This window comes from Bicyclus anynana, chromosome 24 (genome assembly GCF_947172395.1).
Source record: "Bicyclus anynana chromosome 24, ilBicAnyn1.1, whole genome shotgun sequence".
NCBI lineage: Eukaryota > Metazoa > Arthropoda > Insecta > Lepidoptera > Nymphalidae > Bicyclus > Bicyclus anynana.
In genome coordinates, this window is record NC_069106.1 from 6536478 (window position 1) to 6816928 (window position 280451).

The 280451-nt window shown below is 37.1% G+C and overlaps 3 protein-coding genes across 11 annotated transcripts; 1 reads left to right on the forward strand and 2 right to left on the reverse strand.

Annotated features, from left to right (window-relative positions):
• Window positions 1-30396: 30396 nt before the first annotated feature.
• Window positions 30397-56341, reverse strand: LOC112055619 (putative histone-lysine N-methyltransferase 1). 8 transcript variants are annotated; one of them, XM_052888928.1, is made up of 15 exons: window positions 56193-56327; window positions 55779-55872; window positions 54660-55698; window positions 53112-53254; window positions 46561-52541; window positions 45281-45411; window positions 44277-44358; window positions 43716-43864; window positions 43286-43381; window positions 42319-42517; window positions 41732-41880; window positions 40834-40990; window positions 38806-38905; window positions 37166-37276; window positions 30397-36622 (listed from the first exon to the last, which is right to left on the reverse strand). In XM_052888928.1, the coding sequence occupies exons 3-15, from the start codon at window positions 55501-55503 to the stop codon at window positions 36290-36292; spliced, it is 8475 nt and encodes a 2824-aa protein (XP_052744888.1). In that variant the 5' UTR covers window positions 55504-55698; window positions 55779-55872; window positions 56193-56327; the 3' UTR covers window positions 30397-36289. The 8 variants fall into 8 exon arrangements, with proteins under 8 accessions (XP_052744888.1, XP_052744885.1, XP_052744887.1 ...); XM_052888925.1 differs by having other exon boundaries at window positions 56094-56325; XM_052888927.1 differs by having other exon boundaries at window positions 55779-55984; window positions 56094-56325.
• A 1808-nt stretch (window positions 56342-58149) lies between these two features.
• LOC112055618 (ER membrane protein complex subunit 6) lies at window positions 58150-60768 on the forward strand. Its single transcript, XM_024095802.2, has 2 exons — window positions 58150-58390; window positions 59190-60768. Exons 1-2 carry the CDS (start codon window positions 58255-58257, stop codon window positions 59396-59398), a joined length of 345 nt encoding a protein of 114 aa, XP_023951570.1. The 5' UTR covers window positions 58150-58254; the 3' UTR covers window positions 59399-60768.
• Window positions 60769-123139: 62371 nt separating this feature from the next.
• Window positions 123140-242219, reverse strand: LOC112052611 (thyrotropin-releasing hormone receptor). 2 transcript variants are annotated; one of them, XM_024091758.2, is made up of 4 exons: window positions 242032-242219; window positions 181111-181646; window positions 161324-161504; window positions 123140-128216 (listed from the first exon to the last, which is right to left on the reverse strand). In XM_024091758.2, the coding sequence occupies exons 2-4, from the start codon at window positions 181538-181540 to the stop codon at window positions 127109-127111; spliced, it is 1719 nt and encodes a 572-aa protein (XP_023947526.1). In that variant the 5' UTR covers window positions 181541-181646; window positions 242032-242219; the 3' UTR covers window positions 123140-127108. The 2 variants fall into 2 exon arrangements, with proteins under 2 accessions (XP_023947526.1, XP_052744897.1); XM_052888937.1 differs by lacking the exon at window positions 123140-128216 and adding an exon at window positions 141908-143412.
• Window positions 242220-280451: the final 38232 nt, after the last annotated feature.

The window sequence follows — 280451 nt, forward strand, 5'->3', positions numbered from 1 at the left end:
ACAAAAACTACTCGACGGATTTTAACGAAACTTGGTACAATTATTCTTCATACTCCTAGGCAGTAGTATACTTTTCATCACGCTACGATCAAGGATCAGAGCAGTGAAGGAAAATGTTGGGAAAACGAGAGAAATTACCTACTCCATTTTTTAAGCTTCCGTCGCGTGGTACGTTAGGTATAGGGTAGGGGTAGGGTAGAGGTAGGCGTAGAAGTAGGTTAAGGGTAGGGTAGGGGTAGGGTTGAGTCTACTCATCCCCTGTATGGAAGGGTAGCTATAGAGTGGGAGTAGGGTAGGGTAGTAGTAGGGTTTTACGCGGACGGAGTCGCGGGCGTCTGCTAGTGTTAGCATATAGTCACTCCGTAGGTAGGTACATGGTTATTTTGATCCTGTATTTTAGATACTCCAATCTGATGTTATCCGTTATCTCGCGGCAAACGTTTACATTTCAAATCTCGGATAGTGTAATCTTGGGATAAATATTATAATAATTATACTATGATTGTTAATTTTTACAACTGAACTAAATTTCTGAACAAATAAGTGTTAGTGTTATCTATTTAATGTTCATGATGAGTCAAAGAATATTCTTCTTGATATTAAAAAATGTCTAAAACAAAATATATGATTTATTAAAAATTCACAACCCTGATCCACTGGTGTAGCTACCTACCGGGCCCTAGGGTTGCCAAATTTTTTACAAGAAATAAAGTAGGTATATTCAGGTCTATGAATATTTAGAAACAATATTTTAGAAAAACGAACAGTATTTAAATTATTTATGGTTTTACCTACTTACTTATAGTAGGAGCATGAGCTGACAAACTTTTTTTTATAAAATGACGAAGGTCTGGGAATTACTGGCTCGTTTATAAGATAACCGAATTAAGTTTAGAAGCAAGAATAATCCAATATTTCCTTATAGTTTATAATTCGTATTTAGGTCCCGCCTTCTTCTGGGGATGTTCTGTGCTAGAATGTTGAAGAAGAAACAATCAAGAAGGAATAAACAACAACTTCAAGTCCGAGTGAACGAAAATAGTTACCTAACCGACATAATTAGGCGGTTACAGGCGCTAGCAAATCTTACAAAGTAGGTCACTCGGTACGAAGCAAATAATACAGATTCAGAATTTGCCAGGAGAACTCTGAAAAACCTTTTCAATTCTTTTTTAAATCTCTTTTTTGATCAATTACAAGTTTTAGCCTGGAGTTTTACTAATTACTTAATTGCTTAAATAGACATCCTAACGAAAAGTTTCCGTAAAACTTTTGATGATTTCTGTAAATCAGTCGTGAAAAGGTTGCATACTACAAACTTTACCTCTAAAAATATTAGTACCTCTACCTATAAATGAGATAGTTGTTAGGCCGGTTTTTGGGCCACCAAGACATTTCATCATCAACATATCAGCCGATGGACGTCCACTGCAGGACATAGGACTTTTGTAGGGACTGCCAAACATCACGATACTGAGCCACCTGCATCCAGCGCATCCCTGCGACTCGCTTGATTTTCGTCAGTCCACCTGATGGGGGATCGACCAACACTGCGCTTACTAGTGCGGGGTCGCCATTCCAGCACTTTGTGGACCCCAACGTCCATCGGCTGTTCGAACTATGTGCCCCACCCATTGCCACTTCAGCTTCGCAACTCGTTGAGCTATGTCGGTGACTTTGGTTCTTCTGTGGATCTTCTCACACCGATCACGCAGAGATACTCCTAACATAGCTCGGTGCCCGCTGTGTGACTCTGAGCCTTCTTATGTTGCCCATAGTTAGCGACCAAGTCTCGGAACCATAGGTCATCACTGGCAACACGCACTGCTCAATGACTTATGTCTTCAGGCACTGAGGCATTTCGGACAAAAAGATGTCGCGAAGTTTCCCAAATACAGCCCAGCCGAGTTGGATTCGGCGGTTCACCTCTTTCTCGAAATTTGAGACATTTGCTGCAGGCCAATTTACTAACTTTAACGTATGTTAGGTGTCATATACGAATGTTTTTTTTTTTGGTGTGGCAACACCGTAGCATAAACATCTGTTCAAATTACTCTAATTTATTTATTGTTTAAATTATTAATTTTGTGTATGTTTATTGCCCAAATCCAATTTTATCGTAATATTTAAGTTAAATTATACGTGATAAATATATAGTTTAAAAAATACAAGTTAAAATCTTGTGAAACGTGAAAATAGACAGCAGATAGGTTAATGACAATTAATGGTTTTTCCGTGTAGCTAATGAAAGACAAAAATCGTGATATAAAAATTTAATCTCCCGTGCCAGACGTTACGACATTTTCAATATTGGATAATGGATTTAACATCGAGTAATTCTTTTAGAACGAAAACTTGCGGTAGACAGATAAACCTCATTTTATCAAATCTTTAATCTTTTACCTTTTAAATGTACAAATGAACGATATTTTATACAATAGATATGTTGTCTACAAAATCACCGCAAAAAGTGATCCGAATTCGTGAAAATATCCTAGTAGCTAAGCATTCACATAATGTAACAATGTATATAATGTAAACTTAAAGTATTCTTCTTCTTCTTCTTAGGGTGCTTCTCCGACTAGCGAAAGTTGGCAGTCAGTTTCTTGAACTCGTCTCTATCCTTCGCGAGGCGATCCCGGTCCACTCTCTGATGTTTCTCAGCCAAGACTTCTTCCTGCGACCAACGCCTCTTCTACCAGCAACCTTTCCCATCAAGATGAGCTGTAGAAGCTCGTATCTCTCGTGTATTATTATTATATTAAAGTATTAGCCGTTGATTTTCCTGAATAAATGTACAAACGATGGCTGAATTTTGTCAGGCCATGCTTTACTTCTGATTGATAACAATCGTGGTGGCTTTAGAAGGTTGTAGAAGGCTGATTGAAACCTAAGCCAGGGTCCAATGAAAGGGAAGGGGATGCTCAATTAATCAAGTATAAAACATAATACTAAACGCGAAAGTTTCTATGGATATTTGATTGGATGTTTGTTACTCTTTAATGCCGCTACTACAGAAGCGATTTTGCTGAAATTTGGAATGGAAATAGATTTTACTCAGAATTAAAACGTAGGCTACTTTTCATCCCAGAAAAATCCATGGTTCCCGCGGGATTTGTGAAAAACTGAATTCCACGCTGATGTTTTTTTACGGAATATCCAAAGTAGTAGGTAGTATTAAATTTTAATTTTAAAGTATTTTAAGTGTATTAGTAATTTTATCTGGCTGTGGCGACTAACGACTAAACGCTGTATGAAATCTAAAATTGGATGTACCTACTGTTTATGACACAAAATTTAAAAAACGTATTTTCTTTCTTTTTTTCTTATTATATATTGAGGAATCGTTTTTCCAGTCGCCAGACCTTTGCTTGTGGCAACCTTACGCTAGACCCTTAAAACTCTTGAAAAAATCTTTAACAATGTTTTTGTTTGTTTTTCAGTCTACATAATATGAAGTTTGTCTAACTCTCGCAGGCTCCGAGTCCATTCTGTACACCATAAAAATTTTCTCATTTGTGAAATCGCTTCGCAGAAATCTTTTTATAAACTTTCATATAACTTTTGTTTTTCTTGTAACGTGTTAATAATTTGCATTTGCCTCGTTGGTACAGTGCTTAATTTGGCTATAAATCGTATTTTCATTTCCAGGTTCAAATGATAGGTCGGGATATGAAATCAAATCAAATCATCATCATCACTATCAACCCATATTCGGCTCACTACTGAGCTCAAACGGTGAGAAAACCTGGATACCAAAGAATTTTCTTAATTCTCTGCGTGTGTGAAGTCTGCCAATCCGCATTGGACCAGCGTGGTGGACTATTTACCTAACCCCTCTCATTCTAAGAGGAGACTCGAGCTCAGCAATGAGCCGAATATGGGTTGATAATGACGATTACTGGGTTCCGAGGTTAAAACCATATTCGCCTCGACTAACTCTGACGTCTTTTGATTATTATTATTTAAATCCGCTGATTATCTCAAGAGTAAACAGTTGTAAACCGTTTAAGTGGCTACGTGCCAAAACCGAGTCGTAAAAAAATACCTTTAATAACAACCTAAACTTTATTTTATATCAACAAATAGAATAATGTAGTCATCAAATCAGACATGAGGAGATCCGCAGACGAACTAAAGTGACAACTGACAAACTGACATAGCTCAGCGAGTCGCGAAGGTCAAGTGGCAATGGGCAGGCCGTGTTGGTCGACCCCCCCTAGGTGGATCGAAGACATCAAGCGAGTTGCAGGGAGCCGCTGGATGCTGGCGGCTCGAGACCGATGTGTTTGGAAGTCCATGCAAGAGGCTTATGTCTAGCAGTGGACGTCCATCGGCTGATAATGATGATGATGATGATGACGATGAGTCATACGTCGACTAGAGACGTGATAGCATCTACCTTTAATGGAGGGCGTAGGTTCGAATCCGGTTGGGGCATACTCTAACTTTTCAGTTATGTGCATTTTCAATCGACGAAAACCGGAAATAGTAGTCCGATGTTCATAATTCTTTTTTATTATATAGGGCATCGAAGTTAACCCCTTCTTCTTCTTCGAGTGCCTCTCCATTACTAAAGGTTGGTGGTCAGCTTTCTAAACTTTTCCTTGTCCATGGCTAGGCGGAAAAGTTCTTCTGCCAGGACCTCTTTCTTCTTCCTACTCTTTTGCCTGCAACCTTAACTCAAAGCAAAGTTAACCCCATACCTACTAATTTAAAAAAAAAAAAATCGACGAAGTATTATATCAATTAAAATGGATATTATATGTACATACATTCGTGAAATTGGTTATTAAAATACCCTTAATATTTTATACAAAGATCAATTTATATTAAATAGATAAAACCACATAGCAACCACACATACAAAATTATAGACTAGCAATAATAAATCACTGATATAGCTCAACGAGTCGTGGAGCTCAAGTGGCAATGGGCAGGCCACATAGTTCGAAAAGCTGATGGACGCTGTGGTTCCAAGGTGCTGGAATGGCGACCCCTCACCGGAAAGCGCAGTGTTGGTCGATCCCCCACTAGGTGGACTGAGGACATCAAGCGGGTTGCAGGGAGCCGCTGGATGCTCGCGGCTCGAGACCGTTTTGTTTGGAAGTCCATGCAAGAGGCCTATGTCCAGCAGTGGACGTCCATCGGCTGTTAATGATTATGATGATAATGATGAATAATAAATTAATTATTGCATAATAATATTATGGACAAAGAACCGGTAACATTAATTATGTATAAATAACACAAAGAGCTTTTTAATATGAACAACTGAATATTACTCCTTTGTACACGACATACGTACAGTTATTTCATGCGAGTTCTTTTCACAACAGTAATTATAACAATACAATAGAATTATATGGAAGCGTGGGTATATCAAAGGAATATGTTGTATATAATGCGATAAAAGACATTATTTTCATATCACAGAGGTAATTTTAAATTAACCAGCGGACGGTCGTTACTTCGTCCGCGTGGAATTCAGTTTTTCAAAAATCGCACGAGAACCATGGATTTTTCCGGGATGAAAAGTAGCCTATGTGTTAATCTAGAGAGATATCTATTTCCATTTCAAATTTCAGCTAAATCGCTTTAGTAGCTGCAGAGTAAAGGAGGAACAAACATACACACCCACTTATGTAATATTAGTGTGATTGTAAGAGATAAAGTTTGTTGTAGGGGTAATCTCTGGATCTACAGAACCGATTTTGAAAATTCTTTCACTGATAGAAAGCTACGTTATTTGCGAGTGTCATAGACTTTGTTTTTACTCCGTGTTACTACGGGAACAGGATCTATGTGGGTGAAACCGCGGGGCGTCTTTTAGCGGCATTTTTTCGTCTTTTTAAATTTTTTTATTATCTCCGAAACTATATGACTAATTAACATACTGTAAAAGGCAAATCTTATCTCAAAAATATCCTCTTGATTATTAAGTAATTCATTTTGATAAGAATTTAAGTTTATTTGTGTAAATAATGACGTAAACCTTAGTATATGATTTAAATAATTTATTAAAGTACAAAATGCACTATATCTGTTAAAATATAGAAGATAGATATATACTGTTGCGATATTTTTTTGTAGAAAATGATGTGTTCTGCAAAGTTGTAGTACACTATGTTATTCTAAAATCAATAGTTTTAACACCGCACGCCATGTAAACAAAACTTTTGTACACCTTGGGTTATATTATTGGATTTTCAGGAAGGATCCATAATTTTTTTGAAAATATAATATAGCCTATAGCCTTCCTCGACAAATGGGCTATCTATCACTGAAAGTATTTTTAAATCGAACCAGTAGTTCCTGAGATTAGCGTGTTCAATCAAACAAACAAACAAACTCTTTATAATATTAGCACAGATACAAGCGGACGACCGCAACTCCGTCCGTGTGAAACCCTACCCCTAACCTAAGGTTCTAAGCTACCTCTCCATCAAATTTCAGCCAAATCGGTCCAGCAGTTCTTGAGTTATAAATAGTGTAGCTAACACGACTTTCTTTCATATATACAGGATGCTCAGGAGTATTTCCCGACTCTAGGGTTCTTTAACTCCTAAACTGATTTGAAAAATTCTTTCAACGTTGAGTAGCTACACTATCCCGGGTCCTATAGGCTATATTTTATCCCCGTGTTCCTACGGGAACAGAAACTACGCAGATGAAACCGCGTGGCGTCTGCTAGTAAACAAACCTCAGTTTTTATAGCCCTATAAAAACTTAAAGTGAAGAAAGACATCTTCGGTATACTCCAAGAGATCGGACTCTACTTTGATATAAAAAAAGACATTAATCACCGGCTAACTGTGACAGGAATAGAACCAGAAGTGTGGCAAATAACAAATGAACGGGGAATAATATTTTTCCTACACCAATGTGATATATCAAAAAACCTTGTTTTTGTACTTCTGTTCATAAGGATAGTAAAAAAAAATTGTTTTAGCATAAGGCTTCATAAGTGGTTTAAAAAATAAAGAAACCAATGTCGAAAAAAGAGAGTGATTCACAATATTTGCCAGGAAACTTAATTAACAGATCAAACTGTAACCAAAATAAGACCCTAGAATGGTAGAGAATGACCTTAAGTAGAGTCACGCACTTGTGAACGCTGTGTGTAGGGTTAAACGATCCTTTGACTGTTAACAAACATTTCCCTTTTCCACTCAAGTCACTTTCCCCGCTTATCCCAAGTAACCCATTAAGAATTACACAACAAGAAATGTGGACGGCTCGAACGCCACTAGCATACTGAAGCCAACGACGACGAGCGCCTTATATCGCAAGTTCCCGCCAACCGATCGCTACCCCTCTCTAACTCCCTACTCTTTACGAAAACAAGAGGCACGAGCCAACACGAGATCGAGCGACGTCATAGCCGTCTCAGACTAATATTTCCTACAATAGCATATCTATTTAACTCGGATTTTTTTGAAATGAGGTCTGGCTACAGCAGGCCGTTCTACAACTTTCACCAAAACACTGCATCAATCAAGCTCATAAAAGTCCGAAACTCCTCGTGCCCCTAACACACTCAATCTGAAATTTATTCTCAAACTCCGAAACTTCATCTTGCCAAATTCAACATCCACCCCCCGTCGGATACTTTAGCAAATATTCAGAAGTGTATGATTTATCAGGATTTATCTTACTTTTCCCGGCGTTTTTCCCAGAAGGTACATGCTTGAAATTATTTATGCTTTCTAAACAATGATAATTTTAATTAATTATAAAACACGGCTAAAACTCACGTGGTCTGAGTATGCCCGACTAGTTTCGGACCCATACGGGGCAGTCATGAGCTGGTTCAGTTTGGATCGTGCCGCGATGCAAGAACCAGCTCATGTTTAAAGACCCCGTAAGGGTCTGAAATTAGTCGGGCATACTGTGCGCGGGTGTGAAACCCGGACCGGATTCTAACCTACACCCTCCGAATCAAAGGGCTTCATATCCACTAGGCTATCACGTCGGTTAATGTATGTCTAATAGTAATAGTAATATAGGCCTCATAAGAAGGCTCAGAGTCACACAGCGGGTGATTGAACGAGCTACGTTAGGAGTATCTCTGCGTGATCGAATCAGAAATGAGAAGATCCGCAGAAGAACCAAAGTCACCGACATAGCTCAACGAGTTGCGAAGCTGAAGTGGCAATGGGCGGGGCACATAGTTCGAAGAGCCGATGGACGTTAGGGTTGCAAAATGCTGCTAGCTACCCCGCACTAGTAAGCGCAGTGTTGGTCGACCCCCCACCAGGTGGACTGACAACATCAAGCGAGTCACAGATTCGCTGGATGCAGGTGGCTCAGTATTGTGATGTTTGGAAGTCCCTACAAAAGGCCTATGTCCTGCAGTGGACGTCCATCGGCTGATATGATGAATAGTTATAGTTACTTCCGTAAAATAAACTTGTTATTCTTTCTGCATTCAAACAAACGCCTGCTATTTCAATATAACGAGAAAAGCAACATGATAAAATAAAATAGTTCATACCGCGCGCAATGTTTCTTCGTCTACGCTTACGAGAATTTATGTCCGTATACAATGGCGATGGTATACTAAGAACGCATTTAAGCACTTTGTTCCTTTTGCTACTTTGTCATGATTATATTCATAATATGAAGAACTAATAGGGCATTTTGCCTTGTGTATTAACCGACTCCATAAATAGGAGATTATCAATTTGATTCGTATGTTGACAGACACACTGTTTTTGTTACGTGTTAGGATATAAATAAGGGTCTAGGTACTGATATACTCACTACAACATTAGCTTAGTCAGGTCAATTTTAAAGGCACAACACACATTTTCTATTTTTACCATTATAGTTTTAAGATATAATTGCGTTAGTTTCAAGTTATTATGTAGTATGTTGTGCTACCAAATAAATTATTTCTATTTAACTACCTAAATATACAATATACGAGTATGTTTGTATATCTGCATGTTTGTCCAAGCATATGTCAAAGATTAAAGCCGGATTACAATTATTTTTATTTGGATGAAGAATACCCTTACTTATGGAACAGTGTTTTATGTTTCAACAAAATTTGTCAATAGTTTTGAGATATAAAGTTAAGCATGTATCAATGTATAGTCGTGATAGCCCAGTGGATATGATCTCTGCGTCTGATTCTGAGGGGGGTGGGTTCGAATCCGGTCCGGGGCATGCACCTCCAACTTTTCAGTTGTGTGCATTTTAAAAAATTAAATGTTACGTGTCTCAAACGGTGAAGGGAAACATCGTGTGGAAACCGGCATACCAGAGAATTTTCTTAATTCTCTGCGTGTGTGAAGTCTGCCAATCCGTATTGGGCCAGCGTGGTGAACTATTGGCCTGACCCCTCTCATTATGAGGGGAGACTCGAGCTCAGCAGTGAGCCGCATATGGGTTGATACCACGTCACTAACCGACATCATAAATAGGAGGTCATCAATTTGATTCGTATGTTGTTTTTGTTACGTTAGCATGTTAGGTTATAAATAAGGGTCTGACAGAATACCGGCTTTATGTATTTTTTAATTTTTTTTTTTTTTATTTTCTAGTATTACCATTAAATAGTTTTAAGATATAAATGTATTACTTTCAAGTTAATATGTAGTATGTTGTGTTAACAAATAAATTATTTCTATATATCTCACTAAATATACAATATACGAGTATGTTTGTATACCTCCATGTTTGTCCATACATATCTCAGATTAAATCCGGATTACAATTGTTTTTATTTGGGCAAAGAATACCCTTACGATGTTTTATGTTTCATCAATATTGGTCTAATAGTTTTTGAGATATAAAGTTAAGCATGTATCTGTTCACTAGGAAAACATGTTGTTGGCTTAACAGCAGGTCTGTTGAGCTCTAGTCCCTCTCATTCTGAGAGATTAGGCTAATAGTCCACCACGCTGGCCCAATGAGAAATAATCCGACCTTACATAAGTAGAGAAATAAGAAAATTCTCAGGTATTCAGGTTTCCTCTCGATGTTTTTTCTTCACCGTTTGAGACACGTGATATTTAATTTCTTAAAATGCACATAATTGAAAATTTAGAGGTACATGCCCCAGACCAAATTCGAACCAACGCCGACCGAATCGAAGGTTATATCCACTGGGTTATCACGGCTATTCAAAAATAATACAATAGAAATAAAAAATTAACTACCTACCTACTCACGTCAAAGATAGTTGCCCGTCATGAAACACGGAATGTCAGTCTGTGATAATATTAGAATTTATAATTAATAAAAATCTATCGGCGGTGGGCGGCTTTACAGTGTCATGCGGTTTACCGTCAAGGTCGTTTATTCACTCTATTTTATATAACGATGGCCTGCGATAGTCTGACATACCTCGTTTTATAAAACGAGCACTATCAATAGTCAGATATACTGTGACGTGACGGGTAGCAGCGACAGTGATTGTAAATCATAAAACATTTATTGCCAGAATGTGGTCATATACAGATATTGTTACATTTTAATGTTCATACACAATCTGCCTCATAGGCGTGCAAGCCGAGTACATTATAATAATTTTTATTTACTAACATTAGAATTGTCAATTATTTACAATGTCATTTCATAAATTAAAGTCATATAACAAAAATAATAAAATAAAATTAAACCAAAGTAATACTGTCAAAACATTAAGTATACATTTACATTTTATTGATATAAAATAATTTGTCATTGAGGAACCATTATTTTGTGTTAGAGGAAACAGATCGAGCAGGTCCCAGGACTTGTGACTTTAGGTGTAAAGGTTTATCATTTAAGAATGCATAAACACACACACCCCTTCCCTGTGATACATATTCTCCATGCCCACACTAAAAAAATTTGATAAACAATAATTACAATACAAAACATTATTACGCAAAATCACTAATGCGACTGGCAGCGTGACGGTGCCTACGCTGCCTAACAAACAACCAAACACAAGTTAAAAAATACCCTCTTATGTTTTATACCAACACTGATACCTCCCCTCCACAATAAAAATAATGAATGTTAATATCACCCGTAATCGAGGAACTTATCATAATACCTCATTTTATAAAACGTTAATTAATTAATAGTTATACATTATTTTAACTGCCACATTGTCCTACAAATAATGCTACATTATCTCGTTTCGATGCTCTAAAATTTTCATTTCCTGGTAACACAGTTAGCTACCAGAATCAAGAGTTTTCGTAAATTAAAAAGTTGATCGCCTCATCGAGATGAAGCTACTCACGAAAAACTAGCTTTACTTTACTTAAATTTCAATCTCCATTTATTTCATTCAAACGGAACGTAAAAAAAAGTTACCTATCTAAAGATACCGAATTTTACATGGGCTGTGAGTATTTACTCGTAAATATATACAATGGTTTTTCATTTAGAAACGAATGCGCACCTGTTTTCAAGTAGATTAGATTTTGTCCAAAGTAATTTACGTCCACGTAACGTATCTTCGCTAAGTTAATAAATCTCTGAGACTTACGTAATAGCGTTATAAAAAAAATACGATGAAAATTACGTTTCTTCTAGTACAAAATTATTAATGGTTGGCATGTTTTTATTATTATTATTCACTAGTAAATTTATTAAGTTATTGGGTAAGAGATCGACTTAACACCGAATGATTTTGGCTGGTGGGAGGCTTTGGCCCTGGCTAGTTGCCACCTTACCGGCAAAGACATACCGCCAAGCGATTTAACGTTTCGGTACGATGTCGTGTAGGGACTGGGATGTAAATGTCCGAGTCACTCGGGCAGGATTTATTTTTTGTTTATTACCATTTAACAAATTTATCTAGAACTAAGTACACAATCGTATAGTGCAATTCAATGCCATGCATTTTTATCGTCTAAACTGCCTTTGAGACTTTAGGTCCTTGGTCATCAGACACCAAAAAACTATTTAATTGTATGTCCGACAAATTGATCCATGCGTCAGGTGACCCAAGAGCCGGCGCTTATTTGGCCCAAAGGATAAGTCTTGCCATCCAGAGGGCTAACAACGCTAGTGTATTGGGTACCTTGCCTATTGGTGAACAATTAGATGGTGTGTATTTGTTATAATTATTTAAATTTAGATTCTATAATTCTTTTTAATCCATGATGTAGATCATCGTTTCCCAACCTGTGGTCTGCGGACTCCTGGGGGTCCGCAGACCAGAGTATATGGGGGTAGTGTATGGGGTATGTGTATGGGGGTCCGCGGTGTCATCTCTAATGACTCGTAATCGCTACGCTTACTGCACTGGTTTGAGATTATAACTTGTTAGCAACATCAACCCAAAATATTACTGATTTAGTTGCAAAAAACAACACCATACTTTACATTAAAAAAATTTAATTTTTTTTATATTAAACAGTAATAAGTACCTATTTTGATCTGTAATAACTAAAATAAATACGTTATCGGATATTTTTTTGCTGTTTATATTATTTAGGGAGTCCGTAAAAACTGTACTTGATTTCCTTGGGGTCCGTGGCTGAAAAAGGTTGGGAAACGCTGATGTAGATAATTATGTCTAAACTCTAAATAATCATTAACACTATAATAACATTTTTCTATAGGTAAGCTTGCGTTTAATAAAAACTTTGATCTTAAGTAAGTAAGATTAAGTGCCCGTGGTTTTATGATGCAAGTGAGATCACAGTCAAATATAACACAGAAGTGAGGCTAAGTAACTTGTCACAGAATAAAAACGAAAGTAGGTAAATGAACCAACTCTATTTGAGTCATTGTGTAACATTTTATTATTATGTGGGAAATGGATTTTCCTTTAATGAATAGAGCAAGGCCTCATTCTCTTTATCTTTGTTGCATTGTTATAAAAACACAAAAGTAGGAGTTATTGTGTTCCCAAAACAATATCAGATTTTCTATTACCCTTAAAGGTCCGTTTACATCTACAAACATTTAGCGTGCCAGACACGTGCCGTGGCAGACAAAATAATATTCTTCTAATCAGTATTTATTAAGACACGGCCCGCGCCCGGCCAGTATTCACGGAAAGAATATTTTGTCTTTGCGGTTCATGTATGTAGAGTCCTTTCCATGAAAGCTAAACTATAGAGTCCTTTTCATGAAACCTGAACTAAAATTGACAGCGCCTTACACAAATGTCAATAAGAACGCCATTACCAAATGACAATGAGAGCCATTAAGACATTAGCGCCGCGTCTGGGGGACTACTTTCATGAAAAGGACTTTAAGTAGCTACCTGCTGGGCAATGTGAATAGTAAGTATCTGTGAGTGTCTGCCACGCTACTTGTGTGTGACGCTCTGTGTCTGTAGATATAAACGGATCTTAATGGGGGAAACATGTAAACGTAATATTTTTTTTATCGATCCTACGCACGTATATAATATTTAAATTAACTTTCACTGGTATATGAATAACATTTTCTTGTGTTTGTATAAGTAGTGCCTATAAAGTGAGAGTCGATATACCTAGTAAAATATCCGCATTTCAAACCCATCTTTTATTAATTACTCGCTGCGCACCTGTTCTGTTTGTTCTACAATTCTTGTTCATGTTTCTCATTGTTGATCAATACTAATATTTTAAAAAGGTAAAGTTTGTGGTATTGTAGGGGGAACTACTGAACCGATTTTGAAATTCCTTTTACCCTTAGAAAGCGTTATTTGTGAATATTATTGACTATATTTTATCCCCGTATTCTCACGGGAATGGGAACTACGCGGGTAAAGCTGCGAGGCTTCGGCTAGTCGTTAATATTCTTTTATCATCACAGAATAAAGAATGATCCAGAATGAGACTTTACAAGCAGCGTGGTGAAGCCGATGAAACTCATACAAAACAAACGTCACGCCTCTCTTTGACATCCGCATATACAAACTTTTTTCATAATTTGTATTTCAAAATTTAATATGTACGCAAAATAATTTGTAATAATCAATATTTACCAATAAAAAAATACTCTATCTTATTTCTTTAATTTTCGTGAACAGTTATTTTAAAACATAAGATGCCATTTTTCTTGAATAATATAGAAAATTATTGATGCAACGCTTCGTGTCGTACTGACTCGAAAAATGCTATCTGCCTATTATTGTTTAATCTGTGTTGGGAACACTGAAAATCGGCTTTCGTTTACACCAAAAGATTAAGAAAGAATGTTAATGAATTTAAGTTAGTTGTTCCTCTAACCTACAATTAGAGGTACATAATTAAAGGATATTTACTGAAACGTATCTTATACACACACCCTTTTCAGAATAACTTTAAGACAACTGTAACCCTATTTGTTTGCCAAAATTTAGTAACCAACTAGGTAATAAATGCGTTCGAAAATCAAACAAAATCTAACACTAATTTAATGTAATTATTCTTCTTATGTTAATTATGATTAATTTTACGAATCGTAAAAATCGTACTTAAATAAAAAAATATTTACTATTGAAAAAACAGAAAATACTTATTAGATTGATAAAAACAAGTAAGGTATATTTTTAATTTTCACTTGAATACCTTCACTTTATTTAATTACCGCTTAAAATTAATATATTTAACATTCTATTTATTCTAACAACATTATGTTATGTAATAATAACTATAATTATTAAAACGTATTTTAAAGTGTTAGTTTAAATTTATATAATTATTTAAACTGAAACTAATATTTTTTTTGACTGTTTTTTTAATGTAAAAATATACCGTATAAACCGTATAAAATGTGTATAACAATAATTAATAACACCTACCAACTAACACCTAACACCTAACAACTACATAAAAAAAATCTAATAAACATTTTTAACAAACGCTGTTTAAAATAAACGAAATTTACCTAAATGTCGAAATGCTGTTAATTTTTGTAAATCATGACAAATACAAATAATTAATTTTATAAAAAAAAAAATCGTCACAATTAAACAAATAAAACTTACTTTAATATGAAGTTGTGTTTTCCAAACTTTTTACACAAGTTCCTTTTTTAAATCACTTATTAAAAACAAAACTGTCACTGCCACAGAATCAGTATTTCGCGCCGTTTCCGGAATATTTGAAAATCGAATTCTCGTTAAGCCGCGCACAGACGTCCACCCAACTCGAGACACGGCGTCAAACTGAGCTTGCCAGGTCTCTGCGGCATCGCGTGCCCGGCGCAGGTTCGTCGATGCAAGTAGGTTTTATGATGCAGTCATGTTTGGAAAGGAAAACCAAGGAATTTTCTTAGTTTATCCGCTAATTATTTAATTCTCCTTTTTTTAATTTTTACTCATCATCATCATCGTCCTATCAGCCGATGGACGTCCACTGCAGGACATAGGCATTTTGTAGGGACTTCCAAACATCGTGATGTTTGGAATTTTTAATAATAGTAATAAAATATCACCATCATCATCATATCAGCCGATGAACGTCCACTGCAGGACGTAGGCCTTTTGTAGGGACTTCCAAATATCACGATACTGAGCCACCTGCATCCAGCGAAGTAATAAAATATACTATTCAGTTATATGCATTTTAAGAAATTAAATATCAAGTGTCTCAAACGGTGAAGGAAATCATCGTGAGGAAACCTGCATACTTGAGAATTTTCTTAATTTTCTACGTATGTGAAGTCTGCCAATCCACAGTGGGCCAGCATGGTGGACTATTGGCCTAACCCCTCTTATTCTGAGAGGGGACTCGTGCTCAGCAGTGAGCCGAATATGGGTTGATAATGATGATGATGATGATGATGATGATGATGATGATGATGATGATGATGATGATGATGATGATGATGATGATGATGATGATGATGATGATGATGATGAATAAAATATAAATGTTTACTTATAAAATTATTGTAAAGATGTAAATTTTAAATAGTGAAATTGTCATTTGAATCATTAAATACTTAATAAATAATTTGCATGCCAAATTGGCAAGATACATTTACCGTCTACATCTACCGACCACCTGTATATATAATGCATGTATCTGCAAATAATTAAATTGATTGATTGATTGATTGATTTTAGAATACAAAACACTATATTCTCTTTTAGGGTAAGGGTAGGGTAGGTGTAGGGTAGAGTAGGGATAGGTAAGAAGTGCACATAAGTCAAAGCGAAGCTTGACCGGGTCCGCTAGTATTACATAAAATTGATTTCGTAGCCACGTAGCTATTACGTAGCACTGTAGCAGTTGTAGACTGTCTACACACTACTCCAGGAAAGAGCAGAGCCTGTGATAACCACTAGGCTATTCTGTAACTATATTTTTATAAATCGCAAGTGCAAGATACTATAGAATGAGAAAGATAGCGGTGAATTCGAAACTCCCACTTGCGAGTTATACAAAACTTGGTTAGAGAATAGTTTTTTTTATTCTTTACAAGTTAGCCCTTGACTACAATCACACCTGATGGTAAGTGATGATGCAGTCTAAGATGGATGCGGGCTAACTTGTTAGGAGGAGGATGAAAATCCACGCCGCTTTCGGTTTCTACACGACATCGTATCGGAACGTTAAATCGCTTGGCGGTACGTCTTTGTCGGTAGGGTGGTAACTAGCCACGGCCGAAGCCTCCTACCAACCAGACCTAGACCAATTAAGAAAACCTCAATCGACCCAGCAGGGGAACGAACTTAGGACCTCCGTCTTGTAAATCCACCGCGCATACCACTGCGCCACGGAGGCCGTCAAAATAGTCGTGCTGATAGCCAATTTTAAACAGTTTATCTTTAACGGTGTCTTGTAAAGGATTATAATGAAGCTAAGTCAGTGTGTGTAATTAAGGATAAGATATTTTGTACTACTTATCTTGAAAAACATTTTCCTAGATTTCCTGTACAATGAGCTGTGATAGCCCAGTGGATATGTTCTCTGCCTTCGATTTAGAGGGCGTAGGTTCAAATCCGGTCCGGGGCATGCACCTCTAACTTATCAGTTATGTGCTTTTTCAACAAATTAAATACACGTGTCTGACAAATTAAATAAACGGTGAAGGAAATACATCGTAAGGAAAGCTGACATGACTGACTGACATAGTGATCTATCAACGCACAGCTCAAACCACTAAACGGATCGGGCTGAAATTTGGCATGCAGGTAGATATTATGACGTAGGCATCCGCTAAGAAAGGATTTTGATCTATCCTACCCTCATGGGAATAAAATAGGGGATGAAAGTTTGTATGGAACTTTGACTATTTTGCAGCGATTTGGCTAAAATTTGGAATAAAAATAGATTTTATTCTGAATTAACACATAGGGCACTTTTCATCCCGGAAAATGGTTCTAGTTTTTGTTATATTTAGTTAAAACACACCTAGTATACACACCTAGTATAGTATAGTGTATATAGCCTGGATATAGCTTAGGGTTCGTTATAGACCACTTCAAAAGTAGGTTCTGTAGATATTCGAATGTTAGTGTACAAGTTATGACCTAATAGCTGCAGTGTAGTTTGCCAAGTTCTAGAGTCTATCTGGGAACTCTCGATATTGCAACTGTGATTTAGGTATAACAAGCAACCGCGTGCCTATCGCGTTGGGCATTTACTTTTTTTATTACTTCAATTAGGTACGAGGATGTGGGAGGAGGTACTGATTAGTTTTTGTTTTTTTTTATTCTTTACAAGTTAGCCCTTGACTACAACCTCACCTGATGGTAAGTGATGATGCAAACTAAGATGGAAGCGGGCGAACTTGTTAGGAGGAGGATGAAAACCCACACCCCTTTCGGTTTTCTACACGACTACGTACCGGAACGCTAAACCGCTTGCAGTGATAACGTCTATGAATAAACTTTTGTGAATACTACCTCCAAAAACGCTCTTCTCTTCTCGAACACTGTTAATTTATTTTCTTCTGTGACAGTCAGAGACCAAGTTTCGCATGCATAGGTATTATCAGACTTTTAAGAGCATGCACTTATGAGATTGTTGTGTTTGGAAGACCATGCATGAGGCTCGCTCGAGATCGTTGGGTTAGAAGTCCATGCAAGAGGCCTATGTCCAGCAGTGGACGTCTTTCGGCTGATAATGATAATTATAATTCATACATTAACCGTACGAATTATTTTATTCATACGATCAGATGGATGACTAGCTTATTCTATAACCTTCCAAAATACCTACCAAGTACCGTGCCGACTTGCTTGCAAATTGATAAACTTCGGGACCTGTATTTTCTACACACAGCTTCCCTATTTTCCGTCTATCTAGCAGGTATTTTCGAGCGTAACAACTAACAATATAAACACTATAGCTACTGACAAAGTTAGTTGACAATCTATCAACTGACGTGGTTTAAGCGCTCATTGCATTAAATAATAATTTCGCTTGTTTGAAAGCATTTAAAAGCTACTGTCGGTAGTACCTACCAGGTACTGGGGTGTAATACCACCCCTTATATACTGAAGATTGTCAACCCAACCCACACTCGATAACCATGAGGACCTTTTTCCTATAAGGAAGATATCCCGTCACGGTAGGTGAGCCGTGATAGCCCAGTGGATATGACCTCTGAATCTGATCCGGGGGCATATAACTCCAACTATTCAGTTATGTCCATTTTAAGAAATACGGTTTCAGGTTTTTCGGTGACGGAAAACATCGTGAGGAAACCTGCATACCAGAGAAATTTCTGAATTCTCTGCGCGTGTGAAGTCTTCCAAACCGCATTGGGCCAGCGACTATTGGCCTAACTACGCTCGAGCTCAGCAGTGAGCCGAATATGGGTTAATAACGAACGAACTATACCTGTCGAAAGTACCAGGTACTGGGGTGTAATACCACCCCATACCTACTAAAGATTGTCAACCCACACTCGATAAGCATGTGAACCTATTTAATATAAGGAGTTATCCTGGACAGTAGTCCTGTGAATCAGAATACAAAGTTTAAAACTAAGTTATAACAAACTGAACCATGATAGCCCAGTCGATATGACCTCTGCCTCCGATTCTGGAGGGTGTAGGTTCGTAACCGATCCGGGGCATATATCTAGGGATGTAAAGCTCCATATGTGGATATGTCATATGTCTTTTCAAGCGATGAATCGCCTGTTGTATAGTTATCTGAACAGCCAGGTAATTTGGATTGTTTTTGAGTCTATCTTCATGAGATTTTGTGGATGACGTTGTCGCATGGGTTCGTCGACTTTTCGCGGATTATAGGAAAATAAAAAAAAATCTATTCATCTTTTATAAAATCGCTAAGGTCTGGCGATGACAGGCTCAACTCTGTAATAGTTTAAGAAGCGGCATTAAAAATATATACCCTCATCTGTTATTCATTAGTAATAAGAAATAAAATTGCGGTAAACACATTTTTCATACAATACAAAATCTAGAAAACCATGAACTTGATCAAAGGCAACCTAATATAGTGAAATTAAGCATAAAATAAGCTTTCATTTGACATATAGGATGACTAAATAACTGATGAGTGTACATAAATAACATTAACTGTTTATATCTGGCAACCCCACAGTTACATTGTAAAAGCAGGTAATCTTTCCTTTTTCAATACTTCTGGGTGTATTCTTTTTAACTGGTGTCAACATCATCATTGACTGGTGTACGATTTTTTTTAATTATTTTTATAATAATTAATTTTATAATTATTTAATTAAAGTAAATCTCCTTCCCTCATAAGTAAATTAAAAAAAAATAATCGTCTAATACTATCCGACCGCCATTTAACTAGGCAAACTATGTGTCAATGTGAATATTTACTGTCATGTATTTCTTATCCCAATTAAATAACAGAGGAGGGTATATATTTCTTACGCCGGATCTCGTACTATAATAAAACATTAATATAAATTAAAAACTATAAATTAAGATACTATTCAGCTTATCTACATTTCCAATATCGGATGGTTCAGTTTGAATATGGCAGCATAGCGCAGCATAATAAGAGAACCACTTTGAATATTTTATTTCAGAGTACCGCCCGCTCGAACATGTTGAGTGCACTTGTACCGAATATAATGAAGCGCCGATCAATAGCGTGTTGTATTTATAGATAACATAATATGAAGATGTAACAATTTTTGTTTGTTTGTTTGTTAATGTCTGTAACTGCCAGGCTCAATAAAACTTTCTTTTTTTTTTATTCTTTACAAGTTAGCCCTTGATTACAATCTCACCTGGTGGTAAGTGATGATACCTAAGATGGAAGCGGACTAACTTGTTAGGAGGAGGACGAAAATCCACACCCCTTTCGGTTTCTACACGACATCGTACCGGAACGCTAAATCGCTTGGCGGTACGTCTTTGTCGGTAGGGTGGTAACTAGCCACGGCCAAAGCCTCCACCACCACCACCAGCCAGACCTGGACCAATTAAGAAAACCTCAATTCGCCCAGCTGGAGATCGAACCCAGGACCTCTTGTAAATCCACCGCGCACACCACTGCGCCACGGAGGCCGTCAAAAACACACGGTTTAAACCACGGAATTATGAATAATCTGCAATTGGCTTCTGTCATTTATAGTTATGAATACTCCATAGCCTAAGTGTCCCTTAAACGAACACACCTAACATGTAAGTGTAAAAAAATATATAGGTACAGCCGAACGTAGAACCTTATCCTTTTTGAAAGTCGGTTAAAAATATAGCACACTAACAAACTCTTTACATAATTGGAAATTATGATGTTGACGGAAAACAAGAAATATGTTATTCTTCAGTATTTAAAAAAAGAACTTAGATTTTTAGAGTTAAAAATGTAGATTCGATCAGTGGACGCTTACCATTACAGGGCATAATAATAGCAGGCATCCATAGATTGCATCGTACGTATCGGACCCATGCGATGCCTTGCAATCTGATAGGCTTTTGAGAGAAAAAAATGCTTAGCCATTAATCATAAGGAACTTTTACCTATAAATATTTTATGTATAGACATAAAAAAAAGTTATTGTACGTTTTTCAATGTTTAGAATATATTCTTATATCAGAAAACAATTATACCTATGATTTAAATTGCTATAACTGGTTTATTGTACCCATGAAGTTCTTTAAAAGTAAAACCACGATAAAGCCTCTGCGATTTGGGCATTAATTCGTTTCCTTATAAGGGCTGCTTCACATTGCTTATAATAATCAAACCGCCTTCTAATGAAAAAATAATTGCCTCAATGGTAAAAGAGCCGAACTCACACCGAAAAGTTATGGGTTCGATTAACCTAACCCTCCCCCCACCACTCGGACTTATTGTCTGGTGGAAACGACAAGGGTTTGGACTACCAATGTTTTGAACATATTAACAAAAAAGAGTATGGCAAAAAAACTACATACTTCCTTCCATGTAGGACGATATGCAATGAAATAACTGTACCTACCCAAATGTTGCATTCGGGTATTGCAGTTGGTCATTTCGAATAAAGTTATCTAAAGATATATTTTTGTATGTCCACGAATTTGTTTTTTCAGTATGCAATGAAATCACTTGAATAGGCTAGTTGACATTTTTTAAATGGTCTTAAATTGTTTATTAGCGTTCTGCTACGAGAGATTGAAAAAAATGTTATTACTTTTTTTAATTTTTAAATATTTTTTGTCAATTCGAGCCAAAACGCTATCCCCATGAAGGTTTATTGTTTCTATTTTCGTCACGTTTACACTAAACCTTAACCTAACGGAGTGTTTGACGAAATTATTACTTAATAATTAGATTGACGTTTATTAATTTTAGTGAAATCAAGTAACATAGTGAAATCACAAAATGGACGACAGTGTTTTTGAGGTTATCATAAAAATTTGAAAAAAATATAAGGGTTTTATTAAAATCTAAATAAGTGAATAAATTTAATTAAATAAAATTAAAACCCAAGTTCTTGAGTTATATCAAGATGGCGCCCATACAGCAGCTATGACATGACAATTGACAGCAAACGTCAAACCGACTAATGCATTGAAAACATCATCAATCAGCGATTATTACCCATATTAGTGTTGCATTTCATGGGAGAGAATTAATATTATTTCTAAAGATTTAAAGTTCTGTATAAGTATCTAATCAAAAATATTTTCTTTTATTTCCTCTTTGGGCTCCATACAATTTTGGACCATCTCCTTTAGTAAATACATTTAAAGTTCTTGAGTTTTCTATGAAATCCTTAACTTTTATTAATTGACATCAATATATTACGGACCCTTATTCCATATACTAGACGAAATTAATATTGTTTAATATTAAATTGGGTATGAGTCAACCATCCTTTTGTTTTTTTTAAGGCTAATGTAACGAGCCTTAGCCAGGCTCTATACTCACACAGTTAATTAGACCATTGATTAAGTTTAAGTAAGTAAGAACAACTTGCGGGAGCTAAGTAATTGTTTGACTTTTGACTTTTGACTTTGAGATTCTTGAAGATTGAATTTTGATGACTTCTTACTTATGAGGGCTTTTACTGTTATGTATTACGTCACAACCTATAAGCATAATATTATGAATAGAATCACTTTTAAAAGTAATGGACAGAATAGAGTCTTCCATACATTTAAAATATAAATGAGAAAGTTTATTTATTTGTTACGCTTTCACACCAACACCACTAATTTTGAAAGTTCTCTCAGCAATGGAAAGCAGCATTATATTATCATTTTGATTCTCAAAGGATTTGTAGCTGTACGATGTAATTTAGGTTAGTTAAATAAAATATTTTCACATCTTAACAAATTATAACGCACACAAAACAAATTTATCAAGACACTAGCGGACGCCCGCGACTTCGTCCGCGTAAAAATTGATGTAAACTTCTCTCCCCCTACCCTTACCCTACCCGTACCCTATCCATACCCTATCCTACCCTACCCCTACCTTACTCCTACCCTACCGCTACCTCACCCCTACCCTAACCCTACCCTACCCGTACCCTACCCCTACCCTACCTTACCCTACCCTACCCCTATCCTATCCCTACCCTCAGCAAAATTGATCCAGCCTTTTGAGCGTGGTGCAATGACCAAAAGACTATAATTTCCCAAGCGACTTCTATGCTAATACTATAAAGAGGTAAAGTTTGTGTGGTTGTCGGGGGTAATCTCTGGATCTACTGGACCGATTTGGAAAATTCTTTTAGCAGTAGAAAGCTACATTATTTGCAAGTGTCATAGGCTATGTTTGGTCCTCATATTCACACGGGAACGGGAACCACGTAATTGAAACCGCGGGGCGTCATATAGCGGCATTTCTGCGACTTTTAGAAATTTTGTATTATCTCCGAAACTATATAACTAATTAACATACTGTAAAGAGCAAATCTTATCTCTATAATATCCTTGTGATTATTAAATAATTTATTTTGATAAGGATTTAAGATTAGTTGTGTAAATAATGACGTAAACCTTAGTTAAAAATTTAAATAATTTATTAAAGTACTAAAGGTACTATATCTGCTAAAATATAAAAGATAGATATATGGTGTCGCGGACTTTTTTGTAGAACTTTTAAAGGTTCAAAAAGCCTCCATACATCAATTTCAGTTATACGCAATGGTTGAGGCAGCGCATGCGAATAAGTAAGTTTTTCGGTCCGACCTGTAAGAGAAAACCCGCGATAACTCAGTAGTTATATATGACAAAAATATAGCCTATAGCACTCCCCGATAACGTAGCATTCTACTGGTGAAAGAATTTTTAAAATCGGACCAGTAGTTTCGAAGATTACCCCATTTCAAAGAATTTGGCGACCACGGACAAAAACCTATGGAAATAAAAACATATTATGTGAGGCTGCTCAGTTATATAACAATCTGCCAAACTATATTAAGGAGTTAAACAACATAAAAGCATTTAAGAAATCGATTAAATCCTCACAAATTTGGACAAAATATTGAAAAAACAATGTAATTAAAATTTTGTTACAATAATGCATGCTGTCTGCAAAAATAACGATATGTTAACTCTAAGTTAAGTAAACAGTACGTTCTTTTTTGGAGAAACAAAATATCTTTAAACTGATTTTGAGTTTCAAGTAGGTAATACCGCAGTATACATACATATCTTTACTCTGGTAATACTTAAAACAGGCGGCGGCGATTTTGCCGTTAAAACCCCTGACAGTGAAATTCCACGCTACGCTAGTAGCTTCCCAACAGTGAAAGAAATTTTCAAATCGATTTAGTAGTTTCGGAGGCTATTGAATGTAAACAAAATAAGGTGGAAGCGGGCTAACATGTTAGGCGGAGCATGAAAATCCACACCCTTTTCGGTTTCGACATCCGGAACACTAAATCCCTTGACGGTACGTCTTTGCCGGTAGGGTGGTACTAGTCACGGCCGAAGCCTCCTACTAGCCAGACCTGGAACAATTAAGAAAACCTCAATCGGGGATCGAACCCAGGACCTCCGTCTTTTAAATCAACCACGCATACTACTGCGCTACGGAAGCTGTCAAAACTTGGGTGTACTTTACTCCCCGTTTAAACTCTTACATCGTTTTATATTATATCGGGATCGCTTCTTGACCCAACACTTCACAAGAAATTGTACCTTTGATCTGGTGTTACTGAATTGGGATTGCCAAATTCACCGGGTCTTAAGTACCTCCTCTGTTGCCTTTGCCTTTGATAGTTTTTTTTAGCTAGCGGACGCCCGCGACTTCGTCCGCGTGAAATTAAATTTTTCACAAATCCCGCGGGAACCACAGATTTTTCCGGAATGAAAAGTAGCCTATGTGTTAATCTAGAGTGAAGAATATCTATTTCCATTCCAAATTTTAGCCAAATCGCTTCAGTAGCCGCAGTGTAAAAAAGGAACGAACATATTTACACACTTCGCTTTTAATAATGTTAGTGAGATAGTGTGATTTGCCAGTCATCAATCAATATTTTTTTATAAAATAACTAGCGGACGCCCGCGGCTTCGTCCGCGTGAAAATCTTCCCTACTCTAAGTATCCTATGTCAGTTTCCTGGTTCTAAGCTAATTTCCAGCCAAATCACAAGTCAAGTCGTCTTATGTTATAAATAAATAGTGTGACTAACACGACTTTCTTTTATAATGTTTAAAGATTTATCCTATTTAAGTGAAAGTGATAGCCCAGTGGATATGACCTCCGCCTCGGTTTCTGGAGGGCGTAGGTTTGAATCCAGTACGGGGCATGCACCTCCAACTTTTCAGTTGTGTGCATTTTAAGAAACCTGCACACCAGAGAATTTTGTTAAATCTCGTGCGTGTGTGAAGTCAGCCAATCCGCATAGGGCCAGCGTGGTGGACTATTGGCCTAACACCACTCATTATGAGAGGAGACTCGGGCTCAGCAGTGAGACGAATATGGGTTGAGAATGATGATTATAAAGCTGATGAGTTTGTTCGTTTGTTTGGTTGAACGCAAAAATCTCAGGAACTACTGGTCCGATTTGAAAAATTATTTCAGTGTTAGATAGCCCATTTATCGAGGAAGGTTATAGGCTATATATTATTCCCGTGTTCCTACGGTAACCACGCAAGTAGAACCGCGCGGCGTCAGCTAGTGTATAGGATATATATATACTTATATATTTAAGCAATGTGTTAAAAATCATTTACTTAGTCGAGGTTACTACAACATTGATGAGTTCCTTAATGATAAAGATGCTTGGAGGCCTTTGAATCAGCTTCCACCTTCACATTAAAAGTAAAACTATAATAAATTGTAATGTTGTCATCAATTGTAAATTATAAAATTGTATGATTTTTTTTAAAGAGCAACTGTTGAGTTTCTTGCCAGTTTCTTCTCATCAGAACCTGACTTCCTAATGGTAGAATCTTTACAAATAGTCAACTGACGTTTCAAAAGTCCTTGTAAACTGAGCCTACTTGAAATAAATTGACGGCCGCGTGGCGCAGTGGGTAGTGATCCTGCTTTCTGCATCCACGGCCGTGGGTTCGATTCCCACAACTGGAAAATATTTGTGTGATGAGCATGGGTGTTTTCCAGTGTCTGTGTGTATTTATACATTATATATATTATAATATCAACTATCTTAGCAACCATAACACAAGCTACTCTGTATGCTTACTTTGGGGCTAGATAGTGATGTGTATTGTTTAAGTATATTTATTTATTTATTAAATGAATTTTTGAATTTTGAATTTTTTGAGGAGACGCGTGCTCAACACTGAGCCTAATGTAGGTCGTTAATGGTGATATAAGAGTATCATTATCAACTTATATTGGAATAGCATGATAGTCTAAGTCCAAAATCCCCCCTCCTCCGTAGTGGACCATTATAACAGACTGATGATAACTTCTAAAATATTAATCCGCCTATTACATTTTATGACAAAGGTGTAGCCTGTTGCCATATCTCCTGCCCCATTACTTTGTGTTCAAAGTGCCGTGTCAGGAGGGGATTATGAGCGCACTCGGATTGATGACAGAGCATTCAGTACTCAGTGGCGTAGCGTGTTTGGAAGAGCCCTATATCAAAATTAATTGGGGGGCAAATGAAGGGTAAAAATTTCTCATAAAAGTAAAAAGGCTTGCTTGAAATAAATATCACAGTGACTTACGAGTAAACTTACGTAGAATTTTTCAAAATTTTGGGCGGCACGCTTTCTTGACCCGGGAAAAATTGCTCTTTTTACTTTTGGGTTTACACTTTAATATTTTTTTGCTTTTATTCCCTGATACGGCGAGCTACGCCCCTGTTTTACAGTGTTTAATATCGTCGTGTACTGAGTAACATATCTATTTATACTTTAAGCTTTATTTACACAGTTTAATACTTCTATATTAATTTAATTATATTAAAGGATCTCCATATTTCTTTAGCCGTAGGCCGTTGCCTGATTAATGAGTCACGCCTCTTCTGCAGTTCTTTTTTATTGTTTACAAGTCTATGATGATGATTTTCTCTCTACCACGCGATGGACCCGGCACCTGCACCGTGAATCCATGGAATGCTAAGATATTCGTCTCTCTCTATGATGCCGAAGCCTCATACCAGCCAGACCTGGACCAATTAAGAAAACCTAAACCGGCCCAGTCGGGGTTCGAACCCAAGACCTCTGTTTTGTAAATCCATTGAGCCCCGGAGGCTGTAAAGTCGTTTCTTTTTTTAAATCATTTTTAAATTTTCTAAATGGATGGGATGAAAAAATTACCTTAACGGGAAGGTACCCAGTGGAGTGGATTCCATATAAAACCGCGGTCGTCGAGATTTTAAGCCGTCTCTTCATATGATTACGAATTTTTTTATGTCGCAGAGAATATTGCGCTCTTTCGGGATTACCGTCTATTGTGACCGGATTTAATTGTTCAATTTGAATATTTCGTAATTAGGTATTATCTACTTATCTAGGTACGAATAGAAGTCTGGCAAGTTCTTGAGATGCTTGGAGGCCATTGGATCAGCTTCCACCTTCACACAGGAAGTAAAACTATAAGAAATTGTAATTGTTATCAATTGTAAATTATAATACTGTATGACTTTTTCATTTCAAAAGAGCAACTGTTGAGTTTCTTGCCGGTATCTTCTCAGCAGAACCTGCCTTCCGAACCGGTACCTAGTAGAATCTTTACAAATAGTCAACTGACGTGACTTACGAATTATGACTTTCACGTGAGTGAAAAGCACGGAGCGATTGACGCGCGACGCAAATTTTATGACGTGAGCGCCAAAACCATTTTTACCTAATTGCAAGTAAATTAAACAACATAACGAAAAACAAAATGGCCATGTTCAAGATATATTCCTAATTTTCTATACAAAACAAAAATTTTAGAAAATAAGTTTGCTTTTCCTGAGATTGAAAGCAAAATGTAAGCAAAACATATATTTTTCGAAAAAAAAATAAACTATCGAGAAAAGTTTTACAAATTGTGTATTTTGTATAGTCATAACGAAGCTAACACTTTGAAATATCATTTACCCAAATATCAGGCTCCTAACTTTTCCAGAATCAGAGATCTAGAACCATTTGTAACCACCAAATTATATATTGCACACTCTTAAATTGCGCGCTCTAACTGCCAAGGCCACGTAGGCTTTGGGGTGTTTAACTGTTGTCTATTTCCCTCTAACATACGGTTGTCATAACTTTGTCTCTTTCGCAGCACCGATCTATTAGGTACTTGTACTCCGAATTTCCGGAGATCCGGCCCGGATTCAAACCTACGCCTTCCGGAATCGGAGGCAGAGGTTAGAATGAATTATTAAAAGGAATGTTCCCAAGGAATAGGAAGAGCACAGGCAACTTTTACTTATTCAATTCTTGGTATATTTTATTACTTAGTGTACCTACGAATTTTTAATTAAAACTTTATTATATAAACAAACATAAATGATAAAAAAAAAAAAAAAATACCGACCGAATTGAGAACCTCCTCCTTTTTGAAGTCGGTTAATAAAAAAACATTTATTACTATTCGGCCGCACTTTAACTTGACAACCTATGTGCAGTGTCAATATGAATGTTTATTTATTTCTTTCTTTGGGTGGGGTATATATTTCTTACTAGCAGAGGCCCGCGACTTCGTCCGCGTGGAATTTAGTTTTTCACATAACCCGCTGGAACCATGGATTTTTTCAGGATGAAAAGTAGCCTGTGTGTTAATCCAGAATAAAATCTATTTCCATTCCAAATTTCAGCCAAATCGCTTTAGTAGCCGCAGCGTAAAGGAGGAACAAACATACTTACACACTTACACACATACAAACTTTCACCTTTAGGTATAATATTAGTGTGATGCCGGGTCTCTTACTGTAAGTCATTTGTCTCTATTACAATGACACTGCACTTGAACTGCGCTTTTATATAACTTTTTAGCTGCCTCTCCTTTAAGCCAGGGTTTCTCAAAGTGGGGTACGCGAAACCCTGAGGAGTTCGCCTTTTGACGGCAGGGGGTTCGCGACAAGATTTACACAATGGTGGCTTGATAACGGATACCGAGTTAGTATTAAGGTTAAAATTGTCCAAAATCACTCCGAACATTAAATCCATTTGCGACAAGAAACAAACACACCCATCACATTAATTTTACAAAGACATTTCTTTTGGTACTGTATGTGTTACCTTTTATACAAATCGAAACCTTATTTTTTTCAATAGTCATTTTTATTTTTCTTTAGGGGGGTTTCCCATTAGTTAGTAAGGAGTTGTCACTTGGAAATTTTAACAGGGGCTTGTGTTTGGAAATTTTAACAGGAAAGTTTGAGAAACTCGGCCTGCTTGAAGCTGATTGATGATCTATCCACCCACTAAACACTTTACTCAAGGTCATTCATAATGCTTTACGATCCATGGCCTGTAGCCATGTGGCATTTTAACCCCCCAACGCAAAAAGAGGGGTGTTATAAGTTTGACGTGTCTGTCTGTTTATGGCATCATAACTCCCGAACAGTTTAAGCGATTTCAATTTAGTTTTTGTGTATGAAAGGTTACTTATGTGAGTGTGCTTAGACATGTTTCATGAAAATAGGTTAAGCCGTTTAAAGTTCTGGGGGTTGAAAGTGGGGAAGACTAACTGAATGTCTGCAAATATACTCGAGTGGGGTCTCAAATGACAGCGCACTGAAAATGAATATTGATGACTTGATCGAGAGTGTAATTAATAATTTAATGATCTTCGGGGGATTTTCAAAATTTTAAATTTTTAGTTATTACAAATGCTGTCGCTTCGAAAACTAAAAAATGTTTCGGATCTGTGTGCCTAGTAGGAGTTTTCAATATTTTCATACTGTTACTATCGCGTTGACGTAAACGCGAATTTATATGGAATTGAAACTGTTGTGCAGTAGTGCTACTAAATGGCGCTGTTTCAATTCATTAGAAATATGCGTTTACGTCATCGCGATAGTAACAGTATGAAAATATTGAAACTCACTGATCGATAACTTGAGTGACCGTCCTGTCGATAGCTAATTATAGTTTACATTTTAGTTTCGAAGCGTTTGTAATTGCAGATATTCGACGTGCCACATGGCTTGAGGCGCTGCCCCTGTAGTGTAGCCAAGTGGCACGTCGATTCTCTTTCTACAATCGCTAACGCTTCGTCATTTGCTATCGACAGGTCACGTGATCAACATCTGTCATTCCCATACATTTTTCTAGTTTTCGAAGCATGATTATATAATGATTTATTTATTTTGCTATCATCCGCGAAAAGTCGACGAACCCATGCGACAACGTCACCCAGGTCCGACAAAATACTCTCTACGTACGTTTCACCCCGAAACCGGAGCATCCCCAGGAGATGTTGACACTTTGCAATTGCACGTTGTAACGTACGTAGAGAGTGTTCTGTCGGACCTGGGTGACGTTATCACATGGGTTCGTCAAATAAATCATTATATAATCATGATGAACTTCCGCAAAGTAACGCCTGCTTCTATCCAATAGTTTTCGAAGCGTTATAAAAAGAAAAAAGTAGGAGGAAAATACCCATTCAAACAAAATATTTAGAATTACTATTAATATAATAAAACACTCACACATTGGAATACGTATTTATTGCGTCGATATGTAAAAAGCGTCAACTAAACTAAACAAAAATATGTACAGGTATTAATAATAATATTTCTAAGGCCCCATATTCACTAGTAAACAAACTTTAAAATTTCAAAATTTAAAAAAAAAATTACTAACATTTTTTCGAAATTGAATCATCTTTGTTCAATAATGGTAGCATCCAAATTAGTTTAAAAAAACATGATCACAAATAATAATAATAATAATAATAATCAGACAAATTACAAATAATTAATATTTTTTATTCACACACTAGATTATATTTAAATAATCTGATTATTAAGAAAATGAACTTTTTAGGGTTCCATATTCCACACGGAATCCTTAAACTATTCTCATGTCCGTCTGTCTGTCCGCGAAGATTTACTAAAAACATTGTGGGCCTCGAAATCCTATTTTTCGATTTAGGAATCATTTTGTAAAATATTAAAATTCTCAGTTCTATTTTTTGTTAGAGTCAAGTGCCAACTCAAAAGATTTGGTTCCTGCCCTACATGAAAAGTGAGGCGATTTTTTTTTCTCATCTATCCCATAGTGTAATAGTTATAGTGTGTATCACTATCGGTATGTTTGCAATAAAATGGGTTTAAAGTGTTATTTGATCTACGGAACCCTACACTGCGCGTGGCCCGACACGCTCTTTTATAATCGATTTAACGCTTTGCATGCCATATTATAAAAGAACGAAATTCTTAGACTTTCATATAAACATGGGTTAAAATTTAAATCTCAAATCAAAGTCAAAGTAAAGTGATCTTAAAATAGTAGTGATTAGGTCCGTTTTACTTTAAAGAAATTTTAGGTTTAAATATTCTTCCATGGCCTATAATTTTGGCCTCGGTGGAAAAACCCTTAAAAGAAAAAACATACATACAGCCGAACGTAGAACCTACTTCTTTTTGGAAGTCGGTTAATAAAATGGATACAATATACCTACTATGTACACAAATGAATACGTGGCCTTAACTTATAATGGAACATAACTCTCAGAACAGCCCTTTCACACTGAAGAAGACAAAATGACACATTGTTGACCGCATCTTAACCCTATAGTAGTTTTTTTTTAATTCTTTACAAGTTAGCCCTTGATTACAATCTCACCTGATGGTAAGTGATGATGCAATCGAAGATGGAAGCGGGCTAACTTGTTAGGAGGAGGATGAAAATCCACACTCCTTCCTGTTTCAAGCGATTTAATCGCTTCGTAATCGAAATCGCTTGGGGGTACGTCTTTGTCGGTAGGGTAGTAATTAGCCACAGCCGAAGCCTCCCACCAGCCAGACCTGGACCAATTAAGAAAACTTCAATCGGTCCAGCCGGGGATCGAACCCAGGATCTCAAAGTAACCATAACATGCGTACTACATTTCGAGACTAGGAACAAACGAATGTCGACCAATAGCAGCGGCATCGAAAATATCGCTCTTTCTTTCGTTACCAACAAAAGAGATCGATATTTTTGATTCGGTCACTGTTGATCGAACAATGTCTCTTAGTATGTCTATCTTTCTCCTCCTATAGTATCTTGCGTGACAGAGACAGATAGAGTTGAATCCGAAACTCTCACTAGCGAGTTATAAAGACATACTTTAAAGAATAGCCCTACTGTTCTAATCTGTAGACCTAAGATGCGTCAATGACATATTTCGTAAAGAGAAAGAGATATTGTCGACCAATAGTGGCCGAATCGAAAATATCGCTCTTTCATTATTGCCTACAAACGAAAATACCTGTGTGATATAGTCCGGGATCAGTGGATTTTTTTTACAATTGATTACTATCTGTATGTGTATTATACAACTTAACAGCGACAATGACCTACAAATTGCGTGGTACATTTTTTTTACCTGGTAGCTACCAGAATCAAGAATTTTCATAAATAAAACATCGAGCTTCTCATCAAGATGAAGCTAGCTAGGAAATTAACTTAATAGTAATCAATTGTAAAAAAATTCCACGGATCCCGGACCAATAGGGCTGTAACACTATTCTATACAATCTGTCGACATAAAATGTGATTAAAATTAAACAGCAATATCCTGCCATTTTCTTACATGATGTATATGTCATGACTTTTTAAAGACATTATCTATTTCATGGCATTTTATTGAATTCCATGTAATGCATTCTTGCAACCTATGTAAATGTGTCATTAGGCTATCGACACACAAGTAATTTTGTCAATAAAGTACGGCAAGATTGTCTAAACTTCAATTAATACCCTAGTAATATTACAGTATGATTGCCGACAATATTACAGCATTATTTCCGACAATATTACAGCATTATTTCCGACAATATTACAGCATTATTTCCGACAATATTACAGCATTATTTCCGACAATATTACAGCATTATTTCCGACAATATTTCAGTATTATTTCCAACATAATTACAGCATTATTCCGGACAATATTACAGTATTATTTCCGACAATATTACAGTATTATTCCGGAAAATATTACAGCATTATTCAAGACAATATTACAGTATTATTCCCGACAATATTACAGCATTATTCCCGACAATTTTACAGTATTCTCAAGTACACTTGAGAAACCTTACCTACCCTACTTTATAGACAGTATTTAGTGTGTGCGAGAGACCTTACAGCTCAGTTAGGAAGACTTAAAATACACGTAAATTATTATTTAATAATTGTTCCATTACTCTTTGGTACTTGGTCTCATATACAGTTGAATCCGATTTATTCATTAATAAGCCAGTTTCTTAGTATCATCATTAAGAAATTTGCGAGAAAAATATCCAGCAAGGGTATAAATTGTAATCAACTATTGTTATAAAATACCTACAGTCACATGAGATATTTTTAAAACTAGTTGTGATCGTGTATAATGGCATGCAAACTTTATGTCTGACTTTAGGTGTCAGCGGTAACGTAGGGGTGCGGCAGTGGTGGCTCTTGACTTAATGTATGACCACAGACATGCGCCTAGCGACAATTGCAGCTAATTTCCAAGACGTCATACAGATTACATCCGACCATACATGCGTTATCAACTGAGCCGTGCGGCCATAAATGTCAATAGATAGATGATAGATAAATTATTTATTGCTCGACGACTCAACCGATAACGCAATGACTATAAATAAACTTAACTCTTTCAATATGTAACAAATAAACATTGACAATAGTTGAAATTTTTGTTAAAATCTGACACTTTCATGATTTATATATTCTTTTGTCAATTATTTTTCTGAAATTTTAACTACATATTTTTACATTCAACATTATTTTATTACTTTTTGATTATTTTGATTTTTTTACACTATTTGTAAATTATTTTAATATTAAACATAAAATAAAATAAGTCTTTGATAAAATAATCATAACAGGCTAACAGACCAAAAGATCCACTAGAAAAAAAAAACATTAATTTTTATTTTACTGATTTTGTTTCAATAATATCAACAATCGATAAAGGCAGTTTACATGTCACATCACTACGTCCTGGCATGAGTCGCGTAAGAGCGAGAGAGTGCGTATAGTAAGAGAGCCGGCATAAGAAATATATCCCTCATCTGTTATTTATTTGGGATAAGAAATAAATGATAGAAAATATTCACATTGACACATTGCACATAGGTTGCATAGTTAAATTGCGGCCGATCAATAATAAATGATTAATTTTTTGTCAAGTCTAACTTCCCTCATAATTAATTAAAAAAAATCGTACACTAGTTAATAGAATATACCCAAAAGAATTAAATTAAAAAGTAAAGGTTGCCTGCTTTTACACTGCAACTGTGGGGTTGCCAGATATAAACAGTTAAGTAATTATATTTATAAACCCTCATGTTTAGTCATCTAATATGTCACATGAAAGCTTATTTTATGCTTAATTTAACTGTATTATGTTGTATTTGATCTAGTTCATGGTTTCCTAGATTTTGTATGAAAAATGTGTTTGGTCGCAATTTTACTAGACAAACTATTTGCAATGTGGAACTGTGAACATTATCCATCATTTATTTCATAGCACTAATGAATAACAGATGGGTGTATATATTTCTAATGCCGGATCTTAGACTACTATATCAGCTGTACTGCTCTCACATTTTATGACAGCTCGTAGCATTTATGTTGGTCTGGTATTTGTAGCGTAAGAGCGAGCGAGAGCGCTATATCAGCTGTACTGCTGTCACTTTTATGACAGCTCTTAACATTTATATTGGCCTGGTATTGATCGCGTAAGAGTTACCTAGAGCAGCTTTTAATTATTAATAATAATTAATACCTTTTTACAATTAACCTTTATAAAGGGGGACAAAACTGAATTTAAAAATCAATATTCACACATATTTCTAGGTGTACTTTTCCATGACTCACAAAATAGACCTAAAATATAACCAGAAGTTTAGTCCTCATTGTAAAAATCTAGGTACTATGATTATTCGTAAGTTGAATCAACTGATCTATCCACTTTAAACTTCTTAGTACTCGACGACAAAATATCGTCAGTCCTCCGTCTTTTGAATCCCTTAGAATCTTCACTATCGATACTAAGTCGACTCGATTCAGAATCACTCGACACACCATCGGTAGCGCGCTTTATTATCAATATAACCAGACCATTTTAAATTGTTCACACAAAATTAACTCTTATAAAGAGGAACAAAACTGTTTACCAAACAATCAAGGTTCTATTTCCTCGAAATAGAACCTTGATTGTTTGGTAAAGTCTTACTCAAACCCTCTTTTCCATAACTCAACACAATAGACCTACAATTTACCAGACCTTTAGTCCTCATTGTAAAAATTTAGGTACTATGATTCATCGTATGTTGAATCAACTGATCTATCCACTTTAAACTTCTTAGTACTCGGTGACAAAGTATTGTCAGTTCTCTGTCTTTTGAATCCCTTAGAATCCCTATTGTCAATACTAAGTCGACTCGATTCAGAATCACTCGACACGCCTTTGGTAGCGCTCTTTATTATTAGAAAACTAAACCATTCTGTTTACACGAAATTAACTCTTATAAAGAGGAACAAAACTGTTCAACAAACAATCAAGGTTCTATTTCGAGGAGTCTTACTCAAACCCTCTTTTCCATAACTCAACACAATAGACCTACAATATACCAGACCTTTAGTCCTTATTGTAAAAATCTAGATATTATGATTCGTCATGTGTTGAATCAACTATTCTATCCACTTTAAACTTCTTAGTACTCGGTGACAAGGTATCGTCAGTTCTCCGTCTTTTAAATCCCTTAGAATCCTTACTATCGATACTAAGTCGACTCGAATCAGAATCACTCGGAACACCGTTGGTAGCGCTCTTTATTATTAGAAAACCAGACAATTCTATATTGTTTACACAAAATTAACTCTTATAAAGGGGAACAAAACTGTTCACCAAACAATCAAGGTTTTATTTCGAGGAGTCTTACTCAAACCCTCTTTTCCGTAACTCAAAACAATAGACCTACAATATACCGGACCTTTAGTCCTTATTGTAAAAATCTAGATATTATGATTCGTCATGTGTTGAATCAACTATTCTATCCACTTTAAACTTCTTAGTACTCGGTGACAAGGTATCGTCAGTCCTCCGTCTTTTGAATCCCTTAGAATCCTTACTGTCGATACTAAGTCGACTCGATTCAGAATCACTCGACACACCATTGTAAGCGCTTTTTATTAACAATATAACCAGACCATTCTATATTGTTTACACAAAATTAACTCTTATAAAGAGGAACAAAACTGTTCACCAAACAATCAAGGTTTTATTTCGAGGAGTATTACTCAAACCCTCTTTTCCGTAACTCAACACAATAGATCTACAATATACCGGACTTTTAGTCCTCATACTGTGAAAATCTAGATACTATGATTCGTCGTGTGTTGAATCAACTATTCTATCCACTTTAAACTTCTTAGTACTCGGCGACAAAGTATCGTCAGTCCTCCGTCTTTTGAATCCCTTTGAATCCTTACTATCGATACTAAGTCGACTCGATTCAGAATCACTCGAAACACCGTTGGTAGCGTTCTTTATTATTAGCAGATCTTTTTCGATTTCTGTGAGTTCTCTCGGTTTGTAAGTTCTGGCCACTCGTTGTTTGGGTTTGGTGGTCGGTGATAGTTCTACGATCTTGCGTTTCTTGTACGTCCGCTTTGTTGGTATGCCTGTTTGTTTGTTTTTCTTTGGTTGCTCGTCCTGGAAAGCAAGACAATATCAATATATTACAGAGGTAAGATTTAATATTTAGTTTGTTACGATTCAGGTATTAACTATTTGACCGATTTTAAACATTCTTTTACCTACAAGAAAGCTATATTCTTTCACCAAGTAACATACTGAATGTATTATCCCCGTATTCTCGCGGTAAAAGAGAACTATGTATGACGTGACAGATAGCAGCGACAGTGATTGAACCATTATTTTGTGGTAAAGGAAACTCGAGTGTCTATTTGTGTGTGTGTCGGTAGGATGGTAAAACGGCTTGTAACCATCAAACAAACAACAGTTTGATTAACAAATCAAACTGTAACCAAAATAAGACTCTAGAATGGCAGAGAATGACCTTGACTGGAATTACGCACTTGTGAACGCTGTGTGTAGGATTAAGGGCGCCCTTGACAGTTAACCAACGCTCCCCTTTTCCACTCAAGTCACTCTCCTCGCCTATCCTAAGTAACCCATAAGTCGCGCCACCTGACGTCATATCCGTCTCAGACTACTATTTCCTACAGTACTTACTTGTTTAGGTTTCTCGCCTATATAGCCGGAGCACCGCTTAGCGCCGCACATGCATTGCTTTTTCTCGATACCCGTCGATTCCAAATTATAGTTGAAGGTAAGTTCACTGTTCTGTAATTAAGTACAGTTTGTTTATTTATAGAATAGGCTACTTGCCTCTTTTGTAAACAGTGTTTAAACCGAAATATGGAAGTATTATAAGCTATATTTTATTTTATCCCGTCAATAAAAACCAGTAAAAAATATAATATAAATGAAAAAATATCTACGTAAAATTTTTGCCGCCGAAACACAACACATTAGCAAGTGTCGTCATTCATAGAGATAACAGCGTGATTGGCGTATGAAGTGATGTGATTATATCACGTCACCGCAAGCGCCAATCACAAACCGATGCCTTGTAGCGAATGACGTTACAGTTTACGATTGGCGTTTGCGGTGACGTGATAAAAATACGATTTTGTTTTATAAAAATATTACAATTACGAGATTATTTTTACAAATAAAAATGTGATTAGAGTTTCTACGCATCTAAACTGCCTCTATGCAAAAAATCTTCTGTTTGTACAGCAGGCGAGTTGACTATTATTATTTACTTGACAAAAACTAATTAGTTACGTCACTACTTTCTATTACGTTTATGATCTTGAGGATGATTCTTTTCAAGCCACTTCATTGAAAGATAACACAGCATTCGACGAGTTTTATTAATCAAATGCTGTTTTTTGGTTGCAACAGATTGCCTGAAAAAGATCGCAATGAAGCGTTAAGACCGCCTTTTTTTATCCTATTTCTTTTTTCAAAATTTGTTTGTAATAATGTTATCTTGCTTTTTGGTGTCCAAACAAAGTGTATTAATGTTACCGTTAATTTGTAAAATACGTTAGTTTATAATCTCATTCGTGATATTATAATCTGCCGTCATATTGTGAACTGAAAATACTGATTACAACTTAACGTGTTATTTTTATGTATAATATAATCTATAGGAAGTGAAACCGTTAAATTGCAATCTTAAAACGTCAACTGTCCGAACTCGTCCCTGATAGGTCGGCCTTACAGTAGACCGTTCTGTATTCATAGAATTAGGAATGAAACACATAAGTCAGTCAAATAAAATACTACGACATCACATATTTATTTATTATTTATTATACCTAAAGACTGACATAAGTGTCCAACCTGCGGCCAGAAACCCTAATTGTCATGTTCTTACCTAACCTAACCTAACTTTAGATTTGACTAAATTATACTTATAATTAACGATAACAATTTAATTTACTAATGGAAGAACATGAAAAATGTTTAAAATTAAGTATTTAAAAAAATTAGGAAACGCACTGGCCACCCCTCTGATTTTCTCTCTTTTTCTTTTTTCTTTGACTTGTACATTGTAATTTTTTACTATTTTTATTATGACCGCTGTAATATTTTTGTAACTCTATGGTAAATTTATCCTGATTGACAATTTAACGGTTACACTTCCGATACTTACAGAAAAATAACACGTAAAATTGTAATCAGTATTTTCAGTTCACAATATGACGGCAGATTAGAATATCACAAGTGAGATTGTAAACTAACGTATTTTACAATCTAACGGTGACATTAATAAATAATTGAATAAATTATATACTTACAGCTGGTATATCGTAAAGCGCAAAGAGTCCCACACGAACGTCTCCCAACACAGTCCACTTTTGAGTCTCACAGTTTGGCTCGCACGAGTGATTCATAAACCTGAACAAAGACATAATATTATATATTTATATTGAAAAATATATAGAGCCTCAATAGCTCAACGGTAAGAGTGGTTGGACACGTCACCGAGGGGTGGTGGTTCGATCGTCACCCCGTTGGTCTATTGTCGTACCCACTCCTAGCACAGTCGTTCCCGACTAGTTGGAGGGGAATGGAAATATTGATCATATTATAAAAAATATGGCAAATATTCTTTTTAATAAAGAAAAAAAAGAAAATATATTGAGATTAGGTTGCCTAAAAATTTCTTGGCCAAACTATTATTCATCATTATCAACCCATATTCGGCTCACTGCTGAGCTCGAGTCTCCTCTCAGAATGAGAAGGGTTAGGCCAATAGTCTGCCACGCTGGCTCAATTTGCAGACTTCACACACGCAGAGAATTAAGAAAATTCTCTGATGTGCAGGTTTCCTCACTATGTTTTCCTTCACCGTTTGAGACACGTGATATTTAATTTCTTAAAATGCACACAACTGAAAAGTTGAAGGTGCATGCCCCGGACTGGATTCGAACCCACACCCTCCGGAATCGGAGGTAGAGATCATATCCACTGGGCTAACACGGCTACTACACTAAACTACTAAACTATTATTGATCATTATTAACTATCTTTAATGATAATTTGACCAGCGCCTGTACCAAGTAGCACGACTTTCACGCATCTGTTTATTGGATGAAGTGTTTTATATCCATTTTAGCGCTCAAAAAAATATATATTGCGAGAAGGTTGCCTTCAAAACTCCTGGGCCTGTAGCCAAGTAGCTCGTCGATTCTCTTTCTACGATCGCAAACGCTTCGAAAACTAGAAAAATGTATAAGAATGACATTTGCTAGCGACAGGTCACGTGATCAAGATCTGTCATTCCCATACATTTTTCTAGTTTTCGAAGCGTTTGCGATCGTAAAAAGCGCGAACATGGATATAAAACACTTTTCATCCAATAAACAGATGGGTGAAGGTCGTTCCTAATACGAATCTTGAACTAGTAGGTGCTGAGAGCGGGGCGGCTGGTACTGTGGGGTCTTAGGGCGGCCAAGACTACAAATCAATGATGGTGATAATAATGGATGATGAGGATGAAAGCTAACCTGGCCAATTTCACCATTGGGCCTGGCGTTTCCTTCGTAAATGCCAGTCGACTAGTCGGCCTCTTTGCAACCGACTAGTCAGCTGGTCGGCCTCTTTGCAACTGACTTGTCGGCTAGTCGGCCTCTTTGAAACCGACTAGTCGGCTAGTCAGCCTCTTTGCTACCGACTAGTCGTCTATTCGGCCTCTTTGCAACGGACTAGTCGGCTAGTCGGCCTCTTTGCTACCGATTAGTCGGCTAGTCGGCCAAAGTCATAGTCATCTCTATGAGTGCATAGGACTATAATTAAATTAAATATTAATTTTAATTAATACTCTAATTATTCTAATCCTATGTACTTAAGCAGCTTTGTTTTTATCATTGTCATTGTTAATTAGGGTATGATGGGGCATTTTCATAATTTTCAGAGAAAAAAGTCATAGTCGACACATCTCTAATCACTAGTCGCTAGGTCGGTCGGTAGGTCGCTAACTACGGGTCTCATAAGATGGCATACAGTGCCTCAGAGGTCATGGATCAAGGAGTATCTCAGCATTATCAAACTAGAAATTAGAAATTCCGCAGAAAAACCAATTACCGACATATTTCAACGAATAGCGAAGCTCGAAGAGTCAATGATAACGTTCATACGTACTACCACCAAAAAGCTCAGTGTTTGACCCTCACTGAATACATCAAGTTGGTAACGCGTAACAGCTGGATGCTTGCGACTCATAAATTATTTGCCCTTATGGGAGGGATATATCCAGCAGTGGATATCTATCAGCTAATGATGGTGAATGGTGATGATGATCGATGATGATGGTGAAAGCTCACCTGGCCAAGTTGCCCTTGGGCCCGGCGTCTATCATCCGCTCCTTGTCCAGCGTGAGGTAGTAGAAGTTCTCGTCCCTCACTTCCTGTTTCCTGCGCATGCGCCGCCTGAACTCCTGCTCGTCGATCAACTCGCCCACGTACTCGATTACGAACTGACCTAAGGATGACGAACTCTAGTTAACGCTAAGACGAATTATATAGGGACCTGCCTCGCTATACGTTACCCCTCTGTCAAAGTATAAGATCAACGATCTAACGCGTTTATAAAAATTGTTTCTATAGAATCGATGTTTCGTTTTCATTGTGTAAATAGCTTCCTAAAAATGCCGGCGTGTGTAGTTTAATGCCATAAAAACGTTCAACATTTAGTTTACTAAAAGATGAAGTTATGTCCTCTTGAAAAAAAAATACATTTTTTTTATCACTCTTGTAGGGCAAAATGGTTTACCAAAGCAGCGAAGTAACATTTGAAGCTGGTTTCTTTTTTTTGTATTATTTTTTTTTGTTACCAACAAACTTACTGGGCGAGAACGGGCAATCCATTTTAGTAAGAACCTACTAGAGCGAATAGTCGTTCTAATGTTTGAATTGTTGCAGTTCTAGTAAGGTCCAAGGTTTTAAGCAGATTAACTTACGTGACCTATGAACCTAAAGTCGAAGTTAAGGATGACGCGAATAAAGAGTTAAGAATCTAGTATAGTTTTGAACTTTAGACTAAATATTTTCGAATGTACGATAATATTCGACTTGTATAGATTAAGGTTCTCAATCCTTACCCTAATTTTTGAGTAAAACAAGCGAAACAAACGAAAAACAAGGCTACAGAGGAAAAAAAGATACATGCAATAAAAATTTATGTAATTCGAGTCTTGAAACTTGTTCATAATTTTTTTCTTACCAGCTTTAATATCCTCAAGTGCTTTCAACCCCCACCCCCTATGGGGTGTTCTATAGGGGGTCATGTTGGGGTAGAGACGCTTTTCGAAGGCGCGGTTGTTGCAACGGTCGCCCGCTCGGCAGGTGGGCCCACACTCTGTCAGTAGCATCCTGAAATGAAACGGTTCATCATCATCATCGTTATCATCATCAGGTTATTTATACTATGTGCGCTGTAGCATGGTGCGGGTGATAGTTGCCTATGTGAAATGGGGAGTAGAAAAAGGAAAACCAGACATCTTCATCAACCCATTTAGACACTGAGTGTAAGGTCCACAGGGGTCCCAAGTGGATTACGAAATGGGAGTAGGAAAATGGAAAATAAACATCTTCACTCACCTATTTAGACACTTAGTGTAGGATCCACAGCTGTCAATCTCGTTGGGATCATAAATGGACCACGAAATGGGAGTAGAAAAAGGAAAACTAGACATCTTCACTCACCTATTTAGACAGCGAGTGTAAGGTCCAAAGGGATCAATTTCATTGGGGTCACAAGTGGACTACGAAATGGGAGTAGAAAAAGGAAAAATAGACATCTTCACTCACCTATTCAGACACTGAGTGTAGGGTCCACAGGGGTCAACCTCATTGGGGTCACACTCGCACTGTGTGAGGGAACTCTCCTCTATGTCAATCTTTTTTCCGCACAGCGATCCGCACGGCTTGTTCACCTTCAACTTGACGTAGTGCGGCGGTAGCAGGGACGACGCTATGTCCATTGACTCCTCAACGTTTGGGGATGCCGCTGAAAGACAAACCACTATATTAAACAAAATAACAGATTGCCAGAAAGCAATGGAAAGGAGTGTAATGAAAGTAAGAAGAATACAAAAAGTCAGGAGCGTACACATAAGACGAAAGACAAAAGTTATAGATTCCTTACAATATGCTCTAAAGCTGAAGTGGAGATGAGCAGGTCATATAGCAAGATACACGGACAAAAGATGGACTTTAAAGACAACTGTATGGGAAGGTCCAACTGGAAAAAGGAGAAGAGGGCGCCCCAAAAAAAGGTGGATAGATGATATACGAACAATAGCAGGAAATGATTGGGTAAAGAAAGCTAAAGACAGAGAGGTCTGGAAAAAGCTGCAGGAGGCCTTTACCCGAGAAGGGGTTCCGATCAATGGTAACGAAGAAGGCGACAGCAATTAATATATTAATGTATTTTTTTTTTGTGTTTAAATATTATGTTAGTGATTAAGTTTAAAAATTACTTGTACTTTATGTTATTTTATTTGGATTGGAAATAAACAGACTTATTATTATTATTATTTATATTAAACAAAAACGGACAATATAATGATTTATTTATTTTGCTATCCTCCGCGAAAAGCCGACGAACCCATGCAACAACGTCACCCAGGTCCGATAGTACTCTACGTTTCACTCCGAAACCGGAGCATCCTTAGGAGATTTTGACTCTACAACGTGCAATTGCAAAGTCTACGTACTTTTACGTATTGTGTCGGACCTGGGTGACGTTATCGCATGGGTTCGTTACACCACTTACTTTTCAAGACTTCACAAGCCCTTTGCGCGTGCTCCATCGCCATAGTGAATGCTGCGTCTATTTTTGATTTTTGACTCGATATTCTTCCGGAATCACCTAAAAAGTGGTTAGCAAAGCATGTTATTCGCTGATAATGTAGCTGTCTAGTGAGTAAGAGTTTAATTATTCGCAACAAAAATCAAACAAATACTCAAATATTACCCCTATATATACTATAACCGTCCGTAGAGCCTGACAGCCCAGTGGATATGACTTCTGTCCTCTGTCTCCGATTCCGGAGAATGTAGGTTCAAATCCAGTCCAGGGCATGCACCTCCAACTTTTATAGATTTATGGCTAATTTTCAGCTTTGTATCATTTAATTTTTTTTTTGGTCCGTGTTTGTTTGGAGACGGGGTTTTTAATTTTTTTTTTTTAAATGAATGATTACCTTCTTGGAAGGGGAACACTCGGCCCCTGTTGACCCAGTAATAGTCGTACTGCCCGAAGAACCGCACCACGAATTCACCCTGCGAGTGCTTCACTGACAGGATGTTCCATGGAATCTCACATGGATGTAGAATTATACCCGGCCACCATCTGAAACGGAACCAATGTTTCAACATTTTCATCCTCCTCCTAACAAGTTACCATCACTTACCATCAGATGCGATTGTAGTCAAGGGCTAACTTGTAAAGAATAAAAAATAAATAAAATAAAAGTGAAAAACACTTTTATTTTAACTAAGTGACTGGCGACTGGGAACATAACTTCTCATATTATGCCGAGGAAAATACAAAAAAAATCACACTTTATACTCAGACGGTTGAGGGTCTGGATCCTTAAAACCTGCTACCTCCCAAAGCCAGCACGGTCTCTACTCCATAATTGGCTACCGTACTAACCTATGGTAGAGAAGTATGGTAGAGTAGTAAGAGCTTTTACAAAATGACGAAGATCTGGGCTCTTAGTCCAATATTATACATCATTTAATTTTTTGTGAAAACTCACCTATAATGTCCCAGTTTGACCCAAACCATCTCGCCATACAACGGCAATCGACCAGTTTCGCAATCTTCACACATGTAACCACCTGAAAATGAAACATTTATATTTTTAACCGACTTCAAAAAGGAGGAGGTTCTCAATTTGACTGGTATGTTCTTTTTTTATTATTATTATTTGTATGTACATCGATTACTCGAAGACGCCTGTACCGATTTGCCCCTACTCCCTAGAAGAACGGTTGGTCACTGCAGCTCTAAACACGTAAAAATCGGTTGATTGGTTGCAGAAATACCAAATTTTTAGAAAAAAATGTTTTTCAATTTAACTAACTTTGTTATTGTTATTGTCGAGGTCTCTGCGCTCGATTGGTGACGAGTATTTAAACCTAGGACACAGTCCAGTTAGGTAGGTCCAATTTCGAGAAAGAGGTGAATCGCCAAATCCAACTTGGCTGGGCATCATTCGGGAAACTCCGCGAAATCTTTGCGTCCAAAATTCCTCAGTACCTGAAGACGAAAGTCTTCGAACATTGCGTGATGCCAGTGATGACCTACGGTATTGGTTGCTGACTATGGGCCCTATTAGAAGGCTCAAAGTCACTCAGCGTGCGATGAAGCGAGCTATGCTTGGAGTTTCTCTGCGTGATTGAATCAGAAATGAGGAGATCCGCAGATGAAAGATCCAAAGTCACTGACATTGCTGCTAATGACTAACGTAAATAACTAACGCAGTTCTAAGAGCCGATGGACGTTGGGGTCCCAAGGTGCTGGAATAGCGACCCCGCACCAGAAAGCACAGTGTTGGTCGACCCCTACTAGGTGGACCAAGTAAATCAAGCCGGAAGCCAGTTGCCTGCTGGTTGCTGGATGAATGCTGGCGGCTCGAGGACATTGTGTTTGGAAGTCCATGCGAGAGGCCTACGTCCAGCAGTGGACGCCCATCGGCTGATGATGATGATAAATGATGATTTAGTCAAATTCAAATATGTATTGACGTTAAAATGTTACCTTCAGGCGGGTCGATGTTAAGGCACTCTGCGTGGAAGGAAGTAGGACAATACTCGCAACATATTAGAGTGCCCCCTAACGCGCATATGAAACACCATCCCGTATTCACGTGTCGAGGCTGAGTTCCTGGCCTGGTGAAGATAAAAAAAAAAAACTCAAGTCATTATTTACAAAATGTGACAGGTAACTGCAACCATCATTATGTGGCAGAGGAAACATCTTGAGCAGGTCCCAGGACTTGTGAGTAGGTTTAAGGGATCCCTCCCTGTCCGACATGTTCTCCATGCCCACACTAAACAATTTATGATCGATTGTATTAATTACACTAGCAGCGTGAAACAAAAAACTAAACTCAAATTATCAAATACCCTTTTATTTCTACAATCACTGTTGTAACAACTTTATACAAACTACCTGCTTTTTATAATAATATAAATATTGAATGTAAATACCACCCCTACTCGAGGAATTCGTAACACTAGCAGAATTTCGCATATGCTATATATATATGTTGCTTTCTATTTGTAAAAGAATTTTTCAGTGAAAATCGGTCCAGTAATTCTTGAGTTTAGATATAAAAATATTACCTCTCTATATTAATGTAGATAACACACAATTAAATCATATTATTTTCGGTAAAATCTGTTTTTACCGAAATTGGTTCTAGAGGAAGGCAGACATAATACTTTACTTTACGTTTTCCGAATTCGTTTTCCGTGTAAAACCGAATGCATAAGTTAAATGCAATAAAAATCAATATAAAATATATTAAATGACGCACATGTACGTTTTTTTCCGATCAGTTCAACTTCAGCGCGTACGTAACAAATGCGAGCCCTCGCCCCAATGTACAATCTGAACGAAGAAAAACATAAAGTCTGCGGTAGTCTCACGGAATTCCAAATTGAAATTACGCATTAACGAATACGGAATACGAGTGTATGCGGCCGGCCTTAATGCAAAATTATAGTCAGTCATAAAGCTACATGATTTTCTTTAATTTAGTATTATTATAAAAAACTTTAGAGCCGTGATAGGCCAACGGATATGACCTCGGCCTCCGATTCTGGAGGGTGTGGGTTCGAATCCGGTATGGAATCCGGTATGGAATCGTGAAGAAACCTGCATACCAGAGAACTATCTGATGTTTCTGCATGTGTGAAGTCTACCAATTCACATTGGGCCAGCGTGGTGGACTATTGGCCTAACCCCTGTCATTCTTAGAGGAGATAAGCTCAGCAGTGAGCCGAATATGGGTTGATAAAAAAAATATATATTACCTGTGCTCATAATGCCGTGGACATATGATATGGGAAGCGGTCAATATCTGACTGCCCGCTGGCAGACATTTGGTGAATGTGTGGTATGTTGCGGGGCACCGCACACAGCGGGCAAGCTTGTCTCCGCTGAACCTGGTCTTGCATCCTCTAGGATCGTCGCACACGCATGTGTGGCAAACATGGCGTGGGCACGTCAAAGCTTCCACCAACTGTTTGCTATTGCTCTGCCTCGATAGCTCCCCAGCGTTGAACTGAGTTTGCGGCCAATGGTTCAAACACTCCAAATGGTAATACTTCTGGCAATGAGCCACTTGGCACCGTTGTCTATGATCAGCTTTATCCTTTGGAGAGACAGCTGATTTACAAACAAAACATACTGGAGTCTCGTATTTCTGACAGTTGTCACATTTGAAATTGGAATAGTCGATTTCGTCCTTGTTTTTTTTATGTGGCAACACATCGACTATTTTACATTCACCGTAATCTAAATCATCAAAATCTTGTTCTTCTGCACTTGAGTAGAATTCGTTTTCATTGGTTTGTTTTTCGAGTAATTCCTTCATTTTTGTACACAGCTGTGCTTCGAAATCGTCCGCGTTCACTACAATATACGGTTCAATTTCGTTCTCCAAAGACGTGTTTAACATTTCGTCGGACGCATTAAGGTCTTGGGATTTTTCGTCGCTTTGGCTCTCAGAGTCGATGGTGTCTTTCGCCTTTCGACCACGGTGTTTTTTCTTCTTCTTTCTACCTCTAACCGTGGATGCGATTTCTATGACTTCACAAGTTTTTTTCTTTACACAATCGACGTGAAACATGCAGTGACAACTTTTACACTTTATAAGATTGTCAACTTTTTCGCAAATTTCACATACTTTCTCCCTTAGTAAACCTTTGAATACATTAGGTTTAGGCGCAGTTAGTTGCCTAAAATATTCCTCTACTTTATTTGTTTCATCTGTCACATATTCTAACTCAGCATCGGCCGATTCAATATGTGTACTTTGTCCTTCAGTTTTTTCAACCGGTGTAGGTGTACTGAATGTCTCATTACGTATTTCGAAAAATTCAATATCATCTTCAATATCTGAAAAATGTTCTTTGTAAAAATATTGTTTAATAGTCTTTCTTTTGGACTTTTCTTTTCGTGTCTTATCTTCAGATTTAATATTGAACTCTACTAGTTCATCTTTTTCGATTTTCTTTTTACGAACTTTTTTAACTGGACTAGGATCTTGATTCAGGCCTTTAATAAAGTTAGTGACCTTTTCAACATCATCCGCTTTCTTTATAGCACTCGTCAAATTGTCTTTATATGACCAGGTATTGTACAAATGATTAGTTATTTCCTCTTCGGTTAGTTCGGGGTGTTCATCAATTAGCGTATCTCGTTCTAATTGTAAATATTTTAAAAAGTCTGGATTGTTAAAGGCTTTACTAGTATATTTATTATTTAATTTATTAAATTCTGAAATGGCTTCTCCAGTGTTACTAACCAATTCATATGCGTGTACTTTCTTACTTTTGAATGAATTTTCACTATCTGCTGATTGTATTGAGGTATCTGTGTCGTCTTTTTCAGTTTCGTGTTTCTCATCTTTTATTTCATCTTTTGTGTTTGTTTCACCATCTGCAACATAAGCAGATTGGTTTTTGGAAAATGTTAGACGTAACGGATGTGCTACCAATGGTTTTTCATCATCACTAACAGAATTTAAATCAGCTTTAAAATCAAGTAATGCTGGTCTCTTCAATGTTATTTTTCCTATATGACCATCGTTCACTTTTGGAGATAGATTTTTTATACAATCAGTCTTTTCATAGGAATGTGATTCCAGTTTAGTTTGATCGGTTTTATAAACATTTTGGACTGAAGGTTTGTTAGAAATCGTTACAAAATCTGTACACATTTTATCTTCCTTATCAGTTATCATTTTATTTTTATTTCTGCTGGTATTATTTTCTTTAATTTCGGGAGTCACTTCGCAAACTTTATTACCAACGCTATCTTCAACATTAATCCCTAAAGGTTTTTCGAAATTTATAAGATGGCGATGTTTTATGCGTTTACTTCTTTTCAACGAAGATTTGGTTTCATCAACATGATCATTTAAATTTATTTTATTTAAATCAGTTTCTTCTTTCACGACAAATATATTATCAGGAGTATTTAAACAGATTTCGTTGTCGTTTGTTATTTCGACCATATAAGATTTTTTATGCTTTTTACTTGTTTTATCAAGGGAAAGCTTGATTTTTATTGGACTTTTCTCTAGACCATTTACCAATATCGCAGTTGCAGTTTTATTGTTTGTCTTATCTGTTTTCAAATTCTCTTGATACAACCAGGTTTTATACAGATGATTTGTTAATTCTTCTTGGGTAAGGCCAGGTTGTTCTTCCATTAGAAGATCTTGATTTAATTCAAAATAATTTAAGAATGCCGGATTTTCCAAAGCTTTTCTGGTGTCGCAAGAGACTTGACAATCAGTGGTAACATTCGTTTTATGTGGCGAATGATTATTGTCTCCAAGATCTATGGAAGTATTTTGTAACCTGTCGTTACTGTCACAGTTTATTAAAGTGTCGGAAACTTTGCCACCTACTATTTTCTTTTCAGCATCACTTATGATATTAATAAGATTTTTATTATTATTTTTTAACCTTAATTCTTCAATGACATCCGTAGAAGTAGTTTCGGCATTAACTACATTACTTAGGGTATCACTTTTCACCTTTGGCAACTCATTAACCAAACTATTATTATTATTATTATTGGATATATTAGTATTAGTAGTCTCATACTGAACTTTTTGTGAACATTGTTTTTTACTTTTTACTAAATCTACCTCTTTTACACAAATCGGCGAACTTGTTTTTGTATTGTCAATGTTAATACTTTCATTTTCATTTTTTTGTTTACTATGATCTGCACATTCAGATGTACCGTTGGAATTAATTTGAACAGTGTCAATTTTTGTTTTTATTTTATCTGATAAGTTAGTATTTTTACTTTGTTTATTAAGGGCTAAATTAAATTTAGATTTTGGACATTTTTCATTTGATAAACCAAAAATATTATACAGTTGAATTTCAAACTCTTTAAGGTCATTTTGCCGATCTTTTGCTTTACACTGATGATTTATGTTGATGCGACGGTGACTTCTGGATGTCATCACATTCTTTTTTCCGCCGACATCCGTACATTTGTCGGAAGAATCATTTATGTCATTATTACCACATTCCTTTGAGTTCGCAAGATTAGATTCACTTGAGTTTTTCGTCCGTAAACTAGTCAGTTCATCTCTAAATATATTTTTCTTTTTTAAATTATTTTCGTTTTGGTTAGAGTAACTCGATATTGATTTTTCTCCGATATTTTGTATTTCCGATATGTTTGTTACATTTTCAATCCCATTATGAACATATTCTTTTACTTGAAGAACAGCAGACAACCCTAAGTTACGTTCGGTTAACGCCATGTCTGTACTTTCCATTAAATCACTTTTATTTTCTAATGTGTTTGTATCTAAATTATTCGTAGATCGATCAAGAAAGTTTTCAATCCCAATACCGTTATCATCATCATCAGCATCTTTTAAACCAACATTATTTTGGGAAGGCATATCGCAGTCATTGAAACAGTCGTCGTGTTGAATTCTATCTTCGTCTTGTATTGTATTTTCCGACTCTATTAAAAAAGTATCTTGCTGTTTTTCAACACTACTATTTAACTTCAACTCTTTATTTTCAAATATTTCTTTTTGCACAATACTTTTTTTTACTGCGATTATCTGATCAGATAAGTTTCCATTAAAGCTACTTGAAGTAACATCAGTTAAACTATCATAAGACTCTTTAGAAGGCTTATCACAATTACTTTTACAGTTATCATGTTCTGTTACAGTCTCTTCGACTTCTGCCATGCCTGAAGTTTTTGAATCTATTAATGTATCTTGCTTTGTTTTGCTGTTTATACCATCATTTGTTTGTAACTTTTTATTTACTGACAGATTTTCTTTTACAATACTTTCTTTTACTATTGTTGTCTGATGCAATAAGTTTTCATCAAAGCTACTTGAAGTAACATCAAGAGTTAAGCTATCATGAGATTTTTGAGAATGTGTATCACAAACAGTGAAATAATTTTCTTGTTCCTTTACAGAGACTTCTAATTGTGTAGCTGTTTCAGTCACTATTAAAGATTCTTGCTTAATTTCGTATTCAATACTATCTTTTAACTCTAACTCTTTATTTACTGATAAATTTACTTTCACAATATTTTCTTTTACTGTCGTTGTCTGATGCAATAAGCTTTCATCATAACTAATTGAAGTAACATCAGGAGTTAAACTATCCTGAACAATTTTAGAAAGATTATCACAATTATTAAAGTAGTTATCTAGTTTTCTTACCGATTCTTCAATTTCTGTAGTAGCTTCAGACTTCGTTAAAAAATCTTGATGAGTGTTTTTTTCTTCACTATTATTTAACTCTAACTCTTTATTTTCTGGTAAATCTACTTTTACGATACTTTCTTTTACCTGGACTGTCTGTAGCAATAAGTTTCCATCAAAGCTATTCGAAGTATGATCAAAAGATAAACTATCATAGGACTCTTTAGAAGACTTATCACAACTAGTAAAATAGTTATCTTGTTCTATAGCTGACTTTTCAACTTGTGCTGTTTGATTTTCCAACTCCACTAAAGGAACTTGTTTTGTTGTAATCGGTGTACTGTCGCATATTTCGCTCTCCTTCATTGGTTCTATGTACGAATCACATAAATTCAAACTTCTGTTCTCCTCACTTGTACAATTTAAGACATTTGGACTTGACAGTTTAGAATTTTGGTCCTCAAAGGACATGAAATTTGAATTTCTTGAAGTATTGTCATAAGGTAACGTGTTTAAATCATTTTCGTCATTGTCAGTGTTTGTTAATTCAATAGTCTCAGGAGATTTTATAACAATAGTTTCAACTACATTATTTGTTTCAGTGATATCTGCCATATTTGTACAAAGCGACGGGATATCACTTTCTACCACTAAATCAATTTTTAAATCTAATAATTCTTTACATTTACTTTGTACATTTACTTCATTTTGGTTGGTCGTATTTTCTACATTATTTGCGTCATTTATTGTTAATTTGTAACGGGAATCTGTCATAAATTCTTTATTCTCATAATCAGCTTGTTCTGAATCACAAAGTGTTTCAACTTTAGAAATTATACCCAAACCTGATCCAGGTTCTATAATATCACTTGTAAACATTTCAGCATTTTCATATTCAATTTCAATTTTGTCTAAAATCACAGGACCGTTACTATCACGGTCTTTTAAGCTATAGTCATGTTCATTATGATGTGAAAACAAAATATGTTCAGTTTCATATTGAGATTCGTTATTATTTTTTCTAAAATTATAAGGCCTGTTAGATGGAGAATTTTTGGGCAACTTTTTTTTTAATTTAACACAGTTACTTACTTTACTATCTCTCTCCATTTTAAGAGACAGATGAGATTGAAGGTGAGATTTTTCTGGAGTTTTAGATTTTGCTTTCTGAAGCCACCTGTCCATGTGAGATTGCCTTTGAATCTTAGTTATACCTGTTTTGGCCGCCATATTATCAAGACAAGCTGTCACAACATCAGACACATCTAAAGACTTGTTTCTGCTTTTGTTTTGTGATCCTTCCACATCTTTGCCTTTAGAATCATCTTCAGCAAACAATGTGTCTAGTAAACTTTCACTAAGAGATACATCACTGTTAGTTCTTACGATTTTCTTGCTCTTCTCGTGTATTGGTGTAGTTTTTAATTCTCTACCCTTATAAAGCATGTCATATAAAATATCAATTCTTAATCTTTTAGGCTCTCTTAACAACATTTCAGCTTCATCAACAGAAATCTGCCATTGTGGCATTTTTTTGTCAGATATGAAAAATGCAGCATATAATCTTGGATCCTTTTTTTTAGTCTGTAAAAAACAATTAAATCAAAATTAAATTATTTCAATTACTTAAATTACAAATTTTTAAACTTCTAAATTATAACTACTTATACTATCAATCAACCATTTTCTTTCTAATTGGAATCCGCAATCGGTCGCTAGATATATAATCAGGTGAGTTCTGTAAGTTTAGGGTAGTTTTTTGTATCAACATGATGACAACAAAGAAATTTTACCTTATAATTAAATTTGTATTATGTTTCTAATACGTCCAAAGTCCATTTTAAGAGTACATTGCTTACCGTTAGATTTTGTACAATTTCCGTCATCAGAACGTCCAACGCCCGATCCAACCCCAAAGTCCAGATTATATCATCCTGTGGCTATTATTCAGACACAATATCATAATGGCGAGGCTCGTGTAAGTTAGTTTACAGAATCGCCGCTGGGAGGCACTGGTGTCGAGGCCTATATGACGGAAATCATACAAAATCTAACGGAAACGCGTGGAAAGAACGCTTCTTTCTGTACTCTCAAAGTGGACTTTGTATGTCAACAAAACACAATACTTTTAATATAGACTTTTAAGTGTAATACCTCAGGTGTATAATTTTTTCTGGCCATTTCAAACTCCAGTTGACCAAGAAACTTTCGAAGCATAGTGCCCACGATCCAGCCGCGGCGTCCATTGTCTCCGAAGAATGTCACATGAAGTACATCTCGCTGGAAACGTCCAAACACTAAAAATGTTAAAATAAAAAGCATAAAAAATATATTATTTTTTTCCCCTCTTTAGCTTTATACAGATTAGTCGATGTTAAGTTTATAATTATATTATGTAAATAAATAAAAAATATTTAAATAAATAAATGACACAATACGCTAGCATATTATTATGTATAAAGTCGCCTCACAAATTTGTTTAGACACCTTATATTAATAAAAGTACTTTATTATATCCAGTAGGTACTTAGAAATACAAAACTGCAGCCCAATAACAAAATTTTAAATTTACTTTCTCAATATCTAGTTTTGGTTTACGAAACTTTACTATACAACTAGACTTCGTCAGCGTGAAACTCAATGTAAACTTTCAACTACCCCTACCCTACCCCTAGCCTACCATACCCATACCTCTACTCTACTCCTACCCTATCCCTACTCTACCCTATCCTTAGCCTACACTTTCCCCTAACCCTATCCTTACCCTACCCCTACCCTCCAATTTTTTCATTTTTTTCTGTCATAAGTGCCTTCTCCAGACAATAACATTATATAAAATAATAAAAAATATATATTTCAATATCTAATAAAAATATTTTTAATATCTCTTATGTTTATATAATATGTATAACAATACTTCAAATATAATCATATGAGATAATTAAAATATTATATGCTAGCTGACACCCTAGTTACAGTTACAGTACATTTGTGGATAAAGCCTTCTTATTTAGAGAGGAGATCTTTGCTTTGGAAGTTTATTACTATTTTTACTTTATACAGTAATGAAAAAATCATATACAAAAACTTTTCAGTAGTATGTAGTACTATAATCTCATAATATAATTGTTTGTCTATTTTTTATAGGACAAAGTCATAATGCCACCAAGAACTTATTATCTATTATAGTTGTAGCCATTATCTGTATGAAATTCAGCATTTTGCCAACTTTTTATAAAACAACAGTGCTAAATGTAACACAACAAAGTACTGTGTGTGTATTTTACACCAAGGTAAGCTCTATATACACAAGATAAAATCTTTTTAATGAAAGAATTCAACCAACTACAAAGATGCATTACTCTAAAAAGTGAAAAATAACATTGTACCAATGTCCTTTCTATTGATTGGTTTGATGGCAGTGCCAACAAAACAAAATGAATTAATTTTTTTACAAATCCCTCTGACACCATGGATTTTTCCGAAATCAAACGTAGCCTTAGTAAAATCTTCTTGTATCTCATAAGCCAGAGTAAAATCTATACCCATTCCAAATTTCAGCCAAATTGGTTCATTAGTTGCGGCATTAAAGAGTAACAAACATCCATACAAACTTTCGCATTCATAATATTAGTAAGATAAAAAATTTACAAAAAATGTTACTTAAGCTGTAGTATATTTCAGTATTTCAACAATACTTACACTTCTTTTTAACAAAAGTTCCACTTAATGGATCTTTGGTTATTATACATGGCCAAAATGGATACGTCCCCATTCTGGCCCACACCAAGTCTCCAACTTGGTATTCACATTGTGCCTCTAACTCAAACAGCTCATTTTTTGACAAAACAACTTTTTTCTCATCTTTTTTTTTCTTTTTAACATCAAAATCCAAAGTTTTTACCACTGAAGATGTATTTACATAACCATTTATTGGTTTTTTCCCATTATACTTTTCAGATGACCTCTCCAAGTAATTTTCCAAATGAGTATTGGACTTAGTTGCGCTGCTCGACGAAGAAAACATGTTTTTAATAAGCACAACTGTGTCGTCCTCTTTATCTTTACCTTGTATCAGATCTTTCCTTATATAAACTTTAGGGAACTTTTTAGTCGAAGACTTGCTAGCCTTCTCTTCAGAACTGAAGCGACTTAAAGAAACATTTTCATTGTAAATGTTCTCAATTTGATTTTCCAAACTCGTATCCTTCTTTGGCGTTTCAATTCTGATGGGAGAATTGGAAGCGTGCATTTTATATGCTGGCGATTGTACTTTACTGGGTGATAGGTCAAGTTTGGGCGACTTGTGGGTTTTGGGTGTATTTTTGTCTGTGTCGCAAGACTCAGCATCAGATTTGAGTCGTCGAGCTCTACCATAGCGACTAGTATTAGTTCTATCGCCATTAGTTAAAGGCGACGTTACACGCGCTGTTAAACTTGTTTCTAGTTCCCTTTCAACAAGTGACCTCTTTTTAGGCCTATTTTTAACAGGGCCATCAACAAATTTTAACTCTTCGGCGCTCATGTTGTCCTCAGATTCCTCCATTTTGTGTAAAGGCGTCGAATCATTCGTCCGACTGACGTAACGCTGCTGTACAAAGTTAGATCGAAAATGACGTGAAATTGTATACCCAAACAAATTATATAAATCGTCGAAGTACTGTCGCTAATAGAATTTAAAATACAACGTCATGTCGCTACAAACTAGTTTGCAGGCTCAGTAATAATTTACATCTCATAACTGAAACAAAAAAATCGAAATGAAGTTGTGTATTCTTTGACAAAGGTTGTTCAAAAAAATCACTCGAAAATAAGGCTTACATTATACCAATTTCTCTTATCATGAATAAAAACTGTAGTATTCAGTTTATCTAGACATTATAACGCGATATTGCTTCCTTTACCACACGATGCGCTAAAATGAAATGCAAGATTCGGTCTCCATAGTGGATTATCTATGTAGCAATATCGAAAACTTAATTTTCTTTTTTGCATACCACATAAACTATCCAAAATTAATTTCACACCTGTTTAGGGAAGAGAAATACTAGCAGATACAAAAAGTTTAACTAAAAAACACAACGCCAAGATATCTTTCGAGCACAGTCCTATTTTCTTTCGACTTGGGATACATACATCCGTCATACACGCGCCATCACAGTTTCAATATTGCAGATATAATTAAAACTATTGAGATCTAGACCTTAGCACTTTTTAAAAAAGATTCATACACACGTTTATATCCATTATCTCCAAATCACAACTTAATAATCACTTATTATATGTGTTTTTACAGTAAAATCAAGATTTTTGATACCGACGCTCTAGTACCGCGAAAATTACCATGAACGCAAATGTCAAAGTGTGAGTGATGAGAAGGTATGTGTATGTTACACGCACACATGTCAAAAAGTTCATTGGCAGCCAGTGTTACCAACGTCAAAAAACTAAAAAACACCAACTCGCCAAAAAAGAAACAGTAGAAAGCAGTAGGTAAATTATAAAAAGCTTTGACACCTATAAAAAGGCAGATTTCATAATTTTGCTCATTTATTATAAACAACAAACAACTTTCTTAGTAACTAGAACTAACATACATTGATTTGTTAAATTATTAATCACAACAACAACAAAAGACAAAAATCAAAGTAAAATTATTTTTCATGTCATTTCAAATTTCAGAATTGTCACACTATTTTTTTTTAAATCATACATATTTTTGTTGAATCCCGACAAGAGAAAACACTTTCATCTAGTGTCATTGCGTTTTATTACTTGTGTGGTTATCAAAAAATGTTTGCACAGTAGTTTATTAGGTAGTGCTGAACGCTAGTTGAAACAGTAAAAAATAGGAATGAAACAGAAAACATAGATATCAATGTGAAAACAGCAAATCTACTGATATAACCATGTTAAAACAGTAGGGTTGGTAACACTGTTGGCAGCAAAGTTATCATTGTGGAAAGTTTGTAGAATGAGTCTAAATCAGTAACCAACATTCTATTCCATATTTATTTGGTAAAATATTATTAAATTAAAAACTTAAAAATCCACCCTAGCCAATAAATTAATTTAGGTATAATTTATATAATAAATTAAAGTTTAGACCTTATATATGTATTTAAATATGTTTTCCAAAACCAAGTGCTTAGGCTTTGTGGACTATTTATTTAATGGTTAAGAGTATGTGAAGTTTGCACAAAATCGGTCGAGTGGTACTTCATATAATACATCACAAACATAAGTGGTAGACATTTTTTGTGACAAATGAATTCAGGGGTCGATAGGGTAGGGGTACGTAGGGTAGGGTAAGGGCAGGGTAGGGCTAGAGTATGATAGGTTAGAGGTAGGGTAGGAGTAGGGAGAGGATAGGGTAGAGGTAAGAGTAGGTTATTATAGGGTAGGCCCTAAGGGTAGGGAAGAAGTGCACATGAGTCAAAGCGAAGCTTGACCGAGTCCGCTCGTAATTTTAAAGTAGATCTCCAACTCCATCTGTATCTACAACTCCAACTGTTTTTTTTAATAAAGCATGATGGTTTTGTAGGTAAAAAAGCTGGAATCAAATGGGTTGGCCCCAAACATAGAGCACGGTGCTATCACTTCATACAACAAGTGTGGCATGAGTCTGGCTAGCGTTTCTAAGTTAGTTTAGGAACATAGCCTTAGCATCAGGAACATAACGCATATGTTTTGTAATAACAACATTGGATTTTTTTTACATTGGTATCCCTTCTTTTTATTATTCGTCCCACGTTTCATTTCACGTCGTATTCTACGTTTTTACTTTTTAAACAATCAAGTTATTGTATATTAAAAACAAGACTGACTATAAAAACAGCAACTAAACAGTTAAATAGCAATTTATAGTTATATTTTCGTGATTTTACATTAGTTTTTTTTATTTTTCAACTACGTTTAAGATGTAGAGAAAATTGACATGTCGTATTCAAACTCAGTTTAAAGAAATGTTTCAGTCACCGTCAACCAATAATTGTGAATTGTCATTTGTCCGGTTGTCACTTGTCAGTGTCACTCGTTTTGTTTTCATTGACGTTACCACGTAACATTGGCGAAGTAAATTGTACCCAATTGGTACAGCAGCAAGCTATAAAATCAAAAATTGAATTGAATTGAGTTTTTGTTGTGTTTTTTGTGGTCTGTGGTGTTCTTCATTCGATTTGACGTTTGTTGTTGTGTGGGTACTGGGTATCTATTAATCTGTGGTGGATAACCTTAGCCTTGTTGATAAAAAAGTTACAATTTTTGTTAAAACTTTAATTTTCAAAATAAATATCAAATGATGCCTTCTTCGGCAAAACTAAAGGATATAAAACCGGAGCCCGTGGCGTATAGCGATGTAGCGCTCAGAAATAATGCAGCGGTCGTCGAGTACTGTAGGACTTCCATGGCTGCTTTGTCGGGATCCACAGCAGGTAATTAGCCCAACTAAATTAGATATTTTAAATGACATTTGATATTTAAGAGAAAATAATAATCTAGCCAGTTTTTCATACCTTTTTATAAGTAATTTTTCTGAAATTGTAACTCAATACAATAATTTGATCAAGTAAATATTTGATTTATAATACAAAACCTGCTAGATTTAGTAACATACAAAAATACATAATTAAATAAATATACTTATCACTATCAAGCCCCAAAGTAGTAAGTAAAGTAGTAGCAGTAAAGTAATAGTTGTGTTAGGGGTGCTAAGATTTATTATATTTTAGCATATATATGTATATACTTACTACAACACAAACTGTTTTGTTTTACTACAACAAAAACACCCATGTTCATCACACAATACACAAATATATTCCAGTTGTAGTTGCACTACCATAACTGTAATATATGTATTTGTGTATTGTGAATCCCACATCATGAATACATACACTTCTATGGTACACATGCTTAGAAGATGCTATAGACCAGAACTCCTAACCCCTGACTAATGGAACCAAGATGGAAGCGGGCTTGTTAGGAAGAGGATGAAAATCCACACCCCTTTCAGTTTCTACACAACATCATACCGGAACGCTAAATTGCTTGGTATGTCTTTGTCGGCAGGGTGGTAACTAGCCACGACCAAAGACTACCACGACCAGACCTGAACCAATTAAGATGGCTCAGCTGGGGATCGAACCCTGGACCTCTGTCTTGTAAATTCACTGCGTACACCACTGCATTACAAAAGCTGTCAAAAATATATCTATGTATAACTGTTTTCAGGTATCCTGGGCTTAACAGGTCTATACGGATTTGCCTTCTACGTGTTTGCAGTGGTCATTCTATGGATGATGTTCATGATAAAAGCTGGTCCCACATGGCACAAATACTATATATCACGGCAGAGTCTTTTAACGAACGGTTTCTTCGGAGCACTGTTCACATATGTACTGTTTTGGACTTTTATATATGGTATGGTACATGTATATTAGAATATATTAGATGAAATTAGAATATTTGATGCAAATATATGGTATGGTACATGTATATTAGATATATATTAGATGAAATGGTAATGTAATAACTGTTTATTATAATAATGTGGCTTTGGGTTTCTGAATCTGTATGGTGTAAAATACTGTATGTACATATTTTCTCAGTAGCAGTTCAGAGTTAAGGTTTTAAAATATATTAGATGAAATGGCTGGAAATTTAATGACTGTTTATTAATAATAAGCTAAAGCAGGGCTGTCCAAACAAGACTATGTGGCTTTGGGTTTCTGAACCTGTGTTGGTGTAAAATACTGGGTTTTTCTTTATTCTCAATAGCAGTCCAAATAATTTCTAGAAAAGAGATTATTTGAATAATCCAATGGTCTATTTGAATAATATCTACGATTTTTAGAACCAAGGGTCCAGACCATCACGGGTGTTTTTCATAAGTAAAATATTTTGTAAAATCATCAATCATAAATTTCAAGATAGTATCTTCAAGTAGGACTTTAATAAAGCCATAATACAAAAGAATCCTTACTAATCCAGCACTAAGAGTGTCAGATAATAATTCAACATAACAGTTTCATAAAGTGCTTGATTAGTAAGATTCTATTGTACTTATTTTGCATATTAAATTTCATAATAATTACTTTTCAGCCTATCCTATCAGTCTTACAACAAATATGTATGAAAGCAAACAGGTGAAGGGCATTTGCTAATTTGTATCAAAGACAATGTAATAATGTTTTCTGTTTATTCTTCTTTCTCTACTAATTATTAAATAAGGACCCAAATTCACTAATAAAATTGTGTCTGTAATTTTTTGAGTAATACAAACTTAGATCTATACTAATGTATAAAGCTGAAGAGTTAGTTTGTTTGTTTGAACGCGCTAATCTCAGGAACTACTGGTCCGATTTGAAAAATTCTTTCAGTGTTAGATAGCCCATTTATCGAGGAACGCTATAGGCTATATATTACCCCCGTACTCCTACGGGAACGAGAACCACGCGTGTGAAACCGCGCGGCGTCAGCTAGTAAGGTAATATATCTTATACTAAACTAGAAGTTGTTGACCGCTTTTACACCATTTAACTACACAAAAAGGTATTTTTTCAGACCTCTTTTAACACTATAGACTCGATGTTTCATAGTAATCATTACTATGAAACATCGAGTCTATAGAGACAGTGTTATAATCGCATTAGATCATTGATCATATACTTTGACAGAAAAGTAACGTCTAGCGATGCAGGTTCTTATGTATTTAGTCTGAGTAAGTGTAGATATTAATAATAGTTTTAAGCCTATTTGAATGTTATTGTTTAATTTATATTATGTTTAATTATATTAGAGTGACAAACAACTATGGCCTGTTCATTTATGTATACTAATTAGTAATTAATAATAGAAAGAGGTAAATGGTATAATCTGCTGAACTGATTTTGAAAGTTCTTTTTTTTTCATTTTTATTCTTTACAAGTTATCCCTTGACTACAATCACACCTGATGGTAAGTGATGATGCAGTCTAAGATGAAAGCGGGCTAACTTGTTTAGGGGGAGGATGAAAAACCACACCCCTTTTCGGTTTCTACACGACATCGTACCGGAACGCTAAATCGCTTGGCGGTGCGTCTTTGTCGGTAGGGTGGTAACTAGCCGCGGCTGAAGCCTCCCACCAGCCAGACCTGGACCAATTAAGAAAATCTCAATCAGCCCAGCCGGGGATCGAACCCAGGACCTCCGGCTTGTAAATCCACCGCGCATACCACTGCGCCACGGAGGCCGTCAAAATTCTTTTACCAATAGAAAGACACGTTACTTTTGAATATCATCTATACTAATATTATAAATCTGAAGAATTTGATTGAACGCGCTAATCTCAGGAACTACTGGTCCGATTTGAAAAATTCTTTCAGTGTTAGATAGCCCATTTAACGAGGAAGGCTATAGGCTATATAATATTCCCGTATTTAAACGGGAACGGGGACCACGCCGGTGAAACCGCGCGGCGTCAGCTAGTAGGCTATATTTTACGAGGGCGGTACTGAAAATTTCGGCAATCAAGGAAGTGACACAACATTGCTATTTAAAAATGTATTTATTGCTTTTCGAAGTATTCTCCGCATAAATTGACACATTTTTCCATACTATAGTACCAATCATTGAAGCAACCATTCCATTCGGATGCCTCGTCATGCCCCACCTTCCCCTAGGTATAAGCACCTAGCCTAGGGGTGTAAGGGGGAGGCTAGTACCAGTCAGCTTCTCCAACTGCCAATCTCACCTGCTCGTGGTGCACCCTGCAGATTGACCGACGAGGCTCTGTCGACCGACTCAAAGTCAAAATTCATTTATTTCAAATAGGCATAGTTTACAAGCTCTTTCGAAACGTCAGGTAATAATATTAAACTTAAGATAATGGTGAAAATAATTATTCGAAAACTTAAAATTAAAGTTACGAGGGTCCCAAAGGCGCCTTGGTGCGAGAAGTGCCCACAACAAACTCAGCCAGGTTTATCCTTTTTTAGTTTATCACCATTTAACAATAGGTATATAAGTAGCCTGTCATGTACCTAATACATTTAATTTCCAAGCAATTTTGTCATTTACGTAATCATCGACACTATAAAAACTAATACTAATGGCGGTATAACCATTCTGATTCGGCTAGACTTCACAAGTACCACAGACCGGTGTCGGACAGGTGCGAGAAGTCTAGGCCTGCGATTGACCAACCCGCATGCCCAGCGTGGTCATATATGGGCATTACTTTTCAATGTATAGTACAACACAACAAGGTTCATGCAAGAGACCTATGTCCAGCAGTGGACGTCTATCGGCTGATAATTTAAGTACCTAGCTATCGCTAATCTATACTAATATTATAAAGAGGAAACCTTTGTTTGTATGTTTAATTGTTTGTAATGAATAGGCTCAAAAACTACTGGACCGATTTTAAAAATTCTTTCACCATTCGAAAGCTACATTATTCGCAAGTAACATAGGCTAAATTTTATTTTGGAAAAAAAATAGGGTTCCGTGAGATATTTGGGTTTTTCGGACACAAGGTCTAAAAAATCAACCAGAAAAGTCACTTATTTTGCGTACGCTGCCTAAACTATAAAAGATAGAACCATAAATTATACTAATTAATTGTAGATCTCATAAATCTACAAAAAAGTCCGCGACACACTACACCTATCTATGTCGAGTGAGGCACAACAACCATTTTTTTTTTGGACTAGGTACATTTAAACGCATTTATTTTACTCATGAATGAATCCTTATCAAAATAAATTATTTCATCACTAAGTATAGTTTATGCAGATAATACTTGGTCTTTGAATGATTAAAATTGGACGTTGGGATTTTGACTTTTGTCGAAATTAAAATATTACGATTTCTGCTACACGGCCCGTGGCAAAGTGGGGGTGCATAAGGTAAATACATATGAAACGTTTCTGGGTTCTTTCGAATCGTCGTAGGGTAGGGATAGGGTAGGAGTAGGGTGGGGGTAGGATAGGGCTTAGGTAGGTTAGGAGTAGGGGTGGGGGTAGGGGAGGGGGAGGCAGGGGTAGTTGAAAGTTTACACTAAGTTTTACGCAGACGAAGTCGCGGGCGTCCGCTAGTATTCTATATTGGGTTATGCAGCTGGATGACTTACTAAAGCGAGGTCATAACAAGCTTTAGGTATAGATAGGTATAACGAAGTTTACTAAGTTAAGAGCATGTCGGCTAAAACCGTTTAACGTCGAAGCTATTTGCCGATGGCAACATGTTATGATGTGGTTATCAGAAAACTATTAGCTTTTAGCTTTGCAGACGAGATTTTATAGCAACTGCATAGGTAAATTGAATTTTCGAGAAACAACCTAAGTGACGCGAAGTTACTTAGTTCGAAGAGCCGATGGACGTTGGGGTCCCAAGGTGTTGGAATGGCGTCCCCGCACCAGGTGGACTGACTGATTCGCTGGATGCAGGCGGCTCAGTATCGTGATGTTTGGAAGTCCCTATAAAAGGTCTAAGTCCTGCAGTGGACGTCCATCGGCTGATTTGATGATGTTGATGATCCTAAGTAACTTCAAAACGAATTATGATAGATAGGTACCTACTGTATAGTGGGATGCAATATAGGCGTTTCGGAGCACAATGTGCGACACAAGATTTTAGGTATCACCGGTTACGTAGGAGCGCAGCATTATCACCAGCAGCTCATTTCGGAGACGTTATAAAGATATCACTGGTAACTAGCCACGGCCGAAGCTCCCACCAGCCAGACCTGGACCAATTAAGAAAATCTCAATCGGCCCAGCCGGGGTTCGAACCCAGGACCTCCGTCTTGTAAATCCACCGCGTGCCACAGAGGCCGTTAAAATCTCCCACAAATGGTTTGTGGCAAACAAATAAACAGAATAACACTTTGTTGTTATACAAAATGCTACCCTGTGCCTATCAATCCACCATGTCATCATTAGAAACCCATACTCAGCTCACTGTTGAGCACGAGTCTCCTCACAGAATGTGGGGTTAGGCCAATAGTCCATCACGCTGGTCCAATGCAGATTGGCAGACTTCACACACATAGAGAAATAAGAAAATCAGGTATGCAGATTTCCTCAAGATGTTTTCCTTCACGTGTCTCAAACACGTGATAGGTATTTAATTTCTTTTAATAATGTTTTTAACATAAAAATGGAACCGACTTCACTTTTGATTTTTTACACAAAATTATTAAACCGCTTGACCAATCTGGAAGTATACCTTACCTTATCATTCAAATAAAAAAAAAATAAACTACAAGAATTCATAAACGTAAAAGTTTGTATGTATGTTTGGAGGTTTGTTACTCTTTAACGCCGCAACTACGGAACCGATTTGGCTGTAATTTGAAGTAGAGATAGATTTTAGTCTGGATTAACACATAGGCTGCTTTTTATCCCGAAAAAATCCATGGATGCCGAGGGATTTGTGAAAAAGTAAATTCCACGATGACGAAGTCGCGGGCGTCCGCTTGTTAAGAAATGTTGAAGATATGAGGTAACAAACATTAAAAAAAACATACGCGTTGAATTGAGAACTCCTTTTATTGAAGTCAGTTAAAATGCACATAATTGAAAAGTTGGAGATGCATGGACCTGGACCGGTTTCGAACCTACGCCCTCCGAATCGAAGGCACATGCGATATCCACTGGTCTATCACTGCGCTAAAACTCTTGTGCCCGGATATGTTTTCTGTGCCGGAACTAATTTCACCGTTTAATCATACCTACCCTTCAGAAATACTATTAGCAATGCTGCTTGACGGAAAAATTAGCACTGTCTTTTGTAAAAATAAAATTAACCGAACCTGGTACCAGATTTACAAGGGCGATTGAGATTTTCTTATAGTCCAGCTCTGGCTGGTGAGAGGCTTTGGCCGTGGCTAGAGGTGGCGTTCCGGTACGATGTTGTGTAGATACCGAAAGGGGTACGGATTTTCGTCCTCCTCCTAACAAGTTGCCAACTTCCATCTTAGATCGCCTCATCACTTACCATCAGGTGAGATTGTAGTCAAGGGCTAACTAAAAAAAGACATGCTAACATCGAAATCAAGAGGAGGTCGCTTAGTCTATGCGAATTGGACACGTCCTGCCCAAATTAGCAGAAGTCCAAAAGGATTTTTTTCTTCTCGGAAAAAATTTAGATGACATTATGTCACTTTGCCATTAAAAAGCTTGCATTTTCAGCACTTAATAAATCTGCTTGGGTTGTTACTTGACGCCGTAGGGCCTATAGCTATGTACTAAAGACTATACTAGACTTTCAGATGTTTTTTTTTCTGATTGTGTAAGTGCCGTAGGCTCCTTATGGGACCTCAGCGGCGTCACCGGGGGGTTTGGGCGAGCGCAGAAGCATCGCCTGATGGAGCCCGAAGCCCACGTCTGGGTGACGTCAGATATCGGGGATCTCGTCTTCGCCGGCGAAGACGCTGTGTAGCTTATGTTTGCCTGGGTAACGTTCAGATGTGTAGGTATTGTTTATTTGAAAGAAATTAAACTATTCAAATAAGTCAGCATTTCAACACGTATTTCATGTTTATCACGTTCGCAGCGGTACGAGGTCAATGGACCTCGTACGTCTAGTGTCTTCGTGAGTCACGAGGTCGATGGACCTCGTACTGCACCAGAGGAAAGTACAGAAATTTCAGTGCAGCAGCGAACGTGTGAACAGTAACACATTACCTACCTCAAAAGAGACAAAGATTCGTTTGTCAAACGTAGTACTAGAACCAGGCCAAACACTTAAAAGCTCGCCAGTTCTAGAAAAGCAATTAAAAGTAAATCCAGTCCTAGATAATGTGTGCGGACAGTGTTTGAAGAGAACTGCTAACATTGGGAGACAGCTGTTTTATTTACCTACTTTTGGCGCTCTTAGGGCCAGCGCATATAGGGCATATAAAGAAAGAAAGAACATAAAATTCAAATGTATAAAAGTTACATACAGTACCAGTAGCGATGGTTGAAATTTTGTAGTAGGTAACCCGTTCATGTGTTTTAGGGTTCCGTAGCCAAATGGCAAAAACGGTACCCTTATATATTCGTCCTGTCTGTCTGTTTGTCCGTCCGTATGTCACAGCCACTTTTTCCGAAACTATTGAAGTTTCCAATATATATTTTTCTAAACTGAATAGTTTGCGCGAGAGGCGCTTCCAAAGGGGTAAAATGTGCCCCCCCCCCCTGTAACTTCTAAAGTAAGTGAATGATAAAATTTAAAAAAAAATGATGTACATTTTGCCATGCAAACTTCCACCGAAAATTGGTTTGAAAGCGATCTTGTAGTTTATTTTAATACGTCATAAATCGTAATCGTAAATATAAGTGTATATGTAATTAATGAGCAAGAAGTTTATGTTACTTGCTGCTACGGAACCCATCATCCGACTCGCACTTGGCCGCTTTTTTAGTCTGATTGACGATGACAAGGTTCATATACGTACCTACGTTTACGTTCCTATAGACGTTATTAATAGTCAAGCACTGGTTTTTAGTTGCGCGGAGGCGTCCATTGTACAGATTGTAGAAATGCTGTTGTATTCACCTATTTCCAGCCTAAAAAATACATTACAATAATGAAATAAATGTATGGATTTTTAAAAGGTAACCCGATAGCAATCGTGTTGTTATATTAGGACCCATCGCCCTTGATAGCTACCTACTTCCTACACATCTAAAAAAACATACATACAGCCGAACGTAAAACCTCCTCTTTTTGGAAAGTCGGTTAAGTAGCTAACAATGCAGCGATTCCAAAGTTTCCCCGAGTGTACCTAATTACCGGGTTGCAAACTGGCTATTGAGTAGGTGCTTTACAAAGTTTTCTTTCAATTGTTAACTACCGCTAGTACTGAATACAGACGTATAGAAAGGTTTTGTTTAGATAAAACCATTTTGAAGATTTTGTTATTCTTTACAAGTTAGCCCTTGACTACAATCTCACGTGATGGTAAGTGATGCTGCAATCTAAGATGGAAGCGGGCTAACTTGTTAGGAGGAGGATGAAAATCCACACCCCTTTCGGTTTCTACACGACATCGTACCGGAACGCTACAAGCTACGCTCGGTTGGCGGTACGTCTTTGCCTGTAGGGTGGTAACTAGCACTAGAAGAATCATCATCATCATATCAGCCGATGGACGTCCACTGCACGACTTAGGCGTTTTGTAGGAACTTCCAAACATCGCGATACTGAGCCATTCAGCGAATCCCTGCGAATCGCTTGATGTCGTCAGTCGACTTTGTGGGGGGGTCGACCAACACTGCGCTTACTAGTGCGGGGTCGCCATTCCAGCACTTTGGGACCCCAACGTTCATCGGAGCTTCGAAGTATGTGCCCCGCCCATTGCCACTTCAGCTTCGCAACTCGTTGAGCTATGTCGGTGACTTTGGTTCTTCTGCGGATCTCCTCATTTCTGATTCAGTCTCGCAGAGATATTAGAAGAATATAATATTTCAAAATCAATTAAAACTTAATTGGATAAAAATTCATACTTACATGTTTAGCTTTCTTATACTTAAATGCGACAATTTTCATCACATTATGAAGTTATCCTATTTTTTTTTATTCTCTACAAGTTAGCCCTTGACTGCAATCTCACCTGATGGAAAGTGATGATGCAATCTAAGATGGAAGCGAGCTAACTTGTTAGGAGCTGAATAAAAACCCACACCCCTTTCGGTTTCTACACGACATCGTACCAGAACGCTAAATCACTTGGATGTACGTCTTTAGTTGTAGCCACGGCCGAATCCTCCCACCAGCCATAGGTATATGTACAGGCACTTACTGGCAACATTTTCTCTTAAAGGAAAATTGAAGAAATTAACCAAGTACCTACCCTTTTGATGTTGCCCTGTTTAACTTTTAAAAGCAAAACATTTCAGTGAAAAATACAAAGTAAAAGAAACGTGGTTAAATTAGTCCCTGCTAATTTCCTCCTTTCATTTACAAAAGCAACGTTCAGCCTCTAATTTGAATACGTACCTACACACTGTAAACTCTTTTAATTTCTTCTAAGACCTATACCTAATTCTTCTAGTTTAAGATTATATTACAAAGGCTAGCGGACGCCCGCGACTTCGTCCGCATTGAATTAAGTTTTTCACAAATCCCGCGGGAACCATGGACTTTTCCGCGATAAAAATTAGTCCATGTGTTAATCCAGAGTAAAATCTATTTCCATTCCAAATTTCAGCCAAATCGATTTAGCAGCCGTGTAAAGGATGAACAAACATACTTACACACAAACTTTCGCCTTTATAGTATTAGTGTGATATATTTAAAATTGGAGATGAAAGGAAGAGTTTTCAGCCAATGTATTTTACTCATACTTATCTATGGCTCACAAATATGGTCATTAACAAAGAAAACTGCAATTAAAATAAAAGTTGCACAAAGGAAAATGGAAAGAGCAATAATAATAATAATAATAATTCATTTATTCATTAGAAAATGCAAGGTTTACAGTTTGTTCTATAATATTAAATATATGTCTTTTATATACATACACAAACAAACAAAAGACGCAATCACCATGGCCATGAAAAAGAAATGGCAATAAATAGGCAATAAATGGGCAGGGCATATAATGCGAAGGAAGGACAACAGGTGGGCTACAGAAATTATAGCTTGGTGCCCAAGATATAACAAGAGAAGAAGAGGAAGACCATTATGTAGATGGAGAGATATCAGATCATACTGTGAAAGAGTTTGGGGGAGGCCTTTGCCCGGAAATGGGATGGGTTATAAAAATATATATATTAATAGTAAATTAATAAATAAATAACCAGGCTAAAATAAAAAATAAAATAAAAAATATTTAAAATCGCACTTTTAGCGATCTTGAAATCCATACGAATGTCTCGAAAAGAACGAGAGAGAGCTTATAGCTTGTTCTTAATGAACCTAATTTCATTTAATTAATACAAGTCTTATTAATCATTGGGAGACGTAACCGAAGCTGGGAGGGGCATTGTGATGTAGAGCCTCGATAAATTATAGCTGACGTGTGTAGTTGCGGTGTTTTCAATGGTTAGCGGCTTATTTATGGGACATCATTGAAAAGCTGCCAGATGCCGCCAGAACAGCGCTTAGCTTGTACTAATCCACCCCAAGTCATCCCAGCCCCTGCCAAGTGGCGCGTCGATTCTCTTTCTACGATCGCAAACGCTTCGATAACGATGGCCGCGTGGCGCAGTAGGTAGTGACCCTGCTTTCTGCATTCACAGCCGTTGGTTCGATTCCCACAACTGGAAAATATTTGTGTGTTGAACATGGTTTTTTTTTTTCATTCTTTTACAAGTTAGCCCTTGACTACTTATCTTACCTGGTAAGTGATGATGCAATCTAACATTGAAGCGGGCTAACTTGTTAGGAGGAGGATGAAAATCCACACCCCACCCACACACCTACACGTCATCGTACCGGAACGCTAAATCGCTTAGCGGTACGTCTTTGCCGGTAGGGTGGTAACTAGCTATAGCCGAAGCCTCCCACCAGCCAGATCTGGACCAATTAAGAAAATTTCAATCCAATAGATTTAGTCCACCATGCTGGCCCAATGCGGATTGGCAGACTTCACAAAGGAAGAGAATTTAGAAAATTCTCAGGTATGCATGTTTCGTTACAATGTTTTTCCTTCACCGTAAGGACTTCACCGTACCTTTTATAAGGAAGGGGGATTTAGAGGCTCATAACTCTGCTCCAATGGAGATTAGCGGGCATAATAATTGACTTCATAATGATCACCATCGTGATGTTAATGATAATAATGATCGAAACTGGCAATGGGCACATAGATCGAAGAGCCGATACTCTTTGGGCTCTCAAAGTGCAAGATTGGCGACCCCGCACCGGAAAGCGCATTGTTGGTCGACCCCACTAGGTTTTTTTATTTTTTATTCTTTACAAGTTAGCCCTTGACTACAATCTCACCTGATGGTAAGTGATGATGCAGTCTAAGATGGAAGCGGGCAAACTTGTTAGGAGGAGGATGAAAATCCACACCCCTTTCGGTTTCTACACGGCATCGTACCGGAACGCTAAATCGCTTGGCGGTACGTCTTTGCCGGTAGGGTGGTAACCAGCCACGGCCGAAGCCTCCCACCAAGCCAGACCTGGACAAATTAAGAAAATCTCAATCTGCCCAGCCGGGGATCGAACCCAGGACCTCCGTCTTGTAGATCCACCGCGCATACCACTGCGCCACGGAGGCCGTCATAGGTGGAATTTCAAGCGGGTTGCAAAGAACCGCTGGAATCTGGCGGCTCGAGACCGTTGATTGAAAGATCATGCAAGAGGCCCAATGTGCCTGTTAATAATGATGATGAATTGTAAAGAAGTTACTCCAAAATGTTTTACAGCCCGATAATAAAGTCGAACCCAGGACCTTACGATCCTAAGTGAAACAGACAAACTGAATCAACGAGGAAGTTAAGTACAAAATGCAATCGCATTATATAACCCGGTCTCTACTCATTAATAAGTAGGTCAAAACTGAATTATATTCGGTGAAATTTTCATTATTTTGAGTTCATTATTATGTTAATGATATGGGTGTGGATTATTACGCTTTTTACGGTTTTTTTAATCCATACTTTGTATTTTTTTCATTTTTTACAAGTTAGCCCTTGACTACAATCTCATCTGATGGTAAGTGATGATGCAATCTAAGATGGCAGCGGGATAACTTGTTAGAAGGAGAATGAAATCCGCACCCCACATCTCACGAGGTTTCTACACGACATCGTACCGGAACGCTAAATCGGTTGGCGGTACGTCTTTGCCAGTAGAATCCAGAATCCAGGCCTGTAACAATTAGAAAAATCGGCACAGCCGGGATATCTCGGGGATCGAACCCAGGACCTCCGTCTTGTAAATCCATCGCGCATACCACTGCGCCACGGAGATGTATTTTAAGAGCATGGGTTTCTAAAAAGATTTCAAATAAACCCACGTTACAAGATCCAGGAAATTTCGAAAGGGCAATTCTGAGCCATGCTGATTAATTAGGGTTTCTTTTAAAAAAAAAAAGATTTTATAGAAACCTATGTTTATTAGGAAACACAAACTTAGGAAGGGCATTACCGGAGCCATGCGGTTGTGAAAAAATTACAAAACTAAAACTCTTATAAAAAGTATTTATAAAATTTACCTAGCGGAACAGCTGGCCTATTCACTATTTTGGTCATTATTATCATTATCAACCTATTGAAGTGGACAACAAAGTGTACATACTAATGATATCCACCGTAAGCACCGGACATGACATTTGTAATTTGTTTGTAAAAACAAATCAATTGATACTATTCAATTGAAATGAAATGAATGAAATGAAATATACTTTATTGTACACCAAAAATAATAATAACAGACAAGAAATTAACTTAAAAACTAATGTACAATTGGCGGCCTTATCGCTAATGAGCGATCAATTGATCAATTGATTTGTTTTTCATTTTCACGGGTTGATAATAAATACCAAAGTAGGAAACAGGTCCACAGGCCAAGTTTCGCTATGACTTAAACTACTCTAACCTGCTTAGGATAAGTCCTAAAGTACGTCAACATTTTACGTTATGAAGACCTACTCGGTTTCAATACAAAACTGCAATATCCGATGTGTCTGTAGCTATATTTAGTAGATGCTAAGAGCCGTGATAGCCCAGTGGATATGAAGATCCACGATAGTCCATTGGATATGACCTCTGTCTCCGATTCCGAAGGGTGTGGGTTCGAATCCGGTATGGGGCATGCACCTCCAACATTTCAGTTGTGTGCATTTTAAGAAATGAAATGTCACGTGTCTCAAACTGTGAAGGAAAAACATCGTGAAGAAACCTGCATACCAGAGAATCTTTTGAATTATCTGCATGTGTGAAGTCTGCCCATTCGGATTGGGCCAGTGTGGTGGACTATTGGCCTAACCCTTCTCATTATGAGAGGTTAACAGTGAGCCGAATATGGGTTGATAATGTTTCATTCAGCATGCAATACTACTCTATAATATACATGTAAACTCAGATAAATTCTTTAAAAAACATTCTTTCGTTGTGCAAGCCGTTAAGTTATGGAATGCTCTCCCTTTAAACATACGGCAATCAAAGACACTGGTCATTTTTAAAAATGCCGTAAAGACTCATTATCTGGTGCAGTAAAGACGATCTGTATATATTATTTCTTTTCAATATAAGGTATTTATTAGTATATTTTGATAAGTATTTTATTCATTATTGTAGGTATTTGTGTAATATTGTTTATGTATTAGGATGTAAATTATTTGTATGTATGTGTATTACTAATACTAGGGTTATTTTTGTTTTACGCCACCTGCTGATGTCCTTAAGTTTTCCTAAACCGAAGGTTGCCTGGAAGAAATCGCTACTTAGCGATAAGGCCGCCTTCTGTATGCTGATCTCTTCTTAATTTGTTTTTTATTTCACTTGTTTTTGTCTTTGTGGTGTGCAAATAAAGTATATTTATCTTATAAATATCAGACCGTTTTTATATTTTCTCTCGGATATTTTTCGCTCTATTTCATAAAAACAGATCTCTTTGATTTTGTATTTGCACTACTCGTATTTAGTGAAGTTTTTATTTTAATTTTTAATCAAAAGAATCGAAAGCAATACTCGTTATTGCTGGACTGAGGTGCCTTTGTTTCTTTTTATTACTGTTTGTTTTATGCTGCTTTGATGACAGGAATTATTTATTAATGAGATAAAAAATAATTCAAAAGACTTCCAACACGAAAATTAACTTCCATTAAACTAAAAATCGAAAAAATAACATCATATGTGCTACCTTCTGATCAGTTTGAAGGTTTCCAAGTCATTGATGTATTAATTAAAACACGACACTGGATTAGCACCGCCTCAAACTGATCAGAGCGTAGCACATATGACTGATCAGAACGTAGCACATATGGTGTTATTTTTCTATTTTGAGTTTGGTAATTTTTAGTGTTGGAAATCGGTTAATTCTTTTTTATTAAAAAATAATTTTTCCTTTTTTAGTGTTAGCATATACTGATTGTAAACAATTATAAATTAACTAGCTCCAACATTATTTTCTCATGATTAGTACCTAAGTCCTACAATTCCAATTTTGAAAATACTACCTTAACTCAAATACAACATTTCACCTCCTCCTTTATCCACATAAAATATGAATATCCAAAAATACGTGAAATGTATCATAACCGATGAGGAGTTCCCTTAGCTGTCCTTCGTCTTCTTCACCATCCCTAATGTAGTCACAGCCCATCTAGATGGAAAGTTCTCACCAATAGAAATTTATCAAGCCCAAACACTAGGTGGCTACTGTAAACCGACGAGGAGAACCCTTAACTGTCCTTCGTCTTCATCGCCAGACATCTAATGCAGTCACAACCCATCTAGACGGAAAGTTCTCATCAATACAAATTAATCAAGCCCAAACAAAAGGTAACTGCTGTAAGTCGTTGACGAGTTTCATCGTCTGTGTTTCGGCTCCATCATCAAACCGACTCCAGATCTTCATGATATTGTAGTGGTTTAATATACGTAATGAAAAATTAACAAACGCACTAGTCGTCACTACGATTTTCAAAAGGTCCCCTCGATTTCTCCAAAATGCCATCTTCAGATCCTGATATGAAAAAAATAGGAATATTTTTGTATAACCCGCCCTATATACAAAAATCTTCCCTTCCCTTTGAGTCCAATACAACATCAGGCAAGAGACACATTGAAGGTTTACATATACAAAATAAAAACATTTCTGTAAAATTCAGAATACAATGTACAAAGGTATTACCAAGAACGTGATCGGTTAATTTCTTACATCGCTTAATATTAAAAGGCAATCCAGGATTAGGGTCCTTTATAAACAAATTTGTTACGTAAAGGGTCGTCACTCTATAACAGGGTCACATAAATTTGTAATATCTGACGCCCTATCTTTACGCCTGCTCCCAGCTCCATAAGGCTTGGTACAAATCAGGCTTTAGAGAATACCACCCCTTATACGTTTTGATCATTTTTAATGATAACTCGTACGTGCTTGGGGAAAAACTCGTACGTAGATAGTCCAGGATCCGGGCAGGATTTTTACATTTGATCACATAAATTTAATTTTCCGATTGTCTTGATCAGTATTGTACGAAATTTCTTGATTCTGGTAGCTAACAGGGTAACTGAAACAGGGTAATGAAAACTTCTGAGTGTAAAAACAAGATAATGTACCACGCAATTTTTAGGGCAATTATATTTTTCTGTTAGGCCAAAAATGATTTCGATGAGTTTCGATGTTATTATGTCAGACTTTTTTTCCCTAGCTCGGAAAGTAATTCTTTGTCCCATGAAATTAACAAAATATTAATATACTCTTGTTGTTGAATCCTTTAGTAAGCTCATGTACCATTTATGTACCCACTTTCTTCGCTCGTGGGTCATATCTTTTTTATTCGATAGTAGTTTAGATAGATAAACATATGAGTATATACCTATGATGATAAATCCCAAGAGAATCAAAGAATTAAAAACTTATACCTTGGTCATGAAATTTGTCATTCATTTTTGGCTGGTGGGGAGGCTTCAGCCGTGGCTAGTTACCGGCAAAGACCTACCGTCAAGCGATTTAGCGTTCCGGTACGATGCCGTGTAGAAACCGAGAGGGGTGTGGATTCATTGGATTGGATCAGGTGAGATTGTAGTAAAGGGCTAACTTGTAAAGAATAAAAAAAAAAATACCGCAATAGAATTGAGCAAGTTAATAAGTTGATAGCTACTTCAATCAATGGTCAATCGAAAAGCTTCGACCAACACCCTCAGAAGTTTTGGCTTGAGTATTGGATAAAGGTGTGAGCCTTGTTTCCACATAGGTTTTATAAATAAAAAAGTCAATCGTGAATACATCATTGAGACAAGTGCTTTTCACCATAAACATCGTTGCTTAACACCAGACCACACCATACGTGATTGAAGTCAAGCGTTTGCTTATTGTATAATTTAAAAAAAAACATTGACAAACCCCATGAAACCTGCTACCTTCCAAATCTACCACAATCTAAACTCCATAATTGCCTACCGTGCTTATCTATAGTCAGATGGAATGACAAACTTTCATCCTTCATGAGGTTGATCTTGGATTGATTGATTGATTGCAAGCTCTCTTTCTAACATTGTTCTGCTGAAGTCTTATAATCATGTGTATTACGCCTTACCGTCACTCTTGATATAAGGCGTCAATAGATTTAGGTTCCGCAAATGATTGGGGTAAGACAATTCGGACGTTATCAACTCTCTCCACTTCATCGTCCACACGTTTACTACCGTAGTCCTTATAATTATAGTAATAAGGTAGATATTGGTGTGGATTTTCGTCATTTTAGCTCCGAATTACGACATGTCATTATTTTAAGTGGGCATGCTGTTATTGGAAACAGATTTGAGGATTTGAGAAACACTCACAGACTTGAGAACAGGAATTGAGGTTTGAGATACTTACCTTATACCAAATACCTAGTAATAAATATATATACATTTATTACTAGGTATTTATATAAACAATACCTACACATCACTATCTAGCCCCAAGGAAAACATCATGAGGAAACCTGCATACCTGAGAATTTTCTTAATTCTCCGCTTGTGTGAAGTCTGCCTATCCGCATTGGGCTAGCATGGTGGACTATTTGGCCTAACCCTTCTCATTCTGAGAGGAGACTCGTGCTCAGCAGTGAGCCGAATATGGGTTGATAACGACAACTAATAGCCCAGGATCCGTGAAACATTTTTGCAATTGATTACTATCAAGTTAATTTTCCGTGAGTGGCTTTATCTTGATGAGACACTCATGTATGATGTATTTACGAAAATTGTTGATTCTGGTATCTAACTGGGTTACCAGGTAAAAAATTCTGAGCGTCAGAACGAGATAATGTACAATGCAATTTGTAGGACATTGTGGCTGTTAAATTGTATAACTATTAATTAAGCAACAGTAAAAAACAGCTTGTCAGCAATATTAAAAAAGAATTTTTGACGGCCTCCGTGGCGCAGTGGTATGCGCGGTGGATTTACAAAACGGAGGTCCTGGGTTCGATCCCCGGCTGGGCAGATTGAGATTTTCTTAATTTGTCCAGGTCTGGCTGGTGGGAGGTTTCGGCCGTGGCTAGTTACAACCCTACCGGCAAAGACCTACCGCCAAGCGATTTAGCGTTCCGGTACGATGCCGTGTAGAAACCGAAAGGGGTGTGGATTTTCATCCTCCTCCTAACAAGTTAGTCCGCTTCCATCTTAGACTGCATCTTCACTTACCATCAGGTGAGATTGTAGTCAAGGGCTAACTTGTAAAGAATAAAAAAAAAAAGAAGTTGTTTCTAATCAGTTTTTTTAACTGTTGCTCAATTAATTTTTTTATAAGTCGGTCAAATTGTTTTCACGATTTAAGTATATTTTGTATATAGTCCTACTACACTAGACATTTATTCATCTACTGTCAGTATCACAACTCTGTAGTCTTTGGTTTTAATATAAAAGTGAATATCACAGAGTTAACGGCTCCCAACACTAACTCAGCACAAATAGGCACTAAATAGTGAGCTGTCACATACACGCTCGCATACATCACGTCTATTGTTCAGATAGACGCTGTTAGACTAACTAAGGCAACCTATACTATAGCCATACTATAGTGCATTGTTTACCGACAACAACATGTTATACGTAGCTGTGGCGAAGAATAGAATTTAGAGTCATTTATTAATTTATTTATTTAAGTTACATTTCCAATATAATATTTAACACATGTCATAGATAAAATGTCATAATTATTACAAATGGAACCATGTGGTGAGGGTGTTGTAACTACAAAGTATAGGTAAATTAACTTAACATAATTAGATGCGGATTTATTTTATAATATACTTTTGTATGTTGTTAAAAACTCATTAATGTTTTCTTTTTCTTTAATGCTTTGCGGTAATTTATTATATATTTTAATGCACATTTTGTGCGGGCCAGTACTGAGCATTTTTAAATTTGACTTCGGCTGTACTTCAATTTACGCGTGCTCCTTAGTTTATTTTTTCGTGGCATGCCATTAAATTTTTTGAAAAAATTCTGGATTTTTCCTTACAAATTTGCATGTTTCTAAGATATATAGACTTGGTAGGGTAGAACTTTTAATGATTTAAAGTGGGGCAGATGAAGGTAAGCCGTCCCAAAGAAAAGGAAATTCATACAGTGTGATAAAATCCAGTTTCTTATATATCTAGATACAGTACAACAATGAACATGCAACAGTACAACAAATGATTTTTAAAGGTAACTTGTTACTCAGCGGATATCGGCGTACACTCTTCGCCGCTGATACGTATAGTATCATCATCATCATTATCAGTCGATGGACGTCCACTGCCGGACATAGGCCTCTTGCATGGACTTCCGAATAACACGGTCTTGAGCCGCCAGCATCCAGCGGCTCCTTGCAACCCGCTTGATGTCCTGGGTCCACCTAGTGAAACAGCATTGGGGCATTCCAGCCCGTATTTCAGCACGTTGGGACCCTAACGTCCATCGGTTTTTCGAAGTATGTGGCCTACCCATTGCCGCTCGCAATGAATAGCTCGCTCCATCGCCTCCTGAATTACTTTGAGTCTTTTTATGAGGGCCTATTATATAATGATATATTATATAGCCTATGGCATTCCCACAGAACGTAGCTTTCTAGTCGTAGAAGAATTTTCAAAATCGGTCATTAGATCCAGAGGTTACCCCATACAACACCACAAACTTTGTCTCTGTAATACTACTTTTTTTCATTACTACTTACTATTATTTTATATATGTACTAGCCGACACCCTCGACTTCGTCCGTGTGGAAATCAATGTAAACTTTCAAGCCCTATTTCACCACTTTAGAGTTTGAATAATAAAAATTTTTGAATTCCATGATATTTCGTAATTTTTTTTTATGATTTATAAACAAATTATTAAAACTGTAACTCTAAAAATGAAGGGATTTCCATACAAACTTTCAACCCCAATTTTACCCCCTTCTTATTTTATTTTCGCAGTAAAAAGTATTCTACAACTTTTTCCGTATTAAGGTCTTAAACCGTGCCAAGTTTCGTTTGAATTCATTCAGTAGTTTCAGCGTGATGCCCAAATATAAAAAAAACACGGACAAACAGACCGACAGACAGACAAAAAATCGAAAAAAAAATATTTTTAGCTTTAGTATCGATTATATAATACCCCCCAACAAAAAGTTTCAAAATATCTTCAATGTACGGAATGTACAAAATGTACAGAATTCGTATTATAAGTATAGATTCAAGATGGCGCTGGCTTTCTTTATGCCACGCTAACGTTTGTTGTTACAAAAGGTATAAGTAAAATCTCAAATTGCAAATAAATGTATAAAAATTTTAATAAAAAAAATACAACCGACTTGAAAGCCTAAAAACGTACCCACTAAACTAAAAAGCGAAAAATAACATCATAATATGTTTTACCTGCTGATCAGTATGAAGGCGGTGCTTAGCCGGTGATGTATTAATTCAAGCCATGTGAGAATATCTTATAGATTTAGATTTTGCAGATAGTGTTGTTTCATGTGGTCCTGTTGGAAATGGCTTTAATTAAGTACATACATAAAAAAAAAAAATACCGACCGAATTGAGAACCTCCTCCTTTTTGAAGTCGGTTAATAAAATTCGACCAGTTTTATTATTAGTATAGATATAGATATAGATTTTTTATTAATATAAAAAATGTTAAATCCTACTCTCTTCTACTCTCTCTACTCTAGAGAAGCAGTGTAACTAAAATTTTAGCTTTTATGAATTGAGCTTTCCTTGCGAGAAGAATAGAAATGGCCTAGATCATTTGTTGAGCGAAGAATACGCCTACATCGCAGCTTACGGCTTACAGATTCAACGGAAAATGCCTGCGATCTAGATTTCCCAGTAAACTTAAGTGACTAATTATGCTTAATCTATTTTCTCAGTGTAGTTGAAACTATATTTTTGTTAATTCTTTACAAGTTAGCCCTTGACTACAACCTCACCTAATGGTAAGTGATGATGCAATCTACTTCTAAGAAGCGAGCTAATTTGTTAGGCGGATGAAAATCCACACACCTTTCGGTTTCTACACGACATCGTACCGGAACGCTAAATCGCTTGGCGGCATGTCTTTGTCGGTAGGGTGGTAACTAGCCACGGCCGAAGCCTCCCACCAAAATATGACTTAAATGACAATAATTTTTTGACGACAACGAAGGTCCTAGGTTCGATCCCCGGTTGGGTCGATTGAGGTTTTCTTAATTGGTCCAGGTCTGGCTGGTGGGAGGTTTCGGCCTTGGCTCAAATAATGAAAAAATTAAATAACTTATAATATTATGTAAGATATTAGTATTATAACACCAATAAATCAACTATCGCTTAAAATAAAACAAGATTAGTCTATGAGGTGAACGGATGTTAAGTTTACTATTCATTAAAAAAATAAAAAACGTATTTTTGAAGAAAAACTAATTGAAATAAGCCATTGTCCCGACAAATTGTTATTTAAATTAAAGGGGAGTTGTATGAAACCGGAATGTCTACCACCCTTAGCGCGATATCTGTATCCCTAGCAAGGGAGTTGGAAAATCAAAACACTATAAAGGCTGTTTCACATTAACGTTTCTTAATCGCAGACGATGCGACAGCCTGGCGCGTTAGTCGCGTTGTCATGACCTTATACCACAGAAAAGATATTACAACCAGTAGTTGGACTTCATACTAGAGGTCGAAACGCGAGCTATACCTACGCTCCTTGAACATGGGGTGATCGTAGGGTGAAGACAGTCGCGACTGTGCCGCGGTGACGAACGAACGCACGGTGTATTAGCAGAGTAAAGTGTATTATTAGTATTAGATTTTTTTAATTATGACCAGTAGGAAATACTGTGCCGTTTTTGGATGCATGAATTCAAAATTATCCCATCCAGAGATAACTTTTTTTAAGTTACCTGGAAACTCTGAAAGGTTAACTTTAAAATAAATTTACTTATTAGTAGGTAGGTACATAATCTTGTATTTTTTAATGGATAAGGTGTTTCCTTTTATCTCCAGAATAAAGGTAGGTATCTGGATTAGTAAATAAAGTGAATAGAGTAAAGGAAAGTGATTGACACGATTGAAATATGTAGCTATACGCGGTTCATGAATCACGATACAGTAGGTACGATAAGCTTGTATTAAAACCTCGACTGCTTGTACAATGTATTGTGTGACTGTGCTCGGATCATTTGTGTTTTGTTACCCGACTGCGGCAAAGCCCAAAGGAGGAGTATGTGTTTGAATGTTATGACTTGTTGTTGTATGCGGGCGACGGGAGGAAAGGACTGCGCGGGTGTGAAGTCGTACGCGCTGGGCATCGTTACCCCCCTCCCGGACCGCGCCGACCTTCGGGAGTGTTACGAACAAATTTGCCAAGCACACATACTGATAAATGATATGTCATTAGACTCGTCTAGATAGGCCGAGTGTCACTGGGTAACTTAGTTCTTAAAAAATCAAAATGGCGGATTTTATGCACTTTAATGTGCAAGCTCATAAAACTTTTGCTCAGCTTGGCATTGGTGACAAGAATTTTAACCGACTTCCAAAAAGAATCGTATCGTATTTACAGCGATATTTCCGTCATTTGTAAACCGTTTCTTTTTTGTTTGGATGAATATTCTTTCAGGTTAGTCCCATTTTTTTCATGTCAGGATCTGATAATGGCATCCTAGAGAAATCTAGGGGAACTATCGTATCGTAGGGACAATTAGTGCGTTTGTTCATTGTTTCATTATCTATTTTAAATCACTACAATTTCATGAAGGTATTTATCTTTTTTTTTATTTGTTCACGTAGTGTGGAGGTAATACCTAGATGGCATCACCGAAATAAATATGTTTAAGAATACGACCAATCCTTCAAGATCATTGACGTAGTATCAGCCTTAATTAAATCAACCAATCAAAAAACACGCATTTTCATTTATCACTTCCCATTTTACTACAATTTACAAAGTATTTTATTTGTTTATATAAAAAAAGTTTATTTACAATCACAAAACTAAGTGGAAACACAAAGTTAGCAAATGTAATTAAATTGCTGCATGCGGGCAGCCCTATGACATGTTTACGTACCGCGCGGCTGTAGGTATTTATTTCAAAAATACGGCCGAGTTATTATACTGCTTGTAATATCTTTACTGTGCTTATACTGCGTGGTGTTTACTCTCTGTACAGTAGTAGCATAGCTTATTCTACTATTGGCCTAACCCATCTCATTCTGAGAGGAGACTCGAGCTCAGCAGTAAGCCGAATATGGGTTGATAATGATGATGATGACCTGTCTTCATCCACTTCCTTTACACACATGTTCTCTTTCACACACTCCAAACATCTCTTCTTTGGCCTCCATCTCCTCTTGTGGCCTTATTTAAAGAAAACTCTTTCGTCCAAAATTCATACAAGATAATGATAATCAATATTCAGCTAAGATAATGATAATAATAATAATAAAGTTTTTGATTATACAAATAAAAGCCGTTGTTTTTGCTTACACATTGCTCAGCGAGTCGCGAAGTTGAAGTGGCAATGGGCAGGCCACATAGTTCGAAGAGCCGATGGACGTTGGGGTCCCAAGATGGAGGTGGTATGGCGACCCCGCAACAGGAAAGCGCAGTCGACCCCACGCTATGTGGACTGACGATTTTAAGCCGATTGCAGGGAGCCGCTGGATGCTGGCGGCTCCAGACCGTTGTGTTTGGAAGTCCATGCAAAGCCTAAGTCCAGCAGTGGACGTCCATCGGTTGATAATGATGATAAAAAGCCCCTGTTTCCAGGCGCGCGGTGTTAGTGATATGGTATGGTAGATATGGTTTGGTATGATTGATATGGTTGAAGCTCATGAGGGACGGAAGACATTTATCGTTCTATGACGTAGGCACAGGCCGCAGCGATCGCGTTGATGAATGAACGAATGATTTCATCCAGAAAAAGTTGACTCGTAACATTTTAAAGAATCTAAAATTAACTTTAATGCGAAAATTGCGTAACATTTTAAAGTAAAAATAACAAAATGTTTACGCATCAATCCACTTTGTACACTGTCAATTGTGATGGAGATTGACCGTGTGAACCATTTGATTTAGACTTCGACAGGTTTCTGTAAAATGGACCTTAAGTCTATTAACTATAGGTTCATTATACTCTAACAGTATTTAGATTTTCGATGACGACACGTTCGCGATCTTGTAAATTTCATACTCGAGCTTTTCTGTAAGATGGACCTTAAGTCTATTTGCTATAGGTTCATTATACTCTAACAGTATTTAGATTTTCGATGACGACACGTTCGCGATCTTGTAAATTTCATACTCGAGCTTTTCTGTAAGATGGACCTTAAGTCTATTTGCTATAGGTTCATTATACTCTAACAGTATTTAGATTTTCGATGACGACACGTTCGCGATCTTGTAAATTTCATACTCGAGCTTTTCTGTAAGATGGACCTTAAGTCTATTTGCTATAGGTTCATTATACTCTAACAGTATTTAGATTTTCGATGACGACTCGTTCGCGATCTTGTAAATTTCATACTCGAGCTTTTCTGTAAGATGGACCTTAAGTCTATTTGCTATAGGTTCATTATACTCTAACAGTATTTAGATTTTCGATGACGACTCGTTCGCGATCTTGTAAATTTCATACTCGAGCTTTTCTGTAAGATGGACCTTAAGTCTATTTGCTATAGGTTCATTATACTCTAACAGTATTTAGATTTTCGATGACGACTCGTTCGCGATCTTGCAAATTTCATACTAAGGGCGAGACTGACGGGAGCGGTAATTAGGTCTCGGTAACAATAAGCAGAAACGTTCTGTATGCGTCGCAAACAATTCGCGAAAGATTATTTTTTACGTTTTGTGAATATAAATGTTAAATTTTAATCATGTTAGTCTATTCTGAACTGGAGATGTAATGGAATTTACAGGAGCTCTAGACAACTGTGATTTTTAAGAGTTTAAAAATTATTATGAACTCATAAAAATCACATCCTTCCAAGATCCGATAAGTCAATGTGCCTGCAGCGCTAACGGCTTGACATCAGATAAAAATGATGGTGTGTCGTGGATCGGATGGTGGGTGTATATCGCATATATGCGAAATGTGCGAGAAAATGAGAAAAAGTTATTTTCCACTCAACAATAGTTCAGGTAACATAAATTGTTTGTCATTCGTCATTTCTACGTACTACTAGTATATCCTCTACATCATCATCATCATCATTATCAACCCACTAGTAGACGCCACGCGGTTTCACCAGCATGGTTCCCGTTCCCGTAGGAATACAGGGATATAATATAGCCTATAGCCTTCCTCGATAAATGGGCTATCTAACACTGAAAGAATTTTTTCAAATTGGACCAGTAGTTCCTGAGATTAGCGCGTTCAATCAAACAAACAAACTCTTCAGTTTCATAATATTAGTATATATTCGGCTTACTGCTGAGCTCGAGTCTCCTCTCAGAATAATAGGGGTTAGGCCAATAGTCCACCAATCTAGTAATAGTATCCACCAGAATAATAGGGACTTCACACACGCAGAGTATTAAGAAAATTCTCTGGTATGCAGGTTTCCTCACTATGTTTTTCCTTCACTGTTTGAGACACGAGATATTTAATTTCTTAAAATTAATGTAATATATCCTAGTCGTAAAATCCACTTTCAAATGAGTCTTCATTTTCCATTCCCAAAAAAACAATGCTTGGAGTTTTTCTTTTGTAGTGTGTTCCGACTCTTACCTAACAGCATGGGAAAAATTTGCTTTAACATAATTAAATTACATATTCATAAATTCCATCAAATAGAAAACCGCCTCGGGACGTCTATTTGTCGCGGAGGTGAGAAGTGTTTGTTTTATATCTGACTACCCGCGATTGAGGAATAAATCATGTTGTTGAATTATTACTGTGAGTATGAGATATTTTCTATGTTGTTATCATACCTGTAGGCATCGATCGTAGATCGTTAGATGGGCCTCAAAGCGTCGCCGAATTGTCTCTGGTTTCGCACATTGAGTACGTCATCACTCGTAATACACTCTTTATTCATGTTGTGGCTTGTGTTTTTACACTTCCAAAATGAACACGAAGGCATAATTAAGAGATTAAAATAAAAAAAACAAATATTTTTATATATCCACCTCACAGCATGCGCTTGTTACATAAGAGTAGTGCGTGCACGTCTTTGGGTAATGACATAAAATTGTACGTTCTTTAGTATGGAGGGGCCCATCTAATCGATTTATATCTATGCCTGTAGGTATAGGTAGGTTTTTTTAATATTGGTCATGTCTTTTAAACATATTCCCATTCCCCTTCACCCAGTCGAAAAACACTGTGTTAGTAGTAAGATGGGAAGGGTCTTGCGGTGATCGAACCACGAGCTTGGTGATGAGTGCAGCTCTTTACAGTTTTTTTTTATTCTCTACAAGTTAGCCCTTGACTACAATCTCACCTGATGGTAAGTGATGATGCAATCTAAGATGGAAGCGCACTAACTTGTTAGGAGTACGATGAAATCCACACTCCTTTCGGTTTCTTGACATCGTACCGGAAGGTTAAATCGCTTGGCGGTGCGTCTTTGTCTGTAGGGTGGTAACTAGCCACGGCCGAAGCCTCCCACCAGCCAGACCTGGACCAATTAAGAAAACCTCAATCGGCCCAGCCGGGGATCGAACCCAGGACCTCCGTCTTGTAAATCCACCGCGCATACCACGGAGGCCGTCACCTTGAGCTAGGGTAGCTTGAGCTTAGGTATAAAAGGCAAAAATGGATCAACCAATATCAACAGTTTAAACCTCTGAATGAAATATGGGAAGGTTCGAAAGAGAAAGCGATGCTTCTACTCCACCGCTATTGTTCGACAATTTGTTTTTTTTTTCTTCACGAGTTATGTTGTTTACGTAGGCTAGGCCTCCTACGATTATCGTTATCAACCCATATACGGCTCACTGCTGAGCTCGAGTCTCCTCTCAGAATGAAAGGGGTTAGGCCAATAGTCCACCACGCTGGCCCAATGTGGATTGGCAGACTTCACACACGCAGAGAATTATGAAATTCTCTGGTGTGCAGGTTTCCTCACGATGTTTTCCTTCACCGTTTGAGACACGTGATACATAATTTTTAAAAAGGCACACAACTGAAAAGTTGGAGGTGCATGCCCCGGACCAGATTCGAACCCACACCCTCCGGAATCGGAGGCAGAGGTCATATCCACTGGGATCACGGATCTTTACCTACGATTATAATGAATATAATTATAATAGGCATTCGAGAATTTTTCAAAATTCACCCCCTAAGGTACTTTTTCCTCCTCCTCCTCCTCCTCCTCCTAGACATATCGAAAAATTAAAAATGAAAAATGACGACGTTTCGATTATACCAGCTTTCGTACAAAAAGGATCGTGTTTTTATAAAAGTTTCACCATTCGGTCGCCTATTAAAACAAAATTATTTTATTGAAATTCGAGAGAGAATATACACAAAAGTAGAATAATCAAAATATATTTAAGTTCATTAATACCCCATATCACAGAAAACATCGCCCCATCAATCAGCGATATTTCACACTCATGTTGCATATTTTTCAACCAACGAAAAAATGGAGGATGATTTTCAGTTCGACGCGAGTATTTTTTTATGTATGATCACGGATACTTTTTACTGAATGGTTTCTGATAATTATTTTTTTATTTCGAAGTTGGTCGCGTATAATTTTGAAAAAAAAAACTACCCATAGGAAAACAGGGATGATTGTTGTAATTTAAGCCACTCATAACTTTTTACAGAGTACCTAGTCCGATTTTGATAATCTTTTTATACAACTTGATTAACAAATCACCGGCTAAATCTGTCAGTCAGTATGTTCGTTATAGAAACAAAAACTACTTGACGGATTTTAACGAAACATAGTACAATTATTCTTCATACATAGGTTAGAGTATACTTTTCATCACGCTACAATCCATAAGAGCAGAGCAGTGAAGGGAAACTTTTGGAAAACGGGAGAAGTTATTCCCGTTTTCACAGCGATACTATAAGGGCTAGATTAGAGAGGTCTAAGGGCGGACGAAGTCGCGGGTATCCGCTAGTACTGAATATGTTTTTTTTTTAATTTTGAATAAGATAGCTGCAATCATGCCTGATGGTAAGCGATGATGCAGCCTATGGTGGAACGCGCTTGCCTAGAAGATACCTATTTACTCTTGACATGAAAATACCCATATTGTAGGTGGTGGGGAAAACTGAAGCTGGGAGAGCATTCCACATCTATGCAGTGCGTATAAGGAAAGAGGAACTAAACCGCTTACCGCTCATGTATGGATTTTTGAAGAAAACCCGGCCGGAATCGGACAGTACAGACTCTTTGCCACTGTTACCCTATGATTACGCATCCTTGCGAAACAGGGGTTCGCATAACAGCAGTCTAGGATTTTAAATTCGGAACATATAGACGTTACGCTTGAAGCTATCAACTATCAAGTCATTTAACAGCTAATGACTTCGAGCACTTACTGACTTCAGAGGATATGGTGGTAACACATCACGCGATGGCCGATGCACGCGACTGGTAACTTATGTACTCTCGAACGGATTTTTTTATTTTCCATTAGAAACGTTAATAGCCAGGGATCCATGGAGCATTTTTACAATTGATTACTATCAAGCACAGATTAATCAATAATGTAGGTACAGATGGATACGATTACCACAGATTAATCAATAATATACAGATGGAGCGGACGGAACACGACGGTGTCGTAGCCGCTCCAAATACTAAATTCAAAAAGTAATACATTCTCGTGTCAATTTTCAATATTATTCAAGAAAAATGCCGTGTTATGTTGTTAAATATTTACAAAACTACAGAAATAACATGGAGTATTTTTAATTGGTAATTATTGATTATTATATATAGAGACTTGATAGTCCAGTGGATATGACCTCTGCCTCCGATTCCGGAGGGTGTGGGTTCGAATCCGGTCCGGGGCATGCACCTGTAACTTTTCAGTTGTGTGCATTTTAAGAAATTAAATGTCACATGTCTCAAACGGTGAAGGGAAACATCGTGAGGAAACCTGCACGCCAGAGAATTTCTTAATTCTCTGCGTGTGTGAAGTCTGCCAATCCGCATTGGGCCAGCGTGGTGGACTATGGCCTAACCCTAATTCTAAGAGGAGACTCGAGCTCAGCAGTGAGCCGTATATGGGTTGATAACGACGACGACGACGATTATTATATTAGTTTACGTAATTGTTGTTAGTGTTAAATGAAATACAAATTATGAAAAAAGTTTGTAGATGCGGTTGTCAAGGAGACGCGTGCCGTCTTTTTTAATGGGTTTCACCTGCTTCACTGGTTACTCTGTGCTATCAAGTTAATTTTTCCGTTAGTAGCTTCATCTTGATGAGACACTCAACTTTTATATTTTTGAAAATTCTTGATTCTAGTAGCTACAATAAACTATTTTCTAGTTGTGGGAATCGAAATCACGACCGTCGATGCAGAAAGCATGTCACTATCCACTGCACCACGCGGCAGTCGTTATATGTAAATTTTTATTATTCTTTACAAGTTAGCTCTTGACTAAAATCTCACCTGATGGTAAGGGATGATGCAATCTATAATGGAAGCTAACTTGTTAGGAGGTTAATACGTCTTTGCGTAGGGTGGTAACTAGCCACGGCCGAAGCCTCCCACCAGCCAGACCTAGAAGATAGATAACGTTTACTGAAAATATAAAAGAGATATCCACAAATTATTTGTAAATCTTTCGTCGTTCATTCCTTCGTTATATCCCTTAGATTATAATAATTGCGTAATTCCGGTTATTTATTCGAATCATTGGCCCCGATTCGATGCATTTAAATGAATGAATATAATAAAATGCGATGAACAGAAAGATTACAGATGAAATTAATAGGGTATTGTGAATTTATGACTGTGAAGTAGTTGGCCCTTTGATACCGATGACAGTTGTCTTGTGTCATACATTATTTATTATCACCATTTTAGTGTTAGTTATGAGTTTATTAACAAATAATGACAAGCTTTTGGCAGCTATTCCGTGTGTATAACACTAGCGGACTCAGCGTGGTATTCAGTTTTTCACGAATCCCGCGGGAACTATGGATTTTTCCGAGATGAAAAGTAGCCTATGTGCTAATCCAGAGTAAAATCTATTTCCATTTCAAATTTCAGCCAAATCGCTTCAGTAGCCGCAGCGTAAAGGAGGACCAAACATACTTACACACACAAACTTTCGTCTTTATATTATTAGTGTGAAAGTGTGATGTGATAATGTCAAGCTTTTGTCAGCTATCCCGTACCCTGAAGCAATTATCGTTGGATTAAAAGTTACTTTGCTAGCTTCTTGTCCGTTCAAAAAATATATTTCTTCAAAAATGCATTTGAAAATTATCCACTTTTACTCGTAATCCAATTTGAGCCGTGGTAGCCCAGTGGATATCACCTGTCTTCGATGCGTAAGTTTGAATCCGATCCGGGACATACACGTTTAACTATTCAGATAAATGCATTAAAAAAAATTAAATATCACGTGTCTCAAATGGAAAAACATACCTTGACGTAAACATACCACGTAGAAATTTTTTAGGTATGGAAAGCTGCATACCTAAAAATTTTCTACGTGTCTACTAATCCGCTTTGGGCCAGCGTGGTAGACTATTAGCCTAAACCCACTCATACTGAGAGGAGACTTGTGCTCAATAGTGAGTGATTATGTTAATGATGGTGACTCATTTTCAAAGTCAAAGATGTCGGTACTGTTACGTAGGGGTAAGTAGGCTGAAGGTTAATACTTATTATCTACTATAATAAGTATTAACCTAAAATCCTTACTTTTTAAAATTCTACGAGATGGATGCCATCTTTATGAGATAGACGATTATAAATAAATAAGTTATAAGTGCTACCATTACATTACATAATTTGCTACCTAATTATTATATTATACTAGGGGTCCCGGTCAAGCTTCGCTTTGACTTTTGTGCACTTCTTCCATAGCCTTACCTAATCTACTTCCACCCTACCTATACCCTACCCCTACTCTAGACTTTTGAAAATTTTCGTAAGAACCATCCTCGTACTTCAAGGAGTATTCTGAAAAAAGAATTAGCAAAATCGGCTAAGCTGTACTCGAGGTTTGCGCTTAGGAAGATTCAAGATTCATTTTTATATAGATATATTTATGTATTATAAAAAGTTCTTAGTTATATCTAATACATATATAGGTAAACAACCGCGACTTTCACTGCGTAGAAAACGTTGACCTTTCGAATTTCAAAGAATCGAATTTCTTTTTCTAAAAAGTCTTTCTCTGCGTCACAAAAGGAAATTGCATATCGTCTGAATTTTAGCATTCTTGATCCAGTGGTTATCTGTTGTGCTTTCAGATAGGTACACGGTACACCTATTATACCAATAGATCTTGCTTGGGCTATATCAATTTATTTCCTGGATGTGAACAATCTAAGTATACATAATAAGCAATCGTTTAAAATATAGCTTTGTGCCAACACGAAAAAGGCACGAAAACGTTCCATTACAAATTATTTATCTTTCAAAGAGAATATCTCTAAGTGTATATCTGACATTTTTCCATTAACGTATTTTATAACTTCCCCAAACGAAATTATTAGTGGGGAGAAAGTTCGGAAAATCAATTTGGCTTCTTATGATTCTAAGTTTATCGCGACTTTTTCTTCGTCTTAATATCGTATTACCGATATTTTTATCTATGGTATCACCCTTTTGTGTCTGTATGATGATGTATTGTGAGATTTATGTTTAGTTCCTTTATATACAGGTTATTCGTGATAACCCAGTGGATATGACCTTCGCCTCCGATTCCGAAGGGTGTGGGTCCGAAGCATGCACCTCCAACTTTTCAGTTGTGTGCATATTAAGAAATTAAATATCACGTGTCTCAATCGGTGAAGGAAAACATCGTGAAGAAACCTGCATACCAGAGAATTTTCTTAATTCTCTGCGTGTAAAGTCTGCCAATCCGCATTGGCCTCAATCAGATCTTTGACTCAAGATTGAAAAATTTGAAAAATCGGAAAAAGAATAATATAACTTTGTCACTCTATTTTCCACTATTCAAATTAGTTGTAGATAATTAGTTAATATATCTACCATTTGCGTTTTGTCTATTAATTACGGGACACCCTGAATATATATTAGTAGACTCGGTTTCACCCGCATAGTTTTTGTTCCCGTGAGACTAAGGGAATAAAATATAGCTGATGTTATTGGGTGAAATTGTCTTTCTAATAGTAAGAAGAATTTCTAAAATCGGTGCAGTCTTACAGAGATTAGTTACCGGACAAACTCACAACTAATCTCTTTATAATATTGATAGTTTACCTAGAGCACTATAGACTTTACTGCGTTACAAAAAACACGTTTTTTTTTTTATTCTTTACAAGTTAGCCCTTGACTACTACAATCTCACATGATGGTAAGTGATGATGCAGTCTAAGATGGAAGCGGGCTAACCTGTTTTAGGAGGAGGATGAAAATCCACACCCCTTTCGGTTTCTACACGACATCGTACCGGAACGTAAATCGTTTGGCGGTACGTCTTTGCCGGTAGGGTGGTCTGCCGTGTAAACCCAAAACACTGTATCTCAGAAAACCCAGTTTTGAGAAAACAGCGTTTAAAAGTTTTTTTGCATTTTGGTTGATTTCTACTACAATATTCTTATAAAATGTGCAGTATTAGGTATCAATCGAAAGATATTTTTGTAACCTATATAGCCATGTAAGTTTTAGGGCAATCCTGTAAATACATTTGCAATAATCTTTATAAACTTGTATTGTCATAGCAAAGGCGTAACAAATTAAGCTTACTTGTCAAACCAAAACACTCCAATTATAGTTACAGTTTTTTGGCTTCATAAGTAGCTCTTCAATATGTTTACTGAAATACTGTATTTTTTGTGTTATTGTTCATATGCATATAGTGTACGGGCTAACATGGCAGCAGGGCTTTTATCTGTTCTGAATTTTGAATGTGTTTGCTAACTACCATGTTCAACCACAGGTTCATCACATAATATGTCTGGAGGGCTTCCTATTGAATCTTTGGTTCTAGAACAAGAGATTGTGTTTGATGTATTATTATTATTAAGTGTATGTAGAAATCTGTAGCGAAGTTCATGATATCTTGTCTGGTTTTAGTTTCAGTTTCAAGTTTTGGATCCAGGTTTTGTTTGTGGTCACTTCTTTTTTTTTGAGGCTTTTTTCGTGCTTCTGTAGTCTTTTATGTTCTCTATTGTTTTGTTAGTGTTTGTAGTCATTATTGATTGATTTTCTTGAAGCTTTAAACAATTGTCTCAATTCTTCTGCCATTTCTTTAGATTTTTGTTTTGTTTTCATAAGCTCAGTTCGTCTTTTAAGAAGAATTCGCCTAGTTTCACTAAGTATTTTGTCTATAGTACTTAGTTCTGTATTATTATATCTATGTGGGAGGCTGGTGATGATAGTGTCAGCTAGTTTGTTGTAAGAAAATTGGATATCTTCTTCTACATGTTGCATTTCCGGTTGGTATATTTTAAAACCTAGTACTCTAGGTTGGTAGGGCTATGGCACCTCTACGTTTCTTACCTTCGATCGGTGACAAAATAAAATCGTTTTTCTTACTTTGCCGTATGGTGAGAGTCAGATCCATTTTCGATTTGCTCGAGCTTTAAAGAAAGAGTTCATAATTGACATTCTATGTTCCAATGAGTATATCTCCTCCTTCGTTTCTCTTTCCATATCCAAATATTCCCATCACAAGGTTTTCTATTTTGGACTGGCCAACTTTTGCGTCAAAATCACCGATAACGACGATGTTTTCTCCTGCCTGGCTTTGAGCAACCCGAAGCATTTCGTAGAATGAGTTGATTTCTTCATCTGCAGAGTTTTCAGTTTGTGCGTATATTTGTAGGTATTATTGTAAGCAGTTGGTTGCCGTATTTCAATTTTAGTAGCGCAACCCGATTTGAATGTGCTAAAAAGCTTGTAATTTAACATTTAAGTTCTTTTTTTATTAAAAAACCAACTCCATTCTGGCCGTTTGTTTCACCTTTGTAGCATAATATTTATTTTTGATTATGCAGCCCTACATAAATATATTGTATGTTAGTTCTATAATTTTTTTCTGTTTTTGTTACAGAATTTACGTTAAATGTTCCAATTTTGTTTTTTCATCGTTTGCTTGATTTTTCTGGGTTATGGGCTTGGGGGAGGGCTTAGTGGTATTAACGGACTTATATCATAGCGAGATTCGAAAATAAACTCTGAATTTTTATAGGAGTTGTCAAGCTCAATGGTCTGTTTGACCGTATCGCCTTATCGTATGGCCTGTTAGCTTCAGAACATTCTTTGTTATTCTCCTATTCAATCAAAACATGGTTTAATGTTGACGCCATCGTGGAGTAGTTATAATGTTGTATATTGTTTTGTAATCATTTTTGCAAAAGTAAATTACCCGACGCACTAATATCTTTTATAACCTAACTGTAGCGTTCACTCACACGCATTGCCAAACGGCCACTGAATGTAGGAACCTCCCGCAGGCTAAAATGCTCTACTTGATGGTTTAAAAACTATTGGCTAGGGAGAACACTGTAATTTTTGTTTCGCGAAATAAGTAAAGCCAAAATACTGTAACTAAAATTACAGTTACATGCTTTTATAAAGTATGACTTTTTTTGAATTACAGTCTTGTTGGTATACTCATATCTCCATAAATATTTAAAAAAAATCAAATTTTTTTTTATTGGGGTATAAAGCTCATCAAAATTAGTCAAATGAGCGCTATAAACCCAAAACACTGTAACTCAAGTTACAGTGTTTTGGGTTTACACGGCAGTGGTAGCTAGCCACGGCTGAAGCCTCCCACCAGCCAGACCTGGACAAATTAAGAAAATCTAAATCTGCCCAGCCGGGGATCGAACCCAGGTCCTCCGTTTTGTAAATCCACCGCGCATTCCACTGCGCCACGGATGCCGTCAAAAATAAAACGTAGTTTCGACTACTCATGGTATTTCAATTTGTCTAAGTAACACAAACTTCATTCTCTTCGTTTACGGATCTTGTTACTTTGGATTTGGCTATCATCATTATCATTATCAGCTGATGGACATCCACTGCTGGACATAAGCCTTTTGCATGGACTTCCAAACGAAACGGTCTCGGGCCGCTCGATGGATGAAAATTCATATATAAATCACACTATATATCTTTACATCTGTAGTTTAATTGGTACTTAATTATTATTTTTAAACATATTTGCTGCTTCTAATTGAATTTAATTCACTTGAATTTGTTCTCATTTTTATTTTTTTTATGTTAGCTGTGGCGTCACACGGGTCTCAGCTGAATATCAGCGCCGTGTGTTATGCTTGTATATAGTACACGGCATATGCTGAGCTGTACACCCTTTCTTTTTTAAGGGTTACAGACAGACATGCTGTTTTTAGTTAAGGATACTGTTTGTAACTTTTAAATTTGAATAAATTTATTTTCTTTCTTTCTTTCTTTCTTTCTTTCTTTTCTTTCGGTTCCTACACGACATTGTACCGGAACGTAATTCGTTTGGCGGTACGTCTTTGCCGGTAGGGTGGTAACTAGCCACGGCTGAAGCCTCCCACCAGATCTGCACCAATTAAGAAAACCTCAAATGGCCCAGCCGGGGATCGAGCCGGGGATCGAACCCAGGGCCTCTGTCTTATAATCTACCGGGCACGCCACTGCGCCACGGAAGTCGTCAATTATCATAAATCAAGAGCCATTCAGCCGTTTTATAGATTTATTTTTTTAAATAAGTAAAGGGTGTTATTGTCCTGATATTTTTGTGTTATTAATAATAAAAATGACAACAAAAATTCAAGAAATCTTTAGGAGATATTGACTCGATATTTCAATAGCTAAGTATGATATTGCTTCGATCCCGTATAGTTTGATTTCCCATGAGGTTAATTCCGTCAGCTTGTCTTGGTCGTGATCATGATAGATTGCAGTAATAGGCATTACATTTTTTTTATAAGTATAAGTTTTTTTTTATTGAGAAAGAATACAATAAGGAACTTAAGCTTACTTATCTTAATAACTATACAAATCATGCCCACGTGGAATGGTGGCAAGAATACTGCCTGCATTTCTGCGCTGGACAGCCAGGCTGATCCTTTGCGCAAAAAATTGAAATTTGTTGAATAATTGAGATTTTCTCACACATTTTTAAAATTACAGACAAACTCAAATAGCCTGATATCGGCTTATTACTGAAAAAAAGAGCATATATTTTTCAGTTTAATGTCATTGTAAGTATTAGTTTAGATTATAAGGTTGTGTTGGCTGTGTTCGTGGCGTTACCCAATCTGTGTTTTCAGCTGAAAATCAGCGTCCAAATCAAATCATCCAACTTCAAATGGTCACGTAGCATTATGCTGAGCTGGGGCCATTTTCTGGGTTATGCCACACATCGCAGGGTATTGTCCTGGATGTCATGGCGTACTGGAGATATTGTGATGTGTGGCATAAATTTAAAATAAACGCATTTGTCTTTCTTTCTTTCTTAAATATTATTTTTTATCGAGATACATATATGTTTTCGGCTGTGTTTAAAAACTTAATTTAACTTTTACTGATACCAATAATAAATAAATTTCAGCAATTATAGAGGCAAACATTCCACAAACATCAGTTTCGGTAATAAAACTGAATTTATCCTTAAACACGAACTGCATTCAAGGGTTGTTCTCAATGTTTTACGAGTGTCGACTGCACACGCTACTGTGCAGTTACCGTACCGTACCGTTGTGGTCTCTGTGTGGTACGGATCTGTGGTACGAAGCATGAGAAGACGTCAAAACCGTCAGTACTATATCACGATAACAAATAATATGTCGTGTACATTTAGAGTTGTGTCAGATTTTTAGATTATAACGATGGATTTTTCCCTTAGTGATGGTCCCCATTTTTATATTCTTTACAAGTTAGCCCTTGACTATAATCTAATCTGATGGTAAGTGATGATGCAGTCTAAGATGGAAACGGGCTAACTTGTTAGGAGGAGGATGAAAATCCACACTCCTTTCGGTTTCTACGCGAAATCATACTGGAACGCTAAATCGCTTGGCGGTACGTCTTTGCCGGTAGGGTGGTAACTAGCCACGGCCGAAGCCTCCCACCAGCCAGACCTGGACCAATTAAGAAAATCTCAATCTGTCCAGCCCGGGATCGGACCCAGGACCTCCGTTTTGTAAATCCATCGCACATATCACTGCGCCACGGAGGCCGTCAGGTCTTTTGAACCGACTTACAAAAAGGAGATTTTTATGTGTTCGTTAGTTGAATTAGTGTAGTTGTTGGTATACAACTTAATAAGAATAACGACCCATGTTCGGCTCAATGTTGACCACAAGTCTCCTCTCAGAATTGCTGAGGGTTAGTCCACCACGCTGGCCCAATGCGGATTGGCAGACTTCACACACGCAGAGAATTAAGAAAATTCTCTGGTATACAGGTTTCCTCACGATGTTTCCCTTCACCGTCTGAGACACGTGATATTTAATTTCCTAAAATGCACACAACTGAAAAGTTGGAGGTGTATGCCCTAGACTTGATTCGAACCTACGGCCTCCGGAGGCAGAGGTTATATCCACTGGGCTATCACGGCTCAGATAATATTCGAAAACTTAAAATTAAAGTTACGAAGACACCAAACGCGCCTTCTAAATCGAAAGTAAAACGCACCAAGTATTAGTATTAGTGTACTGTTTCAGAGGTCGGGATTTATGTTATATTTTAAGTGTCAATAAAAAGTAATCTACCCGTTGAACCGAGATACTCCAGCCTTGATGAGTTCGAGATGAGCAAACATTCTTTATCTTTATGCGTTAAGGCGAATTTGCACGATGTGAAGTGAGGAAGTAAGTAATATTCGTACTTGCTCGGTTGAATACTCTCGAGTGTGTCTTTTTGAGTTTCTACGTATAGCTCGTTATTCGTTGATCCTAGTTATTTTTTTTAATCAATCAGTCGGCCTATTCACTAATTCTGACGTAGCTACCTAATGTAATAAGCAAAAAATCCAAAAAAAAAAATCAATTACAACCGCATTTTTTGTATTCTGTACAGCCCGTTGATATCGAAAAACACAATGTTAACTGGGCAATATTCACTGCCTGTGCCTACTCTATGATATCCACGAAGGATTATCAGTAGCGACGGATGAAATATTTCACCCATAACTCAATTTTGATCGTTAGTAATAAGTAAATAGTGAATACAAAATCATGTGACTTATGAATTATTACTCTAAGCTGCATCACACCAGCACGAGCATAAGTACTTTATTAACGATCTTTAACGTATGCCTAAGTATGCCTCTCTGACAGAGAGTTACATATTTGTACCTTTTGCCGTGGAGACCCTTGGGCCATGGAGTCGCAGTGTCAAAAAATTTTACCGTATCTTTTCACCGCGGTTAGTTGCCTCGACTGGTGTCAGAAGGGCTGGCTCATTTTTTGCGCAAAGGATCAGCCTGGCTGTCCAGCGCGGAAATGCAGCCAGTATTCTTGCCTCCATTCCACGTGGGCATGATTTGTATAGTTATTACTTATTAGGATAAGTTAGCTTAAGTTAAGTTGTATTCTTTCTCAATAAATAAAAAACGTATTGGTAGGTAGAGTTGCCGCTCGTGTAAATGAATCCTAAAACGTACTGGCGGTATGTCTTTACTGGTGGGGTGGTAACTAGCCAGCTAAACTAGTTGTTGTAGACCCGAGCTAGAAATCGAACCCAGGACCTTTCTGTTGAGAACCAAAGCTCTTGTGGAACCTTAACTATATATCTATACTAATATATAAAGCTTAAGAGCTTGTTTGTTTTAACGCGTTAATCTCCGTTTTTCATTTTTTTTTCATTTTTCATTTCCATTTTTCAGTGTTAGATAGCCCATTTATCGAGGCAGGCTATAGGCTATATTATCCCCGTTTTCCTACGGGAACAGGAACCACGTGGGTAAAACCGCGCGGCGTCAGCTAGTAAGTATATATTCGTATATCATAATATACTCGTACCTATTGTTAGCAATTTTAAATATTGGTCCAACTAAGTCATGATACGTCATGATACGCCGGTACATTGACATATCATGACAGGAAATACACCTTGACATTTGTAAATAATAAATTGAAATATTGTCATGATACAAGGTATAAAAGCTATCGGTTCCTTATTTGCGGGGCATTCGTTCATTTGCTATCGAAGAGGCACCAAGTGCCAAGTGATTGCGATTGGAGTGTGATATATTTATATTGTATTGATATATTGTTGATAATACAAAGTGATAGCAGTGAAGTGTAATATATATATGTGTCTTTTTGGTGAATAAATAGTATTGAAGATCAACATGAATATTATTTCAAAACCCCTCTGAACTTTATACTATGTTATGTAGTAATGAGGATACACCTGGATTACATTTTGCACTTTATTATGTTTATGAAGATACTCTCGGTTGGGGAGTCTCGTAAGGGCTCCCGTACGTCTCATAAATAAGTAAATACACAGGAACATAATCGGCATATAACATCGTTCGCAAATATACGTAACTGGCGAAAACGCGCGCACTTTAATGGGACAAAAATACAGATTCTTTATTTATATTTACACCGCGGCTTTCGTCGTTTATTAACCTTGTGTCCAAGGTACAGACGTGTAGCGAATTTATTTTTCTCTTTTCGCAACGAAATTCCTACTAATATTATAAAGTATATAGTTTGTGTGGATGTATGTTTGTTACTCTTTAACGCCGCTACTACTGAAGCGATTTTTCTGAAATTTGGAATAAAAATAGATTTTACTCTGGATTAACACATAGGCTACTTTTCATCCCGGAAAATCCATGGTTTCCGCGGGATTCGTGATAAACTGAATTTCACGCGGACGAAGTTGCGGGCGTCCGCTAGTGTTGTGTCTAATAGCACTTTTTATCCCAAAAAAGTTCATGGTTTCCCGAGATTTGCGGAAACTGATGATTTTGATGATATGAATGTTTGTTACTCTTTCACGCCTCGACTACTGAACCGAATTAGTTGAAATTTGGTATTGGGATATATTATAGCCTGGATTAACAAATAAGCGACTTTTTATTCCGGAAAAATCCATGGTTCCCGAGGGATTTGTAAAAAACTAAATTCCACGCGGACGAAGTTGCGGGGGTCCGCTAGTATTTATATACCTTAACCTACCTAATCCCTAAATTACCTAATAATAATTCTTAGACTAAATTATTTATTTTTAATGTTTCATTTATTTTTATATTTTTGTGCTCAATAAAGTATGTTTTCTTCTTCCTCTTGTTCTCTATTCTAGGTGCCTAAAAGAAGAGAGATTGGTAAACTCTGACGTTTGAACCAGTAGTAAATTCACTAGAAGCAGACACTAGAGTTTTACTTGGTATTTAAGCTTGCTTGAAATAAACGATTGCAATCAGGTGAGATTGCAGTCAAGGGTAAACTTGTAAAGAATAAAAAAAGGTAATTTTGAATTTCATTCAAATATAACAGAATCGAAAGATAATATCAATTTATAAGATTTTATTGACGTGACAACGTCTTATAAATTCGTTTGCCGGGTGACACTTCAAGAAACTGCGTTACGCTCCGCTCACGCTATGCGCTCACAATGAGAGCGAGTGAGAGGCACGCGTCCCTTCCACTCGGGCATGGTTAGCCCGCCTAAGAGCGAGAGAGACAGACATAAAAAGTGAAAGGCACGCGTCCCTTCCACTCGAGCACAGTTAGCCCGCCTAAGAGCGAAAGAGACAGAGCGAGAGAGAGAGAGTGAGAGAGATAGGCATACACACCGGTTCATGGTCCGGTCTTGCGCTTCTATTTTGTATGTATATTTGTATATAAATACGTATGTATGTGTAAAGGTAAAAATAAAATTTTGTTAATATGAAATTCAGTGCGAGATTCTTTGTATAAATTAATGTTTTAAATATAATTCTTTGTATAAATAAATGTTTTAAATTGTTACTATTATTTCATCCTTCTTCCTACTATACGAATGAATATTCACATTAAAATTATTTTACCACTCAAAGTCGTTGTCACGTAAAACTTTCGCCCGTATACCGACTTTACAGGCAACCAATTTTTTTTTATTGAGAAAGAATACAATAAGGAACTTAAGCTAACTTATCCTAATAACTATACAAATCATGCCCACGTGGAATGGTGGCAAGAATACTGGCTGCATTTCCGCGCTGGACAGCCAGGCTGATCTTTTGCGCAAAAAATGAGCCAGTTCTTCTGTCACCAGTCGAAGCAACTAGCCGCGGTGAAATGATTTGGTAATTTTTTTGGCACTGCGACTCCAAGGCCCAAGGGACTCCACGGCAAAAGGTACAAATATGTAACTCTCTGTCAGAGAGACATACTTGAGCCACCGGTTTAACCGGTTTCAGCTTTTTCTGCTGCGGCTCCCGGTCTTGATTCACTCTCTCTAATATGACACGGTGGTAATGTGTCAACGCATGTAGAAATTTTGTATAATTTTGATGATAAAGAGAAAGTAATAAAGATTTAATATCCGCTACCGCCTTTAAATTGGGCATCAGTTTGTTTATAAAAATGGCGCCTGCATTTTCCGGGGATATTTCTCAATCCGTCGCCGCCCTACCTCTTATATGTATTACAATAATGAGCGTAAACTGCAATTTAAAAATAAACCGTTCCGTTTGTCATTCCGCTCTTGTTTTGTGACTTAATTAATCGTAGCCATTTCTCCATTTCAGTGATGAGTAAAAAAAAGTGTGAAACGCATTTTGTGAGTAACATTGATGTTGCTTGAAAATAGCTGCATTGTTTAAAAAAAATGCGATAAGTGCGAGTCGGATTCGCCCACGGAGGGTTCGTCATAAATCGAAAACTATCATCATTGATCGGCTCACTGTTGAGCACGAGTCTCTTATCAGAATAAGCGTAACCTTTCAGTTTGAGTAATATTCCACCACGCTGGCCCAATGAGGATTCGCAGACTTCACACACGTAGAGAATTTAAAATTTCTCAGGTAAGCAGGTTTCCTCACAATGTTTTTCCTTTACCGTTTGAGACACGTCTTGATATTATCTTTTATTTATTTATTTTAATTCTTTATTGCACACACAAAAAAAATAAAGATACAAATAACAAGAAAATAAAAATACAACAGAAAAGTAAGATGCGCAAAGGTGGTCTTATCGCTAAAAGTGATCTCCTCCAGACAACCTTGAATGAAATATTTAAAGAAAGGAAAGCGGATAGTGCAATATAACATACCTACGTGAATAGTAATTAAACTATTAAAAAGAATATACTACATTAAACTACATATAAAATTACATACTAAATATACTTTTGACGTTAAAGTAGAAGATTTATTTTTCCACAGCTACAGGACTATAAACCTGACTATTGGTTATAATTTCAACTCAATACCTCTACGCATTCCCGATAAATAATCTTACAGACAGATAGACAAGCAGAGCGACAGACAATAAAAAGATCATATAAGGATTCCGTTTTTTCCATTTTTGATACGGTACCCTAAAATCAAACTACAATGGGACCTTTGTTGTCCGCACGACATGACCAAGAGGACAACAATAAAAAATGGTTAGACATATTTTTAAAGTCTTTAAAATCTACCTAATTAATGAGAGAGTTTGAATGGATGCTTGATAGTCAATCACGGCCTATTCATTATTATTCAAGTAGATGCGGATGGATGAAATTTGATTGAAAAGTACTTAGATTATAATCTGAAAAACTTTTAGATAGAAAAAAATCCGTATTTCTTTAGCATGGATGGATGTATAGAATGTTTGCACCATAACGGCTGAAATGATCTAGATGACAAATATTACTTCATCATTAACAACGCATAGGCTCACTGTTGAGCACGAGTCTGCTCTCAAAATGAGAGGTGTTAGGCCTTAGTCCATCACGCTGATCAAACGTGGATTGGCAGACTTCACCTTACCTTACCGTATCAGCCGATAGACGTCCACTGCTGGACATGGGCCTCTTGCATGGACCTCCAAGCACAACGATCTCGAGCCGCCTGCACAGAAAATTAAGAAAATTCTCAGATATGCAGGTTTCCTCACGATGCTTTTCCTTCACGTGATATTTAATTTCTTAAAAAAAAGATTCCGATGAATTGATAATCTCCTCCTTTTTTTGAAGTCGGTTAAAAATGCACACAACTGAAAAGATGGAGGTGCAGCCCCGGACTGGATTCGAACCCACACCCTCTGAATCGAAGGCAAAGGTAGGTAAGGCCTCTGAGCTATCAAGTCTCTTCTATTACTGGGCTATTTACGTCTCACGGCTTCTCTTTCCTGACAAAATAAGGGCACAGAAAACATAATTATGTACAAGTAATTAAGGGAAGCACTAGTAAGCGCAGTATTGGCCGACCCCCCACCAGGTGGACTGACGACATCAAGCGAGTCGCAGGGATTCGCTGGATGCAGGTGGCTCAGTATCGTGATGTTTGGAAGTCCCTACAAAAGGCCTATGTCCTGCAGTCGTCCATTGGCTGATATGGTGATGATGATGAATAAAGGGAAGATCTATTGGGAAAACCGTGGGGCATAGTAGGTAGTTTTTGTTTTTTCGTAGAGCACTAGTCACCGGTCCAGTCAGTTTCATTTGATATGATTTGGTATTCTGATTTTGAACGAGGTAAGTAAGAAGTTATGAGTATGTTAGGAAAAAATATAACAATTATTTATTAGTTCTTCCATTTTTCCTCTTTTACTTTTACGCCGTCTATTCCCAAAGGCAGCTTCGCATTACGTTCCCAAATTAAAATATTGCCGAGTGAATACGTGGCTTAAGTAACGTGTATCTTGGAAATAAAACAAATCTATTATTTTCCGTAGATATTTTTTTTTATTAACCAGCCATGATTACATACTTGGCAAATTGGCAGCAAAATATAGTTCCATCATAAACCCTATTTAGGCCTCACTAGCTGAATATATAAGCTATTTCGTATATACATTACTTACAGAGTCGGTTTTATATAATGGGTATATTTTTATATTATGTTGCAGTAATTTGTGAATTCAGTATCTTTCGAAAATTACCAGGTTAATAAATTACGAGTCAGTCTATTTGGCTGTGTGAAGTCAAATTTATAGGCAATCGGATATTTAGTCGCTTGTACTTTTTAACCGACTTCCAAAAAGGAGGAGGTTCTACGTTCGGCTGTATGTATGTTTTTTTTTTTTTTATGTATGTCCAGCGATAATTTCGTCATTTGTGGACCGATTTTGAAAATTCTTTTTTTGTTTTGAAGGGTTTGATTCCAGGGTGGTCCCATTTTTTTCATGTCAGGATCTGATGATGGCATCCTGGAGAAATCGAGGGGAACTTTCGAAAATCGTAGGGACGGCTAGTGCGTTTGTTAGTGTTTCCATAAGGTATTTTAAACCATTACAATTTTATGAAGGTCTGGAGTTGGTCTGATGATGGAGCCGATACACAGACGATGGTACTCGTCAACGATTTACAGCAGGTACCTTTTGTTTGGGCTTGATTTATTTGTATTGATGAGAACTTTCCACCTAGATGGTTTGTGTCTGTATTAAGGGTCTGATGATGAAGACGAAGGACAGTTAAGAGAACTCCTCAACGGTTCACAGTAGCTACCTTGTGTTTGGACTTGATAAATTTGTATTGATGAGAACTTTCCACCTAGATGGGTTGTGACTGTATTAGGTGTCTGGTGATGAAGACGAAGGAGAGTTTAGGGAACTCCTCGACGGTTCACAGTAGCTACCTTGTGTTTGGACTTGATAAATTTTATATTGATGAGAACTTTCCAACCATATGGATTGTGACTGCATAGGGGGTCTGGTGATGAAGACGGAGGACAATCACCTTTCACGTTTTTCTGAATATTCATATTACGTGTGGATAAAGATGGAGTGAAATTTTGTAAATGATATTGGGATTGTAGGACTTAGATACTTATCATAAGAAAATAACGTTTCAACTAATTGCTTATTAATTTTTGTTCACACTCAGTAGGTGTGCTAACACTAAAAATGAAAAAATAAAAATTTTAATAAAAAAAATTCAACCGACTTCCAACTCAAAAATTAACCTTAACTAAAAAGCAAAAAATAATATCTTACCTATGTGCTACCTTCTGATCAGTTTGAAGGCGGTGCCAATCCAGTGTCATGTTTTGATTAAAGCCATTTCTGAAAGAACCACAGAAATTTTGTAATATAACTTGGCTTGGCACCGCCTTCAAACTGATCAGAAGGTAGCACATAGGTAAGATGTTATTTTTTGCTTTTTAGTTAAGGTTAATTTTTGAGTTGGAAGTCGGTTGAATTTTTTTTATTATTTAGGCATATGTTTACAGTTCTGATACTTTTAATATTCCTAAGCAATGATAATTATTATGATTCATTCAGCAGGTCAGGCGTATAATTTGATTGTATCTTTGTTTGTACCATCAAAAATTATAAAAAAACAACAAAATATATATTCTTCATTAGTAGAGTTTAAATAATAGGTACTGTAGGTTATAATAACGAATACGACAAAGTACTAAACGAGCAAAGTATTAAAGGGCGGATATCAAACTATACTACAGCCTTTCTTGATGAGTACTGTTTACCAACAAACAAATTAAAAATGAAGGTATAAATCACAGTCATTTCTCACCTAATCTATAATATAAAAATGAATCGCAAAATGCGTTGGTAAGCGCATAACTCAACAACGCCTGGACCAATTTGGTCAATTCTTTTTTTAAAATGTTCGTTCAAGTTCTAGGATGGTTAGGCGAGAAAAATTTAAAAGGACTAAAAAAAAGTATATTCCCATACAAACGATTCGTAATAATTTGAATTTTAATATTTATAGGGTAGGGGTAGGGCCTACCCTACCCCTACCCTATAAATATTCTACCCTACCCTACCCTATAAATTTCCTACCCTACCCCTACCCTACTCCTAAGTAGGGTAGGGGTAGGGTAGGAGTAAGGTAGGAGTAGGGTAGGAGTATGGTGGGGATAGGGTAGGGGTAGGGAAGGTGTAGGGTTGGAATGGGTATGGAAGAAGTGCACAAAAGTCAAAGCGAAGCTTGATCGGGTCCGCTAGTAATAATTATAATTAACTTGTTCTTAAGTTAATGAAAATAAAATTGATTAATAAGCTTAGAATATTTAGATATAATTAATATATTTTATATAACATTTTATAAACAAAAAATACAAAATTTAAAATAAATAAGTTATGAAATGACGTGCGTTTTTTCATTTCTAATTTCTTTGTTGGTAAACAGTACTCATCAAGAAAATGAAGTATAGGTATTCTCGTTCAGGGAACAATGGTTTATTTAAAAGAAAAGCGGCAGTTTTAGAGATTAATCTTATTTCCTAGAGCAGCAGCAACATAGAGGTTTTACTACGCAGTCAGGTGTCCAGAATGCTCGCAATTTATGAGCCGTATTTGATTTCTCCTCGTCAAAAGATAGCTATCCCAGATTGACGGCGTTTACGAGCGCCGCGGTATCTACGCGATGTCGAAGATTAGTTCGTGTCTTTCACACACTTTACTGTTTATTGCGTGCTATATATTCCATACTCCAATATAATTGGCAATAATTTGCCTCAGATTACTTATATAGTCGTATATAATCGGCGTAGGTTCGAATCCGGTCCGAGGCATGCAACAAAGTTGGAGAACTTTTCAGTGATGTGCATTTTAAGAAGTTAAATATCACGTGTCTCCAACGTTGAAAGAAAAACATCGCGAGGAAACCAGTGTGCCTAGTGGGATTTTTCAATATTTTCATACTGTTACTATCGCGTTAACATAAACGCGAATTTATATGGAATTGAAACAGTTGTGCCACTAGATGGCGCTGTTTCAATTCCTTAGAAATTCGCGTTTACGTTTACGCGATAGTAACAGTATCAAACTGCCACTAGGCCCTCTGCATACCTGAGAATTTTCTTAATTCTCTACGTGTGTGAAGGTACATGCGAGGTCGCCATTTCAGCACCTTGGGATCTCAACTATCAACTCTTCAAACTACGTTCCCCAGCCATTGCCACATCATCTTTGCAAATCACTGATCATCATTATATCAGTAAGTTATGCGGATCTTTTCATTCCTGATTCGATCACGCAGAGAAACTCCAAGCATTGCTCGTTTAAGCACCCGCTGAGTGAATATGAGGCCCACAGTCCGGAAATTATACAAAATGCTTAAATGGTGTAGGTATCATTGGACATTAACAACCCATACTCGGCTCACTATTGAGCCGGCTATGAGAGGGGTCAGGCCTTGGTCCACTAAATAATATAATAAATAAATATAGCTATCAGCTATAATTTTGTTGGATTAGTAAATAGTAGATTGTTATACAAGGGGCTAAAAAGACCCATTATATACGAGGTATTTTTAGGGCCCGAGACGAAGGCGAGGGCCGCCTAAATAGAAACCGAGTTTATAATGGATTTAGCCCCACGTGTTACACTCTGTTTTTCACTATGATTGCGAAAAAATAAAATAGTGTAGTACAATATTCAATATCTTAATTGAAAATTAAATGTACAAAGTCTACAATTTTGGATATTCAGGGAGATGCTTTTACCCGGTAACATAATTTCCGACTACTTTGAAGATGAATAATGAATATATGAGGTAAACGTGGGGATAATAGTTTAAAAAACTCCTTTCGCAAGTGAATCCATTCGTTGTTGTTTTCTTCACTTATTCAATTTTTCGTAGGTATCGTAGGTAAGTATTTAAGTAAATGCGTCTCGACTTTGATGGTAACACATTGAAAATTTCATCCATCTCCAAATTAGGGTCACCATTCTCACTAGACGAAGACAACAATAACAATTATTGTTGAAAAATATGTATTTTACGGTCACAAATTTACAACGAATTTCGGAAAAAAATCAAGTGTGTATTATTCACGCCAATTGTTTTTTAAATTAAATATTTTTTTCACATGAGAAAAAGGCAAAGGTATTACACCGTAAAGGATGTCCCATGTCTTTAATTCTCGCTCTATTCGCAACTCAATAAAAATTAAATAAAAAAAATAAACGCATTCCACAGACAAGAACGCTGCATTTCATTCCAATTTAAAGTTTTTTATTTATTTTTCAAAACAATCAGGGCCTCACCTATTATTATATATAATGATTCTATTTTCGAATAAAACCTCCTCCGTTTTATAGTAGGCTAGTACTTGGCTAGTACTCGACAAGAATTAAAAAAACAAAATTACTTTAGCCCCTAGAGGCTAATATGCTTGTTTAGCCCCGCTGTGGAGTGGTAATATGACAGTGTTTTTGAGCAAGAGTAGTGAAAAATTATTAAATTAATAATTGTTGTTATTAATCACCTCTTTGTAGATATTTTTTGTAATTTGGCGGGCGATTACACTCATTTCTACTTTCATTAGTCAAACTCTATTCTCGATTGAATGTATTTATGAGCCTTTAATCTTTTTTAATTTACAGTCCAATCACATTTATTGTCCCCCCAATTATACCTAGAGCACGTGATCATAAAACTGTTTCAGAAGTGAATCCATTTCGAGTTTTCAAGTACTTATACAAAGTAGACTTGCTGAATGAAAAAGTCCGAAGTTACCCTCGCGAATATAAATGAACTGTGAAATTGTTCAACTGTAGGTATCTACTTTAAATATCTTTAGAATTGTACTTAATATTTTAATAAAGACTAGCTGACGCTGCGCGGTTTCACCCGCGTGGTTCTCGTAGGAATACGGGGATAATATATAGGCTTCCTCGATAAGGGCTTGTACACAAAACTGCGATGCGAGATCGCATCGTAAAAACCTACGAGTTCGCACAACGCATTGCAAGAACTTGCGAATTGATTCGCAACGCGCATTCCTGCGATGTTTCGTCACACTTGTTGACGCCATTTTCAGTCAGGGTTCCCAACTTAGGGGTTTTCCCCCCAGATTTAGGGGGCAAATAAGTGAAATGGGATTTTTTTAGGGGTCTGAAATTTTTAGGGGTATTTTCAGGGATTTTTAATATTTTTAAATTGATGATAATTTTAATATTTCTTTCTTGGCCTAGCGACTTATAACGACATATATTACGTTATTCTACAACCACTCTGAGGCAATTGGAGGAAATTTTCATCGAATAAAAAAAATTGGTAAATTTATTCATTGTCAACATGTATGATTTCAAAAAATCTGAATCTTCAGATAAACACGTAGTATTTTGTCTGTATTAAATATAGACTTTTGAAACATATGACAGCATATTATTTCTAAATTATTATGAATTTATATTTTTTAGGGGGACAACTCAATAATTAAGGCGATTTTAGGGGTTTTTGACACCAACTTTAGGGATAAATATTTTGGAGAGTTGGTAACACTGTTTTCAGTACGGTCTGGGACAGCGTATGGGCATGACGTATGTAAAAAAATGACAGAGTACGACGTTGATCTTTAATTAAAAATACGTTTAGTACGGTTGATGGTTGTCGAAGGAATGGTCACCCTGGGAGACGCCTTGCCGCACGAAATCGCATCGCAGCAATTCATGTCGTAATTTTCTGCATTGCGAATTCGCGTCGCGTCGCATCACAGTTTTGTGTACAAGCCCTAAATAGGCTATCTAACACTGAAAGAATTTTTCAAATCGGACCAGTAGTTCCTGAGATTAGCGCGTTCAAGCAAACAAACAAACTTTTCAGCTTTATAATATTAGTATAGATATAGATTAGACACCTCCGTGGCGCAGTAGAATGCGCGACGGACTTACAAGACGGAGGTCCTGGGTTCGACCCCGGCTGGGCTGATTAAGGTTTTCTTAATTGGTCTAGGTCTGGCTGGTTGGAGGCTTCGGCCGTGGCTAGTTATCATCTTACCGACAAAGACGTGCAGCCAAGCGATTTAGTGTTCCGGAACTTGTCGTGTAGAAACCGAAAGGGGTGTGGATTTCGTCCTCCTCCAAACAAGTTAGTCCGCTGCCATTTTAGACTGCATCATCACTTACCATCATGTGAGATTGTAGTCAAGGGCTAACTTGTAAAGCATAAGACTGGTTACTGCAGGATGCAGGCGGCTCAAGACTGTGTTGATTGGAAGTTCTTGCAAGAGAATACATACATCATATTATTCATCTATCTATCTAGTATATATCTATACTCATAATAAAACTGGTCGAATTCTATACATTTATTCGCAATTTGAGAATTTACTTATACCATTGGCGTAGAGTACTACTAGCACCATCTACAATCTATACTTATAATACGAATTCAATACATTTTGTACATTCTGTACATTGAAGATATTTAATTAGTATGTACACACGTGAATAATTACCTTAGTGAGTTAATTGTATTTCTCATATAAGCGAATTTTTTGTAATTCTTTTGAGAAAATAAAGATCTTAAACCATATTTTGAATTTTTTTGTTGGGTTGTTGTTTTTCTATAATCGATACTGAAGTAAATATATTATTTTTTATTTCGATTTTTTTGTCTATCTGTCTGTCTGTCTGTGTTTTTTTGTCATTCACTCACGCTGAAACTACTGAATGAATTCAAATGAAACTTGGCACGGTTTAAGACCATAATATGGAAAAGGTTAGAAGATACTTTTTATTGCGAAAATAAAATAAGAAGGGGCTGAAATAGGGGTTGAAAGTTTGTATGGAAAGTTTTTAGAGTTAAAGTTTTAAAAATTTGTTCATAGCTCATAACAAAAATACGAAATATAATAGGATTCAAAAATTTTATAATTCAAACTCTAAAGTGGTGAAATAGGGCTTGAAAGTTTACATTGATTTTCACGCGGACGAAGTCGCGGGCGTCCGCTAGTTGAATAAATAAAATAATATACAGTAAATCCTTTTGGATTTCCCTAAAGGTGTTTTAGACGGCTCTCCAAAACTATCTGAATTTATTATAAGGCCCAGGAAAAACAACGCACGAAAAGAACATTGGATATACCGGACTCATTCCAAACTTATATAAAGTTTTCGGACATCGCCAAATACTAAACGTTAATATTAAAGGCCGAAAGTCCCTTTGCGGGCTGTGAAAAACGCTGTACGTTCGAAAAGTTTAACACTTAAATAAGGCTGTCGTTCTGGTAGAGAATTGACTAAAAGCCAACGATTGCTAGACCTCCCTCATCTATACTAATCTGTACCTAATATTATAAAGCTGAAGAGTTTGTTTGTTTGATTGAACGCGCTAATCTCAGGAACTACTGGTCCGATTTGAAAAAATCTTTCAGTGTTAGATAGCACATTTATCGAGAAAGGCTATAAGCTGTATATTATCCCCGTATTCTTACGGGAACGGGAACCACGCGGGTGAAACCGCGCGGCGCCAGCTAGTTATAAATATAATAACTGCAAATTTGTCATTCCGTATCGTAATTAAGTTACATTCTTTATTATATACACATGAAAATTACTGATGAAAAATGGGTTTGCAGCGAGGGAAAACGCGGGCCAGAGCTAGTTTATTTATATTCCTCTTTCCGACTTTAGGGCCATAGTAACGCGAGCCTAACGACTTCGTACAGACTCACACCAAGTTGAGGGACCTACTTAAGATGTAACACGATCCGCACCTAGATATGGACGCATAATTTAGGGTCATTTCAAACAAGGACCTCTGTTACATACGCTATGAATATAAGATGCTTGCTTAACATACTGGCTGTGAACTTGGGATACTTCTGTGGAATAGTTTCATAAATGATAATGTATTTTTTAATCACTCATTTATTTATTAATCCTTTTTTTTAACTTTTAACAATGTTGACATAAAATAAAGTACAAAACACTATAAAAATAAAATCAACCCTCCCGCTGCGGGACATTTGAGTGCCCAAGCAACCGGTGGTCAGGGCTCCAGAGTGAGGAACCTCCTCACAATACGCGCCGTCTCAAGAATCACTGCCTTCTGTATCCGACTCTTGATCCAACAGTTAAGTGAAAGCTTCTTAAGGTGTTGTTCGAAACTTTTCGCTATAAGACCATTGACTGAAACATGTATTTTTATTGTTATGATTTTGGAATTCAGATGAAGGTAAGCCGTCTCACAGAAAAGGTAATTCATATAATGTGATACAAACTTCGGTATCTCATATATCCAACCCATATTTGACTTACTGTTGAGCACGAGTCTTCTCTCAGAATGAGAGGTGTTAGGCCATAGTCCACCAAGCTGGCCAAATGCGGATTGGCAGACTTCACATACGTAGAGAATTAAGAAAGTTCTCAGGTATGCAGGTTTCCTCACGATGTTTTTCCTTCACCGTTTGAGACACGTGATATTTAATTTCTTAAAATGCACATAACTGAAAAGTTAGAGGTGCAAGCCTCTGACCGTATTCGAACCTACGTCATGCGAATCGAAGGCAGAGGTCATATCCACTGGGCTATCACGTCTCTCCATATATCCATATATTTTACTAATATTATAAAGCTGAAGTGTTTGTTTGTTTGATTGAACTCAGGAACTATTTGTCAGATTTGAAAAAATCTTTCAGTGTTAGATAGCCCATTTATCGAGGAAGGCTATAGGCTATATTTTATCCTCGTATTCCTATGGGAGCGGGAACCACGCGGGTGAAACCGCGTGGCGTCTACTAGTATTAAATATGTAAGTATGGTTTTTTAAAAGGTAACCAAGCGAGAATCGGGTTTCTGGTACTCTTCGCCGCTGTTTTCTACAAACTACGTACGTGCCTGTTATAACATCGGCAACCCAGCTGCAGCTATATACCAATGCCTTTTATAGGAATGGTGGTAAAATTTCCCCCAATCAGTTCCCATAGCTAGGGAAAGATACTATGGGATCTACAAATCAAAAATCAAAAATCAAATCATCTAGTTTAGTTACTAGTAATTTAAATATTATTGTATTTAGTTAGAGTAAATAATTGTAACTTGTGTCATCAACCCATATTCGGCTCACTGCTGAGCTCGAGTCTCCTCTCAGAATGAGAGGGGTTAGGCCAATAGTCCACCACGCTGGCCCAATGCGGATTGGCAGACTTCACACACGCAGAGAATAAGAAAATTCTCTGGTATGCAAGTTTCCTCACGATGTTTTCCTTCACCGATTGAGATACGTGATATTTAATTTCTTAAAATGCACACAACTGAAAAGTTGGAGGTGCATGCCCGGGACCAGATTCGAACCCACACCCTCCGGAATCGGAGGCAGAGGTCATATCCACTAGGCTATCACTGCTCTTAGCCGTGAGCCGAATATGGGTTGATGACGACGAAATAATTGTAAAATTTTATCATTGCTAAGTGAATTAAATGAACTACTCAACCTTTTAAAAAAAACATCAAATCTAGAAAAAAAAGATCTACAAATCATCTTAACATTCTCAGCCAACCAATCGAAGTTATAGACTTTTATCAACTTTTATAAAGTTGTATTTAAGTACCTACCATTTACAATAAACAGCAACTAATCCGAATTTTCAAGTGAGCTCATACAATTTTATTGCTAATTCGTATTCTGTAGCGAAACCAGTCTTTTTCCATCTCCGAGTCGGCGAGGTAACTCCTTTACGACCTAAAATAGCTTCAGTTCTCTAACAATTTTATTGATATAGCAAACACGTGCGAGATCCATTAATATAGTAATTAGTGGATATGTTTTCATGTCATTTGTCTGTCCGTGTCTGTAGTTACTACGTCTATAAATTAATTAATTGATAAAGTTATTAATAGGTAAAGAAGTTGTCCGAAATTGGGCCCACTTTTCAGAACAATACAGAAATGAAAAATGTACTAAAAATCTATACTAATATTAAAAAGCTGAAGAGTTTGTTTGTTTGAACGCGATAATCTCAGGAATAACTGGTCTGATTTAAAAAATTCTTTACACCGTTCAAAAGCTTCGACCTTTTAAACTACGCAACGGATTTTAATGCAGTTTTCATCATTAGATAGAGTATGTAAGACGGAGGTTCATTCATATTTTACTTTGTGTCTACGAAGACCAAGTTGCAGGCATCTGGTAAAAAATAAATAAAAAAAACGTGTGCGTCTCGGGACGCTTGACAGTACCTGCTGCCATATGCGTGACAGAGGGGGAAGCCAGACAGAGTGCCGCCGTAACGCGTTACGTTATGAAGTAGCTTACCCTACCATAAGAGGTTCAAAAATCCCGTTATGTCGTTATGAAAATAAAAATATTATTACTTATAAAAAACTTTGATTTACATGACATATTTACCTATCATTAAATTAACCATCAACAATACGATCAATAACAATAAGATATGAGTAAGCCCCAACGATAATAAATACTATAGATATGTTACGTGCCTACAAAATCACCGCGAAAAGTGATCCGAATTTGGTTACTCCACTGAGCGCACACAAGCAGAATTATGTGTTTACTTACATTTGTACATTTAGGTAATTAATAGTTTTTACACTTCTCGAACACACAAGACATTGCATATAATATTTAGGTATTATTTGTTGAACGGGGATGATGACAGTTTTTAAAATTGTATATAAATTAAGAGTATACTAATAGCAAAGCAATTTTGTAAAAGTAACAGGGTATCTGAGATCATTACTTTCGGAGCTACAGGGATTTAAAGGGTCAGATTTGCGGCTCTGCCGCGGATCCCTGAAAAACGCTCCGTACAAAATGGCACGATTTAGTGACGTCGTTGGCTCGCTGATCGTTAGATTTGTATGGGCGTTCAAACAAAATTACTAATATCTTTGTTATTTGTGCGTTTATGTTTATAGTTAATTTATTGAAAAATGTCACATTTAATGTAAGGAAGCTAAAACTGTATGAATTTTCATCTAATTACGATAAAAAAAATTTAATGGATTTGGAAATTTTATAATCTCATTTATTTTGCAAATATCCAGACAATCTTTGCTTTTTATGTTTAAATTAGTTAACATTGACCTTATTTACCCGAATGTATCATAAAAATCAATATATTCAAACCTAGTCATCATCCCCATTATCCACATTTGTCCGCCTCAGTTTCGAAGTGCTAGTACCATGTCTCTAGTATAAATATCGTTGGCAAGTCTTCATATCCAGGTTAACAATCACCCTAATTGTTTTAATATGTGAAAGGCTTGATTGCCTTAACGGAATATGAAACAATAACTCATTTTACGAGACACTGTAAATATAAAAGCAATCTTTAATATGAATCAAATTAAAATGATAATTAATTTTATTTTACAACCCTCTCATATGGTTATGGGATTTGCATCTTTAAAATGAGTACCATTAGGTCTGTTTTCGATAGCCTCATAGACCACAAAAAAATCAACTGGTGAGACTCTTCTTGGTAGAATCTGCCTTTTAAAAACCAAAATTGTGGGCTTAATTTTGTTTAAGACTTCATCGTTTCATAAATATATATTATTGCTGTTTAAGGTATTATTTTTTGTTAGCCTGACTTGGGATTCGAACTATTGTTATCGCCGCGTTGCAGCGACTTGCGGTACAGACAAGCCGTCTGTACCGCAAGTCGTTGCAACGCGGCGATAACAATAGTTCGAATCCTGTGTGCTCGTGGCGTTCGAGCCGTTCACATCTCTTGTTGTGCAATTCTTTATGGGTTACTTGGGATAGGCGGGGAGAGTGACTTGTGTGTAAAAGGGGAGTGTTTGTTAACAGTCAAAGGTACCTTGAACCCTACACACAACGTTCACAAGTGCGTGACTTCACTCAAGGTCATTCTCTGCCATTCTTAATTAAGTCCTGACAAATGGTCTGAATTTCGACCTTTGTTCGACATTAGTTTTCTTATTTTTGTAATCACTTTTGAGTCTGCTAAAACTATTGCAGACGAACCAGCTATCCACGGGTCTAAGAAAGATCGGTGTATACGGAACCACGTAGGTATATCTAAAGTGCCGCAACACTAAATCATCCGCAACAAATAGCGTAAGTGCGGAATCGCTCCGCAATAAATTACATTCGTTAGTGCCGGTTAGCGCCAAATATTATTTATTGCTGACTGAATTTAAACTGAAACCACTGAAACTGTCACTGAAGTGATATCGTTAAACGTGTGTGCCATTTTACATAGCCCCATGCATCGATCTAATATTAAAAAGTGGATGCACAATCAGCGACCAAAAAACGTCCCCACTCAATGAGTGACAAGAAGAAGACACTTGGCACTCAATTCAAGTAGTTGCATATGCAAATTCAACCTTAAGCTCAATCATTAAGGTTGCATTTGCTCTGAATTTGGGATTTTAATGAATATTGGACTATATTTATAGGCCTTGAGGTGTAATTTTATTTACCAATAACTCTACTGTCAAAGCAAAATTGGCCAGTTTTGAAGTGAAACTTTCGACATGATGGTGCGTCCTTTTATTATAAGACGTCAATAGCCCCATATAAAGTATTTTTCAGATAACATTTTGCTTGTATTTTCCATTTTTTTTAAATTGTAATTGTAATATTTCAATAAGTAAATTTTCAAAATGATTGTCAAATTATATTCCTATAAACCTTTCTGTCCTCCAACATTTCTGTTATGTGCTTAAGAAATTTAATATCACGTGTCTCAAATGGTGACCCCTCTCATTCTGAGAGGAGACTCGTGCTCTACAGTGACCCGAATATAGGTTGTTAATGATGATGATAGATGATGTACCTACATATTATATTGATTGTGTATATGTGTGATATATATGATATTTCGTATCAATATGTGAAACGCTAGTAAAGCACATATTTCATTACCACCTCGTTTCGAGCACTGGCATCGGACCAGTAACCGGCATTATATAGCGAGAGATTCAATTTAACAGCATCTAGACATGTTACTATGTTCATTTGTCGATAAAAAATATCTTTTTAACATAAAAATTCCACCGACTTCAAAGACTTATTTCACTTACTTTAAATTTAAATTAGAAATAGAACAGAATAATTCTTTAAATTTCCTTGATGTAACAATCACTAGAGTTAATAATAGACATCACTTTAAGATTTATCGTAAGCCAACTTATACAGATATAACCATACCAGCTTCGCTACAACCCGAATATTGTGAATAGAATAATCAATAAGAAACAATTGGTGCTGATTAGAAAAGAACTTTATGGAATTCCATTAGAAAAACCTAAAAAAATTTAAAGCTAGTCTAACATACTTTGGTCCAGTATCGGAACGTATTTCAAAAACACTTCGAAAGCACGATATAAATGTGGCTTTCAGAACAAATAACTCTCTTAAAAATATTTGCAATGGTAAAGATAAACTAGAAAAGCAACATAAATCGGGAGTATATAAATTGCAATGTTCTGAATGTAATGCAACATATATTGGTCAAACCGGCCGGAATTTTGATACACGTTACAAGGAACACATATCCGCTGTTCGAAATGACCGTCCACAAAGGTCGCACTTTGCAAAGCATCTCCTAGATTCTGGTCATAAGCTGGCAGATAATCATATGTATGACATTTTACACACTTACAATAAAGGCCTACGACTATGCGTTTTGGAACAATTAGAAATAATAAAACATAATAAGTCAGGAATTACCTTATTAAATGAACAAATAGAGTTATCGAAGTCACCACTAATAAAAATGTTTGAATGCGATGCGAGATAAATCGCTTATATTATGAGTATCTTGGCAACGCCCACCTCTTGCCCCACCTACTTTTTGGTCTATAAAAGACGAAGCAAAGGTCGAAAACGACACTTTGCAATTGCACGTTGTAGAGTCAACATCTCCTGAGGATGCTCCGGTTTCGGGGTGAAACGTACGTAGAGAGTATTTTGTCGGACCTGGGTGACGTTGTCGCATAGGTTCGTCGACTTTTCGCGGATGATAGCAAAATAAATAAATCATTATATAATTCTGAGAAGAGACTCGAGCTCAGCAGTGAGCCGAATATGGGTTGATAACGAATGTTTCATTTGACTAATTTTTTTTCCTTGTTATCGACAAACCTTCTAAAGTTGTGTGTCACATCCCTCGCGCTTAGAGGTCATCGAGTTGGCCGCTGGAGGCTATTTTTCTCAATCGCTAAGCTTTCCCGAGTATAAAAGCGGAATTGTTCGCGTTGATTCAATATATAGCTACTTGTGTCTAGATTGATTGTGCCAGTTAAGTCACATTAGCTCTTTGCTTGGCTAGTTTAAAATGTTTCATGTATCTTGAGGGTTATTAAGATATGCGATAATTATTAAGGTATTATGGAAACTCCTCTACATGGTAAGTAGTGAGGGAAGTAGACAAAGATGTCATTCGGCTACGTTACTCGTAATGTTGAGTATCATGCCGCTTGTCCTGCCGCATGGTGATAAACAAAAAGTAAACCGTGGCTGAGTTTGTTGTGGGCTCTTCTCGGACCAAGGCGCATATGGGACCCTGGAACTTTAATTTTAAGTTTTAATTATCATCACCATTCATCATCATCATCATCTCCTTTCCCTTACCCCATTTAAGTGGGGTCGGAAAAATATGTCAATCTTTTGTTTTGACATATTTTTGATAGTATTGAGAATCTTCCTTGAGAATTCTTAGTTAGGTGGGCTTTTTTAACCGCCACCTTTCGGTACAATGGGCACCTCATTGGTAGTGGGCTCTTTGTCGGAATGTGGGTAACATTATTACCGTTTAATCTATACTAATATTATGAAGTTGTTTGATTGAACGCGCTAATCTCAGGAACTACCGATTTGAAAAATTCTTTCAGTGTTATATCGCCCATTTATCGAGGAAGGCTATAGGCTATATATTATCCGCGTATTAATACGGGAACGGGAACCACGCGGGTAAAACCGCGCGGTGTCAGCTAGTCTGTTATATTGTTACCCACTTGCGCAGTTTTCCCATAGTCGCCTTTTACGACATCCACGGGAAGCGCGAGTAGTGCGAGAGGTATTGTGTGCATTAAATTATTATTACAAAGAAGAAAGTTTTATGTCTAAGTGTGTGTATGTTTGTTATTCCTTAAGACCGCAATCTCTGAACTGGTTTGACAGAAATTTGTAATAGAGATATATTATAATCTGGATTAACAATTTGACTACTTTTTATCGCTGAAAATCCATTGTTTTCGCGGATTTTGTGATAAATTTAAATTCTTGCAAGCCGAGTGACGGGCGTCCACTATACACTGTATAATATACATTTAATCTATGCTAAAAGACTATACTAAGTTTTCACTTAATAAAGTTAGGTAAAAATAGTTTAACCTGCATTAATAATAATGTGGAATAATATCTGGGTCTACTAAACCGATTTTGAAAATTCTTTTACCACTAGAAAGCCATTTTATTAGTGAGTGGCATGGGCTATATTTTATCCCCGTATTCTCAATAGAACAAAAACTACGCCGGTAAAACCGCAGGGCGTCGCCTAGCTTAAAATATTCTGATTGTGAGAGACTGGCTGAGCTTTCGTCGCGTCATTAATGCGTCAGTGAAGTTTGTGTCATTTGTCACGTATTTGTCGACAGATGACACGTTTCCCTGAATGTATCCTTTGTGTTTTACCGACCGCTAGATGATTAGTGGAACTAATGGCTCAATATACGGTACCTTCAAATCTATTATATTACTAGCTGACGCCCGCGACCTCATCTGCCCTTAGACCTCTTTAATCCGGCCATATCGCAAAATCCGTTCTTACCGGATACCTAATAACTATAAACTACCTCCCTGCCAAATTTTATCTTTGTACGTCAAGCGGATTTTGATATTTCGTGATGAATGACCTTTTGCATTTATATATCATGATAATATTAGCAGACGCCCATTAAATTCAGTTTTTCACAAATCCTACGGGAACCATGGATTGTTCCACCTAGAAACGGCCTACATGTTGCTTAATAACTTCGTCTATCATCCGTGAAAGTCTCAATAAAGTCGGTCTAGCCATTTAAAAGATTATTCGGGTCAGAGATTTTTTTTAATTTAACTTTTTTAGGCTTCGGCCGTGGCTAGTTACCACCCTACCGGCAAAGATGTACCGCCATGCGATTTAGCGTTCCGGTACGATGCCGCGTAGAAACCGAAAGGGTTGTGGATTGTCTTCCTACTCCTAACAAGTTAGCCCACTACCATCTTAGATTGCATCATTACTTATCATCAGAAAATTAATAAATAAATGAATTGCACAAACACCCTCTCAAACGTACGTACCATCGTGGATAATAAATCACCAGATAAAAGAAATTAATCTCCCATCCGGGAATTAATACTTTATTAATTCCGGACGCTAGTGAAAATAGTTTAGCATACAATCTGGGTATGAAGGAAAAATCGCTTTTCCGCCCAAGAAAATGGTAATTTAGCTAACATTGTTTGTCTCCCGTGACGTTGACGGATGGTCTCCAAACTGCATTTAATAAAGGCTGCTTTGCGGTAAACACAAGCTACTAGCCTTGTCATTTTATAAATAGTCCAAGAGCCGATATTAGAAATATGTACTATATAGATCAAATATAACTTAATACAGTTAAATCTATACTAATATTATAAAGCTGAAGAGTTTGTTTGTTTGTTTGATTGAACGCGCTAATCTCAGGAACTACTGGTCCGATTTGAAAAATTCTTTCTGTGTTAGATAGCCCATCTATCGAGGAAGGCTATAGGCCATATATTATCCCCGTATTCCAACGGGAACGGGAACCACGCGGGTAAAACCGCACGACGTCAGCTAGTTAAACATAAAGTAAGCTATATATGTAAATAATATTACTCAACTGTAATATCTGGCAACCCTGCAGTTGCAGTGTGAAAGCAGGTAACTGTTACGTTTTCAATTATGTTGGGTATATTCTTTATATAATTTCTTTTTAGTCTGTCTGTCTATGTGTTTGTCCGGGTTAGTAACTGGAACGTCTAAACCGATTTTAATGAGACTTTCTCATAGAGGATATTATTAAGAAACGTACAGGCTACTTTATAACCCGGAACAATTTATTCGTAGTTTTGTTATAAACTGAATTTTTACAGACAATGTCGCGGGTATCAGTTAGTCACATATAAAGCGAGCCGGTACAGTCGTGCAAAGAAATATTTAAGATCAAAACATAAACTTCCTGTTATGTTTCAATTACCTACTAACTTTTGTTTTAGTGCTCCTAATTAACCCAAATGTTCGTTTATGTAAGAGCCAGTGAACGATTTGTAAAGTGTTTTTTGTTAAGTACCTATGCAAAAAATTGTGAATTGTGAGATATATATATATATATATATATATATATATAGACCTTTTGTAGGGACTTCCAAACATCACGATACTGAGCCTGCATCCAGCGAATACCTGCGACTCGCTTGATGTCGTCAGTCCACCTGGTGGGGGGTCGACCAACACAGCGTTTTCTGGCCATCGGCTCTTCGAACTATGTGCCCCGCCCATTGCCACTTTAGCTTCACGACACGTTGAGCTATGATGACTTAGGTTTTTATGCGGATCATTTCTGATTTTCTTTTAACGCGTATTTCACCACACTTGAAAATTCCAGAAGGCTCAGCCGTCTGCTCAAACTACCTCGATACAACCAGCTTTCAAAATTTTAATTTTATGAGAAGTACTTTTAGAACGACGATCTGCTTTTAGAAAACAAATCACCTAATTTAGCTAATTTCCTTTCCTCTTTGAAAGAGGAATCGAAACGGTGTTTTATTACGGATTTAGATAAGAGGTAGTTTCATAAAACCCCACTGGAAAGGTTATTTGATATTGTTGAGCTACACCGACTATCCCAACGTTATTAGATAGCCTGTAGATTGTGTGAAGATTTTCGAACAAATATACTACCTACCTACTAGATGTATGCTTATAAATTTTTAATTTATTCTTCTTTTTTTGTATTTATTTAATTATTTCCTGTAGATTATATAATACTAAATACATCAATTTCTATAGAAAATATGTGAGAAATTGATTTTTTATACATTGCTTTTCTTGAGGTATTTCAATGATTTAATAGATTTCTGCTATTCGAGGCGGAGATATCTATAAAATCAAATATCGTCGTCAAAAATCGGTCTAGCCGTTCTTGCATTGTAAAATTATGTGATTAACTCGATTTTGGTATATAGTTATCGTATAGATACTTTTATTAAGTAACTAATTTTTTAACTATTATTTGTAATAATATTTAAAAACCGGGTAAATTTCGAAACCAATTGATGACTTGATACAATCGTTCACCAACTCTTTGTCTACACTGCAAGTAATTTTATGTTAATCCATTAAATATTTAAGAAAAAATGCGATTTGCAACAATTATATAATTTTTTTTTACATTTATCGTCAGCACCAATCGCATTTTAAGGTTTTGAGTTCCTGCAAAGTCCGCATTAAGATTGTATCGACATGTTCGTGGCTGTGACTTAATGAGGCCCATTTTCTAGTTTATTTGCACGCTCTGATTTTAATCGTTGCCTTATTAACTGTGTACTTGTACTTGAGTGCAACATTATTAGAGCTTAGATGGTAAACACAGTACAATTCTTAAGTAATTGTAAAGGCTTTGTCCTGTAATCAGCGTCGGATTTAAGTTTCTAAAATATGTTTTACTAACAGACATCTCGGGTAGTTCCCATTCCCGTGGGAATAGGGGTATCACCATTATCAACCCATATTCAGCTCACTGCTGAGCTCGAGTCTCCTCTCAGAATGAGAGGGGTTAGGGTAATAGTCCACCACGCTGACCCAATGCGGATTGACAGACTTCACACACGCAGAGAATTAAGAACATTCTCAGGTATGCAGGTTTCCTCGCGATATTTTTCTTTCACCGTGTCTCAAAGACACGTGATATTTAATTTCTTAAAATGCACACAACTGAAAAGTTGGAGGTGCATGCCCCGGACCGGATTCGAACCTACACCCTCCGGAATTTGAGGCAGCGGTCATATCCACTGGGCTATCACGGCTCAATACGGGTATAAAACATGGAAATTACGAAACTTGCTATTGGTATAAGATATTTTGAAGTCGGCTTAGCAGATCCAGAGATTACACCCTACAATCTTACAAACTTTACCTCTTTATAATATTTGTATTATAGATTTGAACTATAAACGCTTGTAAATAATTACATAGGTATATATATCTCATTATATTTTAGAACCTCGAAAACTTATGTGATGACTTAATTAAAATTTAGTTATTTCGTTGAATAAATTTCGGTTACCTTGTACGTTGTTATTTATATGAATTTTTATACCTACTTATAGTGATATATGGGACCTTGATTTTATACTTATGAACAAGTAACTGTACCTTTTATTTAAATATTACCACGGGAAAGGATCTTCGCGAGTAAAACCGTGCAAATGAATTGTATATCTTTTCACATTTCTAAATTTGTAACAGTAAAACTCAAATGAAAAGTTGAAAATGCAAATATTTGAACATGTAAGTAGAAGATAAAACGTGTTCAATATGGTAAAGCATGCCCCAACTTTATATCCAATTTATAGTTCTGTTGAACATAGTTTTCTGATCGTAGTCTAAGAGCACACCACCCTCTTTCCACCTTCCATCATATCCGACTATGGTATGTTTAACAATATCAGATAAATAGACGGACGCGTGGCGCAGGGGGTAGTGACCCTGCTTTCTCGGCCGTGGGTTCGATTCCCACAACTGGAAAATATTTGTGTATTGAGCATGGGTTTTTCCAGTGTCTGTGTGTATTTATACATTATATAAGTATATAAACTCATCAACTCCCAGTTGATGAGCTTTTTTCAAAACCTCCCAGTTGATGATCTTTTAACAAAATTGGTATAATTTGCATGCCTTGTACTTTCCACACTGATAGTTTAACCTATTTTTAACTGTTGTGCATTTTTTTAAATTTCTATTATCATCTTACAATCTTCTTGTCTCTTGTTGTCTTGTCTTGTTAATATAATTTTAGCTTTTTATATGACCAGGATATTAGTGAGGTGGTCTCTTTAACTATTCAATAAGTTTGCAAGAATCGACGTAAAACTGTTACTAACTTGGTTGTAAATATACGAGTATATAGGGATCGATAGGGTGTGATGAAATTCTACATACTTTTTTGTGTATGTAATTATGAAAATCCTATGTTTGTACTATCGTTTACCTCCTAAACAATCAGGATAGTTACCGAACTATAATATAGAGAAAGCCTAAATAGGGCTTCCTCTTTCTCCCTTTTACCTAAAAATTGCATCGTCACTTACCATCAGTGGGCCTTATTATGTATCTCGTAAGTTACGTACCATTCCAACAATGAGTCACTATATCGATTTCGTTTTTGTGATCATCTAACACAGCTTTTTCTACGAAATGACCTTGACTACGGATTTTTACATCCAATGACAGTGATTTTTTGTTTTAACAATCATCTAACATGAATATTTCAACAAAATTACGTAAATACTAGTTTATTGTTAACTTGCTTCTTTCTACTATACTAATGTAATTTTACGTAAAATTATGTAATTTCGTTGAAAAAACATGATGTTAGATATTTGTTTAAACGAAAATACGTTGAAAAACGTTAGTGACTGATTACTTGAATGGTACAGATTGTAGTCAAGGGTTCTACTTGTAAAGAATAAAAAAACTTACCTTTTTTATGGAAGACCGCTAAACACAGTGATCTACTGCCAGCACTCTTACATCAAAGTCCCTTGGATCCATATAAAAGTCTTGGTTCTTTGTTCTTAATTCTTACAGAAAGAGCAGATTTCCAGGATGAAAAGTAGTCATGTATTTATCAGACATGATTTCAGACAAGTGCGTGCATAGTAAACAAGCTAAGTAAATGAGATATTTGGTTAAGCTTACCTATTTACTTAGTATGCCTATTTTGATATAAAATGATGGATTATTTCTCATTCATTCTAACCTAGTTAATACTTTGTATCGTCGAATAAAGCGCCTCATATAATAATGAACGTACTTCACTAAGTTCGTTTGATCTTATATTATTATTAAAGTAAATTTTCGGTTGCATTTTACATAAATGAAATCATGACTGGCATAGTTTTACAATGGGGATGATGACTAGGTTTGAATATATTGATTTTTATGATACATTCGGGTAAATAGGATCAATGTTAACTAATTTATACATAAAAAGCAAAGATTGTCTGGATATTTGCAAAATAAATCAAATTATAAAATTTCAAAAACTATTAAAATTTTTTTATCGTAATTAGATGAAAATTCATACAGTTTTAGCTTCCTTACATTAAATGTGACATTTTTCAATAAATGAACTATAAAGATAAACGCACAAATAACAAAGATATTAGTAATTTTGTTTGAACGCGCATACAAATCTAACGATCATTACATTGCCTATGACGTCATTTTTTCGAGCCATGTTGTATGGGGCGTTTTTAAGGGATCCGCGGCAGCGCCGCAAATCTGACCCTTTAAACCCCTGTAGCTCCGAAAGTAATGATCGCAGATACCCTGTTCCTTTTACAAAATTGCTTTACTATTAGTATACTCTTAATTTATATACAATTTAAAAAACTGTCATCATCCCTATTTAAAAATTTACAGTTTTTTTTTGGATATTTTGTGAATTATAAATTGACAAAAGAAAAACAAAGCATTTAATAAAAATCATTAACATTTATTTAACATAGCACATAAAGAAGGCAGTGTTGATTACATTGTCTTAATAGTTTTGGACAAAATTAATGTCTATTATTGTTATCATTAATTACTTAACATAGTATAGGTATAATCTATTAATTTGTCTACGTACATGTTATTGATTGTCTGGAATTTAATTGGTAACACTATATTGGTACATTGATGTATAAAAATTGGAATCTATAGGAACTTACATGGTATATTTCGATAATTTCCTCTATAGACCTTGAGCCTGCGGTTGTCAGACATACCTTGTTTTAGAAAGGCTGAGTGATTGTCATGCTCCGACCATAGGCAAGTAACTATACGGTAGCCAATAAGCTAGTTGACACTTTTTTCTATTACTATCGTTCATCTACTAGATTGAAAAAAAATTATCATATTTTTTTTTGACATGATTACATGATAATTCTAATTTATATTACATATTTATTTGTCAATACGAGCCAAAACGCTGTTAGCCATGCGTGTCTATTTTTCAACTGTTTCATAACGTTAACCATGGGGGTGAAACTTCCGCACAGTTCGCTTACGTAAAATATTTTGTATGAAGTACTGCCCTCCAGAGCTCACGGTACAAAAACTTAAGCAAAGTTTTCTCAGGCACAATATAGATGGCACGCATGAAGCACATTTTTTGATTAAAATCACTCCTGTTCAAACTCTATGAAAATTAAAAAAAAAAATAGTTTCAAATGTGACAGTTTAGCTGTCTTTGAATTTTTTCTGTTGTTGCTATAGTGATGTTTTTACGCAATGTAAGGTATGTCAATAAAAAATCAGTACACAATCGGGATCAGAGTTTAATTTAAAACATGGTGACAGTGGTGAACGAAAAATATTAAAATAAGATGTAATCGGTACAAATAAGTGTTTATAATGGGTATTACTTGAGGATTTGGTGTGCATAGTTAATAATTAACCATGGGACATGCTCGACCACCATCGGAATTGTGCTCAGAAGGCGGCCCGGTGTGTTGCGAAACGGCGTGGCGAAAATGTCGCCAGCAATTTTACGTGTTCTTAAAGGTGACCAGTGTGTAGATGTTATCAGTGGTTATTTATAATCATAAACGTCAATATTCATAGTTGGTGCACTAATGTTATCAGGCTGCTGAAGTGCATTAAGATATTTTCATAATCACAAAAGAAAAATAAATCGTTGAATAATAAGAATCTTCTTTTCTTTCTTTAATTAAAAATCCTTTAATATTTGAAGGATTATTGCAGTTTGTTTTCCTTATTTCTATATATTTATAAAATTTGGCAATTTTAAATATTTGGGTATATTAGTATTATATAGTGAAATAGGTGATTTTGTAAATATTATGTTTATGTTAAATTTTTTTCATTAATAATATATAAGAATTAAGGAAAACAAACAGCAATAGTCACAACAAAAATATAGATTGTACTCGTAGAGAGAACGCCATCTATGGGTAGCCAATAAATCTAATTAGAATGCGCCATCTAGTGATCACGGTATATAACTTTTTTAACTGAAATGAGAGTTGCGTATCTATCTCAATATATAATGTATCATCTATGACGTTAACAAATCCTTTAAAGACTACTATTTTTGTCAAACGCTCATAATTTAGTTTGACGTTTAGTACGTCACAATACGTCACAAAATGGACGATAGCGTTTTTGACGTTTGGAAAATTTTAAAATATATACGATTTTTAAATTAAGTTTTATAACAAATCCGTAACTTTTATTAATTAATATCGATATATTATTTCGGACCCTTATTCCATGTACTGTGCGAAATTAATATTATTTAAATTAAATAAGATATGAGTCAACTACCCTATCATGGAGTTTTGCGTGGCTTCGCAAAGCACGTTTCAAGGCTCCAGAGAATTCTAGACCGAGTATACAATGTAATTTTTCGATATTTTCTAGAGGATAAAATGAGGAATCATGTGGCAGGCTTGTGGCAACTTATCGTGGGAACAGGAATATTGGTCATATTTAAAAAATATGGCAAAATTTTTTAAAAAAATCGGTTGTCTGTAAAGTCGGTTTACTGAAGATAGTTGAACGTGGTAACGTCATAAGAAAATACTGACAGAATGGTTGCATTTTTCAGAAGAAAATGTACGTTTTTCTTAAATACTGTTCAATAATCTTCATAGACCAGAATATACTTTATTTCTTGTAAAAAAGTTGGCAACCCTAGAACGACGCATGACGTCATCTTTTTTCGAGTGTGCAGCCGGCTCTATCGAATTATAAGACGTTGTCACGTCAATAATTAGGTATGTCTGGCAGGCAGGCATTCGGTCTAACTATGACTAACTAAATGCATTGATTTACTTGGCGATTGGCCAAACGCACCGCTAAAGCCGTGTCCACATTTGTGTCGTTCGCTCGATCCGATAAGACTATTGAAATGGCGTGAAAGCATGACCATTTCGCTACGCAGGTGACATGTGACTCCAAAATTCAAAATAATGTAATCCCTTCCGACTAAACGAGGTAAGACGCAATGTAATATTTCAAACAGTTCAATTAAATTGCGTCTTACCTTCAATAACATCTGAATATACTGTGTGTATTCTCAACAAATAAATGAATAAATGAACCTTGTATAGTATAAAAATTATAGTGGTAAACAAAAAAAAAATCAACCTTGGCTGAGTTTGTTGTGGGCTCTTTTCGGACCAAGGCGCTTTTAGAACGAACTCTCCACTCGATGACGATAGTTTGGAGTGGGAAAAGCTTTTTCTTTCGCCTTGTTATTAAAATTTATATTGGCCAATATATTCGTTTTTCCGACACGTATAGTAACACGGTAGTCATTACAAGTAGTCAAACTTGTCGTTCCAAAAGTGTTTGTATAAGCCTACTTGAAATAAATTAATTTTGATCTGATGAATATTTTTTTAACATCAAAGTACACAGAAGTAGATGATTTTAAACGCTATCATGATGCTATATGGAATAAACTAAAAAAGTGATAAGAATTATAGGTACAAAGTTTGTTACGAAAAATGATATTAGTTAATAAAAAGTTAAATAAGTTGTAAAATGGTGATAAATAAAAAAAAATAAACCTTGGCTGAGTTTGTTGTGGGCTCTTCTCGGACCAAGGCGCGTTCGGAACCCTCGTAACTTTAATTTTAAGTTTTCGAATGATTATTATCACCATTATCTTAAGTTTAATATTATTACCTGACGTTTCGAAAGAGCTTGTAAACGCCTATTTGAAATAAATGAATTTCGTCGGATCTTTGATACTGTACGAAAAAAATATACGGTGTATCGGTAATCTGATTGAAGAACTTATGCGTATATGGACACGGCTTAAGATACAATAATTATACAAAATACTAAGTACATTCACACGAAACTTTCGTTACTTTTAAAGTCGTATACAAATATATTTTTACTCTCTTGCGCTGGCACACATACAAACCTGTTTCTGTCGCTTCGCTCGCTAACATCTAATGTTACCGAATACACATTATTAGTTTTAACATCTAAATTTAATATTTGTATCTGTTTATTGTTCTCCGTTAAACTGACAGTTTCATCGTCAGCGTTATGTATATCTACCTGCACATCATTGCAACTGTTTACAGTTGCTAGTTTATTACTATTACGTTTCACGCTATCTTTTTTATTTACCTCATCTAAATCATCGTTCAGTTCGTTGAGAGCTGCTATAATTTTCATGCTATTACGCCTTGTGTTTTCAACACTGATGATTTCGCCTATTTTGACTTGCTGCACTTTTGTGTCGAAAACTTCTTTGACTTCTTTTATCTTTTTGCTTTCTCTGTTGAAGAAGTACTTTTGAGATGAAGCTCTATTACTGTACCGTCTCCAAAAGGAGTCTGATGTATTCTGACTGCTCGAAAAGCCTGTTGATGTTGTGGTATTGAATGTGTCCCTTCTTTGCATGTTTTCCCTTAAATGTCTACCGCATCTCATCAACTTATTTATCCTTAACAACTTAACGAACCCTTCTCTAAATTTGGATGACATCAAATTGTACAATATAGGGTTGATCGCGGAGTTTAAATACAACATTACTCTACAAAAATATAGCAGTATATAATAACCGTCTATGCCTAATGACAGTATTGTCTCTGGTGGAAACACGATTATCCATAAAGTCAGAGCTTTGAATGGAAGGAGGCATACGAAGAATGAGAGGACGACTGTACCGAGCATTAATATGACCTGCTTTCTGTACCTAACGACATTACCAGCGTTTGTAGTGTTTTTAGTATTCTGTGCTATTATTACAGGGTTCTCCATGAGGTTCTTGGCGATGACGCTGTATAGGACGAGGAGTACTCCGAGGGGGATGATGAAGAAGATCGCTATGATGAGGATGAAGAACAGCGCAGACCAGAAGGTGTCGGCTTGGGTGAGGCAGACGGGGACTTCAGTGCCGTCGTGGTATCGCTCGTGGGTGTACGTGGCGACACCCAGGATTGGACTGTAAGAGAAGAAAGAAACAGAATTATAGGAAAACATATAACACAGTCGCTCTCGCAGTTTTCAGGGTAAGACGACAGAGGGGAGCGACAGAGGAGCGGGCAACGCTTTTTTTAATGAATCATTTTTATGTCTCTCATAAATGAGATTATTACTTCTTTTTTTTTAATTTTTAACAATATAAGTATAAAATACAAAACATTATTAAAATTTATAAAAAAATTCACCCTCCCGCTGCGGGACATTTGAGTGCCCAAGCAACCGGTGGTCAGGGCTCCAGAGTGAGGAACTTCCTCACAATACGCGCCGTCACAAGAATCACTGCCATCTGTATCCGACTCTTGATCCAACAGTTAAGCGAAAGCTTCTTAAGGTGTTGGTCGAAGCTTTTCGCTATAAGACCATTGACTGAAACAACTATCGGAACAATAATAGTTGACTCAACATTCCACATGGCGGTAATCTCGTGAGCAAGGTCCAAGTATTTTGATACTTTTTAATGAATCATCATTATTAATAACCCATTTTCAGCTAGCTATTTTCAGCTAATTGTCGTGCACGAGTCTCCTCTTAGAATGAAAGGGATCAGGCCTTAGTCCACCAATCTGGCCAAATGCAGATTGGCAGACTTTACACACGTAGAGAGTTATAAAATTTCTCAGGTATGCAGGTTTCCTCATGATGTTTTTCTTTGAGACCCGTGATATTTAATTTCTTACAATTCACACAACTGAAAAGTTGGAGGTGCATGCCTCGGACCGGATTTGCAACTACGCCCGTTTAATGCCCATTTAATGCATCCATACCTACTAATATTATAAATGCAAAAGTAAATATTAAGAAATTAAATATCACGTGTCTCAATCGGTGAAGGAAAACATCGTGAGGAAACCTGCATACCAGAGAATTATCTTAATTCTCTGCGTGTGTAAAGTCTGCCAATCCGCATTGGGCCAGCGTGGTGGACTATTGGCCTTACCCCTCTCATTCTGAGAGGAGACTCGAGCTCAGCAGTGAGCCGAATATGGGTTGATAACGACGGAGACAAAAAGTAAGTTTGTCTTTTATCTTTTTATGGCTATAATATGAACCGATTTGAATAAAATTTGGTATAGAGATAAATTGGATCTTCGAGCAGAACATAGGCTACTTTTTTACTGCTTGGTCCAATGACTATTGGTCCAATGATCATGAGGTCATTAACGAAATATCTAAAACGTAGTAAAATTAAATTTGGCAGGAAGGTAGTTTATTGTTAGTAGACGTTCGATAGCGGATTTTTCATTTTGATTGATTTTGCGATAGGGCTTAAAGAGATCTAAGGGCGGACGAAGCCGCGGGCGTCCGCAAGTATCATATAAATATCATCAATATTGACGTTGCCAGCGAGCGGGGATCGAACCCACGACCTCTCGGTGTTGAGCTTGAGGCTTTAATACTTACTAACAACCTTCCAGCATAGTTAAGAGAAAAAGGAAAATAATATACTACCATTCTATTAAATCTCTCTCAATAAGCTTTTCCAAGCAACAGTCGATTTTATCGTGTTTTCCTTTTACACCGATTGAATAAGCTCGTGTATGTAAAACAGAAGAAAACGAATCACGCAGCATAGCGGTTCATTGTTAGAAAGAGAGCCTGCTGTATCCAGACAATCCACATTTTATGAAGGCTGAAAAAAAAATTCGGCCGCGTGGAGTTTTTCACAAATCCCATGGGAAACACGCCACTTAGCCCTTCCGTGTACTTATGTTTAATGAAGGTGTTGCTTGCCTATGATATTATATTTGTAATGAGCTCGCCAAGACCTTTCTTTTGATACTAAAAACATAGAGAGTATCTCTGTTTAAATTTTTTCGAGGTAAGAGTATGAGGTTTAAATTGTGTCATATATTTTTTTATAAAATTAATATAGGCTACGTCACCCGCGCTATTGGAATCACGGACTGGCAACCCTACTACTAGCGTTTGCCAGTCCGTGCTGCCGCTTTCCTCTACCATAAGTATAAATAGTAAAACTGAGTAGTTAATTAATTTTATAAGCGAAGTGAATGAACTTAGTGCAAATGGCAGTGCCGATGACCAATGTCAGGTCAGCAGTTCTGCCCGTAAATATTTCAATGAGGAAACGGCTTCTCCGTTATCAGAAGTGGAATTTAATCTATTCTCCATTACATACATACATACTCGTACATACATAAATAGACTGTCTAAATCATTACCCTTCCTTTTAGCGTTGCCATAGGCGGGTAATAAAGTGATCCGAATTTAGCTACTCCACTGAGCGCACAAATGCACAACTTTGTGTTTACTTACATTATTGAATGAATGATTGAAATGAATGAATGAAATAAGTGAATGAAATGAGTGAGTAAATGAATGAATGAAATGAATGAATGAAATGAACGAATGAAATGGAGTGAATGAAATGAACGAATGAAATGAATGAATGAAAAGAATGAATGAAATGAATGAATGAAATGAATGAAATAAACGAATTAAATGAACGAATGAAATGAACGAATGAAATTAACGAATGAATGAACGAATGAAATGAACGAATGAACGAATGAAATGAACGAATGAACAAATGAAATGAACGAAAGAAATGAACGAATGAAATGAATGAAATATACTTTATTGTACACCAAAAAGAATAATAACAACATTATTTATGTATGTACTCGTCTATAAAGCTTTTACACTTCCTGGTATTATTAAATATTAGGTATTATTTGTTTAAATAACTTTCGTTGTTTAGGTACTAAATAAATGAAATTAAGACAATTAGCGACCATTGTGCGCCTCAGTTTCGACGTGTTAGTAACGTATCTAGTATTATAAAATCTTTGTTGCTCTCCGAGGCATGGGGCTGTACTAACAACGCCAACTTCCCAACTCCAGACTGATATTAGTCTTCATTAAATGAGGCATGTCTAACTAGCGCAGGCTTTTAGTCCATGTGGTTTAATAGCAACGATCTTTTGGCGAAAAGAAATCACTTACAGTGTTGAGTTACTTTGGCAGATGTAGTACAAAATAAAGTGTTATTTGGTAAAGTGGACTATCAGATAAACAATCATCATCATCATCATCATATCAGCCGATGGACGTCCACTGCAGGACATAGGCCTTTTGTAGGGACTTCCAAACATCACGATACTGAGCCGCCTGCATCCAGCGAATCCCTGCGACTCGCTTGATGTCGTCAGTCCACCTGGTGGGGGGTCGGCCAACACTGCGCTTACTAGTGCGGGGTCGCCATTCCAGCACTTTGGGACCCCAACGTCCATCGGCTCTTCGAACTATGTGCCCCGCCCATTGCCACTTCAGCTTCGCAACTCGTTGAGCTATGTCGGTGACTTTGGTTCTTCTGCGGATCTCCTCATTTCTGATTCGATCACGCAGAGATACTCCTAACATAGCTCGTTCCATCGCCCGCTGTGTGACTCTAAGCCTTCTTATGAGGCCCATAGTTAGCGACCAAGTCTCGGAACCATAGGTCATCACTGGCAACACGCACTGTTCGAAGACTTTTGTCTTCAGGCACTGAGGAATTTCGGACGAAAAGATGTCGCGAAGCTTCCCGAATGCAGCCCAGCCGAGTTGGATTCGACGGTTCACCTCTTTCTCGAAATTGGACCTACCTAACTGGATCATATGTCCTAGGTATATGTATTCGTCTACAATTTCGAGTGCAGCGTTCTCAACTATAACTGGGTGGAGCGATACATGAGCATTACACATTATTTTTGTTTTGCCCATGTTCATTTTCAGGCCCACCTGTTGAGAAACGCTGCTGAGGTCATTGAGCATGGTACTAAGGTCATCCAGAGTCTGTGCCATGATGACTACATCATCCGCGAACCGCAGTTGAGTGATGTACTCGCCATTGATGTTGATGCCAAGTCCGCTCCAGTCCAGAAGCTTAAAGACGTCTTCCAGTGCGGCGGTAAATAGCTTCGGAGAGATCACATCTCCCTGACGCACTCCTCGCTGCAACTGGATTGGCCTCGTAGTCTGATCCTGAATACGGACTGACATAGTGGCGTTTTCGTACAAGCACTTCAACGCTTGGATATACCTGTAATCAATTCGGCATCTCTGCAATGACCTTAGCACAGCCCAGGTTTCCACCGAATCGAAGGCTTTCTCATAGTCCACAAACGCTAAGCAAAGTGGCTGGTTATACTCGTGAGTCTTCTGTATAACCTGCCGCAGCGTATGGATGTGGTCTATGGTACTAAAGCCTTTTCGGAAACCGGCTTGTTCGGGAGGCTGGAAGTCGTCAAACCTATTAGCGAGACGATTCGTAATGACTCTCGAGAACAATTTGTAAACATGGCTTAGCAGCGAGATGGGTCTGTAATTCTTCAGCAAGGTGTTGTCACCTTTTTTGAAGAACAGAACCACCACGCTCCTATGCCACGCCTCAGGCGTCGTGCCCTCGTGAATGACGGAATTGAACAATCGCTGAAGGACTTTAAGTATCGGTTTTCCACCCGCTTTCAGGAGTTCTGCTGTGATTCCGTCCTCACCTGGCGCCTTATTGTTCTTCAGGTGTTTGAGAGCCACACTAATCTCGTATAGGCTGACGTCCGGGATATCTTCGGTATAGTGTCGGGTCAACTTGGCTCTGGGGTCTTTAGCCAAATTGGCAACAGGCTGCTGAGTAGTCGTGTATAGCTGTCCATAGAACTTCTCGACCTCACTTAATAACTCGGGCTTGGAAGAAATTAGATTACCGTGTTCGGTCTTCAAACGCGTCAGCTGCCTCTGTCCAATAGACAGATCTCTGGCGAAAACTTTCGAGCCTCGATTATTTAATTTTATTTAATTTAATTTTATTGGGGTGTAAGGGGGAGGCTAGTACCAGTCAGTCTCCCCAACTGCCAACCTCACCTGCTCGTGGTGCACCCTGCAGATGGACCGACGAGGCTCTGGCGACCGACGAATGGCGGTATATCCATTCCCACAGGCTAGATTACGAAATGCCTCAGGCCGGTGTCGGGCAGCAGCGACACCGGCGCGAGTAATCTAGCACTGCGCTGACCAACCCGCATGCCCAGCGTGGTCAGTACTGGGCAAAACTTTGTATGGACGGCAAAAACAAAACACAGCCCCTAGTCCCCGGCAGCCCCGCTATTCCTGGCTCTGGCAGCGGTTATGGTAACGGCGGGGCAAGGGGTGTTAAGAATCTCCGGCAGAGATTCCGCTGCCAACCCCGACGACTAGACCTGGCAACATACAACGCACGCACTTTGAGGTCCGACGAAAAGGTCATCGAGCTGGAAGAAGTTATGAGCAAGTTGCACTGGGATATCATAGGATTGTCTGAAGTCCGAAGAGAGGGGGAGGGCTCGATAATCCTTGAATCCGGCAACATGCTCTACTACCGGGAGGGCGACCAACAGTCCCAGGGTGGTGTCGGATTTATCGTTCACAAGTCCCTCGTGAACAATGTTGTAAAAGTCGAGAGTGTGTCGAGCAGGGTAGCGTTCCTGGTCCTCCGAATTACCAAACGGTATTCGTTGAAGGTTATACAGGTTTACGCACCGACCTCGACACATCCCGACGAGGAGGTAGAGGTATTGTATGAGGATATTTCTAAAGCCATACATGCCTCAAACTCTTATTACAATGTTGTGATGGGGGATTTTAACGCAAAGCTGGGCGAACGTAGCGGTTCAGAGTTGAAAGTGGGACGATTTGGATATGGGCAACGGAACGATAGGGGCCAAATGTTGGCTGACTTCATGGAGAAGGAGGGCCTCTTTATGATGAACTCCTTCTTCAAGAAGCCACCACACAGGAAATGGACCTGGATGAGCCCCGATGGTTCCACGAAAAACGAGATCGACTTCATCTTGTCTACCAGACGGCAAATATTCAACGATGTTTCTGTGATCCATAGGGTGAAAACCGGTAGCGATCACCGAATGGTTAGAGGCACGTTGAATATCAACATTCAGCTGGAACGGTATCGACTGGTGAAGTCTACGCTCCGACCTACTCGTGCCCATATTCAAAACCCCGAGTCCTTTCAACTAGAACTGCAGAACCGCTTTGATTGCCTAGCAAATTGCGAAACTGTGGACGATCTGAACAACAGGTTCGTGGAAACTGTCCATTCCGTTGGGTCTAAGTTCTATAAGACCCACCGTGCGAAAAGAACCAAAAAGTTCTCGGACCAAACACTTAAACTCATGGAAGAGAGGCAAGAAATGAGATTACAGTCTTCAGCAGATGCGTCAAAATACCGACAAATCAGTAGACAGATCTCTAAGTCGCAAACCAGCGACTTGCGAAATTTCAATACCGAGCGTATTAAAAGATAAACAATGTCGAGGGAAATTTATTTTTCTCCTTAAAAGATACGATATTGGTTTTTGTTTCAATACGTATTGCTGCTCGATTCGGAAACTTTTAGCCGATTCTCTTTCTGTATAACCACAAATGATATTAAATACTTATATCTTTTTAGGGTTCTGTAGTCAGCAAGGAACCCATACAGTTTCGGCATGTTCGGTGTGTCTGTCCATTTGTGGCTTACTTTAAAACTATTAGCACTAGAAAGATGTGTATTAAGTATGTCGACAAAGTCGTGAAACAATATTATTGTATACTAGCTGACGCCGCGCGCTTTCACCCGCGTGGTTCCTGTTCCCGTAGGAATATGGAGATAATGTATAGCCTATAGCCTTCGTCGATAAATGGGCTATCTAACACTGAAAGAATTTTTCAAATCGGACAAGTAGTTCCTGAGATTAGCGCGTTCAATTAAACAAACAAACAAACAAACAAACAAACTCTTCAGCTTTATAATATTAGTATAGATTATTTTTTTGAGTACCTGCCCTACTTGTAAAGTGGGAATGATTTTTACTATTTTGTTTTGACAGCTGGTGTTAACCAGATATAGTTCGATTTGAAGGCTGAATTTTTTTTAACCATACTCTATCCATTTATTTAATACCTAGACGGGGCCTACTGGGCCTTAAAATAATCCTTCCACTAGAGTTGTTTTAATAACCTGTACACCACTAGCCACACAGAACAACGTATCTTAAAAGAACAATAGGTGTAAAATAAACTGAATACAATGCCCTGAGTACTGACCTATAGTTGCTGTGTACACTTAATGCTCGACCACGGCTTGCGTGGGTAGCACTGAAAATACATCGGAAAAATAATACGAAGAGCTAGATACTAATGTGGGTTGTGTTTATGCAGGTGACGCCACAAGTCTAGATATTTTTTCTCTACGTAAGTTAGTTAGTCATGGAATCCGAATCACAGAGGTCATATCCACTGGGCTATCTTGTCTCTCACTGTAATTAAAATAAGCAATTAAAACCAGGCAATCAAAACCGTAGAAGAGCACCAATTTTTCTTCAATGTAAAACTATAGAGTCTTAGTGTCGCCGCACACGAGCCTCACTCCGCCACAAGAAACAAGAAGGGACCACAAAAACAGCTGAAGCGCGCGACAGGCCTCTTGTGGCCGGTGGTCGACACTTGTGGTCGGTGGCGGTGTTTTTTGACCCACACATGCAGTATCATAATCGCGCGAGTGGCGTGTGTCGGCGTTTAATAGCCGGTGCGGGCCACAATAAGCGAGCAGCGACGATTGTAGCGTGTGGGCGGCCACCGGTGTTAACCGTGTGCGGCGAGTGTATAAAATGTATGAAAATTACAGGAAATTTGCCGGTAAAAAGAAAGAAAATATATTTATTATTATATTATGCTACACATCACAATTATTTAAGAGTAATATTCTGCGATATGTGGCATAACCTAAAAAAGGTCGCAGCTCAGCATACAGCGCTGATTTTTAGCTAGGACCCAGTTCCAAGTGCCACCACGAAAACAGGCAACATAAACCTATATATTCAAAGCTAAACCAAATTAAAACTTATATTACTTTATTTCCAATAATATATAAGTAATTTCACAAAAAACATTATTCATCATAAATCTAATATTATTCTTCTAAATAAACATGTCAATTCTAAATTAAAATTTTTATAAATGTTTATGTCAGAAAAATTCTTCGTCATTGTTAGTATTTGTTTAGTTCAATTTAGTCAAAGATAATTAGTTCTATAAGTTTGCGTCACTGCTTGCTGTCAATTAATTATTATTGGAACGCCCATTTTTGGCCATAGCCCTCCTCCATCCTTCTCCTTTTATCTCTGTCTCTCGCCAACCTTGTCCAGGTAGTCCCCGTTGCGTCGACGATGTCGTCGCAGCCGGCCTCTCGACCGGCGCTCGTCACGTGGGTACCAGTGCAATACCTTCTCTGTCCACCGCCCGTCCGTTGATCTGGCTATGCGTCCAGCTCAGCGCCATTTGAAGAGACATGCCAGTTTTGCTGCGTCGTCATTTTTGTCCTATTTCTTATTACTCTATTTTTTATTTTATGCTTTATTTTTAGGCCCAGCATGCTTCTTTCCATGACTCAAATTAAAACTTATAACTATTTTTGTTTTATTCTTTACAAGTTAGCCCTTGACTACAATCTCACCTGATGGTAAGTGATGATGCAGTCTAAGATGGAAGCGGGCTAACTTTTTAGGAGGAGGATAAAAATCCACATTCCTTTCGGTTTCTACACGACATCGTACCGGAACGCTAAATCGCTTGGCAGTACGTCTTTGGCGGTAGGGTGGTAACTAGCCACGGCCGAAGCCTCCCACCAGCAAGCACTAGTTAAAATATTATAAAAAAGAATGAAAAGCGGCCATTAGTGGCCGGTGGCCCGTGTGTGGGAGCCCTAAAGTCCGCAGTACAATAGGTAGGCACTCTACATCACAATGCCAGCAGCAATCACACGTATATTGCTCGTTCTCCATTATTTGTGCCACGGTTTGTGTCAGCCGTATTGTTGTTTCACTGTTTATTGCAATTTGAATAAAGCGCTATTCAAATTATTGTAGAATGGTCTAAGAGTCTGTAATAGTCAGACCTTCGTCGATACGTTAAAGGTAACAGACAGACATTCCACTGAAACGATTTATAGCTTGGCAAGTTCGTTGATGTGACTCCCATGATATGCGGGCGACGGGGGAAAGGACTGCACGGGTGTGAAGTCGTGCGCGCGGAGCAGAGCATAGGACTGCACGGGTATGAAGTCGTGCGCGCGGGGCTCGCTTCCCCACGAGAAAATTGATGATAAATGATACCTACTGACCTGAGTTGGGAATCGAACCCACGACCTCTCATGAGTCTCCAGGAGATATAATAACTGCGCCACAGAGGTCGTTAAAATCCTGCTAGTAAGTTTATGAAAAACTAAAAGTCCAAAGTCCATACATGTCTACGTACTTTTCTATGATATGAGTATATGCTGACAAAACTGGAGCTTCTATAAAATGAAGAAGATCTGACCATTCCGGCCTTAATCCATAATCGTAAGCATTTAAGATCGTGCGAGATTACTAGGTCTCGCACGAAATCCATTTAATATCAGAATTATTCCATTAGCCATCGTTTTATACCGGGCCATCTTTAATGTATCGAAGGGCCTGGAAACATTAGGATAATGGGGCCCATGTGATGTTGACAATGTATTAGTTTGTTTAAATATATAGATATAAATAACTAGCGGACGCTCGTGACTTCGTCTACCCTTAGGCTTCCTTAATCCGGCCCTCTCGCAAAATCCTTTTGACGGCCTCCGTGGCGTAGTGGTATGCGCGGTGGATTTACAAAACGGAGGACCTGGGTTCGATCCCCGGCTGGACAGATTGAGATTTTCTTAATTTGTTCAGGTCTGGCTGGTGGGAGGCTTCGGCCGTGGCTAATTACCACCCTACCGGCAAAGACGTACCGCCAAGCGATTTAGCGTTCCGGTACGTTGCCGTGTAGTAACCATAATATTAGCCCGCTTTCATCATAGATTGCATCATCACTTACCATTAGGTGAGATTGTAGTCAATGGCTAACTTGTATAGAATATAAAAAAAAATCCTTTCTCAGCGGACATTTACTAGTTGTAACCTACGTCCCTGCTAAATTTCATCTTTGTACGTCAAGCAAAAAGTCCAAAAGAGGAAGCTCGAATACCTGGGTCATATAAATATCACCTGCTCCAGCTTATTATCCAGGGACAGATAAAGGGGAAACGAAGGCCTGGTCGTAGACGTACATCTTGGCTCAAGAACTTACGCCAATGGTTTAATATGAATACCAGATCACTCTTTCGGGCAGCAGTGAACAAAGTTAAATTAGCCTTATGATTGTTGACCTCCGATAGGAGATGGCACTATAAGAAGAAGAAGACGTTAAGCGGTTTCAAGTTTTCTTGATGAATGACCTTTCGCATTTAAATATGACTTCGTCCGCGTGGATTTCAGCTTTTCACAAATCCCGCGGAACCATGGATGTTATCTATACTTATAATGAATCTGTAGAGAGGTCAATTCTGTACATGAAATATATTTTCAAAATAACTGTCAGGGGGTGATTAGTAATCGATACTGATGCCAAAAATGCAATCAATAAAATTTTTGTCTGTCTGTCTGTATGTTCTTTATAGAAACAAAAACTACTCGACGGATCTTAACGAAACTTGGTACAATTATTCTACATATTCCTGGGCAGGTTATAATATACTTTTCATTACGCTACAATCAATAAGAGCAGAGCAGTGAAGAGAAATGTTGAGAAAACGGGAGAAGTTACTCCATTTTTTAAGCTTCCGTCGCGTGTACATCCTTAATGGTTAAGGCTACATAGAAATCATGTATGACGGAAATGTTCTCCTTAAAATTATATAAAAAAACACAACAGCATATACATGTCTATCTTTTATGGTTAATTCACAATAACACGTGTAACTCCCGATAGCTTAGCATTTCGGAGCTCTCTAATTATATTTGTTTACTCTTATGTTTATTGGGGGTTTCTAGGGTAGGGGTAGAGTAGAGTAGGGGTAGTGTAGGGGTAGAGTAGTGGTAGGGTAGGGATAGGGTAGGGTAGGGGTAGGGTAGAGGTAGGCTAGGGGTAGTTGAAAGTTTACATCGACTTTCACGCGGACGAAGTCGCGGGCGTCCGCTAGTTATACATAAAAACCTTCCTCTTCAATCACTCTATCTATTATAAAACCGCATCTTATTCCGTTGCGTTGTTATAAAGATTTAAGCTACTAATATTTAAAATGCACTAAGCAGGTCGTCAAGTTTACATTTATGAAGTAAATATAAAATGTTATACTACACAAGAGCTCGACATCAAAGGATTTAAAAAACACGCTTTAACACCATTATTAGCATAATGTGATTTTAAGTGCCCGCTTTTATATCACGGCTTGAGATGAATCTCGCTAAAGAAAAACCTTATGAAGACATACCTACCTACTGCAAAATTCAGGCTTTGGCTTATACTTTTTCGTAATGTTTTATTGATAGAAGGGTTTCTTGCTATGTGGGAAAGAACTACTGCCATCTTTAAATCTTTTTTTTTTAAACAAGACTATTTGCCATATACCTACGTCATATTTGTCATATACTTACGTCAAAAGTCAACAAGAAACCTTAAAAGTTTCGTCTTGTCCGACGTCCGTCCGTCCGCGATTGAGCTCAGAGACTACTAGAACTAAAATCTGTGCTGGAATTATAAAGCTTTATCTATGTAATGAAATTAGCCGTTAAAAAGGTTAATTTATTCAGATCACTTAGAATACCTGTAGAGTACCTATCTGTTTTAAGTTATATAAATAAATAAAGTAAATTTTGACGGCCTCCGTGTAACTTGTTAAAAACAAAAAAAAACTAATAAATAAATTAGTCACTATAACTGTTTATTCATTCAGATCACTTAGAATACCTGTAGAATACGTAACTGTTTTATGTAAATCCCTTAGAATCATCGAAAGACATTAAATACGACTCTAACTTTGAAATGAACTTCGGAAAGTCGAATATTAATTGGTAAGTTTAATCATATTGTCCATAAATCAAAAGTTTGTTATGGCTGTCTTAAATGAATTGAAATTATACGAAATTTGTTGAACAGGCAAGGTCGTGGAACTTACCAGAGTTATAATTTGAGACACCGTTGCTTTGGAGTTAATCGAATATTGAATGATTGTTGATTTTATTATACCACTAGTAGACGCCCGTGACTTCCTCAACCTTTCAACGTAATAATTTGATAATATTTGTTTTTAACTCTTAGAGGGAACCATTCTGTCACACATGATTTGATGATTGTCAACGGAAGTTCCCAAAAGACTAGATTATTATCTATTAGATATATCTATCATATTATATTATAATGGTTTTTATTGCTCGTAGCGTGATGTGACGTGAATTCTGTACCTATGATAACCTAAAGCTACTGTTACACATGCTCATTTCAAGCACGGAAGCATGCTACTATTGAGCAGTTGCTACTTATTAGCATGTGTATAGCAACAGATAATAATGAGCATGCTTATTTAGAGCTTGCTCAAGAATCAACAGTCGTGCGATTTATGAGCATGCTACTTGCTGCCCGGGTCGAAGGGGTGCTTTTAGCGCCTCTGAACAGGTTTGCTTTTTGAGTAAGCTAGTTGATCAGCATTGCTATTCTGTATTCTCTTTACCTTCATCTCTCCCTGTCTAACACGATACTATAGACAGACAGACAGAGAGAGATAGATACAAATTAGCATGTGTAATTGGAATATTTGTTTTGAGCATGCTTATTCAGGAGCATACTTAAAAATAGCATGCTTATTGCTAGAGAATGTAAACTGATGATAAGCATGCTCGTATGGAGCATACTCAATAGCACGTTTTTAGCATGCTATTTTAGAGCATGTGTAACAGTACGTTATCACTAAAAGTAAGACTATCTAACACTAAAAGAATTTTGCAATTCTAACAAGTAATTCAACCCGTTCAGCCGATTATATGTAAGATTCTGTTAAGAATGTGTGTGACATTAATAGACGGGGATCGAACCCATCTCCTATCTGTGTTGAGTAATCGTAGAGTTATTGTTCTATGTGCCAAATATTTTTTCCAATCGCCATGTATTTCTACTGCCAAGTAGCAATGTTGTCTTCCATTGGTTTTGTTGGTGTTGGAACTACTGGATCATGATTATGGCTTTAAACCTATTCGAAATATATGTAGGATTATAATAATAAAAGAGTGTTTGAAATCGATTTAGTATTTTCTAGATTTGCAAATCTAGTAGGTATATACCTACTAGACTAGGCAGGACTAGATTATACTACTTCATTTCAACTTTTGAAAAGAAAATATTTCATTTTAGAATTTAATGCACGCCATTGACGATCAATTATTCTCACGTTTCTGCAGCACCCACGACTATAACTGATCGTGTATTGGTCGCTGCGTGCATGACGGCTCGACTTATGAAACGTCTTCGCTGCCGTTTGCGCTGCAGAAACGTGAGAATAATTGATCGTCAATGGTTGACTTAAACTATCGTAAGTGTTATTCATATTAATTTATTATGAAACACGGCTAAAACTCACGTTATACAACGTCGGAGTATGCTCAACGAGTTTGGAACCCTTAGTCATGAGCTGGTTCTTGCAACGCGGCACGATCCAAACTGAGTTTGATCTGGGTTGGAAACTGTGTTTCATAATAAATTAATATGAAAATATTCAAGTTTTAATTTTATATGAATTTGGGTTAACATTGTATTGTGGTTGTCAAATAAAAGATGCACTTTTAAATAACTTTTTATATAGTCTGTATATTAAATTAGGCTCGAGGCGTCAGGCTTTATTACAATCATGACAATATCTAAGAATAAACATTTTAAATTCATTTTACTCATAAAACAATTGTATTGGTTTTATAGTCCATATTTTCTGATTCAAAATTTATAACAGTGTCCATTTTTATACGAAATATAGTAAATAAAAAACTATTTACGGTAAACATGTTTTTAAACTTTCAAGATACAACAAAACAGACAATTCGTTTTTTTGAAAATACTTTACAAACTGCCACACAAACCGAGGAATGACAAAAAAGCTAACATATCTTATTCAAGAACTCCCAAATATGACTACAGAGTCGGTGAATCGCGACAGTTTTACGAGGCAACTTTCTCACAATAAATTCTTCTATACAAACTATATCCATCACACAAAACTCTCTGGAAAATCATAATCTACACTCTTAGACTTTTGGAAGCCAACAACGCAATCTACTTTAATCTTTTGGTAAGAAACAAACTTTTTATTAGGGTCAACCTCCAAGCTTTTCGCCTTTGCGCTATTTATTAAAACACTGCGCCTCAGCGATCCGTGGTCGCGATTAGATTCTAGCTCAATATCTAATCTATTTTTAGTTATATTGGAATGTCCGATAAACTTCGCCGTGTCACTTCTACACTCTTTGTTTTTGTCCAAAACATCTGACACTTCGAGCATGCTGCCTTCGCTTCTCATTCTGTTTATTACTTTCGTTTTCGGGTTCGCGCAGACCGGAGCTGATTGTTGTCGTATAAACCTTTTATTAGGAAACATTCTGTTCAGGAGGCGATTCTTCGTCGTTCCATCATCTTTGACGTCTTTATTGTCGTATTCTGTATCGCTTTTATCCAAACTGCTTCTATGTGTGAAGAGCTTCTTCAAGCTATTCGTCGTTCGCGATAAACTGCTACTGGTTGTCGAACCATTTGTAACCGTTCTATGCACTCGTCTATTCTGTGTTTCAGATGATCTATTATAACAGATGCACACTTTACAAAAACCAATACGAAATTTGGACGACATCAAATTATACAAAATAGGATTTATAGCCGAGTTTATATACAGCATAATTCTAGAAAAGTAGAGCAGGTTGTACCATTTTTCTGGACTTACGTTTTCAGATAATTCAGAAGGTGAAATTATAATCCAGAGAACTAACACTCTATACGGCATGAGGCATAGGAAAAAGCATAGAACTACAGTACCAAGCATCAAAATAACTTGCTTCCTCGCTCTAGCGTTATAAGGATCTACAGTCTTATTTAGGACTACTTTAGATGCAGCGGTTATCAGATTCTTAGCTATTACAGTGTATAATACAATGAGGATAACTAAAGGTAGGAGGTAAAGGAAAATGATGATCATCACGAAGAATGTGGTTTGCCACAAGGTGACTGCTTGGGTGAGACACTGGTAGAAGGTGCCGTCTGATCTGCTGACTGTGTGCAGTTCCACTATCGCCAGGATAGGGCTGAAAAGAAGAGAAAGTAAATGATAATTCTCTATATATTATGTGAATATAAACATCGCAATTATCTAATCTAACAGTGATTATAGTCTAAGAGCCCGTGAACCCTAGACCTTCGTCATTTTATAAAAGCTGAAAATTTGTCAGGTCATGCTCACACCATGGGTAAGTATGGTAGCCAATTATGAAGTTTGGACCGTGGTGGTTGTAGCAGGTTTCAAGGATCCAGATCCTCAATCATCTAAGTATAAAGTGTAATTTTTTTATGTTTTCCTCTGCATAATATGAGAAATTATATCCCCATTCGCCTGAGAGCTTCATGGCAACCCTTCGCTAGAGATCCTTATATTTTTATCTTAAATGGTGTTCTTCGAAGGGATAACGCTAATTGACTGGCGACTGGGGTTGTAATTTCTCATATTATGCTGATGAAAATGCACAAACGCTTTATACTTAGAGATGGTTGAGGATCTTGATCCGTGAAACCTGTCATGATCCAAACTCCATTAAAGGCTACCATACTTACCTATAGTGTGAGCATGACCTGACAAACACTATCAGCTTTATAAAACGACGAAGGTCTGGCTGTCGCTGGCTCTCTGTCTATTAGGTTTTGGCAAATAATTTGAATTACATTTGGAATTAATTGTACTAATTTTATTATAACAAAATATCCACCCGAAAATTTTATCAATTATTTTTTCTAGATTGAATCAACAGGGTTGCAAAATCGCGTGTTCTAAGAATGCTTTTCACCATACTGTGCTGGAAAACATGCAATGTTATATTTTAAAATCATGTTTATGATAGTTAATAAACATTATTTTAGTAAATGTTCCTAATATAACTGTACTCGTAAATGCAAGTATTTAGTTTGGAAAAGATATGACGGTTTTACAAATATTTATATTAGTTAAATTATTTGCCAATACCTCTGTGCTTTGTAAGAATGCTTGTAAGTTTGTTGTGTATTTACAAGATATATTAGCAAAATTGGAAGTAAAAACAAATGGTAATAAAATAATAGAAAAAGAGCTTAAAATAAACTGCAAACTCTATATTATACCGAATTTTTTTTTTTAAATACTACAATATATCTATGCTACTAGTCTTTAGGAGAAGAATGAACTGGCGTCTTCTATTGAAACGCAAGTCTTTAGAAAGAACAGCCTACGCATTTTTTTTTTATATTTGCTATATCTTTTAAATATGATCAATATTCCCACTAATCGGAAAATACTGGGTTAGGAGTAGGTACGACAGTGCTCAAACAGGCGGGGATCGAACCACGTCCTCTCGGTGATGAGCCCAGCCCCTTTACCATTATTGGGGAATGATTCGACAAGCGCGTATCGGGACGAGGTCATTAGATCGTGACCACACGAGCAGAGATAGTACGAAATGTTTTATGAGTTAGGTGGGGAGTAGCGGGAGGCCGAATGCTGGCGAGCGACTAGTACACTCTTGTCGTGACGTTCGATCAGTCCACACCTTTTGTTGGATAATCCTTCATGGATTATTTTGGTATAGGCGGGGAGAATGACTTGAGTGAAGAAGGGGAGTGTTAACTAATTTAAAAGACGTCTTTAACCCTACATACAACGGTCACAAGTCCGGGACTTCACTGAAGGTCTCTGCCACTTGGAGGTTTATTGGTAACATTTTTTGTGGGAATTGTTAGACTTGATAGACTTTCATTAAATAATCGTATTATGATTTTTTAAATCCATCCTCCTCCTCTGTCCTTTGTAGCTCAGTTACACTCGCGTTCTCACTCGTTGTACATTGTCTCGTATGCCCTCAGACCAATTATAGAAGGACCTGTATCGCACTCATAGTCACGAACAAAATTGTCTGTCATTTTCTGAGGAAAACGAGCTTAGATTTGGTATACATCTTATACTAAACTAGAAGTTTTTGCCCGTTTTTTACACAATTCAATTAAACAAAAAGGTATTTTTACGGAGCTCTTTAATCAACGAACACGATTACAACTATTTAACATCGATTCTATAGAGACAGTTTTTATAATCGCATTTGAGCGTTGATCATATACTTTGACAGAAAAGTAAAGTCTAGTGAGGCAGGTCCTATACAATAATTGGTCTTAGCGTATGCCTAATACCAACCACTCTGAACGCGAGCGCCACGAGACGAGACAAGGACCGAGACGAACTACGAGCACACTGTTTACACTCTCGCCCCGAACTTCGCCTCGCGGCTCGTCTCGCCGCCTGCGTGAGTGTAAATAAAGACTATATATTGATAATAAGGCTTAATTACACGTTTTTTCGTGATCCTCCAGTTTATTTTGCTTAGTAGCTGAATAAGATTTATCATAGTTGCGTAAGTTAATATAAATATACATTTGAAATATTTTATGTGACAAAATTATATATAAGTGCTTTATATAAAGTAAATAGTGTGGCGAGTGTGTAATAAAAGTGAAAATAAAATTATAAATATATGAAAGTGAAGTGCAAAGAAGCTTAAAATAAATAAATGTGCTGAAAACATCGAAAGCGTTCCGTACATAACAGCTGTATATAAATTGAAATATGTACGAACCTTGCTTTACAAAGGGTTCTTTCTCTTTTTTTTAAGCCAAAGATGTCACTTTTACACACGTAATATTTAATGTAAAAGTGTTATATAAACACACATAAAACGTTTGCACTTTTAATATAAAACTTTAAAAAATCAAGTTAGCCATAAATCGGCCATTTTTTTATAATTTTTTACAACCTCTCTGGCGCAGTGCTGTGATTCCAGGCAGAGACAGAGAGGTCCCGGGTTCGATGTCTATCACGGGTAACTAAAGGATTTATTATTCTCTATATTGGCTCTGTATAGAGAATAATAAATCCTCGTCACGAGATAGCCCAGCGGGTATGACCTCTGCCTTCGACTTGGAGGGCGTAGGTTTGAATCCTGGGGGCATGCACCTCCAATTTTACAGTTATGTGCATTTTAAGAAATTAAAAACTTCACATATCTTAATCATCCATCCCAGCCGGGGATCGAACCCAGGACCTCAGTCTTGTAAATCTACCGCGCACGCCATAGCGCCACGGAGGCCGTCAAAAAGATTTGCTTGATCGAATTAAGCGTTCGCAATCGAGAATTCTCAAGATATTCGTAGCAATATTTAGCTCTATGCTTGGCTCGGTTCGTTGTTCAGTTCGACAAATACATTTTTTTTTTTTTCTGTCTGAGTAGGAGCCGATAGCTCCCTGCGGAACCACTACGGCGTCACCGGGGGGGTTGGGCGAGCGCAGAAGCATCGCCTGATGTGACCCGAAGGCTGAAAGAAAGATAGAGGACGGAACGGCTCTCTAAGGGCGTCTCCTATGAGACTCGGACCTCGGACCTTAGAAGGCCATTCTGGAGGAGGTAACCGTGACCTGAAGTACAAAATACAAAATACAAATACAAAAACGGCGAATGTTCGATGTTCTGTTACAAGTGAATGCTTAACTCCTTTACCTTTAGACTGCATCATCAAAGATTAATTTGTCATAGAATTAAAACATTAAACAAGCATAAATCGGGCATTTTTTCATTATTTCTGTACCTATATCTTAATAACAAGGTGATGATAATACTGATAAGTCATACAATAATTTTAATACGAAGTATTTCTTTATAATAGTAACTTAAATACGAAGATAAATGAACTTTAAAAGTTTAAATGGCGCATGAAAATTGTTTCACAGTGAAACGTAAGATATAAATTTTAAAAGAAATTGAAAAATCCAGTTCAGTATTTTCCCGATTGTCCTGATTTATAAAGTCACTAGCTGACGCCGCGCGGTTTCACCCGCGTGGTTCCCGTTCCCGCAAGAATATGGGGATAATATATAGTCTATAGCCTTCCTCGATAAATGGGCTAACTAACAGTGAAAGAATTTTTCAAATCGGACCAGTAGTTCCTGAGATTAGCGCGTTCAATCAAACAAACAAACTCTTCAGCTTTATTATATTAGTATAGATGTGGTGGTAATGGTTCATTTGAGCTTTACACATAATTGCATTTATTTTTCAGTGACAGTTTAAAACGAAATAATTAGTTTCCATGTAAGTAGTAACTTATTTTAATTTGCTTATAAATTATAATGTAGTTAGATACGATTTATTATTGGTATGTACGATAGCACAGTGGATAGAGAGAGACCTCTGCCTCCTATTCCGGAGAGTGTGGGTTCGAATCCGGTCCGCATGCGCCTCAAACATTTAGATATGTGCATTTTATAAAATTAAAACTAATATCACGTGTTTTAAACGGTGAAGGAGAAACATCGTGAGGAAACCTGCATACCTGAGAATTTTCTTAATTCTCTAGGTGTGTGAAGTCTGCCAATCCTCATTGGGACTAAGGCCTAACCCCTCTCTCGTGTTGTGAGGAATGAGGAGACTCGTGCTCAACAGTGAGCCGAAAATGATCATGATGATGGCTCAGGTATGGTATGGTGGTAGGCTTTGGTCGTGGCTAGTTAGCACCCTACGGGTAAAGACGTACTGCCAAGCGATTTAGCATTCCCGTACGATGCCGGTTTAGCAAATCCAGCGATTACCTACTAAAACATCACAAACTTTAATTCTTTCTAATATTAAGGGCCGTTTTTTTTATTACCTGGTACCCCTTTAATATTAAAAAGAAACCTTCAGATATGAGTTTAAATGTTTTTCAGAAGTTTTGTTTTGGCATTTGACAGTAAGAAAGTGGCAAAACTGACCGACAAAAGGGATGATGACAGGTTTTTAAATTGTATATAAACTAAGAGTACGCTAATAGTAAAGCAATTTTGTATAATAAAAAAAATTCAACCGACTTCCAACTCAAAAAATAACTTTAACTAAAAAGCAAAAAATAACATCCTACCTATGTGCTACCTTCTGATCAGTTTGAAGGCGGTGCAAAGCCAGTGATGTTTTAATTAAACACGTTAAAACTACAAAATTTCTGTGGTTCTTTCAGAAACCAATTTTGTAAAAGTAACAAGGTATTTGCGGTCATTAATTTCGGAGCTACAGGGATTTAAAGGGTCTGATTTGCGGCGCTGCCGCGGATGCCTTAAAAAAGCCCCATACAAAATACAAACTAATGACGTCGTAGGTACATAATGATCGTTAGATTTGTATGGGAGTTCAAACAAAATTACTAATATCTTTGTCATTTGTGCGTTTATGTTTATAGTTCATGTATTAAAAATTGACACATTTAATGTAAGGAAGCTAAAACTTTATGAAATTTCATCTAATTACGATAATATATTTTTAATAGATTTTGAAATTTTATAATCTTATTTATTATGCAAATATTCAGACAATGTTTGCTTTTTATCTATAAATTAGTTAACTTTGCCCTTATTTACCCAAATTTAACATAAAAATCAATATATTCAAACCTAGTCATCATCCCCATTATCTCAAGTTGGTGAAACCAGTCATCATCATCACATCAGCCGATGGACGTCCGCCGGACACAGGCTTTTTGTAGGGACTTCCAAACATCACGATCCTGAGCTGTCTGCATACAAGAAATCCCTGCGACTGCCTTGATATCGTCAGTCGACCTGGTGGGGAGTCGACCAACACTGCGCTTTATAATGCACCTTGGAACCCATCGGGTTTTCGAACTTCGAAGAAACCGGTACAGTATCATGATCATCATCATCATAATATCAGCCGATGGACGTCCACTGCCGGACATAGGCCTTTTGTAGGGACTTCGAAACATCACGATACTGAGCCACCTACATCCAGCGGATACCTGCGACTCGCTTGATGTCGTCAGTCCACCTGGTGAGGGGTCGACTGCGTGTTGCCAGTGATGACATATGGTTCCGAGACTTGGTCGCTAACTATGGGCCTCATAAGAAAGTTCAGTCACAGAGCGGGCGATGGAACGAGCTATGTTAGGAGTATCTCTGCGTGATCGAATCAGAAATGAGGAGATCCGCAGAAGAACCAAAGTCACCGACATAGCTCAACGAGTTGCAAAGCTGAAGTGGCAATGGGCGGGGCACATAGTTCGAAGAGCCGATGGACGTTGGGGTCCCAAGGTGCTGGAATGGCGACCCCGCACTACATGGCAGTATATAAAAGTCCAATTTAAATTTAAAACACCTTATATTCCACCGATTGAAAATCCAATATAGCAGATCGCCAGGCGTCCTGCGAGTGGGACATTTTCGCTAACGCCTTGCGAGCTACGCCATCTATTACTAGCGAACGGAACAATATATAACGGAGCAATATATTAGATAGTAACAAGTGACTTTTTTCTACAGAGTAGATAAAATTAAAAGTTACTAGCGGACGCCCGCGACTTCGCACGCCTTTAGACCTCTTGTATCCAGCAAAATCCGTTCTTAGTGGATACCTACTAACTATAAACTACCTCCCTGCCAAATTTCAACTTTGTACATCAAGCGATTTTCGAGATTTCGTGATGAATGACCTTTCGCATTGTTATATTAAGATTTGTCTTCCGTATACTACTATATATACGGTGAAGGAAAACATCGTGAGGAAACCTGCATACCAGAGAATTATCTTAATTCTCTGCGTGTGTCAAGTCTGCCAATCCGCATTGGGCCAGCGTGGTGGACTATTGGCCTAACCCCTCTCATTCTGAGAGGAGACTCGAGCTCAGCAGTGAGCCGAATATGGGTTGATGACGACGATACTACTATAGCCATGCCACTATAGCCAGACGATATGACCTCTGCCTCCAATTCTGGAGGACGTAAGTTCGAATCCGGTCTGGGGCATGCACCTGCAACTTTTCAGATAGGTATGTGCATTATAAAAAAATAAATATCACGTGTCTCACACGGTGAAGGAAATCATCGTGAGGAAACCTGAGAATTTTCTTAATTCTCTACGTGTGTGAAGTCTGCCAATCCGCATTGGGCCAGCGTGGAGGTTTATTGGCCTAACCCCTCCCATTCTGAGAGGAGACTCGTGCTCAGCAGTGAGCCGAATATGGGTTGATACTGATGATGATGAAAATCTATTTCCATTCCAAATTTTAGTAACTTTAGTTTTAAATTTTCGACTATTATTACCACCATTACATTAAATTATGACATAATCCTGACCTTTCAAAAGTGCTTGTTAACTAAGCCTTAAATAAATGAATTTTGACTTTGACTTTTAGTCAAATTGCTTCAGTAGTAGCGGCGTTAAATATTAAGTAACAAACATCGAAACAAACATACATCCATACAATCTTTCGCGTTTATAATATTACTAGCTGACGCCGCGCGGTTTCAACCGCGTGGTTCCCGTTCCCGTACGAAAACGGGGATAATATATAGCCTTTAGCCTTCCTCGATAAATGGGCTAACTAACACTGAAAGAATTTTTCTAATCGGACCAGTAATTCCTGAGATTAGCGCGTTCAATCAAACAAACAAACTCTTCAGCTTTATAATATTAGTATAGATAGTAGTAGTATATAAGATCTACAAGAAGTCTACTCTGTACGAATAAAGTGTAAGTATTAGAGATTCTGCGGAACAGTAGTTTATTTGTGAGGCCGACATTCGATGTTTCGTTCCGCGTTTATTGCAGCTTTCAAACTACGATAAAGGTTTGCCCAATAGGGTCACCATGGCAAATAACTTTGATAACCAGTCCGGATAATTTAAAAAAAGTTAATATATATTTTTTAGTAAACGTAATAGTACAGATAAAAAACACAACACAGAACATAGAAAAACCTAAATCTGACTATAAATTCCGTGATAAAAGCAGAATATTAAATAATTTACTAATTAATGACGTTGTACCTACCCTCTTTTAGGTTTTTCCATTAAAACATTAACTATACTTATGATAAATCTGTGGAGAGGTCAATTTTTTAATTGAAATGTATTTTCAAAATAACTATCAGGGGGAGATTAGTGATCGATACTGATGCCAAAAATGCAATCAGTAAATTTTTCGTCTGTCTGTCTGTCTATTCTGTATAGAAGGCTACAATAGCAAGGCTAGTAATAGGCTTCGACTACTAGTAAACTAGAGAACCGATTTGAAAAATTCATTCACTGTTGGGAAGCCTAATTATTTTCGGGTGCTTGGTATATTTTATTCCCGTATTCCTACAGGAACGGGAACTGCGTGTGTGAATCCGTGTGGCATGTGCTAGTCATAAATAAAATTTTATAATTTATTTTTAATATATTGATTAATGTTTAATTTTTAAACAGTTCTTTTTAGAACTTTATTATTTTGTTTATTATATTTTACTTAATAATAATATAAATAAATAAAATACATTTTAATTTGACTTTAAATCGAGCAGTTGCACATAATTACGATATTACTTTTCACTTGGTTCACAAAAAATGTTTTTTCTAAAGCAAGTTGAATTTTTAACCGACTTCAAAAAGGAGGAGGTTCTCAATTCGGTCGGTATATTTTTTTTATGTATGTACACCGATTACTCAAAGACTCCTGGACCGATTTCAAAAATTATTTTTTTATTTCTTCAGATATATAAATTATGTTAGTAAATAAATAATTCAACAAATACTGTTTTTGAAATAAATAATTCCTTGAAATCTAAATTTTGTACCTAAGTAAGTAATCCGACAAACCCTAATTCATAAAGAACTGAATCACGAGCCTAAGCTAGTACTTGTTAATATGATTTATACAACAATTAGCCGACTAAAAGGCTTTTGCTCACAGTCTCGAGGTCGGGGTAGTCTGTTGCTTCTAATGGAAGAAGCTGCAAGTAACGTGTCATTTCAACTAAGGGCCGCCTCTTTACCGTCTGCCATTATTTAATCTCAGGACATGGTTGTATTTTTTTTTTTTTTTTATTCTTTACAAGTTAGCCCTTGACTACAATCTCACCTGATGGTAAGTGATGATGCAGTCTAAGATGGAAGCGGGCTAACTTGTTAGGAGGAGGATGAAAATCCACACCCCTTCCGGTTTCTACACGGCATCGTACCGGAACGCCAAATCGCTTGGCGGTACGTCTTTGCCGGTAGGGTGGTAACTAGCCACGGCCGAAGCCTCCCACCAGCCAGACCTGGACAAATTAAGAAAATCTCAATCTGCCCAGCCGGGGATCGAACCCAGGACCTCCGTCTTGTAAATCCACCGCGTATACCACTGCACCACGGAGGCCGTCAAAATGTATTCTATTAAACTAAGAAATTAGTGTTTCTAAAGTAGGCTTTGTTGTGAACTTTTATTATTTGTGTCTACCGGTGATTCGGAAGGCATATTCTGTTGAGAATAGCCGACAAATATATTAACGCTGACTTCTTTGCAATGAATATTTCAAAATTATTATTATATTTCTTTGCAATATTCATTTTTATTATTGTTAATATTAATTGTAAATACGAATACAATATAATATAATATTAGTTCTTATTTATATATTCAAAAAAATATTCTCTTTGATAATAATCTATACTAATACTAGCGGACCCGGTCAAGCTTCGCTTTGACTTATGACACTTCTTCCCTATCCCTACCCTACACTACTCTACTCCTACTCCTACCCTACTCCTACCCTACCCCTACCCTACCCTACTTTAATTTACACAAAATAAATTTATGAACGCACGCGTAAATGTTAATCATTTGTCAGTATTTCTGAACGCACGTATAAATGTCAATCATTACATAAACAGTATTTGACAGGATGGACAACAAATATATGACAGGTACTAAACAATTTAACATTTATGGAAAATTATTCATATTTCATAATTATTTATTCGTCGAGTTTTCATTGTTTTTTAAGATGTATTCTGCTATTTTTGGCAGAGACAAATCCAACAAATCAGAAACCATGTAAATCGGTCCAGCAGATCTCGAATTATAAGTGTTGTAACAAACCCGACTTTCTTTTATATATATAGATTAGAAAGAGGAAATGTTTGACCTTCGAAAATTACCGGACCTTCTTTACCTATAGAAAGTTAAATTATCAGGGAACCGGCTAATATATCAATAACTTGCCAAAAACGAAACTTTATTATTTTTTCTTTCTAGGGGTTTTTAATGAGAGATGATCTGAACACATAGTCTTGATTTTATTCACAAAATTCATGGATAACCTATGTTAGCTTTAATAGATTTATAGTGACCCCAAAAAGGGTTCTCCAATAAGATTCCTGTATTAGACCCCAACGAAATATAGTAAGACATACGGTGCTTTACAAAGGTGCTTAGTTTTTATACCATTCGTTTTTCGAAACTGTTTCTTTATACAAAACAAACTGAAATAGGTTCAAAGAAAGACAAAGAAAGGTTGACAGTTTTTGAGCCCTTTTCTAGACTATGGGTCTATTTCTAGACCATTTCATGGACTACGGGTAAGTAAGGTAGCCAAATATGGACTTTAGACCGTGGTGTCTTTAGCAGCAATACTCAATGGGGATGATGATTAGGTTTAAATATATAGATTTTTATGATTCATTCGGGTAAATAAGGTCAATGTTAACTAATTTATACATAAAAAGCAAAAATTATCTGGATATTTGCAAAATAAATAAGATTATAAAATTTTAAAATCTATTAAAAATCTTTTATCGTAATTAGATGAAAATTTATACAATTTTAGCTTCCTTACATGAAATGTGATAGCCCAGTGGATATGACCTCTGCCTCTGGTTCTGGCAGGTGTGGGTTCGTATCTGGTCCAAGGCATGCACCTCCAACTTTTCAGTTATGTGTGTGTCAAACGGTGAAGGAAAACATCGTGAGGAAACCTGCATATCAGAGAATTTTCCAAATTCTCTACGTAAAAACAAAAGTAACAAAATCAGTTTGCATCCAACGAATCCCTGCAACTCGGTTGTCGTCAGTCCACCAGGTGGGGGGTCGATCAACACTGCGTTTTCAAATGCGGGGTCGGCATTCCAGCATCTTGGAAAACCCAACGTCCATCGGCTCTTCGAACTATGTGCCCCGCCCATTGCCACTTCAGCTTCACGACTCGTTGAGCTATGTCAGTGACTTTGGTTCTTCTGCGGATCTCCTCATTTCTGATTCGATCACGCAGAGATATTCCGAACATAGCACGGACATTATGACAGATACGAATCGCAAAAATAACCTTTACTATTGACACTGGTAAATTGCTGTTGATACTGTATAAGTCGGCACGAATTGGAAATATTTGAATAATGATTGGGGCTGTTTTTGTTGACTTTGGTGCTGCCCACAGTTTCGTGTCGGTGAAATTAAATGGGGAAACTTTGTACTTGGCTGTCTGTCAAAACAGCACCAATTTCAATAGTTATAGCCAAAGATAATAGTGAGGCCACGATGAATCATTGGTTAGTTTTCGCAAAATGATGTCTAGGACTTCAATGCTGGACTTTTGGAAACAAAAATGAAAAGTGAAAATTCTCAACCCGGAGTTAGGAAGTTGGTGGTGTTACACCCGTGTCGTTGGGCACGTCGAGCCGTCTAATGCACGCCATTGACGATCAATTATTCTCACGTTTTTGCAGCACACACGACTATAACTGATAGTGTATTAGTCACTGCGTGCATGACGGCTCGACATAGAAACGTCTTCGCTGCCGTTTGCGCTGTAGAAACGTGAAAATAATTAACTGTCAATGGCTGACTTAACTAACGTCTGATAGTGATCGTTCAAAAAAGTCAAAAAGAACCGTGATAGCCCTGTGGAAGTGAATTCTGCCTCGGGCACGTGCTCCAATCCGGTTCGAGGAATACACATCCTTTCAGTTATGTGCATTTTAATAAATTAATTATGGTATTTAATTTCTGTCAAGGAAAACATCGTGAGGCATCCTGCATACTTGGGAAATTTCTTAATTCTCTACGTGTGTGATGTCTGGTAATTGGGTCCATTGGGCCAGCGTGGTGAACTAAATTAGCCTATCCTCTCTAAGAGGAGACTTGTGCTCAACAGAGAGCCTAATATGGGTTGTTAGTGATCGTTACAGAATCAAATATCACCCTGTGCTCTTCTTTGTCAACCAACATCAGAAAGTTTCAAATCTTTTATTGAGATATTTCTGAATAAATAATCTTTTGAATACTCCAACTCATGGTTATAATTAAGATAAATTTTCATTTTAATTAAGATTAGAAAAATTAGTTTGTTTTTTTTTATATAATATGTAATATCAACGGAAGATTCTTGTTTTTATCATGTTATTGTCATTGTTAATTAGGGTACGATGGGACTGACATGTTATTTATAATAAAAGTCCCTTAAAACTTATAGATTAAAAAAAAAAAAAAAAAAACTCTGTGCTCGCACACTCACATTAGAGCAGCTTTTTGACCCTAAGCTCCATATCCTAAAGACCTTATAATCCGGAGACACAGACTAACCGCTGAACCAACGAGGCAGTTAGTCAAAAATTTATGAATACATAGTAAAAAAAATTTAATGACGTAAGTGAAGCTGTAAGCAACAGCGTAAATAAATACTCTTACACTCGTAAGTACAAACACCCTCTCGTTTACAGAATAAATTACTGAACCCTTATGACTTTATTGAAACCATTTCAGTGTTCAGTGTCAAAATAAACTCGTATATTATTAAAATAACAGCATAATACACTATTACCTGGGCCACGAGCATTTGCCGCTGAAAAATTCGCACCGTACATATGCTGGGCTGAAGCAACAGTGTTAAATCGGTTTTACGATCGTCTAACAATCTAATAAGACATTATTAACGTCATTTTAATTCAAGTGGCAGAAGGCTTTTGTTTTCTCGCTCATCTCACATTATTATTTCCTACTATATTTCTATTCCAAGATTAGTTAATCATATCATTTGAAATTAAGTGAGTTTTCGATGTTAATTTTTAACTTTAAATTACTTTCATTTGATGTAAGGTATCGATATTTTTTTAAAAAAAACCTATCAAATACCTATCTAGAATGATACCTGATAATAATGTAGTGATACAGACCTAAACACAATGATGCATACGACCGAACTTCTACGGATAAGCTCATTTATAGAGTTTCTCTACTCAATGTGTTAGGTATATAAGTCTATAATAGCTATAATTTCATTAATTTACAATAGCTGAAAGTTTTCCAGCCTTCCCTACCATAAGTAATTTTGGTAGGCAACCCTTTAATTTTATTAAATTTTCTTCGAAATAAAAAGTCCTATCCACAGTTGCCAATCATATAACTTCATAAATATCTTTGACTAGATCCCCTTAAAGTTTAATCTTTAACGGTGTATTTTGAATTTGGATGATCAGCTCAGCTTTTATTAAAATATAAAGGCTACAATATGTAATAGACTACGTGTGAAATGCCGAAATCTCTCACCGCTGTCCACATCGCTTGTTCTCATGGCCCGCAGTGAGTTCACTTCTATAGGGCATGTTTAGTAGACGACAAAGGTATTTTAGTCGTACGCAGTGTTATTGCATTGCTAAGAATATTACAGGATAGCTATTCTATTGTAATATTAGAATGAGATAGCAAAGGACTTGACTTTGTTGTTTGAAAACTAATCCAATAATATTGTGAATGTTTAAGTTTTGATTACAAACTTTTGATGGTTAAATTGTTTTGGTGGTTTGTAATGATTTTTTTAATCAATAGCGAAATATATGATTGGTTTATAGAAATGTGAACATTTATCAAGACTATTTTAAGACAAAGTTAAAATTCTGCATTATCTATTACTTTATTATATTGGTGTCGTGAGGTAATAATTATTATTTTTACACTTCGACCGCGTGAAATTTAGTTTTTCACAAATCCCTCGGAAATCATGATTTTTCCGTGATGAAGCCTAAATGTTAACCCAGAGTAAAATCTATTTCCATTCCAAATTTCAGCCAAATCGGTTCAGTAGTTGCGGCGGTAGAGTAACAAACGTCCCAACAAACTTTCGTGTTTATTAGAATATAATATATAGTCTGAGTCTCAAATATCTGGCTATCTATAACAAAAAAATTTAAAAATTTGATCACTTTGAAGGCGGTGTCAACACAGTAACTAAAGCCAATTAAATCATAAAGAATCTTTCAGAAACGGCTTTAATTAATACGTCACTGGCTTGGCAGCGCCTTCAAAGTGTTCAGAAGGTAACACATACGATATTATTTTTCGCTTTTTAGATATTTTTTGTGATTTTGTTTTTTTGAAATGTTTATAACAATTTTATTGTTATAAACATTTTTTATTATTTATACGGAGGTATGATGGATGTATGAATAGATAGATAAAGTCTTAGCATTTTATTCCCCATGTATCTAATGAAGGTCTTGCAACAACGAAATTCAAAGTTAGTTTTGCGAGAAATCAAGAGTAAAGTTAAACTGAGTTGGCAACTTGGGACCAAACTGCGACACAAGTTTATAAACCGACGCGAGCTCTGCCGGTGCATCTACAAATGTTTAACTTCTAATTGCGGTGTTGCGATCAGGGATTCCCCTGTAATTTCACTTACTCAAAGAAGTAAGGGAGATCCTTGTATAATAATAATCATATACATATATCATCATCATTATCAACCCATATTCGGCTCACTGCTGAGCTCGAGTCTCCTCTCAGAATGAGAGCGGTTAGGCTAATAGTCCACCACGCTGGCCCAATGCCGATTGGCAGACTTCACACACGCAGAGAATTAAGATAATTCTCTGGTATGCAGGTTTTCTCACGATGTTTTTCTTCACCGATTGAGACACGTGGTATTTAATTTTTTAAAATGCACACAACTGAAAAGTTGGAGGTGCATGCCCCGGACCGGATTCGAACCCACACCCTCCGGAATCGGAGGCAGAGGTTATATTCACTGGGCTAACACTGCTCTTAAAAGAGCCGTGATAGCCCAGTGATAATTTTGCAGTTTTTACAGATAATGGTATGGAACCCTATGAGCACGAGTCCGACTCGCACTTGGCGCATATTTAGAACTAAGTTATACAAACAAACATGATAACAATTTTTAATTCACAGTTTTATTCTCATCTCATTTAGATCAACGCTAAGTCGTGAAAACATTTGTGAAAATTGCTAAAGTCATTACTGCTTTTCACAACGTTTTATTTTCTTTCGTCCCAATAAAAATAGCTCCCGAAATGGAATGGGCGCATTAGCCGTGTGAAGTCCAAATTAAAAGAAGTACCTAGTTGTTTATTGGCTTCGTTAACATGCGACAATTATTCACGCAATATACTGTATACAGGATGTCCCTTATTATGTACAGTATACAGGATGTCCCTTATTTTGTTAAATATTAAAGTTTTATTAGTTGAAACATTTCGACCTCCGTGGCGCAGTGGATTTACAAGACGGAGGTCCTAGGGTTGATCCTCAGCTAGGCCCGTTGATGTTTTTTTAATTGGTCCACGTCTGGCTGGTGGGAGGCTTCGGCCGTGGCTTGTTACCACCCTACCGGCAAAGAATTACCACCAAGCGATTTAGCGTTCCGGTGCGATGTCGTGTAGAAACCGAAAGTGTGGATTTTCATCCTACACTTATCAAGTTAGCCCGCTTCTATCTTAGATTGCATCATCAGTTGCCAGGTGAGATTGTAGTCAAGGGCTAATTTGTAAAGTTAAAAAAAAACACTGCCTTCCTAGTACAGTGACGAGAAGTGATGAAGCAATCTAAGATCGAAGCTAACTTTTTGGGAGGTGGATGAAAGTCCACACCCCTTTCGGTTTGTACACGACATCGTACCGGAACGCTAACTTGTTTGACGATACATCTTTGCCGGTGGGTGGTAACTAGCCACAGCCGAAGCTTCTCATCAGAACGCCCTGGACCAATTAAGAAAACGTCAATCGCCCCAGCCCTAACCCAGGACCTCCGTCTTGTAAATCCATCGCGCATACCACTGCGCCAGGAAGGCCAAAACTAAGCTAACCAAGGATTTGCAAATGTGAGACCTTACTAATCTATTAATCACGGCAACTAATCCACATTATCCTAAATATTGAGATAGGTAATAGGGGTAGGAGTCGAATAGAAATAGACTAAGGCTAAAAAAGCTAACTTAATGGTGAAGAACTTCGAAAAGCAAGTTGAGTGTGACTCACGCTTTGTTACATTGAAACATACGTCGCGTTTAGGGTTGCCAGGTTGTTGCAACCCAATAGCCGGACAGACTAGTCAGTTTGACCGGACATTAGGGTGAAAAGGCCTGACTGTTTTCAAATTGCTTTGCTTTGGTTACAACTTGTTTTTTTTCTTTTCAGTTTTTATATTTTATGCAGTCGAGTTTTTTTATTTTATTAATTATTATTTGTTGACTATTATTATAAATGATGCTAAATTTTAATAAAATATAAATAAAATCGAACCAGTCTTAGTAATTTATTATTAATAGTTATTAATCATTCAATTAAAGTCCAATCATTCAAGTAAAAAATTAAGTTGTAGAAATGTAAAAAGCCTAGCCAAAGAAAGACGCCGTATGTTTTTGCCGGACATGCAATTAAAAAGCCCAACTATGTCCGGCTTTATCCGGACGCCTGGCAATGCTAGTCGCGTTGTAATACGCACGAGTTGACAGGAATTAGCACTTCAAAGTTAGCGTACGTTGTTATAAGTTACGTTTCTTGATGTACCTACATTAATTTGATAACCACGGCTGGGTACAATTCAAACGAATTCGCAAAGTGTTGTCGTATTTCTTTGTACAGACAACCTAGCTTAATCGACTTATTTAAAATCAGCGTTCTATTTTCGTTTTGTTATATTTATACATTACATCACATAAAACCTAAAAATTAGCGTGACGTAAATCATGGTACAAACTATGACAAACACGCTGATTTTGCATCACCAATACCACAGCTTGTTGTATAATGACCTATTAAGATAGATAAACCACGAAAGTTGACATACAATTCAGGTTCTGTGAATGCTGGTGCAGTCACATAAAGCACGCAGTTTTTTCAATAATACTATTATAATTAGCATTACATTGCTAGGTTGTCATACCTATTATCTCTGCTCAGTTAACAAGCAGCGCAGAATCACGCTCGAGTCAACTTATAAACAATTCTGCAGTAATTTCACCTAAAAATTAGCATTATTTTTCTGTTTAATACTAACCAAGTATTCAAGGCGGCAAATAATCATGCAAGGCGTAAGCGTAGTTCCATTCCTCGAAGAACCATTATTGGCACCTAGTACAATCACCTGAAATTTAGCGTAACGTTGCTACGTCGTGGCTTTTGCTTGTAACATACTAACCCAGTAAAGCAGCTGGAAAAGGATCATATCATAGCACCGTGACTCGATTTTTAAATCGCCTGAAAATTAACGCGACGTCGTCGCCGTACCGTATGCCTTTTACACACTAACCTAGTTAACAAGGCGGAAGGAACCATGCCAGGCCACAAATTATAAGCGTGGCTTGACTCCTTAACCGCCTGAAAATTAGCCTTAACTTTTTATGTGCTCCTTACAAACTTGTCTAGAAAACAAGGCAGCGAAGAACCACACAAGGCCACGTGTCAACGTGGCTTGAGCGCCATACTAACTAAAGATTAGCGCTACAATGCTACGTCTTATCGTTATGCTTGTCATATACTAACCAAGTACATGAAGCGGCGACCACACATGGCCACATATTGTGACTCGTCTCCTAAATCACCTGAAAATTAGCGTTATGTTGAAACATCGTACCTTTAAGCTTGTTACACACTGACCTAGTAAACAAGGCTGCGAAGAACCACCCAAGGTCACGAGGTATAAGCGTGGTGTGATTCCTAAATCACGTGGAAATTAGCGGTACATAGCTACTTCTTACCTTTAGGGTTGTTAGAAACTAACCTAGCTGACTAGCTAAGTCAGCTGGCAAATGATTATATTGGGACACTCATTAGCGAAACTTGACTCCTAAATCGCCTGAAAATTAGCGTTATGTTGAAACATAGTACCTTTAAGCTTGTTACACACTGACCTAGTAAACAAGGCAGCGAAGAACCACGCCAGCCCACAAATGAGCGTAGCGCGAGTCTTGGTACAGACGTAGCCAGCTCGCAGCGGCTCACAGATGGCGTAGTACCTCTCGAAGCTTATCGCCAAGATGGTCAGTACGGATGCGTGAGCTACCGTCAGTTCGATGAATGGAACTGCTAAACCTGTAACAAATAACAATGCACAGTTTAAATTTTATAAAGAACAGCAAATAGAATCAATATAACGATAATCTGGTAAAAGTTTTATCAAAAAGGAGTCAACCGTTATTAATCTGATGTATTTCAGTCAATGGTCTTATTCTAAAAACACTTTAATAAGCTTTCGTTAACACGCCGGTTGCTTGGGCACTAAAATACCCTACAAACTGAGTAGCAGATCTTTAATACATTTTAAACAATTTAAAAAAGATGAGGTTCAACGCGTATGTTTATAGGGTTCTGTAGTCCACAAGGAACCCCTATAGTTTCGCCATGTCCGTCTGTCCGCGGGTGTGTATATTAATTACGTCTTTATAGTGGTAAAAAGAAAATTTGAAAAAAAAAATGTTTTGTTGTTCCTTTCCTACATGCAAAGTGAGAATGAATATTTTATCGTCAATCCCATGGTGTGGGGTATCGTTATCGGTATTTTTGTGCATTATATAAGGGATTAAAGTGCTAACTAATCTGCGGAACCCTAAACTGCGCGTGGCCCGACACGCACTTAGTGGTTTTTTTTTTAATAACATGTCCTCAAAAAGTTCCGGCTTCTTAGTAAAACCAGAAAAGTAAGAGCTTTCTGGGCGTTAAGTTTTGTTACTTGAATTCGTCTGTTTTTCTTAAAGTACTCGAAAAAAAATTATGATGAATTGACGTATGGAGTGAATGGAATAGAATGACATACATTGCCGACGCCCGACCTCATATAAGTGGACTAAGGACAAGACGATGGAGTGCTAAGTTAGGCTCCAAGAAATCTTCAGTAGTATCCCGGACCACCCTTAACTGGGATCCATTAAGGGTTTAGTTGTTTGTTGGACAAGGATATATTGGATAGAAGCAGCCGTTACTTTACGGAAGTTCATCATGAATATATAAAAATTTATTACTTTTGCTATTTTCCACGAAAAACCGATGAACCCATGTGACAACGTCACCCAGGTCTGACAAAATACTGTCTACGTACGTTTCACCCCGAAACCGGAGCATCTTCATGAAATGAGAACATCAGTCAGGACCTGGGTGACGTTGTCACATGGGTTCGTCGGTTTTTTGCGGATAATAGCAAAATAAATAAATTATTATATATTCATGGACAAGGAAATGATGGATTCGAGTCTTTCCTCCTAGAAATCTTTAGTAGCATCCCGAAGGACCCTTAACTGGGATCCATTGAGGCTTTAGTTGTTAATGTTTGATTAACCCGTAAATCAACCAAACTAGACATAGCCTAAAGTTATCAAAGCCATTTAGATAATAGTTACATGCGGGGTAAAATTTATAGTGCACCGAAATACAGTTAAAATACCACTCATGATAATGTTCGTTTGCTGAAATTTTCACTTTACGCAACTGCTCGTAAATGGAATACATTACCTACGGGATATGAAAATAGTTCCGATTATTATTTTAATGATCGTCATTTTTTTTTTATTCTTTACAAGTTAGCCCTTGACTACAATCTCACCGGATGGTAAGTGATGATGCAGTCTAAGATGGAAGCGGGCTAACTTGTTAGGACGAGGAAAATCCACACACCTTTCGGTTTCTACACGACATCGTACCGGAACACTAAACCGCTGGGCGGTACGTCTTTGCCGGTAGGGTAACTAACCACGGCCGAAGCCCACCAGCCAAATCATTAACGTATTTTTAATAGCTTACTGCTCGGCCAGGTATTTCTTTCTTCGGTGGACTAGCAGTCTTAGGCCTTAGTCCACGACGTTTTGCCAAATGCTTTAAACACGTATAGAATTAAGAAAAATCTCTGGTATGCAGGTTTCCATGCGATGTTTTTCCTTCAACGTTTGTGATATTTAATTTCTTACGAACATGAACTTTCCAGGAAAAAGGCGAATCGATGGATTACAAAGATATTCGTTTCTCTGTTTACGCTGGATTTTGTATTTTCTAAACTACCTTTCATTTTAACTGATCCATAAGATCAAAGAAACGTTTAATTTTATAAATATTTATTAGATCGTAAAAAGACACAAATTACCGATTTATCACAATAAAATTACAGTGATAAAGTAAATTAAATTCCTCGTCAGCGCGAATTGTATAATTTTTTCACTCCGAGAAAAATCCGCCTCGAAATATATTCGCGGCGGAAAATGCGGTGTTTTCTGAATAAAATATTGTTTTCCTTGCTGGAAAGATAATCTGAATAAGAGAAGATGTTTTCCTTGTAAGGGAAATAATTGACAGCCTTTGAAAAATGTGTTACCGATTTTTGTTTATTGTTGCACGTATAATGTGATTATTATTTGGAAATTTATGAGCACACAAAATCATTATCTGATATTCACCGGAATTGAATATGCTTGTCAACTGTAAATGATTTATTTCCAATGATATAGTCAGGGATCTGTAGAACATTTTGTGCAACTGATTATACTATTACTGATATTTTGTGCAACGGATTATAAGTTCAAAGTTTTTATTAAACGTAAGCTTATAGAAAAGTCATATTATAGTGTCAATGATTACGTAAATGACAAAATTGCTTGGAAATGAAATGTATTACATGACAGGCTACTTATATACCTATTGTTAAATGGTGATAAACTAAAAAAGGATAAACCTGGTTGAGTTTGTTGTGGGCTCTTCTCGGACCATGGCGCGTTTGGAATCCTCGTAACTTTGATTTTAAGTTTTCGAATAATTATTATCACCATTATCTTAAGTTAAATATTACCTGACGTTTCGAAAGAGCTTGTAAACTAAGCCTATTTGAAATAAATGAATTTTGACTTTGATTACTATCAAGTTAATTTTTCGTGAGTAGCCACATCTAAAAGAGACGATTAACTGTTTTATTTATGAAAATTCTTGATTCTGGTAGCTAACTGAGTTACCAGGAAATAGAAAATTCTGAGCGTCGGAACGAGATAGTGTACCACGCAATTTGTAAGACAATGCACGACTATTAATAAAGCAACAATAAAAAAAACAGCTGGTTAGTAACTTTTAATAACCTCGTTATTGGTACAAGTTGGGAGGAGGGTAGTTATCAAAAGTTTTTAGCAAATGTTATTAGTCTATGGGTAGTAAGATAGTTGATTTTATCATTAACTAGCGGACGCTCGCGACTTCGTCCGCGTGGAAATCAATGTAAACTTCCAACCCCTATTTCACCACTTTAGGGGTTGTATTTTAAAAATTCTTGAATCACATTATATTTCGTATTTTTTTTCATGATTAAGAGTTGAAGAAATTTTAATTTGTCAAAATTTTGTGTAAATTGATTTCATCATCATCATATTCGCCTCATTATTGAGCACAAGTCTCCTCTCAGAATGAAAGGAGTTAAGCTAATAGTCCACCACGCTGGCCCAATGCGAATTGGCAAACTTCACACACGTAGGGAATTGAGAAAATTCCCAGGTATGCAGGTTCACTCACGATGTTTTTCCTTCACCGTTGATTGAGAATTAATAAATTTTCTAGCTTAAATAACACACAGACGAAGTCGCGGCCGTGTGCTACCACAATAAAATATAACTAGCTAACCCCGCGCGGTTTCACCCGCGTGGATCTCGTTCCCGTAGGAATACGGAGATAATATATAGCTTAAAGCCTTCCTCGATAAATGGGCTATCTAACACTGAAAGATTTTTTCTAATCAGACCAGTAGTTTCTGAGATTTGTTTGTTTGAGAGTTTGTTTGATTGAACGCGCTAGTTCAATCAAACAAACAAACTCTTCAGCTTTATAATATTAGTATAGATAGTAAAGATAAGGTACCTAAACTATTACACGCTAATGTGGTAGATATAGCCGCGTGGTGACGTCAAAAAGCTCCTAAAACCAACCTCAAATATTTAATTAAGTTGGGATTAATTCATGATTAATGAACTAAAACTGTATTTTATGTAAACATCATTTACCACTTTCAAATAAAATTTAATTAGATAGTCAATTGACTCGCGCCTTGTTTGTATAAAACAGAGGCGATTGAGGTTTGCGATTCAATCTAACGATAGACATCGGATCGTATGGATCTGTAATGCCTAGTTCGGACTATATTAGTATTTTAGTCGAGTTCGAACGAGTTTTAGGCGGTAGCAAGTAGTATGCTACTCGACTAAAATGCTAAAGTAGTCCGAACTAGGCCTTAAAGCCGACGCCCAGCGGTCATACTAGCATAGTTCCGTAGTTTAGTTCCTGTTCCTGTGAGAATACGGAAATAAAATATAGTCTATTATTGTCACAAGTAATGTGTGTATGTTATCCACATTTTCCTACGGGAACGGGAACCACGCGGGCAAAGCTGCTCGACGTCAGCTAGTAAATTATAAGCTAGTAGTGTTTATTTGATGTAAATCGTACAATCCAAACAATGTTAAACGAAAATCACGTAAAAATATGAATTACTTTTTTCCCAACCTAATATTAGCATGGAAGTTTAAATGTATGCTCAAAATTACCTACACACCAACTTTAATACCCCAATTTTGTATCAAATAAATTTAACGGTACTCGGAAAAGTTGAATGAATTCAACAACATAGCAGCTTAACAAAGTTTTCTGTAAAATATGACCTCAAGCGCGAGCCCTGGCGTTAATTAATGAAAATGAGACCGACATATAATTAGCCGTTTTGTGGCTTTATATACCATCATCATTATCAACCCATATTCGGCTCACTGCTGAGCTCGAATCTCCTCTCAGAATGAGAGGGGTTAGGCCAAATAGTCCACCACGCTGGCCCAATGCGGATTGACTTCACACAAGCCGAAAAATAAGAAAATTCTCTGGTATGCAGGTATTTTCACGATATTTCCTTCACAGTTTGAGACACGTGTGATTTAATTTCTTATAATGCACACAACTAAAAAGTTGGAGGTGCATGCCCCTGACCGGATTTGAACCTACGCCCTCCGGAACCGGAAGCATAGGTCATATCCACTTGGCTATCACGTATCACGATAACTAAATGACAAACAAGACCCACGCAAATAAAACAAGTTTACAACAAATTCTAATTTAAGATCGAATAAATTATACCTTGTTTAGATGTTTAATAAATTTATCAACTTCTAGAAATATTTTGCTATAATCATAGACTTAATAAAAAGTGCAGACTCCATTTTCTGAACTAAAAAGAGACACAACCCAATTCTGGCAGTTCGCATATAAACGTAAACTCGGCGTCACGCACTCAGATGCACATATTAAGTTATTGAAGACAGACCGCCATTAATTTCCTACATCTTATATTTTATATAGCCTCAATAGCTCGGTAAGAGCAGTTGGACTCATCACCGAGGGGTGGTGATCCTCGACCTGTTGGTCTATTGTCGTACCCACTCTTAGAACTGTTTTTCCCGACTAGATGGAGGAGAATGGGGTCATATTAAAAAAAATATGGCAAATATTCTTAAAAAAAAAGTGTATGTAAGAGTATTGGCACACTTCACACACACTCGGCACTCTTATGGTGCTTCAATTGTTTACAGCAAGATACCGTCTGCTTATTATTAGTCTATGGCTATAATATTCTCTATCCGCGAATTAAAACCCACGCAAAGTTAAATTGCGATCTTAATCGCACTGATTAACTTACACGCAAATGTGAATACGCTAATTTTGAATCAAATAGCGTGAACCTTTTGCGAACTTTTTATGAATTTAGTAACTTTAATTAATTTAGCAACTTTTTGGCGCAACAACACCCTGTATATTCCAAGAATTTTATGAATTCTACCCGTAGGTGTCCCAGAATATTGTACGACTATGTAATAGTACAATAACTGTAAGAATATGGGATAAAATATAGCCTATAGCACTCGGAGATAGTGTACCTTCAGTACTGTAAAAGAATTTTTCAAATTGGTTCAGTAGTTCCAGAACCTATTCAAAACATCATCCTCATCATCATCATATCAGCCGATGGACGTCCGCTGCAGGACATAGGCCTTTTGTAGGGACTTCCAAACATCACTATACTGAGCCGCCTGCATCCAGCGAATACCTGCGACTCGCTTGATGTCGTCAGTCCACCAGGTGGGGGGTCGACCAACACTGCGCTTTCTAGTGCGGGGTCGCCATTCCAACACCTTGGGACCCCAACTTCGCCCATTGCCACTTCAGCTTCGCGACACGTTGAGCTATGTCGGTGACTTTAGTTCTTCTGCGGATCTCCTCAATTCTGATTCGATCACGCAGAAATACTCCTGGCATAGCTCGTTCCATCGTCTGTGTGACTCTGGGTTTTATTATAAGGCCCACAGTTAGCGATCAAAACATACTTAAACATTCAAAACATACAAACAAACAATCAAATCTTTTTTAGTACAGGTATATATTGATGCGATCCAATACGGATCTACAGAAAATACATAAAAAGAAAAAGAAAGTTAATCCTGCTATGCCTTACAAAGTGTATTTCGCATCATTTACCTTATTACTTTTTACCTAATTTTCCAAAAAAATCCATTTTAAAAGGCAGCAAATTTATTCCCTCCAAATTACGCGTACGAACGCGATGTCTCCCTTTCCGGCCATAAAGGGCTTTGGCGAATCCCTTAATGAATGAAGGGTTATTCCGAACTTAGTTTAATCTTTTACACTCAAATTGTCTCGCACACCTCAGTTGCAGAGATTTTCCCGGTAAATAACCCTTTAACTAGCTCTAGTAATAAAATTGAAAATTTTGAAACCCCCGAAGTTCATAAAATTATTAATTAAACTCTCGATCAATATTCTCTTTCAGTGCGCTTTCATTTGAGACCCCAATCGAGTATATTTGCAGACATTTGGTTGTTCTTCCCCACTTTCACCCACACAACATTTAATCGGCTCAACCGATTTTCATCAATCATATCTAAGAACTCTCGTCTTTAATACGAAAAGCTAAATTGAAATCGCTTCATCCGTCCGAGAGTCTGTCTGCCTGTCTGTGGCATCTGTATGGTGCCATAGACAGGCAGACAGGTAGGTATGTCAAACTTATAACACCCCTCTTTTTGCGTCGGCAACAAAGACACACATTTTGCACTTTTTATGCATATTTTAACAAAGATTTACAAATTTACTAAATTGGGGTTTAAATTTCATTTCCAGTTTATAAATAAGGCCCACGATCAGTTTTATCGGATGTCCTGTCGTTAGCACTGCAGGCACGTGGACTTATTGGATGGTGAGTGGCTAGCATAAAAGAAATTAACTATAACATAAAATTGAAAATTTTGAAAAATCCCCCAATGTCATGAAATTATTAATTACACTCTCGATCAAGTCATCAATATTCTCTTTCATTTGAGATCGAGTATATTTGCTAACACACATCTTTTAAACGGCTCAACCGATTTACATCAAACATATCTAAGAACACTCGCATATAAGTCGGCTTTAATAAAAAAAAAACTATATTGAAATCGCTTCATCCGTTCTGGAGCTATCGTACAGACAGACAGACAAACAAGCAAACAGACAATTCAAACTTATAGCACCCCTCTTATCGTCGGGGTTTAAAAATAGATAACACTTACTGTAGTAAACGTATGTATCGATTTATAGTGATAGTAGATAGTGATAATTAGTGCTTTTACAGAATTCGTTATTAGAACTACAACCCACAGTCATTAATGAAAGGGTAAATCACTTTCTAGTTTTCATATGAAATTAGAAAAGTTAGAAGTGGCTTATATCTAAGGTTCTAGTTAATTTGTTAATTAAGCAAATTCGCATGTGGTTATTTTGCAAATACCTAGAGGGTGCAGTGGTTAGCTACGAGGCTACAGAGCATGAGGTGCTAGGTTTGATTCCAGGACGAAGTCGCGGGCATCCGCTAGTATTATAAGGTTAGAGTTTGTTTGCTTGAACGCGCTAATCTCAGGAATTACTGCTCCGATTTAAAAAAAAATCAATCAGTGTTAGATAGCCCATTTATCGAGGAAGGCTATATGCTATATATTATCCCCGTATTCTTACGGGAACGGGAAACCGCGCGGCTTTGGCTAGTAACTATTATAAAGCTGAAGAGTTTGTTTGTTTGCTTGAACGCGCTAATCTCAGGAATTACTGCTCCGATTTCAAAAAAAATCAATCAGTGTTACATAGCCCATTTATCGAGGAAGGCTATAGGCTATATTATTCCCTTATTCTTTCGGGAAGGGGAACCACGGGGATGAAACTCGCGGCGTCATAAAGCTGAGTGATGAAGACCGTTCCCTATATTCTCTATAAGGAACTCTAAAAACTTTCGAAATAATAGGGATTATTAGCCGTGAGTAAAAAAGTAATATTTTAATGACCGTAAACGATTCGGATAGGTGGGTGTATCGATTTCGTTCTGTCATTCATTCGCAGATTCCAATGTAATTTGATAGGGGCCACGAAATGAGCGTTTTTAAAAGATTTATTTAACTTCCAACCAAATGAGCTTAACATAGAGGGGCCAAGGAAAGAGCGTTTTCACAACATTTTATTTAAGTTGCACTGAATGAGCTGAACAGAGAGATAATAAGGATGGGATGGTGCCCCAATACGACATGAGAGGTTAGGAGCTAAGGTTGTAAATCTCATTAAAACCATAGGGCATCCCGATACTACCACGCCCTTCGACATGACGACATCCACTTATTGTCTACATTTGGACTAAGACTGAATGCAGGAGTTATAATGAGCCATGACTATTATCACAAGTTAGCCCGCCTACATTTTTAACCGACTTCAAAAAGGAGGAGGTTCTCAATTCGGTCGGTATTTTTTTTTTTTTTTTATGTATGTACACCGATTACTCAAAGACGCGTGGACCGATTTCAAAAATTCTTTTTTTGTTTGAAACGGTATAGTCCCCATTTGGTCCCATTGCCATCATGACAAGATCTGATGATGGAATCCTGGAGAAATTGAGGGGAACTTTCGAAAATTATATGGGTGTCTAGTGTGTTCGTGAACTTTTCCATTTAGTGCCTTTAAGAAATAGAAAATTATGAAGGTTTAAAATCGATCTGATGATGGAGTCATAAAACAGATGAGGGAACTCCTTGGCGATTTACAGCAGTTACCTTGTGTTTGGGCTTGATTAATTTGTCTTAATGAGACCTTTCCACATAGATAGGTTGCGACTGTCATTTAGGGGTTTGGTGATGAAGACCAAGGACAATTAAGGGAACTCCTTAACAGTTAACAGTAACTACCTTGTGTTTGGCCTTGATTAATTCGTATTGCTGAGAACTTTCTACCTAGATGAGTTGTGTCTGTTATTAGGGGTCTGATGATGAAGACCAAGGTCAATGAAGGGAACCCCTTGACGGTTTACGGTAGCTACCTTGTGCTTGGGCTTGATTAATTTGTATTGCTGAGAATTTTGTACCAAGATGGGTTGTGACTGTCATTAGGGGTCTGTTGTATTCGTTTGAGATGAAATTTTACACTAAAAATTGAAAAATAATAAAAATTTTAATAAAAAAAATACAACCGACTTCAAAACCTAAAAACGTACCCACTAAACTAAAAAGCAAAAAATAACATCATAATATGTTCTACCTGCTGATCAGTATGAAGTCGGTGCTTAGCCGGTGTTGTCTTAATTTAAGCCATTTCTGACAGGACCACATGAAACAACATTGTCTGCAAAATCTAAATCTATAAGATATGCTCACATGGCTTGAATTAATACATCACCGGCTTAGCACCGCCTTCATACTGATCAGCAGGTAGAACATATTATGATGTTATTTTTTGCTTTTTAGTTTAGTGGGTACGTTTTTAGGTTTTGAAGTCGGTTGTATTTTTTTTATTAAAATTTTTATTATAGATTGCATCATCAATTACCATCAGGTGAGATTGTAGTAAAGGGTTAACATGTAAAGAATAAAAAAAATCAAGGCTTTGATAGGCTCGTAAATTTAATTAATATAATATTAAATAAAACTAAAAACTAAAAGCTTTTTAATAAGCTGTAAGTACACCTACACATGGCTATTAAATGTTGATAATAATGGCTATAAAACTGAGCTTAATGTTTTAATTTGGTTCATTTAATTTGCGTCCCTTTTACCTTCCCACGCATGGTATACTTATTATCGTATCAGGTTTTAAAGGTTCTGCACATCATTATTATGCCTGGTTTATAGCCCACTAGCCTATGCAGCGCGGTTTCGCCCTTATGGTTCCCGTTCCCGTTGGAATACGAGGACATAATATATATATGTACTCGGGGATAATGTAGCTTTCCAACAGTGAAAGAATTTTTCAAATTGGTTCAGCAGTTTCAGAGCATATTCAATGCTAACAAACAAACAAACAATCAAATCTTTTCTCTTTATAATATTAGTATAGATATTAAGTACTCCACAAAACTGTTGCGTAATAGAAGAATATTGTGTCGTAGCCAGACTCTCCTCATTTTATTAAATCTGAAAGTTTGTCAGTCCATGTTCATGGTAGGAGCAACCATGGTGGTAATGGGAGGCTAGTCACTCAGCATCGTAAAACGCATATAAAAACAAAGAGAACAAACATTAACGTGGCGCAGTGGTAGACTTACAAGACGAAGGTCTTGGGTTCGATCTATGGGCGGATTGAGGCTTTCTTAATTGGTCCAGATCTGGCTGGTGGGACGCTTAGGCTGTAGCTAGTTACCACCCTACAATAATCTGGTACTTATAATGGTGACGCATCAAATAATTCCAATTGTAGGTACCTAAAGTACGATTATTAATTCCATTCAGTGAAATGATATTTCAGTGACAGTTGCATTTGTCATTTTACTGACTGGAATTAATAATCGTACTTTAGGTACCTATTGCAATAGGCTACTCGCCTGCTGTACAAAACTAAGAAGATTTTTTGCATATTGCCTATATTTAGATGACTAGAAATTCTAATCACATTTTTATTTGTGAAAATTATTGTACTGAGTGTACGAAAAATATATTGTCACTAGCTGACACTGCGCGGTTTCACCCACGTGGTTCCCGTTCCCGTAGGAATATGTGGATAATATATAGCCTATAGCCTTCCTCGATAAATGGGCTATCTAACACTGAAAGAATTTTTCAAATCGGACCAGTAGTTCCTGAGATTAGCGCGTTCAATCAAACAAACAAACTCTTCAGCTTTATAATATTAGTATAGATTTAGAAATGCTAATGCAGAAGATATAATATATTTGTGAAAATAATCTCATAATTGTAATATTTTTATAAAACAAAATTGTATTTTTATCACGTCACCGCAAACGCCAATCATAAAGTGTGACGTCATTCGCTACAAGGGATCGGTTTGTGATTGGCGCTTGCGGTGTCGTGATATTTCACATCACTGCAAACGCCAATCACGATGTTATCTCTATGAATGACGTCACTTGCTAATGCGTTGTGATTTGACGGCGAAAATTTTACGTAGATAATTTTTCATTTATATTGAATTTTTTACTGGTTATTATTGACGGAACAAAATAAAATATAGCTTATAATACTTCCATAATTCAGTTTAAACACTGTTTACAAAAGAGGCAAGTAGCCTATTATTTGATGATTCACCTATAGTTGTAAATAGGTTCCCTTATCAAATCGCCTTCACTACGCCCACACGTAAAACAATCACATTGACTGTTGACTGTGCATACTGCATCAAACCACACCAGATAGCAGCAAACTGCATTCAACAACTCCTTATTCCCGTTAAATAGAGTTTATTTTCCTCCAAATCGCTGATAATGCGCGACCCAAATTAAGAGCAATAAAGTTTTAGCGAATTTTTACTTACAAAACGTTGTAAAGAATTAAAATACTCTTCGAGGAAGTTCTTATTGGGCCGTTTACGATAATTCTCGTATAGCCGAATACAAATGTGACTTATTCGCTTCAAAGTTCATTTTTAAGAGTTTAAACAAATAAATAGTGCATCTATACTAATATTATAAAGCTGAAGAGTTTGTTTGTTTGAACGCGCTAATCTCAGAAATTATTGGTTCGATTTGAAAAATTCTTTCAGTGTTAGATAGCCCACTTATCGAGGAAGGCTATAGGCTATATATTATCCCTATATTCCTACGGGAACCTATGGATTCAGCTAGTAAATTATATCTTTTTGTCCGAAAATCCTCAGTGTCTGAAGACAAAGTCTTCGAACAGTGCGTGTTGCCAGTGATGACCTATGGTTCTGAGACTTGGTCGCTGACTATGGGCCTCATAAGAAGGCTCAGAGTCACAACGTACGATGAAGCTATGCTCGGAGTATCTCTGCGTGATCGAATCCGAAACGAGGAGATCCGCAGAAGAATCGAAGTCACCAACCCCAACATCCATCGACTCTTCGAACTGTGTGTTCTGCCTATTGCATTGCATTCGCGACTCACTGAGCTATGTCAGTGACTTTGGTTCGTCTGCGGATCTCCTCAATTCTGATCCGATCACGCAGAGAAACTCCAAGCATAACTCGCTCTGCTGAGTAACTTTGAGGCATCTAATAATAATGGTCGTTAAAAAACATTACTTAAAGCCCGACAACCCATATTGGAGCAGGCTGGTGGATCTAAGCTGTATATCCCCTCTCCTATAAAGTAGGACCTGAACCCATAACCTTGGATGAAGAAGGCTGGTCAATACCCACTGGGCCACTCAGCCGTCAAACTTTAGTGATTTATGGTTTTATGCTAAAAACTAATCTGTCATCTATTTATTTAGCCCAGTGCATGCCCTGGACTGGATTCGAACCCACACCCTACGGAATCGGATGCAGAGGTCATATCCACTGGGCTATCACGGCTGTCATAATGTCTAAGTGATGATGCAATCTAAGGTGAAAGCGGGCTAACTTGTTAGGATGAGGATAAAAATCCACATACCTTTTGGTTTCTACACGATATCGTACCGGAACGCTAAATCGTTTGGTGTTACGTCTTTGCCGATAGGGTGGTAGCTAGTCACGGCCAAAGCCTCCCACCAGCCAAAAACTATAAAATAATAAGGTAATGTATGTATTGATTGATTCACTTGAGTTTCAGGGTTCCTATGTCAATCGTGAATGTGGATTTAATATAAGTAAACTAAAACTACTTCATCATCATATCAGCCGATATGATGATGAAGTAGTAGTAGGCCTTTTGTAGGGACTTCCAAAGTTCACGATATTGAGCCACTTGCATCCAGCGAATCCCTGCGACTCGCTTGATGTCGTCAGTCCAACTAGTGGGGGGTCGACAAACACTGCGCTTTCTAGTGCGGGGTCTTAATGTTCAAAAATTCAGGTCAAAAAAGCAAAACCAACACCGACTGTGACATTTCATTTTGTAAAACTATGCGAGTAATGTGCGAAAATTTCGTCCATTTTGATTCCGACCGGTCTCCCTGCGATATTAAATTTCGCGAGCCGCTACAAAATTGTTTTGGCAAGGCGCGTAGACCGTCAAAGAGTAATCTAATTTTACAAACGTCTTAATGCTTTTCATTCGAGTTGACAGACAGGACAGATCCAATTTTAAGTTAGGAAGTAGGATGGATTAAACGAATTGATCTGTACTTTTAACTGCCAAATATTTTATTAAACGCAAAATATAGGACAGCTTATCTTTGCAAGAAGACGATGAAAGACGATAGCCTAGTGGATATGACCTCTGTCTTCGATTTGGAGGGCGTAGGTTCAAATCCGGTCCGTAGCATGCACCTGCAACTTTTCAGTTGTGTGCATTTTAAGAAATTAAATATCACGTGTCTCAAATGGTGAAGGCAAAACTTTGTGAGGAAACCTCCATACTTGAGAATTTTCCTAATTCTTTACGGGTGTAAAATCTATCAATCCGCATTTGGAGCCAGCCAGCCCCTCTCTTTCTGGGGAGGGACTCGTGCTCAATAGTAAACCGAATTACGTTTACACCGCGTCTGTCTGTCTGTTTGCAATATACTCGATTAACTACTGAATAGAGTTTCATGCGGCTTTCACCAACCAGATTCATTAGGAAAGTCTAGGTACATTTGTCAAGGTTTTGTGTTAATTATATGATTATTGTATAAAGTTTCGGAAAAATCCAGGCCGCCTAGGAGCTTTCATATGCTACCTGATACCTTCGAGATAATTATAACAAAACAATGCGGTAGGATATTGGTATTTTAAAGAACTACATAAGTCCGCGATGACATATATCTTATAAGAATAGCTTACTTACCCATTCTATTTTCTAAAAGTTTTAGAAAATAGAATGGGTAAGATGGGGAAGATAGAACGGGTAAGTAAGCACACGGACGAATTCGTCCTAAACTAACTGTAACTTGGATTCGAGGATCTTTGTTTGTTACTTATTCACACCATGTTACTTAGTAGGTTTACTGGTACCTAAACACTTAGCACGATTAACAGTGTGTTTGCGACTGTACAATTGTACATACAAAATAAATAAATACTATTTAAACAGAAAATTTTTAGCATCATGTACCATTTACGTATCTAGCTAACGTACAACTGTTAGCAGTAAAGAACAAACGCATTTTATTTCTTCTTTAATTCGATACCTATTCTCTCGTCTGCGCCATAATCTTTGCCGCTGCATTGTCCAAAACTAACACAATGCACATGTAAACAATGCTACCCGTAGTACTTTTATTACTAAGTACATTAACGTATTACATAGAACATTTGGCGCGTGATCAAAGACTACATTCTACCACCATGGCACAGACGCGTTACAATAACTAACATGCAAAAAGACCAAGGTTTAGTTTCCTATAAAATAGGGTTTTTTTTATTATTTTTGTTCTTTACAAGTTAGCTCTTGACTACAATCTCACCTGATGGTATGTGATGATGTAATCTAAGATGAAAGCGAGCTAACTTGTTAGGAGGATGAATATTTCTTCTTGCATTCGTTACCTATTCTCTCGTCTGCGCCATAATCTTTGCCGCTGCATTGTCCAAAACTAACACAATGCACATGTAAACAATGCTACCCGTAGTACTTTTATTACTAAGTACATTAACGTATTATATAGAACATTTGGCGCGTGATCAAAGACTACATTTTACCACCATGGCACAGTAGCAATACAAAAACTAACTTGCAAAAAGTCCAAGGATGAAAATTCACACAGTCCCTTACAGTCAGTGGCGTGCACACCATAGATGCAAAAATGCCCTGCATACCCTGAAAACTCATTACGAACCACTTTGTACACATAGTGCATACCCTAGTTAAAAACCCTGTGCACGCCACTGCTTACGGTTTCTACACGATGTCGTACCGGGACGCTAAATCGCTTGGCGGTACGTCTTTGGTAGGTCTCCGTAAAGTTCATCGACCTCGAGAGTGATTTGAAATTTTTTGACAATCCAGACTATTTACCACATGAGAACATCATTTAAAAGCATACCGCATAGAAATTAGTATGCCGCAAGGAATCGAACTTACGACTTATTATGGTCTTGCGTTGTGAATGAAAAATTTACCTACTCATAATAGCATAGATTTTATGCCATGGATATGGCACTAGCGCTTAAAAACTGAGCCGAACGAAAGCGGCTAATTGTCTTAATTTCATTAAATCACATAGTAAAAAAAGATAATACATAACAACAGAAAAGTGAATATATGTCCATTGAATTTATATACTTGAAAACAATATTTACAAAATTTTTATTAACATAAAATTATGAAGAAGTTAAATCTTTACTGAAACATATTACATAACACGAGTAGGTACAAGATTAACCCAGCACATACTCTCACACAAGCACAATATACAATATGTTTTTAGTTTCATTACCTAAATATATATATGTATTTGTATATACCCACTATGATTAATTTTAAATATTTTTCATTACAGCTTGATATGGAAGAGCGGAGTCTTCTGATACAGAAGTTCACAACTCTTAAAAGAAGACTCTAGCCTTTTTATTTGTTACCGATTGATGTTACTGAAATAAACTATTCTTATTTTATTTTAATTTAAACAATGTCGAATTGTGTGTTCAGGAAGTGTAAAACGTCGTCGTCATCAACCCATATTCGGCTCACTGCTGAGCTCAAGTCTCTTCTCAGAATGAGAGGGGTTAGGCCAATAGTCCACCACGCTGGCCCAATGCGGATTGGCAGACTTCACACACGCAGAGAATTAAGATAATTCTCTGGTATGCACGTTTCCTCACGATGTTTTCCTTCACCGTTTGAGGCACGTGATATTTAATTTCTTAAAATGCACACAACTGAAAAGTTGGAGTTACATGCCCCGGGCCGGATTCGAACCCACACCCTCCGGAATCGGAGGCAGAGGTCATATCCACTGGGCTATCACGGCTCCAAAAAAAAACTATATATGCATACATATAAAATTAAACACAAAATGATGGATGTGTGCGTTCAGTAGTGTAGCTAAATTGGGATCACTTTATGCGGTGATTTTGTAGGCACGTAACATATCTATAATATAAAATATCGTTGCCTTATAGAATATACTTAAATCACCAATTCCGTAGATACGAATTCTGTTTGTTGAATAGGTATTTGATTATTTACTAGGACAAGCCCGTGACTTCACTCGCGTGGAACGTCTTCTATTTAAGCAGAAAATATTTATATTTCAAAGAGATTATGAAGCGTTATCGGTGAAAAATCAAAAACCGAGATTTAAAGGTTTTTGAAGAATGTCATGAAGGAATTTGGGAAGAAAACATTTTAGGGGATAAGCTTTATTTATTAAAAAAACTGATTGAAATAACTATATTTTTTTATAATCTAAATAAATAATAAAATTACAACTTTCAGTTGGGGAATGAAAACCATGTTGTCGTCATATTTCAACCAATTTATAAAAAAAAATAGTTTATTTTGGCAACATCAATCCGTAACAATTCTGCAAATTCTGCGTAAATCAGTGCTGCATACTTTTTTTTTGTGTAGGAAGTATGTAGCAAAATGCTGAGTTAGGGCCTATTTCTAGGTTATGCCACATATTGCACGGCGTTCTTCTTTTTTTGCTCTAGGTATAAGCTATATATTTAGAATTTATTATTGTAATGTGTGGCACTGCCTAAAAATAAAGATATTTCTTTCTTTCTTTCTTTTAATTATTAAAGGCTGGAGTTTTCTTTTTTAGAAGATTTATATAAAATCAGCTGACTTAGTTCATTTACACAAACAGTTTCTGCTATCGACGACTGCAGTCAACTGCAGTTGGCGACGTCTCGATGGCAGTCAACGGCAGTCGACAGCAGTCAGCGACTGCCGTTGACTGCAGTCAGCGACTGCCCTATGTCGGTAGCAGTTGCTGCTGTAAATTTTGACGGCCTCCGTGGCGCAGTGGTATGCGCGGTGGATTTACAAAACGGAGGTTCTGGGTTCGATCCCCGGCTGGGCCGATTGAGGTTTTCTTAATTGGTCCAGGTCTGGTTGGTGGAAGGCTTCGGCCGTGGCTAGTTACCACCCTACCGACAAAGAAGTACCGCCAAGCGATTTAGCGTTCCGGTACGATGTCGTGTAGAAACCGAAAGGAGTGTGGATTTTCATCCTCCTAACAAGTTAGCCCGCTTCCATCTTAGACTGCATCATCACTTACCATCAGGTGAGATTGTAGTCAAGGGCTAACTTGTAAAGAATAAAAAAAAAAAAAACCCTAATAGATCTTCTCATGTACTAAAATGGTAAATTAATGTTACTCATAGGTTAAATCACGCATAACATATCTATTAATAATTTCCACGAATGTATTTCAAAGATAAACACCAACATGAATAGTGTCTAATTTCCTCGTAGGTGTTATATCTTTAGGAATGAATAGAATATTGGGATAACATTTACATAGATCGGAACACGTGGATTTGATCTTGTAGTACAAGATCCGGCATAAGAAATATATACCCTCATCCAGCAATATTTATCACATCACATTAATATTATAAAGGCGAAAGTTTGTGTGTGTAAGTGTGTACATTTGTTCCTCCTTTACGCAGCGATTTGGCTGAAATAGATTTTACTCTAAATTACACATAGGCTACTTTTCATCCCGGAAAATCCATGGTGCCCGCGGGATTTGTGAAAAACTTCTCTAGTAGGTATAATATAAAATCGTTGCGCTCATCTTATATTAATTAGGAATAACAAATAATTGATTGAAAATGTTCACATTGACACATTGCAAATAGGTAACCTAGTTATTGCGGCCGGATATCATTAAATGATTACATTTTTAATTAAATTTATTTAATACAAGTAAAAAGAATATACCCAGTCTGGCAACCCTACAGTTGCAGTTGCTTTCACCACTGCAACTATGGGGTTGCCAGATATAAACAGGTGAGTAAATGTTATTTATAATATGCCCTCACCAGTTGGAGAGTGGTGGACTATTAGTTTAACCCCTTTAATACTGAGAGGACACCCGTGCCCAGTAGTGAGCCGAATATGGGTTATTAATGATAATAAACGGTCTCATATTTGGCGACTTCGAGTTTTAAAATACTGGTATATAACAGCCTATTGTACTTAAAATCAAAATCAAAATCTCATTTATTTCAAGTAGGCTCAGTTTACAAGCACTTTTGACACGTCAGTTGACTATTTGTAAAGATTCTACCACCGGTTCGGAAGGCAGGTCCTGCTGAGAAGATACCGGCAAGAAACTCAACAGTTGCTCTTTTGAAAAAGTCATACAGTATTATAATTTACAATTGATAACAATTACTGTTTACATTTGTTATAGTTTTACTTCCTGTGTGAAGGTGGAAGCTGATCCAACGGCCTCCAAGCATTTTTATCATTAAGGAACTCATCAATGTTGTGTTAGTACCCTCGACTAAGTAAATGTTTTTAAACACATTGCTTAAAGCTATGCATTGGCAGGTCCATCACAGTCTTGGGGATCTTATTATAGAAGAGTACACCCAAACCTACAAAAGATTTTTTTACTCTTTGGAGACGATATGCAGAAATAACTAACTTATGCCCGTGTCTAGTAAGACGTGGGTTTAGATCTCCTTTTCGTTTGTACAAATTAATATTTTGTCTTACATATATTATACAGTTATATATATATTGACAGGCTACTGTTAGTATACCTATTTCTTTAAACTTTTGACGAAGGGACTCGCGTGATTTTAATTGATATATTGCTCGAATTGCTCTTTTTTGAAGTACAAATATAGATTGTATATCGGCAGCCTTGCCCCACAATAAAATACCGTAAGACATTACGCTGTACTTAGTGATAATGTAGCTTTTCATTGGTAGCAGAATTGTTAAAATCGGTCTACTAGTTTTGGAGTTAATTTGCTACAAGCAAATAATAAAGTCTTTATAAAACTAGTGTAAATTATTAAAAATAGAATAAAAAGAAGGCTCAGAGTCACACAGCGGGTGATGGAACGAGCTGTGCTCGGAGTATCTCTGCTTGATCGAATCAGATATGAGAAGATACGCAGAAGAACAAAAGTCACCGACATAGCTCAACGAGTCGCGAAGCTAAAGCAATGGGCGGGGCACATAGTTCAAAGAGCCGATGGTCGGATGGAGTTGAAAAGCCCACGGTAACGTCAGAAAAGGTCTATGTCTTGCAGTGGACGTCCATCGGCTGATATGATGACGATGATTAAACATAGAGTTAAGAAATTGACAATAACTTACATAGTTCCCTCCCAAGCACCCACGTCTCCGGCTTCGAGTTGACCTCCACCAGCGTAGTGGTGGTGCAAACCAACAACACCATCAAATCAGCAATGCTGAGATTCACCAAGAAGATATTCGTCGAGTTCCTCATATCTTTAGTCTTCAATATCACTATTGGCACCATAACATTCCCTATGACGCCCAAACACATTATAACTATACAGAAGGTCATAGACGTTGCTTTTATATAATACGGAATCTCTGCGTACTCCGTATAATTGTTCGACATCTCGAAAGTAGTCGAGTTGTACGATCCATTTTGGTAGTCGAATTTTTCAAAAAAATCCGCCCCGTCCCGCGGACTTTGTGTGGCATTTTTGTATGTGGTTGTATTGTAGTGTATTTGTGTGTGGGTATTCGTATGCGTGAAGTTAGCTATAGAAATCATGTGAGTTTGAATGTGTGGGTGGACATTAGCTTCACATTGTATTGACCGCTTCTTTGGCACTTTAGTTTGACTTCGGTTCTGACATTTGGAGATTTTTTTCGGTTATCTGTAACAAAAGATAAATAAATGATATAGTGAAATATGATCACAATCATTTGTGAATGTCAATCTTTGCAGGTTTATTTTAAAAGCATTTATTTAACTTGACAAGCTGGCCTATATACACTATTTTGGTCTTTATTATCAACCAACTAAAATAAACATCAAATCAATTGACAAAATGTCATTTACCTCCTTAGTGATATCTGGATGACATTGTTACATAGAATCTCAATTTCGTATATGTCAACTATGTCGCATACGTCAAAGATAGTGTAAATAAGCCTGCTGAATTTACTCGTATTTAGAGTTTGGCTAATGAAAGTAGAGACCGAAATCATCCGCCCAATTTAAAAATATCGGAGTGCCTCAAAAGTAATACTCAAAAGTATAGTGCACATATTGGAATAACTAAGTTTAATACTTAAAGTAATGTATTCACAAACAAAAAATTAAGTTAAACAAATAATGAAAACGCATGTATTTTTTAATTTGTTTAATTTTTTTTTTTATTGCAAGTGATTTCAATCTCTACTTTCACTAGCCAAACTCTAACTTGTAACATTAAGTCAAAATTCATTTATTTCAAGTCGGCAAGTAGTTTCAAAAGTCCTTAACTTTTGAAACGTCAGGTTGATAAATGATAAATGTTAAATAAGGTTAAAGATGACAATACGAATTCCAAAAAAAATGCCATTGATTAAAAAACTTTAAAAACCATCAGATAATTTCATAATCAAGCTCAAGTCTATTTAAAAAGAAACATTCTTTATTTTATCTCCCAGACTGGCTCACCGAACTTTGATCGTTAAATTCAGATTTTTTGTAAAAGATAAAAAAAAAGTTAAAAAGAGAAAACTCGTATAATGGAAAGAAAGTTGTACGAAGATCGGAGTCTTCAACCTTTCGGAGATCAGTCAATAACAGTAGCCCCAACGAACATAAACATGTCAAGTGACCCCTTTACAAAAAGCCCCATAAATTTGCCCAATATTTGCCCAAATCTATCAACTACCAGTGTTTACCTTCGTGATTTATGATCCGGACAGTTAGTTGCTTGCCTTTACATGATACGATAACGACACGACTCAGATTCGGGAACAGTGCGATATCTTCGTTTCAATTTCTACTTATTACTTGTACTTATTGTTAATTCTACTTATTATTGTGAAACAAAATGATACTTCTGTAGTTCCTTAAAAAACTTTGTTTTTTTATTTTTTTTATTCTTTACAAGTTAGCCCTTGACTACAATCTCACCTGATGGTAAGTGATGATGTAATCTAAGATGGAAGCGGGCTAACTTGTTAGGAGGAGGATGAAAATCCACACTCCTTTCGGTTTCTACACGACATCGTACCGGAACGCTAAATCACTTGGCGGTACGTCTTTGTCGGTAGGGTGGTAACTAGCCACGGCCGAAGCCTCCCACCAGCTAGACCTGGACCAATTAAGAAAACCTCAATCGGCCCAGCCGGGGATCGAACCCAGGACCTCCGTCATTAAATCCACCACGCATACCACTGCGCCACGGAGGCCGTCAAATTTCACCTTTCTTTGATTACAAATTAAATAATAATATATAACATATATCTAGTATACACTATTTCTCAAACCACGTTTCTTCGCCTCACCCCACAGAATGATATAGTTTTTACCCCTTCTTTCACCACTCACGTCACTGGCGTAAAGGAGGAACAAACATAAACACTTACACACAAACATTCGCCTTTCTAATAATTATGTGTGTGATAAAAACGGTATTTCTTTTAGTTTTATTAGTTAGAATGTTTGTTATCACAAATCGGGAATCAAACTCCGAACCCCACGTTCCGAAGTCTGTATTATTATAGCCGTCAAAAACATGCTTTTAGCGAGCTTTTAGCGAGTAAATAAGTCGTTAAAAGCCACCATCCACCAAGTTGGTGGATGCGTTTGCTAAATATTTATTACTGTCATAAAATCTATACTTTGTTGATTTACGCTGGCCGGCTGGTTTTTCTATAATATCAATAGAACGACAGGCTGTAGTGGTCAGATCTTCCACATTTTATACAAGCTAAAAGTTACCATACATAAATATGAAGCGTGATGGGTTCGGAAGGTAACAGCCCCCCTAGCCAATTGGCACGTCGATTCTCTTTCTAGGATCGCTAACGCTTCGAAAACTAGAAAGATGGGAATGATAGATCGTGATCACGTGACCTGTCGATAGCAAATATCATTCTTATACATCTTTCTAGTTTTCGAAGCGTTAGCGATCGTAGAAAAAGAATCGACATGCTACTTGGCTAGGGGGGCTGTTATCAAAGGTTTATCTCAATAGTTTTCAACAGTAGATATACAGGATGTTCCGTAATTAATGGATAAAACGCAAATGATAGATTACCAATACCGAATTATTTAAAATTATTTTGGTTGGTTTTGAAAATATCCACAGGGTGGTTTTCAAGTTTTATTTATTTTTTTGGATTTTTAAAAATTTTCTATCTTGAATCAGTGTTTTCAATGCTGTAGCTGCTGTAATTAAGATTTTAAGGATCTGATTTTTGTCAAACATTACGGATTTAAGTATCAATATAGAATATTATATATTACTAGTGGACCCGGTCAAGCTTCGCTTTGACTTATGTGCACTTCTTCCCTATCCCTACTCTACACTACTCTACCCCTACCATACCCTACCCCTTGACTCTTAAACGTTTGTATGGGAAATATAAAAGGGTTGTTTTTATGGTTTTCCCGGCAATTCAAATTTTTCTCACCTTTTAAACCTTCCCTATACCTCCATGAACATTTGAAGACCAAGATAAGATAAATCCGTTCAGTTTTAGCGAGACTAACGAACAGCAATTCATTTTTATATATATAGATGATAGTATTTTTATAAATAATGTTTAATTTGTTTTGTAGAAGAAACTTTGAGAGCAATAATTATTTTACTTTCATTAAGATGATAAAATAAAAATTTATGTAACTGAAGTGTGCGCATCCTTTTAAAAACTTGTATACTTATTGAGGTTTGTAAATTGGTATAAAACTTGTGTATAGTTATTTGTAGTTATAAAATTGCTGGTAAAAATATATGGGAGCTACTTATTTGAAATAACAAAGTTATTGGATAGAAGCAGGCGTTACTTTGCGGAAGTTCATCATGATTATATAACAAAGTTATTGGTTAAAATGTATGGAAGGTGATGAATGTTCAATATAAGAAAAAAATTTAAAGTGTGCATTTAAAAGAGTGCAAAGAGTGTACATTGCAACTTTTTCTACAAAATGTATAATACAATATCTGTCTCAGTTCCTAAAGTCGTTATACAGTCATTTGTAATAACTTGTTATTAATAAAACCTAAATAAAAAAAATGGAATTATAAAAAATTTAGCTACAAGCCAAATTTTAAAAGTAGTCTATGAGAAAAAAAATTATATGGTAGGAGCATGATTTAACAATCGTTTATCTTTTATTCAATGAGGGAAGTCTAGCCATGGCAGACCATAATATCAACAGTGTGTTTTTATACGCGCGTTTTATCGTCCGTAAGTAGTAAACAATGGTTTTTACTGTAACGGTAATTTCACTTCCCTACCTACTAGTTTTACGGCCAGTTAGTGGAAGATAAAAAAAAACAAACAAGGTGAAAATTTGCTGTACTGGGGCATTAAAACAGTTGTTATTTTTTTCAGGTGTATATTTTCAGCTGAAGTATGTGGAACCCACACCCTCCGATTCCGAAGGGTATGGGTTCGAATCCGGTCTGAGGCAATGCACCTCCAACTTTTCAGTGTGTGCATTTTACGATATTAAAACTTATTTCGTGGTTGTTCATTATGAATGTTATTTAAACGGGTACATACCACGATAAAACAAAAAACCAAACACGAGGGTAGATCGATTCTGCTCCTAACAGCTGACTTCACTTCTCATCTCGCAACTTCAGTCCCGTCGTGACCACGATCCATGCAACTGGGTCGAAATATCGACAATAAAAATCTCGTCGTCTTATCGTGGTATGTACCCGTTTAAATAACATTCATAAATATCACGTGTCTCAAACTGTGAAGGAAAAGCATCGTGAGGAAACCTGCATACCAGATAATTTTCTTGATTCTCTGCGTGTGTGAAGTCTGCCTACAATCTAGTGTGTCTAATCCGCATTGGGCCAGCGTGGTGGACTATTGACCCAATTCGGATTGGCAGACTTCACACACGCAGAGAATTATGAAAATTCTCAGGTACGCAGGTTTCCTCACGATGTTTTCCTTCACCGTTTGAGACACGTGATATTTAATTTCTTATAAAAGGATATAGAACACACAAACAACGACTTCAGTTTTGTTTTTTGAAGACTAAAATTATTTTACAAACAAACCCTACCATAACATACCGTAGTGAAATAATTACTTACTCAACTATTCATGAGACCAAGATCCTAGACATTATAAAACAATTTTTTTTTTGTTCATAATAGACTTGCGCTTGACTACAATCATGCCTGGTGGAAAGCAATGATGAGGTCTAGGTTGGAGCGCGCTTGCCTAGAAAATGCCTATTCACTCTTGTCTTGAAGGTGCACAAATCATAAGCGTTAGGAAACACAGAAGCTAGAAGGGCATTCCACATCTTCGCTGTTCTTATTAGAAACGTCGATGCGAAACGTTTTGTGCGAGTCGACTGGACATCGACAACAAAAGGATGCCAATTTGCACGGTGTCTCGCTGTTCTGTGGTAGAATGGGGATGGAGGGACTAGATGAAAAAGATTCCGTGAGCACTCTCCGAAATATATTATACTAACCTAAATATATGTATATGAAAAAGTTGTTTATGCTGTCGGTACGTAGTTATTAAAGGACCGGAACCCCGCAGATGTGTGGTTAGGTGGCCGGGGAAACAAAACAATCATCGACACTGTTACAGTAACCACCGAAACTAAAGGGATGTTAGTTTGGAGGCCATTAGATCAGCTTCCACTTTCACACAGGAAATAAAACTGTAAGAAATTGTAATTGTTATCAATTGTAAATTAAATACTGTATGACTTTTTCAAAAGAGCAACTGTTGAGTTTCTTGCCGGTATCTTCTCAGCAGAACCTGCCTTCCGAACCGGTGGTAGAATCTTTACAAATAGTCAACTGACGTGTCAAAAGTGCTTGTAAACTGAGCCTACTTGAAATAAATGATTTTTGATTTCATTTGATTTGATTTAGTAAATTATTAAATGGTTGCATAGTAGGGGTTTTTTATAACTAGAGTGCATTTTTATAATATACACGAGTGTTTTAAGCAGGTTTGTTTTTATTCTTTACAAGTTAGCCCTTGACTACAATCTCAGCTGATGGTAAGTGATGATGCATCTAAGATGGAAGCTGACTAACTTATTATAAATTGAATGAAAATCTACAACTCTTTAGTTTTCTACACGACATCGTATCGGAACGCTAAATCGTTTGGCGGTATGTCTTTGCCGATATATGGTGTTAACTAACAACGGCCGAAGCCTACCACCGGCCAAACGTGGACCATTTAAGATAACCTCAATCGTCCCAGTCGGAGATCGAACACAAGACCTACGTCTTGTAAATCAACTGCGCATACCACTGCGCCACGGTGGCCGTCAAAAATATGCACTGTATTATTGTTTTTAGTTAATTGTTTATAATTTTTTCAATTTTTACGAGCAGGCCTTAAATTTTTTCAAAAACTACATTCAATTCTGAATCGAATGAGATGGACAAAAAATGTTGTACTACAGAGCACATGTTAACCAGGCTATAGATTCAAATTCAAACAGACTATCAGAAATAGGCGGGTTGTTATTTTTTTAATGCACTTCTACAATATGGGTATCGAATGAAAGGGCTTGCTAAGAATAATTCGAAAAATAAATTAACGGTGGACTTCCTAAATTGATACAATTGAATTGGAATCCGATGTATAAAAATTTAAGGAGATCTATGCTTAAAGGCAAGACATAAATACCGGTGTCATGAATTTTATATATAAACTTTATAGTTTTAAATTCTAAATGGTAAATGTAAATTGTTAATAAAGCTCTTCAATATTATCATAACCCTCCTTTTAGGCTTCGTCATAATCGGAAAAAATGCAAATTACATAATTCACTTTTTGAAATGTGCTAACAAAATCCCAAACGGACTTTCCTAAATAGAAGGGACTGAAATATAATATAGAACAGACTGAAAAATAAACACTCTGTATATTAGATTGTGACATAAACAATGTATACTGCAATTTAGGTACTCTCCCAGTTGACTTTATTCGTGCACCAGCGGGGATTCGCCCTTAACTAGGACAATGTACCGTTAACAAAAAAAAATTAAATACGCTTACCTAATAAATAAAAATACTGTAAGAAAATCACTGTATAATCTCCCGCCATAAAGAAAATACTGTTCACTTAAACTTTATGATTTATCTCCTATGTTCTGGGTTTTTTGATTATTTTTTTAAATGTATATATACATTATTGCATAAAAAAATTACAAAGAAAATAATAAATAACATACTAAACAAGCATGTTCAAAGGCAGTCATATTGCTTTACAATATCTGACACACAACCAAAAACCAAAATATTATTTTGTAATAAATCAATAATTATAATAAGCTCTGTTACAAAGACCGCTAACCCGGGGCCTTAATCATGAGCTTATTCAAACAATGCCACATAAACCAAACAATTCAATTTTATGGGTGAATATTCCCGTATATGAGATGCGGGATATTCTCTGTTTTGTTCCGAACGATGATTGCCAATAGTCATTAGGCCGTTTGCGCATACCCGCATATTGTAGATATATCGATGAAGCAAGCATTCGTAGTTTAAATCAGCATTTAGAAAGTGCTCAAATGCTAAGGCATAATGACCAAGCTCTAGGTTATTTTTTATTGGCCTGACCCGAACCTGTAACTTTATTAAACTTGTACGGCATTATTTATAAACATGGAATTTAAACTTCAAATATCTTCAAAGTAAAGTAAATTTTAAATAGTACCCAGTGATTAGGTCCACTTAACTTTAGAAAACTCTTAGAGGTTTAAATCTTAATCCATATTTATGAATATGGATTAAGATATATATAAATGATGAGATAAAGATATAAATGATGAGATGAGCTTCCAACGTAATATTTTTTAAAAGATGGTTTTCTCATCAGAACCTGCCTTCCGCACCGATGGCAGTTTCAAAAGTGCTTATACAATATGGGTATCAAATGAGAGGGCTTGCTTCCAATATGGCGTCATCAACCCATATTCGGCTCACTGCTGAGCTCGAGTCTCCTCTCAGAATGAGAGGGGTTAGGCCAATAGTCCACCACGCTGGCCCAATGCGTATTGGCAGACTTCACACACGCAGAGAATTAAGATAATTCTCTGGTATGCAGGTTTCCTCACGATGTTTTCCTTCACCGGTTGAGACACGTGATATTTAATTTCTTAAAATGCACACAACTGAAAAGTTGGAGGTGCATGCCCCAGACCAGATTCGAACCCACACCCTCCGGAATCGGAGGCACAGGTCATATCCACTGGGCTATCACGATATGCCAATATGGCGGACTTCCTTAATTGGAACTGTCAACCAACTTATCAAAATTGGAGGAGATCTATGCTAAAAACCGAAACATAAAAACCAGAGTCATGAATTTATTATTTTATAGTATTTAAGTTCAAAATGTAAACTGTGAAAGCCTATAAAGCTGAAGAGATGTTTGTTTGAACACGCTAAACTCAGAAACTACTGATCCGATTTAAAAAATTCTTTCAGTGTTAGATTGCCCATTTATTGAGAAAGACTATAAGCTTTAAATTATCCCCCTATTCCTACTGAAACGGAAGCCACGCGGGTAAAACCGCGCGGCGTCAGTTAGTTATTATCATAATCCTCTCTTTTGGCTTCATCGTAGTCTGAAAAAAAAAACAAATTACGAAGTCCACTTTTTGAAGTGGGCTAACACGCTGTTAATGTTAATACTTCCAGCGGCGCGGGTGTCGTAAAGCCAGTTCCGCCACAATAAAACTCAATTTGAGCTGCATCAGCCATCCCCGGAGGAATCCCAGCTTAATTACATTTAAATCTAATCCAGATTCTTTCACAGCCGCACTGAGTTTCACTTTGCGCGTAGAATAGTTTTAATTAAATACTTATGCGCTGAAGTCATTGAGTTACTATGTATTAGATAAGACACCACTCATCACTCATCACTGCTGTGTTCCGACTGCGGCAAAATCGCTGCATTTCCATTGGAGTCTTGCTAACTTACTTTTTGCGGGAACCGTGTAAAGCTAGATTCAGAGGACAATGTCTTAGGCTTATTTATTAAAACGTAAGTATATACTGTGTTATTTTGTAGTTTTAACACCGTGTGAACAGTAACGTACAACGTATATGCCATTTTTATTAATTAAGTAAATACTGTAAATAATGTGCAGAAGAATGTCATGTGAATCTAGCTTAAACGCCACATAATTTATGACGTTCACGTTTAGTCGCAAGAATATATAATACTAGAGGACGACTTCTTCCGCGTGGAATTCAGTTTTTCACAAATCCCTCGAGAACCATGGATTTTTCCGGGATGAAAAGTGGCCTATGTGTTAATCCAGAGTAAAATCTATTTCCATTCCAAATTTCAGCCAAATCCCTTCTGTAACCGCAGCATAAAAGACGAACAAACATACTTACACACTTACACACAAACTTTCGCCTTTATAATATTAGTGTAATGTATAATCGGGTAAAAACTGTTTGTCGCCTTCTTGCGATTGACTAGATTAGATTGGTCAAAGCGAAGCTTAACTGGGTTTGCTAGTATTTTAAAACATATTTTAATAGTAAAAGTATTTTTAACGCTGTAGCAATGAATACTTCCATCCGCCTATCCCGCAGTTATTATCATCTGATTTTTGCTAGGAATAGCTTCTCTAGTACGGAGTGTATAGTAACTCAATGGCCGTGTACGGTCATACCGCTGTAATGTTCTGTGGGTTGTTGTACATTTTGTGTTTATGAGACCATGAATCTACCTACATTCTAGGGTCTGTCGCATCTAATTATTATGATAACGGACCTTTATCTGTACGTGAAAACTAGTGAAACTTGATATAGCGTGCTCTAAGAACAGTAGTTCCCTATTGTGACATCTAACCTGGCTATGGAATCAACTTTAATGAAATAAAGAAAACGAGAGCTTTGTATGAAACTCTATACCTACTTTGAAGTTAGAAGTGTCAGGTTTTTCTACGAGAATAAAGTCATAGACGTCAATAGCACAGTAGATATTATACTGTGTCAATAGATTAGTACCTATCTTCACTAATATTATAAAGCTGAAGAGTTTGTTTGTTTGATTGAACGAGCTAATCTCAGGAACTACTGGCCCGATTTAAAAATTCTTTCTGTGTTAGATAGCCCATTTATCGAGGAAGCTATATATTATCCCTGTATTCTTACGGGAACGGGAACCACGCGGGTAAAACCGCGCGGCGTCAGCTAGTATTGTATGTAGTATTAACCGGTAATTGGTTTGTATACCTCTCTGAACGAAAGTTACATATTTGTTCCTTTTGCCGCCTGGCTCATTTTTTGCGCAAAGGATCAGCCTGGCTATCCAACGCTGAAATGCAGCCAGTACTCTTACCACCATTCCACGTGGGTATGATTTGTATAGTTATTAGGATAACTTACCTTAAGTGTCCTATTATATCGACGGCCTCCCTGGCGCAGTGGTATGCGCAGTGGACTTACAAGACGGAAGTCCTGTTTTCGATCCCCGGCTGGACCGATTGAGGTTTTCTTAATTGGTCCAGGTCTGGCTTTGGCCGTGGCTAGCTACCACCCTACCGACAAAGACGTACCGCCAAGCGATTTAGCGTTCGGGTACATAGTCGTGTTAAAACCGAATGGGGTGTGGATTTTCATCCTCCCCCTAACAAGTTAGCCCGCTTCCATCTTAGATTGCATCATCACTTAGGTACCATCAGGTCAGATTGTAGTCAAGGGCTAACTTGTAAAAGAATAAAAAAAAGATTAATAATAATCAATTAAAGTAATTGTTATTGTGTATATATTTCACATCAACACTTCAAAAAGAAGTAACAATTGATGGGTAGTTACACAATCTTTTGTGACCTTATTGACCTCTACGGTACCCTACACCATTAACTGCAGTACCACTAACAAGGCTCGTAAAATTATACAAATCCCTACGTTTGATGGACGCAGTAAACGTAAAATTTGGAGAAGGCTCCACTGTATGGCTCTTTGTTTATTAGTAAGGGTCCGTTTTATTTATTCCCTTGTCGGTTTATAAACCACGAGGCTTTAACCCTGATCATTGTTATTTTTTGAACTTAAGCTTTAGAAAGCCTTAACTAATATTCTTTTCGACCATTGAGAAGCAATTGTAGGAAATCATTGTTACTTCAAGACGAAGGGTTTTAAAAATCTTAAAAATGTTTGGATTTATTTGAAATTTTTTTTTAAGTTTTAATGCCTATCAGTCATAGTTTTTTGAATTATTCCCAAAGGAGTGGTAGAAAAGAAAAGTATTGTGTTATGGTTTCATGTTATGTATTGAGCAAATTCCGCAATTGGAGTAAATAAAATTATAAAAATCTGTCATATACAAAATTACGGTTACAAAATAGGGGACGAATACTTTACGAACTATTCTCATCAGAATAGTTAGTAAAAATTAAATGTTTTGTATGTTTGGTTGTTATCAAAATAGTTCGTATAAAAATATTTTTTTTTTTTTTTAAATTGCAAAAAAATACTTATATATAATTTAGGGAACAACCTAAAGTAAAAACTAATTGTCCTATTGCGTTAAGTGTTAATGAAGAATTAAACGTACCTACATAAAAAAAAAGATTCCGACGAATTGATAACCTCCTTTTTTTTAAGTCGGTTAAAAAAAATCGGTCAAGCAGTTTCGAAAGAGACTATGACCACAGTTTTTTAAAAACTATAGAAATGTTTTTTTTTCGCACTTTTCCCTGACATTTCTATAGTGTTTAAAGTTCTATGGCATACAGTAAACTGAACAAACATAAGAACGCACTTAGGCCACAACATACTCGTAACACGCGCCCGAGCCAGATCAATATTACGATTATTTCATTGTTTTTCAATGTGGGCTGATCTTACGTTTATTGGGTTTAGGGGAAAAACATTATGGCGTGGAAAGAGGTTAAGAATCTTATTTATTTGTTTCAATAAAATTGTTGTGTACCTACCTGCACTTTTTCATCATTTTAACAGACTCAGAAGTGATTACAAAAATAAGAAAACTAATGTCGAACAAAGGTTATGATTCACAACATTTGTCAGGACAAATTAATTAACTAATCAAACTGTAACCAAAATAAGACCCTAGAATGGCACAGAATGACCTTGAGTGAAGTCACGCACTTGTGAACGTTGTGTGTAGGGTTAAAGGCGCCTTTGAATGTTAACAAACACTCCCCTTTTCCACTCAAGTCACTCTCCCCGCGTATCCCAAGTAACAATCATTCATCGTTATTGAAATCCACATGCGGCTCACTGTTGAGCACCAGTCTCCTCTCAGAATGAGAGGGCTAACAGTCGAATGCGGAATGGGCACATAGCGAAACAAGAAAATTCTCAGGTATGCAGGTTTCCTCACGACGTTTTTCCTTCACCGTTGGAGACATGTGATATTGAATTTCTAAAAATTTGTAATATTCGTAATATTATTCCACATTCAGTTTACTGCTGAGCACGAGTCTCCTCTCAGAATGAGAGTGGTTAGGCCAACAGTCCACCACGCTGGCCAAATGCGAATCGGCAGACTTCACACACGTACAGAATTAAGAAAATTCTCTTATATGCAGGTTTCCTCACGAGGTTTTTTTTCACCGTTTGAGACACTTGATATTTAATTTCGTGTAATGCACTTAAATGAAAAGTTGGAACCCACGCCCTCCGGAATCGAAGCCAGATATCATATGGGCTGAGCTGTACTGGGCTATCACAAGTTATGTACCATATTTCTCTCAGTGGGTACGATAAATATATTACCTCTCTTTTTTTTTTTAATTTAAACAATTGTGAGTGTTATTCATATTAATTGATTATGAAACACGACTAAAACTCACGTGATATTACGTCGGAGTATGCCCGACTAGTTTCGAACCCATACGGGTACCCTTAGTCATGAGCTGGTTCTTGCATCGCGGCACGATCCAAACTGCGAAGCGGCTGCGCGACGCGCTGCTGCACGCATTGCGCGCGCGGAGAGGGGTTGAGTGGTGGGGAGTGAAGGTTCCGTTACACTCTCCGACGGTTCATTAATGTCATCTTCATTAGACTCGTCTTCTTGTAAGCAAACCGAACTAATGCTATCTTGTTCCAAGTTTGTTGTATGTGACAATGAAAGAAATAGCGGTTTCCACGCTGTGGGCAGCAACCATCCATGATCCCGATTAAAGTCGGGCATACTCCGACGTAATATCACGTGAGTTTTAGCCGTGTTTCATAATCAATTAATATTACCTCTCAGTACATGATTCTAGAAGCGATCGGCCACTCTGCCAGCCATTGGCACCGTTGCCAAGCCATCAATCAAAGCGTTGCCACCTTGTAAATGTACCTTCTCGTCGTTATTTAAAGACCAAATACCAATTAGTTCTAATTACAATTTTTTTAACATGTATGTATGTGAAGTTGACATTTTTTAACTAATTAAATTTAATTTATTAGAAGATCAGCATGCGTGGAGCATTATTTTATTTATTTTTTTGTGTTTTCGAATAACTGTTTTCGACGTTATTTGGGAGTTGAACCCAAATCTTTCCAGTCATAAAGTATCTCAATGAAATGGGTGTTTAAGGTTAAATAATGCCATATTAAAAACGTCTTCTCAAAATGTTACGAGTATATAGAAGGGGAATGCTCTTCCCCCTATGCTATGATAAAAAATGGGCCTTTACGTTTAGCGTAAATATTTAAATATTTATTACTGTAAACCATAACAGTGTGATTCTGGTATTTGATTCTCATTGGCGAACTTTTCACCTATAGCAAGTATTATTCAAATTTGAACGTTACGTTTAGCGTTACGAGAGCCGTGATAGCCCAGTGGATATGCACTCTGCCTCCGATTCCGGAGGGTGTGGGTTTGAATCCGGTCCGGGGCGTGCACCTCCAACTTTTCAATTGTGTGCATTTTAAGAAATTAAATAGCACGTCTCCTGCATACCAGAGAGTTTTCTTCTGCCAATCCACATTGGGCCAGCATGGTGGACTATTGGCCTAACTCCTCGCAGAATGAGTGACTAGAGCTCAGCAGTGAGCCGAATATGGGTTGATAACGACGAACGTTACGTTTAGAGGATGCCAAAATTAAAATATGACTAACAATAAAGTTGACATGAAAACGAATCAAATCAGCCGATGGACGTCCACTGCAGGACAAACGCCTTTTATAGGGACTTTCCATACATCACGATCCTGAGCCGCCTGCATCCAGCGAATCGCTGCGACTCGCTTGGTGTCAGTCCACATGATGGGGGGGTCGACCAACACTGCGTTTTCTAGTGCGGGATCGCCATTCCAGCACCTTGTGATCACAACGTCCATCAGCTGTTCGAACTATGCGCCTCTTATGTGCGTTCTTTAATTCACGAATATACAAGTAATTTAGATGCCCGCCCTATATATAGTTCCAATCATATTTTAGCAGACTCAAAAGTAATTACAAAAATGAGAAAATTAATGTCGATCAAAGGTTATGATTCACAACATTTGTCAGGACAACTTAATTAACAAATCACACTGTAACCAAAATAAGACCCTAGAATGGCAGAGAATGACCTTGAGTGAAGTCACGCACTTGTCAACGTTGTGTGTAGGGTTAAAGGTACCTTTGACTGTACAAACACTCCCTTTTTCCACTCAAGTCACTCTCCCCGCTTATCCCAAGTAACCCATAAAGAATTACACAACAAGAGATGTGGACGGCTCGTACACCACGAGCACACTGAAGGCGTCCGTACCGCAAGTCGTTGCAACGCGGCGATAACACATATTGCAGTACCTTTGTACAATAAAAGGGGTATTTTTGACGTTTTGTGTATATGAGGCCTGTGTCATCACACTGTTAGCGTTTCATTTGCATAGCGACAACACGAGCCAGTGTTTGGCAACGTTGCCAATGAGTTGCACTGCAATGAACAATAGTTGGCAATTTGTTTGTCAAACAATTTGCATTGTTCATTGTTTTGAAACTTTAAGATTTAATTAAGTAATAGCCTAAAACGCCGATATTTCTATGATTGCCAACTCGAGTCGAAAAAAGTTATTCCGATATCGCTGTATTAAAAATATGTTGGACTTTGGGGTCCCAAAGTACAGGAATGGCGACCCCACACTAGAAAGCGCAGTGCTAGTCGACCCCCCACCAGGTGAACTGACGACATCAAGCGAGTCGCAAGGATTCGCTGGATGCAGGTGGCTCAGTATCGTGATGTTTGGAAGTCCCTACAAAAGGCCTATGTCCTGCAGTGGACGTCCATCGGCTGATATGATGATGATGATGATGATGATGATGATGATGATGATGATGATGATGATCATGTATTAAAAAAACTTGTACACATGCTGATATCCTCTATTTATAGAAAATTTGCCTACTGCTATTATTTCTTTACTGACAATTTTAACCAGAAACTCATCGCCACAGCACACACGACGGTCCCCATGGCGCAGTATGCGCAGTGGATTTACAAGATGGAGGTCCTGGGTTCCCCAGCTGAGCCGGTTGAGGTTTTCTTAAATGGTCCAGGTCTGCTGGTGGGAGACTTCAGGCCGATGCGAAGTCGTGTGGAAATCGGAAGGGATGTGGATTTTTATCTTTCCCCTAACAAGTTAGCCCGCTCCCATATTCGATTTTATCATCACTTACAAACAGGTGAGGAAGGGTTAACTTGTGAAAAACAAAAAAAGACACATTCAAAACCAATTCTAAAGGCTATAGAATCGTTTCGCCCTAATTATAGGCCATATCAGAGCCGTGATACCTCAGTGGATATGACCTCTGTCTTCGACTCCGGAGGGTATGGGTTCGAATCCGGTCCGGGGCATACACCTCCAACTTTTCAGTTGTATGCATTTTAAGAAATAAAATATCATGTGTCTCAAACGGTGAAGGAAAAACATCCTGAGGAAACCTACATATCTTATCAGCCGATAGACGTCCACTGCTGGACATAGGCCTCTTGCATTGCACCTAGGAAACCTACATACCAGAGAATTTTCTCAATTCTCTGCGTGTTGAAGTCTGCCAATCCTCATTGGGCCAGCGTGGTGGACTATTGACCTAACCCCTCTCATTCTGAGAGGAGACTCGAGCTTTGCAGTGAGCCTAATATGGATTGATAATGATGAACCATATCAGTAACATTCCCTGCGTGTAAATGAGGTCTTTGTGTAAATGAGGCTTGTCGTTTGTATCACAATTCACACTGTGACGACGCTTCATTTGCATCGCGATAACGCGAGCCAGTGTTTGGCATCACGGTCCATGAATTCCTACTACCATTAATATTATTTGACATGCCCTGTCAATCGATGGAAAGAAAAGGAATTTTTCCTCCTCGGGCCAAAAAACTGAATTCTAGGGCGTGAAATGGATATAATTATGTAGTGCTGTACACTACTTTAACGATCCTACTAATCCTACTTATATTATAAACGTGAAAGTTTGTATGGATGTATGTTTGTTTGGATGTTTGTTACTCTTTAACGCCGCTACTACAGAAGCGATTTCGCTGAAATTTGGAATGGAATACTTTTTATCCCATGGCTCCACGGACAAACAAAACAGAATTACACGCGGACGAAGTCACAGACATCCGCTAGTAATAAATAAATATAAATAGGTATGTATATTTACACGATACCTACATACATTACTATCTAGCCTAGCCCCAAAGTTAGCGCACATAAATCCTGTGTTATGTTTGTAAGTAAATTTGTGGGGTCGCCACCCTTGTCCCGTGGTCGCCATCTTGAAAATAAGGGTTGAAATTGAAATGGTTTTTACAATATATCTCGTAAACTATTTATCTGATAAAAAAAAATTGGTAATATTTTTTTAGCGAATTAAATTCTCTACAACTTTGGTTCAGTAACTTTTTGTCGTAGAACAATAAATAAAAAAGTTATAAGCAATTTCAATACTCTACGTACATATATTATACGTGTGTACTAATAATGTGTCATCAATTTATCACATATTTATACTGACCCCCCTACACAGCAAAAAAATAAAATTGCGTCCTCTAAAAAACGCAAGGTAAGGCTTAAAAAATGTGACATTTCAATTTTTTTTTTATTCTTTACAAGTTAGCCCTTGACTACACCTGATGGTAAGTGATGATGGAGTCTAAGATGGAAGCGGGCTAACATGTTACGAGGAGGATGAATATCCACACCCCTTTCGGTTTCTACACGACATCGTACCGGAACGCTAAATCGCTTGGCGGTACGTTTTTGTCGGTAGGGTGGTAACTAGCCACGGCCGAAGTCTCCCACCAGCCAGACCTGGACCAAATAAGAAAACCTCAATCGGCCCAGCCGGGGATCGAACCTAGGACCTCCGTCTTGCAAATCCACCGTGCATACCACTGCGCCACGGAAGCCGTCAAACCGGCCGTCAATGGACTAAACATCGCAGGGCGCAGATAGTACTTCTATAATGTATGAACACATCCTGGCCCTGGAAAACATTTTCCTGAATTCGAAAAATAGAGTAATATTAACAAGAAATTAACTTTTACATACAGTCCGTACGTTGTACATACTAATTCACGGGCCAAAGCTAGCGAGCTCTAAATCTGTACTCAACCGCGGTTGACCCTTAATAAAAGTTTAATCTCAAAATAACAAGTAATTATTAACTGACAACGGCATGCCAAGTCGCGTACATCTGCTCCCTGTGACGTTCATTATATTTCTCTTCTAGCACCATTGATATACTACAGAAATTTCCTAGATATATTCTTGGTCTAAGATTCGGCATTAGAAATATATGTTGATGTTTCTCTCGATACTTATATCTACAGACACAGTGCGTCACAGACAAGTAGAGTGGCAGACACCCACATATTCACACTTCCCAGCAGAGCTAGAAAAACTTAAAGTGATTTTCATGAAAGAAGTCCCCCAGACGCGGTACTAATGTCTTAATGGAACTCATTGTCGTTTGTGTAAGGTGCTTTCCATTTTAGTTCAGGTTTCATGTAAAGGACTACATACATGAACCGCACAGACAAAATATTCTTTCCGCAAATACTGACCAGGCGCGGCTCGTGTCTGTCAACGTCTGCGTCTCGCGTTACGATAGATATAAATACGTTAATAAACACTGTATAGAAGAATTTTATTTTGTCTGCCACGGCACGTGTCTGGCACGCTAAATGTCTGTATATATAAACGGACCTTTTGTCGTTTCATGAGTCGCGGATTCAAATGCATAACGTTCAAAAATTTCAAGACATACAGTTAAGAAAATAGATTGTCCTCTCGCACAGATATCTCCCTATTAAAGCCATTTCAAAGCAAATTCTAAGAATAGTAGAAATAGTACAAGATCCGGCATAAGAAATACTTACCCTCATCTGTTATTTATTGGTAACTAGCGGACGCCCGCGACTTCGCGTGAAACTCGATGTAAACTTTCAACTACCCCTACCCTCGAATTCGAACCTACGCTCTCTGAATCGAAGGCAGAGGTTATATCCACTGGGCTACCACGTCTCTCAATAGCCTCAATAGCTCAACGGTAAAGCAATCGGACTCAACACCGAGGGGTGGTGGTTCGATCCCCGCCCCATTGGACATTGTCGTACCCACTCCTAATACAGTAACTCCCGATTAGTAACTAGAATACTAGGGGAATGAGAACATTGGTCATATTTTAAAAGATATGGAAAAAATATATTTCGAAAAAACAACATCACCTACAGCCTTTCTTAATAAGTACTGTTTACCAACAAACAATTTGAAAATGAGGGTATAAATCACTAATCATTTAACATCTAATAATAATTATAATTAACTAATTCTAAATTAATGAAAATTTTGATTAATAAGTTTAGAACAATTAGATATCGTCGTTATCAACCCCTATTCGGCTCACTGCTGAGCTCGAGTCTCCTCTCAGTATGAGAGGGGTTAGGCCAATTGTCCACCACGCTGGCCCAATGCGGATTGACAGACTGCACACACGCAGAAAATTAAGAAAATTCTCTGGTGTGCAGGTTTCCTCACGATGTTTTCCTTCACCGTAATTAGATATGTTTAATATATTTTATATAACATTTTATAAATAAAACATACATAATTTAAAATAAATAAGTAATGAAATGACAAGCGTTTTCTACCTTCATTTCTAATTTCTTTGTTGGTAAACAGTACTCGTCAAGAAAGGCTCCAGTTCTAGTATACACATGTAAAGATTTATAAATTATTTATTGTACTAGTGTATCTTTGGTTATGTACATCGGTGTTCCTAGCTCCATTACACTTCCTCGTAACTAATAATGTTGTCTGTCCGTCTGTCAAGTGCTTGAAATCGCGCACGGAATTTATCTTTTTTCCACAAAACATAATTTATTTACGTATAAATAGTTTTTGTTTTAAGTGCTATTCTGTGGTGTAGTTTACCTAATGAAACCGTGCCAATTAACGTTTTTTGACGTAGTTTTCCTTAATTTTTATATATTTTATTAGCGGATACTATTAATTCAAGCTTACAATAGTGGAATTAGTAGAAACTTTATTTAAATTTTCTGTTTAGCTTTTTTTTGTAAAAATAGCAGACGCCCCGCAGTTTCAATTACGTAAACCCCGTTTCCGAATGTTCCATGAAAATTAATATGGGTATAAAATATAGCCTATTATTCTCGCTGGTGATGTAGCTTTCCATTAGCAGACTTCACACACGCAGATAATTAAGGAAATTTTCTGGTATGCAAGTTTCCTCACAATGTTTTTCCTTCACCGTTTGAGACACGCGATTTTTAATTTCTTAAAATGCATACATCTGAAAAGTAGCAGGTGCATCCCCCGAACCGGTTTCGAACCCACACCCTCCGGAATCGGAGGCAGAGGTCATATCCACTGGGCTATCACGGCTATATAAAATATAGAATTTAAACTATCGTGTGTGTTATTCATATTAATTGATTATGAAACACGGCTAAAACTCACGTGATATTAGGTCGGAGTATTCCCGACTAATTTCGAACCCATACGGGGCCCTTAGTCATGACCTAATATCACGTGTTTGAGTTTTAGCCGTGTTTCATAATCAATAATAATAAAATATACTTGGATAATATAATATTATTGTTGCAAGGCTTTACCAGAGAGGTCAGATAGATAAATTGATTCCGTATCTAGTAATGTAAATACACTATACAGTTATCAGTATGCCGTCCTATATTTAAATGCTTCGATACGCTTTTATGTTTTATGCGTACGGAAGAATTACGGGCATTGACGTCAGACATGTTAGACCGATAGCCTGCGGTAGCTAGATGCACCTCTTAGGAATTAAAAAAGAAAATAAAAAAAGAAAAGGATGACTAAAAGTCAAACTATGCTCCTACCATAAGTAAGGTAGTCAATGACAGCGTTTGGCTTTAGACCGAATGGATTTGGAAATTAATGGGATTCAAGGCACTAGATACTAAATTTGTCTAAGATGACGCAATGCCATGATATATTCTACAAGATATCATGAGGAATAATGTATTCAGTCGATAGAATATATAGAGCTTGTTGGCAACCCTTTGCAAGACCTTTGTAGTTATCTTTACAAAATCTTTTAACGATGTTTTTCGAAGAGTTGCCGCGAAGCGAAGTGCTAAAGAAAATATTAAAAAAATACGCTTTATCTTAGACGATGTGCCCTTGAAACCTGCTATTTTCTAAAGCCACCACAGTCCAAACTCTATAATTATCTACTGTACTTACTCGTGTCTAGTAGGAGCATAGACTAACAAACTTTCCAAATTCATAAAATGAGGTATGTCTGACTGTTGCAAGCTCTCGGTCCATGTGGGTTAATGGTTACTGTAAATTGCTTTTTATCACTCCACGAATAACCCCATAGACAGTTACACATGTCATGGTAATTGTGACAATTGTCATGATGACCCCATGGCACCAGACAATGGAATTTTTATATCCATAAATAGAACGCGATTTTTAACTGTCATCATTAACAGCCGATGTAGGTTCACTGCTGTACATAGGCCTTTTGTAGGGACTTCCAAACATCACGATCCTGAGCCATCTGCATCCAGCGAATCCCTGCGACTCGCTTGATGTCGTCAGTCCACCTGGTGAGGGGTCGCTCACTCAGTTCAGGCGTCTTTGAGTAATCGGTGAACATACAACACAAACAACATACAACAAAAAAGCAACCATTTCGATGTAGAATTTCATAAATTCTTGTATCACATTATATTTCATGTTTTATGCAACAATTTTTTTAAACATAACTGAAGCAATTTTAGAACTTTTCTACAAACTTTCAACCTATAAAATAGGTTGTAATTTCTTCTGTTTAAAGATCCAATTTTTATATATTTTACTCAGAGATAAATTGAAATCGATTCAGTAAAAAGGTAACAGACAGTCATACTTACACATTTATTATATCAGTATGAATAGGTAAACAAAATGAAGTTTGCAAAAACAAGTTACTTTTTTGCTATCACAAATTCACAACAAAGAGACGAAAATATAAGAAAAACCGTTTCGGTTGTTTTCATGTCAAGTGGAACGAAACTATGTATGACTACTTGACCTCTACGTATTATTAGGCACCTGTCACAGTTCAGAGCTAAGCGAGAAAGATGAGTATTCAGCTCATATTACAAAATCAATAAACACTTTATTTGGACAAATGCCTGCCTTTTTGCTGTATTATATTTATGTGTATAGCTGCTTAGTTATTTTGATTCATGTGACAAAAAGTGTTTTAATAATTCACCTTAATCCCTCCATCTAGAGATATAATCGACGTTTCCTGACAAACATCCTATCGGAGCGTCATAATCGACCATTCTTAGACTCAGACTAATTAGATAAAGACCTGCCTCGCAAGACATTATTTTTCTGTCAAAGTATATGATCAACGATCTTATGCGATTATAAACACTGTCTCTATATTATCGATGTTTCATAGTTTACAATCTTGTCCGTCGGTTAAAAACCTCCGTAAAAATACCTTTTGGTGTATAAAACGAACAAAAACTGCTAGTTTAGTATAAGATATGTATGAAGTCTAAGCTCGTTTTCCTTAGAAAATGGCAGAAAATTTTGTTCGTCAATTTGGGTGCGATACTAGTCCTTATGTATTTAGTCTGAGTTCTTAGAACTTCTCATACGCACCGCAAAAATCTGGAATACTCTTCCAGCTTCCGTTCTCCCTACTACACACAATGTATCTATTTTTGGTCAAGCGTGATTGTAGATTAGACACTAAAACATCGTGAACCCTGCATACCAGAGAATTTTCTTAATTCTCTGCGTGCGTGAAGTCTGTAAATCTTCATTAGGCCAGCGTGGTGGACTATTGGTCTAACCCCTCTCATTCTGAAAGGAGACTCGAGCTCAAGTTGTTAAATAATATAATTTTATAAGCAACACGACGCTTCAAATCTAGCTTTACATCGCTCAGCTTCAATAAACACTTTAATTGGACAACCAGCCTTATGCTGTATAATAGCTGCTTAGTTATTTTGATTCATGCGACAAAAAGTGTTTTAAGAGCGCAATAATTCACGTTAATCCCTCCATCTCGAGATATAATCGACGTTTCCTGACAAACATCCTGTCAGAGCGTCATAACGGGCCGTTTTTGACTACTTTGCGCGGAAAATAAATGTTTTCCAGCAAAACTTATAGTTAACACAGCATTTGATTACTATCTTGTATGAATGACAAATGTTAGGATATTAATCACTAGCCGACGCCCGGCGGTTTCACCCGCGTAGTTCCTGTTACCGTGCGAATATGAGGTAGAATATAGCCTATGACATTGACAAATAATGTGGTTTTCTAGTGGTAGAAGAACTTTCAAAATCGGTTCAGTAAATCCAGATCATCATCATCATCATTATCAACCTTTATTCGGCTCACTTCTGAGCTCAAGTCTCCTCTCAGAATGACACGTGATATTTAATTACTTAAAATGCACACAACTCCAACAACACAACCTCCGGAATCTGAGGCAGAAGTCATATCCACTGGGCTATCACATATAAATCCAGATACCAAACCACAAACTTAATAGCTCAAAGGTAAGAGCGGTCGGACTCATCACCGAGGGGTGGTGGTTCGATCCCCGCCCCGTTGGGGAATTCGAGGGGTTCCGTCTTTCCTGAATCATTGGTCAATATTGGTCATATTTAAAAATATATGGCAAATATTGTTAAAAAAAACCTTTACCTTTTTATAATATTAGTATAGATAAGTATCATAGATAGTCATCAAACAATTTTTAATGGCTTACTTCAAAATTCAAAAATTCAAAATTCATCTATTTCAAGTAGGCTCAGTTTACAAGCACTTTTGATACGTAAATAAAGATCAGGGCCAGGCCCTTTTATTTATAGAATAGAATCATAAATTTCAATAGGTTATTATAAAAATGAAGTGTTATTACAACTTTTCATTTGTTATAGAATATAATTTTTGTTTCCATAGCAGTGTTATCCGAGCAGCTTTTTGTTTAATACAATCAACAGTGCGAAAATAGGCAAAGTAAACAAGTAGATGTTTCTATGTCAGTTAATGAAACAAACACAACTGGAATGAGCTGTGAGCTCTTTCTACAAGTGATAATGGAATCAAATTAAATTTTGTATTTGTTACTTTTATATTGACGGTTTTTTTTTATACTGTACTTCTTTTTAAGAAATAATACAGTAAGAAACTTAAGCGATCTTGTCCACGTTATTATTCATCAAGAAAATACAAAGATTGAGCCCCCCCCCCCCCTCCAGCCTTATCTCCGAAACTACCTACTGAATCTAGAAAGAATGCGAAGTTAACTCGCACTTTTCCTTATAAAACAAGAATAAATCAAATCAAATCAAAATTCATTTGTTTCAAATAGACTTATTTTACAAGCTCTTTCAAAACGTCAGGTAAGATAATGGTGATGATAATTAATTAAATTTAAGATAATGGTGATAATAATTATTCGAAAACTTAAAATTAAAGTTACGAGGGTTCCAAATGCGCCTTGGTCCGAGAAGAGCCCACAACAAACTCAGCCAGGTTTATCCTTTTTTAGTTAATCACCATTTAACAATAGGTATATAAGTAACCTGTCATGTAATACATTTCAATATAATAATATATTCTGCTATGTATTATAAACATTATCGTTGACGAAACACTAATGTTGTATACAATACGGATACTGAAGCGATTTCAAATTTGGAATGGAAATATTATAATAATAATAATATAGTTTATTTTACTCTGGATGAAAGTAGCCTATGTGTTAACATAGGCTAATTTGATCCCGGAAAAATCCATGGTTCCCGCGGGATTTCAGGAAAACTAATTCCAAGCAGACGAAATCTCGGGCGTCCTCTAATATTGACTATTCCCTATTCCTGTATTTCATCGTAAACACTGTGCTATACAACCATATTCGACAATACATTCAATTGGAACCTAAGACCTTTCGGGTTTAAGTCTAGAAGTAACCGTAGAACTATTAGGGTTCTAAATCTATACTCTATACTAATATACATATAAAGCTGAAGAGTTTATTTCTTTGTTTGATTGAACGCGCTAATCTCAGGAACTACTGGTCCGATTTGAAAAATTCTTACAATGTTAGATAGCCCATTTATCGAGGAAGGCTATATATTATAAATTATCCCCGTTTTCCTACGGGAACGGTAACTACGCGAGTAAAACCGCGCAGCGTCAACTAGCTAGTGGTAGGTATGATTTTGCACGGCACTCTCATTAGAAACGTTGGATTCGCAGTCCGCTGTCTCCCAATCCTTACTGTGACAACTTGGCAGTCGTCCAACCCTTTGATGTCGTACACTAATCTAGCCAAATATTAAACTGCCAATGCCGTTTCGCAGAAGACAACTTTCGTGCGTCTATTATGTTTGTATTAATCAATTTGCAAGGAGACTTCATCATTTTGTCAAATTCTATTCACTAATAGTAGTAATACAACCGTCAGATGTTAGGTTTCAGAACTGGGCTTCGTTTCCATTGTTTTAACAGCAACGTTAAATTCAACGCGATTTAAAGTTTCGCAGTCACGGTTTTTATTAAAATTAAAATCATACATAAAATCGATCTGACAGATTAATTTTCTTAAATTGTTACTTGATTGTCGTAGAACTACATGACAGTACTACGTTTCATATTGAATATTAATGGGTACTTCATTGATCTACAATTGAGACTTGGCCTGTGATAGCCACAATTTTGTCATTATCCCACGACTTGTGGCTTTGGGTTGGGTTGTGTAGGTGTAGCTGACACCGCGCAGTTTCACCCACGTGGTTCCCGCCCCCGTAGGAATACGAGGATAATATATAGCTTATAACCTTCCTCTATAAATGGGCTATCTGACAATGAAAGAATTTTTCAAATCGGACCAGTAGTTCCTGATATTAGCGCGTTCAACCAAACAAACAAACGGTTCAGCTTTATAATATTAGTATAGAGTATAGATAATAGAAACCTATAGGTTGCATATAGCCTGACGAGAAATATAAAAATATTTTTCAAGATTTTATTTTACGACTTTCTTGACATTTTTAATGTTCATACTCATGCTAAGTTACAGCTTTCTAGTGGTAATAGTGTCTATGTTAAGCCGCGGACAGACAGACGGACATAACGAAACAATAAGGATTCTTTGTTGACTACGGAACCCTAAAAATGAGGTCTCATTAATACCGGACGGGTAAACAGTATTACCCGTCCGTGCTAAGTAAGCTAGTATATTAATATATTTCTTTATTTCGGTTGACATAATTATATACTCATTGCTAATTATTTTAGTAAGCCATGATGATAGATAACACACTGTATAGTATACTGTGCTATAGACGGGACACATTTTACAGGTAAATCATCTAACACACTCGTAGTAAGACAATCCCAAGTCCCATAACTTCGTTTTAAACACACTGTACACTTAGTCAAACGTTGAGCTACTAACAAAATAATAAATAAATAAATAAAATAAATAAATAAAAATAAAAATTATTTATTAATCACACAGTAACAAATTTCTAATACAATAAAAGAGTAGATCCCTGGCTCCCAAACTAGCTGTAACTGTATCTTGTGAGCCAGTGGATTCCCATTAGTGTTACTTTTTGATAATCTGTTACTTAATTAAGATAATCTGTAGTAGGCAAAAAAGAAAGGTGTATTATAAAGTAAATAAATAAGCCGTTTATTCCATATCTAAATTTACATATCTAAATTACATTTCAAAAGTTGTTAGTAGTCTGTTAGCAAGTTTTCTTAAATTATGTTAGTAATATTAGTTAGTAAGTTCTTATTAAATATGGAACCCCTGAAAGGGTAAAGGCCTCCTCCATCTTCTTCCACAACTCCCTGTCTTTGCCAGATTTCATCCATTCGTTTCCGGCTATCTGAATGATATCATCAGCCCACCGTCGGATTGGTCTTCCTACATTTCTTTTTCCTAATGGACCTTTCCATCGTGTTGCTTCAATAGTCCATCTTTTGTCTACATATCTTGAGATGTGGCCGGCCCATTTCCATTTAAGTGTGAGTGCATGGCTAAGAGCATCGGTCACTTTAGTTTTTTGTCTGATGGTCACATTCTTCACTTTATGAATTTTCCTAATCTTCAACATGCTTTTTTCCACCTGCTATGAGCTACTAACACCGTAAAAAAAGAATTTAAAACTCAGTTGCTGCTGTAATCGTTTGCATTTAATCTGCATAAAAACGATTCTTAAATGCATTTGTAGGTAAATGTGTTTACTCAAGTGGAACTATTTAAATTGTAACGTTAAAACGCATGGAAAAACGGATGATAATGGACAACGTCACTTTTGCGTGTAATGAAGTTATATCTTTGAACGAATAAATAAATATGGAAGTCTAATTGTGAGCAATTGCCCCGTTGGTGAAGTGTTCGACTACAGATCGTAAAGTCCTGGATTCGGACTATGAAATTATTACGCATTTTAACAAAAATTAGTGTTGTTAAACCCTCTTGCATGGAAGACCACGCTATTATGTCGGTGATTATAATTGACGTAGAGTCCGTTACAGAGTCAAAGAATATCTATATTAAGAATATCTTTTAATAGTGTCCGAGACCGTATAGATATCTTCAGTGACTCAATCACTAGTAAGTAGTATCAAAACTAGATTTCCTTGAATGTTATTGACCGATTACTTCTTCACATTTGTATTTTCTTCATCATTTTGTTTGTTCGTCTTTTTTCTTTTTGTTTAGAGTAAGTTAATAATTTGTGTTAGGTACCCTATGTAAGCATGTTGTTTGTGCTTGAAGTAGGCACAATTACATGAAGATGAGTACAAGCTATTCAAGCCATTTTTAATACATGTTACGTATGTATGTCTTTGTGCCAGTTTAGCAAACCAAAAAAAAAAAACATTCCCCTTCTCCACTCAAGTCATTTTCCTTGTCTATCCCAAGATAATCTTTGAAGGATTATCCACATAAGGTGTGGGCGAATCAAAAGTCTTGACAAGAATGAGCTACTAGCTAGTCACCTATATAGCCAGCATTCGGCCTCCCACTACTCCCCACCTAACGCGCGTAACACTTCGTACTATCTCGGCTCGTGAAGATACATGCCACTATGTATACAGGATCGCAGGGAGACGTTTAAGTTATCGTCACGCAAACTTATCTTCCCTAATTCGGACTGATGCTACCGAAAAATTTTACTGATAAGAAAGAAAAGCTCAGTGGGCATCCATGACCCGACCCAGGATTCGAACCCAGGACTTCGTGATCCAAAGCCACATAGCCTAACCACTGCACCAATGGGGACATAAGTACAATACAGTTAAAGTTAATTACGCAGCGATGTCACGTCCGTTGCCTTTTGTAAACTGGATATATACGATTAAAGGAAATTCGTAAAAAAACGTTCAATTTGTATAAAATGTGTTCCATTAATTCCATTAATTAATTTTGGTTGATAAAACATTTTTGGGCGCCATTTTGCCCGTCACTGTCAGGGACATGCCGTCACGGCCACTTGTCGGGTAATCGAATCAGTGAAATCAGTTTTGATTCAGAGTTTTGATAGCTTGCATATGGCTTGCATTTGATGATTTTTGCGAGAAAACTAGATTTGCCAATCGAACAATATTTTATATTTTTGGTTAACCAATTTAGCAGTTTATCTGTTTCGGTGCAGTAGTTCTTAATTCTTAAGCCTCTTTCCTTCCAATAGGAAGGACTACATTCCGAAATTTTAAGTAATTAATTATCACGTGTCTCAAACGGTGAAGGAAAACATCGTGAGGAAACCTGCATACCAGAGAATTTACTTAATTATGTGCGTGTGTGAAGTCTGCCAATCCGCATTCGGCCAGCGTGGTGGACTATTGGCCTAACCCCTCTCATTCTGAAAGGAGACTCGAGCTCAGCAGTGACACGAATATGGGTTGATAACGAAAAACATTCCGAAAGTCTAATAAAAGTAATTTTAAATTTAGTTATTTGTTGTAGTAGCCTTTGTTGTACCAAATAAATAAATTGTTTACTATTATAATATATGTAGTAATATATAAATATTTATAGTGTGCAGTTTTATTTTAATTTGAAAAAAAAGACTTACTTTCTTCATTCTGCATGTCAAACTAGCAGTTTCTTAAACAAAAAAGAACCAACAAAAAAAATACCTCGCCTTTTGATGTAACTAGTCTTAATCATTCATCAAAAACTTATTTAAATAAACCATAACATTTTTACTTTTGACTAAAAGCTGAAAGCACGTCATTACTTTAGTATTCCTGTATTCAGTGTAACTATTCATTCAAAAACATACCAGTTAACCATTTATGTAAACTAGCAGATGCTTTGCTGTTTCACCCACGTAATTCATCCTGGAAATCATCATTAACAACCCATATTTGGCTCACTGTTGAGCACGAGTCTCCTCTCAGAATGAGAGGGGTTAGGTCTCCACTACGCTGACCAAATTTTGTTTGGCAGACTTTACACACGTAGAGAATTAAGAACCTTTTCATGTTGGTATGCAGGATTTCTCACAATGTTCTTCCTTCTTCACCGTTTGAGACACGTGATATTTAATTTCTTACGAACTTAAACGTTGAATGCCCCGGATTGGATTCGAACCTACGCCCTCCGAATCGAAAGCAGAGGTCATCACCACCGGGCTATCACGTCACTTTTGGAAATACGGGACTAAAATAATTATATAGTCTGACAGTTACAAATATGTACCTAACGTGGTTTTATATTGGTAAACGAATTTTCAAAATTGGTTCAGTATATCCCCCACAAGCTCACAAACTTTACCTCTATAGAATATTATAGTACCCATACTCGTAGGTGATTTCAAAAGGATGCAAAGAGAAAACGCTACCAATGGCACGAATCCCAATGGTACGTAGCAATTTGTAATTTTATTATTAAGTTGAAATTAAATTCTATGATGCAACCGAGAATTTTCATGAATGTAAAGCAGTCGAGCAGTTACAGACTTTATTTTGTTAGTTTTAGAGTTACTTATTCTGTGTGGAGGTTAGTTTTAGGCATTCGGCAAGTGTTTTTGGCATTCTGACTCTATGTGCTTGTGCACGTACACACGCGGGCGCGGGCGCCGACGCGGGAGCGGTGGAATAGACGAGCAATACTCGCGACAACGCCTGGCAACAGCCAAAGTTAACAATTTTGTTGCTAGGAGTCAAAAACATAGACGTAAAATCTTTCATTATTAATCTAAAACTGGCACCTAACGTGGTGAATGACAATTTCATTCCCCACATTAGGTTTCCCAATTTCTAGCGACAAGTTCAAAATTATCGAACAGATTCGCGATCGCGATTCAATTGCGACGTCAGATAACGTCGCAATTGAATCGCGCGCTCCGTCGCAGGTTCGACATTGTTTTATACTTTATTTATGAAAGATGAAAAGCAACTAACTACTCGTAACTGAGAAGTTACGTGTAGCTAGTTGCCTATTTACTTTTGCCTTGAATGTGCTTAAATTGTAAATGAAAACAGACACAAAAAAGTCTCAAAAGTTTGTAATAAAAGCAAAAGCGCATAGTCACTAGTTTGCCCACTACTTTCTTCAAACTTACGATTATATGTGAGCACTTGCATAAGTTATGTGTTAGATATTTGGTGCTCGCGTCCGTCACCGCGCACGCGAGTCAACGTGAGCAAGCATTAAGTGTGCGAGTTTCTGCAAAATATTATTTTTGGCAATATCACTGTAGAATAGAACAGTTCGTGACTCTCTCGATTCTTTTTGCAAGCTTTTACTTAGCTTTCCGTTTGTGCAATGCGTAGTGTGTACTACCTATGTGTAGATCAAATTTTTGATACCTGCCTACAACTTTCAAAATTTGACCCACTCATTCAAATGAGAGCGCTAGCGCGAACAGAGCCTGTGACCACGTGACACGTCTATTTTATTTCTACAATCGCAAATGCTCCGAAAATTAAAAATTTTATAGGAATGTCATTTGTTATCGACTCGTCACATGATCAAGTTATCAATCGGAACTATCATTCCTATATATTTTATTCGTTTTTTCGTTAGCGTTTGTAGAAAGAGAATCAAATAGCCACATTGCTACGGCCACTGGTTATTTAACAGTTGTAACGTTAAAGTATTAAATGTATATGACGTGACATATGTCAGCTCTATGACATTATTTAGTTACATCTGAACTAATGTTATAAAGAGGAAAGATTTGATTGTTTGTTTGCATTGAATAGGCTCTGAAACTACTGAACAGATTTGAAAAATTCTTTCGCTGTTGGGAAGCTACCCCCGAATGCTATGCGCTATATTTTCATCCCCGTAGTCTAACGAAAACGGGAACCACGTGGTAAATTGCACTTGTACTAGTAACTTACACAATCTAAAGATACCATACATTCTTAGAGGTCCCCGACATCTGACGTCACCCGGACGTAGGTTACCTCACGATCTCGGGGGCACCCGGACTGACACACTCAGGCCAAAACACCCTTCCAGAACGGAGACGCCCTTAGAGCTCTGCCTCATTAAGACGTCATGGCGACGTCGCCAGCGGCGCAGGCCTGGCTACTTCTGGGATCCGAAGGTCGCCAAATCGAGTGGACATGGCGTCTCGACAGTCAGTTCATTTACATCGTCAGGAATGGACGTAGAAGAAATCGCACTTTCAAAAAAAGAGAAACTATGGATTCATCCTTTTATTTTACCTTTAATTTTTAACTTACGATCAGAATACTCATTAGATGAACTATCTCATATACAAGGACGGTTTTGATTTTCTATTATAAATTTATCGATACTCATTATTTACAACATCAACTAGGTACTATATTTCGAGCGAGCGTCCAAAATGGCGGCTGACTGGTAACTGAGTGAGCGAGGTGCAGTTAACCGTGTACATTATAGTGGCAACGTCGCCAAGCTGCCAGAGAATCCAGAAGCCACGTAGAGACCTGTAGCTCGTGGCCACGCTTCCATTTTGGCAACGTTGCCAAACTGTCGCCAAGTGAGTTAGGTACTGCTTGGATACGTAACCGGCGACGTCGCCATGGCGTCATAATGAGGCAGAGCTCTTAAGAGAGTCGTTCTGTCTATTCTACTACTGGCTAAGGCTACTGCCTTCAGGCCTCATCAGGCGATGCTTCTGCGCTCGCCCAAACCCTCCGATGACGTCGCTGAGGCCCCATTAAGGAGCCTTGTTAAAACAACACAAGTTAAATAAAAGCTGCAGGTATTATTACAATCCTTGTTCAGAATCAAACAAAGTAACCGGCATTTGTTTAGTAAGGTACGAAAGGTCACAGAGTTCAGAGCTATAATTGAACTGCAAGTTGCGTTGGCGGTAAGGGATAGATGTTCATAATGCATAATAAACTTATGTAAAGTGTTTGAAGTTGAAGGATTCGACTCAACAAAGGATAAAATAAAACTTTAGGTATATAAAGAAATATTTCTTGGGATTTTGAAAACAGTAGAATTACTATTTTTTTTATTAGAATACTTTAAGAAGACTTTCTTAAAGTGCACACAACTGCAAAGTTGGAGGTTTATTCCCCGGACCGGATTCGAACCCACATCCTCCGGAACCGGAGGCAGAGGTCATATCCACTGGGCTATCACGGCTCTCTAAAATTTATTTTTAAGAAAGATGCATGCCAGAGAATTTTCTTAGTTCTCTGCGTGCGTGAAGTCTGTCAATCCGCATTGGGCCAGCGTGGTGGACTATTGGCCTAACCCCTCTCATCTCATAACCCAGCAGTGAGCCGAATTTGGGTTGATAATGATGAAGAAGACTAAGAAGTTTTGATCTTGTGTGCAGCAGTGTGTGTTAGTAAAACGAAGACACAAAATGAGGTGGCCCAAAATTGCCCCAATACCAAGAGATCTAGTTATATAAATGCTTCGTTGACCGCCTCCGTGGCCCAGTGGTATGCGCGATGAATTTACAATATGGAGGTCCTGGCCCCTGGGTTCAGCCCCATTGGGCTGATTGAGGGTTTCTTAATTGGTCCAAGTCTGGCTGGTGAGAGGCTTCGGCCGTGACTTATTACCACTCTACCGACAAAGACGTACCGCCAAGCTATTTAGCATTCCGGTACGATGTGTCGTGTAAAAACCGAAAGGGAAGTGGATTTTAATCTTACTCCTAACAAGTTACCCCGCTTTTATCTTAAATTGCATCATCACTTACCATCAGGTGCGATTATGGTCAAGTGCTAACTTGTAAAGAATAAAAAAAATAATTTTATGGTTATTGTTTTAAAATATATAGCGAAGAAGTGTTCGTATACTGTCAAGGAAATCCTCAATCCTAAACCCAAACATTACAAGTCTAGGCCTTTGCTCGGAGATTTACTCCCTGTCGATACGATAGACCCGGCACCCCCACGGTGAATTCATGGAATGCTAAAAAATTCGTTTCATATGAATCCGGTAAGTAGTAGGGTTTTAAAATAATTTTAATATCATAAACTTCCAGGTCTTATTACTCATATGTTATGGTATTAAATACACAATAACCCATAATAATTAAATAACTAGACAGGAAAATCAATCAAAGGGTTATAGTTTCAAAACTTAATGGGGCAAATAATGTATGTGGAGTGGGCCATCTCATTTGTTTCTAGCATAGTCGAGCTGCGCATCAAAATTTGAGGTATTTTAAATAGATTTAACATAAATATACAAAAAAGAATTTTTGAAATCGGTCCAGGCCTTTGAGTAATCGGTGTACATACATAAAAAAAAAAAAAATACCGACCGAATTGAGAACTTCCTCCTTTTTGAAGTCGGTTAAAAACTACTGACAAGCTTACACGTGGACATTATTTGTATAGTTATTAGTATAAGTTACTTTAAGATCCTTGTATTACTTCGAAAAAAAATCTTGAAAAATATTCTGTCCTGGTTATCTAAATCGTGACGTCACAAACGCTATTCAGCAGAACGAGTGAACGGATACTAAAGAAAGTAAATTAAGTCTTTTATGGCGCCGTTATACGACAAATTGTACAAAATAGTGCACTATAAAGAATTTAACTTTGCTTCGTTCAAATCTCATTATGGAGATTTAATTCAGATATCAAGAGATTTACAGCCATTTTCAATTATCTACAAGTATCTACTTGAAGACCAGATCCGTGACTTCCTTCAAATTGTTTTTTAATTACTTCAAAAAAGGAGGTTGTATATTATCATGTGTGCATTTTAGTATGTTCGAAATCTTTTGTCTTCAGAAGACAAATGTTTTCGAACTGTGCGTGTTGCTAGTGATGACATATGGTTCCGTGACTTGGTCGCTAACTATGAGCCTCATAAGAAGGCTCAGAGTCACACAGCGGGCGATGGAACGAGCTATGCTCGGAGTATCTGTGCGTGATCGAATCTGAAATGAGGAGATCCACTGATTGGTTTTTCTGGTGGACGAGGAGGGTCACCGACATAGCTCAACGAGTCGCGAAGCTAAAGTGGCAATGGGTGCGGCATATATTTAGTTCGAAGAGCCGACGGACGTTGGGATCCCAAGGTGCTGGAATGGCGTTCCCTCACAAGAAAGCGTAGTGTTGGTCGACCAGGTGGACTGACGCCATCAAGCGAGTCGCAAGGATTCGCTGGATGCAGGCGGCTCAGGATCGTGATGTTTGGAAGTCTCTACCTACCTAACATTTTACAAACTAACTTAATACATAACCTATATTTTCAGTAACCTATTTCATAGCTTTTTTTATTCCTACATCTTCTAACTACAACTTTTTCGACCGACATATTTCAGTAGTCGTAAAAGTGTTAGTGTCTGAACTGGAATTTGAAACGGATTTGCATCCGACGAACTCTATTATCGGATTCTTTCTCAGGATCAATGGATTCTGCCACTCGTCATATTATACACAGTCGAAGTAGAGACTGTAACAGCAAGACATACCACACTAATGTAGGGTTCGTTACCCTATTTTCCCGTAGTAAAGTAAATATGGTAAAATAAGAAATGAGTATATAAGAGGAAGTCTGAAGGTGGCGCCAGTGACAGGAAAATTGAGGAGTAGGTAGCTTGATATGGACATGTAATGCGTAGGGTGTGGAAGGACATAAGAGGAGAGGAAGGCCAAAGAAGAGTTGGTTGGATTGTGTGAAAAGATTGACATATTTTTCCGACCCCACTTAAGTGGGATAAGGGTAAGGAGATGATGATAGTAAATATGGTAGCTAATTAAGGAGTTTGGTTTCAGTTCTGGAAGGTAAAAAGCGCATTTTTTATATTTATCTTCGGACTATTAACAGAACAATTATTGGCCTTATTAGAAGGCTCAAAGTCACTCAGCGGGCGATGGAGCGAGCCGCCAGCATCCAGCAGCAGCATATTTTTTTCATACCGGAGGCAATATATGAAAAATCGATTCTTAAGGAGTAAACTCCAATAAACTCCAAAAGGCAAGATTTTTAATGTCGATATTTCGACCCAGTTGCATGGATCGTGGTCACGACGGGACTGAAGTTGCGAAATGCGAAGTGAAATCAGCTGTTAGGGGCAGAATCGATCTACCCTCTTTCTTGTTCTTTTTTCAACAACCTCACGTTTTTGGCTGTTTAGGCAAACCACACTCACGACATCGCTTTTGTTATTATGCGTTACGCGGCGCCCTGTTGGTTTGCACAATTCTACCACCGGGTTCCACTCGCTGGCTAGTTTGAAACCATCATCCCGATTGTACCCGTTTAAATAATGAAATCACGAAATAAGTTTAAAATCATTAAACTCCAAAAGAGTAATTAAAATTAATAAAAAATTAGCATGCAAAGGCGGCCTATAAGCAATCTCTAACAGGCAACCCCTGATGACAGGACTTGCAGAGAAAGAGCGGAAAAGTGCAATGAGGTAAGTCAGGCTAGCACAGGCTCTCCGTCTATCAGGATCAATGGATACTGGCACTCGTCATATTATACGCAGGCAGATGGTCGTCGATTTGAACGTGAAATTCTTACAGAAAACCGCTGGGATTTCGAATTGGATTATTAGACGGAGATTTCATTGAAAAGGAAATGCTAATGATCTTTATTTTTTCTTTTATTCTTTACAATTTAGCTCTTCACTACAATTTCACCTGGTAAGTGATGATGCAAGAGATGGAAGCGGGCTAACTTGTTAGGAGTAGGATGATTTACATGCCTATCGGTTTTTACACGACATCGTACTGGAACGCTAGGGAATATTTTTTTTCCAAACAGTAATTTTACTTTTTGTTTTTACTTTGTTGAGCCATGATAGTTCAGTGGATATGACCTCTGCCTCCAATTCCGGAGGGCGTGGGTTCGGGGCATGCACCTCCAACTTTTCAGTTGTGTGCATTTAAGAAACTAAATATCACGTGTCCCAAACGGTAAAGGAAAAAACACAGGAAACCTGCATACTAGAGAATTTTCTTAATTCTCTGCGTGTGTGTAGTCTGCCAATCCGCATTGGGCCAGCGTGGTGGTCGGCCATTTATCATTCTGAGAGGAGACTCGAGTTCAACAGTGAGCCGAATATGGGTTGATAACGAATTTTACTTTAGTTTCAGCAAAAATGGTTCGAGTTGTAAAAGGCGATCGCTTCGCTTGTTATATTTTATCGGTTCATCGACACACTTCATCAGTCCTAGAATTAGCTCTAACCAACTAACTAGTACTTATTAATTCTAACCAGTAAACTAATATAGTCTAAACAATAAAATGTTTATTTTTAAATTTTAAGTGACTGAGATAGGCCACCCATTGATAGACTATAGATTCTAGATAAGAAGATTGTCGTACTTCTTTGTTACTTTTACTGTATGACAAAATGACCCTTGCCTTCGATCCAGGGAGTAGATACCACCGTGACAGCCGTATCAATTATACGGGGCCTTTGACCATTAAAAAGAATGGACCTGTTTCGCACCCAAATTCACCAACAAAAAAGTCTGTCGTTTTTTGAGGGGGACGAGGTAAACTCACACATCGAAAACATTTAACACCATTAAGTATATTATGTGTCCATACACTACACGTCGTCATCAAACCATATTCGGCTCACTGCTGAGCTCGAGTCTCCTCTCTGAATGAGAGGGGTTAGGCCAATAGTCTACCACGCTGGCCCAATGCGGATTGGCAGACTTCACACACGCAGAGAATTAAGATAATTCTCTGGTATGCAGGTTTCCTCACGATGTTTTCCTTCACCGATTGAGACACGTGATATTTAATTTCTTAAAATAAGGTAATTAAATATCACGTGTATCAACTATATAATTGACTCGCAATACACACACGCGTAATTTTTACACAGACTAACTAACACATCGCTTAGACTATCCACAGAATATATATAGATATAGAATGTTCGATTACTTGATCGATTTTTTGCTGTTCCGTCAAAAGTATCAATTCTTTTTAGAAATCGTTTTTATTACAACGATTTGATAAAATTATGGTAGAAATACTTACAAATGAAACGTTACTCCATCTTTTACTAATACAAATTTTTGGCCGTTTTTTATGCCATTCAACTACACAAACCGGCATTTTAGGGAGCTCTTTACACGACGAAAACGATTACAACAATGAAACATTGATTCTATAGCAACAGTTTTTATAAACGCGTTAGATCATTGATTCTTGATCTTTGACAGAGGGGTAACGGTTTACGAGGCAGGTCCTTTCTTACGTGTGAAACCAAAAATGGGTGAAATGTAATCAATTGTAAATTATAGTACTGTATGATTTTTTAAAAAGAGCAGCTGTTGAGTTTCTTGCTACTGTTAAGATACAATGTCACTTAATCCTGTGCTTTTCAGAAAAAAATCATATATAAACGGCACATAGAGTTTCAATCCAGATATAACAAAATTCAAAAAAAGCAATATTTTTTCTCGGGTTAAGCGTGCAGCCAAAAAAAATTGAAACTATTGTTAAATGGTGATAAACTAAAAAAGGCTGGCTGGCTGGCTGAGTTTGTTGTGGGCTCTTCTCGGACCAAGGCACGTTTGGAAACCTTGTAACTTTAATTTTATGTTTTCGAATTTTTCGAATAATTATTATCACCATTATCTTAAGTTTAATATTATTACCTGACGTTTCGAAAGAGCTTGTAAACTAAGCCTATTTGAAATAAATGAATTTTGACTTTGACTTTAAACACATCCTACATAGGTTAAATCTCTGTCATATTTATTTTAAGCCAGTATTTTTGTTTCTTTTGTGAGATGTCTTTACCCTAGGCCCTACCAACTAATTTTGATACAGGGCACAAGGCACGCCACTGCTGTGATTTCACCTGATATTAAGTGACGATACAGTCTAAGACATACGATTAAGAGTAGCGCGCATACTTGGAAGAAGCCCAAGTTTATTCTAACCATACCTCGGACGATTTCTCCATATTTGCCGGTAGTGGTAACTAATCACGACCGATGCATAGCAACATACAATAACTAGACAAAACATACGCCTTCTGGGTCGTCATTCAAGCACCTTGCTAAACATATATATATTCATTATTAACAACACATATTCGGCTCATTGTTGAGCACGAGTCTCCTCTCAAAATGAAAGGGGTTATGCCTTAATAAACCACCCCATAGTCAAATGCGGATTGGCAGACTTCACACACGTAGAGAATGGAGATAATTCTCAGGTATGCAGGTTTTCTCACGATGTATTTTCCTTTATCGTTTGAGACACGTCGTGTTATTTAATTTTCTAAAATGCACACAAATGAAAAGTTGGAGGTGCATGCCCTGGACCGGATTCGAACCCACACCCTCCAGAATCGGAGGCAGAGGTCATATCCACTGGGCTATCACGATCACAATCATATACAATCATATTACTTGGTATTAATTATACTTAATTTGCGCTCTAAATTGAAATTAAATTACCCTTTAATTATAACAAAATTATAGCAGACACATAGAAGGAAATAATATAAATCCCTAACTATTTTAGCTCCATACAAAATTTTAAACAAAAGCTTAGTGGTTTGGGTGTCTAATGTTACGCTAAATGACCGGTAATGTTGCCATGTCATCACTTAACTCGCTGCTCATTACTGCTGCATCATCCGCCCATCTGTATTTCAGTAAGCTTATGTCAGCCACTGACGATCAAGTAAGCTCACATGCCTGCAGCGCTAACGGCTTGACAGCTTAAAAACTGATCGTATGTTGATGCGCATGACATCGTGCCGATCGCGACCAAAACACGATCAGTTTTATGCGCTGCTGGCATGTCTTATTTGATCGTCAATGGCCGGCTCTTTGTGAGAAACCTCGTGCGAGGATAGATCGCCATGTATTATCATTATAGGCCTATTTTAACGACTTTTTTGTGAAAGCCTTCCTTCTTATGGAAAACGGAATAGAGAATTTATACCCACCAAGCTGCTTTAATACGGGTTGGTAGGCTTAAGGTGAGAATATTCAACGATCAAGTGATAATGATGATGACCGGTACCAATCGCTTTAAGTACGTACTCTTCGACGCATAGGGATAAATTAACCTGAGGCGAAGTGATAGCCCAGTGGATATGACCTCTGCCTCCGATTCCGGAGGGTGTTGGTTCGAATTTGGTCCGGGGCATGCACCTCCAACTTTTCAGTTGTGTGCATTTTAAGAAATTAAATATCACGTGTCTGAAACGGTGAAGGAAAACATCGTGAGGAAACCTGCATACCAGAGAATTTTCTTAGCTCTCTACGTATGTGAAGTCTGCCAATCCGCATTGGGCCAGCGTGGTTGCCTAACCCCTTTCTTTCTGAGAGGAGACTCAAGCTCAGCAGTGAGGTTATGGGTTGCGGACTTCATACACGTAGATAATTAAGAAAAGTCTCAGGTATGCAGGTTTCCTCACGTTTTTCCTTATCTCTCATGATGTTTTTCCTTCACCGTTTGAGATACGTGAGATTTAATTTCTCGAAATGCACATAACTGAAAATTTGGAGGTGCATGCCCGGGATCGAACGTACGCCCTCCGGAATCGGAGGCAGAGGACATATACGGTATATGTGTATATTCATTATAGAAACATCTGATCCAGCTCTTACAAAAAATCCAAGACTTTAATTAATTAAAAGCTCTAAGATAAGATTCCTTTTAATATTGTACTTTTAAACAGAGTATCATTTTAATTAAATTGAAATATTGGAATTCAATCACTATTATTTGACTATCCGTTTTCAATCCGGTAAAAAGAATCCTCCTTAATAGATTCGCGATCAACTTGAGCATTCCGAGATCCTAATTCGATATTGACTGCTGCAATTTCTATTCAGGTTTTATCTGAATTAAAGAGAATTTAAGATGATACTGAGTATTTAGGATTATTGGAAATTGATTGTTCTGAGTGATTAGGGTAGCTTTTATATTGATTGTATTGATTTACTTATTGTGTTAATATAATAGTAGATTGTTATACAAGGGGCTAAAAGGACCCGTTATATAAGAGTTATTTTTAAAGCACGAGGCGTAAGGCGAGAGCCGCTAAATAGAAACCGAGTTTATAATGGGTTTAGCCCAGCGTGTTACACTATACGTTTCACTACGATGTGCTACCTACTGATCAATTCGAAGGCGGTGCCAAGACAGTGACGCATTTACTTAAGTCGTTATAGTCATAAAGATTTAGTATTTTCAGACAGTTCTTTCATGTGGTACTTTTGGGAACAGCTTTAATTAATACGTCACTGGCTCGGCAACGCCTTCAAATTGATCAGAAGGTAGCACATACAATGTTATTTTTTGCTTTTTAACCGACTTTATAAGTTTATTGGACAATTTATGTGATTTTGAAGTCGGTTATTTTTTTTTATAAAAATTTTGCGTTTACTAGTACTCTTATTAGACAAAAATTAAAAAAACAAAATTACTGAAATGCTTGTTTAGCCCCGCAGTGGAGCGGTAATATGCCAGTGGTTTTGAGCAATAGTAGTGATTTTTTTTTTTTTCATTCTATGACAAATTAGATGGCTAACTTGTAGATAATAAAAAAAAGATCGAGGCACGTGGGTGTTACACCTCCCACGTCTTGACTTCGAATTCCTGCTGAACTGTTTCGTAGCTCGCCTACGACTCGAACCTACGACCTCATAAGCCTAAGCAACTCAACTAAACCACTGCACCATCGAGGCAGTTCTTAACAAATACCTACCAGGAAAACATTAATTCGAAAGATATTCCATGTAATCAAAGGAAACACTTAAGTACCGCCAGTCATAACTTTTCATATCACTAACTACGAGTTTAAACCTGGATGTGACTTCTTCCTTCGATTCGGAGGGCGTAGGTTCGAATCCATTTCAGGGTATTCATCTCCAACTTTACAGTTAAGTATGTGCATTTTAAGAAATTAAATATTTATTTAATACTGTTTATTTGTACACCACAAAAAATAAAAGAAAACAAGCAAAACAGAAACATCAGAAAAAGTAGAATACAAAAGGCGGCCTTATCGCTTAGTAGCGATCTCTTCCAGGCAACCTTAGGCTTAGGAACTTATTAGGACAACTGTAGGTGGTGTGTACGTAATAATAATGTACATATATATACATACAAATAACTACACACTAATACATAAACCATAATACACAAATTATACAATAATTATAAATATCATAAAATAAACTGATATATATAATAAAAATATCACTAATATATATAATAAAATATCACTTGTCTCAAACGGTGAAGGAGAAAGAGTCTGAGAAAACCTGCATACTTGAGAATTTTCTTAATTCTCTACGATTGTGAAGTCTGCCAATTCGCATTGGGCCAGCAAGGTGGACTATTGACCTAAGCCCTCTCATTTTGAAAGGAGACTCGTGCTCAACAGTGACCCGAATATGAGTTGTAATGATGATGATGATGATGACACTACCCTTGGCTACGAGTACTATGAATATCGGAAACTTCAATATTTATAGCACAGGGCTCGAGGCAGTTCTTATCAATATACCAGGAACACATCAGTTCAAAGGATATTCCATGTATTCAAAGGAAACGCTAAGTACCAGTCATAACTTTTCCATGCATATCGCTAACTATGTCGGTGAGCAAGAAACTTCAGCTGCTATTCCTTATCGAAATACTTCACCGTCATTCTAGAGATTATTACTGTAGCTGGTTTATAAACACGCAAAATTTAAAAATCAACCTTAATTCTTTCAAGATATGGTTTAAATTACAACGAAAGCTGATGCTAATTTGAACAAATTGTCACACGAAAATGACACGTAACGTAACTTTGGATGCACATAATTTGTTTTTTTAATTCCGTGTAACAAAAATGGACTGTAAAACATGTCAGATAAAGTCCAAATTGCAGTGTGTTTTTGTGTTAATTTGCTGAAAAATGCATACGAAAATGTTTTACTTAACGTGTGAATTACCGATGCAAATTGTTGTACTGAAGGACTGTTATGTTTGTTTTTTGGAAGGAAATGCACATGCACTTGATAAGAGCGCCAGCGTTACTGATACATATGTATTTTTTTGTTTATTCTTTACAAGTTAGCCCTTGACTACAATCTCACCTGATGGCAAGTGATGATGCAGTCTAAGATGGAAGCGGGCTAACTTGTTAGGATGAGGATGAAAATCCACACCCCTTTCGATTTCTACACGGCATCGTACCGGAACGCTAAATCGCTAGGCGGTACGTCTTTGCCGGTAGGGTGGTAACTAGCCACGGCCGAAGCCTCCCACCAGCCAGACTTGGACAAATTAAGAAAATCTCAATCTGCCCAGCCGGGGATCGAACCCAGGACCTCCGTTTTGTAAATCCACCGCGCATACCACTGCGCCACGGAGGCCGTCAAAAAGGAGGTATTTGCATACATGTTCAATTTGTAACATCAAAAGTAATGTTTAAATCTTTTGTAATTAACAAAAGATAGTATACTGCTGCTGCATCATCAGGTCAGTGCCTGAAGACGAAAATCTTCGAACAGTGATGACTTACGTATTCGAAACCTGGTCGCTAACGGTGGCCCTCATAAAAAGGCTCAAAGTCACTCAGCGCGATGGAGCGAGCTATGCCTGGGGTTTTATCTGCGTGATCGAATCAGAAATGAGGAGATCCGCAATTCCGCAGAAGAACCAAAGTCACTGATATACTTCAGCGAGTCGCGAAGCTGAAGTGGCAATGGGCAGCCCACATAGTTTGAAGAGCCGATGGACGTTGGAGTCCCAAGGTGCTGGAATGGCGTCCCCGCACCAATGTTGGTCGACTGCCAACACTGTGCAGGTGGACCGAGGACTTCAAGCGGGTTGCAGGGAGCCGCTTAATGCTGGCTGTTCGAGACCGTTGTGTTTGGATGTCCATACAAGAGGCCTATGTCCAGCAGTGGCCGTCAGTCCATTGGTCAGGCCATTAGTCCACCATGCTGCCCCAATGTGAAGTCTGCCAGACTTCACACACGCAGAGAATTAAGAAAATTCTCTGGTATGCAGGTTTCCTCACAATGTTTTTCCTTCACCGTTTGAGACACGTGATATTTAATTTCATAAAATTCACTCAACTGAAAAGGAATCGGAGGCAGAGGTCATATCCACTGGGCTATCACGGCTCTTAGACGTATATAAAGCCACGTTATTCGTGAGTGTTATATTCAATCCCCATATTCCCACAGAACAGCGAAACCACGGCGCGTCTTCTAGTTTAAAAATTGAAAAATAAAAACATCTCAGTTTCCGGTTTAATATTTGTTTAAGTCTCCACTAAATTAAAGAGTATACCGTAAAATGAAAGCTGTGGCCAGCTGTACACAACCGTTGTATGTAATTTATATACAACAATAGAATACGTTGAGAATTCCACTATCCGTATGTTGTTGCTACTACATCTTTTAACAGTTTTGTTTAGAAAATGTTTCTAAAACATCCGGTATGGAGATTAAAAATAAATGTATTTCAATACCTTAAATAGTGGACACCCGTGATTTTGTACGCATAAAAGTATTTATAAACAAATGCTGTGAATCCATGGACTTGGCCCAGCCGGTTATCGAACCTAGGACCTCAGTCTTGTAAATGCATACCACTGCGCCACGGCGTCAAAAGTCTATATTAATGCAATAGCAGATAAAAGGTCGTATACATCTGGAGGTAGCCTGAATATACACTAGATAACACTCAAACTAGCACAAAAGTTTGAAACAAAGATGTATGTTGGTCAGGGGTGACGAACATTTTTCGCACAGGGAAGTTTTGTTGTTTTATTTATTTTCAATTGAGGAATTTAGTTTCATACATTTACAAAATACAACTGAATTAAAAGGAATGTGTTCGACTAAATTTAGGCGTACGGGGATCTTAATTATAAGCATATTCATACAAAAAGTAAATCAAAACTAAATTGAATATCAATTGATTTGAACCATCCTCATAAAAATTTTACTAGAAGTATAATTTATTTTTTCAGGGCTTTTTTCGCATTTGGCAAAGTTTTTCGCCATTTTATTCTCGTTTAGAAAATAAGTTTCATCAAAAATTGTTATTTATGCATACTCGTATGTGGGAGTAGTTATAGTTGATAAAATAAGATTTTTTTTTGTTTTTTTAAAAAGAATATTTGTCATATATTTTAAATATGACCAATATTACTATTCCCTTCTAACTAGTCGAGAAAGACTGTATTAAGAGTGGGTACGATAATAGACCAACGGGGCGGGGATCGAACCACCGCCCCTCGTTGATAAGTCCGACCGCTCTTGCCGTTGAGCTTAAAGCTCTAATGTAAGTGGAAATGTCGTATCTAGTCTGTTCTAAGACAAGCTAGCACTAGTAAAATAAAAGACAACATATTATAGTGCAATATACAAATAAAATTTCTGACACAAATACTTCAATAAAACTTTAAAACTACCATGTCGATGTAAAAATGTTCACGACCCCTGGAGCGGTAGGTAATAATTCTTTCACAATTCAATATCTAGTTTTCAGCCGCGTCCGTCTAGAAATGTTGTTTTAAAATCAAACAAAACCAATTTAGATTCTATTTCAAACTTCCCGTCTTATCCTTTATACACGTATTGATATATTTGAGGTCATCCATAAAATACGTTTGCGGTATAGCTGTCTGTATTGGCATATATTTGATTAAATTTATTTCAATTTTTACAAGTTACAGCGAATAATTCAATTTTGAATTATTGAATATTACCCAACGAGAATACTATCGTTGATATTACGTAATATTACGTTAATAACCGTAGAGATTTGATAGACCTTTGTTTTTTGCACAAAATTGTTAATTTTAAAATAGATAACTCGGAGTTGCTGAATAGGGTAAACCTTGCTGTGCCGAACAAAAATGCTAGATCTCACATTAAAAATAAACTAACTTTTATATTTTATAATATTTTTAAAATGGCAAATCTGGATATTTTCAATAGCGGTTCTAATTCTTTTAAAAGTAAAGTTAAAAAACATATGTCGAAGTATAATGTACTTTAAATGCATTCTGTTTTTGTTTTATATGTAATTTCTTATTGTTAATTCCCATTATTATTGTTGTAATTACATTTTTTTTTTCTTTCTTTCTTTTAGTTTCTTTTTTTTTTATTTTTAGTGGTAGGTAGATTTAGTTTTTGTTTTGTTTTGTTTTTAATGGTAAATTAAGAATTGTATTAAAATAAACGCATGTTGAGTTAGCCTGTAAGTGGGGTGTACAATGTAGCATATTACTTTTTAATGCATGTTATGTTTAATTAGTCATAAGTTTTTTTTGTATACAACGTTGGCTTCCGAATAAATAAATAAATAAATAAATAAAAATTACCAACGTTATATACTATGAGATAGGTAGATAGATCACCGTTTTGTTTGGAAGTCCATGCAAGAGGCCTATGTCCAGCAGTGGACTTCCATCGGCTGATAATGATGATGATGACCTATTTATCATCAAAAAAATATTTATAGCTTCAATAGCTTAACAGTAAAGCGGTCGGACTCATCACCGAGGTGTGGTGGTTCGATCCCTGTTGGTCTATTGTCGTCCACTCCTAATACAGTTTTTCCCGACTACTTTAAGGGGAATGCGTATATAGGGATATATTAAAAAAAGTCAAATATTACTTTCTTTTAATTAAAAAAAGCTACCACAGTTCATACTTCATAGTTGCCATTGAACTATGGCAGAGTTTCTCAAAGCGGGGTGGGTTCGCGACAAGATTTACGTAATGGTGGCTTGATAAATGATACCGAGTCAGAGTTAAGGCACAGTAAAGATATTACAAGCAGTATAATAACTCGGCCGTATTTTTTAAATAAATACCTACAGCCGCGCGGTACGTAAACATGTGATAGGGCTGCCCGCCTGCAGCATTTTAATTACATTTGCTAACTTTGTGTTTCCACTTAGTTTTGTGATTGTAAATAAACTTTTTTATATAAACAAATAAAATACTTTGTAAATTGTAGTAAAATGGGAAGTGATAAATAAAAATGCGTGTTTTTGATTGTTTGATTTAATTAAGGCTGATACTACGTCAATGATCTTGAAGGATTGGTCGTATTCTTAAACATATTTATTTCCGTGATGCCATCTAGGTATTACCTCCACACTACGTGAACAAATAAAAAAAAAGATAAATACCTTCATGAAATTGTAGTGATTTAAAATAGATAATGAAACAATGAACAAACGCACTAATTGTCCCTACGATACGATAGGTCCCCTAGATTTCTCTAGGATGCCATTATCAGATCCTGACATGAAAAAAATGGGACTAACCTGAAAGAATACTCATCCAAACAAAAAAGAAACGGTTTACAACTGACGGAAATATCGCTGTAAATACGATACGATCCTTTTTGGAAGTCGGTTAAAATTCTTGTCACCAATGCTAAGCTGAGCAAAAGTTTTATGAGCTTGCACATTTAAGCGCATAAAATCCGCCATTTTGATTTTTTAAGAACTAAGTTACCCAGTGACACTCGGCCTATCTAGACGAGTCTAATGACATATCAGTATGTGTGCTTGGCAAATTTGTTCGTAACACTCCCGAAGGTCGGCGCGGTCCGGGAGGCGGGTAACGATGCCCAGCGCGTACGACTTCACACCCGCGCAGTCCTTTCCTCCCGTCGCCCGCATACAACAACAAGTCATAACATTCAAACACATACTCCTCCTTTGGGCTTCGCCGCAGTCGGGTAACAAAACACAAATGATCCGAGCACAGTCACACAAAACATTGTACAAGCAGTCGAGGTTTTAACACAAGCTTATCGTACCTACTGTATCGTGATTCATGAACCGCGTATAACTACCTATTTCAATCGTGTCAATCACTTTCCTTTACTCTATTCACTTTATTTACTAATCCAGATACCTACCTTTATTCTGGAGATAAAAGGAAATACCTTATCCATTAAAAAATACAAGATTATGTACCTACCTACTAATAAGTAAATTTATTTTAAAGTCTTAGGTACCTTTCAGAGTTTCCAGGTAACTTAAAAAAAGTTATCTCTGGATGGGATAATTTTGAATTCATGCATCCAAAAACGGCACAGTATTTCCTACTGGTCATAATTAAAAAAATCTAATACTATTAATACACTTTACTCTGTTAATACACCGTGCGTTCGTTCGTCACCGCGGCACAGTCGCGACTGTCTTCACCCTACGATCACCCCATGTTCAAGGTGCGTAGGTATAGCTCGCGTTTCGACCTCTAGTATGAAGTCCAACTACTGGTTGTAATATCTTTTCTGTGGTTAAGGGTAAAATTGTCCAAAATTACTCATAACATTGAATCCATTTGCGACAAGAAACAAGCACACTCATCACATTAATATTACAAAGACATTTCTTTTGGTACTTAATGTGTTAATTATTTTTTTTCTTTTAACAGGGTTCGTGGAGCCGAAAGTTTGAGAAACCCTAATCTACGGTAAGAGCATGTGCTTTCAAAAAAATATAAAATATAGAAAGCTTTTATAAAATGCGGAAGGTCTCGCTATTCGTATAATGTAGTTTCTAGGATTTGACTCACACAATAGCGAAAGTTAAGCAAAAGTTTATAATTAGGTTACAAACATAAACGTCGAATTCCACAGAGCATAGACAATATTTCAGTTGTAAACTTTTCCTGTTCACATCGGATGCTCACGAAATCCGGTGTAAGTACGAAATTAAATTGTCCAAACTAAGAACTTTGTATTAACTGTTGCTACTAAATCGAACTTGCTACTTTGTTGCTCAATTTGGCAACAACTTATTTTGCTTTTTAACGTATTTTGGGCCAAAGTTTACAATTGTTTCACAAATAATAGTTTAAATGTTCGATTTTAGAATTAAAAACTATAGTGTAACTATTTTAAGGTAATAGGGATGATGACAGTTTTTTAAATTGTATATAAATTAGGGGTATGCTAATAGTAAAGCAATTTTGTAAACGTAACAGGGTATCTGCGATCATTATTTTCGGAGCTACAGGGATTTAAAGGGTCAGATTTGCGGGTCCCTGAAAAACGCCCCGTACAAAATGGTACGAATTAAAGACGTCGTAGGTACATAATGATCGTTAGATTTGTATGGGCATTCAAACAAAATTACTAATATCATTGTTATTTGTGCTTTTATGTTTATAGTTCATTTATTAAAAAATGTCACATTTAATGTAAGGAAGCTAAAACTGTATGAATTTTCATCTAATTACGATAAAAGATTTTTAATACATTTTGAAATTTTATAATTTTATTTATTTTGCAAATATCCAGACAATCTATGATTTTTAAGTATAAATTAGTTAACATTGACTTTATTTACTCGTATGTATCATAAAAATCAATTTATTCAAACCTAGTCATCATCCCCATTGCAAATATGCGTAATATTAAAAGATCGGTATTAGAAACGACCTTCACCCATCTGTTTAATGGATGAAAAGTGTCGTATATCAAAATAAAGAAATTATTTTTTATGTAGCGAATACTTACGTAGCCCAAAAATATCCTGGAATTTCCGGAATAGACAAATTAGAAATCAGAAAACTTTTTCATGCGAATTTGCCACTATTCCCTACACTAACTACTACTACTAATTACTCATTAAATAAATGAATTTTGACTTTTTTACTTTGACTAAGACGTTTATTCTACTCATATCTCTGATGGTATCTACGCGGCCTCGTACCGGAACGCTAAATCGCTTGGATACATCTTTGGCGTAACTATCCAAGGCCGGTGCCTATCACCAGACCAGACCTGAGCCCCATTAGGGAATATAAGACTGCAGATAAAATTAAGAGTGCCACGAAGTTGTGTTTGGCACTCATTGAGTGGGGACGTTTTTTGGTCACTGATTGTGCATCCACTTTATGTTAGGATATCGATGCTATTTCCCCATTATAATATTAGCATTTGCTCGCCCTATTTTTGATTTTTTACGTCGCACGGACGTAAATTTTATAAGGTCATTATTTCATAGATCTATACTAATATAAAGCTGAAGAGTTTGTTTGTTTGTTTGTTTGTTTGATTGTACAAACAAACAAACCGATTTTCCGATTTGAAAAATTCTTTCAGTGTAAGATAGCCCATTTATCGTGGAAGGCTATAGGCTATATATTATCCCCGTATTCCTACGGGAACGGGAATCACGCGGGTGAAACCGCGCGGCGTCAGCTAGTTATTAATATAAGAGATAGAATTGAAAAAAAGTTAGATTGAGCTAAAGGTATCCCTTTAGCCTTTTTCTGTAGAAGAAAGGCCCTCTGTAAAAGGTTGTAAACTAATAGACAGATAATGATGCAATGAAATATAAAACCTTACCCATACAACTAAAACCCCATTTATTTTGCGTAATATATAAATGGGGTCTTAGTCAAATTTCGCCTTAATTGCACTTAATTTAGACTAACTCTCCTAAAACCGCTACGTGACGAATAATAATGAATATCTCGCTAACTGTTAGTTTTTGGGCCGCGTCACTGCCCTAATAAATTCGTGATGGATATCCCTTCACTTCTGGAATCCCTTTAAGATAACAAGCCTCAGAAAAATTAGGACGCCTTCAAAAGGTTTTGGTGTAACCAAGGCTCCATTGTTGTCGTTATATTGTTCTGCTAATATTGGATGCCATTAATTTTTACTATCGTCTCCCAAAATATTTCAATGACAGAGTTAAATGGAAAAGATCGATTTTTAACCCTCGACGCAAAGTTTGACGTGTCTGTCTGTCTGTCAGTCTATGGTACCATAGGTCCCGAACGGATGAAACTATTTCAATTTAGTTTTTATAGGAAAGGTGACTTATGGGCGAGTGTTCTTAGATATGTTTGATCAAAATCGGTTGAGCCGTTTAAAAGTTGTGGGGGTGAAAGTGGTGAACAACAGCCGAATGTCTGCAAATATACTCGAGTGGGGTCTCAAATGAAAACGCACTTAAAGAGTGTAATTAATAATTTCATGACGTTCAGGGGTTTTCTTTAATTTTTAATTTTATGTTATTATCTGTATACTAGACGGCCGTGATTTTTTTGTTCACAAGTTATTTTTAGTTGACATGCAAGCCCTTGTCTGCCTTCACACCTGATGTTAAGTGATGATGCAGTCTAAGAAACACCCTGGCCGAGTTTGTTGTTGGCTCTTCTCGGACCGAGACGCGTTTGGAACCTGGTAACTTTAATTTTAAGTTTTCGACCAATTATTATCACCATTATCAATTTTCTTTAATTATCAATAATTTTATTATAACCTGACATTTCAAAACTGCTTGTAAACTACGCCCAATTTAAATAAATGAATTTTGACTTTTTTACATTGACTAAGACGTTTATTCTACTATTAGGGTAGGGGTAAGGTAAGGATAGTTGAAAGTTTATATCGAGTTTCACGCAGACGAAGTCGCGGGCGTCCACTAGTTCTTAATAAAACACGAGCTTTTCCTCACTACTTACATCCTCGTTAAAGTTAACCTGGGCAAGCTTGGTTAAAGGGACTTTGGAGCAAAACATAGAATACTTTTTGACCCTGAAATATAAAGGGGGTGAAATAGGGGTTCAAAGTTTGTATGGAAAGTCCTTATTTTTAGAGTTACAGTTTTAAAAATACGAAATATAATGTCATTCAAGAACTTTTCAAATTCAAGCCATAAAGAGGTGAAATAGGTGTTGAAAGTTTACATTTATTTACACGCAGACGAAGTTGCGAGCGTCCGCTAGCACGTTGTAAAAAATGTTAGTAGGTAATATAAAACTAACAGCCCATCTATTCAAATAGATAGCAATAAACGCATTCAACAGATGCACTCGATGCGGAAAAATAATAAAATCCACTGCACTAGTACCAGTGCCGTATTTATAAAATGGGAAATGTGTCAAATGCCAAGGGCCCATTAAAGTATGTTTTATAAAGAACTTCAAATGAACCATAAAAGGAAGGTAAAGTGTAAAAAACAAGTGCCTGTAACTACACCAACATCCATACCTTTCAGACAGGAATACAGCATTGCTACATGGGGGCAGAAATAAGCATGGCAGTATTACTTCCTATGACGACCTCTCTCAAAAGGGTACTACTAAAATTAAAGCAGCGTCTATGCTCTAAACTCCTCTGATGTACAACCGTGAAAGCCTCTGCCCGAATGAAAAATAATGAAGTTGATGAACTTACTTTCGTGTGCCCAAGGGCCCATATCTTGACACAGCTCTGACTAGTATCTTAGTACGTGCAAAGTAACTTTATAGTACAGCGATTGTCCGTATTGATGGATGCAATAGATGCCAGCACATCCTATCCGGGGCCGGTATTAGCTTGTGGAAGATTTATCGACATCCTTACGCAAGTTTCAATTGAGACGTATAGACTTTTAACCGGACCTGTATCAGAACCGTAAGGTGAATATGGCTAATATCTCTGTCTTAGAAAAGAGGAAGTCTGGGCTTTTAAAATAGGCTAATAACAGTAATATGTCCCTGAATTGAGTATCACTAACACTCACCCTCGCGATAGGTCCACCTCCAGCGGGGTCTGCCACTCGACTGACTCCACTTTCATTATCTACCTAATATGCTTTTCAGAATATGGGTAGTCAACAAACACTACAATAACGATGATAATAAAAGCCCAATGTTCCATACCTAAGTATCACCATTACTCTGTTGTCACCCTCGCGATAGGTAGACATCTGTGTCCACCTCCAGTGGTGTCTGCCACTCGACTGACTCCACTTTCATTATCTACCTAATATGCTTTTCAGAATATGGGTAGTCAACAAACACTACAATAACGATGATAATAAAAGCCCAATGTTCCATACCTAAGTATCACCATTACTCTGTTGTCACCCTCGCGATAGGTAGACATCTGTGTCCACCTCCAGTGGTGTCTGCCACTCGACTGACTCCACTTTCATTATCTACCTAATATGCTTTTCAGAATATGGGTAGTCAACAAACACTACAATAACGATGATAATAAAAGCCCAATGTTCCATACCTAAGTATCACCATTACTCTGTTGTCACCCTCGCGATAGGAAGACATCTGTGTCCACCTCCTGCGCTGTCTACCACTCGACTGACTCCACTTTCAGTCTCTACCTAATATGCTTTCTAGAATGTGGGTAGTCCATAAACACTTCAATAACGATCATAAAAAAGCCCAAATTATTGTGTGCCCAAGGGCCCATAGCTCGATACAGCCCTGGTATGTTACTACATGCAAAGTGACAATTGTTCGTATTTATGGATGCAATAGATGCCACGTCGGCCACGTCGGACGGTCGTCGGGGGCCACTATTAGCTTGCGGGAGATTTATATATCGACACACTTAGGGCAGGGGCACACGAGCGCTGCGGCGCCGCAACGTTCTTATGTTGCAGCGGCGCCGCAGCAACATTTAACAGTCTGTTAATAAAGTAATATTGTGACGCATAAACAAGTGAGCGGTGCCGCTCCGACGTCGCAACGCATTCACCCTCCCCGCCTCGTCTCAGTGTCTGCAAGTCCGGTGCGGCACCGGTAAGCATAGTGTGACATGCCACAGATATTTTTATGTAAAGCTACTGTTACACATGCTCATTTCAAGCACGAAAGCATGCTACTATTAAGCAGTTGCTACTTATTAGCATGTGTATTTTTTTTTCGTGTTGAGTAAGTGCCGATGGCTCCATGTGGGTCCACTACGGCGTCACCGGGGGTTTGGGCGAGCGCAGAAGCATCGCTTGATGAGACCCGAAGGCTGAAATAAAAATAGAGGACGGAACAGCTCTCTAAAGGCCTCTCCTATGAGACTCGGACCTCGGCTTAGAGGGCCATTCGGGAAGGTGTAACCGTGACCTGAGTGAATCAGTCCGGACGCCCCCGAGATCGTGAGTTAGAAAACCCACGTCCGGGTGAGCATGTGTATTGCAACATTGCTAATAATGAGCATGCTTATTTCGAGCTTGCTCAAGAATCAACAGTCGATTTATTAGCATGCTACTTGCTGCGCGGGTGGAAGGGGGCGTGCTTTTAGCGCGTCTCAACAGGTTTGTTTATTGAGTATGCTATTCGATCAGCATTGCTATTCTGTATTCCCTTCACCTTCATCTCTCCCTGTCCAACACAATACTATAGACAGAGAACGATAGATACAAATTAGCATGTGTAATTGGCATGTTTGCTTTGAGCATGCTTATTCAAGAGCATACTTAAAAATAGCATGCTTATTGTTAGCAAATGTAAACTGATGATAAGCATGCTCGTTGGAGCCACACTTAATAGCACGTTTTTAGCATGCTATTTTAGAGCATGTGTAACAGTACCTTTGTACCTTAAGACGACGCAGAGACAACGCACCGCCGCCGCACCGTCGCCGCACCGCCGCCGCAACGCATCGTGTGCACCTGCTCTTATTACGTAACTCTCAATTGAGACGTATAGACTTTTAACTGAATAAAACTATCGCTGTATTTTTATTGGCCACTCTCTGATCCGAGCGCTCAACTCTACACAATTTAGCGCTACTGGGATTTATTTCTGTTGGTATTTTCGCCAAGTTTGCGCCTGACTATTATTGCTTCGCTGTAGAACGATCTTTTTGTACCTACAAAGTTTCTGTAACTGTTGGTTAGTCTGTGGTTTTCCTGATCCTGGATCTGGTTTTTTTTTATTTATTACAAGTAAACCCTTAACTACAATCCCACCTGATGGTAAATGATCATGTAATATAGGATAGAATCAGGCTAACTCGTTAGGAGTATGAAAATCTACGCTGGAACGATAAATTAACCTTTATTTAAAATTTATGAAATTATGAAAACATCAATCGACCCAGCGGGGAATCGAACCCAGGACCTCCGTCTTGTAAATTCACCGCGCATACCACAGCGCCACGGAGGCTGTCAAAAGTCCAGGTAAGACCGCAGTAAAAGGCTAACAAGTCGATTAAAAAAACAAATAGTACACACGATAGTTTTCACAAATTTGTTTCGACCAATAGTTCAATCAACTCGCTATCCGAATTCCGAATGTCCAATCTAAGTTTTTTTCGCTTTTATTACGTCCAAAAACACTAGTTCAACAGTTTTAGACAAATAAATTCCGATTCCGCTATTCCTGCAAAATTCAATCATGTTGTTTTCAGACAAATTGTCCGAAAAAACAACTGAGAGTCTGCGATAATCAGACTTACCTCTTTTTATTAATGCTGAAAGTTTGTCTACCTATGCTTCTATATAATAAGTACTGTAACCAATTATAGAGTTTGGACTACGGTGGCTTTAGAACAGAGGTTCCCAAACTTTCAAATTAAAAAAAAAACAAAACTTGAGAAAAAATGTGATTAGATTCATCTATGGAAATTTTAATTGCAGCTAAATTAACAGCCACCATGAAATAAAAAAAAATAGTGAGAATTGATTACTTAAATAAATAATTGATCGTGCTGTGAGTGGATGACAAAAAGGACAATTGTCCAGGCAAAAAATATTTTAGCCAACTATAATTTTTGATTTGTACTCACAGCACAAGGAAGCAGTAAATTCACAATTATTTTATTTAGAAAACTCCATTCGGTATGAAACCAGATAAATTTTCGTAGACCCCGCTTACGAATCGTGATTTTTATGTCACAACGTAGACCCCTAGGTCCACCTGGACCACTTTGGGAATCGATGCTTTAGAAGGTAGCAGGTTTCAAGATTCTTTTTTTTATTAATAAAAAAAATTTCATGAGATCCCCAACTGTGCAAGTATAAAACGTAAGCTTTTTATACTTTCTGCGAGATATCATGAAGAATCTCTCCAGTCTTCAGATCCTTAGCTTTATGGCAACACTTTGCTAGAGATCCTTAAAGTTTGATCATTAACAGTATCTTTCGATTGCCGTGCCGACTCTTGAGACTGGAGACATGATCCTTCATGTTATCGCGTAGAAAATTGCAAAATATTAAGTTTTATAATTGGCCAATTGTTTTTTTTTTAATAATAACAATATTTGCCATATCTTGTTTTTTTTTTATAAATTTACCAATATTCCCATTCTCCTCCAACTAGTCGGGAAAGAGCTAGGAGTGGGTACGACAATAGACCAACGGGGCGGGGATCAAACCACTACCCCTCAGTCCGACCGCCCTTGCCGTTGTGGTATTAAGGCATTGAAGTTTAGTAGTAGTAGGTAAGTATATTTTTATACAAAGGTCTGGAGACTTGAAGCCTGCGATCTTCCAAAGGCAAGACAGTCCAAACTCTACAATTTCTTATCGTACTCTATGGTAGGAGCATAGGCTGACAACATTTCAGCCTTCCTAAAGGTATGTCTTTGACGGCCTTCGTGGTGCAGTGGTATGCGCAGTGTACTTACAAGACGGAGGTCCTGGGCACGATCCCCGGCTGGACCGATTGAGGTTTTCTTAACTGGTCTAGGTCTGGCTGGTAGAAGGCTTTGGCCGTGGCTAGTTACCACCCTACCGACAAAGACGTACTGCCAAGCGATTTAGCGTTCCGGTACCACATCGTATAGAAACCGAAAGGGGTGTGGATTTTCATCCTCGTCCTAACAAGTTAACCCGATTTCATCTTAGATTGCAGATACTTACCATCAGATAAGATTGTAGTCAAAGGCTAACTTGTAAATAATAAAATAAAAAAAAATGTCTGGCTATGACAAGCTGTCGGTCTAAAAACATTTATCAAAAACTACCCTTGAAAGTAAAAGCGCATTACACAGAGGGGATGCTCCAAACGGTGCGATCCTCAACAATTGCTCACGTAAATCACAGAGATGTCTCACGCAGCATCGTATCTCGAACAACATTCTCGATATTATTCGTCTGTGACAGCGGTTCCCAACTTTGCTAAACTAAGGGCACGTGTCGACTGACTTTATTCTCCAGAGAGCAATCTTGTGAGTAAGATTAGTTAAATAAAATATAAACAAAAATGCATGCTAATATTAGAAATGCAAAAGTAAGTATGTCTATTTGTCTGTTACCTTTTCGCGGCTTAACTACTGAACCGCTTAGAATAAAAATTGGTTTAGTGACTTTTTAAATAATAGTAAGATAAAGATAGTCTGCGTTAAGCAACATTGTGATTTTTAAGTGACTGCACCTAGATTATTTTTTTAGTTCGTGTCGTGTCTTAACGGAATTTAGTTTCTTAGATAAAATACACAGTAACGTATGTTGTAGGCATATCTTCATAGAGTAGGGCAAATATTGTAAATTTTTTTTTGTCTGCATTACGTTATGGGGATGAATATTTAAAAAGGTATGTACACTACTTTTTATTCCTCTCTCTCCTCTCTGGAACGCCGTTACGCTTAGATAAATATACCAAGTTTACCAAGCACTAGTGAAGTTTTCTTTGCAAGAATCTAATACTAGTATGAGCAATGGTCAATTGTGACGTATGCTGACGTCACTCTTTTTAAAAATACCTCGAAAACTCTTTCTCTGTTATATATGTAGGTACTTAGTTTTCATCATAAAAACAAGCTTTTTTTATTGAAATTGGATTTTAAACGACAGAATTAATTATTTAGGAGGTATATTATTAAATTGATTTACACTTTGGGTACCATTATCTTTGGTCTCAATATCATTTGTCAGTTAGCAGTTATAACGAATATTGTTCGCAGTTTAGACGGTGATACAAAAATACCGATACTATCAATTTCAAACTAAGAAATATGGATTAATAAAAGTCAAATATAATATTATTTAACTTTCATTTTGTTAAAGATAGCGTGAGTATGAATATTCAATAGTTTTATTGCAAACCGAATATTTATTGTGGATACTTACAGAAGCTAGGTTCAGGGTAAAACAGAGGTCACGTATAGAATACTGGCAGGACCCCGCGGTTTCACCCTTGTAGTTCCCATTTGCGTAGGATTCCGGAGATAAAATATAGCCTTTGTTACTAATTGATAATGTAGCTTTCCACTGGCGAAAGATAAATTCAAATCAGACGAATAGTTTCTGAGCATCATTGCAACAATCATTGTTCATTATAGATAATAAAGTTTATAGAGTATAAATAGATCTTTTACTCGGATCAGGACTTTATACCGGAAAGATTGTTCATCTGTAAATCTAGTAGTAAGGTTAAGGTTGTATGTATGTATTGTTTTTAACGATTTGTTTATATTAACCTCTAAAACTCACTTTTTTATATTTCATTATTGTATTTTTGATTTTCATTTTTATTTCCATGTGACGTACGAGTGTATATTTATTTTTGAATAAGTTAATTCCTAAAGGATTTACTGCATATTTTTTTTTATTATTTCGTTATCTAAAAGTATTTAAGTATAACTTCATTATACAAATGTTAAATACTTATACTGAAGAAAATAAAAATATTTTATTAAATTCTTTCTCATTTTCTTCGTTTCATAAGTGGTCTGGTGGATGGTTGTAAAGTTTTATCGACATTGCGTTTCTATTGATCTTAAAATAAGTAGGTTACTACTTATTTATTATTTATTTATTATAGCCTGGTTATTTATTTATTATTACTATTATTTTATATGCATATTTATATATATATATATATTTAAATTTATAACCCATCCCATTTCCGGGCAAAGGCCTCCCCCAAACTTAAGGTTACTACTTAGTTTTACTTTTCAGAAATTTTAACATATAATTTTTTCAAACTGTTTATTTTTATTCGTTTGCATTTCTTTTTACACGCAGAAAATTAAGAAAATTCTCAGGTATGCAGGCTTCCTCACGATGTTTTTCCTTCATCGTTTGAGGCACGTGTTTATTAATTTTGCATGCACCTCCAACTTTTCAGTTACGTGCATTTTAAGAATAATATCACGTGTTTCAAACGCTCAAGGAAAAACATCGTGAGGAAACCTGCTTACCAGAGAATTTTCTTAATTCTCTGCGTGTGTGAATTCTGGACAAAGGCCTAACCCATTTCATTCTGAGAGGAGACTCGAGCTCAGCAAGAGCCTAATATGGTTTGATAACGACCTAATCGCAAATAATCGATAAGTGATAGTTTTATTTGACCATAAAATCAAATACTCCAAGAGGATATGAACGTATCTTAAGTTGTTAGGTAACCCATAGAAGTGGATATTACAAAACCATATTAGAAATTTTATGATGGCTCCGTCTGCAAAGTGGGTTAAACCCAATAAAGCCAAATTAATTTAATTCACGTTACCTTATTTATATTTTAACTACTCCTAAAGTGCTTTGAATACTCTTTTATAGCAGTTATATTTATATCAATAGAGACGTTATGTATGTACGTTTGTGTATGTTTCAACTCGTTACAAATTATAAACCTATATATATTTCTTACATTAACATATGTTTTATGTATACTACGGTATTTCTGTTAATATAAGCCAGTGATTATGTAAGATTTAAACAGACCTTTAACTCAATGCTTTTGTAACTAATTAATTTTTTATTAATTATAAATCAATACATATAATAACAGCTTAAATTGTATCAATGGTAGAAATTTTAAAGATCTTTGGTTTTGTTATATCCATATTTATCTAAAATCCATAATATCTATATACATATATCTTCTTTAAAAAAAAACAATAGAATGACAAAAATTGTTTTTAATAAACAATACTAAGGCCATTTTACATTAAACCATGTTTCAAGGAAACTTTATACGGAAACTAGCGGACTCGCTCAAGCTTCGCTTTGACTTATTAATTTATTTATTTGCACTTCTTCCCTATCCCTACCTTACACTACCATACTCCTACCCCTACCCCTACCCTACCCCTACCCTACCTCTACTCTACCCCTACCCTACCCTACCCTACAACTACCCTACCACTACCCTACCCCTACCCTATCCCTATACCATAAACCTACCCTACCACTACCCTACCCTACCCCTACCCTACCCCTACCCTACCCTACCCTACCCCTACTCTACCCCTACCCTACCCCTACCCTACCCCTACCCTACCCCTACCCTATCCCTATACCATACCCCTACCCTACCACTACCCTATCCTAGGATTTAGGGGTTTGAAAAATAGATGTTGGCCGATTCTCAGACCTACTGAATATGCACAAAAAATTTCATCAAAATCGGTCGAGCCGTTTCGGAGGAGTTCAAGTTCGAACACCGCGACACGAGAATTTTATATATTAGATGTGCGTAACACCATTTTGAATGACGTGTGGGTTAGACCACTTTCCCACGAATGCGCCGATATATGTTAATATCGTTACTAAATCTATGAGCATCGCGAATATTATATTTAGTTTCTTAATAATATGGCCATGACATAAACCTATGACCAAAAACTCTTTACTATGTTTCAAGGTGATTCTTTTTACTTAACTTTTAAAGATTTATATTGTTGTATACCTACAGTATAATTTTATATTTGGCTAATTCTTTAGCTTGTTATACAAGCTTATTTGTTTTATTCATCATTATCAACTCATATTCGGCTCACTGCTGAGCTCCAGTCTCCTCTCAAAGTGAGAGGAGCTAGGCCAATAGTCTACCACGCTGGCCCAATGCGGATTGGCAGACTTCACACACGCAGAGAATTAAGATAATTCTCTGGTATGCAGGTTTTCTCACGATGTTTTTTCTTCACCGTTTGAGACACGTAATATTTAATTTTTTTTAATGCACACAATCGAATAGTCGGAGGTGCATGCCCCGGACCGGATTCGAATCCACACCCTCATTCAGTTTTATTACCCGTTTTATTCAGTCATCATAATAAGAAGTGAGAGACTCTTGAGTCGTCTTAGTGACGTAGACATATATTACCTACATATTACTATGTATTAGCCGACGTCCAGCGGTTTCATCCGCGTAGTTCCCGTGCCCGTGAGAATATTGGGATAAAATATAGGATATGACACTTACAAAAAAATATATGGCTTTCTAGGAGGTAAAATGATTTTCATTACCGGTTCAGTATATTCAGAGATTACCATCTACAATATCAGAAACTCTATACTTAGTACTAGCTGAAGCAGCGTGGTTTCACCCACGTGGTTCCCGTTCCCGTAGGATAATATAGCCTTCCTCGATAAATGAGCTATCTAACACTAAAAAAATTTTTCAAATCGGACCAGTATTTCCAGAGATTAGCGCGCTCAATCAAACAAACAAACTCTTCAGCTTTATAATATTAGTATAGATTATTATACATTTCCCATTAACTTTCAAAACGCACAGAAAATGTTTAACTCCTTATCCTTTGACTTGATATTTGGATAGTCAATTCACGTCAGTAGGCCAATAGTCATTGTTAACAGAAAGATCCGAAAACCCAGAAAAAATGGATTCGAATGTGTAAAAACAAATCTAATACATCCATTCATCTAAAATATCTATCCAGCTGTTTTACGTGATTAAAAAATAAACATCCAAACCATAATATAGGTGTATTACATTAGTAAGATTTAAGAAGAATGAGCAGGTATATCAAATTAATAAGACGTATGTTTCTTTTCAGGCCTTTGTTGAAAATTTAAGAGCATAATAAATTAACAAATGAAACATGCTGTAAATTTTCGAAACAAATCGGTTTATTAATGCCTATAAGTTGAAGCTGACAGTGGGATTGATATAGACGGACATAAAAGCTCTCAAAAGCTCATATAAATAAATTTTATTAGCAATAAATTTCAACCAGCCGTTTGAAATTATGTCGCAATTAATTAAATCTTTCTCTTTTGTCTGTGATAATGTGACAATGTATCATGCACAAAAGCACTAGAACCCAGAGCAGGGTATTAAAAAAAGAAGTATTTTTTTACCACTTGCGAAACTTTGTGTAACCTACCTCAAAAGATTTAAAATGCAACTTACCTGCTTTATTTATGGATACCAAAAAAATTTTATTTAAAAATTTGGATTTAAATAAATAATAAAAAATATAGTGTCAGATTTACAAAAATAATGTAAAAATATAGGGAGGTAGGTAGAAAATAAATATTATTATTTTTTTTTAATTTTTTTGTAATTACTTTGTAACTGTAAACCTACCAAGTTTCCGATAAGTCAAAATTTCGTTTACCTTAATTTCTGTAAATTAACCTTGTAGGTTTTCATTCACTCACATATAAAATATTAAAAGAAAAAAAAGTATGTCAAAAAAATACTTACGTTCATAAAAATATTAATCCGCACTTTACCCAACACTACACAATTTTAAAATTATCAAAACACTGTATTTCAATAGCAGAACCTTTATAACTCTATACAAGTCACTATTTTGTTAGATCGAAAACTTTCGCGCGGGAAAATGATATAGCATTGAACGCGATCTTTATACACGTCCTAACCCGGCGCTTGTCACGCGGCTACTGAAGTACTGAGTTACTGAGACGCCTGAAAAAGTCATGTAAACCAACCAAATTTTCATATTTCGAACGAGATTGGAAGGCGGGAAATCTCATTCTATGAATCGGCCTCAAGGTCTTTACGGTATGCTGAGATGTAATTCGTTGAATTGTTTTTTTTTTTTTGGCAAACTCTTTTATTGTTCAGCCAAAAACCAATGTAATAATTTTTATATATAATTAGATGTCTTGTATTATTATTATTGTATTGTTAGAGAAAATACAATCATCGTTTATTGTTTCTTTTCCTTAACAATTTGTTACAAGTTTTTTAATAACAAGTCCGTGGTTAAAGATTTAGATATTTCAGATAGTTCTATCATATTGTGGTTCTTTCAGAAACGGCTTTACTTAACAGGAAGTTGTGTCAGCACCGTCTTCAAACTGATCAGAAGGTATGCGATGTTATATTTCGCTTTTTTATTTAGTGGGTTTTTTGTGTCTTTGTAATCGATTATAATTTTATTATAATTTTTTTCTGAGTAAAACTTTTATACGCTTGATTTCGGAAGTAAGATGGTGAAAGCGTTACGAAAACTGTAATCGGGCGTGGCGAACGGGCGTTGAGAGAGAGTGCTAAAGAAAAGTGTTCTGTGTTTTTTTTATTAATTAACTTGTCTTTTCAGTTTTCACTGACATTAGAATTATTTTTTTTTCCTGGCTTGACAGAAAACCCAAGGTTATTGTTTAATTAAGTACTACTTAAATTACACCGCAATGGTATTCGAGGGAGATGAAAATACAAAATCCAATTTTGGAAACCCGATTATCGCTATTTATTGATGATCTTCGTGGCCATTTTCATAAATTACGCTTGGGAAAAGCTATGGAAACGCATTGCGATTATTTGCGAAATATTCTGGTTTTATCATTATAAATAAATGTGGCATTTTATAGACTTCGGTTGTAATTTCCTGGTTGTTCAAATTAACTTCATACTTGAAGAGCTGTTTGTTATTAAGTATTAAACCTACCTTTTTTGTGTTCAGTTACATCTATTAGTGATCAGCTGCTTGACTTTAAACTGATTTTTTAAATAGCAGATAATGATTCTATATTACAGCCTTTCTTGATGAGTACTGTTTACCAACAAATAAATTAGAAATGAAGGTAGAAAACGCTTGTCATTTCATAACTTATTTATTTTAAAATATGTATGGTTTGTTTATTAAATCTATATCTATACTAATATATAAAGCTGAAGAGTTTATTTCTTTGGTTGGTTGAACGCCCTGATCCCAGGAACTTCTGGTCCGATTTGAAAAATTCTTTCAGTGTTAGATAGCCATTTATCGAGGAAGGGTATAGGCTATATATATATTATCCCCGTTTTCTTACGGGAACGGGAACCAGCGTCAGCTAGTGTTTAATAAGTAGGTACTTTAACCGATTAGGCAAATATAGATTTCTTTGAAAATTGGACTCATGAGTTTTCCTTAATTGTCCTAATTTTTGGCCAATTTTCAGCTCTGTATCATTTGGGCCCGAGTTTGTATTGAGGATTTCCTTTGAAGGGCATTGCATTTTTCACGCGAACAAAATCGCGGGTATCATGTCGTACAAAAATACACACTAAAGGGAATGCCCATTCCCGGCCCAGGCCTTCTCTAATCATACCAATTTACTTGTAAAAAATTTTGATAATTCTACTTTAATAAAGAAATCATTACTTTATCAAAAAAAAGTTTGCTTTAGTGTTTTACGACATTTTTAATTCATCTTGAATTTGTCCACAACGGGGACAAGCTAAGATCGTTGACCATACAGCCTGAGTTTAACGATATTTTTTTAAAGGCTTATGATTGGTTTATTGGTTCGATTTCTTGTTTGTTAAGTTTAGTAACAGAACAAAGTAATAAAAAAAATATACAGCTTCAAATGTTACTTTGCCGCATTGGTACACTGGCGAACATTTTGCCCTAGCAAAATGATAAAAAAAAAAGTATTTTTCTTCAAAAACCATAGACCAATTATTTAACCAGATCCTTATTTATACATCAAATTATCATCTCCATATACTTTTATCCAAGGGGTATACCTGGGTTCCCTGGGCCGATGGGTATTCTCCTTTTCTAGTAAACGAATTTTCCTACCAGTCACATCCTAGATCCGGTCAGCTGTCTCTTCAGTTCGAGCGGAAACCTGTCAACCAAGAAAAAAAAGGAGATAAATTGTTTTTATTTATAAGAGTGATTGTATCATGTTCAAGCCAAGCGTGAAATGAAATGTTGTAGATACTCTGGCTCGGACATGATTGAGTGTTATTAATTGTGCCTATTTGGAACCACTCTCTGCCATTACCTTAATCTACGGAAAGCCAATTAGATTTACTTTTACGTAGACCATTTGTATGATTAGGAAAACGATTATGCAATTATACACCTATTATAATGGTCCATTTGGTCAGGCTGCCCCCTTGTTTTTAGGGTTCCGAACGTACGTGGTACAAAAACGGAACCCTTATAATCTAACTTGCGCACATTTTAATGTCTGTCTGTTTTCTTCGAATGTACTGGACCAATTCAGATGAAATTTGGTACACATATAAATTTTGTAAGTATAATACAGGGATGTATCGTGAATAGGTAAAATTATGGTATGGGGGGTATGGGGAGCACTTAGGAGGGGTAAGATGGAAAGATGAAAAAAAAAATTTTTTTGTTTAATATTGTTCAATACATACACATACATTAACAACCCATATACGGCTCACTGCTGAGCTCGAGTCTCCTCTCAGAATGAGACGGGTGAGGACAATAGTCTACCACGCTGGCCCAATGCGGATTGGCAGACTTCACACACGCAGAGAATTAAGAAAATTCTCTGGTATGCAGGTTTCCTCATGATGTTTTCCTTCACCGTTTTGAGACACGTGATATTTAATTTCTTAAAATGCACACAACTGCAAAGTTGCAGGTGCATGCCCCGGACCGGATTCGAACCCACACTCTCCGGAATCGGAAGCAGAGGTCATATCCACTGGGCTATCGCAGTCTTTCTTCGATACTAAATACAAATATTGTAATCCTCAATCCCGAAATATATAGAAAAATCTGCATAAAGCATCTAAAGTGAAATAAAAAAGTAATGTTAAAATTATACAAATATTTTACATACCTTTGTTATGTTTGTACGTAAACATGCATACTATTCATTTAACGTATAAGAATTTCGTCGCGAAGTCGTTTGAATACAGCAATAAAAAAAAATTGTGGAGACAAAACGTGAGATGAAAGAGTGTAATAGATACGATAGAGGGATTGTAAATCACCTTTATGGTTTTTTAGACCTTTGTAGATATTGTACGGCGTTAAAATATTTATTTTAGTCACGAGGGAAAACAACAAAGACTTCGTGTTACACCATGTAATATCTGGCAAGTTGATTTGCGGGCGACAGGGGGAAAGACTGCGCGGGTGTGAAATCGTGCGTGCCTAAGTGACGTGCATCATCGCTACACACCCCCTGGCCCAAGTTGCCAAGCTATAGACGAATTTAAAATTTTAGAAATTCATATCCATACTAATATTGAAGAGTTTGTTTGTTTGTTTGAACGCGCTAATCTCAGGAACTACTAGTCTGATTTGAAAAATTCTTTAAGTGTTAGTTAGCCCATTTATCAAGGAAGTCTATAGGCTATATTTTATCCCCGTATTCTTACGGGAACGGGAACCACGCGGGTGAAACCGCGTGGCGTCAACTAGTTCAAATATAAACTCTCTGACCGAGAGTTACTTAATTTGTTCCTTTTGCCATTGCCCTTGGAGTCGCAGTTCCAAAAAAATTCTTCGATTTTTTTTGACACCAGTTCCCTCAATTGGTGACAGAAGGGCTGGGTCATTTTTGCGTAAAGGATCAGCCTGGCTATCCAGCGCGGAAATGCAGCCAATATTCCTTCACCATTCCACGTAGGCATGATTTGTATTAAGTCCTATTGTAAGTAATATTGTATTGAAATTCAAAATTCGTTCGCTTGAATTAATAGCCAGTCCAGAGATTAGAAAGGACAAAAAATTCAAAAAATGATTTTTTTTGATCGGAAAAAAAAATTAAAAAAAAAATCTTAATGGTATTTTCACTAGAAAATATGGGAGCTTATTGAGCAACATATTTTAATAGGCTATACTTTTTATGCCAGAAAAATCAATGGTTCCCGCTGTATATGCGAAAAACTGAAATTGACGTCATCGATAGTTAGAAATCAATCAAAATTTCCAATAAAGACAATTAAATAATGGTTTTCATTCAAGATCATCGCTCAGTAGAGCCACCCGGACCCAACCCGCTCTGCCTCGTTGCTAGGCGTCCACTTATAGTCGACAAATGGACCACAGGTGGACGCCGCGTTGTCACCAGTGAACCATGCGTGGTCAATGAATTTCCTAGTAGTATTTCACGCGTGGCAAGCTTGCCAACAGCGAGCTATCATCGAATGGTCCACGCACGTGGACACCTCGCGAGCGAGGCGATCCGCTGGTGGTACGGATATTGTAGTGAGCGCTTGCCCACATACGAAGAATACTAACCGTTGGGCGGCTCTAATGAGCTACGACCTTCATTTCGAAAACACTATATAGAAACAATTTTCGAACAATGCAGCATACAAAACAAAAGCTTTGGAAATCATCTGCCTTTATTTGATGTACTCTACGCCACTAATTGGATTAATTGTAAAGCCCTATTTATGAATCCAGATATCGATGCCAATTGATGTTTCGAATTGTGTGATATTTTTGATTATTACACTGAGTTTTGGCGGGAAAATCGTAATAATCACATCCAACTCTCGTTTTATTTTCATTTATTTGCTGCATGTTAGACTTTGATTGCTTAAAGTCAAAGATTTTATAATAGCAACTAATTTGTCTTAATTTCATTGAGTCGAATAGTTATTTAAACAAATAATACCTAAATATTGTATACGAATACAATGTCGAGTTATGTGTTCAGGAACCTTAAAAACTGTGTAAACATAAAGGAATTAAATACAAAATTGGTCATGTGTGCGCTCAGTGGAGTAACTAAATTCATCTCACTTTTTGTGGTGATTTTGTAGGCACATAAACATGTTTATAGTATAAAATGTCGTTGCTTAAAGTAGAATGCATTTTATTCAATACTAGCGGATGCCCGTGACTTCGTCCGCGTGTGTCGTTACGCATCAGAACAGAATCGGTATCATACATTTTGAATGGCAACGTTTACACTTATGTGTTGTGACATGTCGTGATGGCTTCTGATACGTCGAATACAAAATGTATGATACCGATTCTGTTCTGATACGTCACGTCACGGCAGACAAATATAAATCCGCCTTTTCACTATTAACCGCGACTTGCACCATGAAGAATTTAGTATTTTTAGATACCGTGGAAACAAGTTTTTTTTCCCGAGTAGATAAGCGAGAAGTAGAAGTAGTGTTTGTTAATCTTTCTCTATTCCAAATTACAGTCAAATCTTATCAGTAGTTTTACGTGAAAGAGTAACAAACATCAATACATGCTTTCACACTTATAATATTAGTTGCAAGTTGCATAATTAATTCAGGACGATCGGGTGTTTTTCTTGTAAGAACATGATTATCTCAAAAAAAAATAGGAAAATAGGATAACCTGGCAAGCTAAGGACAACATCAAAATACTTATTAATATTAAAAGTCACGGAGCAAGCAAACTAGATTTCTTATTAAGACGTGTTTTTGTACATGAATATATTTCACCTTTTCTATCTAATAAAGCTAATAGCTTAGCTAGGTAGTTTAGTAGCTAGCTATAGCTACAATTAATATTAATAGCAAGAAATGTACTGTCCTAGTTCAAATTAAGTAGCTTTGGATCATGAAATAATAGTTTTAGGAGCTATGAAATATTGAGCTTACCATAATATTCAGTAATCTATATAAATAAGTAACTGAATATTCAGTATTCTATATTACTGAACATTGATGTATGGTTCATAAAAAATATAGAGCTTTAACTTCACACTTCAAAAATGATAAAAGTTAAAAAAAACGGTTTATTTTAAATTTCCTTGCCCTTCATTTAGGGCCCCGAACAAATTTTGATATAGGGCCCCTACAAAGCACGCTACGCCACTGCTATTAATACTTCAAAAGCTTGTGTGATGTGGTAGACATGTAGTTGTGGTAGGTGTGACTGAAACAAGCCCGTCAGTAAAGTTTGACAAGACGCAGTTGCCTTTGATCACAACCGCAAGCAGGCACAAACTATTGATACCTACTGGCAAACTCGATTAGGGTTATAGCACACAACACTGCAAGGGATCGACAGTAACATCGATAATCCAGTATCCTTTAAAACACGTTTTTACTATCTTCACTTGTAATTACGTATGTAAGAAAATCTAGGAATCTTAATTTAACCAACTAACTTCTCGGTCTTCGATTAGGATGAAATTTTGCACACGCTCTGAGTTCTAATGACAATACATGACTAGCTAAGAAACGTCATTACAAATCTAATATAGCAGCGTCCCCAAGATAGCAGACTGGCTGTTTAAAACCCACCCCTATGATATGGATATCAAATGAAAGGGTTTGCTGTCAGGAATAGGATAAATTTTAATAAAAAAACCGACTTCCAACACAAAGATTAACCTAAACCTAACCTAACCTAAACTAAAAAGCAAAAAATAACATCGTACCTATGCTACCTTCTGACCAGTTTGAAGGCGGTGCCAAGCCATACACACACACTTACACAGCGGGTAATGGAACGAGCTATCCTTACAATTTCTCTGCATGATCGAATCAGAAATGAGAAGATAGGCAGAAAAACCAAATTCACCGACATAGCTCAACATGTCGCGAAGCTGAAGTGGCAATGGGCGGGGCAGATAGTTCTAAGAGCCGATGGACGTTGGGGTCCCAAGGTGCTGGAATGGCGAGCCCGCACAAGAAAGTGTTGTGCGGGTGTTGGTCGACCCCTCATCAGGTGTACTGACGATAGCAACAAGCGAGTCGCATGGATTCGCTGTATGCAGGCGGCTCAGGATCGTGATGTTTAGAAGTCCCCACAAAACCACAAAAGGCCTATGTCCTACAGTGGACGTCTATCGGCTGATATGATGATGATGATCTGCTATTTATTACCCGACTTCAAGAAGGGTTATGTTTTTCGCGCGTATCTTGTATGTATGTATGTATGTAATATTCTTTATTACCTCATATCTTCCAAACCGCTGGACGGATTTACGTAATAAAGCTATCATTAGATTTGTCTTAATAACCCAAGTGTTCTTAGATAGGTGAAATTAAAAAAAAACAACAAGACGACTGTGAGACGCTATAGACTAGAGGTACTATTGCAACATGGGTATCAAAATCAAGGGCTTTTTGTGAGGAATTCAAAATGGTATATCATAGCCATGTTAAAAAAAAATATAATTAGAAAAACGTTATTTATTAATTGTCTATACAAAATACGCGAGGCGGATGACTATAAGGTGCGAGGTTTATGAAGTGAAGTTATATAACACCTAAAATATACAAAACTAAATATATTGATTATAAAAATCGGACAAGTGCGAGTCAGATTCGTTCCGTAGATCTTTTTGAATATTTACTTAACCTCGGTTGGACGTAGGTATAAATTATCGTACTTTGTAACATGTAACCAACAAATAAATCCGAAATTCACCATCTATCGTAACTAAAAAGGTGTGAAATAAATAAATTAATTAAACAAATAAAAAACCCGACAGTATAAATTATACAAAAACTGAAAAGAAAAAAAACAAGTGTAGAAAGCAATTAGAAAACAGTCGGGACCTGTAAAAAGATGTAGACGAAAATCATTCTATTAATTTTTTTTTTTTTTTTTATTCTTTATAAGTTAGCCCTTGACTACAATCTCACCTGATGGTAAGTGATGATGCAGTCTTAAGATGGAAGCGGGCTAACTTGTTAGGAGGATGAAAATCCACACCCCTTTCGGTTTCTACACGGCATCGTACCGGAACGCTAAATCGCTTGGCGGTACGTCTTTGCCGGTAGGGTGGTAACTAGCCACGGCCGAAGCCTCCCACCAGCCAGACCTGGACAAATTAAGAAAATCTCAATCTGCCCAGCCGGGGATCGAACCCAGGACCTCCGTCTTGTATATCCACCGCGCATACCACTGCGCCACGGAGGCCGTCACAATAATAGGAATTTTGTTTCAAAGGTGTATTTTGGACTGAGCTTGTTTTTTTCTTTTGTATAATTTATGCTGTCGGGTTTTTTTATTTGTTTAATTAATTTGGGATAACAATCGAACACAGGACCTCCGACTTGGAAATCTACAGCGCATACACTGCATCACGGAGGCCATAAAAAAAATTCTATCCCTCATATTCGTATATGCTACGCTTCAAACAAATACGTCACATACATGAGTCAACACATTCGTAAACTGTTCCCGGTATACGAGTGGGTCAATGTCAGTATGTCCGAGCTTTATCAGTTTACAGGAAACCGGCGGTTTTCCCACGATATTGTCATTGGGGAGGAAAATACAGTTTAATTCATTAATAAACTCAGTAAAATCAATAGGTACTTCGTCGTTATCAACCCATATACGGCTCACTGCTGAGATCGAGTCTCCTCTCAGAATGAGAGGGGTTAGGCCAATAGTCCACCACGCTGGCCCAATGCGGATTGGCAGACTTCACATACCCAGAGAATTAAGAAATTCTCTGGTATGCAGGTTCCTCACGATGTTTTCCTTCACCGATTGAGACACGTGATTTAATTTCTTAAAATGCACACAACTGAAAAGTTGGAGGTGCATGCCCCGGACCGGATTCAAACCCACACCCTCCGAAATCGGAGGCAGAGGTCATATCCACTGTATTTTTATATACAATAGGTACTTATGATTTTTATTTGCAACTGTAACTAGACAATTCGATATTCACTGATAAATTAGATAAATTTAACCATGCGTCCAATTTTTACGTCAAAATAAATAAAAATACTATACAAAAAATTTATTATATTTGTATGTCCTGTCCGTGTTTTTGTGAACCACGCATCACGCTGAAACTACTGAGTGACTTCAAATGAAACTAGGCACGATTTGAGATCATAATACGAATGATATTATATTCATACATAATACAGTCTCAGAGACAGTACGAAACAAAACGTCGCATTACTAATTTTCATATTATTTAAGAAAAATAGCGTCTTATGTTTTTAAATATTTAAAACAACTAAAGAAATAAGATGGAGTTATTTTTTAGTGATAATTATTTTTGTTAGTGTTAAATTTTTAAATACAAATTATAAACTAAAAGTTTGTATATGCGGATGTCAAGGAGACGCGTGACGTTTGTTTTTTGAATACTGCTTGAACAAATTCTGGAGCATCTTTATTCTGTGGTTTTGAGTTATATTTTTTGTAAAATGGTTAATAGACTATTTCAATGATGTTAAATACTGTTAGATGTGTTACTAGGTCATGAAAAATGAGGCGCTCAAAAGAGGAAATTTCCACATCTCAATTTTAGTTGTGGTCAACAAAGAACGTTATTTAAACAAATAATACCTAAATATCGTCTTCAATGTCGAGTTGTATATTCAGGAAGTGTAAAAACTATATATACATAAATAGATAATGGAATTAAAGACAAAATTTTGCATATGTGTGTATAGCCTATTGTTCGGATCACTTTTTGCGGTGATTTTGTAGGGACGTAACCGATCTATTGTATAAAATTATCATTGGACAATTTATATTATGAAACTTGCAAAAATATAAATAGTGCGAAATATGGGTAAAAATTGTAAAACGATATTCACTTCGTCTAGTCATTAATTCTACAATTGTAAAGCTTGCTTAAATATATTAATATCATGATGATTAATTAGTACCTAGTACTTAATATGTACTTTTTTTCCTTTTAGAAAGTACAATAATATATATTTGCACTCATTCCCAAGGCCATAAGTTACATGAACAGACCGTCTGTAACGAATCCCAGGTGTTTAATCAACATCCGACCTACAAAAGGCATTAGCAGAGCAAATAGCCGAAAAACCTCCCCCAACAGTCTGGGAGCTAATCTGTTTTTAATAGCAATGCCTACGAAACTCTGGCACCACGATCCTAACTAACAAGTACCTAACAAGTTGAAAACAAAAAACCCGGAATACTAAACTTCGGAACCATGTTGGGAGATAAAAAAATGTTTGCAATCTCTGATCCTAGTGGTTTTGTAAAGGTTACACAATACATATGCTCTAAAATAGCATGCTAAAAACGTAAGTATGCTCTATACGAACATGCTTATCATCAGTTTACATTTGCTAGCAATAAGCATGCTATTTTAAAGTATGCTCCTGAATAAGCATGCTCAAAGCAAACATTACAATTACAGATGCTAATTTGTATCTATCGTTCTCTGTCTACGTATATTATCTCCGTATTCCTACGGGAATGGGAACCACGCGGACGAAGTCGCGGGCGTCCGCTAGTCTACAATAAAATTCCTAATACGTACATGAAATTCTGAACGTCGGTTGGCGAAATCGCGCAATACGCAGGGGCACGTGAGCTAACTGTAATACACAAGTTGATATGGGTCTGATGTAGGTATTCAATAACAGAAAATAGAAATCGACTACGATAATCCACACGTGAAACTGTATTTAAATGTATCCATATACCTACGAAGAGCCGTGATAGCCCAGTGGATATGACCTCTGCCTCAGATTTCGGAGGGTGTGGGTTCGAATCCTGTCCGGGTCATGCACCTCCAACTTTTCAGTTGTGTGCATTTTAAGAAATTAAATATCACGTGTCTCAAACGGTGAAGGAAAACATCGTGAGGAAACCTACATACCAGAGAATTTTCATAATTCTCTGCGTGTGTGAAGTCTGCCAATCCGCATTGGGCCAGCGTGGTGGACTATTGGTCTAACCCCTCTCATTCTGAGAGGAGACTTGAGCTCAGCAGTGAGCCGAATATGGGTTGATAATGATATACCCCAGACATAAGAACAGCCGATAGCCCAGTGGAAATGACCTCTGCCTTCGATCGTAGTGCGAAACTTTTCAGTTATACCTGTGCATTTAAAAACAAAAAAAAAGTGTGTCAGCTCCGAGGCACGAATGGAGTTTACTCTTTCAGATAAACTAAATAGGTGTATGTTGTCCCGCAGTATACACTATGTACGCTGCGTGCACATGTGTGCACATATGTGCATGCTGTTGGCGACGCACAGTGAAAGGTGCACCAAATAATGCTAAGAATAGGTTGCGCACAAAAACGTAACGCTGTCATTCGTTTATCGAATTTTACTGCCCATATTTTTTTCATACCAGGGGCTGAATAAGAAAAATCGAATCTAAAGGAGTAAATACCAACAAACTCCAAAAATAAATAGCACGTTTTCTCAGTTTCATCAGCCGAAGTTCTTTTAATTTCGCTTTCTGACATAGCTTCTGCGCTTGCCGAAGCCCCTCGGAGCAAATAATACAAAAGGAAACACACATAACAAAACTGTTCTTTAAAAAAATTGCTTGACAATTCATTTACAAAATTAAACGTAAATTATTCTTATTGTACGGGATTTTAAAGTGTAAAAACGAGAACTTTTTTTACTGTAATGGTCAACATTAAAGTTTTAATTTTAATTTTTCCTCCACGTCGCGCCGTAGACACAAAAACAAATAGACTACTAGCTGGCATGCCATTGTAACTGAAAGATATTAAATAATTATCTTTGAGTTACAATTAACTTTATTTTACACTGAAACATTTTAAGCTGGTTATTTATAATGCACAACAAGTTGAGACGTATTTTTTGCTCACAATTAATTTATATATTTTCAATGAACGGAAAAACATGTATTACAAAACTACGACGCCCGCGACTTCGTCCCTACACCTATTCCACCCTATCCTACCCTTACCCTAAGTATCCTATGTCCGTCTCCTGTTATGTCGCCGAATATCTAACCGCCTTGTCTCGTTTCTTACACAGTCTATGAACAAGTTATTCTTATTTGCGATAGATGCTATCTAATATTATGTGACACTCACTGATTAATTTTTTCATCAATGTATTATAAGCTTTTTTCATTTTTTACAAGTTAGCCCTTGAAAATCTCACTATGGTACGTGATTATGCAATCTAAAATGGAAGCGGGCTAACTTTTATAGGAGTAGGATAAAAATCGACACCCCTTTCGGCCAGGGATCGAACCCAGGACCCCCGTCTTGTAAATCTACTAACCATACCTCTGCCCCACCGAAGCCGTCAATAATTTCTAAGTAAGTTGTTGCCTTCTGTGAAGGAATGCGATAGAAACTATCTATTAGTCTATTTTCTTCTCTGTCTAGGCATAGCACTCTTGATAGTAAATGTTCACCGTTCTACACTCCATTTGCTGCACATTGGCACGCGCATTACGCAGAAACGCCTGCCTTTGATGTAAGCCAAGTGGAAAAACTATTTATAACTAGGTATGCCCTGCAGTTTCTGTCCTGTAAATCTAGTTCTCGTAGGAATAGCAAGATAAAATGTTGCTGCCTAGCGATAGAAATAAGCATGACGACACCCTGGGTTTATGTCGGGTTATTTGAGGATTTAGTATAAATTATTTTTTACTATATTAGCAATATTTTTTTTTCGTTTTAAAAAAATGGTTGTAGCAAGATGTCATAGACAGTTTATAGCCTTTCTCGATAAGACTATCATCGTGGTGTATCTGTTACCGTTAAATTATAAAATACGTTAGCTTATAATCTCACTCGTGATATTATAATCTACCGTCATATTGTGAACTGAAAATACTGATTACAATTTAACGTGTTATTTTTCGGTATAGATTTTTTGAAACTATAGACTATGATCAAAACGAAGATCTCCTAAAGATTGTGAAATAAATTAAAATAAAACATGCGAAATAAAGCCACACATTCACACACACACACACACACACACACACACACACACACACACACACACACACGAATATACACTCCATAATCACTGCATGTTTTTCGATGTGTTTTTTGTTTTTTATTTTAATATATTAATTACTATTACTTATCAAAATGTTTGTAATTTAGTAGCGTCTACCAAAATCATCGAATCTCCCACAAAGAGATTTCCTCCCCGTTACCCAAAAAAAAATTATATAGTTACCGAAATCATATGTTTTCCGTGCCGTAATGTAATTTAAAAACTTAAAATGTAAGCTTAACGGTTCCAAATTATGTATGAAGGCACTACAAGGTATTTCAAACACCATAAAGATTTATTTGAATTCAGCAAATATATCATAATGGAGATTTAAGTTGTCGCATTTGCCAGATAACCAGAATTCTCGAAAAGATTGAACATGTGCGACGAATTTCCATACGATTCCACATCTTCCGGGCTTCGTAGCAGATTGTATGTAAATCTAATATATGAAGTCACAGTATGGCGTGTAACAAATACTGATATGATTCGGTATTACTGCTCAGGATATTAAGGTCGGCAGTGGCGTGCGTTAAGCCATCAACAAGGGTATGCAGAATGCCATGTACTAGGCTTTTAACTAGGGTAGGCACTATACATACAAATGGAGATTGTATTCCAATAAAAGTTCGTAATATGTCCACAACGTAGGAAGTTTAAAATCTAAGTGTAAAATGTGTAATCTATATTAATATTAAAATTATAAAGCTGAAGAGTTTGTTTGTTTGAACGCGCTAATCTCAGGAACTACTGGTCCGATTTGAAAGATTCTTTCAGTGTTAGATAGCCCATTTATCGAGGAAGGCTATAGGCTATTATATATATTATCCCCATATTCATACGGGAACGGGAACCATGCGGGTAAAACCGCGCGGTGTCAGCTAGTTATTAATATATAATGTAAGTAAACACAAAACAGCATGTTTGCGTTTGCTAGCTAAATTTGACGGCCTCCGTGGCGCAGTGGGATGCGTGGTGGACTACAGACGGAGGTCCTGGTTTCGATCCCTGGCTAGGCCGATTGACGTTTTCTTAATTGGTCCAGAACTGGCTGGTAGGAGGCTTCGGCCGTGGCTAGTTACCACTCTACAGACAAAGACGTACCGCCAAGCAATAGCAAATTCCGGTACGATGTCGTGTAGAAACCGAAAGGGGCGTGGATTTCATCCTACTCCTAACAAGTTAGCCCGCTTCCATCTTAGATTGCATCATCACTTACCATCACGTGAGATTGTAGTCAAGTGTAGAGAATAAAAAAAAATAAAAAAATCGGATCACTTTTAGCAGTGATTTTGTAGGCACGTAACATATCTATTGTATAAAATATTGTTGCCTTTACCCTATATGAAAAAAAAATATTTACCAAATATTTTCATATTTCTATTTCCATAAAATCTCACACAGGGGCCCGAAATATCATTTTGTTTACCTAAAATAAAATGGGACCCCAAACCATAAAGTCAAACCGAGCGACAACTCCGTTGACAATACAGAGTATATCGTATATAATACACATTATGTTAATACACGGAAAAATGTACCCCACACTTGCCTAACCATTGCTGGTTTTCTTCACTGAAGATGTATAATAATGATTGCAAAACATCAATGGATGTGCAACAAGGAATTTGTGTCAATTTCCGGTAGGAACGTCTTTGTAGACCGCGCGGCAAATGTCAGAATGATAACTTTTTGTAGTAAGAAAAATGTAAGAGATTTAATATTATTAAGTCGTTTTGTCGTTTGCTTGCTGCAGATGTTTTTTTTTTATTAAACGCAATGTTTATTTTATTAAAAGCGCTATAAAGCTTTTTTACACATAAAATATAATAGTACTAGATCCGGCATAAGAAATATATACCCTCATCTGTTATTTCAATTGGGTTATGAATATTTTTGATAAGGAGTTTAGTAGTGTAAATAATGACGTAAACCTTAGTATTAGATTTAAATAATTTATTATAGTATAAAAGGTACTATTTTTGCTAAAATAAAGAAGAAGTCGCGACATTTTTTGTAAACAATGATGAGTTCTACAAAGTTTTAGTACATTATTTTATTCTAACATCAATAGTTTTTGCAGCGCACGCCATTTAAACAAAACTTTTGTACACCTTGGGTTACATTATTGTAGTCACAGGAAGGATCCCTATTTTTTTTGAAAATATAATATAGCCTATAGCCTTCCTCGAAAAATGGGCTATCTATCACTGAAAGTATTTTTCAAATCAGACCAGTAGTTCCTGAGATTAGCGCGTTCAATCAAACAAACAAACAAACTCTTCAGCTTATCTATACTAATATTATAAAGAGGTAAAGTTTGTAAGTTTGTAAGTTTGTCACATTTTTTAAATGGGGTAATCTTCGGAACTACTGGTCCGATTTCAAAAATTCTTTCACCAGTAGAATGCTACATTATCGGGAAGTGCTATAGGCTATATTTTATATTGGTATCATATATATTAGCCGAGTTATCACAGTTTTTGTCATACAGGTTGGACTAAAACCTTTTAAACAGACTTATTCGCATGCGCTGCCTTAACCATTGTGTAAAATTGAAATTAATGTATGGAGACTTTATGTATCTTTTAAAGTTCTACAAAAAAGTCCGCGTTGCCATATATCTATCTTCTATATATTAGCAGATATAGTACCTTTTGTGTTTTAAAAATTATTAATTTTATATACTTAGGTTTATGTCATTATTTATACAACTAAACTTTAATCCTTATTAAAATAAATTATTAATTAATCACAAGGATTTTATGGAGATAAGATTTGCCCTTTACAGTATGTTAATTACTTAAATAGTTTCGGAGATAATACAAAATTTCTAAAAGACGCAGAAATTCCGCTATATAACGCCCGACGCTTTCATTTACGTAGTTCCCGTTCCCGTGTTAATATAGGGATCAAACATAGCCTATGACACTCGCAAATAACGAAGCTTTTTATTGGTAAAACAATTTTCCAAATCGGTCCAGTAGATCCAGAGATTACCTCCTACAACCACACGAACTTTACCTCTTTATATTATTAGCTTAGAAGTCTCTATTTCTCTTGGTCATACCACCACTCTCGAAGGACTGGACCGATTTTGCTAAGGGTAGGAGTAAGATAGAGAAGTTACAGGGTAGGGTAGGGTACGGGTAGGGAAGCGTAGGGGTAGTGTGGGGGTAGGGTAGGTTTAGGGCCGGGTTTAGGGTATTGGTACGGTAGGGGTAGAGTTAGGGTAGTGGTAGGGTAGAGGTACGGGTAGGATAGGGAAGTGGTAGGGTAGGGGTAGGATAGGCGTGTGATAGGGGTACGGGTGGGATAGGGGTAGGAAAGGGATAGGCTACGGGGAGGGTAGGGGTTGGATGGGGGTAGGGGTAGGATGGGGGTAGGGTGTAGGTAAGGTAGGGGTAGGGTAGCGGTAGGTTTGGGGTAGGGTAGGGGTAGGGTGGGGGTAGGGGTAGGGTAGGGTAGGGTAGGGGTAGGGTAGATGTAGGGGTTGGGTAGGGTAGGGTTGGGGTAGTGGTAGGGTAGGGTAGGGGTAGTAGTAAAGTTTACATCGAAATTTACGCGGACGAAGTCGCGGGCGTCCGCTAGTAATATAATATAATATTAGTATAGATTGAGCAATATTTATGATTGTTATCGCCGCGTTGTAACGACTTGCGGTACGGACCACGTTCAACGTCCACATCTCTTGTTGTGTAATTCTTTATGGGTTACTTGGGATAGGGGGGGAGAGTGACTTGAGTGGAAAAAGGGAGTGTTTGTTAACAGTCAAAGGATCCTTTAACCCTACATACAACGTTTACAAGTGCGTGACTTCACTCAAGGTCATTCTCTGCCTTTCTAGGGTCTTATTTTGGTTACAGTTTGATTTGTTAATTTATTGGTCCTGACAAATGTTGTGAATCATAACCTTTGTCCGACATTAGTTTTCTTTTTGTGTACTCACTTTAGAGTCTGTTAAAATGATAATAATCAAAAGAGCTTGATTTTACATACAGAGACAAAATCCTCAATAATGTAGGGTGTTCGGCCTTTCTACACGAATGTCCGGCCAAACTGGCTGGTTTGTCCGGCTATTAGGTTTGCCGACATGACAACTCTAGAGGCAGATTTATAATAATAATCAAAAAAGTGGACTCAAACCGAACTGGATTCCCTGGACTGTAAAGTCCGCAAACTGCTGACGTCATACTGGATGCATCACCCCCGTTCATCTGTAATGAGATTGTACATCCCACGCAAGTGTGGAGGACGTGGCTTCTTAAACGCCAAGAACCTCCATAATCGTGAGGTGTGCAATCTCAGAGATCATTTTCTCAAGATGAATGTGAGTATGTTTCAGGATGTCGTTGCAGTGGATAAGGGACTTACCCCGCTATCCCTAGGCAAAGAGAACTGGCGCAAGCCTATAGTAATTAGTAACTCAGATCGTGTGGCAATATGGAAGAGCAAGGAGTTGCATGGACGATTCTACAAGGCCCTTACTGGGCCGGATGTAGATCAAATAACATCTGTATCTTGGTTGCAATTCGGTGACCTCTTTGGGGAAACCGAGGGTTTTGTCTGTGCAATTATGGACGAAGTTATAAAGACGAGAAACTACCGGAAACACATTATGAAAGATGGCACTCTAGACACCTGTCGAGCGTGTCATCGTCCTGGGGAGTCCCTCAGGCATATTGTGTCCGGGTGTTCTCACCTTGCTAACGGCGAATACTTGCACAGACATAATCAAGTAGCCAAGATAATCCACCAACAGCTTGCTCTTCAATATGACCTTATCGATTTTGAGATGCCTTACTATAGGTACGACCCAGCGTCAGTTCTTGAAAATAGCAGTGCATTGCTCTACTGGGACCGAACGATTATCACTGACAGGTATATTGTAGCCAATAGACCTGATATAGTGCTAGTCGATCGGTCAGTGCGTCGTGCAATAATTGTTGATATTACAGTTCCACATGACGATAATCTGGTTAAAGCCGAAAAGGAAAAAGTATCAAAATACTTGGACCTTGCTCACGAGATTACCGCCATGTGGAATGTTGAGTCAACTATTATTGTTCCGATAGTTGTTTCAGTCAATGGTCTTATAGCGAAAAGCTTCGACCAACACCTTAAGAAGCTTTCGCTTAACTGTTGGATCAAGAGTCGGATACAAAAGGCAGTGATTCTTGAGACGGCGCGTATTGTGAGGAGGTTCCTCACTCTGGAGCCCTGACCACCGGTTGCTTGGGCACTCAAATGTCCCGCAGCGGGAGGGTGTTTTTTTTTTTATAAATTTTTAATAATGTTTTGTATTTTATACTTATATTGTTAAAAATTTAAAAAAAAAAGAAGTAATAAATAAATGAGAGATCAAAAAAGCTTGATTTTACATACAAAGACAAAATTCTCATTAATGCAGGGTGACCGGCCGTTCTACCAAAGTCCGGTCAAATTGGCTGGTTTGTCCAGCTATTAGGTTTGCCGACATAGCAACCCAAGAAGCAGATTTAAGTTATTAATCAAAAAATCTTGCTTTTAAATACAGACACAAAATCCTCAATAATGTTCGGCCAAGTTGGCGGATTTGTCCGGCTATTAGGTTTGCCAACATGGCAACCCTAGAAGCAGATTTATGATAAAAATTAAAAAAGCCGGATTTTACTTATAGAGACAATATCCTCAATAATATAGGGTGTCCGGCCTTTCTACACAAATGTCCGGCCAAACTGGCTGGTTTGTCAGGCTATTAGGTTTGCCGACATGGCAACCCTAGAGGCAGACATGTTTAACCATGTTTATTCTACCCGCAATCCGTATATTCGCTACAGTGTAGCAAGCACCGTATCGCGTTACCCGCAATGTTGACTTTTATTGTACAAATCTCTGCGACCAAACTCACTTTTGGACTGGATTGCTTTATTTCCTACTAGCTCATTTACACAGCTTTACCCGCGTAGATTTATATGAAATAGAAGTAGCAGACTCAAAATTGATTACAAAAATAAGAAAACTAATTTACAACATTTGTCAGGACAAATTTATTAACAAATCAAACTGTAACCTAAATAAGACCCTAGAATGGCAGAGAATGACCTTGAGTGAAGTCACGCACTTGTGAACGATGTGTGTAGGGTTAAAGGATCCTTTGACTGTTAACAAACACTCCCCTTTTCCACTCGAGTCACTCTCCCCGCCTATCCCAAGTAACCTATAAAGAATTACACAACAAGAGATGTGGACGGCTTGAACGCCACGAGCACACTGAAGCCGTCCGTACCGCAAGTCGTTGCAACGTGGCGATAACAATTAACTTAAAAATCACTACATAAGGCTAACTATGGGCCTTATAAAAATTCTCAGATCACACAGCGGCCTATGGAACGAGCTAAGTTCGGAGTATCTCTGCGTAATTTCTAGACGTAATTCTCTCGGCGATTCCAGCGCTTTGGTACCCCAACGTACATCGACTCTTCGAACTATGTGGCCTGACCATTGCCACTTCAGCTTCGCGACTCGCTGAGCTATGTCAGTGACTTTGGTTCGTCTGCGGATCTTCTCATTTCTGGTTCAATCACGCAAAGAAACTCCAAGCATAACTCACTCCAACCTTGAGGCTTCTAATAATGCAGTTACTGACATATTTTAAAGTTTTTGGATATTCCAATAATAAGGTAAGGAAAATCGGTGGAAGTTGGTAGTAGTTTATTAAAATTTTCAAATTATTTTCTTATTTATAGACACGCACATTTATAGGCATGAGTTCAATGAATAAATGAAGGATGTTCCGTGAATAATGTATAGAGAGAATAAACTTTACCTGAGAAACTTGAAATCAACAGGGCGATTTTCGAGGTGCTGTAGTATATTCATATTAAGTATTATTTTCGGTTCTCCCATTTATTTACATCTTTAACATTTATTTAGTTTTTTGTTCTTGACTGCGATCAGTCGTTAAACTATATGCAGGTAAGTAGTGTGACTTTAGGGCGGTCTCTAACAGGAGATTTTGTTGTTGATGACACTCCCATGATATGCGGGCGACGGGGGGTGAAGGCGAGGCAGAGGAGGACTGCGCGGGTATAAAGTCGTGCACGCGGGGCATATCAACCCACCCTCCCGGCCCGCGCGGATCATCGGGAGTGTTTGGCGAGGCGAGGCGATTGGGATTTCGTGTTAGGATTTCTTTGTGCTTCGTACAATTGTTTTTCATTTCTTTAAAGATAGTTTTCATTTCCAAATATTGGTGGGTTTCTGAATTTTAATAGTATTTAGTATATTTTTAAACATAGCCCACTGGATGTGACCTCTGCCTCTGATACCGGAGGGTGTGGGTTCAAATCCAGTCTGGGTCATGCACCTCCAACTTTTCAGTTGTGTGCATTTTAAGAAATTAAATATCACGTGTCTCAAACGGTGAAGGAAAACATCGTGAGAAAACCTACCAGAGATTTTTCATAATTCTCTGCGTGTGTGAAGTCTGCCAATCCGCATTGGGCCAGCGTGGTGGACTATTGGCCTAACCCCTCTCATTCTGAGAGGAGAGCTCAGCAGTGAGCCGAATATGGGTTGATCTTGATGATGATGATATTTTTAAACCGCGTCAACGTAGGTAGGTAAGTTGTCAATAGATCAATAATATTTTTGTCGTCAAAGTATCGTTTGCCCCAGTTTCCCCATTGAGCAATACTCAAACAGAGATCAAAAACAATATCTCAACGATATTCCTATTTCCCAATAATACAAACAAACCTTCGCCCGTCACAGGGCGACGCTGTGCAAATATAACGAAATCTCAACCATACTTTTATATTAATACTATGTGAAGGAAATTCAGTCTGTTTTCTGGTGGTTTATTTTCGGCTTCTATACCGTGGCTAGTTATCACAAAAACGTACCGATGGATTGTGTGGATTTTCATCCTACTCCTAACAAGTTAGCCCGCTTCCATCTTCAATTGCATAATCACTTTCATTAGGTGAGATTTGTGCTCAAAGGTTGTTTTCACAAATCGCGCGGTAACTATGTATTTTTTCTGGTTAAACTATTTTTTATCTTGCTCCATAACCGTCTCTATTTTCCAGTAAAAGTCCCATCAAAATCAGTTCAGCCGTTCCAGAGTTTAATTATCCCGGACAAACAGAAAGACTGACAGATAAAAAAAATTAAAAAAAGCTTGATTATGTTATTAAGCATTTACAACTTAGCTGACTTTGACGCCGACACAGGTTAGCTTTTATCCCAATGTACCCACACAAAAAGGATCAAAACAAGTGAAACCGCGGACATAGCTAGTTATTAATATTTTTGCCTCTAATTCCACTTTTTACAAAAACCTATAAGTAATAGCCCGGCTGTAACAACAGTCAATACATACGGAAATGGAAACTCTCCTCTTAATCTCTTCCAAAAACACAGGCCAGTGTTTGCCTGTTCTTTGGTGGAAAGCGATAAGAACATAAGAACGGCCCAGGGTCTAGTGTATCAAATAATATTGCTTATAAATACAATTGGGATTCAGAGTATGTAACACCAATGATATTTTATACTAGAGAAAGGACACTAGTGCATCAAAACTGAAGCGGACAAATGTGCATAATTGTCTTAATTTCATTTAGTCGCTTATTGAACGACGAAAGTTATTTAAACTCATAATACCTAAATATTGGCTACAATATCTAGTTTTGTCTTTAGGAAGTGTAAAAACTATATATACATAAATATATAATGTATGTAAACACAAAATTTTGTATGTGTGCTCATTGGTGTCGCTAAATTCGGATTACTTTTTGCGGTGCTCAAGAAAAAAATAATCATTATGTAACTATAAGATCCTTGCGAATACTTTTCCTTACAGTATTGATTGATGAAAGAACATCATTCAGCAGCCTAATACATGCATAACAGGACCAAGCCGTTCTCTCCATCTTCAAACAGTGAAGGAAAAACATCGTGAGGAAACCTGCATACCATAGAATTTCAGCATTTTCTCAATTTCCTGCGTGTGTGAAGTCTGCCAATCCGCATCGTGGTGGACTACTTACCTAACCCCTCTCATTCTGACTCGAGCTCAGCAGTAAGCCAAATTTGGGTTGTCAATGAATAGTTTACATGAAATATGTCCGGAGAAACATTACAGTTTCCCAATTCATTAAGTAATTTTTTTTTATCTTTACAAGTTATCCCTTGACTACAATCTCACCTTATGGTAAGCGATAATGTAATCTAAGATGGAAGCGGGCTAACTTGTTAGGAGGAGGATGAAAATTCACATTCCTTTCGGTTTCTACACGACATCGTACCGGAACGCAAATTTGCTTGGCGGTAGGTCTTTGCTGGTAGCGTGGTAATTAGCCACGGCCAAAGCCTTCCACCAGCCAGACCTGAACAAATTAAGAAAATCTCAATCTGCCTAGCCGGGGATCGAACCCAGGACCTCCGTCATGTAAATCCACCGCGCATACCACTGCGCCACGGAGGCCGTCAACGTAGTTTTTAGTTACGTTACCTAAAAATAATAATTGGAACATTTAGCTGCACTAAATAACCACAAACATAATGAACGACGCTCGTAAAACATAATTTACACCGCGTTCTGTTTACTATTAGCAAAACGGATTAGAAGCTGAGGCGGGGAACACGACTGATTTATATGTTTATATGATCTACTGTTAGTCGATTTTATTGCAACTATTTGTTATAGAGTATACAAAGTTCGTGTATTTTAGCAGACTCAGAAGTGAATACACAAATAAGAAAACGAATGTTGAAAAAAGGTTATGATTCACAACATTTGTCAGGACAAATGAATTAACAAATCAAACTGTAACCAAAATAAGACCCTAGAAATGCAGAGAATGATCTTGAGTGGAGTCACGCACTTGTGAACATTGTGTATAGGGTTAAAGGATCCTTTGACTGTTAATAAACACTCCCCTTTTCCACTCAAATCACTGTCCCCGCCTATCCCAAGTAATCCATAAACAACTACATAACAAGAGAACTACATAACGAACGCCACGAGCGTCGAGCACATTGAAGCCGTCCGTACCGCCAATCGTTGCAACGCGGCGATAACATGTAGGTATATCTAGTCGTTTTTAATTTTTATTATTTGTCAAAATGTGATAAAAAATGGCTCACTGAGTAACGAAGCAAGAATAGTTCTTCAAGTTTCAAGGTGCTGGTATAGAGACCGTGCATCAAAAAGCGCTGCACTGTTATTCGCCTATGTCCAGCAGTGGACGTCCAACGGCTGTTAATGATCATGATGAATGTGAGAATTCATGTCCCAGTCACCAGTCACTTAGAACCGCGTCAACTGTTCTTCGAAAATCATCGCCTTTTGGTCCATAAGCGAACTCGTACAAAATTACGGCAACCATTAAGTTGATTTACTATACCTATGAAACAAGCGGGATTAAAAGCTTAACTGAAAAACACGGTTGATTTATCTATTTAGATAAACTTCAATAATTTATTATCTGTGTAAAAGTTAATTGGTATCTGTTATTATTTGATTTTGCACTTAGTCATAATGTGGAACGCCTGGTTCCATGATATTAGATGTTTTATATGTTTTCTACTTTTTATAGAATCTATATGAACGGAGAAGGGGTGTGTCAAGCGACTATCAATGAATTCCTTAACCCTACACCCATTGGTCACAAGTCCAGGTCTTTACTCGGAGTTTTTCTCTCTGCCACACCATGCACTCGCATGGTGAATGCTAAAGTATTCGTCTCATATATTAGGCGTAAATTTTGTGGTATTGTAGGGGTTAATCTCTGGATCTACTGAACCGATTTTGAAAATTCTTTCACCAACAGAAAGTCACGTCATTTGTAAGTGTCATAAGGTTATTCCCGTATTCTCACGGAAACGGGAATTACGCGGGTGAGACTGCGGGGCATCGGCTAGTATACCTAATATAAAACAGAATTTCACGCTAACTGTTTAAACTCATACGCAAACTCCTCTAGTTTGCACTTGCACAACTTAATGTTTGCACATGAATGAAATTTTTGAGAGGAAATAAGGGGAAATATCTTAGCAATCCATAGATTCACCGTGCGGGTGCAGGCAAAGAGAAAAACCCCGAGCTGATGCCAGTTAAGGACGTCCTTGACAGTTAACTAGGACTTCCCTTTCCCGCTTGTGTTGTTCTCCCTGCCTAGCCAAATTTGGTAACATCCTACTAGAGCAGCTTTGGATACCCACTCTAATTTTTAAAACTTGCTGTCGTTCTTGTGAGGCCAAGATGCTTACGCAAGTTAGAGAGAGATTTTGTTGGTAATCCTCTCGCACCTACTTCTACGGCATACAAACTGACCACATAGCCATTTTAGTTAAGTAGTCCATTTGTTAGATCGTAGTATTTATACCTATGCACTTTTTTGGAAATATTCAAAATTTCCCGTAAATACGATGCTTTGTGCCAATTTAATTTAGCCCAAGTCATAATAGTATTGATATATGACCAATTCCGATAGTAATTAAATAAATTATCTGCTGTTTATGAGGAACTGCGGCTTCGTGTAAACAAAATAAAGCGAACTGGCTTAACACGACGCCAAACTCGTAAATTTAGTTTGAAAATCGGGAATAGTTCGTCGTAAATTTCCTAAATTGAAAACCGTTCTAACCCAGTTACAGCGTGTCAGCTTGTAACATATCAGTTACAAGCTGACACGCGGTTTCATCCGCGTGGTTCCCATTCTTGTAAGAAAACGGGGATAATATATAGCCTATAGCCATCCTCGATAAATGGGCTATCTAACACTGAAAGATTTTTTGAAATCGGACCAGTAGTTTCGAGATTAGCGCAAACAAACAAACAATCTCTTCAGCTTTGTAATATTAGTATTGAGAGCCGTGCTAACCCAGTGGATATGACCTCTGCCTTCGACTCGAAAAGCGTAGGTTCAAACCCGGGACATGCACCGCCAACTTATCAGTTATGTGCATTTTAAGAAAATTCTCAGGATTGCAGGTTTCACCGTTTAAGATACGTGCATAAAATGCACATAACTGAAAAGTTAGAGGTGCCCTGGACCGGATTCGCACCCACACCCTCCGGAATCGAAGGCAGAGGTCACATCCACTAGGCTATCACGTGTCTCATCATCCCGCATCATTATTCCCTTGAAATAGTCAGTCCATGGACACGTTAACCACATGTCTGAATGATGAATGATATCTGATCTCCTAGATGTTTGAACTCACTCTGAACCCGACTGTAATGTTGCATTTGACTAATACCTCTTGGTCTTATAAGCCCACATTAAGATAAGGGTATCTAAATTACTTTTCCGTTCATTCAGTTGAACGATTTCTTAATAAATAATTAATTTATTGTGCATAAAAACAGAAAAATAACGAATGACTATCTCCTCTTTAGAGTTTACAATGCGATGTAAAATATCACTTAAATAAATATAGAAAATAGTAAAGGTTCAATGCACTAATCCCAGGAATGTTCAATTTTAAAAATAATATTTCTGTTAGATAGTCCATTTATCGAGAAATATCACCTTAATGACTAATAGGAGAGGAGCGGAACGTCAGATTAAAACGGGAAAAACGAAAAAAAAAAAAGTTATCCAAAAAATCATGTATGACGGAATTGTTCTTCTTTAAAATTTGTAAAAAAGTCCGTGACCTTAGACTAATAACCTATAGACCCGCAACACCTAACAATTTGTCATTTTTTTTTTATTAATTTGTGTAGGAAATAGTCCGAGATGGATATAACGTCGCTTGATCTCGTGTGGGCTTGTGCTGACGCTAGGTGGCGCGACTTGTTTCCATAAAGAGGGGAGTTAGAGAGGGGTAGCGATAGGTTGGCGGGAACGACTTGCGAAATAAGGCGCTCGTCGTACGGTCGCCTTCAGTATGCCCGTGGCGTTCGAGCCGTCCACATTTCTTGTTGTGTAATTCTTTATGGGTTACTTGGATAGCCGGAGAGAGTAACATTGGTTTTCTTATTTTAGTAATCCACTTCTGAGTCTGCTAAAATTTGTTTATCTCTTAAGATTGACTCACTATTATATAGTAACCAACTAATCACCCGTTTTATAGTAATCAACCAATCACAGGTTTCCACGTATGAACGGTCGTCCGCTAGTTCATAGAAATATAATACCAAAGGAAATACATAACAAATCAAGTTCCTAACCAAACAAGAAAGTATTATAAATACATCGTCGAGTGTTTGAGTATTGTAAGGAGACGCGGGAGGGACGGGAGCGGGAGGAAGGACGGTATCGTTTTCCCCTTTGATATGAAGCTTTTAGCCAGCTGTCTAGATGATGGATGACATCTGATCTACAGGACCTTGAACTCGGCTTTACATCGCGATTACTATTTTGTTACATGTCAAACTAGACTTGAGAATATATTTTTTTTATTCTTTACAAGTTAGCCCTTGACTACAATCTCACCTAATGGTGTGATGATGTAATCTAAGATGAAATATACAATTTAAAAAACTGTCACCATCCCTACTGTTTTGAACGTTCAAAGTAGTCAAAATATTTTTCTTAATAATAAATTGTATCAATTGATCAAAGTAACGAAACGCCTCGTGGACTGATCCAAATATAGCATTTGACGGCCTCCGTGGCGCAGTTGTATGCGCGGTGGATTTACAAGATGGAGGTCCTGGGTTCGATTCCCGGCTGGGTCGATTGAGGTTTTCTTAATTGGTCCAGGTCTGGCTGGTGGGAGGCTTCGGCCGTGGCTAGTTACCACCTTACCGGCAAAGACGTGCCGCCAAGCGATTTAGCGTTCCGGTACGATGTCATGTAGAAACCGAAGAGTGTGGATTTTCATCCTCTTCCGCTAAGCTAAGCTAAGTTAGTCCGCTTCCATCTTAGATTGCATCCTAACTTATCTGGTGAGATTGTAGTCAAGAGCTAACTTGTAGAGTATAAAAAAAACCTTAAAGTAATTAAATATAGCATCCTAAAAGCCTTAATAGCTCAACTGGAACTGGAACAATTGGAAAAAATGGTCATATTTAAAAGATATGGCCAGCACCGGACCGAGATAAATTTTAGAATGAAGCGAGATCCAATTATGGCGCCCTTTCTGTTTGCTCCTAGCATTATATACTAGGGACGTTTGAAAAGTTCGTAGCCTAACGTATATCGGAATGTCATACATTTTTAACCGACTTCAAAAAAAGGAGGAGGTTTCTCAATTCGACCATTCGATTTCGATTCGATTCAAAAAATCATAAAGATTTTAACTGGATTTTCAGACACTTCTTTCAGATACTGACTATGCTTAATCTATTTATGAAACCCTTTTATTATAGTATAGTATAGATATATTCATATGATCTAGTCTCGTCTCCATCAGACTTTTATCTATTTCCGAAGCTAGGAAAAGCACTTATCGAGTTCAAAATTTTTATGAAAGTGGTCTATGCATTTTCTAAGAGTTTAAAGAAAAAAAATAGCTGGTGTACAAATGTTTCCAGGCCAACAAAATAAGTGTATTGAGCTCTAAATAAAGTTGAAAAATAAATTAACTAAAAAATTATAGCTTTGTAGTTTCCTGGTTTACTTAGGCTACAAACTTATTGAACGCGAAGATTTTGACCATACTCAGGCCAATTGAAAATCAGGCACAATACCGTCTCTCGATCACGTAGTGCCCGGGTGCAATCATCACCTTAGCGCCCCCTAGTACCTATAGAACCCGCGTGGCGAGTGGCGCTTGGGCGCCCCTGAGATCGCGGCACCCGGGTGTAACGCACCCCATGCACTACAGGTAAAGACTCTAGCTCACGTAGCGCCCGGGTGCAATCATCACCGTAGTACCTATAAAACCCGCGCGGCGAGTGGCGCTTGGGCGCCCCTGAGATCACGACACCCGGGTGTAACGCACCCCCTGCACTATAAGTAAAGACTCTCTAGCTCACGCAGCGCCCGGGTGCAATCATCACCCTAGCGCCCTCTATTACCTGTATATACCCGGGTTAAAATCAACGCACTCCCTGCACCATAGGTAAAGAAAGACGCCTCTATTAGAAGTAAATTCACGCACGTCGCGTTCATCTTTTCGCTTTAAATATAGACGATCGAAAAGAATATTATATATAAATTTCTTTTCGATCTTGTCTTTACCATTTCGGCGCCCCCTAGGATTTGGCGCCTGGAGCGACCGCTCCGTTCGCCGTATGGACGGTCCGGCCCTGGATATGGCAAATACGCGTGATCGAATCAGAAGCTAGCTCAACGTGTCACGAAGCTAAAGTGGTAATGAGCGGGGCACATAGTCCGTTGGGGTTCCAAGGTGCTGGAATGGCGATCCCGTACTAGAAAGCGCAGTGTTGGCCGACCCCTACTAGGTAGACTGACGACATCAAGCGAGTCGCAGGTATTCGCTGGATGCAGTATCGTGATGTTTGGAAGTCCCTACAAAAGGCCTATGTCCTGCAGTGGACGCCCATCGGCTGACATGATGATGATGATGGCAAATATTCTTTAAAAACAAAAATTACCCCATTACTACCCCATTAATACTTACACAGTCAGCAAAAAAAAAGCTAAGTCATATGGATCTATTAAAAGCACAACAAAGTAATCTTCCGTCGATCGGAGCGAGCTGCGTCAGTTGTTTCGAACGATCGAAGTAATGGGGAACAATACTCCTGGTTTGTTTACATTGAGATCTGCGACGTGACCGACTCAAATGCGGCATTTGATTTTCCGTTTCCGATAAACTAAAAACTTATCATTAATCTTTCAACATGAGCTTATTATAAATAAATAAATAAATCATATACTTCAGAATATAAAAAATTCCATAGTAACCAGTTCTTAATACTTAAGTGTTAGTATGTATATGAAAAACGTGTTAGCAAAGCTTAAACAAAATGGGTTAGTAAAATAAAACTAAAACTTAATATCTAATGGCCTCCTCGACTGCTTGACTCGACTTGAATTATATTAGTATATATTACTGTTTTGTTTCAGTTACTATTTTTGTGTTATTCGTTCGTAATTAATTATTAGCTGCTAAGGTATAAAATAAAATGAGTTTCTCATTTCCATAAAATACTTTCAAGATTTTATTTTACGACTTTGTTCACATGTTTAATGTACATACTCATGCTAATTTACAGTTTTCTAGAGTAGTCTCTGCGCTAAACTGCGGACGGATAGACAGACATGGCGAAACTTTAAAAAAAAACCAAAGTCAGCCTTGGAAGATGCTCCAGATTGGGAAAACAACTATTATGTAGTAAAAATTTATACCACTTTTTAAGGAAGAGTGATTCATCATTATCAGCCTTTTTTTAACAGATTTACGGGAGGCGTAAATCTGTCCTTGTAGAGGGGATATGTACTCTCTATCACACTCTATCACATGTTAATGATTAAATTGCTAGGACCGACGGCTTAATGTATTCTCCGAGGAACGGTGTTTAACATCAAATTTCCAACTCCGAGCTGAGAATTTTTACTAAAAAAATATTATAAGAAATAAAGGTTTAGTATTACATTTGCCAGGACTGAACTCCATGGTACATAGCTAACCAGTGAACCACAGAGTCAGTTCAAACAAGATTTTAATATATATATTTTTATATATTACACTTATTAAATACAATGTACAAAATGGCGGAAGCTTATAGAACGAACAAAACCCTTGTTCATTGTACTTATTACGTACGTCATATTTTCCCAACCCACCGCCGTATCCACTAACCAAACATCTTTGTAACAATAAGCAAACTGTGGACACTGAACTCAGCGCCCATTGACCGCCATCTACGTCAGACATACGTCCGGAGCTAGTTGGAGACAGGGCCGTATTCGCTATCTTAGGCCCTAGACAGAGAGCGGCTAATATCTTTAGCAATCCATGGATTTCACCACGCGGGAGCCGGGTCCGTCGTCCCTTTTGTGTCCCTTTTGAGCTTATTGAGTAGCTTTATTTTTATTAATTTGCTGCATTTTACAGTTTTATTGCATAAAGTAGAATGCATTTTATTCAATACTAGCTGAAGGTTTCACCCGTGTGGCCCCCGTTCCCATAAGAATACGGGAATAATATATAGCCTATAGCATTCCTTGCTAGATGGGCTATCTAACATTGAAAGAATTTTTTAAATCGGACCATCGGTTCTAGAGATTAGAGCGTTCAATCAAACAAACAAACTCATCAGCTTTATAATATTAGTATAGAAAGTTCTGTAAAGGGTAAACAAGTAAAGTGGAGGTTAGGTAGGCAAAAGTATTTTAAGTGATTCTATCAAAAGTTTTAGTAAGGTTGCCTTCGCCTTATTAAACCATGACATGACATGACTCAGGATTGATAATGAAGGACGAATTTTTTTTCCAGGTATTACTGAAACCCACTCCGCCAATCCGCATTGGAATAGCGTAGAGTTTAAGTTCCATATTCTCTCTCCTAACAAAAATAAATAATGGGTCGGCAAAATAGTCCTGATATTGACAATGACTGTGGCCCAATTTGTAGCCACCAAACACTTTGGCCCATTTCTAACTCCGCCCCTGCACACAGCACATAACACCGACCGCCGCAATATTTTCCACTAACCCCCATTCCTTACTACACTGTTCCCGTAACTTTTTAATAAAGAACCCCAACAACTTGGAATTTTATCTAGTGAACACTTGGACGCATACAGAATTTTCGTTTTAGAGCCTTCGCAGACGACGACAAACTCGTGCAGTTATTGCATGCTTCTTTAGGTTTAGTTAGGTTATCTAAGAACATTTAACCTGCCTTGTTCGGCCAGGAATTAGAAATCTTGAGACGTGTCTTCTGGAGCGAGCTCGGCTGGAATAAGTAATCTAGAGGAATCTACACCGACAGACCGGAAGAAGAGAAGAAGAAGAAGAAACTTGATATACCATATTTTAAGAAGGCTGAAAGTACACCAGCTCATACCATAGGTAGATAACCATTTACGGGTCCAAGAAACTGGACTAAACATCATCATCATCATTTTTCCTTTTCTAGAGACTTCAAAACATCACGATCCTGAGCCGCCTGCACCCTGCGAATCCTTGCCACTTGCTTGATGTCGTCAGTCCACGTGGTGGGGGGTCGACCAAAACAGCGCTTATAATCGCCGTGTTGCAACGACTTGCGGTACGGGCGGCTTCAGTGTGCTCATAGCGTTCGAGCCGTCTACATCTTTTGTTGTGTAATTCCTTATGGGTTACTTGGGATAGGCGAGGAGAGTGACTTGAGTGGAAAAGGGGAGTGTTAGATATCTGTCAAAGGTGCCTTTAATCCTACACACAGCGTTTACAAGTACGTGACTTCACTCAAGGTCATTGGTCATTCTCTGAAAGAAAAATACGACATATTTTATCAAGTGAGCCCTCATTCGCACGAGAGTTTTTTTAATGGACGTTAAAAAATCGTCTAAATATAGCATGAAGTTAAATGAAAATCTATTTCCAAGGCCCAAATTTGAAAATGCAACACTGGTCGAAAAAAAGCGTCGTGTTTTAAATACTATTTTTTTTTTTCTTTTTTATTTACTTATTTATTTTTGTTTTAAAAACGTTGTCATGTGAACATATACTTGGGAAACCATTTGTTGTATTTGAACGCTTTTTTAACATCCCTTAAAAAAATTTTCGTGCGAATGAGAGCTTAGAACTTTATTTAAGGGACACAAGGGACTGGCGGACAGACAACTCAAAAGGAATCAAACTACGTTACTGAAGGGTATTCCGATATTTTTAGATTAGATTTTTAGTTAGAAACAATTTATTGATCACATGAAATAACATGACAAAACTTCGGGCCAATGTTGAAGTTTATTAAGTTTTATAGTCAGATGAGATTTCTGAACGTAACTTTTTTGTGTGTGAACTGATTTTGATAAATTAAACCAAACAACGCCATTGGCCGTTCATGAGTTTAACCTGCTCAAACAAATGTAAACATACAACAAGCAGACAAACGGACAAGAATTCTAAAACAAAATTTGGCCTTAATTGATAACATAATTCAATGTATGTACCTACCTAAATATTTTCCTGAAAAAATACATAAAAAGTCTATATAAAAATATACATATAAAAATTCATTAACAATTTTATTATATGTATCATCATTATTATCAATCCATATTCGGCTTACTGCTGAGCTCGAGTCTCCTCTCAGAATGAGAGGAGTAATGCCAATAGTCCACCACGCTGGCCCAATGCGGATTGGCAGACTTCACACACGCAGAGACTTTTTAATTTTTAATTTTCTCTGGTATGCAGGTTTCCTTGCGATGTTTTTACTTCACCTTTTTCGACACGTGATATATAATTTCCTATAATGCACACAACTGAAAAGTTAGAGGTCCATGCCCCGGACCGGATTCGAACCCACACCCTCCGGAATCGGAGGCAGAAGTCTTATCCACAGGGCTATCACGGCTCACGCTGGGCCTTTTATATGTATAGATATACTTAAAGTTGATATTCTTCAACTATCACAACTGAACACGCCATGCCTCCCTTTTAAATTCCTGAAAGTTTCTTAGAAGAAAGAAAACTCAGTGTCATCATATATAATCCCGACCCAGGATTCAAACCCAGGACCTTGTGATCCAAAAGAACATAGGCTAAACACAGAACGAACGAGTCAGTTATAGTATAGAACCAAAATAATAAAAAATATGCGCTAAAGTGTGTCCGACGCCACCCAACTGTTAAATCTTAAACGCTTAAAGGTATGTACCTATTTGCAACACAGTTGTTAAGTTGTTAACTGTTCAAGTTTAACGATCAATTTAACAACGAACCCGCTTACTGGAATTAATACCGACTTTTATCACTTAACTTCGTCATTGTCTCACAAATGAATTCTATGACACAACTATTTTTATCACTTCTACAGTCTTCCATATTGAAAAGCTCCTTTTCAACATCATCACATTGTTGTGACATTACTGGGCATGATCTAAGCCTAAAATAGAGCCTGTAAAGCCTAAAGGCTTATGAGGCTTAATACCCATGCTACAGGTGGACGGAGTTAGAAGGCCTCCATTTCGCAGTGGTATGCGCGGTGAATTTACAAGATGTGTTCGATCCCCGGCCCGATTGAGGTTTCTTAATTGGTCTGACTGGTGAGAGGCTTCGGTCGTGGTTAGTTACCACCCTACCGACAAAGACGTACTGCCGAGCGATTTAGCGTTATCGGTACGGTGTCGTGTAGAAACCGAAAGGGGTGTGGATTTTCATCCTACTCCTAACAAGCCCGCTTTCAGCTTCGATTGCATCATCATTTACCCTCAGGCGAGATTCTAGTCAAGGGTTAACATGTAAAGAATTTAAAAAAAAGCTGACTATTTGTAAAGATTTCAACACCGACCTACCAACAACAACAAAAACCTACTTTGTAGGTTTTTGTTGTGACGTTTGTATTTGGAAGTAGAAGCAACCCGCATTGGGCCACGGTGGTGGACTTACGCCTAACCCCTCTCATTCTGAGAGGAGACTCGTGATCAACAGTGAGCCGAATATGGGTAGTTAATGACGAATGACCGACGTATAACGTGCTCTCCGAGGCACGGGGTGTAACACCACCGACTTTCGAACTCCAGGCTGCAATTACTCGTTTATTAATTGCTGCATTCCGGGGTCCATTAACTGCAGAAGATCTCTCTTGTGCAGTTAATGTCATGTTCCCTAAATATTGCAAATATCGTTTACAATACAGTCAGTGCTAATTGCTACAGCTGACGTATTGAGTTATTCATTCGCCCAGCGTCGACAAGCGGTAATGTATGAACCTTATAACTCTTCGAACGGTAATCATGTAATGTTTATGGATTTTTGTTACAGTTTCCTTTGTCTTCTTATTATGATCAGTGGCGGATTTACAAATATGCCGCCAGAAGGCTATTGATTTTTGCCGCCCCTACTGTGTGTCTAGTGGGAGTTTTCAATATTTTCATACTGTTACTATCACGTTGACGTTTTCGCAAATTTTATATGGAATTGAGACAGTTGTGCAGTAGTGCCACTAGATGGCGCTGTTTCAATTCCTTAGAAATTCGCGTTTACGTTACGTGACGGTAACAGTATCAAACTGCCACTAGGCCCTGAATCTTCTGAATTTTGACACTATTGTTCGCAAACATTTTTATTACATTTTATCTGTTGGTAATTTTCACGAGGACGTCCGCGCGTCCGCTAGTATACAATGAAACATAATAATCTATACTTATAATAAATCTGTAGAGAGGTCAATTCTGTACATGAAATATATTTCCAAAATAACTATCAGGGGGTGATTAGTGATCGATGCTGATGCCAAAAAATCAGTAAAATTTTTGTGTCTGTCTGTATGTTCTTTATAGAAACAAAAACTACTCGACCGATTTTAACGAAACTTGGTACGATTATTCTTCATACTCCTGGGCAGGTTATAGTATACTTTTCATCGCGCTACGATCAATAGGAGCAGAGCAGTGAAGGGAAATGTTGGGAAAACGGGAGAAGTTACTAAATTTTTTAAGCTTCCGTCGCCGTCGCATGGTCCCTACCATAGGGGTAGTAGGATAGGGTTAGGGTAGGGGTAAGGTAGAGGTAGGGTAGGGGTAGGCGTAGTAGTAGGGTTTCACGCAGACGAAGTCGCAGGCGTCCGCTAGTATATAAATATATAAATAGTGAAACGCGATGTGGTTGGTAAACAGAAGCTGGGGAATATTCCAAATCCTCACGGTTCCGATCGATCAATAGACAAAAGTCTGTTGAATTATTTGTTATAGATTTCTTTAAACTAATCAGAAAACTTTAGGTACGGTAAGTCCACTAATAAATATATTAAGTATAGCTACTTTAAGTTAGTATTTTTCTCAAAAAAGTATTTACTTTTTTGTAATTCTATTTATCTGAAAAAAAATGAGTAAAAAAAAGATATTTAAAAGCGCGCAGCGTGTCGGTACGATATGGATAAAATTCGAAGCGCAAACGAGACGCCGAATTATGACTTTCACGTGAGTGAAAAGCACGGAGCGATTGACGCGCGACGCAAATTTTATGACGTGAGCGCCAAAACCATTTTTACCTAATTGCAAGTAAATTAAACAACATAACGAAAAACAAAATGGCCATGTTCAAGATATATACCTAATTTTCTATACAAAACAAAAATTTAAGAAAACAAGTTTGCTTTGATGAAAATAAGTTTCCTGAGATTGAAAGCAAAATGTGAGCAAAACATGTATTTTCCAAAAAATATAAACTATCGAGAAAAGTTTTACAAATTGTGTATTTTGTATAATCATAACGAAGCTAACACTTTGAAATATCATTTATCCAAATATCAGGCTCCTAACTTTTCCAGAATCTGAGATCCAGAACCATTTGTAACCACCAAATTACATTGCACACTCTTAATTTTGGAATCATAATTGAAAAATGTGCATAGTAAGATAGATTGAGATAAGGAGTTGTTGTTTACAATAGTTTGAAAGTTCGACATAAACTTAGAGCGAGAGCCTGTAATAGGGATGATGACAGTTTTTTAAATTGTATATAAATTGAGAGTATACTAACAGTAAAACAATTTTCTAAAAGTAACAGGATATCTGCGATCATTACTTTCGGAGCTACAGGGATTTAAAGAGTCAGATTTGCGGCGCTGCCGCGGATCCCTGAAAAACGCTCCATACAAAATGGCACGATTTAGTGACGTCGTTGGCTTGCTGATCGTTAGATTTGTATGGGCGTTCAAACAAAATCACTAATATCTTTGTTATTTGTGCGTTTATGTTTATAGTTCATTTATTAAAAAATGTCACATTTAATGTAAGGAAGCTAAAACTGTATGAATTTTCATCTAATTACGATAAAAAAAAATTAACAGATTTTGAAATCTTATAATCTTATTTATTTTGCAAATATCCAGAGAATCTTTGCTTTTTTTGTATAAATTAGTTAACATTGACCTTATTTAACCGAATGTATCATAAAAATCAATATATTCAAACCTAGTCATCATCCCCATTGTCAGACATACCGTATATAACTAAATTATTGAGTTTTTAAATTGTTATTATAATATATAATTAATTAATTATTTTATATATTTATTAATTTGACCGCCTCCGTGGCACAGTGATATGCGCAGTGCCTACGTCTTGTACATGACGGAGGTGCTGGGTTCGATCCACGGCTAGGCCGATTGAGGTTTTCTTATTTGGTCCAAGTCTGGCTGGTAGGAGGATTTAACCTGTGGGTAGTTACCATCCTACCAGCAAAGCCGTACCGCTAAGCGATTAAGCGTTCCGGTACGATGTCGTGTAGAAACCGAAAGGGGTGTGAATTTTCATCATACTCCTAACAAGTTAGCCCGCTTCCATCTTTGATTGCATTATCACTTACCATCAGTTGAGATGCAAAGAAATTTGAAATTCGGAATAAAGATAGGGTTTATTTACCTAGGGATTAACACATCTAGGCTAATTTTTATCCAGAATAAAGTCAGGTGCGAGTGATTAGTGAAAAACAGAATTTTACGCGAACGGAGTCGCGAGTGTCCGCTAGTATATATTATATATAATTGAAAATTTTGAAAAACCCCGATGGTCATGAAATTAATAATTACACTCTCGATCAAGTCATCAATATTCTCTTTCAGTGTGCTTTCATTTGAGACCCCACTCGAGTATATTTGCAGACTTTCGGTTATTCTTTCCCACTTTCACCCCCACAACTTTTAACCGGCTCAACCGTTTTTCAACAAACATGTCTAAGAACACTCGCCCATCATCATGACATATTCGGCTCACTGCTGAGCTCGAGTCTTCTCTCAGAATGAGAGGGCTTAGGCCAATAGTCCACTCTCACAGTCACTCACGATGTTTTACCTTCACCGTTTGAGACCCGTGATATATTTTTTTTTATTTTTATTTTATATATTGACTACAATCACACCTGATGGTAAGTGATGATGCAGTCTAAGATGGAAGCGGGCTAACTTGTTAGGAGGAGGATGAAAATCCACACCCCTTTCGGTTTCTACACGACATCGTACCGGAACGCTAAATCGCTTGGCGGTACGTCTTTCTCGGTAGGGTGGTAACTAGGCACGGCCGAAGCCTCCCACCAGCCAGACCTGGACCAATTAAGAAAATCTCAATCGGCCCAGCCGGGGGTCGAACCCAGGACCTCCGTCTTGTAAATCCACCGCGCATACCACTGCGCCACGGAGGCCTCCAAAAATTTCATTTCTTAAAACGTACACAACTGAAAAGTTGGAGGTGCATACTCCAGACCGGATTCGAACCCACCGGAATCGGAGGCAGAAGTCATATCCAGTGGGCTATCACGGTTCTTCATTCGCCCATAATACAAAACAACTAAATTGAATCGCTGCATCCGTTTCGGAGTTATGAAGCCACAGACATACAGATGGACACGCTAATCTTATAACACCTCGTTTTACGTCGAGGGTTAAAAATATCGTTGTTCCGGCAAATGTGTAAATACAGCACTGCGATAGCAGTATAATTTTAAGAAATTAAATATCACGTGTCTCAAACTGTGAAGGAAAAACATCGTGAGGAAACCTGCATACTAGAGAATTTTCTTAATTCTCTGCGTGTGTGAAGTCTGCCAATCCGCATTGGGCCAGCGTGGTGAACTGTTAGCCTAACCCCTCTCATTCTAAGAGGAGACTCGAGTTCAGCAGTGAGCTGATGTGATGCTGAAAATGGGTAGATAATGATAATACCATAGGGTGGCGAACTTTGAGCCTTTCTAAAAAGAAGTATGTCTGACCCAGGCAGGTCCATCACCAATCACCTTTTTCTACCAATAATTTCTTACCGATCAGATAAACGTAAGAAATTCACGTGTCCAAAATGAAAGCAACTTTCCAAGAGAATAACCATTAGGTTTAATGAAAAAATTTGTCTCCTCGCTAAAAAAAGGCATTTTTATCAGAAAAGAACGCATACATTGTATGAGTTTTGATTAAAATTGGAATGTATGGTTATAAAGCGTAGGTAACTTGTCATTTCTTAGGGCAATTACCTTGGATTCACCTTTTTCTCGCGAATTAGGAGTCCTTGTGAAAAGTTTGTGAATTCTTTATGCTACTTTATAAGTCTTTGAGTTTCTTTGATTTAGAAAATCGTAATATTTTTTTTATTACAATTACCTATTAGCGGACGTCCACAACTTCGTTTCATCCATATTTTCACTAATACCGCGGAAGTG

What these genes read in the sequence shown, in the direction of transcription:
- LOC112052611 (XM_024091758.2), bottom strand. Translation starts at nt 181,540, where the DNA reads ATGATTTCTATAGCTAACTTCACGCATACGAATACCCACACACAAATA. An exon ending in GGTGCTTGGGAGGGAACTAT is followed by an intron (nt 161,505 to 181,110) that starts GTAAGTTATTGT and finishes TATTTGTTACAG; the next exon opens with GTTTAGCAGTTCCATTCATC. An exon ending in TTCGCTGCCTTGTTTACTAG is followed by an intron (nt 128,217 to 161,323) that starts GTCAGTGTGTAA and finishes CTTCTCTTACAG; the next exon opens with TCCAATCCTGGGTGTCGCCA.
- LOC112055619 (XM_052888924.1), bottom strand. Translation starts at nt 55,503, where the DNA reads ATGGAGGAATCTGAGGACAACATGAGCGCCGAAGAGTTAAAATTTGTT. An exon ending in CCACGGCATTATGAGCACAG is followed by an intron (nt 45,412 to 46,560) that starts GTAATATATATT and finishes TATCTTCACCAG; the next exon opens with GCCAGGAACTCAGCCTCGAC. An exon ending in TACACTCAGTGTCTGAATAG is followed by an intron (nt 41,881 to 42,318) that starts GTGAGTGAAGAT and finishes GTTTCATTTCAG; the next exon opens with GATGCTACTGACAGAGTGTG.
- LOC112055618 (XM_024095802.2), top strand. Translation starts at nt 58,255, where the DNA reads ATGATGCCTTCTTCGGCAAAACTAAAGGATATAAAACCGGAGCCCGTG. An exon ending in TTTGTCGGGATCCACAGCAG is followed by an intron (nt 58,391 to 59,189) that starts GTAATTAGCCCA and finishes AACTGTTTTCAG; the next exon opens with GTATCCTGGGCTTAACAGGT.